At 39.8% G+C, this 288358-nt stretch overlaps 2 protein-coding genes across 5 annotated transcripts in view; both read right to left on the bottom strand.

Moving 5' to 3' along the window:
- Positions 1-123777: 123777 nt before the first annotated feature.
- CPE (carboxypeptidase E) lies at positions 123778-256816 on the bottom strand. The gene is made up of 9 exons (XM_007524528.3): positions 256249-256816; positions 158352-158548; positions 156260-156427; positions 146215-146332; positions 144895-145077; positions 139639-139778; positions 132416-132515; positions 129760-129878; positions 123778-124582 (listed from the first exon to the last, which is right to left on the bottom strand). The coding sequence occupies exons 1-9, from the start codon at positions 256553-256555 to the stop codon at positions 124484-124486; spliced, it is 1431 nt and encodes a 476-aa protein (XP_007524590.1). The 5' UTR covers positions 256556-256816; the 3' UTR covers positions 123778-124483.
- A 21051-nt stretch (positions 256817-277867) lies between these two features.
- The window catches only part of MSMO1 (methylsterol monooxygenase 1), a 19857-nt gene continuing 9366 nt past the window's right edge, over positions 277868-288358 (bottom strand). For all 4 annotated transcript variants that reach the window (XM_016188800.2, XM_016188799.2, XM_060184119.1 and 1 more), the window contains exons 3-6: positions 286572-286720; positions 284528-284654; positions 280121-280275; positions 277868-279001 (exon numbers count right to left, since the gene is read on the bottom strand). In XM_016188800.2, coding sequence (XP_016044286.1) covers positions 278809-279001; positions 280121-280275; positions 284528-284654; positions 286572-286720 — 624 coding nt within the window. In that variant the 3' untranslated portion in view covers positions 277868-278808. The remainder of the gene's footprint in view (positions 279002-280120; positions 280276-284527; positions 284655-286571; positions 286721-288358) is intronic.

The following is a 288358-nucleotide window of genomic DNA, read 5'->3' as shown; positions in this document are numbered from 1 at the left end:
CAGGCTCTCTAAGCTTTCCTTTCTCTCACTTAGTCTGTTAAAATCCCACTGGATATTTGTAATTGCTTTCTTATATTAGTTGCTATCTGATGGGGGAAGATGTCTCTTTGCCAAAGTTCCTTCACTCTAATCATTTTTATCTCATTTTCTCTGGCATCCCTTCATATTAATCTACCCATTCTTTATTTCTCTCACACACGACTTTAGTATGCTGTTCACTGATGACTTTTTTTTCTATCTGATGTTCTTACCTCTTAACCTTAGAGACATGATACTACTGGGCCAATCCAACTTCTTAAAATAGTAGTCACCTGTTAACCTAAATTACTTCCACACAGTCAGTTTACAATCCAGCTTCTTCTGTCACCAACAAACTGACAGCTTGGATAAATCTAAGCACCAAATCCAATTACCTTTTGTCACTGTTCATCTTCCTTGACCTCTCAGTAACATGTTAATTTTTCCTTGTCATCTAGAAGACAGTATTTTTTTTTCATTCCCATGAAATGATTTGGAGTTTTCTTATCTGATGTGTCTTCTTTTCAGTTCCCATAAGTGTTGTTGTCTTCCCTGACTACACTTCTCTCTCAAAGACTGTGCTGATCTTATATTTCAACAATAAATTCAGTACTCCACCATATGAAAAATACTATCCTATTTTTCCAGTGTCCTTATAACATAACTCAGATAGATATAAAGATCGTCCTAAACCCTTAAGCCCAACATAGACAAAACTTGAATCACCTCTCTAAATTATCCTCAGAATAATAATAATTTTTATTATAAAATATTGGCTAGCTGGGGGCTGGGTGGTAGCGCAGCGGTTTAAGTACACACGGCACAAAGCACAAGGACCTGCATAAGGATCCTGGTTCAAGCCCCAGGCTCCCCACCTGTAGAGGCGTCGCGTCACAAGCGGTGAAGCAGGTCTGCAGGTGTCTTATCTTTTTCTCTTCCTCTCTGTCTTTTCCTCCACTCTCGATTTCTCTCTGCCCTATCCAACAACAACAGCTATAACAACAATAGCAACCACAACAAGGGCAACACCAAGGGCAACAAAATGGAAAAAATAGCCTCCAGAAGCAGTGGATTCGTAGTGCTGGCACCGAGGCCCAGCGATAACCCTGAAGAGAAAAAAAAAAAGAAGGAAAAGAAAGAAAATATTAGCTAGCTATAAACTTTCTGTGTGCGTTTCATTAAGACATTTAAGATGACTCTTCCTCTACACATGCAGTGATTAAACAATATGGGTCTCCACTAACTAAGCAGAAAAGCCTGGCAGGTGCCAGCTATATTCTACAGCCTACTTCTAGGGTCACTCCACCAGGTGAGTTGAGAATCTGTTTCTTTATGGCTTAAAACCATGACTACTAGGATATTTAGCTTTGTTTGGTGGTGATTACTAATAATTTTCTGATATGCTGGAAATAAGACAAGGAAGGATATGGTGGAAGTCAAAAAATACCAAGTGGTACAAAAGAAGTGACTGTGGAGGCTGGGCAATAGCACAGCGGGTTAAGCGCACATGGCACAAAGCTCAATGACTGGCTCAAGGATCCCAGTTTGAGCCCCCGGCTCCCCACCTGCAGGTAGGTTCCTTCACAAGCAGTGAAGCAGGTCTGCAGGTGTCTATCTTTCCATCCCCCTCTCTATCTTTCCCTTCTTTTTCAATTTCTCTCTATCCTATCCAACAACAATAATAGCTATCGCAACAATAACAATATCATCTACAACAAGGGTAACAAAAATGGGAAAAAATGATCTCCAGGAGCAGTGGATTTATAGTACAGGCACCGAGCCCCAGCGATAACCTTGAGGCAAAAAAGAAGTGACTAACATGAATCACATTGAAGTTGTACACAGCCCATGATGCTTAGAATCTGAATTCTGGCACCAGAGATTAGGCAAGTAAGTCATATACGATGTAATTTAAATTATGTCTGTTTATATTTCTGCTACACAAAAGAAACTATCATTAAGAAATACTTAAGTATGCCTTGCCAGGTAGGCAACCTATCTCTTCATAATGTTTTTAATCATCTAAATGAAGAATTTCAGAAATTTACACTCTATCTTGCACTTCAAAAAATTAATTAAAAAAAAAAAAACTAATGGCACCCAAAATTATTCTTAGAGTAGAAACATGAAGCCCAAAATTTTTGTGTATGGCCTGTCAAAAATCACAGCTACTAAGTAGAAGGGTCTGCTTCCTCTGGTCTTCTAGATCCCTGTCCACCTCAATTTTGTAACTGTGAGGTAAGTTGTCTGGATTCTGGGCCCTATCATACTGCACATTCCATGATAACCCTAACTTCTAATATGCCCAAGCACTAAAAAGGCAAAGACTGTGTCATTTTTCAGGTACATACCCACCATCTAAGACACTCACTTAGCTACAAATAAGTGCAGGTTCCAATCTACATGGTCAATGGATAGAAAAGGAGGAGTGAGAGAGCTACTCAGGCCCCAACACCCACCTAGAAAAATAATCGTTTACTCTGAGCACACAGGAGAAAGCACTTCTCTCATGCTATTACTTCCTAGAGGCTGGAACCGCAACAGCAAGATCCTATATTGACATTACTGGCATTAAACAACTTGTGACCTGAGATATAATATCCCCTTCCTCTACTTGAGTATAACCAGAGAAATCCAACATCATTACCACAGCGCCACCTGCTGGCTCAACAAGAGAGGCCATGATAAATGTAGAAGCTGAGAAATTCACCAGTGCCTGAAACCACAAATGACCAAGCAGACACAGATGAAAAACAAACAACAACAAAATGTCAGATATATAATTCGGGGGGGGGGGCGGGCTGTGAAGCACTGGCTTAAGCACACATATTAAGAAGCATAAGGGAGCAGCAGCAGATCTGTCTCTCTCCTCTCCTTTCCCAGATCAACTAGGAATACCAAAGGAGACCACCTGGGACCACAAGACAGGACTAGAACGACTACAGGAACCCACCAAATCACCAGTGAGTGCAAACACACATTGCTGGTGGCAGAGAGGAGCCTAGGGAGAGACTAAGTGGCTGGTAACAGTCCGGGGCGGTTTATCAGTTGAGACACCACCTCCAGTCTGTTCCACCAACAAGGGGACAGCTGAAGGGAGGAGAGGACTCCCCAGAGACTCACCAAGTGCAACTCTGAGTCTCCATTGCTACTGCCCTCAGAATCTGGAGCAGCGCCAGGGAAGACACCAGGGGACAGAGATCTAACCAGACAACTCAGGAGAAGACCTATACTTCGGAGGCATAGCTGTGGGGCTGTGAAAGTCTCTTTGCATAACCACTGGACTATCTCTGCCACACCCTGCCTTATCTCTTGGTCAGGAGTCAGTGATTAAGCTAAGAAGCCTACTTATAGTTTAGAAGCCCTCAGGCTCCCATAGCCTACAGAGAAAAAATAAAAAGAGAGGCTTTTAAATCACTGAGCTCCAACTCAGGGATTAAAATACTATTGAAACAACTGTTGACTTCCACCACTGTGAACCTTTTAATTACCTTACTTAGACACAGGTCAGTCCAGGAAATAGTGATCAGTAATTTGAAAAGTACTAAGAGAGGGAACTCATAACATAATATATAAAATGGGTAAACCAAGAAGAAATATTGGAGAAACTAACCAGGACAACAGTCCAGCTAAAAGCCCCTCAAAGGGTGAAGCACAAAATAACTAATTCAACATCCAAACATTAGCTAAGGAAATAATCACAGGAGTTAGCAAAGAGTTTGAAAGAATTGTAATCAGAAATACAGGAACAACAAATGAGACTCTGGAAGAAAACACTATCTCAAGGTTATTAGAGAGCTGAAAGATGAAATAGCTGAGCTAAGAAAACAACTAGCTGAACAAGCTAAAACAGTATCAGAACAGGGAAACAAAATAGATGAACTCCAGAAAACAGTAGAGGGCAGAGAGAATAGAATCAATGAGGCTGAAGACAGAATTAGCAAGATCGAGGACGAATTAGAGACAACTAAAAAAGAAGTAAGAGATCTCAAAAAGAGATTAAGAGATGCTGAAAACAACAACAGAGACCTATGGGATGACTTCAAAAGAAACAATATATGCATTATTGGCTTACCAGAGGAAGAAAGAGAAGGAGAGGAAGAAAGCATTTTCCAGGCCATAGTAGCTGAAAACTTCTCTAGTCTAGACAACATCAAAGACATAAAAATTCAAGAAGCCCAGAGGGTCCCAAACAGAATTAACCCAGACCTAAGGACAGCAAGACATATCATACTTAGAATGGAAAGGAATAAGGATAAAGAAAGGATCCTGAAGGCTGCAAGAGAAAAACAAAGAGTCACCTACAAAGGAAAACCCCTAAGATTAGCAGCAGACTTCTCCATACAAACACTATAGGCAAGATATCTATCGAGTGCTCAATGAGAAAGGCTTTCAACCAAGAATACTATAGCCTGCTAGACTGTCATTCAGACTAGATGGAGGCATCAAAACCTTCTCAGACAAGCAACAGTTGAAGGAATCAACTATCACCAAGCCTGCCCTGAAAGAAGTTCTGAAAGGTCTTCTATAAATAGTCAGACCATCATAAATAGGACATATATCAGAACACTCTAAAATTCTACAACAATGGCATTAAAATATCTTCAATCTTTGATATCAATAAATGTCAATGGCATGAATTCATCTATTAAAAGACACAGAGTAGGAAAATACAACCCAACAATATGCTGTCTACAGGAAACCCACCTAACTCAACAAGACAAACACAGACTTAAAGTGAAAGGATGGAAAACTATCATACAAGCCAATGGCTCACAAAAAAGGGCAGGAACAGCTATTCTTATATCTGACACGATAGACTTTAAAATAGATAAGATTAAAAAAGATAGGAATGGACACTACTTAATGCTCAGAGGATCAGTCAATCAAGAGGACTTAACAATTATTAACATCAATGAGAAGCCATCTAAATACATCAAACATCTACTGAAAGAGCTACAGAAATATATTAACAGCAACACAGTCATAGTAGGGGACTTCAACACCCGACTCTCTCAACCTGACAGATCATCCAGACAGAAAATCAATAAAGACATAAGGGAGCTAAATGAAAAGACAGATAAACTAGAACTATTGGACATTTTCAGAGTCATTCATCCCAAGAAAATGGAATACACATTTTACTCAAATCCACATGGTTCATTCTCAAGGACAGACCATATGTTAGGCCACAAAGACAGCATCAGCAAATTCAAGAGCATTGAAATCATCCCAAGCATCTTCTCAGACCACAGTGGAATTAAACTAACACTTAATAATCAACAAAAGATTAGTAATAGTCCCAAAATGTGGAAGCTCAACAGTACACTTCTTAACAACCTCTGGGTCAAAGAGGAAATCAAGGAAGAAATCAAAATGTTTCGAGACTTCAATGAAAATGAAGACACAAGCTATCAAAATATTTGGGACACAGCTAAGGCAGTACTGAGAGGGAAGTTCACAACTATACAAGCACACATTAGGAAACAAGAAAAAGCACAAATAAACAGTCTGATTGCGCTTCTTAAAGACCTAGAAGAACAACAAAGGAACCCTAAAGCAAACAGAAGGACAGAAATCACTAAAGTTAGGGCAGAAATAAATAACATTGAGAATAAGAAAACCATACAAAAGATCAATGAAAGTAAATGTTGGTTCTTTGAAAGAGTGAACAAAATCGACAAACCTTTAGCCAGACTCATAAAACAAAAAAGGGAGAAGACCCAAATAAATCGGATACTAAATGAAAGAGGAGATATCACAACAGACACTGCAGAAATTCAACATATCATGTGAGGCTTCTATGAACAACTATATGCCACCAAGATAAAGAACCTGGAAGAAATGGACGATTTCCTAGTTACCTACCAACTTCCAAAACTAAGTAAAGAGGAAGTGGATAACATGAACAGGCCCATCACAGCTAATGAAATTGAAACAGTTATCAAAAATCTCCCCAATCATAAAAGTCCTGGACCAGATGGTTTTACAAATGAATTCTACAAAACCTTCAAAGAAGAACTAATACCTCTACTTTTAAAAATCTTCCAGAATATTGAAGACACTGGAATACTCCCTGCCAGCTTCTATGAAGCCAACATCACTCTGATACCAAAAGCAGACAGAGACACAACCAAAAAAGAAAACTACAGACCAATATCTCTGATGAACATAGATGCTAAAATACTGAACAAAAATTCTAGCCAACTGGATACAGCAGTATATTAAAAAGATTGTTCATCATGACCAAGTGGGGTTTATCCCAGGCATGCGAGGTTGGTTTAATATATGTAAATCAGTCAATGTGATCCACCACATCAACAAAAGCAAGACCAAAAACCACATGGTCATATCAGTAGATGCAGAGAAAGCCTTTGACAAAATCCAACTTCCCTTTATAATCAAAACACTACAAAAAAAATGGGGATAGATGGAAAATTTCTGAAGATAGTGGAATCTATATACAGCAAACCTACAGCCAACATCATACTTAGCAAAATAAGTAAAGATATGAAAGATTACTAGATGGTTTCACTCATACAGGGAATCTAGAGATCTGATCTACAGGTACTTGCTAAAAAAATCCAAACAAAACAGAAGCAAGCAAACTGAAAGACTTATGAGAACTATGGTAGTTATCTTCGTGAGGTGGGAGGGTAGGGATACAAAACTTTGGTTGTGGGTGTGGTGTGGAACTATAGTTCCACATTGTAATCTTACAATCTTGTAATAAATTATTAATAACAAATTTTAAAAATAAAGTAAGTGTTGAGTGACAATGTAACAAAAGTGCTAAACAATTCTCCTAAGGTTCTTAATTTGGGGAAAATTTAGTTCAAAATAAGATGCATGGTATATCTTTTCATTCACCTCTAGCATTTTATATCTCCATCCCCTGACATGTTTAATGTTAATTTTAAAGTTCTTTTGAAATTCAAAGTTATATTTCAAAAATGTAGATTTTACAAATTAATTTTAATTAGCAAGTTAAAGAACTAGTCTTCATAGCCTACAAGATATAATAAAACTAGGTTTCAATTTAACTGGAGAGTATTTTTGTCTTACTTGAAAATAATCAAATTAAAAAAGAAAATACTACTCTATACATGATATAGGCAAAGTTACTTCCACTGCCTATTTACATGCATGTACCAAATGTACCTGTGTGGTATTTATACCTCTCTCATATTTCTTGTCAAGTATGAAATGATTAATATTTTGCTATTCTTACTTTCTTTTTCTGCCCAGAACAACAGAAGCTGGCTCCTTCTGGGTTTCCTCAGGGGTTCCTGCACTGTCAACATGTCAAGGCCAGCAAGGTTCCAGTATTGTTTATTCTTTATGGCCCATTGTTCCCACCAACTGGACTGTTGTTTAGATTGTCTCCTAAAGTACATGTAATTTTATGACTAATTCAATGGCTTTAAGCCACAGTTGCAGAAGATTTTTAAGAAACTATCATATCCTTTTAAAGAAATTATATTCTAGCCCTTTTTCCAGACATGACATTATCTCCCCAGACAATAACCTGGGTCCTCCTGCAAGTCAGATGTCAGGCTCAGGCAAAAACTAATAAAGTCATTGGCCCTTTGGAATAGACCTAAAATAGACCTACTAGCTATTTCCAGAACGGAGACCCCCAAACCTTCATCTGCAATATTCCAGCCTTTAAGTTCAAGATTAATCAACAATTAGTATAACTCTTTTTCAGCCACCAGGTTCCAGATGCTACCATAATGCCAACCAGACCTCCTTGGACAGATAACCCCACCAATGTGTCCTGGAGCTCTGCTTCCCCAGAACCCCGCCCACTAGGGAAAGAGAGAAACAGGCCAGTAGTATGGATCAACCTGTCAAAGCCCATGTTCAGCGGGGAAGCAATTACAGAAGCCAAACCTTCCACCTTCTGCACCCCATAATGACTCTGGGTTCACACTTCCACGAGGTTAAAGAATGGGAAAGTTATCAGGGGGGGAAATGGGATATGGTGTTCTGGTGGTGGGAATTGTGCCCCTCTTCTCCTATGGCCTTGTCAGTGTTTGCATTTTATAAATAAATTAATTAAAATTTAAAAAAGAAATTATAGAGCTGTTCATAACTTGTTGCCTAGGAATCCTACCAAATTGCAAGTCCTGTCAAAATTAAAGGCAAAATAACACTGCTTATCAACCATTTGAGGCTTGTATTTAAAAAGACATGTACATAAATTAGGATACTGACAGAGATGTGCTTTTTTTCCTTAAACAGAAGCAAGTCAAAAGCTTTCAGTAGGTAATCATATTGATACTTTTGTACAAACATCTCAAATAACAGGACCAAGAGATGGCACACCTGGTTGAGGGCACATGTTATAGTGCACCAGGACCTGGGTTTGAGCCCCCGTTCCCGACCTGCAGGGGGGAAGTTTTGTGAGTAGTGAAGCAATGTTGCGGGTGTCTCTCAGTTTCTCTCCCTATCACCCCCTTCCCTCCTGATTTCTGGCTGTCTCCAACCAATAAATAAATAAATAAAGATAGTAACAAAAATTTCAAATAGGAGAACAATTAGTCATAATTTCTTCAACCATGTGAGGGGAAAAAAAGATTTCATCATTTCATAGACTTAGACTTCTAAGGACTTAGATGTCTAGGAGCTATTTTTTTCTGCATGTTCAGAGAAGCGGGGCTTACTGTTCAGTCAGCTATCCAGGATCTGCTTAAGCATCCTCAAATCTCCCTTCAGATGAGGACAGATCAGACACTTTCTCAGCTAGATTATTTTCCTGCTACTCTGGTGAGTCCTTGCAAACAGTTCAGTGCTTACATGCCCCTGAGGTCACAGGTTAAGAGCCCAGACATTACCTATTCTCCAATGGCCAGCTCTGTTCCTCTGAGTAGCCTCGCCCCCAGGATGGGGCCCACTGCAGGTACCTACAGCTTCTTCCATACTAAGGTTCTGTCTGTCGTACTTTCTTGTCTCCTGGCCACATGTTTGAGTCCCCACCTAAAGCTAAATATGTTTCTTTCGAAATCCTAGATGTTTAGTTTGATGAGATTCATTATGTTCTAAGTGGTCACACCTCTGGAAGTCTGCACAAGCATTTTTACAAAAGAAACAACCTGTGCAAATACTTGAAGATCAGGTGTATCTTACAAATACTACCAGCATTCTACCGACACTTTACATCTGTTCATGATATCTGACTTCTCATTATGAATTACCCTCTTCCTAAGTTCTAAGTTGCACAAGTTTACTATGTACAAACGACTTACAGAAAAATGTGAAAGAAATCCACAAAATTGAGTAAAATGACACATGCATTATTTGTGAACCGAAATCTCTGAAGTACACTATTCTTCCTAAACTGTAGTGCCTGACTAATTGTCTCTCTTAATTATTTTATTTCTCTCACTGCTGAAATTGTCTTCAGTATTCATTTGAGTGAACACCTGCAGAATCCACTAAAAAAAAGGCAGGATCACAAAGCAAACTTAGATTAAGCTTCTGATTTATATTCTGTGATCTTTTACATCTTATACAATTCACATTCACTGGTCTCCCTGACAATATCCTCATTCAAAAACATTAAAGTGAAGCAGGAATGTTATCAACAATGCATGCTAAAAGCATGACATCTCTCCACCTCCATTTTGGCATAATAACTCTCGTTTACCATCTCCTGGCATCATTCCCAAGTTCTCTTAGTCATTCTCTATACCACTATAGAAAGAAGTTGGATGAGAACTTGGCAAAACCATGGTTTTCTGTAGCTAAATATACATACATGTGTACTACACACACATGTTCAGAAAAGAAGTAGGAAGAACTAATTGCAGTATGCCACAGTGGCACCACATCTGTTCTCTATAAGTGGCAGTTAAAGAGGAGAATTCGCTTGGAGTTGACCCAGAAACTAGAAGACTCTTATTTGCTAAACTTCTGGCATTTCTTTTGACTCAAATGTGTTGTTTCATCAATATTTTGCCCTTATGGCACTAAATATTTCTCTTCTGTTAAGTAGTAATAATGATTCATTATTTATTTAATGGGGGGGGTGGTTCAGGGCAGAGTAACATTGTGACATATACAGTGTTAGGAGTTGAACTTGGGATTTCGTGCTTGAAAGTCCCAAGCTCTACCACTGTGCCTAGTTAAGACTCCTGATTTTCCATTCTCCTACTAAGTATACACCCTAGTATCCAGATAGAGTTTTCACTAACTTCTATAGGTAGTTAGTTTAGAAGAATATAGGTGAATAATTCAAGTTCTTTAACTGTCTAGTTAAAGAACTTTAGTTTTAGTTTTAGTTTAGTTTAGTTTAGTTTTAGTTTAGAACTTTAATTTTAGTTCTGAGTATATATCCCTTTAGTCCAAGCATTTAGTGTTTCAAATTTGTAAGCTGATTGAACCCCTGAGATGGGCTTAAATTGTTAGTTCATATCTCTACTTATTTTTCTAAGCCTAAGTCAACTCCAGCTCTATCCATTTTTTCCCAGAAGACACAATGTCATCTTTTTTTTTGGTTATAGAGTAATATTCCATGGAATATATATGTCATATCTCTACTTATTTTTCTAAGCCTAAATCAACTCCAGCTCTATCCATTTTTTCCCAAAAGACACAATGTCATCTTTTTTGGTTGCAGAGTAATATTCCATGGAATATATATCTCATAACTCATTCAGCCAGTCATCTGGTGATGGGCATTTAGGCTATTTCCACTCTTTGGCTATTGTGAATAATGCAGCTATGAACATAGGGGTGCATATGTCCCTTCTTATTAGTGCTTGAGTGCCCTGGATAAATACCTAAGAGTGGTATTGCTGGATCATAAGGTACTTCCATTTTTATTTGTTTAAGGACTCTCCGTACAGTCTTCCAAAGGTGTTGCACCAGTATGCATTCCCACCAGCAGTGAAGCAAAGTTCCCTTTTCTCCACACCACTCCTATACCTGTCATTTCCTAGTTTGTTGGTTGTAAGCCATTCTCTAATATGTGAGATGGATTCTCAGTGTAGTGTTTTTTTTGTTTGTTTGTTTTGTTTTTTTGCCTCCTCAGTTATCTCTGGGGCTCAGTACATGCACTATGAATCCACTGCTCCTAAAGGCCATTTTTCCCATTTTGTTGCCCTTGGTGTTGCGCTTTTTGTAGTTGTTATTATGATTGTTGTCACAGCTGCTGTTGTTGGCTAGGACAGAGAGAAATCGAGAGAGATGGGGAAGACAGAGAGGAGGAGAGAAAGATAGACACCTGCAGACCTGCTTCACTACCTGCAAAGCGACCCCCTGCAAGTGTGGAGCTGGGGCTCCAACCAAAATCCTTACCCAGTCCTTGCACTTTGGACCATGTGCACTCAACCCACTGGGCGATACGGCCCAGCTCCCTGAGTGTAGTTTTAATTTGCATTTCTCTAAGGATAAGTGAAGTAGAGCATTTCCTCATGTGTCTGTGGGCCATGTGTATCTCTTCTTTAGAAAACTGTTCATTTAGTTCGTTGGGCTAATTTTTTATCAGGTTATATTTGCTTCTTTTGTAGATCTGTACCAATTCTATATAGGTGATTGATGTCAGTCACTTTTCTGATGTGTGTTGTGCAAATATCTCCTCCCATTTACTGGGTTGCCTGATGATCCTTGTGTAGTTTGGTTTTGATGTATAGAAGCTTTTTAGTTTCATGTAAACCCATTCTCCTTAAAATATATATTTCTGGGAGTCGGGCTGTAGCACAGCGGGTTAAGCGCAGGTGGCGCTAAGCACAAGGACCCGCATAAGAATTCCGGTTCGAACCCCGGCTCCCCACCTGCAGAGGAGTTGCTTCACATGCGGTGAAGCAGGTCTGCAGGTGTCTATCTTTCTCTCCTCCTCTCTGTCTTCCCCTCCTCTCTCTATTTCTCTCTGTCCTATCCAACAGCGACAACAACAATAATAACTACAACAATAAAACAACAAGGGCAACAAAAGGGAATAAATAAAATAAATATTAAAAAATATATATATATATATATATATTTCTGGGGGGGGTGGACGGTAGCACAGCGGGTTAAGCACACGTTGCAAAGCTCAAGGACCGGCACAAGGATCCCGGTTCAAACCACTGGCTCCCCACCTGCAGGGTGGTCACTTCACCGGCAATGAAGCAGGTCTGCAGGTGTCTACCTTTCCTCTTCTCTGTTTTCCCCTCCTATCTGGATTTCCCTCTGTCCTGTACAAGAACAATGACATCAATAACAAAAACAAGGACAACAAAAGGGGAAAAAATGGCTTCCAGAAGCAGTGGATTCGTAGTTCAGGCACTGAGCCCCAGTGATAACCTTGGAGGCAAAAAAAAAAAAAAAAATCTGTATTTCTAAGGGGGTGGGGCGGTAGTGCAGGATAAGCGCACAAGGCACAAAGCGCAAGGATCAGCATAAGGATCCTGCTTCCAGTCCAGGCACCTTACCTGCAGGGGAGTCGCTTCACAGGTGGTGAAGCAGGTCTGCAGGTGTCTATCTTTCTCTCACCCTCTCTGTCTTCCCCTCCTCTCTCCATTTTTCTCTGTCCTATCCGACAACGATGACATCGATAACTACAACAATAATAAAAAAGGGCAACAAAAAGGAAAAGAAAGAAAGAAAGAAAGAAAGAAAGAAAAAAAAGTAGGTATAAAACATGCTGTAAGTAAAAATGCCCAACTTCAGGAAAGACTAAAGCAGGTTTTGAAAACAGTTCTAAAGAATGAATATAAAAAATAAATTGTATCCACCTGCATATCAGATGTCAGGCTCAGGTAAAAAATAAAAATTAAAAACTAATATAGTCATGGACCCTTTGGAATATAACTAAAATATGACTACTATCTACAAAACGGAGACCATAAATCTGCATCTGCAATGTTCCAGCCTTTAGGTTCATAATTAGTCAGCAATTTATTTGGCTCTATATGTTAACTCTTTTTTTTAGCCACCAGGTTCCAGATGCTACCATTATGCCAACCGGACTTCCCTGGGCAGAGGACCCCACCAATGTTTCCTGGAGCCCCACTTCCCCAGAGCCCTGCCTCACTAGAGAAAGAGAGAGACAGTTAGTATGAATCAACCTGTCAATGCCCACATTCAGTAGGAAAGCAATTACAGAAGCCAGACCTTCCACCTTCTGCATCCTACAATAACCCTGGGTCCATACTCCCAGAGGTATAAAGAATAGGAAAGCTGTCAGGAGAGAGGATGGGATATGGAGTCCTGGTAATAGGAATTGTATGAAGTGGTACCCCTCTAATCCTATGGTTTTTGTCACGTGTTTCCTTTTTATAAATAAAAATTTTTTAAAAAGAAATAATAGTCAACCTGTATCTGTGATCTTGGGAGAACTACTATTGCAAATCTAGTTTCCAATGGAGGGAATGGGGAAATGGAACTCTGGTCGTGGAAACAGTGTGAAATTACAACTCTACTGTTTTATAATTTTGTAATTCAGTATTAAATCACTTTTAAAAAAATAAAGAGAATACAAGATATGTAAACAAGTAAAAGACAAACTAAGTTTTTCTTTAGTTTGTGTAACTACTTAAGTTAGGAAATAAGGTACAAATCATGTCCATGTAAGTTCTGCTTTGAACACCAAGTTCTGATGCTTATATATGTCAACTTTTTTTTTTTTACCTGGCATTTATCTTCTACACCAAAAGATAAAATGTCAAGACATATGAGCCTGGTAATGGCACACTCAGTAAAGCACACACATTACCATGCACAGGGCCCCAGGTTCATGCCCCCAGTCCCCACCTGCATGAGAGGAGTTTCACAAACAATGGATCAGTACTTCTGGTATCTCTTGTTCATTCATCTCTTTCTCTATGTCTCTGTCTCCCATCTTTATCCCACTCTATTTCTGTCTCTGTCAGAAAAGAAGGAGGAGGAAGAGATGAAGAAAGAGAAAGAAAAAGGAAGAAAGAGAAAAAGAAAGATAGAAAGGAAGAAAAAAAGGAAGGAAGGAAGAAAAGTGAGTCGTCGGGAAGGATGAAGTCATTGTGCAAGCACAGAACCCTGGTGGTAAAAAAAAATAATAATAATCCTGGTGGTAAAAAAAATAATAATCCTGGTGGTAAAAAAAAATAATAATCCTGGTGGTAAAAAAAAAAAAAACAATAATCCTGGTGGTAAAAAAAAAAAACAAAACTTAGAATTCTGGAAATTTTGCTAAGAAATACCTACCATTTTAAAATATATTTCCTTTTCTAAAACTCTAAAGACATACAAACTTTGACTCCTTTTTTTAGCATATCAAAAACCAATAAAACCTGGTTCTAAATACCTTTATGTACCAGCTGACTTAAAAATAGATAAATAAAAGTAAAAATTTTAATTTAAATCTATGAGAAGTAGTTTCTTCAAAAGAACACCATAAATACTTATTCAACCATTTCTGGTTTTCTAATTTTAAATGATGCATCATTCAAGAGTCACAAACAATTGTTTCTTATAAAATTACCTCCCATACAAAGTTTAGTATTGGTTCTTCTAAGTCATTTCCTATGATTTCTAAATCATTTGGATAACAGTTATGCATCTGTTCATAACTGGATGACCTAAATTACTTTAACATATGATTCATCAAACCCTCATCCTATTTTTATATATAGCTCTATTTTCCCCAAATTTCAATGTCAACACAAAGCAAGGTTTTGCATAAACAGTCCCAAACTTAAAACTTCGTTTCCCTCATCCAAAGAGATTTTTGCATCTTTTTTCCTCTAAATTCCTCTAGTTTAAGTTCTAAGCTACATGATTAAGTTAAGTAAAATATACACATCTTCAAGATAAAGAAATCTCAAGGCTGAGTACTTTCAACCTCCTAACTAATGCAGGAATGTCTTTCCCTGGCAAGTAATCTAGACTCAATTCTAGGACAGAGAAGCCCACTAAATCACAAAGAAACTAATTTTTTATTTTGTCAAATGAAGTTTTTTTTTTTACTTGCAATCTGCAATGCCCAATGAAACAACCTTCCTGTAAGTGTCTGATTAACTTACTTCCTAAATACATTTAAATCTCTGGTTTAATATCATCTTCTCAGTAAGGCTTTTCACCACCCTGTTTTCTCTGACTCAACTTTATTTTTGTCCAGAAGACAAAAATACCTGACATTACACTACAGGCATATTTGTTTCTTAATTAATTAGCAGGTTCAGCACAGAAAATACACTCCAAGAAAGCAGGAAATACATTATTTTCACCCTTTCCCAGTCTCTAGAACAAGGCCTAGTACATAGCAGGTACTAGAAATAATTGCTATTCAGGGGCCGGGTGGTGCACCTGGTTGAGTGCACACGTTACAATACACAAGAACCCGAATTTGAAAATTGTTTACAAATGTCCTGCAGGTGAGTTTGTGCTCAACCAGGTGCACCACCATCCGGCCCCTGATTAGCAATTACATGTCTGTATTTCCTGCTTTCTTGTTTTACTAATATAGTTCTTTGACAGTGTGCTACAAAACTGATCAAGTTGTAGGAACTGCTAAAATACAGATTGTTTCTCAATTAAAAAAAAAAACCTTCACTTGCAAGACTAACCTCTAATCTGTAGTTTATCTGTAAATTGAAGACACAAGTCAGATCATCACCAAAGTTTCTGATAGTTCCGCAATTATTCTTTGAACCAACTTCATATACCTAGAAAGTATCACCTGTGAGGAACATAAGTCTCCTAATAAGATTAGAGATGAAAACCAGTTAGACAGAAAAAAATTTTGAAGAATAAGAGAGATAGTACAGCATGTCTATGTCCCATATTCAATCCCTGACACCACATATGCCAGAGACAAGCAATGGTCAGTTGTTTGTATTAAAGATAAACTTTTTTATAAGTTTCACAGTAGCCTTTTTCATAACTGAGATAGGAGATTTGGAATTAGAGTCAGTCACATCTCAAAGACTGTTCTCTACTAATGTGCTGTAGAACAGGAATAAGAGAGAGGAAGCAAATTGTATGAGTGGGGGGGGGGGGGCAGAGCCAAGATGGCAACTTGGGAGCAGCAGCTGCTGTGAGCTCCAAAAAGCAGCAGCTTGAGACCTGGGATTCTCTGGATAGGGTTGGATACTGGGCCGTCAGTAGGAGGGTGAATGAGGGGTGGTTGGGGTGACACCAAAGAAGGGTACTATAACCCACTATTGGGCTGGCAAACAAAAGCCAGAGGGACAAAGAAAGGAAATCTTTTGATTATATCCGAGCTCACCTCGCCCCAGGGGCTGGACAGCCACTTCTCGCAGGCTTCCCACTAAGCTATTTTCTTTACCAAGATTGCTGGCTCACCAGAAGTGTCATTCCAACTCTTTTCCTTTTTGTTTAACTTTTCTTTTTTTTTTTTTTAAGTGGCTGGAGCTCTATCTGAGTAACAAAATACCTGACCAATCACAGCCTCATCCCTGCCTGGGAAACACTACCTAGAGTTTTCCCTCCTCCTTCTTCAGGTTGACCAAAATTAACTGTTGTTGTTTTTTTCCATTCTTAGGTAACTGGGTATCCTATCCATTGTGAGAGGAACTTGTTACTCTCTACCTCTTCTCTCTACTCTCCTTTTTCCCTCCTCCTAACTAATTAACAAAAAAAAAAAAAAAAACTCTTCCCTTTCACTGCTCTTACTTTTTATTTTCTTCCTCCTTCTTCTGCTTTCTAAATTCACTGTTACTCACTTTTGAATTCTTTTGGAGGAGAAATCAGACTCAGAGAGGAGTGTGTGTGTGTGTGTGTGTGTGTGTGTGTGTATGTGTGTGTGTTTGTGTATGTGTGTGTGTGTGTGTGAGTGTGTGTGTGTGTGTGTGTATGTGTGTGTGTTTGTGTATGTGTGTGTGTTTGTGTGTGTGTGTGTGTGCGTGTGTGTCTTCTCTACTTCCCTTTCTCCTCTTGCTATCCCTAGAATTTATAGTAGACAGTAGATTTGCATAATTGTCTATTCTTGCTTTCCCTATTTTCCTTGCTCTTTCTTTTTCTTTTGGATTTAGTTGCTATTTTTTCTTGGACTAGAGGTATTGTTTGGCTAACTGGTATAGGTTGAACTGCATTAATCCTTGCTTCAGTTACTACTGTTGTAATTTCTGAAGTTAGTGACTGCATTTGTCATAAAGGTCTTTAGTATAGCATGGCTTGTAGTCAAAACACAACAAATGAAGAACGACAGAACAGAAAAATAAAAACCACATCAATAAAAAAATGGTTAAATCAAGAGCAAATAAAACTGCTACCACAATGAATCAGGACAGGACCCCAGAAGAAACTCCAAATAAGTCAGAAGTAACCATAGATAAGAAAATCATGCAAAAAATAATAAAATTATAATCACAGAAATAAATACAACTATGGAGGAAAGGGCAATGAGAATTAAGGAAACAACAAATTAGACCCTCAAAGAAAATACATGCTACCTCAAGGTAATTAGAGAAATGAAAACTGAAATAGCTGAGCTAAAAGGTCAATTAGCAAAACAAGCTTATACTATAACTGAACTGAAGAAAGATGCTGAGGGAAGGGAAATTCCTCAAGATAGTGGAATCTATATATAGCAAACCTACAGCCAACAACATACTCAATGGACAGAAGCTGAAAGCATTTCCCCTCAGATCAGGGACTAGACAGGGCTGTCCACTGTCACCATTACTCTTCAACATAGTATTGGAAGTTCTTGCCATAGCAATCAGGCAAGAGAAAGGAATCAAAGGAATACAGATTGGAAGGGAAGAAGTCAAGCTCTCATCTAATTGTTGACAAGGGGGCCCAAAGTATTAAATGGAGAAAGGAAGCTCTCAATAAATGGTTCTGGGAAAACTGTGTTGAAACACGAAGAAGAATGAAACTGAACCACTTTATCTCACCAGAAATAAAAATCAACTCCAAATGGATCAAGGACCTGGATGCTAGACCAGAAAATATCAAATACTTAGAGGAAAACATTGGTGGAACACCTTCCCACCTAAACCTCAAGGACATCTTTGATGAAACAAACCCAATTTCAAGGAAGACTAAAGCAGATACAAATCAATGGGACTACATCAAATTGAAAAGCTTCTGCACATCCAAAGAAACTATCACACAAACAAGGAGATCCCTCACAGAATGGGAGAAAATCTTCCTATGCCATACATCAGACAAGAGACTAATCACCAAAATATACAAAGAGCTCAGCAAACTTAACAACAAAATAGCAAATGACCCCATCCAAAAATAGGCAGAGGATATGAACAGAACATTCATTACAGAAGAGATCCAAAAAGCTAACAAACACATGAAAAATTGTTCCAGGTCTGTGATTGTCAGAGAAATGCAAATAAAGACAACATTGAGATACCACCTCAATCCTGTGAGAATGGCATACATCAAGGACTGCAGCAACAAATGCTGGAGAGGCTGTTAGGACAAAGGAACCCTTCTGCACTGCTGGTGGGAATGTAAATTGGTCCAGCCTCTGTGGAGAACAGTCTGGAGAACTCTCACAAGGCTAGACATAGACCTTCCATACAACCCAATAATTCCTCTCCTAGGGATATATCCCAAGGACTCCATAACACCCAACCAAAAAGATAGGTGTGTACACCTATGTTCATAGCAGCACAATTCATAATAGCTAAAACCTGGACACAACCCAGGTTTCCAACAACAGATGAGTGGTTGAGAAAGCTGTGGTATATGTACACAATGGAATACTATGCAACTATTAAGAACAATGAAAACACCTTCTCTGACCCATCTTGGATAGAGCTAGAAGAACTTATGTTAAGTGAGCTAAGTCAGAAAGATAAAGATGAGTATGGGATGATCCCACTCAGAAACAGAAGCTGAGAAAGAAGAAGAAAGGGAAACTAAAAGGATTTGACTGAATTTGGAGTAGGATACCAAAGTAAGGGGTGAGGGTGGATGTTTAGCTTCACAGGGTGGGGAGGTGAGGGGGGTTGGTATGGGACACAGTCTTTTGGTGGTGGGAATGGTGTTTATGTACACTCCTATTAATTTGTAGTTACATAAATCACTATTTCATTAATATGAGAGGGGGAAAACTGACTGAATGTCTCAAACTTTTTAAAACACAGACTGAGTCTTTTTAATACATAGGCTGAGTCATTGATATATTGACTCTCTCAAAAGCCTAGACCAGGGAGAATAGAAGCAACCAGCAGCACAGCTATATACAAATAATGTCAAAGGACATCAATTATGGTGATGTTGTGTATGATACAACAAATTCTAACAAAGTGGTATTTCAAAGTTAACCCAATTGCCAAATAATGTAATTCTAGCAATTACTATCTATTGTCTTCTTAAACCCTAAGACAGCAGGAACCTCCCACTTTCTCTATAGAGCCTATTTCCCCCAGTCCTGGTACCTCTAGGATGGGGCTCACTTTCTTGCATGTCTCTCTCAATACAAACTAAATGATATTGCACCTCCTGATCCCAACCTAATCAGTGCAGAGTGCCATGTCAGCATGCTTCACCTCAGACTGTGTCCAGAGACCTCACGTGTGGAATGTCAACCCTTCAGTCTCATTACTTGGGTGAGACTTTTACTTTCATATTATTCTCTAATTCCATGCCAGGTGGTTTACTTCCTAACAAAGTCCCAAAACCTAGATATAGACAAGGCCCAATGAGATAGAGAATATGTTCAGATGTATCCATAAACTAGGGCAAAATATATATCTGAAAGCAACAGCACACAATAGTCTACAGTGAGTCAGTATAAATTTCCTAATGAAATAGTGTCTACTTAGACTTAGATACCCTCCTCACCTACTTCCTATTACAGTTCTCTAACTCACTCCAAAGCTAACCTTAGCAAAGCAAGGACAGCAAAAGTTGAATAAGGGCAAGAGACTGGCATACTTTTTTTTAATTTAAGAAATGATTAATTAACAAAACCATAGGGTAGGAGGGGTACAACTCCACACAATTCCCACCACCCAATCTCCATATACCACCCCCTCCCCTGATGATGACTGTTTAGTCACTATCTGGCCATTCCATCAGCTGGGGCCCTAGTTGGGAATCCTGAGTTTCCAAAACAAACATGATGGGCCTAGACCTCAAATAAATCCCTCTCTCCATTGTTACTGGTCATCTCTATCAGAAACAACAAAATGGACCCCTTCGTGGGTCCCCCATAGGACCTTGCCCTCAACTTGGATCAACAACGGTAGAGAATGTTACATCCTCCAAAGGGAGGCTAGACAACATACTCTGTGCTACACCTGAGGAAGATAGATCGATATTGGGGAAGCTTGGAATGTTCCTACTCATAACCACATAATGTGAGCTCAGATCTATAGGGATGAAGAAGTCACATAGGCTCCTAAGCTGAATATGGGCCCCAGACCACATCAAGTGGATGGTGTTTACAGTCAATAATATTTATACCCTTTTCCCATATTAGGGAGCTACTCTCTTCCCTGATCCAGCTTTCTGGTTCTTTTTCCAGCCATGTCATCATCTCCCTAGACAATAACTTAGATCCACCTGCATATCAGATTTCAGGCTCAGAGGAAAAAAAAAGAAAAAGAAAAATGAGTATAGCCATAGGCCCTTTAGAATATAACTAAATATGCCTACTAGCTATCTACAAAATGGAGGACCCCCCCAACTCTTCATCTACACTATTCCAGTCTTTATGTTCATGATTGTTCAGTAATTTTTTTTGGCTTTGTATGTTTTTCAGCCACCAGGTTCCAGATGCTAGCATGATGCTGACCAGACTTCCCTGGAAAGACAGTCCCACCAATGTGTCCTGGAGCTCCACTTCCCCAGAGCCCCACTCCACTAGGAAAAGAGAGAAATAGGCTGGGAGTACAGATTGATCTGCCAAGGCCCATGTTCAGCTATTCATCAGAGAAGCAATTACAGAAGCCAGACCTTCCATCTTCTGCACTCCATAGTCACCCTGGGTCCATGCTCCCAGAGGGTTAAAGAATAGGAAAGCTATCAGAGCAGGGGATGGGATAGAGTTCTGGTGGTGGGAATTGTGTAGGGTTGTACCCTTTTTATCCTATGGTTTTGTTAATGTTTCCTTTTCAGAAATTAAAAAAAATTGTGTGAGTGACCAAAGGCTAAGACTGGGCAACATAAAATTCATAACATGTAATAAAACCCATGCATAAGGATGATGTTTCCGACCATGGGTACATCTTGGAAGAGAAATAAGTACAGTTAGATATAGAGAAAGAGAGCTCTAGTGGCACAATCGGTTAGGGTGCAGTACTTATACAGAAAAATGAATTGGACAAACAAAAAATTTGTGAATATAAATACATTTTAAACAAGATCTACTTTAAAAATTCGATTATGCCCCACAACTATTTACACTGATGTGTATGTATAGTGCATTTCATTATTGTAGGTGTCCAAGACCATAGCACCACTCTAGCTTTTGCTGGGGATCAAACTGAAGGTCTCACAAATGCAAGTCCTCTATACTCTGAATTAAACCGCTTCTAAAGCCACAGTAAATTGGTCCTTTTTCAATAATCCTGGATTTCCAAGTACCATAAATATTTGTTTACACTAAAATTATATAATCTCACCCTTCTTTGGAGTAACTTTTCTATTCTCCACCTTAATACTTCTATATTTAGAACATTTTTTATTCCCTATTTCAGGATCAGTACAATAACTGTGAGTAATGCATCTTTTTTTTTTTTTTTCCTCCTCCAGGGTTATTGCTGGGCTCGGTGCCTGCACCATGAATCCACTGCTCCTGGAGGCCATTTTCTTTTTTTTTCCCCCTTTTGTTGCCCTTGTAGCTTCGTTGTGGTTATTATTATTGCCCTTGTTGACGCAATTCGTTGTTGGATAGGACAGAGAGAAATGGAGAGAGGAGGGGAAGACAGAGAAGGGGAGAGAAAGATAGACACCTGCAGACCTGCTTCACCGCCTGTGAAGCGACTCCCCTGCAGGTGGGGAGCCGGGGGCTCGAACCGGGATCCTTACGCCGGTCCCTGCGCTTTGCGCCACATGCGCTTAACCCACTGCGCCACCGCCCGACCCCCGAGTAATGCATCTTATACTATATTTGGTTTCATACCCCAATCTGTTTCCACTTTTTCTGTCTTTCATACTATAGGAAGTACTATTAGTTCTCAATATTTGATGATAAAGGAAGATGATATGAATATGGACATATCTAATGAATCTTCCTCTCTGCCATTTTCTCCAACAAAAATAGACATAATTGCTTAGAGGGAACACCTCAGCACTGAGCTATGAAACTTTAAAGGCAAACAAAAAATGACACTAATCATGTACAAAAGTCCATTCAGTAATATATCATGCCCTCCACTCTATACCTTCTAAATCAACCCTAGTAAATTAGCACATGTCTGAAGAAAGCAACTGTTCTGAGCTAGTTTAGATTCCTTATTATTGTAAAGCTTCTAGGAAGTGACCTAGACTGAAAGAAAGGAAATTAACAGACAAGCTGCTGTTATTTCCTGATTTGCTGGAACTAAGACCACATATTTTGTGGTCTCTCTCTTGTGCAGTCTTCTAAGTATAATAACTATGTCCTCCTACTCCACGGAAAGATTGTAAGACTTTGGTCCATTTAAAACATATCTAATTTTTTGCTCACTTTTCAAAAAAGTAAAATACTGAAATTTTCTTAACATATTGCGTAACAGGGGTTTTTCCCTAAGATAAATTTGGACTCAAATCTCAAATTGAGGCAGTTGTTGAAAACATTTTTTGTAGTGTCACATAAATGCCTGATGGTCTCTTATTCATATTAACCATTGCTTATTTGAACTTGATGGACAGCTCACTTTAGGAAGGAGAAGAAAAAAAAAAAAGAGGGCAGATTCTGAATAACCCCAAAGATCAAAATGAAATGCATTGTCAGCTTTATTCCTTGCACCTCATAATAACTAGTGTGTTTACTTCCTATATTATACATGATAAAAGTGTGTATAAACTTTAAAAAGACAGTACTACCTTGAATCATATTTTACTTGAATAATATACTACTGACAGGATGGTATTAGTCATGTGGGGAGCTTAAAAAATTGCTTAAAAATGCAATTCCCAGAAGAAAGAGGCTATCTATAGCATTTTGTTATATATGGCTATAGTGTTTTGTTGCAACCTTAGAATGCTATAAATAAATAAGAAATTTCAAGGGGGTAAATGTTTGTATATGTCTTTTGTATGTTTACTAGTTTGCTTAAATCCTGGGAACATAAGTTCTTTGAGGGCTGCTATAAAATACCAGTTTTCCTTCTGAAAAAAAGAAAAAGTGTTTCCTTAGTGAAAATAAGTAAATCCACCAGCAGAGAGTCAGAATTAAACTGAAGGGTGGCAGAGGCATGTGGCATGCACAAGCTTTCAAAACAATGCTGTCAGCATAGAGGTTAAGTGTGGTTAGTAATAGAAAAGTAGGGGGGCAGGCAGTAGGCAGACCTGGTTGATTGCACACATTATAGTGCTCAAAGACCAGGGTTCAAACCTCTGGTCCCCATCTGCAGAAGGAAGCTTCATGAGCAGTGAAACAGTGTGTGTGCATGTGCATGTAGGTTTGTGTGTCTCCATTCCCACTTTCGATTACTCTCTATCTCAATTCAAAATAAAGAAATGAATATTTGGATATCCACACAGATATTATGGGCCTAGACATCTGTAGATCCCTCTCTCCACCATCACTGGTCACTTCCATCAAGAACATCCGCACAAGCCTTCTCATGGGTCAGTCCAGGAATTTGTCCTCCCTATAAAGAAGCAATGGTAGGGACTGCCTGACTCTCCAAAGGGAGGCTGGGTCATCCTACCCTGCCACTTATGGAAGAGTGGTCTGGAAATGAGTGCCATCTAGGATGCTCCCAGTTATAACCATGAACTGCGAGCTCAGATCAACAGAGACTCGGATTACACAGGCTCCCATACTAAACATGGGCCTTCGGGCCAGGTGGTGGTGCTTCTAGTTATACACACACATTATACTGTGCAAAGACCCAGATTTGAACCCCTGGTCCCCACCTTCAGGGGGAAAGCTGGTGAAGTGGTGAAGCAGAGCTGTCTGTCTCTTTCCCTCTCTGTTTCCTCCTCCTCTTTCCTTTTCTCTGTGTCTCTATCTAATTAATAAATAAATAAATGATATAATATATATCCTAGGTCAGACTGATGAAGTAAACACTTAAATTACTTCATTGATTTTCTTCAAGACTGGGAGCCACTGTCTGTCCTAATCCAATTTTCTAGCCCTTTTCTCTACTCTGACACCATCTTCTCAGACAATATATATTTTTTAATTTAAGAAAGGAGACATTAACAAAACCATAGGATAAGAGGGATACAGCTCTACACAATTCCCACCACCCAATCTCTATATCCCATCCCCTCCCCTGATAGCTTTCCCATTCTCTATCCCTCTGGGAGCATGGACCCAGGGTCCTTGTGGGTTGCAGAAGGTGGAAGGTCTGGCTTCTGTAATTGCTTCCCCGCTGAACATGGGTGTTGACTGGTTGATCCATACTCCCAGTCTGCCTCTCTCTTTCCTAGTAGGGTAGGTCTCTGGGGAAGTGGAGCTCCAGGACACATTGATGGGGTCCTCGGTCCAGGGAAGTCTGGTCGGCATCATGCTGGGAAACTAAAAGAAGGATCTGATTTAACAGAGAGTAGGGCACCAAAGTAAAAACCCTGTGGTGAGGGGGAGGTTGGACATTCATTCGGCTTCCCGGGGCGCCTGGGGGGAGGGGATGGGGGGGGAATGGGACACAGTCTTTTGGTGGTGGGAATGGTGCTTATGTACACTCCTATTAAAGTGTAGTCATATAAACCACTATTTAATTAATATGAGAGGGGAAAATTGATCATATGTCTCAAAATTTTTAAAACACAGACTGAGTCTTTTTTTTTCCTCCCAGATTCTTCTCTTTTTTCTTTCTTTTTTTTTTAATTTATTTTTTATTTAAGAAAGGATTAATTAACAAAACCATAGGGTAGGAGGGGTACAATTCCACACAATTCCCACCACCCAATCTCCATTTCCCACCCCCTCCCCTGATAGCTTTCCCATTCTCTATCCCTCTGGGAGCATGGACCCAGGGTCATTGTGGGTTGCAGAAGGTAGAGTCTTTTTAATACTTAGGCTCAGTCTTTGATATGTTGACTCTCTCAAAAGCCTAGACCAGGGAGAACAGAAGCAACCGGCAGCACAGCTATATAGAAGATGCTGGGTATTATACAGCAAACCCTAACAAAGGGACTTTTCAAAGTTAACCCAATTACCAAATAATGTGATGGTAACATTAACTATCCATTGTCTTCTTGAACCCTAAGACAGCAGAAACCTCACATTTCCACTATAGAGCCTATATTTCCCCCAGTCCTAGAACCTTAGGGTGGGGCCCACTTTCCTGCATGCTTCTCTCAATTCAAATCAAATAATACTGCATACGCGGATCGCAACCTAATCAACGCAATGAGTGTCACCCCAGCATGCTTCACTTCAGACTGTGACCAGAGACAACCCTTCAGCTTCATCACTCAGGTGAGACCTTTCCTTTCAGAGTATTCTCTAATTCCATTCCAGGTGGTCCACTCCCCAATAAAATCCCCAAACCTAGATATAGTCCAGGTCCCCAGAGATAAAGCATATGTTCTCACGTGCCCATAAACCAGGGGAAAATATATACCTGAAAGCAGAAGTACACAACAGTCTTCAGGGAGTACCCCCCAACACTTCATCTGCACTATTCCAGCCTTTAGGTCCATAATTGTTTGACAATCTGTTTGGCTGTGTTAACTCTCTTTTCAGCCACCAGGTTCCGGATGCTAGTGTGATGCTGCTCAGACAATATATTTATCCAAATCCGTATTAGGTATCAAACTCAAACAAAAACTACGATAGCCATAAACCTCTAGAAACATACCTCAAATGGACTTCCTCACTTCTTTCTACCCTACTCTAAGATCCCTATTCTCATCTGTTCTATTCTTACTTTTTGAAAATTTCCTGTTCATTAGTCATTTTATCCTGCTCTATCTCTTACTGCCTACCAAGTTGGAGATGCTACTGTAATACCATCCTGAATTTGCTGGGTAGACAACCTCACCGTTGTGTCTTGGGATTTCACCTCTCCAGAGCCCTGCCCCACTAGCGAAAGACAGAAACAGGCTGGGAGTATGGATCAACCTGCCAATGCCCATGTCCAGCAAAGAAGCAATTACAGAAGCCAGATTTCCGACCTTCTGTAACCCAAAAGGAAAAAAAAAATTTTTTTTTTTAGTCTATACTCCAAGCAGTGGAGAAATTATAGGGGGAAATGACCAGAGAGTTTTGAACTCCAAGTCCATCAGGACCTGGAGAGAGAAGAAGGACATTCAAAAGTAATAATAGGTGTAGGTGTGACTTGGAAAGGAAAAGAAGATGGGACCATGGAAAAAATGGGCAAATATATACAAATATAGACATATAGTTGTAGAAATAATAGTTAACCCATATCTACAATCTTGGGAAAACTGCTATATCTTCCAATGGAGGCAATGGGGGTACAGAACTCTGGTGGCAGTAACAGTACAGAATTATACCCTTGTTATTTTATAATTTTGTTAATCAATATTAAATCACTAGTAAAACAAATAGATAAATATATCAATAGCACCAGAAAGAGTTATTTGGAGACTCATAATTGAGAAGTGGATTAAAAATTTAAAAGATCAAAGTGTGTTGCACAAGATTTAAGAGGGAAAAGCAATTTGGCTCAGATGTTATTGTAGTACAGGGCACAAAGCACGAAAGGACTGCAAGAAAGGGAAAGTTCCAAAGGGAAAAAAATCAATCAGAAATAAGTCCAGGACAAAGGGATTACGAACTAATGAAGAGGTATAGCAAAGTCTTGTTAAAGGAACTGAGATTGAGTAGAGAGACCATTAACCTCAAAGGAGTGTAAAAGCACCCTCCAGTCCAGAGAAGGCAGCAAAAGTATATAAAGATACTCTGGCCACAAAAGTAACTTTGAAGTACTGGCATAGCCAGTAGGGTTTATTGCATTAATACTAGTAACCAGAGACTACTATAAACTCCCTAATGAGCAGGGATCAATGATTTAAACCTAACTAACATCTTCATAAACAAAATTCTAAGTTTATCTTATATTTAAATATAATAAAACTCTTCTACTGATTGTTGTGAAATTATTCCTTTTAATTTAATAAGAGTATCATTTAAAATATCTAATTAATTTACTTTCTAAAACAAAAACCCTAGAGTGGGCCTTGTTAATGGCATTGATGCCAGTATATAACCACTTTCTGTTGATTAATTCTAATTACACTCTTACCTAGTTAGAGAAATAAAGGGAAAAACGGTTAAATAGCCAGCATCCCAAAAACGGATGAACACCTGGAAAAAAATTTTTTAACTTGACAACCTCCCTGCTGTAGAAGGTTATGAATCTTCCAGCATTCAGAAAAATGGAACTGATCTGCTCTTTCCTGCTTCACCCTCCTCCACATTTCCCTTATCTTGTCTGCTAAAGTCAATTTGGAATTTTTTAGAGGTAGTTGATGACCTATGTAATTTTTTCTGGCTGAGAAATACATGGAAATACTGAGAAAAATATGGCAAGAGTTCGTATTGTGTTTTCCACAGCCAATGAAAGTGTTCTTAGGCAAATACCACCTGCAAGGTGTTTTTTTTAAGGTGGGTATAACAGAAGAATATTTTATTTAGTTGAGATTATTCTGAAAACTGTTTTGGTCTCACCCTTGAAATAATGCTAACTTGTATTTTTATTTTATTTATTTTTATTTTCTTTTTTAAATTTTTATTTATAAAAACACTAACAAAACTATAAGATAAGAGGGGTACAACTCCACACAATTCCCACCACCAGAACTCCATATCCCATCGCCTCCCTAGCAGTTATTTATTTATCCCACCAGCTCAGATTTAAATGAAAGCCTACTATCTGCCAAATACTGAGCAGTTTCCCCCTGGCCATCTGGAATCTGGGATAAATTTTATATGCAGTTCCTCCAGGCTCCTAAACTATGGACTACTATAATCTAATTCCATATGACATTCAGAGGAAGGTTTCGTTTCTCAATAGGAAATACAGGAAAGCATCATGGAAAAACTACATTTGAAATGACTGCAAATGCCTCATAAGGCTGAGGTGGGAAGGAAACTATTACCTGCATATACACTCAGAATGGATGTAATAATCAGAAGTGTGGCATTTGCAAACCAAGTTTTTAGGCAGAAGCCACTGAAGTTTAAAGCAAAAAAAAAAAAAAAGATGTTGTCAAAATGAATGAGGTATAATAAAGAAGGCCAAATCCTCCCCAATATGATGTGAATCATATATAGCACAGCAAAGAAACTGCAGTGAAGTGGAAACACCTAAGCATAGGAGTGTTACTACTATAGAGTTTTATTACCATTTTATGAATAGACTAGTAGCTACATCTACAGATAAGAAATTCAATTTGTAGAAAGTTCTAGCAGTCTGGCTATAAATTTTAGTGGGGATAAGAAGTGAAAATTGTGTTTAGAGTCTACGGATGACACAATCATTATTGTTATTGTTGTTGTGGTGGTTATTGTTATTATTATTATTATTTTCCTCCAGGGTTATCACTGGGGTGTGGTGCCTGCACTACAAATCCACTGCTCTCAGAGGCTATTTTTCCCTTTTTGTTGCCATTGTTGTTTTTATTATTGTTGTTGTCATTGTTGCTGGATAGGTCAGACAGAAATGGAGAGAGGAGGGGAAGACAGAGGATGAGAGGAAAGATAAATACCTGCGGACCTGCTTCACCACTTGTCAAGTGACTCCCCTGCAGGTGGGGAGCCGGGGGTTCAAACCAGGATCCTTAAGCCGGTCCTTGTGTCTCCTTGTGCTTTGCACCATGTGCACTTAACCAGCTGTGCTAATGCTCAGCCCTCACAGTCATTATTTTTATATGCATAGCACCTAGCAGATCATACAGACATAAACTGTTTTGATAATAAGTGAGTCAGGAATGCTCAGAAACAAACAAACAAAAACCCAAGAGACTAATTATTGCCAGGTACCATTACATGGTTCTTAAAGACTAAGGCAGGTATGTGGCCAATAGATTCTATAAGAAGGAGGTAATTAGTGACAATGGATAGTGTCTATCAGTGGGTGGCAGAAAGACAGAGCCATAAATTTTAAGTCTTATTTGAAGAAACTTGAGAGGAAAGGAAAAAAAAATTGGTAAAAAGTAAATAATTATTAAAGGACTTTGTCTTTTAACAATACCTTAAAAAACTTTAAATGAAGGGAGTATCTACCGTTCAAAAATAATGAAAACTCCAGCAATAAATAATTGTTAAAACAAAATGGATAAAATCCAGTAATAGAGATTTGTTAAACATGATTATGAACTGAAAACAATGCTAAATAATGGAGATGAAGATGAAAATAAAGATTCTTCCCCCACAGAATTCATAATCACAGGAATAATCATATACAACTGACATAATTATATTGCAATAATGACTTTAATTAAAGCATATACCAACAGTTGTAAGAGCAGAGAAAGAAAGAGTATGGGGGGGGGTGTATAAGAAAATCCCATTAATCCATTTTCTCTTTTTACTGTAAACTGAACTCTTATAATAGTTTTATCAATTGCCCCCTACCACCTTACTTCAGCTCTACGTGGCTTAATAAAATTGACAGAGCTCTTCATATACAGGATAGACACACAACCCTGAGTCCATCAAAGTATCACATTCCTGTGTGATCAGGCTGCGGGGTGGACATGTGACCTTCTAGACCAATCAAAATCCTCCCCAGAATGTTTATCAGCTATAGAGCCATGCTTTCTTTTTAAAATTACATACAACACAACCAAATAACCCTTGTCTAAAAGAGTTCTCTTTGCCTGAAAATGAAATCAGTCAAGAATAAGTAGTCAACAAAAAATAATTCTAAAAGGTAAAATTGCAATAACATCCTTAAGACTTCATAAAGGATAATGAAAGTAACTATACAAGTACATTATAATCAACAGTTCCGGGGGCGGGGGATATTCAACTCATTATAAGGACTGAATGTTTGTGCCCCTTTCAATTTCCTATATTGAAGTCCTAACCCCCAAGCTTATGCTATTTGGAGATGGTGTTCAGAGAAGTAATTGGGGATACATAAGCTCATGAAGGCAACATCGTAGTCTGAAAAGTAACAAGAGAGACAGAGTATGTATCCCTTTCCCCAATAACCACTAAAGACTGAATGAAAACACAGCAAGAAAGTAACCATCTGCAACCCAACGTAAAACCAAGAAGAGATCTTTCACCAAACATTACTTTTGCTGGTAATTAGAACTTGGACTTTTGGCCTTTAGTTTATTGTTGTTGTTGTTTTGTTTTGTTTTTGTTTTTGCCTCCAGGGTTATTGCTGAGGTTCAGTGTCTGCACAATGAATCCACTGCTCCTGGAGGCCATTTTTTCCCATTTGTGTTGCCCTTGTTGCCTTTTGTTGTTGTTATTGTTGTCATTGCTGTCATTGTTGTTGGATAGGACAGAGAAAAATCGAGAGAAATGGGGAAGGCAGAGAAAGATAGATACCTGCAGACCTGCTTCACTGCTTGTGTGAAGCGACACCCCCTGTAGGTGGGGAGCTGGGGCTCCAATCAAGATCCTTAATGCCAGTCTTTGCACTTCACGCCATGTGCGCTTAACCTGGTGCACTACCGCCCAGACCCCTGGCCTTTAGATTTGAAAAACAAATTATTGTTGGTTAAGGCACCCACTTTATGGCAGTTTACTAAGAAAGTATCAAACACTCGATCACTAGAACCTACAAGTATTTGATTAGCAACATCCAGTGGTGATATTTTATATATCTCTATTACTACCATCTTGCCATGGATTATCTCTGTACTAAAAGAAATAGAGCCATTAGCCATCTTTTATCTTCCTCCAGGGTTATCATTCGGGCTCAGTGCTGGCACTACAAATCCACTGCTTCCAACAGCCTTTTTTTTTCTTTTCTTTTCTTTCACATTTTTATTTGATAATATAGAGAGAAGTTGAGAGGGGACAGGGAAATAGAAAGGGAGAGAGACAGAGAGACACCTGAAGACTTGCTTAACCTCTCCTGAAGCATCCTTGCTACAGTTGGGGAGCAAGGGCTTGAACCCAGGTCCTTGCGCTGGTTTTTGCTCATAGTACTATGTGCACTTAACTGGGTACACCACCACCCAGCTCCCCATTGGTATGTTTTAGTTATTAAAACTAGAAAACTAATTCCAGAAACCCAAAGACCAATTCAGAAAAAATTATCCTTAATATTCTACTTCTCAGAACAATGCGACGAGTTATCTGGCAAGGTGTTTGTATTACCATGGTAACATTTATGCTCTACCAAATAAGCCATTGGTTGGTCTCAATTTGTTTATTTTTTTATATATTTATTTATTCCCTTTTGTTGCCCTTGTTGTTGTAGTAGTTATTATTGTTGTTGTTATTGATATCATCGTTGTTAGAACAGAGAGAAATGGAGAGAGAAGGGGAAGACAAAGAGGGGGAGAGAAAGATAGACACCTGCAGACCTGCTTCACCGCCTGTGAAGCGACTCCACTGCAGGTGGGGAGCCAGGGGCTTGAACCAGGATCCTTATGCCAGTCCTTGCACTTTGTGCCATGTGCGCTTAACCCACTACACTATCACGCAACTTCCCCAATTTGTTTATTTTTATCTGAGTAACTGAGGCATAATTCACATATAACATTATGTTAGTTTTAGGAATATAGTGACCACTTTTGGTGAATAAAATTTGGTAGTAGAGCCACCAAAACAGTTCACATGAATAGTGTGCTGCTTTGCCATGCACATCATCCAAGCCTGGTCCCCTACTGCAGTGAAGGAAGCTTTGATGCTGTGATCTTTTTCACTTTTTGACTCTCTGCCAATCCATTTCTACCTTAAAAAAATATTTTTTTAGTATAAAAAGTTTGTTGTCTCTTAAAGATTAAATCACACATCTTCAGCCTCAAATATCTTCTCTCTCCATCCTACTACAGTTTCTTCTTTTCTCTGTATTTCCCTCTCCTCCCCTCTCTCTATCTGTCTTTTCTCCCTGCTCATCTACTCTCCCATTTTGGTTTGGCTCTAGGGTAAAGCTAACATTAAAATATTCATTTATACCTCCAACAGCCCTAGTGAAAGAACTTGGAAATGCATCTCTGAAACCTGCCAACGATCATGTGAGTTTCTAAGCAGATACTCTCAATATCACACACAGAAATAACTGTGACTGTCAACCACCTTATTTTCAGTCTGAGAGACTGTGAGCCAAACTCACCTAGGCCACCCCCAGTTTCCTGAGCCACACAAACTGTGAGACAAAGAAATAAGTATTGTTTACTATTTTAAGCCTCTAAATTTTGAGATCATCTGTTATTGCTTAATAGATATAACTCATACACTTATCTGGTTGTACCTTTTTTATACATTTGAAGTTTACTGCCCATTAATTATGCCTCAAGAATACTGAATAGAAAACAAAAATAATTTAAGAAAGAAGAGGGGAAAAGGAAGTGCATAGAAAACCCTTTTGATTGCCCACTCAACACCTGCTTGCCTCTCATTTATAAATAAAATAACGGTTTATTTGGGTTTCACACTCACTGGAATGGTAATATTATCCCCAGATGACAGATAAACCTTTGATAGTATAGACTAGTTGTGATCATTCTGCTGTTTTGCTAATAACTAGCTTAAGAATAGGCATATAGCCCAGTTTGGGGCAATTAGACACACTAAGTAGAAGCGAATAGAGAGATCATCATCCTGAGACAGTTTTTCTTTAGATGAAGCATAAATAATAATAATAATACACCAATTTTATTCAATAAGGATACCATGACTAGAATAAGGCTATTTTTTTACCTTGAGTTGCACTAGCATAAAAACCCAGCTGGGGCCAGTGAAACAGCTCACGTGGATAATGCACTGCCCTGCCATGCATGCGGCCTCGGTGTGAGCCTGGATCCCACTTCATTCAAAGAAGCTTCAGTACTCGGTACTGTGATACCTCTCCCTCTCCCTCTCCCTCTCTCTCTCCCTCTCCCTCTCCCTCTCTTTCTCCCTCTCCCTCTCTCTCTGTCTCCCTCTCTGCCTCCTTGTCTCTGTCTCTACAACAGGAAAAAACTCCATTGGGGATGACAGAGTGAAAAACTAGAAAAAAAAACAACATATACTTCACAAAACTGTTGAATCAATTAATTAACCAGATCTGGAGATGCCTCTTAACATTTTGTTATTCAGTTTTTTTTTTAATTTTCAAGTAAAGTTATTCTAGTTAATATACAATAAATACTAATTGCATAGCATAATAAGTGTGGCATGGGAATGATTCCATCACAGGGCACCATAACAAAAGACTATAAACTGTGATTTTTAAAAGTAGAAATTTTTTTTCTTATAGGCCTGGTGGGCAAATAATAAGGCCCTGTCATTACTCTTCTTTAACTACTCTAAAAGTGTTCTATCCAGTTAGGAATAAAGAAACCCCAATGAAATCCAAAAACTTTATTCTGATCTCCATAGGAAGCATTTAAGTCATTAACCACCATTCTTTATTTCCTGCTAATTCTCTTTAGTTCTAAGCTCTGCAATGTTTGACCTGCCTCTCATTGCCCTCAATGTAATAATCACCCCAACTTGTTTCTTTTGACAGTTTGAAATCTATACTCAATAACTATAACCAGTCCTGTGCATATATTCACAAATTCTCTCTTCCACCATTACTACTTCATATTCACTTGGTAAACTCACAATCTTGATTAAAGCCAATTCAAATATCTATTGCCAGCACCCACATAGATAAATATGTTCAAAGAAAAATGTCAAACAAACCGATGATTCCTCCAGCACCAAGAAGACCATTTGTCCTGCCTAGAAACCATCCTGTTTCTCTGGTTCCACTCTTTACTCCTCAACAACTATCTTCCAATTCTCCACTTTTTCAGTCTCTAAACTAAGAACCCGAATTTCTATTTATCTAAGCAACTAGAAGAGATCAAAGAAAATCATTATGTTCCCACCATAACTACCAACATGTCCGCAGCTTTGGTCATATGTCTGACTTTCTCCTATAATTGTGGATAAACTGTCCTTAATACTAGCAGAGCCCAAACATTCCATTTCTAAATTAGATCTCTTTACCTCTTATCTGCATGAAAACATTGCCTGAAGTTTACTCACTTCTTTCCTGTGCCATTAATTTTTCCTTCTATAGTGGATCTCTTCATTTTCAATAAAAATGAACCTTGATTTCATATATTCCTCCAGTTATAGCTCCATTCTCCTCTTCTTTCCATGACAGAATACCTTAAAAGAGTCCACTGTCTTAAATATTCCTTTTTTTTCATTTTTTTGAGTCTATTCATTATTATTATCATTACTTTGGAGAGAGGTAAATATAAATTGAGAGGGGGCAAATAGAAAGAGAAAAGGAGAGATACCTGCAGCACTGCTTCACCACTTGTGAAGCTTCTCCCCTGCAACAGTGGGGCGGGGCTTGAGCCAGGATCCTTGAACATGGTTGCATGAGCTCTCTACCAGGTATGCCACTGCCCAGGGTCCTTCAATTAACAAGTATAATATCTATTATACTTGTTAACTACAGAGTAGGAGGAAAAAATCATCTCCCTCCTATTTCTAATTTCTTTTCTTACTACACTTCACTTCTGATAATTCTGGACACAAAACATATGGGACTTCCACTCACAATTAGCACCAAACAATTCTCAGGACACCAGTTGTGTTCTACAATTTCACTCAATTCAAACATTGTCTACCTGAAAAAAGCATCAGATCTTACAGGTTAAGGGCTCAATCCCACAAGAACAACGCCTCCCCCACTCCAGATGTCAATCAAAGTCTCAGGCTACCACTTGTATTTGTGATAGTCAGCTTTAAATCCTGGTCCCAGAAGTCAGGCGGCAGTGCAGCAGGTTAAGTGCACGTGGCGCAAAGCGCAAAAACCGGCCCAAGGATCCCGGTTAGAGCCCCCAGCTCTCCACCTGCAGGGAAGTTGCTTCACAGGCGATGAAGCAGATCTACAGGTGTCTCTTTCTCTTCCTCTCCTCTCTCCATTTCTCTCTGTCCTATCCAACAACGATGACATCAATAACAACAATAATTACTACAACAACAATAAAAACAAAAAGGACAACAAAAAGGAAATAAATAAATAAATATTTTTAAAAAGAAAAAAAAATACTGGTCCCCAGGAAACTTTCCTAGGTTAAGTCTTAGAACAACTCACCCAACTGGAACTCAGGAAAATATTTACCTCTGCTTACCAGTATATTATTTAATAATGGATGCAGACAAACAACCAGATGAAGCAATACACTGGATGATGCCCGGAAGGACCCTGAGTGCAGGAGCTTCTGTCCAATATGGATTTGGGGTGCACCACCTTCCTGGAATGTAGATGTTTTCACTGACCTAAAAACTTCACTTAGTCTGTACTTTTTTAAATGAGGCTTCATTAAGTAGGTATCATTGATCACTGCCAACACTTTTTTAGCCAACCCCCACTTCTAAGAAGATGGAGAATGGGGCTAAAGGCTACAGAATTCTACCAATATTTATGGTTTGGTCTCACTGGAGACAGCTCCATTCAGAGGATATTCAGAACCCAGCAATAATCACTTCATTAGAGCAAAAGCTACTTCTATCACACAGGAAAGTGCAAGGATTTAGAGGCTCTGTGTTAGGAACTGAGGTCAAAGATCAAATATTAGAACAAAGGATTCCCCCAGTGCTCTTATCTCTTAGGAAATTACAAAGAGTTTAGGAGCTCAGTGCCAGGAACAAGAAGCAGACACAAATAAATATATTTTCTATAATTTTACAACTGCCATTTCTATAAAACTGCTCATACATAGTCCACAGATTACCTCAAAGTTGTTATACCAATGCTCAAATTCTCTACTGTCTTTTTAAATAGTTTTTTTTAACTTATTTTAATGAGAGTGATATAAACACTGCTCAGTTCTGGCTTCTGGAGGTGCTCCTTTTCGCCATTCACTTCTTTGATTATTTCATATAGCATGATGACTTTCTATATCCTATTTGTGCTGTTATTTTCCAAATTTATAACACTAGTATAAGTATCTCCCCCTGAACTCAAAATCCACATGTCCTAACACTCCATAACTTCAATAGCTGTCCAACAGACATTTTCAAACTTAACATGTCTAAAGCTGAGATTTTGAACCTCCTTTTCAAAAATTCTCCCCCTAATGTCTTTCACATTTCAATGCTTAGCAACGCCACCCTTTCAGGGACGAAATAGTTATCTTTTTTCTCTACTTTATTGAAGAGCTAATAGTTCACAGTATAGTTCCTGACATATAGGTAGACAGGTATAACCATCCATCCCCCATCTGACCGAGAAATCCCTCTTGTGTGGATATATCCAAAGGAAACAAAGAGGCCTATGCATATCTATGTTCATAGCTCAATTGTGGAAGCAGCCCGGTTACCCAAACTCAGATAAGTGGCTAAGAAAATGTGGTACATATGCACAGTGGAATAATATGTAGATCTTTCTTTCTCTTATACCACAATGTCAACACAGTGTGCTAACACAATGTGCTGCTAACATCTGAGTACAAATTACTAATTTCCTGTTTCTCTGCAAATTACTATCATCTCTTATACACATTGTTGCAACTGTCACCTAGCAGGTTTCCTTATCCTTATCTTTCCTCATTTAGTCTGCTCTTAATGTAGCTGCTAAAACAACTTTGTCAAGGCATATGGGATTACATGAAAACCCTCTCATATCACCCCATCTCAGTGAGAGGGGGAAAAAAAGAAACTTCTTAGAATAGAATGTAAAGTCTTGGATAATCTTTCCTCTACCACCACTCTAATCGTGTATACCCTACTCTATCCAAAGTCTGTCTTGCCCACTCAGTTCCAAAACCTGGGTTTCCATTTTGCTCCTAAACCATGCTCCCAAGACAGGACCTTTGCCACCCATCTTCCTATGTTCTGGTTCCTAATTATGCACGCGGTTCAATCTCTATTTTCTTCAAGAATTTTCTCTAATACCACTCTTTAAAATTATCACATCTCCTCTCCAACCAATACCTACTCATTCATGCTATGACCTCTTTTCCATAGTATGTCATCCACTATATTATCAGTTGGAAACGCCTATTTACATTTTCAGTACAACAAATATCTGTTCACTTTAACATCCCACTTTCTATTGTGCTTATTACATTCATAATTGGTATCCTATTAATTTAGGCAGATTCATTTTTCACAGTCAACTGAAGCCAAATAACGGATGCAAGCATGTACTCTGTGAAAATGAACTGTGATTCACACCAACATGCATTTCTCCAGATTTTTGTTTGGGAAATAGCTGAAGTTATCTAAAGATGTTTCCCCTCCAAAATTATGGCCACCTCACCTCCATTCCTACCTCCTCCCCCAGACTGATGACACTAATTTTTGCTTCTCAGCAGGGCGGCAGCAATAGGCAACCTTGCCGACACTTCATCTGAAATGTACTATGAACCCCCCTGGTGAAGACTAGAGCCAGTTATGTCTCTTCTAATCAAATCCATCCCTTCCCCGTTTTGTACTTGGCACTTGTTCCCAGTGGTTGGATAGCATTTGGCTACTCCTGAGTACAATTATCTAAGTATCTTCCATTTTATGGAAAGAGAAAGCTTTTGAAATAATTCAAATTCCCATTGGTCTGGAATAGATAGAGAAGTCATTTTGCAGGTACTCTATTCTCAGCATATGCATATGGGAATTAGATCTGGGAGAAAAATTACAGCCTACAATCCTTTGCTCACCTGCCCTGAAGAGACTGAAAGCCTGTTAGTGCATTCTTTACTTTGACTTCAGCATTGGGCCTTTCTTGGACTTGTTTTAATTGTAGGTATTTCTGAAGGCAGTAAAGTCCTGTTAGTACTGTTTTCCTGCTAACTTGTTCATCAGATGTGTTCGTGGAACAGAAGAACAAAGGTAAAAAGGTAGAATTAGAACATTTTTATTAGTGGTTTAATATTTATTTACATAATTATAAGATAACAGGGGTATAATTCCATACCATTCCCATGACCAGAGTTCTGTGTCCCCATTTCCCTCCACTGAAAACTGTAGCAGTTCTCCCAAGGTCGCAGACATGAGTTGACTATTGTTTTTATATCTATCTATATTTTTATATATTTGCCCACTTTCTTTTCTATAGTCCTGCCTTCTCTTTCTTTTTAAGTCACACCTACACCTATTGATACTTCTAAATGTCCTTTCTTTTTTCTTCTTCTATACCTGGGTATTGACGGAATTGAAATTCAGAGCCTTCTAGTCATATTCCCCTAACATTTCTCCCCCTCTCTGGGATCTTGGGGAAAAATTCTTTTTTTCTTTCTTTACTAGGGGGATTAATAGTTTACAGTCAACAGTAAAATACAGTAACTGGTACATGTGTAACATTTCTCAGTTTTGCATATAACACTCTAACCCCCCACCTAGGTCTTTTGTGGCCATCATGCTCCAGGACCTGAAGACCCCCATCCCCACCCCCAGAGTCCAGAGTCTTTTACTTTGGCTCAATACACCAAATCCAGTCCAAGTTTGTGTTTTCTCTTCTGATCTTATTTTTCAGCTTCTATATATTAGGGGAATCATCCCACATTCATCCTCCTCTTTCTGGCTTATCTCACTTAATATGATTCCTTCAGGAACCAAAATTATTTTGGGTGTGCAGAAGGTGGAAGTTCTGGATTATGTAATTGTTTCTTTGCTGGACATGGGTGTTGGTAGGTTGATCTATATCCCCAAGCTGTTTCTGTCTTTCCCTAGTGGGGTAAGACTCTGGAAAGGTGAGGTTCCAGGACACATTGGTGAGCTCATCTGCCCAGAGAAGTCAAGATGGAATCATAGTAGCATCTGGAACTTAGTGGCTGAAAGGCAGTAAGCTATAAAGCAGGACAAAACAATATAATTAAACAATAAGAACAAAAAGATAATGATAGATCAATGAAAATAGGGATCTTAGGGTAGGGAGAAGCTGGGAACTCTAATTTAGGTGTGTTCCTAGCGGCCTATACAAAAGCTGGAAAAGGCAAGAGAGTGGCACACTGAAACTTCTGGTCAATACCAGGCCATGCCATCATCTGGGGCTCTAGTCATGGAACCCGTGGATTCCCACATTGATATGATGGATCTAGTCCTCTAATAGATCCCTCTCTTCACAACTGCTGGTCACTTCCATAAGGAACATCATCACAAGCCCTCCTGTGGGCCTCTCCAGGACCTTTTTCTTACTAGAGAACAGCAATGGTAGGAGCTGCCCTACTCTCTGAAGCAAGGCTGGGTCAAACAACTCTGCCAACCACACAAGACTGGTCCTGAATTGACGACAGCCTAAACTGTTCCCAGCTGTGACCATGGACTATGAGCTGAGACTGACAGGGACTCAGACGTTACAGAGGCTCCTGTGCTAAATGTGAATATATATGGGTCCTGGGTCAGACTGATGTGGTAAACAGTTAACTGTATTTATATACTACTTTCATATTTAAGAGCTATTCCTGGCCCTAGTCCAGCTTTCTAGTCAGCCTACATCCTCTGCAACAATATTTTTAGTCCACCTGCATGTTAGCCATCAAACTCAAAAACTAGAGCATCTTTAGAGAGACAAAGGTTTGTTAGTGAAAAGAGATAGAGGACTGGACCCAGGAAAGGGAGACAAGAAATGGAAAAAACAAAACAAAATAAGCCTGATATTCCTCCAAAGCCCATGCCACTGTGTCGGCTTTCTGGCGGGGTGATCTCCAGCAGGAAGGCAACCAACCAGCTCTCTCTCGCTCGCTCAAGGGGCGAAACGAAGTAAAGACACTGGGGAGAAATAATGTGCTCTCAAATCTCAAATCTCCTTAATGGCAGGTGGTCATGAGTTTAAATAGAAAACCAAACAAAGAACATGTTTCAAACATGTCAGAAATTACAGGTTTCTTAAAGGTCAGCTTGCCCCTATGGTAGGGGGCTGGTATGACAGGAATTGATGAGATACAAGACAGTTATTCTCCATGATGCAAGCAACTTAATTATCCAAAGGTATTTGAGAGAAGCATAGAGGTTAAGCCAGTAGGGTGAGACAGAAAGAAGATGAATATCAAAAGGCCATATAGTTTGGAATTTCTCTTGTCTGGGGTCTGAGGTGTATGATAAGGTGTGTTCTCCTCTGTGATCAGAAGATGAGGTGAACTTTGAGTAAATGAATCTTAAAGTAGGTGGCCATGTGGCCTGCAGTTAATGGAAAGGGGTATTGAGGTTTCTGTGGGCTTGAGAGTCAAGAAGGGAAGAACTTAATCTGAGAGACAGTTTCTCTCCTTTGCTCACCTCGGTTGAGAGAGACTAACAAGAGGCTATCTTCTCAGACCTCCATCCAAGGATGGGGGGAGTTCTCCCTAATCTCAATCAAGCTTACACATATCCCCACACCACTGGTTATTGGCATAAATGGTTATTGACTAAAAGAAGGAAGTGTGGAAGGAAAGAATAGAGAGGGGAAAGGAGAGTCAACTAAATTCAATCTAGTAAATTATAGGTGTTTCATTAATATTGTTTTGGGAAAATACTCTCCCTTTCTTTCTCTCCAGTCTTCGCACCTCTTCTCTGTGTATGTAAATAAGGAGGGGTGTCATTCATATAACCTTATGTGAGCCAAAAACTAGAGTGTCTGGATGTTAACTATCATCTTGATGCTGTGCTTTCCACCACAATGTAACTGGACACCATACTGAACTCCAAACACAGTAATGGTGATAACCACTCTTTATGTTCATGTAGTGCTCTGAAAAACTCCTGCACTAAGACACATCTTATATTCCACATTTTCTGGAAGTTCCCTGAAGACTATCTGAGACTTGCATTCAGATTATGTCAATGCAGTCTGCTCTGCATCACCTACAAAGAGTAATGTTGGGAACTTCTGGGAAGTGTGGTCTGGAGTAAAGTCAGACAGTCCAGAATCTCCCCTAAAACAACAAATATATACAACAAACTTTTTAATTATATTTAATTAATTATTTATTTATTTATTGAATAGAAATAGCCAGAAATCAAGAGGGGAGGGGATACAGAGAGCAAGACAGACAGGAAGATACCTGCAGCTCTACTTCACCACTTGAGAAGCTTCCCGCCTGCAAGTGGGAACCAGGGGTTTGAACCCTGGACCTTGTACACTGTAATGTGTGCACTTAACCAGGTATGCCACCGCCTGGCCCCTTACATCTATCTATCTTAACAAACCTCAGCAACTACAGATGAGACATCAGCAGAAGTACTGCAGCCTCAGGTGGGTATCCGCCTGCGTGGCTGGGGCAAGAAGGAGTGCAGGAATGAAAAGAAACACACAGAAATTAAGAGCTCCCGGAGTCGGGTGGTAGCACAGTGGTTAAGCGCACGTGGCACAAAGCGCAAGGACCAGCATTAAGATCCCGGTTGGAACCCCTGGCTCCCCACCTGCTGGGGAGTCGCTTCACAAGTAGTGTAGCAGGTCTGCAGGTGTCTTTCTCTCCCCCACTTTGTCTTCCCCTCCTCTCTCCATTTCTCTCTGTCCTATCCAACAATGGAGATAACAATAACAACAATAACTACAATAATAAAACTTCCACAAGGGCAACAAAAGGGAATAAATAAATAAATGTTTTTTAAATTTTTTTAAATTTTATAAATCACTAGTTAGTTAATATGAGAGGGGGAAAATTAATTGTATGTCTCAAAGTTTTTAAAACGCAGACTGAGTCTTTTTAATATATAGGCTGTGTATTTGATATGCAGACTCTCTCAAAAGCCTAGACCAAGTAGATCAGAAGCAACCAATAGCATAGCTATATACAAGATACTGGGTACTGTACAGCAAACCATAACAAAAGGACTTTTCAAAGTTAACCCAATTACCAAATAATGTGATGATAACATTAACTATCCATTGTCTGTTTGAACCCTAAGACAGCAGGAGCCTCACATCTCCACTATAGAGCCTCTACTTCCCCCAGTCCTGGAACCTTCGGATAGGGCCCACTTTCCTGTATGCCTCTCCCAATCCATATCAAATAATATTGCATCTGCCGATTACAACCTAATCAACACAACGATTGCCACCTCAACATGCTTCACTTCAGACTGTGTCCAGAGACTTCACGTGTGGAATGACAACCCTTCAGCTTCATTACTCGGGTGAGACCTTTCCTTTCATAGTATTCTCTAATTCCATCCCAGGTGGTTCACTTTCTAACAAAGTCCCAAAACCTAGATATTCACCAGTTTCTGTGAGAGAGAGCATATGTTCACACGTATCCATAAACTACTGCAAAATATATACCTGAAAGCAGAAGTACACTAGAGTTTGCAGTAAGTACCTCCCTAACAATTCCTCTCCACTATTCCAAGATTTGGGTCCATGATTGCTCAACAATTTGTTTGGCTTTGTATGTTAACTCTCTTTTCAGTCACCAGGTTCCAGATGCCATCAGGATGCCGGCCAGGCTTTCCTGGATTGAAGACCCCACCAATGTGTCCTGGAGCTCAGCTTCCCCAGAGACCCACCCTACTAGGGAAAGAGAGAGGCAGACTGGGAGTATGGACCGACCAGTCAACGTCCATGTTCAGCAGGGAAGCAATTACAGAAGCCAGACCTTCTACCTTCTGCAACCCACAATGACCATTGTCCATGCTCCCAGAGGGATAGAGAATGGGAAAGCTATCAGGGGAGGGGGTGGGATATGGAGATTGGGTAGTGGGAATTGTGTGGAATTGTACCCCTCCTGTGCCCTATGGATTTGTTAATTTATCCTTTATTAAATAAAAAATAAATTTTAAAAAAATTTTTTAAAAAAGAAAGAAATTAAGAGCTCCCCAGATCATGGTGCCATTTTCCCTCTACATGCATCCAAGGAGTGTTGGCTGTGAGGGAGGGGAACTTATGAGCTTTAAATCCATGACCTCAGGGGTGTTAGCCTACAGAACAAAGAAACAGGACATTTCTGATGAAAAGCAATCTGTTCAGTCACCAAACTAAGGTAGGTGTACATAAAGGAAATCTGCAGCAGTTGGCTGCTGAATGGTAAATTGAGCCCTGCTTTTCTGAACATAGCAGCAGCTGAGTGGCAACCCCCCCTAGGCTTGGTTTCAGACTGAATGAAAGAGTGATGTCATGTGACACTTAACAGTCAAATAATAAGTAGCCTTCAAACAAGAATTCATCTCTTTCCCAAAGTCCTTGTGTAAGATGATGACATCTCCTTTACCTGTTTCTCAAAACATGCTCAGGAAACTCAAGACACAATGTTGTTAATCATATGTTCTCCCCTCCTCCATTTTCACCATATCCATGCCTGGAAGGTATTATATTTGCCTCTTACTGTAATGAATCTCCTGACCTGTAGAGGCTTTTCCTCTACAGAATTAGAGACTGAGATATCCACATGGTCATTCTTCAAGTGTTAGATATTGATACAGTTGCTTAACATTTCATTCAATGACTATAAATGGACCTACCTATGGCCTAGTAACTTCTCTACTTGGGATTTACCGAAAGGAAGCAGAAACACCTATCAGAAGAGATCTATGTAAACCTATGTTCATAGCAGCATAATCAATAATAGTGAAAACCTGGAAGCAACTCAGATGTCAAGCATCAGATGAGTGGCTTAGAAGGCAGTGGTATGTATACATAATGGAACACTACTAACCTGCTAAAATGATGGAGTCATCTACTTTGCTTCATCTTGGACATAACTTCAAGACATCATGTTAAGTGACAAGCCAAAAACAGAAGGAAAAATACTGAATGATCTCACTTAAAGGTGGAATATAAGAAATGAATACAGAGAGAAAAAAACACAAGGAGAAACTTAGACTGAGTGTGGTATATTGCACCAAAGCAAAGGACTCTGAAGAAGAGGAATAAAAAGAAGCTTGGAGTCCTGTTGCATGATAATATTGCAAGATAATGTAAGTTACAGATGAGCGTCTTCAACAGAGAACTTCCATGGGGAGATGAGAAACTCTACCCATGTGTCAACAATTACACTAGAAACCAATAACACTTCAAGTTTTTTTAATTTAAAAGTAACTAAATAAATGCATTGCATTCAATGATATATTTCATTGCATATATATTTCATTCAACTACTATAAATGAACCTACATATGTCCCAGTAATTTTTCTACATGAAGTGCCAACAAACTATACCTTTATACTATCTAGGTTTGTATAATTACTACTCTCTATGATGCTCACACAACAAAGATAATAATGTTACATTTCCCAAAATGGGTCCCATCATTATGCAGTACAATACTGTATTCTTAAAAGGAGAAATAAATAAGATCAGAGAATCTTCTCAAGGAAATGATCTAAGAGTCAGGGAGGTGACTTAGCAGTATAGTACAAGTTTTGAATTGATGCAGCTGTGGGTTTGATCTCTAGGATCAAATGAGAACAGAGACAAAAAGCAAATAGAACTTCATGGATTGTAGAACAGAGTTTTGTTCTATCTCTTTATCCTTCCCTCCCCCACCTCCTCCCTCCTTTTTACACACACACATACATAAAACTATAAAGTAAAAATTGGGCTAGGGATGTGGTTCAGCAGCAGAGTACATGATGATACCATGAGTTTAACCTTTCGCAATGCATTTTTAAAAAGTGATTCATTTGGAAAGAAAATTATCTTACTACATAGTGCTATTTTATAGATGAAAATTTTGACAATTTTATAATCATTCTATTTAAGTGTCTACCATAAAAATTTTAATTGTGCCTAAAAATCATAATGCCAAAGAAAAAAGTAAAAACCATATACTTAGAGAAAAAAGCTAATAATTCACTAGATAATAACACTAAAAATTCACAAGATAATAATTTCATATATAAATAGAGCTTCAGAAATCAGGCAAAAAGTACTAATATAACTTAATATACATATTTTCCTGACAAATAAAAAAACGTTTTAGGGAACAAAATGTATAGGGTATGTTCATGAAAAGAAGACAATGAGACTTCATGCAAAGATGACTTCACTCCTGTGAGCATGTCATACAACAGAAAAGGCAGCAGCAACAAATACTGGAGAGGTTGTGGGGACAAAGGAACCTTCCTGCACTGCTGGTGGAAATGTCAACTGATCCAACCCCAGTGGAGAGCAGTCTAGAGAACCCTCAGGAGGCTAGAAGTGGACCTACTCTATGACCCCACAATTCCTCTCCTGGGGACATATCCTAAGGAACCCAACACAACCACCCACAAAGATTTGTGTATACCTATGTTCATAGCAGCACAATTTGTAATAGCCAAAACCTGAAAGCAACCCAGGTGTCCAACAACAGATGAGTGGCTGAGAAAGCTGTGAGATATATATTTTTTTTTCAAATACTACACAGCTATCCTGAATGATCAGTTCACCTTCTTCACCTCATCTTGAATACAGCTTAAAGGAAACACATTAAGTGAGATAAGCCAGAAAGATAATGAGTATAGGATGATCCCATTAATAAACAAAAGATGAGAAGAACAGAAAGGAGAAACAGAAAGTAGAACTTTGACTAGGTTTTGTGTAATGCATCGAAGTAAAGAACTCGGGCAGGGCTTTCAGGTCCTGGTGGATAAGGACCTAGGCTGGGGGGGGGGTTTGCAGAAAACTGAGAAATTTTACACATGTGCCAACATATGTATTTATTATAAACAATGAATTTCCCAATAAAAATAGTGATAAATTATTTCAATTAAATAAAAACTGAAAAACTGTCACTTGCAACAAGAGGGATACAAATTGATGTTGTTATACTAAGCAAAGTAAGTCATAATATGAAAAATTCATTGGTTTCTCTCATATATGAAGCAAAAATAAGAAAACAAATGAACAAATCATATCTAAAATGACTCCAACTCTGAGAAAAACATGGTGGTTATCAAAGAGAGAAAGATGGTGGGGAAGTCAAATTAAAGAGGAGCAATCTGACAATGAAGGTGGAAGTAACCTGTGGTGATCTCCTTTGTGAGGTTTGTGTGCACAGAGAGGTTTGAAGCAATATTCCTAACATTTATAGACTACTGTAAACTAATGAAAAATGAATACAATTTTATATAAAATTTAAAAAAATACAGGCAAAAAGAGAAAAACAGATAAAAGCACAGAGACAAGATGGCCATTTGAAAATAAAGTAGATAAATTATATTTTTATATTATAAAACCATTATAATCAAAACATCCTGGTACTGGAACAAAAATAAATACACAGAACTGAAATCCCAGAACTAAGCCCCCCACACCTATGGACATCTAATTTTTGATAAAGGGGTCCAAATTATTAAATGGAGGAAGGAGGGTCTCTTCAGTAAATGGTGCTGGGAGAACTGGGTTGAAACATGAAAACAAAGCTGAACCACTTTATCTCACCAGAAACAAAAGTTAACTCCAAATAGGTCAAGGATCTGGATGTTAGACCAGAAACTGTCAAATACTTAGAGGAAAACCCTAGGGATATATTTTAAGGAGTCAAACACATCCATCCAAAAAGATACGTGGCAGGGGGCGGGTGGTAGCGCAGTGGGTTAAGCACACATGGCACAAAGCGCAAGGACTGGTGTAAGGATCCTGGTTTGAGTCCCCAGCTCCCCATTTCCTCTATCTTTCTCTCCCCCTCTCTGTCTTCCCCTCCTCTCTGAGTTTCTCTCTGTCCTATCCAACAATGACAATAATAATAGTAACCACAGCACAGATGAACAGCAAGGGCAACAAAGGGGAAAAAATGACTGCTCCAGGAGCAGTGGATTTGTAGTGCGGCACTGAGCCCCAGCAATAAGCCTGGGGGCAAAAAAAAAAAAAGATATGTGTATACCTATGTTCATAGCAACAGAATTCATAATAGCTAAACCTGGAAACAACCCAGGTGTTCAACAACAGACGAATGGCGATGAAAAGTTATAGTACATATAAACAATGAAATACTACTCTGTTATTAAGAATAATGAACCCACTTTCTCTTGATTCATCCTGGATGGAGCTAGAAGGAATTATGTACGTTAATTAAGGTAAATCAGAAAGAAAAAGATGAGTATGAGATGATCCCACTATAAACAAAAGTTGAGAAAGAAGAAAAGAAAGGGAATCACAAAACAGAAATGGGCTGCTTGGGGTATTTCACCATAGTAAAAAACTCTGGGAAAGGGAGAGGGTAGATTTTCACCTTCACTGTAGGGAGATGGGGGCAGAGACACAGATCTTTGGTTGCAGTAATGGTGTTAATATACACTCCTATTAACTGTCTCGAACTTTTTGATGCATAGACCCCAGTTCTGAGTATATAATTCCTTTAAACTAAGCACTTAAAGTTTCAAATTGGTAAGCTGATTGAATTTTAACAGTAAGCTTAAATTGTTAATACATTTCTAATAATAACTTTTTAAAAAATATTAAATCACCTATAATCTTAGACAAGGGAGATAGGAAGCAACTGGTCTTGTCAGTATATAAGATAAAGTTATACCCCAGTACCTAGATATGGACCAGGGCCCAAGAGACAGCACATGTGCACACTTATCCATAAATTAGGGGAAAATATATACCTTGTTTTTTTTTTCCCTCCAGGGTTACTACTGGAGCTTGGTGCCTGCACTACGAATCCACTGCTCCTGGAGTTTGTTTTTTTCCCTTTTTGTTGCCCTTGTTATTTATCATTGTTGTTATTGTTGTTGTTGTAGTTGTTGCTATCATTGTTGGAAAGGACAGAAATAAATCAAGAGAGATGAGGACGACAAGAAGGGGAGAGAAAGATAGCCACCTGCAGACCTGCTTCACCACTTATGAAGCCACCCCCCTGCAGGTGGGGGCTGGGGGTTCTAACTGGGATCCTTGTGCCAGTCCTTGTGCTTCGCACCATGTGCGCTTAACCCACTGTGCCCCGGAAAATATATTCCTTAAAGCAAAAGTACACAATAGTTTTCAGTGACTAAATAAGTGAAGCAAGCAAGTAGAAAACCCTTTAAAAAGACAGCATAAAATACTTAATCAAATAGTTGCTACTTAGACCTAGATACCCTCTTCACTTACTTCCTATTTCACTTCCCTCGATGACTCCAAAACTAACCTTGTCAGACAAAGTAAGGACTACAAAAGTTGGATACGGGTAAGAGACCCGTATATTTTAGTGCATATTTTAATGATGGCCCTTTTAGTTATTACCAGGCCACCTCATCTCCAGGGGCCCTAGTCAGGGAGTCCTGGGGTTCCAACACAGACATGATCTAACAGATCCTTCTGCACTGTCATTGGTCATCTCCATCAGGAGCAACATTGAGGACCCTCTCTTATGGGCCCCTATAGGACTTTGCCCTCAATGTGGAACAACAATGGTAGGGACTGCCCCATTTTCTGAAGGGACGTTGGGTCAAAATACTTTGCCACTTGAGGAAGATGGGTCCAGCAATGGATGCAGCCTAGAATGTTTCTAGCTATGACCACAGAATGTGAACTCAGACCTACAGAGATGCAGAGGTTACACTGGCTCCTACACTAAATATAGGCCCCATATCAAATCAGTGGGGTTTACAGTTAATGGTATTTATATACTTTTCCCATATTTCGGAGCTGCTCTCTTCCCTGATTCAGCTTTCTAGTCCTATTTCCAACTCTGACACTAACTCCCCATGACAACACCTTTGATCCACCTCTGCATGCTAGCTGTCAGGCTCACGCAAAAACTAGTAAAGTCATGGCCCTTTGGAATATATCTAAAATAGACTTACCAGCTTTTTCCAAAATGGAGACCCCAAAACTCATCTGCCATATTCTTACCTTTAGGTTCCTGATTATTAAACAATTAGTTCTGTTTTATATCTTAATGCTTTTGCAAGCACCAAGTTGCAGGTGCTACCATGACACAAACCTGACTTCCCTGGGAATATGACCTCACCAATGTGTCCTGGAACCCCACCTCTAGGAAAAGACAGAAACAGGCTAAGGATATGGATTGACCCGCTGATGCCCATGTTCAGTGGAGAAGCAATTACAGAAGCCAGACCTCCCACCATCTACACCCCACAATGATTCTGGATCCATATTCCCAGAGGGATAAAGAATAGGGAAGCTATCAAAATAAATAAATAAATAAATAAATAAAATTATAAAAGGTCTATGGTCATAATAATAAAGAATAGGGAAGCTATCAAGGGAGGGGACTGGATACAGAGTTCCTTGGGTGGGAACTGTGTGGTATTGTTCCCTTCTTATCCTATAGTCTTGTCAATATTTCCATTTTATAAATAAAATTTAAAAAAACAGCTAATGCTTTAGTAATACCAAAAAATAAATAGAGGGGGCCAGAGGGCCACACCCTTTTGAGCACACATATTACCATGTGCATGGACTCAGGTCCAAGCCCCCCCTGCGCCCCACCTGCAGAGAGGGACTCCTCACAACTCCTAAAGCAGGTCTATCTTTCTCTCTCCTTCTCTATCTCTCTGCGCTCTCTTAATTTCTCCCTAACTCTATCAAATAAAACAGAAATGAAGGGAGTCAGGCAGTAGTGCAGCAGGTTAAGCGCAGGTGGCGCAAAGCTCAAGGACTGGCTTAAGGATCCCAATTCGAGCCCCCAGCTCCCCACCTGCAAGGGAGTTGCTTCAGAGGCGGTGAAGCAGGTCTGCAGGTGTCTTTCTCTCTCTCCTCTGTCTTCCCCTCCTCTCTTCATTTCTCTCTGTCCTATCCAACAACAACAGCAATAACTACAACAATAAAACAACAAGGGCAACAAAAGGGAATAAATAAATATTTAAAAAATTAAAACAAAAAGAAACAGAAATAAAATTAAAAGGAAAAAATGTTTCCAAGAGTGGTGGATTCTTAGTGCAACCACCGATCCCCAGTAATAACCTTGGTGGGAAAGTAAATAAATAAATAAATAAATGTTCCCTGTCTGAGAGCTGTCCCATACTCTCATTTTATCTATCTAGGACTTGAAAAGTAGCTATCAGTTATCATCCCCAACTTACCCATTCCCAAGACTGAGTTTCTCTGTAGGGCTCTTGGATCACTGCCTAAAGACATAAGGGGTAGTCTGCCTGCTTTGTACTTCCCCACTATGTAAAAGACGTAGTATGCCCTGAATTCTAGAAACTTATTCAGGTTCCCTGAGATCAAAGGAATTAACATAAACAACTTTATGGAAGTCACACAAGCCTGAACACTCTAATATAGAACACTATAAAATATTTCAACCACATTAACTTTCTTTGCTCAGTCCTCAGCACTTTACTCTCACTGAAATTGTCTAAGAATTCATAAGCTGTAAGAAGAAAAGATCCTATATAAATACCCTCATTGTTGTTTTTTTTCTATTTCCTCCTTCCAAGTACATTGGAAAGGACAGGATTTCACACAGGAAACACTTAATGATAATATTTGGAGGAAACCTGCTGACTTTGTAAGACACAGTTGGACAAAATTCAGGTCAGAAATACCCAGGGAAGTAAAAGGCTCCTAGAATTTCAGGGATGAGGTTTCTGCAAGCAAGGAAGCCCTCAGTAAAAGACAAGGGATAATTATGCTTACAAAGGATAAAAGCCCTTGAGTGTGGTATACAGGTGTGCCAAAAAGTAACTAAGTTTGACTTTTCAATGAATGAAACTAGAAAGTACCCTCAGATTTAATGGTAAAAGGATGGATTGAAAGGCACAAAGAGATAAAATCCTGGAGGAATTTGGCAAAATAATATGCATACTCTGCAGAGAAGAACATTCTCCCAAATGCCAACTGATGGAATTCTTGAAGGCAGTGCTTTACTAAAGGACTTTTGAGAGTGTTCTTTTTGCAATCATTAACACTATTGATAATTATAAAGTGCTAATCCCATGGAATAAAATCATCATCATTGCTTTTGTTTCCTAAGAGATAACTATAGAGAATGTTCTTTTTTTTTTTGCCTCCAGGGTTATTGCTGGGGCTTTGTGCAAAAAAATATGAATTCACTGCTCCTAGTGGCCAATTCTGGAGGATAATTACAAAGAGATAAATAACTCAAAGGTAAAGAGGTTTGTTAGATGAGATATCTATGAAGATCAAAATCTTTGTCCACACCTATACAGCTGCCTCTTTAGCTCTCAAAAAAGGAGAAAAGAGAGAGGAATAGCCTCTGTGTTTGTAGTGTCCCTATCTGGACTCCAAATATCTGGAATCCAGAATTTTAAATTGATGCAAAGCCCAAGCTTACAGCTGACAGGTGTATGTCCAGACAGACAAAAGGAAGGCCTGTTCTGTGTGAGATTTTACATGCTTCACTCCTAAAACTCTTTCCTTAATGTATATTTCAGATGTTAGATCACTGCTTCCACCGACTCCTCGCCAGAAGAGGTAATTGTAAGTACTGTTCACATGTTCAGGATATGATCTCAGAAGCTTCAGAAAGTCAAAGATAATCTCCAAAGTGCATCTCGAACCATTAAAGAGTTTCATCTTCATTAGTTTTGCTCATGAGCATATGGGTTTTGCTAAGTGGCCTGCTCTTGAGCCTATTTTATTTAGTCCCAGTGTGCATTAGAGGATATGAAGCTAAATGATTAAATAATATATCTTTATTCTTTTGAATATATGTCAAGAACCTTAGATACATGATATAGAGGATCCAGAACATAAGTTATGGCTAGACAAGAATTTCCTTGGCTTCCCTCTGTATGTAGGATAGTAAAGTCTTTTCTTTATATATCTATTGAATTATAAGGTGCAGATATAGACATACAGATACAAGATGTATAGGGAAACATAGTACTACCACCTAGTACTTAAGAAGGACTAGAGTAGAGTCAACGATGTAAATAAACAATAATGCAATGGTGTGATTTAGGAAGCAACACAATCAGTGTTTTCTTATTTTTTAACAATTTTTTAATTTTATTTATAAAAAGGAAACACTGAAAAACCATAGGATAAGAGGGGTACAACTCCACACATTTCCCACCATCAGAACTCCATATCCCATCCCCTCTGCTGATAGCTTTCCTACTCTTTAACCCTCTGGGAGTATGGACCCAAGGTCATTGTGGGATGCAGAAGGTGGAAGGTCTGGCTTCTGTAATTGTTTCCCCATTGGACATGGGCGGGGGACTGACAGGTCGATCCATACTTCCAGCCTGCCTCTCTCTTTCCCTAATGGGGCTGGGTTCTGGGGAACTAGAGCTCCAGGACACACTGGTGGGGAGTTTTCTGTCCAGGGAAGTCTGGTTGGCATCATGCTAGCATGTGGAACCTGGTGGCTGAAAAGAGAGTTAATATACAAAGCCAAATAAATTCTTGACCAATCATTAATGGTGCAGATGAAGAGTTGGGGGGAGATCTCCATTTTGTAGATAGCAAGTAGGAATATTTTAGTTATATTCCAAAAGGCCTGTGGCTATACTAGTTTTTTTGTTTGTTTTTTTTCAGACTGTGTCCAGAGATATCAGTCTTCACATGTCAACCCTTCACCCTCATTACTCAGGTGAGACCTTTCCTTTCATAGGATTCTCTAATTCCATTCCAGGTGATTCATTTCCCTACAAAGTCCCAAAACCTAGATATAAGCCAGGTCCCATGAGATAGAGCATATGTTCACATGTATCCATAAATTAGGGCAAAATATATATATGAAAGCAAAACTACACAATAGTCTGCAGTGAGTCATTATAAAGTACATAATGAAATAGTGTCCACTTAGACTTAGATACCCTCCTCACCTACTTCCTATTACAGTCCTCTCACTCACTCCAAAGCTCACCTTATCAAAGCAAGGACTGCAAAAGCTGAATAAGGGCAAGAGACTGACATACTTTAATGATGACTCTTTAGTCACTATCAGGCGACCCCATCAGCTGGGGCCCTATTTGGGAAGTCCTGAGATTCCCAAACAGACATGATGGACCTAGACCGCAAATAAATCCCTCTCTCCATAATCACTGGTCCTCTCCATCAGAAACAACACAATAGACCCCTTTGTGGGCCCTCATAGGGCCTTGCCCTCAACATGGATCAACAACAGTAGAGAATATTCCATCCTCTGAAGGGAGGCTGGACAACATACTCTGTGTTCCACCTGAGGAAGATGGGTCCTGATATTGGGACCGCTGGGAACATTGCTACTCATGACCACAGAATGTGAGCGCATACCTACAGAGATGCAGAGGTCACATAGCCTCCTAAGCTGAATATGAGCCCCAGACCAAATCAAATTGATGGGGTTTACCATCAACAATATTTATACACCTTTCCCATATTTGGGAACTAATCTCTTCCCTGATCCAGCTCTCTGGTCCTTTTTCTGGCCATGATATCATCTCCCCAGACAATAACTTGGATCAACCTGCATATCAAAATTTCAGGCTCTAGGGATCTCAGTTTGAGTCCCCGGCTCCCCACCTGCAGGGGAGGTGAAGCAGGTCTGCAACTGTCTTTCTCTCCCCCCTCTCTGTCTTCCCCTACTCTCTCAATTACTCTCTGTCTTATCCAACAGCAAGGACAGCAGTAACAACAATAACAATAATAAAAAGGGCAGTAAAAGGGAAAAAATAGCCTCCAGGAGCAGTAGACCCATAGTGTGGGAACCCCAAGCCCCAGTGATAACCCTGGAAGCAAAAAAAACAAAAGGAAGAAAGAAACATATTTGTAGCTCTGGGACTTAGGGGGCAGAATCAAGCCATCATAACTAATAATTATAGCATTTTATTAGTGATTTATTATTGATATACAAAATTATGAGATAACATGAGTATAAGTCCACACCATTCCCACCACCAAAATTTTGTGTCACCATTCCCTCCATTGGAAACTACAGCAGTTCTCCCAAGGTTACAGATATAAGTTGATTATTATTTCTATAGCTATCTATCTCTTGTTCTATATATTTGGCAATTTTTTCTGTGATCCTGTCTCTATTCCTTTTTCAATTTAATTTATTTGTAAAATAAAAAATAGAAAATATCAACAGAACCATCTTCTTCTAGCGTTTGCCAACAGAACCATAGAATAAGAGGGGTGAAATTCCACACATTTTCCACCACCAGAGTTCCATATCCTATCCCCTCCATTGGGAGCTTTCCTGTTTTTTAACTTTTTCGGAGCATGGACCCAGGGTCATTATAGGGTGCAGAAGGTGGGAGGTCTGGTTTCTGTAATTGCTTCTCCAATGGACATGGGCATTGACAGTTTGATCCATTCTCCCAGCCTGTCCCTAACTTTCCCTACTGGAGCAGGGCTCTGGAGAAGTGGGGTTCCAGGGTACATTGGTAAGGTTGTCTGAATGAGTCAGGTTGACATCATGGCAGCACCTGCAACTTGGTGTTTGGAACATGTATTCCTTTCCTTCCTCCTTTCTTGTGGGACTCAGTTCCTTTAGTTCTTGAATATTTGAGAAAACCTTTATTTCTCCCTCATACTTGAAGGATAATTTTGCAGGATACAATATCCGTGGCTGGAATTCCTTCTCCTTTAGAACTCTGAATATGTCATTCCACTCTCTCCTTGTCTCTAGAGTGTGTGAAGAGAAATCTGATGAAAGTCTCATAGCTCTGCCTTTGTATGTAACTTCTTTCCTTTCCCTAGCAGCCAGCAAAATTTTTTCCTTGTTGTTTACTTTTGAGTTTTACAATAATGTGTCGTTGACTTTTGAGTTTTAAAATAATGTGTGTCTTTTTGTATTTATAAATCTGGATGATCGTTCTGCCTCTTGAATGAGAATGTTCTGATTGTTTCCTAAGTGAGGAAAGTTCTCAGCTAAAATTGCTCTGAAAATGGACTCTGGGCCTTTGGCCTTGTCCTCCTCTTCATATATACCTATCATTCTTACATTTGATCTTTTTATGAAGTCTGCAATCTCACTGAGAGTTGCTTCAGACATTTGGTATGAATTGAGAGAAGCATACAGGAAAGTGAGCCCCACCCTGGAGGTTCCAGGACTTGGGGAAATATAGGCTCTATAGAGGAAGCGGGAGGTTCCTGCTATCTTAGGGTTAAGAAGACAATAGATAGTTATTGCTAGAATCACATTATTTGGCAATTGGGTTAACTCTGAAATATCCCTTTGTTAGGATTTGCTGTATCATACACAACATCACTATAATTTATGTCCTTTGACATTATTTGTATATAACTGTGCCACCAGTTGCTTCTGTTCTCCCTGGTTTAGGCTTTTGAGAGAGTCAACATATCAAAGACTCAGCCTATGTTTTAAAAAGACTCAGTCTGTGCTTTAAAAAGTTTGAGACATTCAATCAGTTTTCTCCCTCTCATATTAATTACATAGTGATTTATATGACTACAAATTAATAGGAGTGTACATAAACATCATTCCTACCACCAAAAGACTGTGTCCTATCCCACCCCACATCCCCACCCCATGAAGCAAAATATCCACCCTCACCCTCACCCCAGGGTTTTTACTTTGGTGCCCTACTAATTTTCTATGCAATCAGAGAGTATCCTATTTATGAATTAAAAATTCAAGTTAGAAATTAAAAAATATTTTATGAGAGATCTTATTAAAGGTCTTATAAAAGATCTTCTGAGGGAGTTGGGCGGTAGCGCAACAGGTTAAGCGTACGTGGCACAAAGCACAAGGATGAGCATGAGGATCCCAGATTGACCCCTCCCTCCCCCGGCTCACCACCTGCAGGGGCGTCCCTTCACAAGCAGCGAAGCAGGTCTGCAGGTGTCTATCTTTCTCTTCACCTCTCTGTCTTCCCCTCCTCTCTCCATTTCTCTCTGTCCTATCCAACAGCAACAACATAAATAACAACAATATCTACAACAATAAAACATGGGCAACACAAGGAAATAAATATTTTTAAAAAGAAAAATATATATCTTCTGAGACACAGGATGCTATAAATTACCAGTGCTTCCAGGACCTTTTTTACTTATACTGGACCTGCTGTGGATTTCTTCTCTGCTACCTTGAAATTTCCAAGTGAGACTTGCAGAAGAAACTGCAGACAGGATTCTCAAGGTGCAGCACCCTGAAGAGCATATACAATACATCAGTGGGAGAGAAACTATTTCCTCACAGAGCATAATTTTGAGTTGTGTTTTCAATAAGTCAAAGATTTCAACATGTGTGCTCATACATATGATTCAATGTGAAAGTGTCTAGATCTTATACTGAATTCCTTTAATTTAAGCAGCAGGTTCTTCAAAACAGATTATTTGCAAAAGAATCTAGTCTACTAGATGATATTTTTATCGGCATCTTCAATAAACAATGATAATAAAGATGAGACTCAGAGCCTTCAAACCTAACTTAAAGGTTCATGATTCATAATATCGATAATAAACAAATCACAGAATGGGGTCAGAAGATTTGTAAGTAAATCGTTGCCTACACTTTATGATAATTATGACAGTCTCCTGCCTTGGCCTCATGTCACCATACTCATCTAGTTGTTATTCTCTTCTACCACACTGCCAGAAGTCAAATACTAGGTCTTTCACTCACTCCTGTTTATATTTCTTTGCCTATTTATAGCTCATATTTGTAAAGATTCAAGAGGTCAATGACTGTAATAACAACAACAACCTTGGAGCCATGCCTGGCACATGGTTAAATACCCAGTACATCATAGCCATGTTCATCATAGTTGCTGTCATCATCATCATTATGATCAAAATTCTGCTTTGTCACTATTTTCAGATGATATGACAATATATATAGAAAATCAAAAAAAAATATCCTGTAGAAAACCACTGGAAATTACTAAGCAATATAGTACAGTGGTAGGCTACAAAACATTGGTGGCACTCTTCTATGCAAACACTTAACCAGAGAAGAAATCATGATATCAGTCCCAAAAACAATCATTTATCTGGGAAGAAATTAAAAAATAAGTAAGATCTGTACACTGAAATCTGAATCACCATTCAAGGAAATAGGAAAAGAATGTAAATATATACCATGCTCATGAATTGGAAGAAATAATGTTATCAAAATGACTATACTACCCACAATTATATACAGATACAATGCAATCCTTATGAGTAGTCTACAAAAATTTTTTCAAGGAAATAAAACAAAAGCTATAAATGTTTACTTGGAACAAGAAAATGCCTAGACTGAGAGTACAGATTGACCTGCCAATTCCCATGTTCAGCGAGGAAGCAACTACAAAAGCCAGACCTCCCACCTTTTGCACCCCATAGTGATCCTGGGTCCATACTCCCAGAGGGATAAGGAATAGGAAAGCTTTTAAGGGAGGGGATGGGATATGGAGTTCTGGTGGTGGGAACTGTGTGGAATTGTATCACACATATCCTATGGTCTTGTCAATATTTCTGTTTTATAAATTTTAAAAAAATACCACAAAAAAGAAAGAAAGAAAATGCCTAGAATTGCCAAAGCTACCCTAAAAAAAAAATGGCTAAAAAAAAACTGAAGATATCATGCTTCCTAACCTCAGATTATACTACATGGCTATTATAATAAAAAGCACATAAATCAGTAGAATAGGATTGATAGCCTAGAAATAAGCCCCCACACCTATGCACTAATAGTTTTTGACAAAGGTGCCCAAAATAACAAATGAGAAAAGAGCTATTACAGTAAATGGTGTTGGAAAAAAAGTGAGTCAAATAAAGCAAAAAATGAAACAGTAACACCACATATCACCATACACCAAATTCAACTCCAAATAGAGCAGATATACAAGCATTAGACAAAAAAATTGTCAAATACAAAAAAGACATCAGCAGAACACTTCAAGATCTTTGCTTCAGAAATGTCTTAAAGACTCAAGTCTATCAGCAAAGAAAACAAAACCAAAAATAAGCCAATGAGACAGAATCTATCTGAAAAACTATGCACAGCAAAGGGAACCAGCACCAAAACAGAAAGATGTCCTACTGAATGAGAGATCCTTATAAGCCATAAATCAGATAAGGACTAATAACAAAAATCCATAAAGGACCAAAATGTATAAAGTAAACCAAGCTCCCAATTAACTTGGTTATAATAATAGTAACCTATTGCTTTCTTCAACTCTAAGAGAGCAAGGAACCTTCTCCCATTCTCTTTAAAAATCTGTATTTCTCCCACTCCCGGAACCTTTGGGACTTTGCTTGTATTTCTTGACACATTTCCTCTTGACCCTCTACCCTGTGATACTGCCTCTGCTAACCTCAACTAAGTCAATTCAGCCAGTGCCACCATGTTCCATTTCACTGCAGACTGTATCCAGAGAAGTCAAGCCTGAGATGTCAACCTTCCAACTCCAATATCTGGTGATAACTTTCCTAACACATGAGACTCCCTAGTTCCATTTCAAATGACGCACTCCCTAACGAAGTTGCAGATCCAAAATATAGACCAAGACCTAGGGAACAGGGTACATGTACACATGTATCCACAATTTAGGGGAAACTATAATAAATATCTTGAAGTAAAAGTGCTAAATAGTCTGCTATGATTAGACTTAGACTTAATAAACTCAACAAGCAAGTAGAAAGACCTAAAGAAGACACCATAAAATGTTTAAGTAAATATTTACTACTTAGGCCTAGACACCTCCCTCCTTTACTTACTACTTCACTTTTTCAATCTCTTTACTCAATTAACTTCACTACTCAGTTAACTTCACAAAAGACAGTAAGAGATATCTCCTTATCTCTCCTGACAGTAACAGCATTTGTATCACCCCTTTGATAATCCGCATGGAATTGTACCCCTGCTATCTCACATCTTGTTAATCATTATTAAATCACTAATAAAAAAATTTTAAAGGGAAAATTGTGAGATGGATAGATAGATAGATATAATATGTATATAATGAAATCTTTCCTCCATCTTGGATGGATCACAGAATCATCTTAAGTAAGAAAAGTCAAAGGGAGAAGGATAAATAATATTTGACCTCAATTTTAGCTGGAACTTGGGGTGGGGGCAGATAGCATAATGGTTATGCAAAAAGACTCTCATGCCTGAAGCACTAAAGTCCCAGGTTCAATCTCCCACACCACCATAGCCAGGGCTGAGTAGTGCTCTGGTGTAAAAACGTGTGTGTGTGTGTGTGTGTGTGTGTGTGTGTGTGTGTGTGTGTGTGTGTGTGTGTGTGTATGTGTGTGTGTGTGTCTGTTTAGAGTATGTGTATTTATTTATTTATTTATTTAAGAAAGGAGACATTAACAAAATCATAGGATGGGGGAGTACAACTCCACACAATTCCCACCACCCAATCTCCATATCTCATCCCTCCCCAATAGCTTTCCCATTCTCTATCCCTCTGGGAGTATGGACCCAGGGTCCTTGTGGGTTGCAGAAGGTGGAAGGTCTGGCTTCTGTAATTGCTTCCCCGCTAAACATGGGCATTGACTGGTCAATCCATACTCCCAGTCTGCCTCACTCTTTCCCTAGTAGGGTGAGTCTCTGGGGAAGTGGAGCTCCAGGACACATTGGTGGGGTCTTCAGTCCAGGGAAGCCTGGCCGGCATCCTGATGGCATCTGGAACCTGGGGGCTGAAAAGAGAGTTAACATACAAAGCCAAACAAATTGTTGAAGAATCATGGACCCAAAGGTTGGAATAGTGCAAATTAACTGTTGGGGGGTAATCACTGCAAACTCTAGTGTACTACTGCTCTCAGGTATATATATGCCCTAGTTTATGGATACCTGTGAACATATGCTCTATCTCCCGGAACCTAGTCTATATCTAGGTTTTGGGACTTTGTTAGGAAGTGAACCACCTGGGATGGAATTAGAGAATACTATGAAAGGAAAGGCCTCACCCGAGTGATAAAGCTGAAGGGTTGTCGTTCCACACCTGAAGTCTCTGGACACAGTCTGAAGTGAAGCATGCTGGGGTGGCACTTGTTGTGTTGATTAGGTTACGATCAGTGAATGCAATATTATTTGATAAGAATTGGGAGAAGCATACAGGAAAGTGGGCCCTAACCTGGGGTCCCAGGAGTGGGGGAAGTTTAGGCTCTATAGTGGAAATGTGAGGTTCCTGCTGTCTTAGGGTTCAAGAAGACAATGGATAGTTACTGTTATCATCACATTATTTGGTAATTGGGTTAACTTTGAAAAGTCCCTTTGTTAGACATACAATCAATTTTCCCCCTCTCATATTAATTAAATAGTGATTTATATGACTACAATTTATAGGGAGTCAGGCAGTAGCGCAGTGGGTTATGCACACATGGCGCAAAGCTCAAGGACCAGCATAAGGATCCCCCCGCTCCCCACCTGTAGGAGAGTCGCTTCACAGGTGGTGAAGCAGGTCTGCAGGTGTCTTTCTCTCCCCTTCTTCTGTCTTCCCCTCCTCTCTCCATTTCTTTCTGTCCTATCCAATGACAACAATAATAACAACAACAATAATAACTACAACAATAAAAAAAACAAGGGCCACAAAAAGGAATTAATTAGTTAATTAAAAAATTAATTATAATTATAATTATAGCTAGAACTTAAGAAAACAAGGGAAGAAGTTAATTGGGTATGGTATATTGCACCAAAGTTAATGACCCTGAGGGGAGGACAGAATGGGAGGAGTGTTGGAGGGCATTAGGGACCCAGAGAACAATGACAGCTATTGTTTTTGTTATTTATGATCAGTAGCTGTCTGCCACTACTGATTTTTATTTCATTAATTTGTACATTAACTGTTGATATTTCTTTCTATGTTATAAAATTATAACTGTTAAAAACACTCATAAATGTTATCCTGACGTGGAATATGGATTTATGAAATCTATCACCTTGACACTAATCATAGACCATGCTTCTGTCACTGGTTCCAGGCTCAATTTTTAACAGCTTGATAAAACACAACTGTGAGTCTACTACTGGATTAGTACATTCACAGGGAAACAAAGTGATTTTACCTACACTAAAAAAAAAAAAAAAAAAAAGTTTTGAAGCATTTCACTTTTAGAACAGAACAGGTGAGCATTTTTCCAAAATTCAATTAAACATATTTTTAATCAGGAATTTGTTATAATTAAGTAAGCCATCCTATCTAGAAAGAACAGTAGTTTAGTCAGATAGCTTATAAAACTCAGCTGCTGAGTTCACATCTTGCTGCATGGACATTACAGTCCAACATTTCTGGGTCCTTAGACATGACTCAGAGGCTGCAAATGTCTTGCAAGCAAATTCATAAACATCTTACCAAGAACCACTGAGAGTTTAAAAAAAAAAAACCCAATGGTTCAAAACAAACTATAGGAACTGAAGGAAATCTGCTAAAGGCCATTTTACCTGATGACAGACAGCATGATTGCATTTTGCTGATTGTGAGCCAGGAAAAAGGAGACTGGTCATAGTCTACCAGACACGTGGCCCCTTGAGGTCTGTGCCTAGATTAGTAACCAACCCATTAAGTTACTTCAACACATTCAAACTATCTAGATTTTGAGAGTACTAAACATAACCAACTCAGGGGATGGAAATATAAATAATATCTAAATGTTGATGACAAGTAATTTTTTTCATACTAAACATGTCTCCAACTTGTGAGGATTACCAGTTATTTTTCCATTCTCTCAGAATTTCTAGTCAGTATCTCTTCCACAAAGACTAACAAGCCATTAATTCAGAATCTCCATTGTAATACCTATGAGATAGTAAAGGAAAAAATGGAAATATTCTGAGTTTTTATCAGAATAACACAAGCTATAAGTTTTAAATATATAAATAAAACATATGATAGTAATTTGCCTAGAGTAAATTTTATAGCACCTAGAGATGACAGGACCTTTGTTGTTGATATATCAGAGTTTCTCAGGTATATTAAAATATCACAGAAAGAGCACGAGGATCCCAGTTCGAGCCCCCGGCTCCCCACCTGCAGGGGAGTTGATTCACAGGTGGTGAAGCAGGTCTACATGTGTCTGTATTTCTCTCCCCCTCTCTGTCTTCCCCTCCTCTCTCCATTTCTTTCTGTCCTATCCAACAACAACATAACAACAACAATAACTACAAAAATAAAATAACAAGGGCAACAAAAGGGAATAAATAAATATTTAAAAAGTAAAAAAATATATATTACAGAAAGAGATGGCTGCTGACTAAATAAGTGTGGAGGGAACGCATAGCGGAGGTTAAAAGGCAATTAAAATAGAGCAGATTAAGTATCAGCAAGAGTCAAGTAATGGTTGCTATGAGAATTATGGTTGGGGAATGGAAAAAGCTAGTAAAAGCTATTTAAAGGAAATAGTGTCTAGCTCAAGACCAGAAGATTAATAAAGTTACCAGTGTAAAAATTTCCAGGAAAGAGGACAGTCCCCACGATGCTTGGGGATCTGATAAACTATGTTACAACAGAAGAGCTTCAAGTTTCTAAACTAATATTCAAAAAAGCTCTCAAAAGAGGAAAGGATGTAGTTGTAGCTAACCCCTTAGGGTGCACACCTAACAATGCAGAAATGCCCAGGTTTGAGCCTCTAGCTACCTCATGGGAGCACCATGAAAAGGAAAGTTTCATGAGCACTGAAGCAATACTGTGGTATCTCTCCTTCTCTGTATCTGTCTTTTTAAAAAAAAAAAATACATATATTATCTTTATTTATTTGTTGGATAGAGTGAGCCAGAAATCTAAAATAGCTAAAAACATGGAAGCAACCCAGGTGCCCAACAACAGATGAGTAGCTGAGAAAGCTGTGGTGTATATATACACAATGAAATACTACACAGCTATTAAGAACAGTGAACCCACCTTCTCTGACCCATCTTGGTCAGAGCTAGAAGGAATTAAGTGAACTAAGTCAGAAAGATAAAGATGAGTATGGGATGATCCCACTCATCAACGGAAGTTGAGAAAGAAGAACAGAATGGGAAACTCAAAGCAGGATCTGACTGAGTTTGGAGTACGGCACAAAAGTTAAAATCTATGGATGGAGGGTGAGGGTGAATATTCAGCTTCACTGGGGCAAGGGGAGTGGGAGATGGGATGGAACACAGTCTTTTGGTGGTGGGAATAGTGTTTATGTACACTCCTATTAACTTGTAGTCATATAAATCACTATTTAATTAATGAATTAATATGAGAAGGGAAAAATTGATTGAATGTCTTGAACTTATTAATGCGCAGACCACAGGTTGAGTCTTTGAAATGCTGACTCTCCTAAAAGCTTAGACCAGGGAGAACAGAAGCAACTAGTGGCTTTACTCTATAAGACACAGCTATATATAAATAATATCAAATGACATAAATTATGGTGGTGTTCTGCATGATACAGCAAATCCTAACAACGGGATTTTCAAAGTTAACACAATTACCAAATAATTTTTTTTGCAGCAATAACAATTTACTGCCTTCTTAAACCCTAAGACAGCAGGAACCTCCCCTTCCTCTATAAAGCCTTTATTTCCCCCAGTCCTGGAACCTCTAGGGTGGGGCTCACTTTAATTCATATTCATTCATTCCTCTCTCAATTCACAACAAATGATATTGCACCTCCTGATCCCAACCTAATCAATGCAATGAGTACCAACTCAGCAAGCTTCACTTCAGACTGTGTCCAGAGACGTCAGTCTTGGAATGTCAACCCTTCAGCATCATTACTCAGGTGAGACCTTTCATTTCATAGGATTCTCTAATTTCATTCTAGGTGGTTCACTTCGTAACAAAGTTCCAAAACCTAGATATAGACCAGGCCCCATGGGATTTGTTCACATGTATCCATAAATTATGGCAAAATAAATACCTTAAAGCAAAAGTGCACAATAGTCTGCAATGAATCAATATATGCAGCAAGCAAGTAGAAAGACCTAAAAAGACACCATAAAGTTCCTAATGAAATATTGTATACTTAGACTTAGATGCCCTCCTCACCTCCTACCTATTACACTTCCCTCAGTTATTCCAATGCTAAGCATATCAAAGTAAGGACTACAAAAGCTAAATAAGGGCAAGAGATTGGCCTACTTTAAGGATAACTTCTTAGTCACTATCAGGACACCCCATCAGCTGGGGCCCTATTTGGGAAGTCCTGAGATTCCCAAACAGACATGATGGGCCTAGACTACAAACAAATCCCTCTCTCCATAATCACTGGTCATCTCCATCAGGAATAACACAATAGACCCCTTTGTGGGCCCTCATAGGGCCTTGCCCTCAACATGGATCAACAACAGTAGAGAATGTTCCATCCTCCGAAGGGAGGCTGGACAACATACTCTGTGTTCCACCTGAGGAAGATGGGTCCTGATATTGCGACCACTGGGAACATTCCTACTCATGACCACAGAATGTGTGCTCAGATCTACAGGGATGCAGAGGTCACATAGGCTCCTAAGCTGAATATGGGCCCCAGACCACATCAAATCGATGGAGTTTACAGTCAACAATATTTATACACCTTTCCCATATTTGGGAGCTAGCTACTTTCTTCTCTGATACATCTTCCTGGTCCTTTTTCCAGCCATAACATCATCTCCTCAGACAATAAATTGGATCCACCTGCATATCAGATATCAGGCTCAGGAAAAAAAAAAAAAGCATAGTCATGAGCCCTTTGGGATATAACTAAAATAGGACTATTACCTGTCTACAAAATGGAGACCCCCCAAATCTTCATCTGCCTTTAGGTTCATAATTAGTCAACAATTTGTTTGGCTTTATATGTTAACTCTTCTTTCAGCCACCAGGTTCCAGATGCTACCATGATGTCAACTAGACTTCCCTGGGCTGATGACCCCACCAATGTGTCCTGGAGCCCCGCTTCCTCAGAACCCTGCCTCACTAGGGAAAGAGAGAGACAGACTGGGAGTATGGATCAATCTGTCAATGCTCATGTTCAGCAGGGAAGCAATTACAGAAGCCAGACCTTCCACCTTGTGCATCCCATAATGACCCTGGGTCCATACTCCCAGAGGGATAAAGAATAGGACAGCTATCAGGGGAGGGGATGGGATATGGAGTTCTGGTGGTAGGAATTGTGTGCAGTTTGTACCCCTCTTATCCTACGGGTTTTTTTTCAGTGTTTCCTTTTTATAAATAAAATTTTTTAAATAATGTTGTCATTGAAAAAAATTATTATCTTTATTTTGTTGGGCAGAGACAGCCAGAAATCGAGAGGACGGGGCAGATAAGAGTGGAAGAGAGACAGAGATATACCTGAAGACCTGCTTAACCACTCACAAAGCTTTTCCCCTCTGGTGGGGACAAGGGGCTTGAACCTGGGTCCTTGCAAATAATAATGATCAGGTGTGCCACCACCCACCCCAACCCCTTTGTATCTGTCTTTCATTCTCTGTCTTTTCCCTTTGGAAATAAATAAATAAAACAGTGTAATTGTGCAGACTCAGAGCCCCAGCAAAGCACCGGCAGAAAAAAAAGTTATCTAAATATAACATGTTCATCATTATATGGACACATGTTTTATCTTATATGGAATAAGTAAAGAAACCAAGCAAAAAAGTAAAGCAAAGTCAAATTAAGGCAAGCCTTTGGTCTCCCTGGGCAGATGACGTCACCAATGTGTCCCAGAACCTAACCTAACCTAAATTTCCCTCCCCACCCTACCCCTCCCCTCCGCTCCTCCTCTCCTCTCCTGTCTCTGTCTCTCTGTCTCTCTCTACTAATAATTAAATACTGATCTACAAAATTAAAGGATAATAGGGGTACAACTCCTCACCATTCCCACCACCATAGTCCTGAGTTCCCAATCCCTTCATTATGAACTATAGCAGTTCTACCAAACTGCAGGTATGGGTTAACTATTATTTCTACGACTAGCTGTCTATATTTGTATATAATTGCCCTTTTTATTATCTTTATTTATTAGATAGAGACAGCCAGAAATCAAGAGGGAAGGGGAGACAGAGAAGGAGAGAGACAGAGACACCTACAACACTGCTTCAGCCTATATGAAGGAAAAAACGGAAGCCAAACAATGTTATCACAATAGTAATCCCCTAAATACTTCTTAAACTGAATGAAAACATCAAAGTCAGGCGTTCTTTCTTTATAGAAACATACAAAAATGTTAAGATATAACCATTAACACATTCTCGAGTTTCTAAAGAGAAATAAAAAGTAAAAGAAGTAAAATAATTCCACTTTCTTTTATGAAAGGTAGTTCAACTAATAGGGCTTACAGAGTTTAAACCCTGGCACCACATGGGAGCATCATGACACCAGGAGAAGCTCCACAAGTAGTGGAGTGCAGCACTGGCTTTCCTCTGTCTGTATCCTCTTTCTCTAAAATGAAAAAAAAAAAAAAAGTAGGGTGGTCCAGGAGGTGACACAGTGAATAAAGCATTGGACTCTCAGGCACGAGATCCTGAGATCAATCCCCAGCAGTGCATGTACCAGAGTGATGTCTGGTTCTTTCTCTCTCTCCTATCTTTCTCATAAATAAATGAAATATTTTTTTTAATTAGGGGTCAGGGGGACCAGGTGATGGCACACCCAGTTACGCACACATAGTACTAAGCACAAGAACCCACCACGCAAGGATCGAGTTCAAACCCCAGCTCCCCACCTGCAAGAGGAACACTTCACAAGCAGTGAATCAGGTCTGCAGGTGTTTCTTTCTCTCTCCCTCTCTATCTCATCCTCCTCTCTCAATTTCTCTCTGTCCTAGCCAATAAAGTGAAAAAATGGCCATCAGAAACAATGGATTTATAGTGCCAGCACTGAGCCCGTGATAAAACTGGAAGCAAAAAAAAAAAAAAAAAAACAGAAGTCAGTCCAGGAGCAATGGAATTATGTGTGTGTGAGCCCTTGACTTCACAAAAAAAGAGAGAGAGAGAGAGAGAAAGGAAGAAAAGCAGCACATAGTAGGTATTCAAGTCAGACCCCTCCATTGTTTATAGCTATCATTTTTTTTTTATTTAAATTTTTAATTTAAGAAAGGATTAGTGAACAAAAGCATAAGGTAGGAGGGGTACAACTCCACACAATTCCCACCACCCAATCCCCATAACCCACCCTCTCCCATGATAGCCTTCCCATTCTCTAGCCCTCTGGGAGCATGGACCCAGGGTCATTGAGGGTTGCAGAAGGTAGAGGGTCTGGCTTCTGTAATTGCTTCCCCGCTGAACATGGGCGTTGACTTGTCGGTCCATACTCCCAGTCTGCCTCTCTCTTTCCCTAGTAAGGTGTGTCTCTGGGGAAGCTGAGCTCCAGGACACATTGGTGGGGTCTTCAATCCAGGGAAGCCTAGCCAGCATCCTGGTGGCATCTGGAACCTGGTGATTGAAAAGAGAGTTAACATACAAAGCCAAACAATTTGTTGAGCAAACATGTATCCCAAGATTGGAATAGTGGAGAGGAAGTGTTGGGGAGGTACTCACTGCAAACTCTAGTGTAATCCTGCTTTCAGGTATATATTTTGCAGTAGTTTATGGATACGTGTGCGCATACGCTCTCTCTCACAGAAACTGGTGTATGTCTAGGTTATGGGACTTTGTTAGAAAGTGAACTACCTGAGATGAAATTAGAGTGTACTATAAAAGGAAAGGTCTCACCCGAGTAATGAAGCTGAAGGGTTGTTATTCCACACGTGAAGTCTCTGGATACACTCTGAGGTGAAGCATGTTGAGATGGCAATCGTTGCTTTGGTTAGGTTGGGATCGACGGATGCAATATTATTTGGTATGGATTGGGAGAAGCATACGGGAAAGTGAGCCCTATCCATGGGTGCCAGGACTGGGGGAAGTAGGGGCTCTATAGTGAAGATGTGAGGTTCCTGTTGTCTTAGGCTTCAAAAAGACAATCAATAGTTAATATTATCATCACATTATTTGTTAATTGGGTTAACTTTGAAAAGTCCCTTTGTTATGGTTTGCTGTACAGTACCCAGTATCTTGTATATAGCTGTGCTATTGGAAGCTTCTAATCTACTTGGTCTAGGCTTTTGAGAGAGTCCGCATATCAAATACGTTACCTATCTATTAAAAAGATTCAGTTTGTCTTTTGAGAACCTTTGAGACATACAATTGATTTCCCCCTCTCATATTAATTAACTACTGATTTATATGTCTACATTTTGCTAGGAGTGTACATAAACACCATTCCCATCACCAAAGGACCGTGACCCATCCCTCCCGCCCATTCCCACCCCCCACTGGCCCAGGAAGCTACATGTCTACCCCTCACCACTGGGTTTTTACTTTGGTGCCCTACTTACAATTTGATCAGGTCCTGCTTTTAGTTTCCCTTTCAGATCTTCTAAGTCAGCTTCTGTTGATGAGTGGGATCATCCCATACTCATCTTTATCTTTCTGACTTAGTCCACTTAACATAATTCCTTCTAGCTCTGTCCAAGATGGGTCAGAGAAGGTGAGTTCATTGTTCTTGATAGCTGCATAGTATTCCATTGTGTATATATACCACAGCTTTCTCAGCCATTCATCTGTTGTTGGGCACCTGGGTTGCTTCCAGGTTTTAGCTATTATGAATTGTGCTGCTATGAACATAGGAGTACACACCTCTTTTTGGTTGGGTGTTATGGAGTCCTTGGGGTATAACCCCAGGAGAGGAATTATTGGGTCATATGGAAGGTCCATGTCTAGCTTTCTGAGAGTTTTCCAGACTGCTCTCCAGAGAGGCTGTACCAATTTACATTCCCACCAGCAATGTAAAAGGGTTCCTCTGTCCCCACATCCTCTCCAGCATTTGTTGCTGCTGTCCTTTTTGATGTATGCCATTCTTACAGGAGTGAGGTGGTATCTTAGTGTTGTCTTAATTTGCATTTCTCTGACAATCAGTGACCTAGAGCAGTTTTTCATATGTTTGTTAGCCTTTTGGATCTCCTCTGTGGTGAATGTTTTGTTCATTTCCTCTGCCCATTTTTGGATGGGGTCATTTGCTTTTTTGCGGCTAAGTTTGCTGAGCTCTTTATATATTTTGGTGATTAGTTTCTTGTCTGATGTCTGGCATGTGAAGATCTTCTCCCATTCTGTGAGGGGTCTCTCTGTTTGTTTAATAGTTTCTTTGGATGTGCAGAAGCTTTTCAATTTGATGTAGTCCCATTGGTTTGTTTCTGCTTTGGTCTTCCTTGCAATTGGGTTTGATTCATCAAAGATATCCTTGAGGTGTAGATGGGAAAGTGTTTTACCAATGTTTTCCTCTAAGTATTTGATTGTTTCTGGTCTGACATCTAGGTCTTTGATCCATTTGGAATTGATTTTTGTTTCTGGTGAGATAAAGTGGTTCAATTTCATTCTTCTGCATGTTTCAACCCAGTTTTCCCAGCACCATTTATTGAAGAGAGCCTCCTTCTTCCATTTAATCCTTTGGGCCCCCTTATCAAAGATTAGATGCCCATAGGTGTTGGGATTTACTTCTGGGCTTTCAATTCTGTTCCACTGGTCTGTGTGCCTATTTTTGTTCCAGTACCATGCTGTTTTGATGATGATGGCTTTATAATATAGTTTAAGGTCTGGGAGTGTGATGCCTCCATTTCTGTTTCTTTTCCTTAGGATGGTTTTGGCAATTCTAGGTGTTTTCAGGTTCCAGATAAATGATTGTAGTGTTTGTTCTATTTTCTTAAAGAAGCTTGGTGGAACTTTGATGGGTATTGCATTGAATTTGTATATGCCTCTGGGGAGAATGTTCATTTTGATGATATTTATTCTTCCAATCCATGAGCATGGGATATCTTTCCATTTCTTGGTATCAGTTTCTATCTCCTTGAGTAGCGACTCATAGTTTTCAGCATACAAGTCTTTCACTTCTTTGGTCAACTTTATTCCTAGGTATTTGATTGATTTTGCTGAAACAGTAAATGGGAGTGATTTCTGGATGTCTTCTTCTTCAGATTTAGTGTTTGCATAAAGAAATGCCACTGATTTTTGTACATTGATTTTGTAGCCTGATACCTTGCTATATTGCCTGACAACTTCCAGTAATTTTCTACTGGATTCTTTAGGTCTTTCTATGTATACTATCATATCATCTGCAAATAGTGAGAGCTTGACTTCTTCCCTTCCAATCTGTATCCCTTTGATTTCTTTCTCTTGCCTGATTGCTATGGCAAGAACTTCCAATACTATGTTGAAGAGTAACGGTGACAGTGGGCAGCCCTGTCTAGTCCCTGATCTGAGGGGGAATGCTTTCAGCTTCTCTCCATTGAGTATGATGTTGGCTGTAGGTTTGCTATATATAGACTCCACTATCTTGAGGAATTTCCCATCTATTCCCATTTTTTGTAGAGTTTTGAGCATGAATGGGTGTTGGATTTTATCAAAGGCTTTCTCTGCATCTATTGAGATAATCATGTGGTTTTTGGCTTTGCTTTTATTGATGTGATGAATGACATTGATTGATTTACGGATGTTGAACCAGCCTTGCATTCCTGGGATGAATCCCACTTGGTCATGATGAACAATCTTTTTGATGTGTTGCTGTATCCGGTTGGCCAAGATCTTGTTTAATATTTTGGCATCTATGTTCATGAGAGATATTGGTCTGTAGTTTTCCTTTTTTGTTGTGTCCCTATCAGCTTTTGGTATCAGGGTGATGTTGGCTTCATAGAAGGTGGAAGGGAGTATTCCTGTTTCTTCAATCTTATGGAATAGCTTAAGAAGTATGGGTATTAACTGTTTCCTGAAAGTTTTGTAGAATTCGTTTGTGAAGCCATCTGGTCCAGGACTTTTGTTGTTGGGGAGATTCTTAATAACGGTTTCAATTTCTTTGTCTGTGATTGGTGCATTTAGATTTTGTAGTTCTTCTTGGTTCAGTTTTGGAAGTGCATAGGTTTCTAGGAATTGTTCCATTTCTTCCAGATTCTCTAGCTTGGTGGCATATAGTTCTTTATAGAAGTTTCGCAGAATTCTCTGGATTTCTGTGGTGTCAGTTGTGATATCTCCTGTATCGTTTACTATTCTATTAATTTGAGTCTTCTCTCTTTTTTGTTTGGTGAGTCTGGCTAGGGGTTTGTCAATTTTGTTTAATCTTTCAAAGAACCAACATTTGGCTTCATTGATCTTTTGTATGGTTCTTTTATTTTCGATGTTGTTTATTTCTGCTCTAATTTTAGTGATTTCTGTCCTTCTGGTTGCTTTAGGGTTCCTTTGTTCCTCTTCCTCTAAGTCCTTGAGGTGTGTAGTAAGTTCGTTCATTTGGGCTTCTTCTTGGTGTTTAATATGTGATTGTATAGCTATAAGTTTCCCTCTCAGTACTGCTTTAGCTGTGTCCCAAATATTTTGATAGGTTGTGTCTTCATTTTCATTAGTTTCCAGGAACATTTGAATTTCCTGTTTGAGTGAGTGTCTGACCCAGTGGTTCTTAAGGAGCATGTTGTTTAGTTTCCAAATTCTATGTCTTTTAATAATTTTCCGTTTGTTGTTAAAAGTTAGTTTTACTCCACTGTGGTCTGAGAAGATACTTGGGATGATTTCAATGCTCTTGAATTTATTGATGCTGTCTTTGTGGCCTAACATGTGGTCTATCCTTGAGTATGTGTTGTGTGGATTTGAAAAGAAGGTGTATTCCAGTTTTTTGGGGTGGAGGAGTCTGAAAATGTCCAAGAGGTCTAGTCTGTCAATCTCTTCATTCAATTCTCTTGTATCTTTATTGGTTCTCTGCTTTGTTGATCTGTCTAAGTGTGAGAGTGGGGTATTGAAGTCTCCCACTATTATTGTATTACTATTGATGTATTTTTGAAATTCTTTCAATAGGTGTTTAATGTATTTAGATGGTCCCTCGTTGGGTGCATAGATGTTAATAATTGTTAAGTCTTCTTGGCTGATTGATCCTCTAATCATTATGTAATGTCCTTGCCTATCTTTTATTACTTTATTTAATTTAAAATCTATCGTGTCTGAGATGAGAATGGCTGTTCCTGCCCTTTTTTGTGGACCGTTAGCCTGTATGATAGTTTTCCATCCTTTCACTTTAAGTCTGTGTTTATCTTGTTGTGACAGATGGGATTCTTGCAAGCAGCATATGGTTGGGTTATGTTTTCTGATCCATCCCCCCACCCTGTGCCTTTTGATGGGTGAGTTTAAGCCATTGACATTTATTGATATTATGGATTTAATGTATTGTAGTGCCATTGTTCTAAAAAACAATTTGTTTACTCTGATATATTACAAGTATTATAGTGATGTTCTTGTTTATAAGAGGTCTTTTAGTACCTCTTTCAGGGCCGGCTTGGTGATAGTTGCCTCCTTTAACTGTTGTTTGTCTAAGAAGGTTTTGATCCCTCCATCTAGCTTGAATGAAAGTCTAGCAGGATATATAATCCTTGGTTGAAACCCTTTTTCATTCAGGGCTCGATAGATATCTTGCCACTCCCTTCTGGCTTTTAGAGTTTGAGTTGAAAAATCTGCAGAAAGTCTTATGGGTTTTCCCCTGTATGTGACTTTTTGTTTTTTGTTTCTTTTTTTGTTTTCTCTTGCAGCCTTTAGGATCCTTTCTTTATCCTTACTTCTTCTCATTGTGACTATGATGTGTCTTGGTGTTTTCAGGTCTGGGTTGATTCTGTTTGGTACTCTCTGGGCCTCTTGCACCTTGATATCCTTTCTGTTATTCAGGTCTGGGAAATTTTCTTGTATTATTTCCTCTAGGATGTTTGCTTCCCCTTCCTCTCTTTCTTCCTCTGGCAGGCCAATTATACGAATGTTACTTCTTTTGAGATCATCCCATATGTCTCTGTTGTTGTTTTCAGTGTCTCTCAATCTCTTTTTAAGCTCTTTCACCTCTTTCTTAGTTTTCTCTAACTCATCCTCTGTCTGACTAATTCTGTTTTCTGCTTCTGTTAGTCTGCTTTCCCTTGCCTCAGCTTCTTTCTTCATTACAGCTATTTCAGCTTTCAGTTCTCTAATTGTCTCAAGATAATCGGTATTTTCCTTGGGGGTCTCAACTGTTGTTTCCCTAATACTGCCATTTCTTTCCTCCAATGTTGTTTTCATTTCTGTGATTAATAAGTTTATTATTGCTTGCATACTTTTCTTATCTATGGTTACTTCTGACTGATTTGTGGTTTCTTCTGGGCTCTTGTCTTCATTCATTGGGGTAGCAGTTTTATTTGTTTTTAATCTACCCATTTTTTTTTTAATTTATGTGTTTCTCTCTCTTTTTTTTTTTTAATGCTCTGTTGTTCCTCAGTTGTTGTGTTTTGAGCACAAGTAACACTGTACTAAATACCTTTATGACAATTGCACTCACCAACCTCCGGAATAACCGTAGCAATTGAAGTAAGTATTGAAGGAGTTTAATCGTTACCAGTTAGCCAAACAATTTCTCCAGTCCGTGAAAAAATAGTAACCAAATCCCAGTGAAGAAAGAGAAAAGGAAGAGAGGATAGCAAGAATAGACAGTTATGCAAATCTACTATCCAGTGTATATTCTAAGGGTAACAAGAGTGTAAAGGGAACTAGAGCAGAGATACACACATAGAGAGTCCACTCTGGGTCAGATTTCTTCCCCAAAGTAATTCACAAATTCAGAAAGGCAAAGAAGAAAGAAGTGTATGACAAGATTAAAAAAAAAAAAAAAAGAGAGATAGAGAGAGATAAGAGAGAGAAAAGGGAGAAGATAAGAAGTAGAGTTGTAATTAAAGAGCAGTGCGAGGAACTTCCCAAATGTGTATCAGTGAATTAAAAAAAAAAAAAAAAAAAAAAGGAAAGAGGAAAAAAAAAAAAAAAAAAACCTGTTTGGTGGTATGGGGTATCCTGCTAGTAGCTGGTCCCAGGCACTGCTTATGGGGGGGGGGGGGGGGCGGCGTGAAGGATGTATGCTTGAAAATTAAAAGGAAGAAAAAAGAATTTTTTCCCCTACTCTAATTCTTAACCCAAATTAAGTTATAGAAACATCCTTGGTATGACCGTTATGGCCCCTTATTGGCTGGCTTGCTAAAAGCAGAAAATCCTATTGTTTACACGAGATGTGTCCGGAGCTCAAAGGCTGGCCGCTTCTGCTTCTCCGGGCGCCATCTTCCGGGAAACCCCGCCCTCCAGACTTTTTTAAAGGATTTCTCAAAAATGAAAACTAGCTCCAAGTCCTTTGATCCAATGAGAGCTATACTCAAGAAGTCTTTGGATCCACCCTCAGGGTCGCGGTGGACCCTAGCGACTCCCAAGAGGCAGCCCCCGAGCTAAAGTGCTCTCTCCGGGTCCTCTGCCCGCCGCGCTCTGCAACTGGCGGCGGAGGAGCCGCCTTCCCGGGCGGGCGGAGGACAATGCCCGGCGCACTCGCCTTGCCTGGCGCCGCCTGGGAATTCTGGAGCCCCGCTAGTCCGTGTCCCCTTTGCTCTAATTGTTAACCCAAATTAAACTGTAATCACTTCTTTGGTGCTCCCCCCTTGTTGACTGGCCTGCTAAAGGCAGAAAATCCTACCTTTGCCGACGATGCTATCAGAGCACTCGCTGTTAGCGACTTCTCAGGCCGTCGCCATCTTACCTCCTATAGCTATCATTTTAATGTAAAGCATCTATTTACTAAATAATCTGTTTTGCCAAATTCTGTAAACTTCACTTGTCAAGTCTATTTTTTTAAAAAACATGTATGATAATTTAAAATTATGACTTGAGTTTTAGCTTATCTTTGGAGAAATGTGTTTCCTGAGAAAACAAACCTCCCTTTTCTTTTCACCCAACCATATTTTCTTGTAGAGACAACTTGGGCTGGGGGTGGTATACTGCACCAAAGCAAGGGTCCCTGGGGAGGGAATGGAATAGGGGGGTTGGAGGAGTAGGGGTTGGGGTTCTTGATGGGGGGGGGCGAGGATATTTGGCAGACATCCATTATGTGGAACTGGGAAATTGTACACATGCATAGAAATGTGCTGTAATTTATTAGCTCCAAAACACAGAAGGGGGAAAAAAGCACCCAATAACATCCCTTCAAGTAATTCAAAGCACATAACTTTCTCTTTGAGGCTGCCAATATCTGTCAATGAATAGAGACAGAAAAAAAAATGCTATAAAGCGCAATGACATGATAGCTCTAACAGAAATGCATATAAAATACCTCCCAGTATTTCCCTACCTATTCCAGGAACCTTCTAAGTCTTCCCCTGAAAATAAGGAACGTGCCATGTATTCTATCACATTTCTTCACTGGCCTTCTGGAACCCACTCTTGCAGCTGCAGAGAATAACGTGGACCAATGTGTTCTCAAGGTCCTTTGCTGTCACTTCATATATTAGTCAAAGAGTCCCAAAAGAAAGTATATCCTAGAAATTTAAACTCGTTGTCTCTACTACATCCTCATCACATGCTGCGAATAAGGCAAGTCTTAAGTCCTTGGAACTAACCTCCACACAAGTAATAAAACTGAGTAAGTCAAAGCAGAACTTTTACTTCCTAAAATAATTAAGCACAGAACAGGAAGCATAAAAATTAGATGGAAAAAAATATTTCCCCCAATGAGACCCAGAGTTGGCATGTGTATTTATTTTGAAAGATTCAAACCCATACAAATGCAAGAGAATAGTACTATGAATATTGGTATATGCCTTACTGATATATAAAAACTATTATCTCCTTACACCTACTTCGTCTCTATACAGACAATCTATAAATGCTTGCTTTTGTTCAGTCATATAAAATCAAGTGGTGAAGATGCTTCACTTGAAAAACTTTAGCACCTATCATTATTATTTAAAGGATTCTCTGTTCAAAAGACTTTTGACAAGATGGAGGTTGTTCAAGGTGGTACAGCAGTAGACTCAAGCGCCTTTAGAAAATGTCAAGCAGAATGAAATGAAGAATTTTTACTGTAAGAATTCTCGTTAAAATATTAAACATCCTAAGATCCACAAATAAATTTTCAAGTATGTAAATCTCACATAGCACTTACTTTTATATACTTTGGGTATCTGACTTGAACTGCTGAACTTCTTCACTAGATTTTTAAAAACGTCTGCAGTTGGGAGTTGGGCAGTGGCACAGTGGGTTAAGTGCACGTGGCATAAAGCACAAGGACTGGCTTAAGGATCCTGGTTCAAGCCCCCAGCTCCCCACCTGTGAAGGGGAGTCGCTTCACAAGCAGTGACGCAGGTCTGCAGGTGTCTGCCTTTCTCTCCCCCTCTCTGTCTTGCCCTCTTCTCTCCATTTCTCTCTGTCCTACCCAACAACAACGACATCAATAACCACAACAATGTTAAACAAGAAGGGCAACAAAAGGGAAAATAAATAATTTTTTTTAAAGTATTTAACTTATGAAAAAAAACTTCTGCAATTAAATTCTACCCATGCACCAATCTCTTAGTCTCTTAGCTTTCACTAACTCTGCACTTCAAGCAAATCTCACTACTTCTAATACACCCTTAATTTTCTTTGTAAGCTCACTGCCTGCAGGAAGTTTCCTTTTCTCTCTACCCACTGAAACTAGTTCAGGTGATACTGTTTCTAGAAAGACTAACAGATGCTCCTAGGAAGATTCAATTTTTCTTTTTTTTTTAATACTTATTTTATTTATTTATTCCCTTTTGTTGCCCTTGTAGTTTTATTGTTGTTGTCGTTGTTGGATAGGACAGAGAGAAATGGAGAGAGGAGGGGAAGACAGAGAGGAGGAGAGAAAGATAGACACCTGCAGACCTGCTTCACCGCCTGTGAAGCGACTCCCCTGCAGGTGGGGAGCCAGGGTTCGAACCGGGATCCTTATGCCGGTCCTTGTGCTTTGCGCCACCTGCGCTTAACCCGCTGCGCTACAGCCCGACTCCCCGAAGATTCAATTTTTCTATCCTCCTCTGCCTCCTCACCATAAAAAAAAATCCATAAAAGGTGGGGGTAAATCGCATAATGGTTATGCTCTTATGTCTGAGGCTCCAAAGTCTCAGGTTTAATCCGTCATACCACCATAAACAAGAGCTGAGCAGTGCTCTATTAAAAACAAAAACCATTTAATAATCTGGAATCATTCTGCTTTTTATCTTAATGTTTTTCATTCACTAAGTTGCAGCTGCTATCATGACACTAACCTGACTTCCCTGGGCAGAGGACATCACCATGTGTCCTGGAACCCCACCTTGCCAGAGCCCTACCCCACAAAGGAAAGATTGAGACAGGGTAAGGGTATGGATTAACCTGTCAATGCCCATGTCCAGTGGAGAAGCAATTACAGAAGCCAGACTTCCCACCTTCTGCATCCCATAAAGATCTTTGGTCCATACTCCCAGAATGATAAAGACTAGGGACCCTTCTAGTGGAGGGGAGGGTATATATAATTTTATGGCAATTGTATGGAATTGTACCCCCTTATCCTGCCACCACGTGAGAGAGGATATGATGTCTAGGGAAGCTCTAGGGTTGTGTTATCTCTATCTGAATAGAGGGAAAAAAAACAGCCTGGAGCAATGAAATCACAATGACAGGGTCTCAGCTCTGCAAAAAAAAAAAAATATATATATATATATGTTTATATTTATATGTCATATATATGATATTTATATGTTTATATATCGTGTATATATATATATCAAATAAAGAGGTGGCAGAATAACTTCAAAAATACCTGCTTATGTTCTCTTTAAAGATTTCTTCATTTTGAACAAATTAAGTTACAAAAACCTTTACTGGTTTTCCTTTTGAATGTTACAAATGAAGGAATTCTATAAACAAATGGAACACTGTTAATTTACCTTAATAATTGACAAAAGGCAAGACCCAGGAATCAGAACTTAGTAAGGAGAAAGTAGGTGTCATTTGGGCAGAAGCTCAGCCCCTAGTTGGCATGAATTCTAGTGGGAAATGGTAATTAGATATGTTCAGATTCTGACCATCTGGAACTATAGGAAGCTTCTAAATTTGATCTGTGTTGGAGGAACTGTGGTCAAAAAGGGATATGCACGAGATTTGGATCTGCTCCAAAATATAACCTTTTTAGATCCAAAACATGTAATTCTAGAAGAAAAATGTGAGACGAGTAATTTTCTCCTTTAGCCTGGAGCTGTTTCTTGGAACTCTGGAGAACACACAGTTAACCAATAAGTATCTATCCAGAATTTCTAACTTCACAGACAACATATAATTTGATATTTTGCATTTAAGAGAAATGGTTAAATGGCAGATGAACAAAAGTCACTTGTCAGTGGCATCACCAATGCCTACTTTAAGCCAGTTTCTAGCAATAAATAAGCAAATTTGTGAGATGTGTCCTTTGGTTTGTCTTGGAAGGAAGCTGATCACATATATGGAAAATGATAACATAAAATTTCAGTGTAAATATACTGCCTGGTTCCCAAGTATATCTCTCTGGAACATAGAGACATTTAAAGGGGGTCCTATTATCATTATTCAAGCTCATCATAGTATGCAGAAGACTGTGCAAATGGAGCAAAGAAGACGACTCTTGTTCAGCTTCTCCAGCTATCATGGATTAATCAATGGTTTCTGCCAAATTACATGTTATCAGTCAGTCAACTTCACAAATATTAATAGATATATTTGGCTATATTTTGGCTATGTTTAGAAATATGAGTTCCCCCTCCTGTACCGCTGGTTGGAATGTAAATTGGTGTCCAACCTCTGTGGGGAGCAGTCTGAAGAACTCTCAGAAGGCTAAAAATGGACCTACCCTATGACCCTGCAATTCCTTTCCTGAGGTTATATCCTAAGGAACCCAACACACCCATCCACAAAGATTTGCTCTGCCTATGTTCATAGCAGCACAATTTGTAATAGCCAAAACCTGGAAGCAACCCAGGTGTCCAACAACAGATGAGTGGCTGAGTAAGTTGTGGTCTATATACACAATGAAATACTACTCAGCTACTAAAAAATGGTGATTTCACTGTTTTCAGCCCATCTTGGATGAAGCTTGAAGAAATCATGTTAAGTGAGATAAGTCAGAAACAGAAGGATGAATATGGAATGATCTCACTCATAGGCAGAAGTTGAAAAACAAGATCAGAAGGGAAAACACTAAGCAGAACTTGGACTGCAGTTAGTGTACTGTGCCAAAGTAAAAGCTCTGGGGTGAGGGGGAATAGGGTTCAGGTCCTGGAATATGATGGCAAAGGAGGACCTAGTAGGGGTTGTATTATGTGGAAAACTGGGAAATGTTGTGCATGTACAAACTATTGTACTTTACTGTCAACTGTAAACCATTAATCCAACAATAAAGGATTTTAAAAAAAGAAATATGAGTTCCCTAGCTTCCAAAATATTTATGAAGGCAAATCTGAAAACATGTTCCTGTTTTCTGCAAAGAAAAGGAAAGAATTAATAAAAGAAAAGAGAAAAGCCAGGGGATATGTATTTGTCTGTATTAACATGTAAAATAATATTGGGTTGTCAGAAATGTCATGACATATTTTTTCTATGCAAAAATGCATAAAAAAGGAAACAATATTAGAAACTAAAATAAAAATAACAAACAACTTGCTTAAACTTACACTGCTTCATAATGATTTGTCTCAATAGGGGGACATAATATATGTTGTTATTATAAATGGCAACTGCCCTTAACTGCCACTGCTTCAACACATAGATATCAAAAGGCATTTCCAATATAAACACCACACCTCACTTTTTACATGAGATTTTAAGTAACTATCAAGAAATGTTCTAGGCTTCTACCTACATCAATATTGCATTTTTTAATTTTTTTATTATCTTTATTTATTTATTGGATAGAGACAGTCAGAAATCGAGACGGAAGGGAGAGCTGGAGAGGGTGAAAGATAGATAGACACCTGCAGCACTGCTTCAACACTTGTGAAGCTTTCCCCCTGCAGGTGGAGACTGGGGGCTCGAACCTGGGTCCTTGAGCACCACCTGGCTTCCTCAATATTGCATTTTAAAAGTCATAGAATTATTTTTTTTGAAAAAAGTCATAGAATTATTAAAGGAAAGTTAACTTCTCACCCCAAGATTCTTCTCCAGTATCTAAAAAAGTATCTCTGATTTAAACGTTCCTCCACAGTTGAGTTGTATGCACATATATAGGTGATTCTATACTGTTGTAAATCAATAAAATGTTCAATCAATAAAAACAATTTTCTTAATGTTCCCTTATTTTTTTCACCATATCAGTGAATTTGTAGTGCATTGAGGGAAGAGAGTTCTTCCTTCCACTAGCTAATGAGGTAATTTATTCATCTTTCAGATCCCTGCTGAAATATCATCTCTTCAGAAAAGGCTTGCATTCCCCTCACACACCCCTGCATAAGTCACTCACTCATCCAGTACTGTAGTATTCAATACTACCTGAATAGTGTCAATTTCCAAATTCATACCTCCAACCAAGACCAAGTTAAGCAAAACATTTATCTTTGGATGACTAGAGTAGTTTCAAGTTTAACATGTCTTAAAATGAACTCCTGATCTTTAACCCCCAAAGTCTATTTCAACCTCAGGCTTCCGTCTCAATTAAAGATTCCTCTGCCCTTTAGTTGGACAGATCAAATGTCTGGCAGTCGTCCATGACTTTTCTCTTTATCTCATCAATCCCATCCAATCATCAGGAAATCCTGTTGGCTCTACCTTCAGACTCCAGCTGCATTTCTACCATTTCTCAATACCTACACTACTACCATGCAGGTCATGATCTTATCTTCTTGTGGACTGTGCAGTTCCATCAACTCACCAGATTGTCCCTGCTCCAGAGCCACTGTACTTACTATTCTCTACCTACAGCTCCTTCCCTCAATTCTCTCTCAAGCCTTCAGGGATATGTTGTCTTCTCAATGAGGAGCTCAGAGACCGTATTACTCAAAACCGTAGATTTCTGGGAGTCGGGCAGTAGTGTAGTGGGTTAAGCGTATGTGGCGCAAAACTCTAGGATGGGGGTGAGGATCTGGTTCAAGACTCCCACTCCCCACCTGCAGGGGAGTCGCTTCACAGGCGGTGAATAAGGTCTGCAGGTGTCTATCTTTCTCTCTCCCTCTCTGTCTTCCCCGCCTCTCTCCATTTCTCTCTGTCCTATCCAACAATGGTGATATCAATAACAACAATAATAACTACAACAATAAAACAACAAGGGCAACAAAAGGGAATAACTAAATAATATTTAAAAAACACAGATTTCTGCTGAAATGCTGCTTTTCTCCCTTCCTGCTTCATATCTCCCCACTACACTTAAAGTGTAATAAACTATGAAATGGACAACTTTTTGTTGTCTGTGTCCCTCAAGTTTTTTTCTTCATATTCACAGAAATATTTTTCGGTTTATTTCACTAATAAATCCCAAGCTGCCTAGAATAGCACCAGACTCAGATTAGGCAGTCAATAATCTTTTTTTTTTAATAAATCAAGTCAAGTGACCCATTAAACAATTATTTAGCATTGTTTTTATAATTTTAATTTCTTGCTTTCAATTGAGAAGTTACATGTCTTCCTTCTGTTAGATTGTAAGTTATATAATAACAGAAGTTCGATCTTATTGTCAACAACTAGTAGAATGCCTATTACTTAGTAGGTGCTTGCTAAAATTTGTTTAATTAATGAAACACATTAATAAACTGGTAACATTTGGTTCTAATACATGCTTCATGTTCCTGACAGTATTACAAACAGATCATCTGCTTCCAAAAGTGCCCTGAAGAGACACTAAAGGGTTTTGTATCCAGGGCTATCACTAAGGCTGAACGCCTGCACTATGAATCCACTGCTCCTCTGGCCATATTTTTTTAAACAAGATTTTTTTTTAATTTTAATTATCTTTATTTACTTATTTGATAGAGACTGTCAGAAATTAAGAGGGAAGGGAGAGATAGAGAGAGACAGAGAAACGCCTGCAGCCCTGCTTCATCACTCATGAAGCTTTCCCCCTGCAGATGGGGACGAGGGACTCAAACCTGGGTCCTGTGCACTGTAACATGTGCGCTCAACCAGGTGCACCACCACTACCCCCTGGGCCTTTTTTTTTTTTTTTGTGGATAGGACAGAGAGAAATTGAGAGGGGAGGGGAAAATAGAGAGGGAGAGAGAAAGACAGACACCTGTAGATCTGCTTCACCACTTATAAGGCGAACCGGCGGGGAGCCTGGGCTCAAACTGGGATCCTTGAGTGGGCCCTTGTGCATTATACTTATGTGCGTCTAACCCGGTGTGCCATGGCCCAGCCCCAACACTACAGGGTTTCTATGAACACTGGAAAGAGACTGAAAACCTAAGTGACAAACAAATTATCTAAGCTAACTTTATTATAGATGGTTTACTTAAGCACAGTTGAGCAGGGCTATAGTTCTATAGGGAGTTACTTGCATTTGGGATGTGTTTTTCTCTTTGCTCTCACTAAAACAGTATCATTTTCTTCAAAGTCTTACATACATCTGGGAACTATCAAGATTTCTTTAGGGAATAACAAAGAAGAACACTGTAAGATTATTCCAATAGAAAAACCAAATTCTAAACCTGAATAGTCTAAAGACTGGCTAAAAGTAGAAAATTAAGACTGTTTTTCACTCGAGTAACCCAGCTTATCATTGTTATTCTTAAAAGAATTAGCTTTATTTTTTACTCCTAGTATCCAATTACTCCTTTTTTAGAAAAGCTACTTTAAATTCCTACAGCACAAAATACATAAACTTATTCTGAAGTTGGGAAAAATGGGCTTACCTGATTTTTTGACTGATATTATACTGCCATCTAGTGATCACAAATGTATTATTTACACAACTCAAAGACAAATGTCCACAGCTTATAGTCTGCTCGTGATATATCCCTATACGAAAAAACAGTTTTATGCTTACTATATTTAATATGCCAAACAAGTAACTTTTATTTGCTTTATAAAATCATTTTATGTGCAAGGACCTGTGTTCAAATCCCCACTCCCCAGCTGCTGGAGGGAAATTTTACAAATAGTGAAATTACGCTGCAAGTCTCTCTCTCTCCTTCTACTCCTCCCTCTCTTCCTAAATATATAATCCATCCTCCTTCCCTCTAAATATTTCTCTGTTCTATCAAATAAATAAAATAAAATCATTTTGGGGGTCGAGCTATAGCACAACAGGTTGAGCACACACGGCATGAAGCACAACGACCGGCTTAGGGATCCCGTTTCGAGCTCCAGCTCCCCACCTGCAGAGGGGTCGCTTCACAAGCAATGAAGCGGGTCTGCAGGTGTCTATCTTTCTCTCCCCCTCTGTCTTTCCCTCCTCTCAATTTCTCTCTGTCCTACCCAACACCAATATCAATGGCAATAATAACAATAACAACGACAACAAGGGCAACAAAATGGGAAAAAAATGTTCTCCAGGAGCAATGGATTCATAGTGCAAGCACCAAGCCTCAACAATAACCCTGGAGGCAAATAATATTAATAATAATAATAAAATAATTTTAATTAGACACATGAAAGAAATACCCTATTGGGGGAATGCAGTGCACTAACATCTCTTCTACTTCTAATTTTGTAACAATCTGGAGACATTTCAAGTCTGGTAGCCTTTGAACATTTTCTTTTTACAAAGAAAATGAGAGAACATTATAGTAAATTGAACAACCTCTTTCTATCTATGTTTAGAAAAACATAGATTCTCATATTTCCAGGTAACAAGTTATGAAATGCATAGTTATACAGAATCATTCATCTTCTGGTACTGTGTAGTTTCTTAAGTCTCCAGAAATGATTGAGCTTTTATGGATAATGTTTAAAAGTTTTTAAGATTACAGAAACTGAATCATATCCCTACAAGATCACAGAGAACTAATTTTCTGCTAAACACTGCTTATTTATTACATTTCCTATCCCTTTTTAAAAGATTTTTATTATTATTTATTTTTCCTTTTGTTGCCCTTGTTTTTTATTGTTGTTGTGGTTATTATTGTTGTTGATGATGTCATCATTGTTGGATAGGACAGAGAGAAATGGAGAGAGGAGGGAAAGACAGAGGGGGAGAGAAAGATAGACACCTGCAGACCTGCTTCACCGCCGTGAAGCAACTCCCCTGCAGGTATGGAGTCAGGGGCTCGAACCAGGATCCTTGCGCTGATCCTTGCACTTTGTGCCATGTGTGCTTAACCCACTGCACTACCACCCAACTCCCTACATTTCCTTTTCACAACACTTATCTTAATAAAAATTACTAGCCTGATTTTCTTCATCTTCTCAACTTCCATATCCATTTCTACATAGAACACAGAAAAAAGAAAAACTAGATGATATAAAAATCATAATTCATTCACTGAATTCTTTTCCACATAAATAAAATGTACTGATGCACATTTGTAAGATTATCTTGTCTGGATAATCTCCACGTTATGGATATAATGGAAAATTTTAAAAAGCTTCTATCTTTAAACCTCAGGCGAGGACTGGCAAGACTTATTTGAGAGGGTACCTGCTTACTTATATATGAAACTCAGATTCAAGTCCAGGCTCCAACACACTGCACGGAAGTCTTGAAGCTGTGGTGTATTAACTTCTGTTTCTCTATCTCTACCTGAAAAACTAACCCAATGAAATGAAAACCTGGAGAGAACAAAACAAATAAACTCTAGGGTAAAAGTCTCCAAAAATATATATAGAGAGAGCATGTTTACAAGATAAAACAGAAAACAGTGATGTGATATAGGCTATAAAACAGTTTTTTTTTAATTTCCTCTAGTCAGCAAGATGCCTCACCTGAGTAATATACCTGCTTTGTCATGCATACAACCCAGGTTCAAGTTTGGCTGCCACAGCACTAGAAAACAAACAAAAAAAAAAAACTATGGTATATTACCCTCTACGTCTTCTCTTCTTAATACTTTGGATTTTTAAATTTATTATTACTTTTAATGTTTTATTATTTTTAATTTGCTTTATTTTTTTTGTTAGTGATTTAGTAATGGTTTACAAGATCATAAGATTATAAGATTTCAGGGGTGCAATTTCATACTGCACTCACCACCTCAGTTCTATGTTCATCCCCTAAACCCCACTCATAGCTCTCCTCTCTGCCTCCAAAAATAACCACCATAGTTTTTGAAAACTTTTAAAGACAGTTTGACTACTTTTTTCTCCACAAATTAATGTTTCAACTAGTTATACTACACATATGACCAACAATGCTATCTGATTTCAGAGCACTGCAGGTCGTTTGTTAACAAATATAAATTATCAATAAGAAACTTGAAACACAGAAAACTAGAGGATAAAACTCCTGGACTTTATCTCTTCACCCCATCCATATGCACATTTCTTTAAAATGCAGAGTCAGTCAATAAGGGTATACCACTGAGGATTATCAAGGGTAGATTAGGAAATTCTGCAGAGAGTTTAAGACTCAGTCTCTTGTACTGTTTAGTCATTGAATGTTTTGGATGAGGTCACTTAATTTTGGGGTATTATGGTTTTTCAAACTATGATAAGAGAATTAGTAACTGAAAAAGTTAGAGCTTCATACCTGCACTAGGTAATACACAGAAGTTTCTTTGATAAAATTTCACAAATATCTATAAAAACTAAAAATAAAAATGCAAAACACTAAAGCAGATTAAAGTGACCAAAATAAGGATGGCATTTTAAAAAATTTAACTAGTAGGTAAGGACTTTCTATTCCAGAATGTTATAACTAATCTCTCATTTGACTAAAAATGCTTTGTTCATCTAATCCAAATTTTAAAAAAATGACATTAAAAAATACAGAGTCAGAGTAGGCACCAAAGTAAAAACCCTGTGGTGAGGGGGAGGGTGAACATTCAACTTCCTGGGGCAGTGAGGGGGGAGGGGGTTGGGGGGGATGGGACATAGTCTTTTGGTGGTGGGGATGGTTTTTATGTACACTCCTATTAAAGTTTAGTTACATAAACCACTATTTAACTAATATGAGAGGAGAAAAATTTATTGTATGTCTCAAATTTTATAAAACACAGACTGAGTCTTCTTAATACAAAGGCTGAGTCTTTGATATGTTGACTCTCTCAGAAGTCTAGACCAGGTAGAACAGAAGCAACCGGTGGCAAAGCTATATACAAGATGCCAGGTATTATACGGCAAACCCTAACAAAGGGACTTTTCAAAGTTAACCCAATTACCAAATAATGAGATGATAACAATAACTATCCATTGTCTTCTTGAACCCTAAAACAGTAGGAACCTCACATCTCCACTATAGAGCCTATATTTCCCCAGTCCTGGAACCTTAGGGTGGGGCCCACTTTCCTGCATGCTTCTCTCAATTCATATCAAATAATATTGCATCCACTGATCGCAACCTAGTCAACGCAACGAGTGCCACCCCAGCATGCTTCACTTCAGACTGTGACCAGAGACTTCAGGTGTGGAACGACAACCCTTCAGCTTCATCACTTGGGTGAGACCTTTCCTTTCATAGTATTCTCTAATTCCATTCCAGGTGGTCCACTTACCAATAAAGTACTCAGATCTAGATATAGACCAGGTCCCCTGAGATAGAGCATATGTCCATAAACCAGGAAAAAATATATACCTGAAAGCAGAAGTACACAAGAGTCTGAAGTGAGTACCCCCCAACACTTCATCTGCACTATTCCAACCTTTAGGTCCATGATTGTTCAACAATTTGCTTGACTTTGTCAGCCACCAGGTTCCGGATGCCAGCATGATGCCAACCAGACTTCCCTGGACTGAAGACCCCACCAATATGTCCTGGAGCTCCACTTCCCCAGAGACCCACCCTACTAGGGAAAGAGAGAGGCAGACTGGGAGTATGGATCGACCAGTCAACGCCCATGTTCAGCGGGGAAGCAATTACAGAAGCCAGACCTTCCACCTTCTGCAACCCACAATGACCCTGGGTCCATGCTCCCAGAGGGATAGAGAATGGGAAAGCTATCAGGGAAGGAGATGGGATATGGAGATCGGGTGGTGGGAATTGTGTGGAGTTGTACTGCTCCTATCCTACGGTTTTGTTAATGTCTCCTTTCTTAAATAAATAAAAAAAAATACAGAGTCATGGGATGGAAGGTAACACCAGTCTCTTTTTTAACTGCTAATTTAATAATAATTTACAAGATTATAAAATTAAGGATAGGGCTGGGGAAGTATCACAACGATTATGCAAAAAGGTTTTCATACCTGAAGCACCAATTCCTAGCCCCACCATACGCAAAAGCTGAGCAGTGTTCTGGTAATAAATATTTTAATAATTAAAGAGATCATTTTGACTTCTCTCAGCAGACAACCTCATCAATGTTTCCTGGAACCTCGACTCTCCAGAGCTCTATCCTACTAGGGAAAGATAGGCTGTGGTATGTATCAAGCTACCTGGGTACACCCATGTCCAGTGAAGAAGCAACTACAGAAGCCAGAACTCCTACCTTCTGCACCCCCAAAATAACTTTGATCCATCCCAAAAATCAATTTTGATCCCAGTGGAGGAGAAGTGATAGGAGGAAGAGGCTAAGAAGGCTCTGAACTCCAGCTCCATCAGCACCCGAAGAGAAAGGAGAAAAAGGGAGGGACATTTGGATGTAGTAAGAGAGTTATGTGTGGATTGGAGAGGAAGAAAGGACTGAACCTGGAAGAAAAAGGAGGCAGTTATGTACAAATGCAGACAGTTAACCCATGTCTGCAACCTTGCATTACTGTGGCTTGCAATGGAGGGACTTGGGATTCAGAACTGGTGGTGGGAATGGTACAGAAGTATATCCCTGTCGATTCTGTAATATCAATATTAATCAATTATATCCCATAATTTTGTAAATCAATAATACTTTTTTAATTAAAGGGATATAGTTTCATACCATACCTGCCATCAAAGTTCCATGCCACCACCCCACCACCACTAAGATGATGTCTGTTGTTCTCAGAGCAATGAAGCCTGAGGAAGGAAAGAAGGAGGGTGGGAGGGAAAGAAGGAGGAAGGGAAGGAAGGAAGAAAGGGAGAGAGGGAGGGAGGGAAGGAAAGCTGGCTCCATGTTTTATTTCCTGCTGTCACTAAAAGAATAAAGAGACTCAAATTCTTGAAATCTATGTTTGCACCTCATAATATCTTCTCTTCATTCATGGTGTGTCCTTCAACCATGGATTACTCTATGGAATTAACTCTAGGAATATTTTTCACTCTATATACAATTGTAAATAATCATAAAGGAATAGACTCAGAGGTATAAAATATATTCTAAAAGTAATGCAAAATTAATGGACTAGAATGAAAGACCTTGCACGAAAAAGGAAGAAAGGGCAGAGGCTCAACAATAAAGCACACACAGAATACATGAGTCTCTAAGTTCAGTCCCCAGCATCACAAGGACAGCTTCACAGATTTGGAAAACTGAAGCTTTGCTCTCTCTACTGCACTCTCTTTCTCACAAACACATGCACTTTAAGAGAGAGAGAGAGAGAAAAGAAGAAGGAGGAGGAGGAGGAATTAAAAAAAAATTGACTGACTGGTGGGGGAGATAGCATAATAGTTAGGCAAACAGACTCTCATACCTGAGGCTCCCAGGCCCCAGATCCCAGGTCCCAGGTCCCAGGTTCAATCCCCCATACCACCGTAATCCAGAGTTGAGTATCTGATAAAAAAAAAAAAAAGGAAAAAAAAAGAATGAAAGAAAGAAAAGATTGATTGAGACACACAGCACTTAGTAGATCAAGCTAGCTAGCTTGCTCCTTTAAGCAGGTAATTTTCAACTCCAAGGCTAAATAAAACATGTTACTGCTTCTTCTTTTCAGCATAACATTTATTTTGAAATTTCAATATATATTAAAGAAAAATGTAATATTTTTGTATTTTTCAAAAATGGCCACATGTACCTATATAACCACATATAAAAGAACATATACACAGATATGTCTGCACTCCTAAAAATATGGTCTTTGAGAACCCTCCTGCACTGCTGGTGGGAATGTAAATTGGTCCAACCTCTGTGGAGAGCAGTCTGGAGAACTCTCAGAAGGTTAGAAATGGACCTACTGTATGATCCTGCAATTCCTCTCCTAAGGATATACACACCCATTCAAAAAGATCTGTGTACACATATGTTCTTAGCAGCACAATTTTTAATAAGCAAAACCTGGAAGCAACTCAGGTGTCCAACAACAGATGAGTGGCTGAGCAAGCTGTGGTCTATAAACACAATGGAATACTACTCAGTTATAAAAAATGGTGACTTTACCATTTTCAGCTGATCTTGGATGGACCTTGAAAAATTCATGTTAAGTGAAATAAGTCAGAAACAGAGGATGAATATGGGATGATCTCAGGCAGAAGTTGAAAAACAAGATCAGAAGAGAAAACACAAGTAGAACCTGAACTGGAATTGGTGTATTGCACCAAAGTAAAAGACTCTGGGGTGGGTGGGTGGGGAGAATACAGGTCCAAGAAGGATGACAGAGGACCTAGTGGGGGTTGTACTGTTATATGGAAAGCTGGGAAATGTTATGCATGTACAAACTATTGTATTTACTATCGAATGTATAACATTAATTCCCCAATAAAGAAATTAATATATATATGGCCTTTGATAATAAAAGATATTACCATCTATATACACATACTCACTGAAGCAAAGGCAGCATGCAGGCAGACTCATGAGTGCCCAGCACGCACACTGTAGCACTGTAGCACTCACAAATGTGGACAAATATTAAAAAAAAAAAAAAAAGAGCCACAGTCTTAGATTAAAAAAAAAAAAAAAGTCAATGGCAACTCCTATGTTCATATAGCAGCTCTCACACAAATTTGTTAAAGAAATCATCCCCATTCTCCATTAGGAACAACATTATAAACCTTCTTGTGGCCTTTACAGGACTTTGCCCTCAATGCAGAGCCAACAATGGTAGAAACTGCCTCACTCTCCAAAGGGAGGCTGGGTCAACATACTCTGCTACTCAAGAAGACAGGTCCTGAAATGAGTGCAGCCTAGAATGTTCCTATGACCACAGAATGTGAGCTCAGACTGACAGTGATGCAGAGGTTACCCAGGCTCCTATGTTAAATATGAAGAGATATGGGACCCAGGTCAGATCTATAGGTCTACAGTTAATGGTATTTATATACTTTTCCCATAGTTGGCAGCTACTCTCTGCCCTGATACAGCTTTCTAGTCCTGTCCTCAACTCTGACCATCTTCCCAAACAATACTTTTAGCCCACCTGCATGCCAGCTAAAGTCATGGACCCCTTGGAATATACCTAAAATAGACTTCCTAGCTTCTTCCAACATGAAGACCACAAATCTCATCTGCTCTATTCTAAGCTTCAGGTTCCAGATTACTAAACAATTTGTTTTGCTTTGTATCTTAACACTTTTCAGCCACCAATTTGCAGATGTTACCATGATGCCAACCTTACTTCCCTGGGCAGATGACCTCACCTATGCATTCTGGAACCCCACCACCCCAGAGTCCTTCCTCACTCAGGAAAGGTAGAAACAGGCTGGAGTATGGATCAACCTGTCAATGCCCATATTCAGTGAAGAAGCAATTACAGAAGTCAGACCTTCCACCTTCTGCACCCGATAAAGAACTCTGGTCCATGTTCCCAGAAGGATAAAGACTAGGGAAGCTTCCAATGGAGGGGATGGGATATGGAACTCTGGTGGTAGGAGTTGTATGGACTTTTACCCCTCTTATCCCACAATCTTGTCAATCATGATTAAATCACTAATAAAAGGAAAAGAAAATAAATTGTCCCCGAGTATTGTCTTAGTTGGGAGGTATGCCCCATGATCTCCTAGAAGTCATGAGCAGTGTCTTGCCTAGCATATATGACCATCAAATAGATGTTTCTTGGATGAAAGAGGTGAAAATCAACTAGAATAAATTGGTTTTCACATCAAGAGAACCTCTCAAGAAAGAAAACTGTCAACACATAAATAGATGGGGAGTCAGGTGATAGTGCGGCAGGTTAAACGCAGGTGGTACAAAGCGCAAGGACCAGCGTAAGGATCCCGGTTTGAGCCCCCCAGCTCCCCACCTGCAGGGGAGTTGCTTCACAAGTGAAGTAGGTCTGCAGGTGTCTATCTTTCTCTCCCCTTCTCTGTCTTCCCCTCCTCTCTCTCTCTTTCCTATCCAACAATGATGACATCAATAACAACAACAACAATAGTAATAAAACAGAAATAGATGCTGTTCTAGTGAGATGAGATTGTGAAATGCAAAACCTGATTCCTCTATTTGGAAAAGAGGCTGATGAAATATTTGGTGGAGGTACTGGGTGGTGCCACACCTAGTTGAGCACACGTTACAAGGTGCAAGGACCCAGGTTCAAGCCACCAGTTCCCAACCGCAAGGGAAAAGCTTTGCAGTGGTGAAGCAGGTCTGCAGTTATCTTTCTGTCTCCCTCCCTCCCTATCTCCTCTTTCTCTCTTGGTATCTGGCTTTTTATATAAAAAATAAAGATAATAAAAAATAATATAAATAGATATTTGGTGGAAAAGCCTTAAATATGAACACACAATACATCAGAAATTGTGCATGCACATCTTAGATAGTACTTGAAGGTATGTTGAGTGAGATAAGCCAGAAAGAATAGAATGAATACCAAGTGATCTCACTCATGGGTGGAACTTAAGAAGCAAAGACAGTAAGGAAAAAACTAAGCTGAAACTTAAACCAAAGGACTCTAGGAAGGAGGGAAAAGGATGAGATGGGGCACTGGGTCATGGTGAGAAAGAACCTACTTTGGGAAAGAGTGTCTTGCAGACATCTATCATGGAAAGATGGGGGGTTGTACCAGTGTGTCAACAACTGTGCTGTAAACCATTAACCACCCCCCAGTAAGATGGGGGTCGGGGGCTGCAGGTAGAGACTTGAAGACAGTTTACCCAACAGAGCATGCACATTATCAAGCCTGAGGCTTCAGCTTTGAGCCTGAGCACCATGACAATAGGGCTAAAAATGCTATCATTTTATTACCTTGGAAATACGGTCTTCCTTGATTACCGTGATTAACATTTTAAAGGATTGAGTGCAAAAATTGAACAATACATGTAAACAAAGAAGGATTCCAGGAAAAGCTACATAAACTCTAAACAAAGAAAATGTACCAAATGGAAATGCAATAAGTAAAAAAAAAAAAAATCCAAAAATGAAAAATTCCCTCACTGAGCTAAACACAACAAAGGGGGAAAGAAAAAAAAAAAAAAAAAAACTTGAACAAAGGTCATAGAAAATTACCCACACTGTGGCTATGGAGGAAATTCAGTAGCAGAACACAGGCCTGACATGTATGGCACCCCGTGTTCAAATCCCTGCAGTGGGTAAGCAGAAGTAGTACTCTGCCCTTACTTCTTAAATCAATAAATACATGATCTTGAAGAAAAAAAGCTCACCACTCTGAAACAAAATAAGGAGTAAGCTAACACCTAGCATGAAGAGGTAAGAAGCTGTACATAAGTAAAACAGTCTTGCAAGCCATTATGTCCCCCAATAATTATTTAATTTAAAAAAGAAAAAAAAAAGCATTTAAAGTCTGAGGAACGATATTAAGTTGTCCTAAAAAAACTATAAGTATTTATATTTTCAGAAGAGAAAGTGAAAATTCACAGCAGAACTATTAATATTTGAAAAGATAATGGTCAACTCTAATGGATCCCTCTCTCCATCATCACTACCATCAGGAATGGCATCATAAGCCCTCTTGTGGGCCCTCCTAGGACCTTGCCCTCACCATAAAGCAGCAATGGTAGGGACTGCCCTGTGACTCAAGGAAGACTGGCCCTGAAATGAGTGCAGCCTGCAATGTTGCCAGCTGTCACCATGAACTGTGAGTCCAGACCAACAGGGACTCAAAGGTTACACAGGCTTCTGTGCTAAACAGTTGATTTTATTCATAGATTTTTCTCAAGAATGGGAGCTACTCTCTGCCCTAACCCAACTTTTTAGACCTTTTCTCTACTTGACACCATTCTTCTCAGACAGTAACTTTTATTCAACTCCATGTTAGCTATCAAACTCAAGCAAAAACTATGATAGTCATGGACTCCTAGGAACATGCCTAAAATGGACTTCCTAGCTTTCTTCCACCATAAGATGCCTATTCTCATCTGCTCTGTTCCTACTTTTTCATTTTTACCTGCTTTATATCTTGCCACATTTCAGTCACCAAGTTGCAGGTGCTATCATGATTCCATCCTGACTTTTCTGGGCAGATGACCTCACCAATGTGTCCTGGAACCTCACCTCTCCAGAGCTCTATCCAATTAGGGAAAGAGAGAAACAGGCTGGGGGTATGGATAGACCTACCAATACCCATGCCCAGTGGAGAAGCAATTACAGAAGCCAAAACTTCCACATTCTGCACCCCAAAAATAACTTTGATTCATACTTCTAGTGGGAAGGGCACCATAGGGGGAAGATGACCAGAGAGCTCTGAACTCCAACTCCATCAGGACCTGAAGAGAGTAATAGGTATATGCAAGACTTGGTATATAGTAATAAGTATATGCATGACTTGGTATATAGTAATAGGTATATGCATGACTTGGAAAGAAAGAGAATGTGGGACCTTAAAAGGGGGGGGGGGGCAAATATATACAAATGACAGATAGTTACACAAGAGCATGCAGGGAATACCCCCCAACACTTCATCTACACTATTCCAGTCTTTAGGTCCATGATTGTTTAACAATTTGTTTGGCTTTGTATATTAACTCTCTTTTCAGCAACCAGGTTCCGGATGCTGACCAGACTTCCCTGGACAGAGGACCCCACCAATGTGTACTGGAGCTCCACTTCCTCAGAGACCCACCCTACTAGGGAAAGACAGAGGCAGACTGGGAGGATGGATCGACTAGTCAACGCCCATGTTCAGCGGGGAAGCAATTACAGAAGTCAGACCTTCCACCCTCTGCAACCCACAATGACCCTGGATCCATGCTCCCAGAGAGATAGAGAATGGGAAGGCTATCAGGGGAGGGGATGGAATATGGAGATCGGGTTATGGGAATTATGTGGAACTGTACCCCTCTTATTCTATGGTTTTGTTAATGTCTCCTTTCTTAAATAAAAAAAAAGAAAGAAAGAAATAATTTTTTAAAAAATAATTTTAAACAGCCTGCATAAAAAGAAAAAAGATGACAGAGAGCTGTAGAAATAATGGTTAACCCATATCTGCAACCTTAGGGGAACTGCTGTAGCTTGCAAAGGAGGGAATGGGATTCAGAACTCTGGTGGTGGAAACGATGAGGAGTTGTACCCCTGTTATCTTGTAAATTTGTAAATCAATATTAAATCACCAATAAAATAAATAAATACTAAAAATGATAATAGTCAATAGTTTCCTAAAATTAATGAAAGACAACACATCACAGAAGTTCACAGAACTCCACAAAAGATAAAATAAAGATAGCCTCAATTAAGACAGTTAATAAACAGTACTTTCTCTTTCTCTCTTAAAACATCCTTATATTTTGGAAAGAGAAGACAGCACCAGTGATTAGTGCAATAGACTTTTACACCTGAAGTGCCAGAATTTCCAGAGTCAATACCCAGCACCACCATAAACCATAAAAACAATAAGTAATAATAATTTTGCAAATATATTGCAAAACTTTTCAGGGATTTGTGGCTATTGTACAACCAAAGATAATTTTTCATTAAAGTTAGAGACTGCCTTGAACTTGAAGAAATGCCCTAACTGGTAGAACACTGGACTTCCATGCACAGTATTCCCAGTTCAATCCCCAGCACTACACATACCAGAATGAAGCTCTGGCTTGCCTCTCTCTTCCTCTCTCTCCCACTCTTCCTTTCCTTCTCCCTCCCCTACTCCCTCTCCCTCTCCCACTCTTACTTCCACTCCCACTCTGTCTTTCTCTCCTCTCTTTCTCTGCCTCATGTGATAAATGAAAACCAAATCTTAAGAAGAAAAGCCTGCCTCAGAGTCATGCTGAACAGTTAAAAAAAAAAAACAGTAATTTAGGAATCCCTAAATTACATGTCAGGAATGTGATAATATTGCTCATTCACACATATCTCTTTCACCCACCATAAAGTGTACATTCATCCTATAAGTATTTATCAAAAGACTACATTTTGTGGCAGGCATGACATCTATGAGAAAGGCAGTTGGAAGCTAAGAGGTGAGGACAGACTACAGTGCAAATGGCTAAGGAAAAAGGAGAACTTGTTTCTAACCACAGTATCACAAACGGGAAGCAGTCCAGCATGTTCTAGAAGGTGACAGGATTGTGAGGCCTCAATGCAGCAAGCCAAGGGAATAGCAGAAGATGAGGCCTGCAGGTATAGAGTATCACTCTATCTTGTGAAACAAAAGCAAGATAGTAAGCAGAACAGGACCTAAATTCAGAGGTTCCTAGCTCCCTAACCTCTTCTTGCTTCTCTGGGAAAACTAACCTGTAGAGTCTTACATTTGCCAGAACTTTTCCATATTCCTTCTGTTTGAAAACTTCTAAACCATACAGTTAATTTTCAGAGCCCTTTCCTCTGTTTAAAACCACTACTTTACTGCTGAATTCTGAGTATTAGCGAAACAAAGAGCTAAAAAGACTTCAAACTTCTGGCCCTATTAAAGGGTAATGGGGACATCCCAGTTTCACTTTGAATGATACTTCCTTTTTTATTGTGTGTTCTATTTATTTTATCAGAGCACTGCTCATCTTTGGCTTGCAGTGCTGAGAATTAAAACTGGGCTTTTAGAGCCTCAGGAATAAAAGTCTTGCATTGCCTCTATGCTATTTCCATACCCTGAATGATGCTTCCTGTTCCCTACCTAGAACACAGCTGAAAAGCAGAACTAAACTGAATCAAATGTTTACTACAAATGCTGTACTTACAGATCATCTTTATCTTCCTTTTTTCCTGTTTTTGTCAATAATGTGAGAATAAAAACTATAGAGCAAAGACATGGGGGTAGTAATGATTGAAGGCAGGTGCATATCTACAGACATATATGCACTACCATACATTCATAGGAAGGAGGGAGGAAGGCAAACTATCATATAAAACATACATTAAAGAGCTTCCCCTAACATATGACCTTCTTAGGTACAGAAGGGGGAAGAAATATTATAAGTATTAAACACATTAAAGAATGTTCCCAAGCACTTGACACCAATTAATGTGATGTTTTATAGCTCTCTTTGTTACAATCTCTAAAATTAATGCTCTGGAATTATATAATCTTTTTCCCCTCCTGCACTTCAGAGACTGGTTATAACCCTTCAAGCAAACCTAAATTTCTTGAATTACCTATTGTGCTTTCAATGTGCTGTTTCTCCCATAGACAAATGTATGAAATATGACAAATGAATTTCTGATGCTTGTCTAAAAATTTGACTCTTTGAGTTTTGACTTGACTGAATGGTTTATTTTGGGTGGGGAGTAGATAGTGTAATGCTTATGCAAAGAGACTCATGCCTGAAGCTCCAAAGTCCCAGGTTCAATGCCCCTGTACCACCAGGAGCCAGAGCTAAGCAGTGTTCTGGTAAAAAAAAAAAAAAAAAAATAGAACTACTCTACAACTGAATGGTTTATTTTGTATTCTATTAGGGTGTGTAATGCATGCACAGTAATTCAGGAGAACAGCTCACTTGGCTAGTGCACGGCTTTATCATGCATGTGACCCAGGTTTGAGCGCAGTCCCTACCACAATGAAGGAAGCTTCAGTGCTGTGGCTTCAAATCTCCCTTCCCATCTGAAAAGGTCAAACCAGAGGGGTGAAGGCCCTGTGACAAAAGAGTAGACAGTGAGATATAAAGTTGTTAACTAGGTAGCTGGATGGATAAAAAGAACCATCATGAAAATTTCTCAGGTTCAATCCCTCATGTTACCATACGCCAGAGCTGCGCAGTGCTCTGGAAAAATCAAAGTACATTGTAGAAAAAGTGAAAATTATATTTATTTCAGTAAATTAACACAAAGTATCTGACTTATGGAAACTGTTACTAGTTAATAATCATACTGCAGAAGTGTAGCCTAGATTATAATAAACTTTATTTATTTATTGGACAGACACAGCCAGAAATTGAAAGGGAAGAGGGTTATAGAGAGGGAGAGAGACAGAGACACCTGCAACACTGCTTGACCACTCATGAAGCTTTCCCCCTGCAGGTGGGCACTGGGGACTCAAACCTGGGTCCTTACACACTGTAACACGTGCACTTAACCAGGTGCGACACTGCCCAGCCACAATAAACTTTTTTTTTAATTGCTGCCAAGGATAACACTGGGTCTCAGTGCCTGCATGAAGAATCCACCCCTACTCCTGGCACCCTCCCCCTTTATGTTGATAGGACAGAGAGAAACTGAGTGAGGATGAATAGACAGAGAGAAGAGAAAGACAGCCATCTCTGAGAAAGCTATGATATATACAGTGGAATACTATTATGTTAACACACACATGCAACACACACACACAAAGGAATACTTTTCAGCTACTAAAAATAATGAATTCACTTTCTTCACCTCATCTTGGATGGAGCTTGAAGAAATCATATGAAGTGAGATAAGCCAGAAAGAGAAGGGTGAATATGGGATGATCTTATTCATAGACAGAAGTTAAAAAATAAGAGCACAGGGGAAGCACAAAGAACTTGGATTGAGTTTGGTGTACTGCACCAAAGTAAAGGAATCTGGAGAGGTGGAGGGAGGGGCAGGTTTCAGGTCCTGGTGTACCACGGTGGAGGAGGAACTAAGCTGGGGTGTTTACAGAAAACTGAGAAATTTTACACATGTACCAACAACTTACTTTCAAGTATAAACTATTAATTCCCTCCCAATGAGAGATATATAGAGAGAGACAGAGAGAGAGAGAGAGAGACCTGCAACACTGGTTCACCACTTATAAAACTTCCCCTTGCAGGTGGGAACCCAAGACCTGGAACTCTGCACATTGTAATGTACACACTCTACTAGGTTCACCGCAACTTGGCCCATAAATATTTTGCCATAAGCTAAGGTATAAATATTTTAATCGTGAATTATCTGACAAAAATTTTAAATCTCTAAAGATATTGTCCTACCTCATAGTCTGTGCTTATCAAATTACACAACTAGCTCATAATTCTACCAAAAAGTAGAGGAGTGTATTATCAACCTCTGTTAGTCAGTGGAAAAGCAAATAATACAGGTTGCCAATTATAGGCTACAGTTGATATTCTGGTTGGTTTCACCCATGGCCATTTGAGAGTCATGCCAAATATCCTTTACATGAACACCTGGATGAGTAATTTCCATCTGAGAAAAGTGGGATCTGTTGCTACAATACTTTTTTTAATTTTTAATTCTCAGGCAAGTCAAGACAATGTTTCTTCGGTTAAAACATCTAGAAATGGGGGTTGGGAGGTAGTGCAGCGGGTTAAGCGCACGTGGTACAAGGCGCAAGGGCTGGCCTAAAAATGCGGGTTCCAGTCCTGGCTCCCCACCTGCAGGGGAGTAGCTTCGCAGGCGGTGAAGCAGGTCTGCAGGTGTCTGTCTTTCTCTCCCCCTCTCTATCTTCCCCTCCTCTCTCCATTTCTCTCTGTCCTATCCGACAACTAACGACATCAACAATAACAATAATAACCACAACAAGGCTACAACAACAAGGGCAAAAAAGGGGGACAAAATGGCCTCCAGGATGCATGGTGCAGGCACTGAGCCCCAGCAATAACCCTGGAGGCAAAAAAAAAAAAAAAAACATTTAGAAAATAAATCATATAATAAAGTTGATAATGATCTGCTAAAAACATCCAAACTCAATAAAAGAACAGTGAGAGATTCTAATACCACTTCAATAAGTGAAGGAAAATTATATCCTCACTAATCTTTTCCACTGATTGTTTTAAATTTGCCAACAGCAGTGTAAGATTGTTTGATTTCTTAAGAAGATTATGAAACAGCAGCTACATATAAAAGCAAATTGGTGATTTATTAAATTGTCCTGAAGGCTTTAGATCTCTTTCTTTGAAGCCTCACTGCTATGCAAAGATGTGCAATTGGCATTATAGGATCTACAGATATATCCAAAACTACCTCTGAAAATCTTAATTCAGCAAAAAAGTTTAAACTATAGAGATTTATTTTATTTCAATGCTGACATAATCAGAGAAGAGTTGTTTCCAGAATGTGCTCCCTATTTTAAGAAGTAGCATAATGCCTGACTTGTGCATTGGTTTATAAACAGCTAGCATCTAGGTAGCAATAAATGTAAAAGATCTTCATGTGAAGCACAAGACATATGTTATAAAAGTGCATAATTCTCTAGAAGGTTATACTAACCATCACTTTTTTTTCTTGTCATTGCAAATTTTAAATCAAGACTGTACTAAGTATCAGGTTTTTCTACTAGTAGTAATCACTATATTAAAACAATACATAGTTTTGTAGAAAGGTGTTCAGAATTTATAAATACTCAACAATGCTCTTGGTCTTAAATTTGGCTAACTTTGAGTTTCTCACTTGCTGGCTCTGTAAACTTGAACAGTTAGCTTTATAAGGAACATTAAATTAATGTGTAGTTTTAAAAAAAGAAAAAAACTATTGAAATTAACCTTTAAATTTAGAACTTATAGTGTACTTGCTTGATTTTTAAATATGCCTACAAAACTTATTCTCAGATCAAATCTATGGGGTTTACAATTAACAATATTTATACACCTTTCCCATATTTGGGAGCTACTCTCTTCCTGATCCATCTTTCTGATCCTTTTTTCAGCCATGACAACATCTCCCCAGACAATAACTAGGATCCACCTGCATACCAGATTTCAGGATCAGGGGGAAAAAAAAAAACTAGTATAGCCACAGGCCCTTTGGAATATAACTAAAATATGTCTACTAACTATCTACAGAACGGAGACACCACCCCACCCCACCCCCGTTCTTCATCTGCACTACTCCAGCCTTTAGGTTCATGATTAGTCAACAACTTGTTTGGCTTTATATGTTAACTCCCTTTTCAGTCACCAGGTTCCAGATGCTAGCATGATGCCAACCAGACTTCCCCACCAATATGTCCTGGAGCTCTGATTTCCCAGAACCTTGCCCAACTAGGGAAAGAGAGAGGCAGGCTGGGAGTATTGATCGACCTGTTAATGCCCATGTTCAGCCGGGAAGCAATTACAGAGATCAGACCTTTCACCTTCTGCATCTCATAATGACCTTGGGTCCATACTCCCAGAGGGTTAAAGAATAGGAAAGCTATCAAGGGAGGGGATGGGAAATAGAGTTCTGGTAGTAGGAATTGTGTGAAGTTGTACCCCTCTTATCCTAGGGTTTTGTCAATGTTTCCTTTTTATAAATAAATTTTTAAAAACTTATTCTCCCATACTTTAGTATTTAAAAATCAAAATAATTCATCTTATAGTCAGCAAGATAGCTCACTCAGAGAGTATCCGTTTTTCCTTGTCTACATTTTATTTCGCTTGCCCTCTGTTTCCATCTGAAAAGTTATCCCACAGAGGTAAAGCCCTGGTAATGACAAAAGAAAAACAAAGAGAGTCCATCCATCTCACAGGAAGGGAAAAAAAGATTACTTATGCATCTCTTACATGTCTTCCATCAAATAGCAACCATTAAACTAACAAACTTTTTAATAAGGATACTCTTTAAGTCACATACATGAATGCTTGGTATACTGTAATCTGTTAATCAAATTGTCTCACACCAATCTAAGACACTCAGCAATAAAAGGTTTGAAGAACCCCTTTAGCACAAATTCACACACACACACACACACACACACACACACACACCAAGGACAAAATTTTAATTTACTGGGTTCAGAACCTGGAGTGGTTTCTGGGTCATACAATAACTAGTTGGCTGAAATATGACTTGAAAGAGAGATGGGCAGGGAGTAGATAACATAATAGCTATGCAAAGAGACTCTCATGCCTGAGGCTCCAAAGTCCTAGATTTAATCCCCTCACCACTGTAAACCTAAACTGAGCAGTGCTCTTTTAAAAAAGATGGGAGTGGGATTTGAAAGTGAGATAGATTTCTGCAGTCAGAGCATAGTTTGAGGTACACTAGGTACCTATTAGGTGAAAGAGTGGGTTCATTTCAGAAATGGATATTGAAGGCTGAAATTCGACTTAAGCTATAGGTAGTAGAATTAATTGATGAACAAACTAGTATGCCACTCAAGTTTGGCAATTATAAAATAAATTAAATTAAATATACATACTTTAGCAGATTGTTGTGATGATAAAGTAGGAACTATTGCTGGTACATAGTGAACACTCTAGTACATTTTCCCCCATCATGTCTCTTATCCCCATGACTGCATCTTTGATAGTTTTGAGATTCCTTTTATCTGATAACACAATCAAAACTCATCCAAATGTTTGCTTTCAATAGGGTCAGACTATTGAACCAAATTGTAATTTTCAAGTTAATCAAAACAGTTAAACGAGTGTTTAAGCACACACATTACAGTGATCAAGGACCCAGGTTCAAGCCCCTGGTCCCCACCTTCAGGGGGAAAGCTCCATGAGTGTGAAGTAGGGCTGCAGGTGTCTTTCTGTCTCTATCTCTTTCCCTTTCTATCTCCCCCTCCCTTCTCAATTTCTATCTGTCTCTATCTAATAAATAAGTAATAATAAAAACCAAAGTCTAAGTACATAGTCCTTGAAGATTGCCAAGTCTACTCATGACTTCTAACATTGACTATAAGGAGTTAGAGAGTTCAACTGCAAAACTAGAGAAGGAAGTTTACATAATGTCACCTTCATTTGCTGATATCAACTTTAATTTGGGAGAAGGGCTCCCCAAACCATCCACAAGTATGATCATTCAAGTCATTGAAAGTTGTTATATTAATGACATCATTTATTACGGGACAAGAATTTAAATTAAAGCCAGCAAAGTAACTGACAAATAAGATGCAAACTAGAATGATTCCAAATGTGAAATTTCATTTTTTTTTTTCAGGACATGGTAGCCCCTATGCATCTATGACAGAGAATACTGTCAACCACAGAAACTCATTCAAGTCTGCATGAATGATTTTTTTAATAGAGGGTGAGACACAAATAGAGGTAGAAAGTGAGAGAGGAGAGAAAGACACCTGTAACAGTACTTCACTGTTCATGACGCTTCCACCTTTCAGGTGGAGTCTGAGGACTCCCAGCACATGGTAAGATGTGCACTCACCTGCAGTGTTTCCAGCTTTGACCATGAGTTGCAAGCTCACACCAAGAGGGACTCAGAAGTTACACAGGCTCTGGTGCTAAATATAAGTACATACACACACACACACACACACACACACACACACACACACATACACACACACACACACACACACACACACATACACACACACACAGGCATGCACACACACCCTGGGTCAGATGGATGAAGATAGTTAATTCTATCCACAGAGTTTTTTTTCAAGAATGGGAACTACCCTTTGCCATAACACAACTTTTTAGCCCTTTTCTCTACTCTAACACTGCTTTCTCAGGCAATAAATATATATATATATTCCAGAGTTATTGCTGGGGCTCAGTGCCTGCACCACGAATCCACTACTCCTTGAGGCTTTTTTTTTTCTTTCCCCTTTTTGCTGCCCTTGTTTTATCGTTGTTGTGGTTATTATTATTGTTGTTACTGATATCATTGTTGTTGGATAGGACAGAGAAAAATGGAGAGAGGAGGGGAAAACAGAGAGAGGAGAGATAGACACCTACAGACCTGCTTCACCACCTGTGAAGTGATGCACCCTGCAGGTAGAAAGCCGGCTGCTCGAACCGGGATCCTTATGACCATCTTGCACTTTGCACCATGTGTGCTTAACCCACTGCACTACCATCAAACCCCCACTGAGGCAATATTTTTATCCAGCTTCATCCTAGCTATTAAAGTCAAGCAAAAACTACCATAGTCAAGAAACATGCCTAGAATAACCTTCCTAGCTTTCTTCCACCCTAATATCTCTAATCTCATCTGCTCTGTTCCTACTTTTTAGTTCCTGTTCATTAATCATTTTGTCACAGTTTATGTCCTACCACCTTCCAGACAGTTGTAGATGCTACCATGATTACATTCTGACTTCTCTGTGCAGACTTCCTGGAACCACACCTCTCCAGAACTCTACCCCACTAGGGAAAGATAGAAACAGGATGCATCAGCCTGCCAATACCCATATCCAATGGAGAAGCAACTACAGAAGCCAGAAATCCTACCTTCTGTACCCCAAAACAATCTTGATCCATACTCCCAGTGGGGAAGAAACGATAGGAGGAAGAGGATAAAAGGGTTCTGAACTCCAGCTCCATCAGCACCCTGAGAGAAAGGAGGAAAAGGGGAGGGACATTTGGATGTAGTAATAGAGTCATGAATGGCTTGGAAGGGAACAGAGGATGGAACCTGGAGAAAAAAGGGGGCAATTATGTACAAATGTAGACAGATAATTGTAGAAATGATAGTTAACCCATGTCTGCAACCTTAGGAGAACCTTGGTGGACTGCAATGGCAGGATCAAGGACTCAGAACTCTGGTGGTGGGAATGGTGTGAAATTAAACCCTGTTGACATGCAATTTTGTAAGTCAATATTTAAACACTAATTTAAAAAAAAAAAAGTAATATGTGCACTTACCAGCCACAACCTAGTCCCAGAATTGATTAATTCATTGGCTAACTGTCTTCATGACTAAACTGAGAATTCAGATTGAACTGGTACTTTGTTACTCAAAGTCTGCACTAGCATGATTTTCTCTCTTCCAATATTCCTCTATAACAGCCCTACCTTAGTTTCCTTCTCCTTTAAAGTTATGAAAACAAGGAAAGTGTCTATTCTGTGCTGCTTTTGTCATCACTAAGATTGACTTCTTTTTTCTTGCCTCCAAGCTAATCACTGGGGCTCAGTGACTGCACTATGAATCCACTGCTCCTGGAGGCCATTTTTTTTTCATTTTGTTGTCATTGTTATTGTTATTGCTGTTGTTGTTATTGTATAAGACAGAAATAAATCAAAAAGGAAGGGGAGACAGTGAAGAGGAGAGAAAGATAGACATCTGCAGACCTGCTTCACTACTTATGAAGCAGAACCCCTGCAAGTGAAGAGCCTAGGGCTCAAACCAGGATCCTTACACCAGTCTTTGGGCTTCGCGCCATGTGCACTTAACCTGCTGTGCTACCACACACACCCCAAGATCAACATTTTTTTTTCCTTTTTTATCCACTATTGCCTTTGAAAGACCCTAGTGAATGGAGTCAACTATCAGCTGGATCTGGTAACCAATAAGTAAGAAGCTCTATCCATTCACAGCAAGGGGATAAGGAACCCTCAGAACCCCAGTTCTGGCATTACATTACCTTCAAGGAAAGCTGTTTAATGACACCTAACGTGGCTCATGCTGCTATGGGCCAACCCAGCAAATGCAATTCATTCCCACTATGATGAGTAATTTATAAATTCTGAATTATTTGGTTCCAAATAACAAAGAGACCAATTTTCCTCACCTGTGCTCTACTCAGAGGACAGAAAAGATTCATAACCAAAAAAGCAGGAACTGATGCAAACATATTTTTTTTTTTCTAAAAGAGATGAGTGTTTCCCCCACAACAGCCAATTGCCACTCAAATAAAGTCAGTTCAAAAGAATAAACAGGAGCAGACTGCATCTTTTCATCTGGCATGGCCCAGAGCCAGCTTGTCAGAAACCTCATCTGATTATGCAAAAGGCAGAAAAAAAAGTAAGAATTTGGAAGACAGCTTTGGTCTGTAATTTAAAGAGACAGGCATAGACCTTATTTCTAAACAAACTCTTGATATGTTTAGTATTGTAATCAGTCAGGATCTGGCAGGAAAACAAAGACACACTCTTCTGGCTCAGGAAGAGCATATAACAAAGAGTTTACTCTTGAGGGAAACCAATGGGGTTGCTTGGTTTTTTTTTTGGGGGGGTGGGGGTTTAAGCTTGCTGAACTCTTTATGTATTTTGGTTATTAGTCCTTTGTCTGAGTTGTTTTGTGTAAAGATTTTCTCCCACATTGTGGCATGCCTTTCTGTTTGGGTGGTGATACCCTTTATTCTATAGAGCTTTTATCAGATAATTGAATGTTTCACTTCTCATTTATGTGTCTAAGAAATAGTTCTATTATTTTGTGTAAATTAAGCTGCTTACAAACTTCTCAATTTTGCATCAACTTATTATAGCTCGTTTTTAAAAAGCCGAAGACTGCTAGTCACAAATCAAAACTATTCAGGAAAAAAAACACTTCTCAGTCTCTCTAAAGTTTTCTACATGTTACCTCTAGTGATTCTCATTTAAAAAAAAAAAAAAAAAGGCAAGGGAAATTTTTAGTTTTGCTTTGGGATTATGAAGCTCAGACTCTGGTAAATTAAATAAATTGTGAAGCATCATACAGTTTCTAAGTGGCTATGCCTGGATTTGAATCCAGAGATGTCCTACTCCAAAGCCCACATTCTTTCCTTTACTCATCATGCTGCCAACCAGAAATCTGCATGCTGGGCTCTCACTGGTGGTATAGATGAAAGCAATTAGAGATCATTTAAGGACACCCAAAAAGATCATAATAATGAATGGGTCTCACTGAGCCAGGTGGTCCTGGGGAGAATTAACACTATAGCAAAAACCTGTTGAAGAGCATTTATTTTTCTCACCAAATTCTACTAGTTTTAGAAAAACTTCTGAAACATTCCAGTGTTGCCCTGCTACCAAATCTACAACTAGTTTACTCTTTATTTGACAAGGTATTTGTTTCTTTCACACACCAATAAAATGTAGTTACTCCTAGTCTGATAATTCAGAAAGTATAAATGCCTACTGAAGCAAATGGACTCTGGTTTTCTAGAAGGTGATTCCAAAGAAACCCATGCCAAAACAAACCCAAACAGAATAGGGAAATGCCAACTAAGTGAATGTTCATGTTCGTTCCTTCATCCTCTCCAATGGTTGCAACGAGTTCATTCTGTCTCAGCTTTAATTCTCCTAGGTCATGGGTACACAGCCAAGGCATATTTTTCTGACAGATTCTGTGATACTTTCTTTCACACATACTGTAATTCAGTGTTAAAAAGAGTGCCAAAATAAATCCAAGTTCAACTTAATGGGTAGCAATTTTGAGAACTTACAATGAACCAAACACTGTGCTAAGCATTTTTGTGGATCATCAAAAGTGAAAGTATGGAGGAAAAAGAAAAAAAGAATGAAATAAATCCTGTCATCCAACATACTTGAAGGGCCAAAACTACCTACTAGAGTGGAGGCTTGTTGATAAAATTCATGTTGATATCCTCCTAGTATTTTGTTATTGGCTAAATAAATAAATAACAGCATCCCCTGACCTTGTTCTTGTCTCCTAAAATGAAGGTCTTTACCAGAAAGAAAAATAGTCTTGCAACACAAAGACCAAGTCTGACATTCAAAATTGCCAGAAGTCCACATAAATTGCAACAGTTTACACTTAAAATGCTCTGTGTCATGAACTTTACAAAGGGTATTAATGCATAAAAAAATATTTGTGCAAAAATCAACTTAAAGCAAAATGTCTTTTTCCTCACATGGATACTGCCACATACTTTGGTCTGAAAGCACCTACTACAAAAATAATATCCCTTCAAGAATAAGCGATAATGCACAATTTTCTCCTAACAGGATCTTAAGTCATTCACTACTGCTGGACATGCATAAATAATGGAAATATACATTATCACAATCTTAAACATATCAATATCACAGTAACACCTCCATGTAATCACATTTTTTTCATCAATGCTTTTTTGTTTGTTTTGTTTTGTTGTTTGGGAGGGTTTTTGTTTTCATTTTATTGGTTAATAATAGTCAATAGTACACATATTGACACATTGTTGGGTGCAGCTTTCCATCTCCCCATAAGTGTCTGCAGAACACTCTCACATTCAACTGAGTCTCTTTTCTATCATCATATATCAAGATCCCCAAGGTCTTTTTAACCTCCTCCCAAGCCCTTCTTCCCCAGAGTCTTTCACTTTGGTGCCGTACGCCCCACTCCGTTCAACTTTCACTTTGTGTTTTTCCTTTCTTCTGTCCCTGTTATTTTAAGTTCCACCTATGAGTGAGATCATCTGGTGGTTGTCCTTCTCTTTTTGGTTTATCTCACTTAATACAATGCTTTCCAGCACCATCCAAGATGAGGCAAAGGAGACAACTCAACTGTTTTTAAGAGTAGTATTCCTTGGTCAACACCATTTTTCCATTTTTAAAACATATCTTTCTAGCGCAGCGGGTTAAGCTCACGTGGCACAAAGAGCAAGGACTGGAATAAGGATCCCAGTTTGAGCCCCCGGCTCCCCACCTGCATTGGAGTAGCTTCACAGGCGGTGAAGCAGGTCTGCAGGTGTCTGTCTTTCTCTCTCCCTCTCTGTCTTCCCCTCCTCTCTCCATTTCTCTCTGTCCTATCCAACAACGACAATATCAATAACAACAACAATAAAACAACAAGGGCAACAAAAGGAAATAAATAAAATATTTTAAAAAACATATCTTTCTTCTTTTTCTTTTTTACTACTATGGGGACAAAAAAGGTCAGTGCCTGAATGAGTCTGCTGTTTCCAGTGGCCTTTTTCTTTTTTTGGTAGAGTGAGAAGGAGAGAAAGAATAGAGTGAAGGAAAGACACCTACAGTATTGTTGCACCACTGGTGAAGCTTCCCCCTTCTGGTAGGGACCAGGGGCTTGAACCCCTTGCACATAGTACCATGTATGTATGCTATACTGGTAGAACTACCAACCTACCCCTCATAAACTCCTTTTTTTAATGTATACATTTAACTTTAGGACATATAGTTAGTGGAAATAATGTTAATTGATATTAACAACCTCAAAAAACTCAAGGTCTAAAAATTAAAAAATTTATATCTGTAGCTGAGGATATTCACAGTAGCTAGCAGATCAGACTTGTAAGCAAGGTTTCAAAATTTAATCCCAGGCATTGCATTGGCTTGGGTGATGCTGTGATTCTCTCTGTCTCAGTCCTTATCTCATTAATAAATGAATGGAAAAAAAAAACCCTAAAACTTTTTGTGTGAAGGCAGGGGGCTTGGTGGTGGCACACCCAGTACAGGACACACATTACAGGGTTTATGTCCCTAATCCTCACTTGCAGGTGGAAAGCTTCCCAAGCAGTGAAGCAGTGCTGCAGGTAACCCTCTCTCTACTTCTCTATCTCACTCTCTATGAAAAAGTAAAAAATTAAAAAATGGCCACCAGAACAGTGGAATTCTCACACAGGTATCTGAGCCCCAATGAGTCAAAATAACAAAAGATGGGGACTGGGGGCTCAAACTCAGGTCCTTGGACATTGTAACATGTGCACTCAACCAGGTACACCACCATCCAGCCCCTCCAAAGTGATAAAAGAAAGGTGGAGGAAAAATATGGAAAACAGAATTATTATTATTATTTGTCATCACTATGGCTTTACTACTGCAGGCAGACCTTTCCAGATACAAGGAGGCAAAGCATATACCACAGCACTAAAGCTTCCCTTTGTCTGGGGGGGGGGGGGGGGCTTAGGCAAAAAGGCCTTTTGCATAACCATTATGCTATCTCCTCAGTCCCCAAGTGAGATAATTTATCAGCAATAATATTTTTATTTGTAAATAATTCACTGGAAATAAATTCGTTTTCATTATTCTTTTTGGCAAACTCGCGATATCAACAAATTACAAGTATCAACAAAAATTTGTTTCTCATATTTTGTAATTTCATGCCAACTGAGGATATAACAAAACCAGATTTATTTCCTTAATACTTTGAACAAAGTGAATTAACTATTTGAATAGTTACACTGTTTAATGTCCCTAAGATGTTTAGATCTTCACCCCTTACAATAAGTTTGTCTTTTTTTTTTTTTTGCTTACTTGCTACCAGTTGTAGATATAGACAGATCAACCACTTTAAAAGCCATATCACTTACATTCTTTAATGAACATGTACTAAAGATTTTCACATATTAATGTTAACCTTACCTAGTCTATTAGCTTATGTAAATATACTTTGAGACTTAACACATTTAATGTTTACACTTAACCACTTTTTGAATTTAGATATTCAGTTGTAATTACTTTGGAGTAATTACACATTTTTATGAAAAACAAAAATAACACAGGAGCTTTTGTCTATGTCTGTCTAAATAGCACAACTTAAGTAAAAAAGAAAACCAAAAATAAGTCCATTAGCAAATCCATTATGTTCACGAAACATTCTAGAACTTCAGAACATCTGAAGAACTATGAGCAAAATTTATGATAGTTTCTTCCCCCCCAGAACATGATATTTAGACTGAGTGGGGGTGTATTGCAGTAAAGCAAAGGGTTAGGAGGAGATGGAGGGATGTTATCAAGTGTCCGGATTGGGATAGTGAAGAGAAACTTAGGTTGGTGGTGGGAGTGGTGAGAGGAAGGTGAGGAGGATCACCGAACAGGAGCCAGGTGATGGCACACTCAACAGGTTACCCTGCATAAGGACCTGGGGTCAAGCTTCTGATCCCGACATGGAGGAGAGAAGCTTCACGAACGGTAGAGCCTTGCTGCGAGTGTCTCTCCTTTCCCTGTCTCCCTCACTCTCTATTTCTTTCTGTCTCGGGAAGGAAGGAGGGAGGGAAGGAAGGAAGGAAGGAAGGAAGGAAGGAAGGAAGGAAGGAAGGAAGGAAGGAAGGAAGGAAGAAGGGTGGGGGATAAATGGCTACTAGGAGCAGTGGATTTACTGTGCAGGCAATGATTGCCACTTGGTGATAAAAATAAATAAATAAATAAAAATAAAGCAAAACAAAACTAAGTGGCCCTTTCTAGCCTTTTTTCTTTTCACACAACCTCTTCAGGGAGGTAGGCAGCTAATGGTCAGAAAGTATCAAACTGAGGTGGGGGAGGGGATTATGCAAAGAGACTCATGCCTGAGGCTCCAAGGTCACAGGTTGAATCATCTGCACCACCATCAGCCAGAGCTGAGCAGTGTTCTGGTAAAAAAAAAAAAAAAAAAAGGAAAAGCCAAACCATTTGTTTGGCTTTATATTCTGTAGCAAAACCTGGGGGAGGGGGGAGTTGGGGAGATGGGGGGAGCAGTTCATTTTGTTCTAAGGACTTGATACCTGGCTACAGCAGTTTTTTTTTTTTTTTTTTTTTTTACAAAATCTGCTTGTTTGGCTTTATATATTAACTCTTTTTTCAGCCACCAGGTTCCAGCTTCTAGCATGATGCCAACCGGACTTCCCTGGGCAGACGACCCCACCAATGTGTCCTGAAGCTCCAGTTCCCCAAAGCACCGCCCCACTAGGGAAAGGGAGAGACAGGCTGGGAGTATGGATCAACCTGTCAACGCCCATGTTCAGCAGGGAAGCAATTATAGAAGCCAGACCTTGCACCTTGTGCACCCCATAATGACCCTGGATCCATACTCCCAGAGGGTTAAAGAATAGGGAAGCTGGGATCGGGGTAGTGGGTTAAGCCCACGTGGTGCTAAGCACAAGAACAGACATAAGGATCCGGGTTGGAGGCCTGGCTCCCCACCTGCAGGGAAGTCTCTTCACAAGCAGTGAATCAGGTCTGCAGGTACCTATCTTTCTCTCCCCCTCTCTGTCTTCCTGCCTCTCTCCATTTCTCTCTGTCCTATCCAACAATGACAACATCAATTACAACAACAATAATAACTACAATAAAAAACAACAAGGGCAACAAAAAGGGGGGACATAAATAAATGAAAGAATAGAAAATCTATCAGGGGAGGGGATGGGATACGGAGTTCTGGTGGTCGGAATTGTGTGGAGTTGTACCTCTCTTATTCTATGGTTTTTGTTAGTGTTTCCTTTTTATAAATAAAATTAAAAAAGAAAAGAAGAAAGAATCAAACTTACTCCTCTCAGGTAGCGCCACACAGAGAAATGTCCTGACAATTCGGTCTCCCACGCCCACGCACTGAAGGCAGCAGACTGGAATGGGAGGATAAAATACTGAGGCAAGGAAAAAGGTGGGAGGGGGTAAATTTTAGTAAAATGAAAAGTAAAGAATAAATAAATAAATAACGTGAGCTGTGGTCAGGGAGGTGGTTCAACGGTTGGAGCCGTAGCCACGCTAGCGGGAGACTCTGCACCCGTCTATCCACTCTGGCTCCATCCCAGGCTCGACCCTACAGGTACAGAGTATTGCATGCCCGAGCAATACTCTGGGGTGTCCCCCTCTCCACCACGCCACATACACACACCAAATTCATCTTTTTAAAACATTAAAAAATAAAATAAACCTACTAAGGAGGTGGGGGTGCAGCGTCAGCTCCAGCTACTATGGAGCCTTCAGGCCTCTCCGCGTTCCTGCTCCTGTAGGTGCAACACAAGCGCCCCCTTGTTTACAACGTGCCTACCTGCACCCCTGTCCTCAGCGCTGGCAACCCCCAAACTCTGCACCATGCGGGGCGCCTTAGCTTCTGGGTCAGGAAGAAAGACAGGAAGTGGTAGCTTTCGCTGGAGTGGGGGGAGGGTGCCTTAGTGCGGGTGCAGTGGGTATTGCCAGGAAAACTTTGCTCCACCTGCAGCACTTACTGCACAAGTGGGCCCCGTTTAGTACAAGCTGCTTCACCTCCTCCTAGAGAGGGACACTGACTCACCAACATGATCTCAGCAGCCTTTTCCTGGTGCTTCCTCCCTCTCCCATGTCTTCTCTGGACCCTAGAGATTTGAGAGAGTCTGTTTTTAAGATTCATCTTGGTCAAATCTGCCGTGGCAGTGAGGTTGCTATTGTCTGGGAAATTCTTGGAACTTCTCCAGTTCCTGCTGGTGCTTCTTCTCCACTTCAGTAGACTGCATCTAGGAGAACTGTTTTCTTCTCTTCCAGTGTCATTCTTCAGGACTTGACTCTTCCACCGCTAGAGGCAGGCCTGCAGCTCTTTCTACTGAGTATGGTGTTGTGATGCCATATGTCATTGGTGCCTCTATGAATCTTCCATGATGTGTAATGAAAATGAGAATCTAAGTATGGTGGTGGTTAATATCCCAGCCACAATTCATATTAATAGCTCAAACCACCCAAAAGATGTCACATTCCCTAACCATGGACTCTCCAACACTATTTTGATAAACAAGGTAGAAGATGATTTCAGGTTGTCTTCTAAGGTGTGTGTGGGCGGGAGGGGGGGGGGGAGTTTAAAGAAAACTTAGTTCAACTCTAGGAATCGGATATTCTTAATCTGAGATTCTTAAAAATGATAAAGGAGAAGATCTATTTAAATACAGAAAATAAATACAGAAATAGCACTTTCATCTGCCCACCTGTCCTTCTTCATCTCTGGTTCCAGGACAGGATCCCCTCTGTGTTCTTGTATCTACCAAAGCCTCCTCCAATCGCAGGTGGATTAAATTTTTACTGACTGAAGTTCTATAGCCCCTAGGCATAGATAGCTATAGAAATTAACTAAAGAGGTCCCAGCAGTGGCACACCGGGTTAAGCGCACATAGTACTAAGCACAAGAATCTGGGTTCGAGCCCCTAGCTCCCCACCTTCAGGGGGGGAGGTTTCATGAGTGGTGAAGCAGGTCTGCCAGTGTCTATCTTTCTCCCTTCCTCTCTATCTCTCCCTCCTCTCTCAATTTCTTTCTGTCCTATCTGACAACAACCCAGTGTGCCACTGCTGGGACCTCTTTAGTTAATTTCTATAGCTATCTATGCCTAGGGGCTATAGAACTTCAGTCAGTAAAAATTTAATCCACCAGCGATTGGGGGAGGCTTTGGTAGATACAAGAAAATAAAAAATTGGGTGAAGAGGTGAGGGTAATGGCACACCTGGTTGAGTGCACATGTTATGTGCAAGGACCTGAGTTCAAGTCCCTGATCCCTACCTGCAAGAGATGAAGTTTCACAAGTGGTGGTGCATTGCTACAGATCTTGACTTGCCTCTCCCTCTCCCTCTCCCTTTCCCTTTCCCTCTCCCTCTCCCTCTCCTTTTCCCTCTCCCTCTCCCTCTCCCTCTCCTCTCCCTCTCCCTCTCTACCTCTACCTTCCATTTCAATTTTTCTTTTTTAAAAATTCAAGTGGTCTGAGAGGTGATACAGTGCTAAAGCTTTGGACTCTCAAGCATGAGGTCCTGGGTTCGATCCCCAGCAACACATGTGCCAGAGTGATGTCTGGTCCTTTCTCTCTCCTCCTGTCTTTCTCATTAATAAATAAATACATAAATGAATAAATAAAATCTTTTAAAAAATTCAATACTTTGTTCCCTATTTTACTATTTTTTAATTTTTATTTATAAAAAGGAATACTAGGGAGTCGGGTGTAGCACAGTGGGTTAAGCGCATATGGTGCAAAGCACAAGGACCGGCATAAGGATCCGGGTTTAAGCCCCCGGCTCCCCACCTGCAGGGGAGTCGCTTCACAAGCAGTGAAGCAGGTCTGCAGGTGTCTATCTTTCTCTCCCCGTCTGCCCCTCCTCTCTCCATTTCTCTCTGTCCTATCCAACAACAATGACAACAATGATAACTACAACAATAAAACAACAAGGGCAACAAAAGGGGAAACAAATAAATATAAAAAATATTTACAAAAAAAAGGAAATACTGACAAAAACCATAGGGTAAGAGGAATACAACTCCACACAATCCCCACATCAGAACTCCATATCTTATCCCCTCCCCTTATAGCTTTCCTGTTCTTTAACCCTCTGGCAGTATGGACCGAGGGTCATTATGGGGTGCAGAAGGTGGAAGTTCTGGTTTCTGTAATTGCTTTCCTGTTGAACATGGGCATCGACAGGTCAATTCATGCTCCCAGCCTGTCTCTCTCTTTCCCAAGTGGGGCAGGGCTCTGGGGAAGCTGGGCTTTAGGACACATTGGTGGGTTCGTCTCCCCAGGGAAGTCCAGTTGGCATCATGGTAGCATCTGGAACCTGGTGACTGAAAGAAGAGTTAACATATAAAGCCAAACAAATTGTTGACTAATCATGAACCTAAAGTTTGGAATAGTTCAGGAGTTGGGGGGGGTCTCTGTTTTGTAGATAGTAGTCCTATTTTAGTTATATTCCAAAGAGCACATGTATTGGTATGCTTCTAATTCTGCTTCTAAAACCCCTTCTGTTTCATTGGTTTAATCCCCCCTGCTTAACACTGTATTCTATTTACATAAACCACTGTTAACTAAGCACCACCCTGCCTGCAGGGCATTGGTTTAATCCCGCTGGTTCATGATGCCTTTTTGCTCCGCCCCCTCTCGTAGTACACCCTGATTTGCACCAGTCTCTTTTCGCTCCAACCTCTCTACATCACATCCTGTTTCCACCCTACTTGGCAAGTATATATATAAGGACAGGATTGTGATTATAGATAGTTTTAGATGGCTTAGATTGTGCTGCATTTCACATGAATAAAGAGATACTGCTTCCCAGCTCAGCCATGAGTCCCTGGTCGTCTGTCTCCCACCCGTGAAGCTAGCCCAGCACCCGTGACTATACTTTTTTTTTTTCTTGAACCTGACATCTGATATGCAGGTGGGTCCAAGTTATTGTCTGGGGAGATGATGTCATGGCTGGAAAAAGGACCAGAAAGCTGGATCAGGGAGGAGAGTAGCTCCCAAACATTTCAAATTTTCTATCTCTATCCTAAATAAATTTAATTTTTTTAATTTAATTTTTTAATGTTAAAAAACAAAGAAAGGTTTAATCCTCAGCACCACCACAAATTAGAGCTGAAGAGTGCTCTGATGTCTCTCTGTCTCTATTCTCTCATTAAGATAAAAATATCTTTTTTAGGGAGTCGGGCGGTAGCGCAGCAGGTTAAGCACACATGGAGCAAAGTGAAAGGGCCGGCGTAAGGATCCCAGTTCAAGCCCCAGGCTCCTCACCTGCAGGATGTCACTTCACAAGCAGTGAAGCAGGTCTGCAGGTGTCCATCTTTCTCTCCTCTCTGTCTTCCCCTTCTCTGTTTCTCTGTCCTATCCAACAACAACAACAGCTATGACAACAATAACAACTAAAAACACAAAAACAAAAGCAACGAAACTGGAAAAATAGCCTCCAGGAGCAAAGGATTCATAGTACAGGCACCAACCCCCAGCAATAACCCTGGAGGCAAAAAAAAAAAATTAAATATATCTTTTTTAAAAAGTTTTGTCAATACAACTGACGTTTAGAAGCTACAACTTTTTAGGACCAAATTTTACTAGCTTATTCAAAGTTATTTCTAAGCCATGATACTTTTTTTTTGTTTGTTTGTTTTAACCGGAGCACTGCTCAGCTCTGGCTTATGGTGGTGTGAGGGATTGAACCTGGGACTTGAGAAACCATGATACATTTGAACCAAAATATACATAACACCACAACCTAGACTATAGTCTACTAACCATTTTGACCCTTCCTTAAATTCTATATGAAATCTCCTATAGACATGAGATCACCAGAAAGAAAGAAAAAAAAAATCGAATGTCTTAATAACAACTATTCTTCGTTAAATATGAGGAGACAAAGGTTCAGAAATGTAAAATCCCACCTACATACCCTACTGCTTAATCTACCAGTTGCAGCTATTGCTCGGGTCTTTTGAACCAAGTCGACGGTTCTTTCTGTTATCCCACACTATCTGATCTTTTGAGTTTACCTTTTCAATGTCTTATAAATTTGGTCACTATTTCTCATACCTATCAGTAGTGAAGGAAGCAACTTAATACATTACTAAATCTGTTTCACTCAGAAGAGCTGATCTCAAATAAATTTAGGCAGACTCCGGGCATAGGATCTGGATTTTTGAACTCAGGACTAGGATTGGGAAAGTTTTAAAGGTTGTGGAGGGGAAGAGTCTCTTGATGCCCACTCTAGAGGGAAGGTCTGGAGGAAAAAAGGGGAAAGAAGAGGGAGCCAGGCACTATCACACTAGATTAGTACAAAGTGCAAGGACTGGTGTAACGATCCCGGTTTAGAGTCCCTGGCTCCCCACCTGCAGGTGTGTCACTTCACAAGTGGTGATGCAGGTCTGCAGGTGTCTATATTTCTCTCCCCCTCTCTATCTTCCCCTCCCCTCTCCTCTTTGTCGTATCCAAAAAAAAAATTAATTAATTAAAAAAATTTTTTAAAAAGTAGCCACAGGAGCAGTGGATTTGTAGTGTAGGCACCGAGACCCAGCAATAACTCTGAAGGCAAAGAAAAGAAAGAAAGAAAGAAAGAAAGAAAGAAAGAAAGAAAGAAAGAAAGAAAGAAAGGAAGGAAGGAAAAAGAAAGAAATTGGAAAAAGAGAGCCTATAGTACTTGACCTCAGTCATTTTTTATACTAAATCCAGCTGTGATTTGAAGAAGCAAAAGGAGAAAGAAGAAATAGAGAAAAGACGAAGACAGGCAAAGAGATGTTATAGAAATTTGTGACAGAAAAAATGTAACTGAGAGACAGATAATCAAAAATAATAATAATACAAAAAAAGACAGCATCACTTTATATTGCAAAAATTCAAAAAGAAAAGACTGAAATTGATTCTTTTTTTCCCCTCCAGGGTTATTGTTGGAGCTTGGTGCTGCACTACAAATCCACTGCTCCTGGAGGCTTTTTTTTTCCTTTTGGTTGCTCTTGTTTTCTTGTTGCCCCTTTTGTTGTGGTTATTATTACTGTTGTTGATGATGTCATTGTTGTTGGATAGGACAGAGAAATGGAGAGAGAAGGGAAAGTCAGAGAGGGGGAGTGAAAGACTTGCTTTACTGCTTGTGAAGTGACGCACCATGCATGGGGGGAGCCGGGGGCTCGAACTGGGATCTTTAAGCAGGCCCTTGCACTTCACAACATGTGCACTTAACCCACTGTGTTACCTCCTGTCCCCCTGAAATTGATTCTTAAATGAAGGGGAAATGACTCTCCACTGCCCCATTATTTGGCTTAAGTACAATACCAAATAATGTCTATATTGGACCATGGTAATCACTCACCAAACTAGATTGCATACAACTTATATGAACAGTGCCTCCCAAATACACCAGTTAAAAAGTTAGACCTTAGAGTCTTCAGCTGTGATTGCCAGAGACCGTAATCTCATTTTTGCTTGGGAGAGTAAAAGAAAGAAGAGATAACACTACCCTTTTTTTGCAGGCAAGAGCCTGTAAGACAATTTACTTCACAAAACAATTTAACCAAAAATCCAGCATCTTATCCTTCTCTTCACATCTGCTTGTCAGCTCAATGTATTTGCTGGTGCCTTGACAAAGAGTACGTGTGGTGGTCTGGACCTTGAGGTGCATACATAAAGCTAGCACTTTCTTTCTTCAATTACACACATACTTGGCTTTAAAATACCTCTGTGTGTTTAATGCACAAGGAAATGTATTTTAGATCTAAAGAATGCTGCACCACCTACCACTTTAATCTCCCCTAAACAGACCCCAAGCCCCACAGCATTGTTCCTGTTGCCAGATAAACGATGGCAACAAATTTATGAAGCCCTGGTTAGACTCAGTGCTATCTTCTCAACATCTTGCTTTTTCAAATTTACGGTTTAAAATAAACACAGAGGAGAGGCTGCAGTGACATTTCTAGAGTAAAGGGTAACTGTAGGCAAATGACAGACCATCTGCTTTCAAAATGCCTCATTACAAGGGCAGAGAATGGAAGTGGGTCTAGTAGTATCAGGGTTGACTTTTCAGACATTTCTAGAATAAATATTAGTGTGACTGTGGGTAAGAAGAAACAATAGTTTTAGCCAAAGGGTTCACTGGAAAAATGTTTAAGTCATCTAATCAAGACAAGAAGAATGCACTATTATGATATTCAAACTCATGAAACTTGACTAACTCAACCACTGATTCAGCTATTTTTAAAAGCTTTTGTGTCATTTTCCAGCTTGCATATTTTATGCATGTGTTGTTTTATGGTGATCAATCAGTAATTTCTTAGTAAATCATTAAGTATTCTAATCATTTAGTCATTTTAAGTCCATAAATTTCACCAAGATCAATTTTAAGATACAGTAACAATTCATTTCTGAAAAAAATATATTGAAAGGAAATATGAAAAAGTAACTACAAAGAAAATATGAAGAAAAGACTATATGTCTTCTGGTTTCTTTTTATTTATTTATTTATTTACTCATTTTGTATTTTATTATTTTTTTAATTTTGCCTCCAGGGTTATTGCTGGGGCTTGGTGCCTGCACCATGAATCTCCTGGAGGCTATTTTTTTTCCCTTTTGTTGCCCTTGTTGTTTCATCATTGTTGTGGTTATTATTACTGTTGTTATTAGTGTAGTTGTTGTTGGATAGGACGGAGAGAAATGGAGAGAGGAGGGGAAGACAGAGAGGTGTGGGAAATGGGCCCACTGTCCGGGATCTTACACAACTGCTCCCTCCCCCCACACCTCCCACCCCCGCCCTGAAGTGCCTGTAATTTACTCCTAAAGGAAATTGCATTGTTGAGCTCATGACCAAGCCTTGTAGGATAACTTTGTAGGTCAAGATGTAACTATGCATTGTGTTGCTTTGTATTTAGGTTAATGATTACCTCAACCTTCTTTCTGGACTATGGGTGTATCTGCTTGCCTGCATCTCCCTAATAAACAAGTTGTCCCTCTGAGGATTCTCCTGGAGCTGGACGAGTCTATCATGGCTTCTTCCTCTCTGCGCACATCACCCTCAAAACCAGGGCCACCCTGTGACCACTAGGGGCCGCTCTGATCCCCTGCCGCTACTGGCCAGGGGGGTGAAAGACCTGGAGCAACGCGCAGAGATGGGGAGAGAAAGACAGACACATGCAGACCTGCTTCACTGCTAGTGAAGCGATCCCTCTGCAGGTGGGGAGCCGGGGGGCTTGAACTGGGATTCTTGAACCAGTCCTTGGGCTTCGCGCCTTGGGCCCAACCTGCTGCACTACCACCCAGCCCCCCCTCCAGTTTCTATAATACATTTTTAATTATTACGTGACAAAGAATACATTTCTAATTTCACCCAGCTCATGAGCACCCAATTTTTCAAAGCTAAATGCTTTGGGGCCTCTTCTTTTAACTGCAGGTCTTAAATGTTGGGGCTCCCTACATGGAGTTCACGCCTTTGAATTCTCAGAGAAATTCTAGGTTTTGTGTTCTCTCCTGATTATGTGGTGTTGTATGAGGGTGGATTTTATAATGAAACTGTGTCTTAGCTTCCTCTTATCTACTTTGATGTGGTTTCTTTGTTATTTGGTGCATTTGCGTACTTGCTCCACTAATTTTTGGATTTTTTTATCCAGAGAAAATTGTCCAGTGTGTGTATAGTTAGTGTATTCATGAGAGGAAGTGAATTCAAAACCCAAATTACTGCCAGAGCCACAAATAACTACTTAAAATAATGTTAACGTTAGTCAAATACTATAATGGGTGATGGGGAAATAATTACTACAGAATACCCTTTTGCATGAGTCTGTACTTCTTTATCAGCAGACCTCAGTTAAGTGCAAATGCCTAGACAAATCTGATCAAACATGGGTTTTCAAACACCTCTAAGAACCATCCAGATAGCTCACTAGGATAGTGTACTGTTTTGCCAAGCTCAGATTTGAACCTGTCCCCTACCACACTGGGAGAAGCTTCAGTGCTGTGGTAACTTTTCCTCTTCTCTCTGTCTTTCTACCTCTGTCTCTCCCTGAAAAAGTGAGCTTGAAGTGATAAAAAAAAAAAAAAAAAACAGAATTTTATCTACATCTATACATAGCTCTTCTGTAAGTTTCCATCTCATTTCCAAGCCCATGTCTCACCTGTGCTTCTTACATCTTAGTTTCCTCCATGGTCCCACTTTCTCAGTACCAAATCTGATGATTCACCTTACAAAACAGGAGTAATAATTAAAACAAAATACTAGCACACTGTTGAGTAGTAATACTAGGAATTACATTTTGGAGTTTTTGCTTCATGACAAACAATTTTCTAAGTGATTTTCATATATTAATTCATTCAATATGTGTGTCACAAGCTTGCTTTTGTCAGCCTTCATTTGGGGGTTAGAAACTTAAGAGGAATTTTTTTTTCCAGGAGCAGAGTCCCCTTGAAGCAAACAGTCTGTGACCCTCTATTTGTCTCTCTATTGAAATACAGCCTACATCAATTTTAGCCTGACTTCGGACCCTCTGATACTTTATTTACACTGCTCTATTCCTAGTGTAGTTTTTACTTACTATAACTTCAAACAGGCAGAAATTCATGTCCCCACTGGGGACGTGTGATGGGGAATAAGAAGTAGTCATCATGCCAGATCCTCCTCTTCTCACTTGCTCTAAGTTACAGACTATGTCCTGGTAAATCTTGACATGTCTGGGCCAAACATAACACCACAACACATGATCAGAATAACTGAATTCACGTAATTCCACTTAGCAAGATACTATAAAATTGGAACTAATTTGCATTAATTGAAAAACATTTTAAACTTATGTATAAAGGGTCTTATTTCTAAATAGAAAAAGAAGCATTGCCCCAGGAACTGGTAAGAAAAAAAAAAGGAAATTAGTATATATGAAATAGTAAAAAAGCAAATATTTTTTTAAAGGCTTGGTGACAGCACGATGAATCCAGTGATCCCAAAGGCCATTTTTTCTTTTTCCTTTCTTCTTTTTCTTCTTTTTTTTTTGCCTCCAGGGTGATTGCTGGGGCTCGGTGCCTGCACAACAAATCCACTGCTCCTGGAAGCCATTTTCCCCATTTTGTTGCCCTTGTTGTTACACTAATTGTTGTCGTTATTATTGTTGTTGTCATTGCTGTTGTTGGATAGGACAGAGAGAAATCAAGAGAGGAAGGGAGACAGAGAGGGAGAGAGAAAGATAGACACCTGCAGACCTACCTGCTCCACCACTTGTGAAGCCAGGGGCTTGAACGGGGATCCTTATACCAGTGCTTGCGCTTAGCACCATGTGTGCTTAACCCGCAGTGCTACCACCTGACCCCCCCTTTTTTTTTAACAGGACAGAAAAAATTGAGAGGTGCTAGGTAAATAAGGAGGGTGAGAGAAAGATAGACACCTTCAGACCAGTTTCACTGCTCATCAAGCTTCCCCCCTTCTTCCAGGTCACATTAAGTAAGTGAAATAAGGTGGAAACTAGGTAGGTTTGGGGTGAGACAGACTTGAATTTTAACTTAGTTTTCCACTTACCAGCTATGTGAGGTGAAGAATAGGTACCTACAAAAAAAAACCTACAAAAACAACTTCTAACCTCTAGCAACATGAACATTTTCAATAAGTTTCATCAAGGTGATTGGTTTTGTTTTTGTTTTCTTTTCAGAAAGAGACATGGAAAGAGACAGAGAGAGAATAAAAAAGAGACCACAACACTGAAGCTTCCTTCATTGTGCTGAGGACCTGGGTTGAACCTGACTCACGCACATAGCAAAGCAGCATACTGTACAAGTGTGATATTTTGCCAGTCCCATCAAGATAACTTTTTTCTGAGCTGTTACCATATTCAGTATCAGCTCTGGTTGCATTGATGACCTTTTTCTACCTAGCTAAGTCAAATTTTTCCTTTTTCTTTTTTTTTATAAAAAGGAACCATAGTATAAGAGGGGTACAACTACATACAATTCCCACCACCAGATCTCCATATCCCATCCCCTCCCCTGATAGCTTTCCTATCTTAAAAAAAAAAAATTTTTTTTAATTTATTTTCCCTTTTGTTGCTCTTGATTTTGTTGGTTTTTTTTTTGTTTGTTATTGATGTTGTTGTTGTTAGATAGGACAGAGAGAAACAGAAAGAGGAGGGGAAAACAGAGAGAGGGAGAGAAAGACAGACACCTGCAGACTTGCTTCACCGCCTGTGAAGGGACTCCCCTGCAGGTGGGGAGCCAGGGGCTCGAACCGAGATCCATAAGCTGGTCCTTGTGCTTTGCATCATGTGCAATTAACCCACCACGCTACCGCCCGACTCCCAGCTTTCCTATTCTTTAACCCTCTGGGAGTATGAACCCAAGGTCATTGTGGGATGCAGAAGGTGGAAGGTCTGGCTTCTGTAATTGCTTCCCTGCTGAACGTGGGCGTTGACAGGTAGATCCATACTCCCAGCCTGCCTCTCTCTTTCCTTAGTAGGGTGGGGCTCTGGGGAATCAGAGCTCCAGGACACATTGGTGGTGTAAATTTTTCCATTTTTAAAAGTGCTGATTTCTGAGGAAATTTTACAGTAATTTATAATCACATAAAATTAAAGTTTAGTACTATACTATTAATAAAAAATGCACATCATGATTAAGTTGATTCATGGATGATTCATGGTAGATGGTAGATGAAATAAAATATATTTGAAAGTCCTATATAAGATGTTTACCTAAAAACAGCAAAAATAGGACATATTGCATTTACAAGGTAAGATTAACATCCAAAAATATTCTATCTTGACATTTCAGAGGCAGAAACTCCAAATGCCATTCATTCCAAACCACAGAAGACAATACACACGAAAAATTTGAAAAGAGAGTCACATGTTGGAGCAAATGATGGTTTTTTAGCCTCCCACAACAGCAAATCATGGAACAATTTCAGAGATTGTGTAAATAAAATGTGAATATCAAAGTTCAAAGCTCCTTTTCTACAAGTAATGTTTATTTTTGTTTATGTGAAGAACTGAAAATCAAAATGTCAGCTAAGATGAACTATTTCTTCCACAGTAATGTGTCTGATTTTCATTACAAATGAGGAAAACCCAAAAAGCAGAGTTCAAAACATGCGCATTATTTCATTAAAACAACCAAATCCCCTCCCTTTCTGATTTTTGTTACCTAAAAGAATTTGACCCTGTTGTTCATAATCCAGATCTATTTGACCACCCAGCTCTCATATCCTTCATGTTAATGTTTTTACCTTTAGTACTGATCAAACATCTTAATTCAGATGTTAATTATTTTTATTTTCTCAATTTTTAAAATTTATTTATAAAATCAGATGTTAATTTATGCTAAGTTTATATGAGGTGTCAGTAATATCACATAAACTCCAAAAAGGCCAGGGTCTCCTGAGCTATATATTCAGAATGAAGGATGTGCCAGTCTTACTTTACTTTTGAAATAAAATAAATAAAAGATTAAAAACAAAAAAGGAGCAACATATGAGATCTCAAGATAGCTCACCTGGGAGTGCTCCCAGTTCCCAGATTTGAGATCTCAGTGCCCTACATTTTTCATGTATGACACTAGGAGGAAGATTCAGTGTTATGGTGTCTTTCCTTCTCCACCTCTTTTTCTGTCTCCCTTTCTCTAATGGCCCCGGAACAGGGGAAAAAAAGAAGTAGAAAACAAGAAAGAGAGAGAGAGAGAGGCAAAAGAAGAAGAAGAAGAAGAAGGAGAAGGAGGAGGAGGAGGAGGAGAAAGAAGTTTTTTAAAAAAAAAAAAGGTGTTCTAGAACCACTGTGCAAAGAAAAGCTACCCCATTACTCTGTCTTCTTACCAGTACCTGTACCTGAGTAAAAAGTGTACTTCCATTGTGCTTAAACACAGTGTGTGTCTATTTTCACAACATTTATCACTACTTGAACAAAACCTGCACCCAAGCATTGGCCAATCATACCATCACCATCACATGCAAGTACACACATGCAAACATACAAGAATCACATTTACTTTGCATTCCTCACATCTAACATTTTTAACCTACACACACTCTGTATTACATTTCCTCATATTTTAAGTCAGGGATTATATGGGTTGAGAAGCCAACCATCATCTAATCTACGTTGCTCTGTAATTTTTTCTTACTACTCTATGCTTTCCTGTCATTCTATTCATCATAATGCATAATTACATATTCATTTACATATATTTATTTAAAGCTTGTGTCTGCAGCTTATTCCTTTAGTCCACACATATCTTGCACTGTACTTGACATTCAGCAGTCACTTGATATATTCTATAATACTTTTTTTTCTTTTTTTTAATTTATTTTTATTTTACCAGAGCACTGCTCAGCTCTGGCTTATAGTGGTTCAGGGACTGAATCTGGGACTTTGGAGCCTCAGACATAAGAGTCTCTTTGCATAACCATTATGCTATCTACCCCTGCCCTGTAATACTTTTAAGTATAAATGCAGAATGAACAAATGAGAGACCACTGTAAGTCATTATATGTTTTATAATGAGACAACAACTAATGACCGCCCCCCAAAAAAAATCACAAAAATTAAAATACAGACCACAGGGATTTTTTTAGCTTTATTAATTCAGAATGCAAGTCTTCGTCAATCTACATCCAAGAGAAAATTCCTATACTCTGAAGTTATATCGTGTTAAATGATATAACTGTGTTGTTCCAATGTACACAAGCAAGAAAGTAATTTCCATTCTTTTAAAAAAAAATCTCTTGCAAAACACTTGTTTTCTTCTCATCAAAAATGCATTAAGATCATGCTTATATAGCTAGTCAGCCAGCACAAGACAAATGACAGTTTATACTGAACTATTTTTAAGTCTTGCAATATGTTTAATGTTCACAACTCCAAAATATAGCTATTTGCCTTTTCAATAGCATTCATTGTGTGACACTCTTACCAACTATGCTGAAAGGAATTCACTAATTTTTAAAGTCTAGAATTACTCAGAATGTTCTGTATTGTGAAGAACACATGGAATGTTGCATTTAAGTCTAATATGGAAAGATCACATCTTTTCTATAGTTTTTCTGTAATAAATGTTGGAAAATTAGTATTATATGAGAGAAGAAACAGATCAAGTTTTTATAGTTTTACCTAGGAGTCTAGTTATTTAAGATGTATATTTATATCTAAGTGATTAGAAAATAAGTCATTGTTAAATATTAACTGCACAAAATCTAAAAGAAAATGGCCACATTTTACCATACTGCATTGTATAGAGAGAGAGAAAAAAAAGCAGCTAGTTGGATGCCTATTAAAAATTTAAAGTTTCTGACATCATTTTCCACCACTCCATCAATTCTTCCTTCTCCTCTTCTTTCCTTTCAGAAAATGACTCCAATTCAAAATCAACCTAGAGGAGAAATTAAGTATATATTGTCATCAATATATTGTAATTAAATATATCTGAAATTTTAAATGGAGCATTTTTAGAGTTTATAGAAAAAGCTCAACCCAGCCATCTGATTAAATAATCCTAAAATATAAAACCCCTAAGATAAACAAAAAGTGACTTTCAGGAAGACAGATGCTTTCAGGGAAAATTCATTTATAATATACTTTGATCTAACAATTCTGTAGGATCATTTAAAACTGGATTGCTTAAAAGTACATTACTCAAAACAGTGACATTTCCCCTATAAAATTTTGTTAATTTATAACTAAATTTTGCCTTTGACTCTACAGTGGACTTTTCCTGTAATTCTTGAATTTCCACCTAATAGCTAAAGGAATACAAACATAATACAGAGACCTGGTGTCCCAAGACACGTGATGTGTTTTCTAGAATTTTGATTCTATTAAAGAACCTATAGAAACACAAACTTCTCCAAACTACCAGAGAGGCCACCAGTCCAGGAATTCAATTCTCCTTATGCACTGCAAGTCCTGCCTGATCAGACCTGTGAAGAATCCATACACTTCTGTATAAAGAATTATTAAAAAGATGTGGAGGGCCAGAGCCAAGATGGTGACTTGCAAGCAGCAGCTGGCGTGAGCTCCAACAAGCAGAAGCTTGTGACCAGGGAATCTCTGGATAGGGTAGGATACTGCGTCATCAGCAGGAAGGTGAATAAGGGGTCCTAAGGGTGAGACCACTATTGGATTAGAAAACAAAGGCCAGGGGGTAAAAAAAAAAAAAAAAAAAAAAAAAAAAGGAAATCTTTTGATTATTTCTGAAGCTCACCCCTCCCCCCCACCCCAAAACCAGCCCCCAGGGGCTGGAGAGCCACTCCTAGCAGGCTCCCCGCTGAGCTATTTTCTTTACCAACACTCCTGGCTCACCAGGAGTATCATTCCAAACCTTTTCCCTTTTTGTTTTCCTTCTCTTTTTTTTTTTAAGTGGCTGGAACTCCATTTGAGTGACAAAATACCTGACCAATCGGAGTCACCTCTGTCTGGGAAAGACTACCTGAAGGTTTTTTTTTTTCTTGGATACTTCTTACAATTTACTGTCTTTGCTCAGGCCGCCTGATCTGGAGCAGTCCAAGCTGCAGACTGACTGCTACAGTTTTTTACTCTATTCTATTTTATTATTACTATTATTATATACGTGTGTTCCTTGTGCCCCCTCCTTCTTTAGGTTGACCAAAATTAACTGTTGTTCTCTCCATTGCTAGGTGACTGGGTGTCCTATCCCAGTGTGAGAGGAACTTGTTTCTCTCTATGTCATCCCTCTACTCTCCTTTCTCCCTCCTCCTAGCTAATTTAACAAAAAAAAAAAAAAAAAACCCTCTTTCCTTTCACTGCTCTTTTTTTCTTTTTCTTTTTTCTTGTTCTTGTCTTCTTTTCTTCCTCTTTCTTTTGATTTCTGAATTCACTAATACTCGTTTGTGAATTGTTTTGGGGATGAAATCTGACTCAGAGCGAACTCTGTGTGTGTGTGTGTCTTTTCTCTAGATCCCTTTCTCCTCTTGCTAGCTCTAGGATTTACAGTGGGCAGTAGGTTTGCATAACTGTCTATTCTTGCTTTCCCTTTTTTCCTTTCTCTTTTTCCTTTGGATTTGATTGCTATTTTTTTTTTTCTTGGACTGGAGGTGTTGTTTGCCTAACTGGTATTGGTTGAACTGCAGCAATCCTTGCTTAAGTTACTATTGTTGTAATTTCTGAGGTTTCATGATTACATTTGTCATAAAGGTATTTAATATAGCGTGGCTTGTACTCAAAACACAACAATTGAAGAACAACAGACAGAAAAATAAAAAACACATCAATAAAAAAATGGTTAAATCAAGAGCAAATAAAATTGCTACCACAATGAATCAAGACAGGATCCCAGAAGAAACTCCAAATCACTCAGAAGTAACCATAGATAAGAAAAGTATGCAAGCAATAATAAACCTAATAATCACAGAAATGAAGACAACTATGGAGAAAAGGGCTATCAGAATTAAGGAAACAACAGATGAGATCCTCAAGGAAAACACAAACTACCTTGAGGTAATTAGAGAACTGAAAGCAGAAATAGATGAACTAAAAGGTCAATTAGCACAACAAGCTAATACTGTAACTGAACTGAAGAAAGAAGCTAAGGGAAGGGAAAGCAGGCTAACAGAAGCAGAAAACAGAATTAGCCAGACAGACGATGAGCTAGAGAAAACAAAGAAAGAGGTAAAAGAGCTAAAAAAGAGATTGAGAAACAATGAAAACAACAACAGAGACATATGAGATGGTCTCAAAAGAAGTAACATTCGTATAATTGGCCTGCCAGAGGAAGAAAGAGAGGAAGGGGAAGTAAACATACTAGAGAAAATTATAGAAGAAAACTCCCCAGACCTGAATAACAGAAAGGACATTAAGATTCAAGAGGCTCAGAGAGTCCCAAACAGAGTCAATCCAGACCTGAAGATACCAAGACACATCATAGTTACAATGAAAAGTAGTAAGGATAAAGAAAGGATCCTAAAGGCTGCAAGAGAAAAACAAAAAGTCACATACAGGGGAAAACCCATAAGATTATCAGCAGGCTTCTCTACTCAAACTCTAAAAGCCAGAAGAGAATGGCAAGATATCTATCAAGCCCTGAATGAAAAAAGAGTTTCAACCAAGGATAATATATCCTGCTAGACTTTCATTCAGACTAGATGGAGGGATGAAAACCTTCTCAGACAGACAACAGTTAAAGGAGGTAACCATCACCAAGCCTGTCCTGAAAGAGGTTCTAAAAGATCTCTTATAAACAAGAACATTAAAAAGATGCATTCCCCAACCCATATCCTCCCTTAGATGTCTAAGCCCTGGTTGTAAATGGAACTATGAGTATCTTGACTTCAGCATTTTAGCCTGTGGCCCCTCACCACACACTAAAAAGGCCTAGGGACAAAGACAATTCAACCTTTACAACCTTCTTCTGGACCTCCATTTTTCCAGGTTTCATTTGCCAAGATTTATTTCCTGATTGTAATAAATAGTCTAATATATACAATCCAGATAGGAATTTATCATTTGATATCATGAATTTAGCATTCATATAGGAAAAATATAATGATTTATTTTAAATAAGCCTATTTTGGAAATCCTGTATACCATCCCCAGTAATGTAATGCAAAGATAGTACTAAAGCCCTGCTCTAAGAGAGTTTCAGTCTCATTACCATTATCTTCCCAGCAGGGGAATAAAGGGCCTTAATTTAATTTGTTTGGCATTTAATATGAGCATTGTGCTAATCATCTTGTGTATGTAGCAGAGTTATAAATTTAAGTCACAGTAAAGCATTTATGTTATAGTATGGCATAGATGTCAATTGCATTTAAATGTAACCTACATGTTCAATCCCATTTAAATTTTATCTGATTCAACTTTTTTAAAAGTATAATGTGCCTCTGTGCTCAGTCTCTCAAATACTCTCTGTACTGGGAGTCAGGCTGTAGTGCAGCGGGTTAAGTGCAGGTGGCGCAAAGCTTAAGGACCAGAGGAAGGATCCCGGTTCAAGCCCCCGGTTCCCTACCTGCAGGGGAGTCGCTTCACCAGCGGTGAAGCAGGTCTGCAGGTGTCTATCTTTCTTTCCCCCTCTCTCCATTTCTCTCTGTCCTATCCAACAACAATGACATCAATAATGACTACAACAATAAAACAGCAAGGGCAATAAAAGGGAATAAATATTTTTTTAAAAAAATACTCTCTGTACTTATACATTTTACACAGTTAATATTATCTTTAGAAAAATTTTTTTCCATAATGATATGAATTGAATGTTTGTGTCACCCAAATTCATATGTTGAAAAAAGATGACAGTGTTAAGAGGTGGGGCTTTCAGGAGGAGCCTAAATAATAGGGTTGGAATTTTTACAAATGGGATTTGTGCCTAATAAAATAGGAGCCAGAGATTCCCAAGTCCTTTCCTCCATGTGAAGACTCAGAAGGTTCCAGGTACCAGTTATGAGTCTGGAAGAGGACCATGCCACCCGGATCTTAGAATCCTCCTCAGCCTACAGAAACGTGATAAATGATTTTCTGTTGTTTGTAATCCTTGTTGTTTAATCTAAGGTGTTTTGTTATCACAACCTAAATGTACCTGAACACATAAAATTAGCTCAACCTTTATCCATTAAATGTCAACAGTATCACATTGTGGAAAAAATATATATCCATTTAAGATATAGCTTTTGACAGTGTTTCAGAGGGCCTTGTGTTTAAAAATGTTTGGTTAGGCTGGGAGTATAGAGGGACCTGCCAATGCCCATGTTCAGTTGGGAAGCAATTACAGAAGCCAGACCTTCCACCTTCTGCGCCCCATAGTGACCCTGGGTCCATACTCCCAGAGGGACATAGAATAGGAAAGCTATCAGGGGAGGGGATGGGATACGATGGTGGGAATTGTGTGGCGTTGTACCCCTCTTATCCTACGGTTTTTGTCAGTGTTTCCTTTTTATAAATAAAATTTTTTTTAAATGTTTGTTTAATGTCTAAAATTATCTTGCAGGCATAATTACTTTTTGAAGTATTTACTAAGGCAGTAGTGCTAGGAATAAAAAGATAAATGTCACATTATCAGGAATGCAGGGTGCTTTGTGAAGATCCTCACAATTTTGTACATAAGCCATAGCATCAGAAATGTAGGGTGCTTTTTGAGGCTCCTCACAATTTCCCGATATAACATAATCTCATTTAGATTCAAATCTATGTTGACAAAAAGAATTTAATTTGGAGCCTGGGAAGACAGCAAAATGGTTATGCAGAAGTCTTTGATGCCTGAAAGGTCCCAGGTTCAATCCCCACCAAGACCATAAGCCAGAGCTGAGCAATGCTCTGAAAGAGAGAGAGAGAGAGAGAAAGAGAGAATTTAAATTTTTATTCGATTTGTTCATGGTAGCTTCAAAGAAATAGTGACCAAGCTTCACTTTGCATGCTCCTAGGTCATCCAAAGAGCCCTTATATGTTATTTACTTTTTGTTAGCCTCAATTTTCTCACTTGCTTACTGGGGTCAAAATATAAGGTGATAATGATAATTAAGCATAAGTCATTTGAATATGCCCGACACACACGCTAAGTGCATAACAGATCTTTACAATTGCAGTTATTATGAAACTTACCGAGACAGCAGGACTATACGGAACAGCCACTTTCTTTGTTATTGCCAAGTAGCCTGGGGCTGAGGCTGTAACTTTATAATTTCCAGGTACAAGCAATCTCCAATAATCACCATCCTTAGCTATGGGGAAATAAAATATCAGATCACAAGGCACAAATAGAAAATTCATAACTATATTATCTCAGGAATTACCATGATGTCTTAGTTCAACTTTAATTCCTTATTTGCAAAATAGATGTTATGAATTTAATAAAATTTCAATGAAAAGAATTGGAAACCCTCTAAAGGGAGTTATTCTTTTTAGCAATTGTACAGGTTGATGCTATGCTGCGTATAATGCCAGGAGTAACACAGGTAAGAAGACATAAAAATGTCTCACACAGTAGCTCAAAGCCTCTGGAACCATATTTTGATTCTTGCAGAGTCTGATGTCTTGAGAGTCAATGTTTTAAAAATGTGACCCAAAGATGGTCTCACCAAAATTCTTGAAGTGCTTATTAGCATTTAAAACTTCTAAAGCTTCAGAATACAGGGGTCTGAAGAGCCTTCTAGGAACTGCATTTTTGAAGACTTGTTTTGAAAAGGGCAGGGGGGGGGGGGAACTGGCCAGATGACAGCGCAGTGGGTTAAGTGTGAATAGGTATAAAGATCCAGGCTTGAGCCCTGGCTCCCCATCTGCAGGGGAGTCGCTTCACAAGTGGTGAAGCAGGTCTGCAGCTAACAATCTTTCTCTCCCCCTCCTTGTCTTCTCCTCCTCTCTCCATTTCTCTCTGTCCTCTCCAACAACAACAATAACAACAATGATAGAAAACAAGGACAACAAAAGGGAAAAAATAGCCTCCAGGAGCAGTGGATTCACAGTGCAGGCACCGAGTTCCAGTGATAACCTTGGAGGCAAAAAATAAAAAAAGAAAAGAAAAGAAAGAAAGGGAGACCAGATCATTACTCTTGCATATGTAGTGCTGGGGATCAAGTCCAGAATTTCATGCATGTAAGTCCTGTCAACTAGCACTGATCTTTTTGTGTTGTATAGCAAAATTTCTGGAAATTTGGCTATACTCCCTTTCTCTACTAGCTCTCCTACTCTTTCTTGGCTCCTTCCCATCACTCCACAATGGTGCATTTGCAGTCACCTTTCTTTGATACTTGTTAGCTCTCCCTCCTGGAAACACATCTAGAGTTCTAGGTCAACCTCTATGCCTTAGACTCCACTGCTAGATCCTCTGTATCATCCTACCCAAGAAAAACTGAAAACTCCCAAAGCTCACTCCTTAGAGCTCATGCCTTTATACATAGATTTATTCCCTACATTGAAGTTCCTTAAAATGTCTATACCATAAAATGCAGAGAAAATACTATTTATATAACACCTAGGATTAACAGAGGGAATCAATGACCAGATGCCATTGCTAGGAGTAACGCCCTGGGGCCAGTGAGGGCCATAGCTTGACCTGATTCAAGTATACTGGTTGGAAGTTTTACTGGTGCTTAACGGGTTCTTGATACATATTTTTGAATAAAGCAGGACACGTGTTAAGGATTTTTAAAATACAGATTATAGAGTGGGGAGATAGCATAATGGTTATGCAAAGAGACTCTCATGCCCAAGGCTCCAAGGTTTCAGGTTCAATCTCCCACACCATCATAAACCAGAGCTGAGTAGTGCTATGATTAAAATTTTAAAAAATCTTAATTAATTTAAAAAATGTTATAATGTAAAATTTAAAATAAATTTAACGACATAGGTTTTTGGAAAATAAGTCAAAAATTAATTAATAGATCAAGAAATATGTAGAGCTTATAACAGTTAAAAAGGCATTCTTGTTGCTGCTGGAAAAATCCTAACAACAGCAGTCAAACTAAAATATGTTGTGTGTATGCTTGTTAATATAATCAGGTTTGCCAGGAAATATAACATTTCCCAGAGCTGGAGCAGAACAAATTTTCATGCCTCATGTACCAGAGAAGCCAGATTCAATCCCCAGCACAATCATAACCCAGAGCTGAGCAGTGCTGACTTTAAAAAGAAACAGAGACAGAGAGAGAAGAAGGAGAGACAGAGAATCATTTTCCTCAAATGAGGAAAATGGAGATGCGGTTTTATATTAGATAAAAGCTAACATCAACCTCAATCCTGTACCATCCTATTTAACCTTAAATAGCTGGATTTATTATAGCTAACTTTTCAAATGCAGAAAAGTTAGATAAACACAGCAGATGCTATTATTCCCTTCCTTACTCCTTTGTAGGTCCTCATGACTTCTACCTATTAACAGCTCATTAGCATTTCTGGAGTGAAACCACAAAGACTGACACTTTTAACTCCTACTAGTTTACTTTTTTCCTTTGCCGCAAAAAACTTCAAAGACTCACCAGTGGATGGCACCACCCAGCAGCAGTTGGTTGCTATAGCTGTAGAAAGGGCGCCACCTGCTGCACCCCAACTTCTAAACAGCAGCAACCCTGAATCCCTACTTGACCATCTCCCACAAATCAAAGTTAAAGATCAAAGCTGGGGGAGAAAATGAGGGAATGAGATGTGAGACATTTCACTGTTTTGCTAAGAACAGCAGACATAGACCAATGCTAAAGAATAATCACACTCTTGTGCATGAGGCTCATGTCCATGCCTCCAGATCATGGCAAAGAACACCCACCAGATGTAACATCATGCTCGATTCCTTCCACGGAGATGCTTGCATTGGCAATTGGGTTACCTTGAAGGTCTCGGACAAACCCTTTCACTCCTCGGTGTATCTGTGATGAACAAGAACAACAGAGAAAACTGTATTAGAAATGTTCTAAAACCATGTATCTTGTCAAATATCTAATTATTTTCTAGAAAATACTATAGATCCTCACCGTTTTGGAAGAGGGCTCAGAAAAGGGGCTGGGGTTCTAGTTTGGGGATGATGGTATTTTGCAGACACCCAGGATGGGGAGCTGAAAAAAAATGAAGCGTTTGTGTAGACTGTTGTGCTTCAAAGCATTAAATAAGGGGAGGAATCAAATGTGTTCAAATGACTACTGACTTGTTTAAGCACTCTTTCTTCTGCTTTTTCTCAAGTAGACAAAATGAGAAAATAACTCACTAAAAGTTATCTTGTTCTGAGTCAAAGGAAAACTTTGAAGTACCCTTCAGTCTACAAAAACAAAAGCGAGGACTAACAGAAGGGAGTCAGGGTGGGAAGGAGAAATGAAGGATAGAAGGAAAAAAGGTAGGAAGGGAAAAGAAAGTTATATTTGTAAAGTAGTACTGGATCTTAGCATTTTTCATTAATTTCTCTTCTAAATTTGGTCACCTATGAATACCTTGCATAGTGTATCATTGTCAATTTACCAGAATATTCCACTGCAACACCTTAAATGTGTTCATTCTGACACACTCAGTAGAGCAAAGGTGTTATAATATACAAGGAACTGAGTTCAAGCCCTCAGTCCCCACCCATAGAGAAAAAGCTTCCCAAGTATTGAAGCACTGCTGCTGGTATCTTTTTTTCCCTCTCCCTCTTTTCCCTTTCCCTCTTGATTTCTCTCTATCTCTATCCAGTAAATAAATTATATATATTAAAGTTTATTCTGCTGTGGTGGTAGGTGTGCTGTGAAATCATGCCCTTGTAATTTTCTAATTTTACAAACCACTATTAAATAGCTAAGAAAGTTTTTTAAAAATAAAATAAAACTTGTTCATTTTTGACATAAAGAGATATGCTGTGACTGTTTTGTAATAAATTCATTCACAGGATTATGTTGGTTGAAAATACATGGCATCAACTCCGGTAAGCTTCATGACTGAAAGGCAGATTTAAAAAACAATCATTGAGAATCAACTGAGGTAAGGTGCAGTCATTAACTAAATATTTCAATGTATACTTCAAAACCATCTTTCTTCATTTTTAAGCAATTCTTCAACTAAGTCAATATATTTTGAAATGAGAGAATCATCCAAGTTCTTGAAGAAAGTACTATTTATGGGATATCATATGACATTCATTAAGCTTGATTACTTAACAGAATCTGCTCCAACTTCTCAAAGACTCAGATTCTTCTCCATTCAATATGTTCTAAGAAAAAAAAAAACAACAACACACAAAATGGGGCCGCACAGTGGCGGACTGGGTTAAGTCCACATAATACAAAGTGCAAAGAACTGCACAAGGAAGTAAGTATACACAGAGAAGCAGTAAAGCAAAACCCAGAGGGGGAAAAAATACACACTTTAAATTCTTAACACAAAGGCTATACAAAGAAACATAGAAATCTTATAAAACTGAATTATTTTCTTATTTTCTTTTCTATTTTTTTTTTTACTTGACAGGACAGAGAGAAATTAACTTAGAGGAAAGGGAAGATAGAGAGAGAAAGACCTGCTTCGCCATACCCTGGATCGACCTGTCAACAACCATGTTCAGCAGGGAAGCAATTACAGAAGCCAGACCTTCCACCTTCTGCAACCCACAACGACCCTGGTCCATACACCCAGGGAGTTAAAGAATAGGAAAGCTATCAGGGGAGGGGAGGGGATATGGAGCTCTGGTGGTGGGAACTGTACCCCTCTTATCCTATGGTCTTTTCAGTGTTTCCATTTTATAAATAAAATATTAATTATCTTAAAAATAAACAAAAAACAAACATATTTATACTCTCAGAGGAGGTTAAATGTGAGGAGAGGACGACTAGAAGGCTCTAAACCCCAGTTCCATCAGAACTCTGAGAAAGAAGAGGGGAAAGAAAGGGGACACTCAAAAATGGTAATAGGTGTAGGTATGATTTAGAAAGGAAGAGAAGGCAGGACCACATAAAAAATGGGCAAAAAATATAGATAGATAGATATAGATAGATATGAACAGATAGTTCTAAAAATAAGAGTCAATCTGTATCTGTGACCTTGGGAGAACTCCTGCAGTTTCCAATGGAGGGAATGGGGACACAGAACTCTGGTGGTGGGAGCAGTGTGGACTCATACCCTGTTATCTTATAATTTTTACAAATAAACATTAAATAATTAATAAAAAGGCCCACAGATAATAATGATGATGAGAACACAGTGGCCAGAGTGGTGCACAGTAGTAGAGTACATGGGGCCCCCGGCTGAATCATGACACCATAAATGCCAGAGTGATGTTGCTTCTCTTTCTCTATTTCTCTCTCTCTAATAAATAAGTCTTTGTAGCAAAATTCTAAGTGTCAATAATAGCCTCCCTTCTTGCCAGGATTATCTATATCAGTAGCTAATGTATTTGCAGAAAGCTTGCTGAAATGGAAATTCTGAGTTCCTCCCCTATAGAGAATGTAATTTAGTGGTGGTGAAGGAAATTCATTGTTTTAAGAGGGAAAAGTGAGGTGGAGGGGGAGAAAAAGGAAAATAGTGATGATGGAGAAGGGCAAGAAGGGGAAGGAGAAATAACTTCCCTCACAAGGTTGTTGTGATAAATCAATCCCTACATGTAAGGTATTTAGGATAATGACTAGAAAATAGCAAATGCCTAAGAAATGGCAGCTATCATTATGACGTTGATCCAGTTGAGCTGAGAGACATATTAAGTATGTGAGACACAGAATATAAAAATTAGTCACACTGGGGTACTGACCCTACACCTACATGAGCAGAAAACAAAAGCCCCTGAAATTGTGCATTCTCGGTTCCTTACTTACCTCTCTCTAGCCCTGGTCCTGTCTGGGATAAGTGACAGGCTTACACTGATTAGGGTGGAGGAAGGTGCTAGGATTGCCCTTGCTTTGAGCAGCAGGAATGAACATAGATTTCACCTCCTTCTGAGTACCCATTGGGGAAACTGACGATCCTTCCTAGCCAACTGAATCCACATGGATCCCAGTCACTTTCAAAGCCAGCAACAAGCAGCTCCTGACAGCTTTCAAGCTGTTGGTCCTGCTCTTCCAGTCCTCCAACTTAATGTTGAGGGGTTGTCCTTTGCCAAACGCGTTCTTATTGGTCAACTGGCAATACAGCATCAGGCAGATGTTATCTGCCTACAAGAAACACATATAGCAGTCGATGAAGCTGCTCGATTCACCTTCAGTGGATTCGATTTAATATGCTATAATCTCCATCCTAAACACAGCCGAGCCATCTACACCAAATAGTGTCTTGCGGACGTTTACCATACGGCCTCTTCAACCTTCTACGAATCCATTACTATTGGAACTATTCAGCTCGTCAACGTATATAAGCCTCCCAGTGCCTCATGGGATAATGAGGTCCTGCCTAGCCCGAATCAACCAGCCGTTTACGTTGGAGACTTTAATAGTCATCACCAAGACTGGGGATATTCCTCCACTCGTGCTGACGGCTCTATCTTAGCCAACTGGGCTTCAGCGAATGACCTCTCCCTATTATACGATCCCAAACAGCCAGGCTCTTTTCACAGTGCTAGATGGAATAAAGACTCGTCACCCGACCTGTGCTGGATTAGCACAGTCAACAGCCAAGCCTTTCCCGCTACGAGACAAGTTCTCAAGATCTTCCCGCACAGTCATCACCGCCCAGCTATCATCCACATTGGTCTCCAGCTCCCACTGATTCTGTGCTTGGAGAAACTAAGATGGAACTTTCGGAAAGCAAACTGGCGTCTGTTCAGTGATCTCACCAACAAATCTATTCCTGCAATTCCAATTAACTCTATCCCCTCTGAAGATTCCTACAGGCACTTCCACCAAGCCATCTTCAAAGCAGCTTCCCAAGCCATTCCTCATGGGAGATGTGCTAACTATACGCCTTGTCTTGATGCTGAATGCGAGCAACTACTAAAGCAGTATGATGAGTCGGGCGACCCAGATGTGGCTGACCATCTCATTGCCTCCCTGGATGCAGCACACCAAGCCCGCTGGCAACAACTCACGGAAAGTCTGAACTTCACCCACTCAAGCAGGAAGGCCTGGAAGCTTCTTCACAGACTGGGTGCCGGTAGCCAACCCCATCCCGTCTCCCATCCTCCCGTATCTCCAAACTCAGTGGCCAGTCACCTAACTCAAGTAGGACGTGCTAAGATCGACCCAGTCTGGAAAAGAGAAATTTCCCACGAGTGGTCATCCCACTTCTGGTTATCTTGTCCATCTCCAAAACTCTCTCCCTTTACACTGTCTGAACTGGAAGACGCTTTGAAGAGGGTTAAACCGGCAACAGCTGCTGGCTATGATAACATCACCCCAGAACTCATTCTTAACCTGGGTCCCGCGGCAAAGAAGTGGCTCGCTTCATTCCTGTCCCACATCTTGGAATCTGAGTCTATGCCCAAAGTTTGGCGTCCTGCGAAGATAATAGCGGTTTTGAAACCAAAGAAAGACCCAACACTGGCCGCCAGCTTATAGACCAATTTCTCTCCTCTCCGTGTGTTACAAACTCCTTGAGAGGCTGCTTCTGTCACGTATTTCTCATCTTACAGAGAAATTCCTATCACCTGCCCAAGCTGGTTTCCGCCCAGGAAGATCTACCTGCGAACAAGCCCTGGCCCTCTCAACTTACATTGAAAATGGATTCCAGAAGAATTTAAAGACGGGTGCTGTCTTTGTTGATCTCACAGCAGCCTATGACACAGTCTGGCACCGTGGTCTCCTAGTCAAGATCTTAAGATGCTTGCCTCCATGGGTGGCCAACACTATATCATTTCTTCTCCAAAACAGAAGATTCCAGGTGCATCTGGGTGACAAGTCTAGCAGATGGAGACTTGTCTCAAGTGGCCTCCCCCAGGGCTCTGTTCTGGCTCCTACGCTATTTAATATTTACATCAATGACTTCCCAGAAACTTCTTCAAGGAAGTTCATCTACGCCGATGACATCTGCTGTGCAACTCAGGCATCCAAGTTCGACATCCTCGAGGAAACACTCACGAAAGACATGTCTCTGATATCTGATTACTGTAAAAAATGGCAACTAATCCCTAGCACTGCAAAAATGGTATCATCTGTTTTCCATCTACACCATGCCTCGGCCTCGCGTGAGCTTAATGTGCAGCTTGGCGATACGAGAATCCGGCATGAAGCCCAGCCAGTCTATCTTGGCGTTACTCTCGATCGCACTCTGTCATTTCACGAACATCTCATTAAAACTGCAGCAAAGGTGGGCGCGAGGAATAACATCATTGCGAGACTGGCCAGCTCCTCATGGGGCGCGAGCGCTTCCACACTACGATCATCATCTCTGGCATTATGCTATTCCACTGCAGAATACTGTGCCCCAGTATGGTTCCATAGCCCCCATGTCCACTTGGTCGATTCCAAATTATATTCCTCCATGAGGATAATTTCTGGAACCATCCGTTCCACCCCGGTTCCATGGCTGCCAGTTCTTAGCAACATCGCCCCGGCAGATATTCGTCGGAATGCGGCATCATCTAAGTTCATTTCCCACGTCTACGCTCGACCGGACCTGCCAATATACACGGATATCTTCGCCCACCCTGTCCAACGCTTGACGTCTCGTCACCCAATCTGGTCCCCTACGCCTACACTGAACTTCTCTGTTCCAGTCTCTTGGAAACAGAGTTGGCAGTCAGCTGAGGTCAAGAACAAACACCTCATCACAGACCCCTGCAAGCGTCAACCCGGCTTTGACCTAGCACGTTATGATTGGGCCCTCCTCAATCGCATTCGAACAGGCCATGGCCGGTGCGCCGCTATGTTCCATCGCTGGGGAGCCAGAGACGACCCAAACTGCCCCTGCGGCTACAGACAGACTATGTCCCACATAGTCAACGACTGCCACCTCTCCAGATTCAAAGGAGGTCTCGAAACTTTACATCGGGCTCAACCTGACGCTGTTGACTGGCTACGGAAGAAGGGCAAATGCTAGAAGAAGAAACCTCCTTCTCTAAGCCCTCCAGTTTTGTCAGTTCTTGGTGAACATTCATGAATCAAAATGAAATCTTTTTCTTTTATTTTTTCATCCTTTCTTATTTATTGGATAGAGACAGAAATCAAGAGGGGAGGTAGGGAGAGTGTGGGAGAGAGAAACTTGCAGCACTGCTTCACCACTCATGAAGCTTCCCCCCTTACAGGTAAGGAAGGACCAGAGGCTTGAACCTGGATCCTTGCACACTAATGTATCCACTTAACCAGGTACACCACCACCCAGCCCCAAATGAAGGTTTTTTCCACCACCACCCTTTTTTATGCTGTACCTATGAATGAAACTAGAGCCTAACACATGTGCAATACCTTAAGCCCAATCTTCTTCTTTTTTATTTATGTATTTACTTATTTATGTTTCCAGAGCCCTGCTCATCTCTGACTTATGATGGTGCCAAAGATTAAACCTGGTCATTTTTTTTCTTGCCACCAGAGTTATCACTGGGGTGAAGTGCTAACACAACTCCATCATTCCCAGCAGTAATTTTTTTTTCCTAGAACGTGAGAGACAGAAGTAAAGAGGGACAGAGAAAAAGAGAGACTCTCGCAGCATTGCTCTAGTGCTCATGAAGTTTCACCCCTGCAGGAGGAAACAGGGGTTTGAACTTTGTTAGCTACACATGGTAATGTGTGCACTTAGCCAGCTGAGCCAGCACCTGACCCCATCTTTATTTTATTAATTGAGAAAGACAAAAAGGAGAGAGGGGGAAAGAGCCAAAGAGAAGAGATAGTACAACACCACTCATAGAGCTCCATCAGTGTCATCCATGGTGGCCCATGTGTTACTGGAACTCAAAAATAGTACCTTAGGCCTGATAAGATGTACACTCTACCAAGTAAATGGCCAGTTCTTGGCTCCTAAAAGCCGATGTGAACCACTGACACATGTTCCAAATGTTATATCCTCATTTTACATTGAATGGATTCCCCAGGACTGAGATCCTCTTAGGAGACTATTACACAGCAGGGGTAAATGCTCTTAAATCTCTTGTTTTACAATGGAGATTGGACTTACCTGCTCAATGTAGTTAATAAGAGAGTTTTTGTTATCCTCCCAGTAGCTCTTCAGAGTCTCTTCAGGTGGAAACTTTTCACAGCTAAGCTCCACAGTGATCTCAAAACAGTTGCTGCTGAGGTAATTGAAATCTTGCATTCCTGTCAATACACCAAATGGAAAATCAAACCAGGCAAGTAGTGACTACAACTCTTGCCACACTCCTTTCTGCTGAATGGACAGCTAAGGAAAAGATATGTCAGTTGGGGAGCCTGTGGAAAACCACAAGAAAACTCATCCGCCATAAGGAACAGAACAACATGTTTGGGCAACAGTATTACTTAAATAGCATGAACTCTCAGTTTCTTAAGCAACCATCTAGTTTAATGATTTGAGATACAGGAACTGGTATCAGCCGCATTCTACACTGCTGGAATCAACTTCAAAGTCAACAGGGCAGCAATGTCATCAAATGGCAAAATAGGAGTTATACAGAAGGCCTCCAAGTCTGGGAGTCCAGTGAAGTTCCAGTACAGTATTAAAGAAAAAAAAATCACTTTGGATTGGATACATTGAAGAAGGTAAGAAGAACTGTTTCAGGGCTGGGGAGATAGCATAATGGTTATGCAAAAAAGTCTTTCATGCTTGAGGCACCCAGGTTCAATCCCCAGCACTTTCATGAGCCAAAGCTGAGCAGTGCTCTAGTAAAAAAAAATTCAAATATCCTGTCTTAACATCCCCACATGAAAATAAACAGCACATCAGTAGTTTCAGATGGAATCAGACTCAGAATACTCTAATTCTGTAATGTAGTGGTGTGTTAAGCATGTAACTCTATTATAAGGCTTCAACAAAAAAATTAAAAGTAACTATAGCTACAACAATTTGTTAATGGATACATAGTAGAAAAAAATGTATTGATAAATGGTGACATCCAAGCATAAAATGCAGTAGGGGAAGAGGGTAAGATAAAAAAGCGGACTACAAAAACTGGAAAAGAGCAAGACACTGACTCACGGTGGTCTTCTTCTTCTTCTAGCATTTGCCCTTCTTCCGTAGCCAGTCAACAGCGTCAGGCTGAAAGCTATCAGGAGCTGCTTGTTGCTGGCTTTGAAAGTGACTGGGATCCATGTGGATTCAGTCGGCTAGGAAGGATCATCAGTTTCCCCAATGAATGGGTACTCACGGTGGTCTTTTTGGTCACTATCAGGCCACCCTATCACCTGGGGCCCAAGTCAGGGAATCCTAGGATTCTACCATAGATACAGCGGGCCTAGACCTCTAATATACTCCTTTCTCCACCATCACAGGTCACTTCCATTAGGAATGTCATCATCAGCCCTTTCAAGGGCCTCTCCATGACCATGCCCTGACTATAAAGTAGCAATGGTAGGGACTGCCCCATTTGCTGAAGGAAGGCTGGCTCTTGCTACTCTACTACTCAAGGAAAACTGGTCCTAAAATGAATACAGTCTAGAATGTTCCCAGCTGTGACTATGCACTGTGAGCTCAGACTGACAGGGTCTCAGAAGTTATACAGGAGCCTATGCTAAATATGAATATACATGGGCCCTGGGTTAGATTGATGTGGTAAACAGTTACTTGCTTTTTTTTTTTTTGCCTCCAGGATTATTGCTGGGGCTTGGTGCCTGCACTACGAATATGAATCCACTGCTCCTGGAGGATATTTTTTCTCATTTTGTTGCCTTTGTTGTCATTATTATTATTGTCATTGATGTTGTTGGATAGGGCAAAGAGAAATTGAGAGGAGGGGAGACAGAGAGGGGGAGAGAAAGATAGACACCTGCAGACCTGATTCACTGATTGTGAAGTGACCTCCCCCTGCAGGTGGGGGGGCCAGGTGCTCAAACCTGGATCTGGTCTGTGCGCTTTGTGCCATGTGCGCTTAACCTGCTGCACTATCGCCAGACACCACCACCACCACCCCATTACTTGCATTTTTATATTTTCTTCAAGTTTGGGAGCTACCCTCTGCCCTAATCCAGCTTTCTAGTTCTATTCTCAACTCTGACTACATCTTCCCAGATGTATTTTTAGCCCACCTCTATAACAGCTATCAAGCTCAGCAAATATACTAAGGTCACAGGCCCTAGGTCATACCTACAAGAGACTTCTTAGCCTCTTACCACTCTAATATCCCTTATCTCACTTTTTCTTTTTTTTTTTAATAGTTTTTTAAAAATTTTATTTATTTTATTATTAGATAGAGACAGAGAGACATTGAGAGTGAAGCTTTCCCCCTGTAGGTGGGGACCAGGGGTTTGAACCTGGGTCCTTGTGCACTGTAATGTGAGCACTTAACCAGGTGCACCACCACCTGGCCCCTTATCTCATTTTTTCTATTCCTATGTTCTGGTTCCTATTTATTAAGCATTTTGTTCCACCTCAAAACGTACTGCCTTTCAAACAACAAGTTGCAGATACTACTATGATTCCATCCTGCTCTCCCTGGGCAGATGACCTCACCAATATGTGCTGTAACCTCGCCTTTCCAGAACCCTACCTGACTATGGAAAGAGTAACAGGCTGGGGGTATGGATCAACCTACCAACACCTAGGTCCAGCAGAGAAGCAATTATAGAAACCAGAACTCCTGCCTTTTGCACCCTAAAAAGAATTCTGGTTCATAATTCCAGAGGGGGAGAAATATTAGGGGAAGGTGACCAGAGGGCTTCGAACTCTAATTTCATCAAGACCCAGAGAGAGAAGAGAAAAAAAAAAAAGAAAGAAAGAAAAGAAAGACACTCAGTAGTAGTAATAGATGTAGGTGTGGCTTAAAAAAGAAAAGACAGGGCCATAGAAAAAAATGGGCAAAATTATATATAGACAGACAAATAGTTAAAAATAATACTCAACCCATATCTGTGAATTTGGGGGAACTACTGCAGTTTCCAGTGGAGGGAATGGGGACATAGAATTCTGGCAACTGGAATGGTATGGAATTATACCCCTGTTCTTGTTTAAATCACTAATAAAAATAAAAAAGAGTAGAGCTTAGGGGACTGGGCAGTAGTGCACCTGGTGGAGTAAATGCAAGTATCAGGGCTTTAGCCACTGCTCCCCATCTGCTTGGAGGAGATTTCACAAGCACGAAGCAAATCTGCAGGTGTCTCTCTTCCTCTCTATCTCTCCCTCTCTTCTCAAATTCTCTCTATCCTATTTAATTAAAGGGGGAAAAAAGGCAGGGGGGGGATGGCTGCCAGGAGCAGTGGATTCACTGTGCAGGCACTGAGTCCCAGCAGTAACCCTGGTGACAATAAAATATATATATATATATTTTAAGTAGAGTCTTTTTTTTTTTGCAATCAAAGCTGGGTTGCTATCAAATAAAATCAAGTATCATGTCTATAAACCTTATAGTATTCACAAAACAAAGCCTGAACTCAAAAAAATAGAAGCAAGTCAGAACACATAGAAGAGCATCTGTTCACAAAGGAACAGAAGGGAAAAAATGGGCAACTATAGAGCAGACAGAAACAATACATTTTGATTTATCTGTAAGTGTGTTTTGTAGACTCTAGGCCTTGTGTATGCTGGGTTTCAGCACTTCTAAGGCAATTTTTTCATTTAGATGAAGAAACGCAGAGAGATAGCAGAGAGATAAAGAGACCACAGCACTCTCACTTGGTGCTGGCGCTCCAACCTAGGTCGCATGTAAGATGAAGTCCATGCTCCACCCACTGAACTATCTCTGAGCTACAGAAACAATTATAAAGATGGCATTAGTGGATGGGTGGTGGAAGAGGTGTGTAGATACTTATGGGAAGATAAGAGATTGTACCCAGGTGTCAACAACTGTTCTGTAAACCATCATTCCCACCCCCAATAAAATGATGTGGAAAAAGAAAGAAAAAAATCAACACTAAGATGTCATTAGTAAGTCCTTTTTTTTTAATTTTCATTATCTTTATTTATTGGGTAGAGACAGTCAGAAATTGAGATAATGGGGGAAGATAGAAACGGAGAGAGACAGACATCTGCAGCTCTACTTTAGCACGTGCGAAGCTATCCCCCTTCAGGTGGGCACCGGGGGCTCAAGCCCAGACCCTTGCACATTGTAACGTGTTCAAACAGCTTGTCCTTAACTACAACTAACTGTAAATAAATTAAATTTTTTTCAGTGAAAAGATATAAAGTTGCTAAGTGGGTAGAAAATATAAGACGAGGGACCGGGTGGTGGCGCACCTGGTTAAGCATTATGTTTTACAATGCGCAAGGACCCAGGTTCAAGCCCCTGGTCCCTACCTGTAAGGGGAAAGCTTTATGAGTGGTGAAGCAGGGCTGCAGGTGTCTCTCTGTCTATCTCCCTCTCTATCACCCCCTTCCCTCTTGATTTCTGGCTGTCTCTATCCAATAAATAAATATAATAAAAGATATATGACAATTATCTTGGGAGTCCCATTATTATACATATGTATGCATGTGTATAAAAGTCAATACTCAGTATCTATTTAACATAAGACATAATACTCCAAACTGCCACCAAAGAGGATATTCTGCATTCCAAACAATTTTAATTTGAACCTTATTTAAATTAGTAGTGGATGATATTGGTGCCTGAAGGCAGAATGACCTGTCCATCATCTATGTTCAAGTTCCTTCCTTGTAGCTCAGCTGAAGACTAGGCTTCAAATAAACCTCATTCTTATACAGCTCCGATCTTACCCTCATTTCCTGCTGTTCTTGTTTCCATAATGGGAAACAAACAAAAACTCCTTCAACAAAGTAGTTCTTATAGAAAAACTATCCTAAGATGCTGTTTTTCCCCACTCTCCACCACCATTTAGAGAACTAAAAAAAGTCATACCATTGATTAATAACATCATCATCATTTTACTGATAAAGATGGTTGGGTGTTTTTTTTTTGTTTGTTTGTTGATTTTCCCTTTTGTTGCCCTTGTTTTATTGTTGTCATCGTTGTTGCATAGGACAGAGAGAAATGGAGCGAGGAGGGGAAGACAGAGACGGGGAGAGAAAGATAGACACCTGCAGACCTGCTTCACCGCCTGTGAAGCAACTTCCCTGCAGGTGGGGAGCCGGGGGCTTGAACCAGGATCATTACGCCAGTCCTTGCGCTTCGCGGGTGTTTCTTTTTAAGCCAAAAAATCTTGAAGAAAATTGACAGATTTTAATGGATGAACTGTAGATTCAATTTATTTCTTATTGACAGTGGAATACTGGAGAATCCTAAATCTAAATGGCAAATTCTAACTAAGGCACCATTGCATATAATCAAAGAGCAAAATGAAGCCTCACCACCAGGCACACTGTACCAAGCTGCACCATTGGTTGTTCCATCTACAAAGCTACTGTCGTCATCATTCTTGCGACACGGTGAGCGGCTGGGGTCTGCCATGGGTGGGTTGAAAGAAGAGTAAGCCCGAGCCAAGCTTTGGAAAATGGCATCATCTGGGCAGGAGCTATATTCATGTGTACTGCCTAGAAAACAAACCCAATGGTTAAAGACTAAGGAGTACTGCACATTTCTGAAGAGGGTTCTGTGTTGATCAAGGGAAAAGGAGTGAAGGTCTAAGTATTCAACAGATTTACTTGGTTTTTAGGCTAGAAAGTCCCTACTCCTAATAGTACAAATGAGAAATTGGTTGGAATTAGCATTCTAATTATGAATTTAAAACATCACAAGAAAAGGAAATAAGCCTATAGCAAGTTCAAGTGGGAAAATAGTAAGGAGATTTCCACTGTTGAGATTTTTTGTGTCTTTTTTCATTTTAAAAATGTATTTGCACTAACCTCATAGCCACTCTCACACATATTTTTCAGTATCTGAGTTTACAGTGAAAGAAAAATCTCTTGTGTGTACTAGGGAAATAAATAGCATTTATTCCAATGTACTATGTATTTTTATTCATGTTTTATAAAATAAGCCAGACCTTTAACTTTTTCAACTATTGATAAACCAAAAATGTAAATAAATAAATAAATAACGATTCAGCAATGACTTCAAAATTCAGAGTTACCAAAATCTAACTATTGTCCTGTGTTTACAAAGAGCTAATTCACCAAAAGTCCCTGAGATGACCCAAAGCAGAATATCTCATAGAACAAAATAAGTTAAGAGAGCTATAGCTTACTGTGCCTGTGGTTTAACTACAAATAGAGAAAACAAAGGACCTCCTTCCTAAAGCCACTAGAAACACTTTCAAATGCAAAAGTGTAAGAGCCCAGAAAACATATGTACATTGGCATGGGCCTTCATCAATCACACTGCCTGCATCTTTAAGCCACCTTGTAGACATACCTACAAAACTTCTGTAATCTTTCCATTTTGTCAGGATATAGGAGTGGCCCAAATTCATGACTTCTCCCTTTTCTCAGTATCCTGTCAAGATTACATTTCTCTGAACCTGTGTTTGTTTTAACTGCATTGCCTTTCTGTCAAGTACATATGCCAATGCCACATGAAGTAGGCATGAATAGTTCCTGCTAAATATGGACTTCCACTGGCAAAATTACTTTGTGAACAGCTCCTTCATAGACTATAACAAAAATAACTATCAACCCTTGTAGAGTCATTACAAGCCTTGAACCAGTGGGAGAAGAAGGAAGAAAACCTACCACTTCGAGTCTCATCATAAGGGTAATTAGCCACGAGATCTCCTCCATGCAGATTGGCAGAGAGCACAAAAGGAATGTCCATAATCCAGTGAATGACAGCCTTGGTTTCAGGAGCAAGCTGGATATAAAATTAGAGATTCTAAGAGTTATATGGAAAAGGTAAACAATTTGATGGGGAAAAAAATCTGATGGAAAAGATAAAGAATTTTATCAATGAAAGCTGAATATAGTTCAAATATTTTGTGACCTTATCCACATTAAACATAGGTCTCTCTAAGAACAGCATCCCCTATCTATCCTTGTCAGACATTGCAATACTAGTTTTGTTTTTGCTCTGTATTTGCAACCAGAGTTATTTCTGGAGCTCTCCACCTGTATGACTGTTCTGCTCCCAGGGGACAGTCTCTCACCATCTCTTTTTAAGATAGAGGGAGAGACACAGTAAAGGAGAGAGAAAAAGATAAGGAAAGACACAATTCATGAATTATGGCCCATGCCGGTGCCCCCATTGCTGAGGGTTTGAACTTGAGTCCTCGCACATGTCAAAGTGTGTGCTCTGCTGGGTGAGACATTTCTTAACCCTTTCAATAATGTTTGTAGTTCTACTGTTGTGCATAACCAGCCTGTCTTAAATCAGCATGCAGACTGCTTACAATTTTTGGACTATGCCCACCTGATATCTGCTAAGACCCATTGCTAAGACAAAGGAAAAGAAAGAAAAGTTGAGGGGCCAGGCAATATTGCACCTGGTTAAGTGCTCACCCAGTGCACAAGGACCTGGGTTCAAGCCCCTGGCCCCCACTTGTAGTGCGAAAGCTTCGAAACTGGTAAAGCAATGGTGCAGTTGTCTCTCTGTCTCTCTCCCTCTATATCACCTCTACCTGCTCAATTTCTCTGCCTCTATCCAATAATAAATATACAAATAATTTTTTTTTTAAAGAAAGAAAAGTTGAACTACAGAACAGGGCTCTTTCTCTACGGTGATTCATCTCTATCAACATGGTATTAATAAATTTTTATTTCCAGTGTTTGCTTAGTATTTTTCTAATTATCTATTTTTAAACATTGCCCATATGAAAAAAATTGAGTTTCTTTCAGAGATCACTGTAAAATGTCGATTTACTTTGGGATAGTCATCTTAAATTTTAAAACAAAGACAAAAGTTTAAGGAATTCAATGATATGTAGCCCATCATTTTGGGGGAAGCAAAACAGAAGAAATAAAATTATACCAAGGACTTAATATAGAATGCCAAACCATAGTACTTGCATTTGCTAAATTTTTAATAGCAAGTAGGATAATTCTCAATCTTCCAAGTACATCTTTGACTAGAAAAAAAAATCTTTATCAGTACTGTAGATTTTTTGCTCCATTCATTCATTTCTAATCAGTCTCGCCAATTTTGTCATTTTGATATGTGGCAAACAGAAAATTTTTAAATTTACACACTGTTTGGTTAACAAGCCAGAAGAGTTTTTTATTAAAACATTTAGTGAATGTTTATATGTCATACATATTTTAACTGATTTTTCTATTGAAATATATATATCTTTTATTATTAAGTTGAAAAAGTGTTTTATTTAGTAAAACCATTAACTTGCTATTTTTTAAAGAATTTATTTATTTATTCCTGAGAAAGACAGGAGGGAGAAAGAACCAGACATCACTCTGGTACATGTGCTGCCGGGGAATGAACTCAGGACCTCATGCTTGAGAGCCCAATGCTTTATCCACTGCGCCACCTCCCAGACCACAACTTCCTATCTTTGTTATAATTATTATCAAGTGTGTCACTTGTCTTTTGAATTTAACAACAAATAACAGATAAGCATTAAAATATTTATGCTGTCAAATTTAATCATGTTTTAAAAATATTATTTATTATTGGATAGAGACAGAAAGAAATTGAGAGGGAAGGGAGAAAGACAGAGAAGAGAGACAGAGAGACACCTGCAGCCCTGCTTCACTACTCATGAAGCTTTCCCCCAGCAGGTGGGGGACCAGGGGCTTGAACCTAGGTTCTTGTGCACTGCAATGTGTACACTTAACCAGGTATGCCACCACTTGCTCCCCCCATACTTTGTCTTTCAAAATCATATCACATCAGGGTTTTATTTTAATCAATGCTAATACTTGTGGTATAACTTTATCTCAATTATATATAGAATATCAATTATTTCCATAAAGAACTAAAGCATTCTCTTATTATATAATACATTCTTACATATACTTATATATATTTTCTTTTTTTACACATATTTCTATTATATTTTAATGAGAAAGAGAGATCACAGAATAGCTCAATATTGGCTTACTGGGGATTGAACCTGGGATCTCAAAGCCTCAGGTATAAAAGTCTTTTGTATAATCATTATACTATCACCCTGGCCTTAAATTTTTTTAGAATTCATACTAATTTAAATTAATCCAATCTAAATTTAATTTCAGTCAAAAATAATATCATTTTATTTAAAATTATCATGACATTTGCCTTTTTTTTTAAATAACTATTTGGTTTTTTAGGCTAACTTGCTCAAAGTAGTAGTGAGTTAAGTACAGTTTTAAATGTAAGTTCCTCTGTATTGTGCACTCTCTGAGCTTACATGCCACATATTTACCCAATCAATATCCATGGGAATCTGCTTTTTTTTTTTTTTTTTTGTCAATAGTATTTTTGCTGGAGCTCTGTACCTACACGATGACTTCACCAATACCGGCAGACTTTTTTTTTTTTTCTTTTCATAGAGGGTGAATCTGAGAGAAGGGAGACAAATTCAGAGAGCACAAAACTAACTTTGATATTTTCATATACGTCATATGAAATATATATATACTTTTTTGCCTCCAGGGCTATTGTTGATATTTGGTGCCAATATAACTCCACTATTTCCAGTAGTCATTTTTTTCCTTTCCCTTTACCTCTTTTTCTTATTTATTTATTTATTGAATAGAGGGTGAGAGTGGGAAAGAGAACCAGAGAGGAGAGGCACCTGCAACACTATACCACTGCTTGTTAAGCATTCCCCTGCAGATAGGGATTGGGGACTTACTTGGTCCTGGGTCCTATTGCATGGTTGTGTGCACTCTACCAGGTAACCTAGAGCATAGTTATATGTGTACTCTACCAGGTAAATCACTACCTATCCCTAAACCTTGAAGTTTTGAAATATTTATTTTATTTATTTTCATGAGGGAAAGAGAGACACCAGAGCACTACTCAGCTTTGTGATAAAGTGGTTCCTGGGATTGAACTTGAAACTTCTGTAGTCAAAAGGCATGAAAATTCTGATGTACTACTATTGGGTTATCACCCTGGCCCCTCCTCTACCTTTGAAATTGATAACCCACTGTAAGAGACACGGATACTAGGCTGAAAAAAGTGGGGGAGGGAGAGAAAGAAGAATGTGCAGAAACAATGAAATGACTGCTATATGTTTCATACTCTCAAAGGTCTAACCACTGTGTTCAGTTCTTTTTTCTTTTTCTTTTTTTAAAGATAGTGAAAGAAACCATAGCATCAAAGCTTCCTTCAATATGGTAGGGACCAGGCTTGACCATGGTTCATGCACATGGCAAAGCAGCACACTATCTACGTGAGCTATTCTGTCAACTCTCAGTTTTAATGAAAGAGATGGAAAATGGAGAAAGTGGAACCAGATGTGATCAGTATCATCCCACAGCAGTTCTACAATTTCATGTACAATACTGGCACACATATAAACAAATGTTAATGCTACTTAAGAAAAAAAAACTTCAATTTACAATATGTATTTACTTATTACTAGAGCTAGGAGAATACGATGCCAGAGCACTGCTCAGCTTTTGACAAATTTTGGTTGCAGATATTGAATCTGTAGCCTCTGGGGTTTCAGGCATACAAGTTAAAGCTCCAAAAGGCTGAGCTATCTTCCTGCCCCCCATAACTTTAATTTTTATGTTTTTATTTCATTAACTCTTTGCCCAGATAAAGTATTGACTTTCAGAATTTTAATAACTTATTTTCTAAAAGTCCCATATACATATATCTTTTAAGTATTTTTTAAATAATATAAAAACACTGAATATGGGCCCCAGTTCACATCAAATCAATGCAGTTTACAGTCAACAATATTTATACACCTTTCCCATATTTGGGAGCTACTCTCTTCCCTGATGCAGCTTTCTGGTCTTTTTTCTAGCCATGGTATCATCTCCCCAGATAATAACTTGGATCTACCTGCACATCTGATTTCAGGCTCAGGGGGAAAAACAAACAAACAAAAAAAAGCTAGTATAGCCACAGACCCTTTGAAATATAACTAAAATATGCCTACTAGCTATCTACAGAATGGAGACCCCCCCCCCCAACTCTTCATCTGCACTACTCCAGCCTTTAGGTTCATGATTAGTCAACAATTTGTTTGGCTCTATATGTTAACTCTTTTCAGCCACCAGGTTTCAGATGCTAGCATGAGGCTGACCAGACTTCCCTGGACAGACAACCCCACCAATGTGTCCTGGAGCTAGCTCCAATTCCCCAAAACACCGTTCCACTAGGGAAAGAGAGAGGTAGGCTGGGAGTATGGATCGACTTGTCAACGCCCATGTTCAATGGGGAAGCAATTACAGAAGCCAGACCTTCCACCTTCTGCATCCCACAATGACCTTGTGTCCATACTCCCAGAGGGTTAAAAAATAGGAAATCTATCAAGGGAGAGGATGGGATATGGAGTTCTGGAGATGGGAATTGTGTGGAGTTGCACCCCTCTTATCCTATGGTTTTTGTCAGTGTTTCATTTTTATAAGTAAATTTGTAAAAAAGAAAATTACTTAATACAGAAATTATGCAATTATTTAAACCTAATTATTATTAGGTTTAATTGGGGAAGAGGAAGATCGTATAGGTTGAAAAATAATGGCACTGTCAATATAAGAGTGTCAATATGTGTTTATTTCATGATTCTTCTATGGTAAATGACAGGGATTATTTTTCTCATTTCTTAGGTTTAATACAGATAGATTTGGGAGACTGGAGGTGACACACTGGCTTAAGCACACATAGCAGGAAGCACAAGGACACTCGCAAGGATCCTGGTTCGAGTTCCAGGCTACCCACTTGCAGGGGGATTGCTTCACAAGTTGTGAAGCAGGTCTGCAGGTGTCTGTCTATTTCCCCCTCCCCTCTCAATTTCTCTGTCATATATATATATATATATATATATATATATATATATATATATATATATATATGCATACACATTTAGCACAAGCAGTGGAGCAAGTTTCTGGCTTAACAAGGGCCCTGGACTTCAGTACAACTTTTTAGACTACCTCTGGTTACCTCAAGCCTACCCTTTTGCCTTTCTAGCTTTCTCTTATCCCAGAAAGTTGAGTTTGGGAGATAGAAAACTACAAATGTATCTGTGAATCAGAAAAACATATGGGAGTCGGGTGGTAGTGCAGCAGGTTAAGCGCACGTGGTGCAAAGCAGAAGGATCCCAGTTTGAGCCACCGGCTCCCCACCTGCAGGGGAGTCGCTTCACAAGCGGTGAAGCAGGTCTGCAGGTGTCTATCTTTCTCTCCCCTTCTCTGTCTTCCCCTCCTCTCTCCATTTCTCTCTGTACTATCCAATAACAACAACACCAATAATCACAAGGGCAGCAAAAGGGAAAATAAGTAAATAGTAAAAAAAAAAAAAAAAAGAAAGAAAGAAAGAGAAAAATGTTTAAGTTGCTTATCAGGTTCTGTAGCCCTTTTCTCAGACCAGTCCCCACTTCTAGATTCAGCCCAGGTTTCTGGAAGGAACCCTAATTATAGGCAGGAGAGTTATAAAAAATTTAGATTCATAAACTGAGACTACCTGTTGTTGGACCCTCTGCCCAGTGTATTCTAAGCACATGAGGAATGTTTGTCTGGAACTCCAGCTGTTGACTGTCAATGGCTACATTTATTTTTAGCTTTTAAAATTATTCATAATAGGCCCCAACCTATGTGTCAAACTAAAATATGAATTCTAATTCCTATAGCCAAGGGACTAAAATCTAGAATAAAAGGTAAAAGCTGCTATATAAGTAATAATTTAATCTAACAGACATAATATGGAATGGAGTGGAGTGGAGTGGAGTGGAGTGGAGTGGAGTGGAGTGGAGTGGAGTGGAGTGGAATGGAATTAAGATTCTATATAATCATACTGGGAGAGCACAAACAGAACATAAAGCTTGAACAGGATCTGACTAGAAGATGAAGGCTTCACAGAGCAAACAGCATAGAAGCAACAAGAAGGGCATTCTGGATGGTTGGAACAACATGCAGGAATATATAAAAGTTAGAATCAGAAAACAGTATGTGTAGGGAGAAAAAGGAGTTGGTAAGACTATAGACTAGGGGTTGTCAGAGTCACATTAAGGAGTAGGTTAACTGGCAAATGTCAGAGCCAAAACAAACAAACAAACTTGAATAACCCTGGAACTATAATAAAATGGAGAAATCATTCTTTCCAAGTTCTCACTTAGGAAAGGTACTAGAAGTAGTTGATAAGCCAGAGTGAAATTTTTCTCGAACAATGGAGGACGAAATGAGAGCTGTCAACAGCATCTTCTCTCCACCCTTCCTTTCCTCCAAGTGATTAAAAACAATGTTCAAACAATATCAGTTTGAAAGCGCATCAAACATTTTTTAGTGGAACATGGAAATGTGTCCATCTAATCCTGGTGTACAATATACTTATATTGAGAAAGTAAACTGTTGGGAACATGTGTGAGCCTGATAGAGCTTAGGGAGAACCACCCCCATCTTTGGATGGAGGTCTGAGAAGATAACCTCTTGGTAAGTCTCTCTCAACCGAGGTGAGCATAAGCGGGGAAACTCAGACTTGGTTCTTTCCTTCTTGACTCTCAGGCCCACAGAAACCCCAGTACTTCCCTCCATTAAACGCAGGCCACATGGCCGCAGATTCACTTATTCAAAGTCACCTTCTGATCACAGAAGAACACACCTTATCACACACTTCATCACACACCTCAGACCCCAGACAAGAGAAATTCCAAACTATATGGCCTCTTGATATTCAACTTCTTTCTGTCTCACCCTATGGGTTTAACCCCTATGCTTCTCTCAGATACCTTCTTTGGATAATTAAATTGCTTGTGTCATGGAGAATAACTGTCTTGTATCTCATCAATTCCTGTCATACCAGCCCCCTACCTTAGGGGCACGCTGACTGTTAAGAAACCTGTAATTTCTGACTTATTTCAACAATAATTACCTCCATTGCTTTTCTATTTAACTCACGTCCACTTTGCTAATAAACGGACTCTAGGATTCTGGGATTCTAGGACTCAGATTCTAGGCACGCTAAGAGTCCCCTGGTGTCTTTTACTTTGTGTCACCCCTGTCGTGAGCAAGAAAGAACCAGCCCGTTACCTTTCCCCTGGAGACCACCCCGCCGGAGAGAGAGAGAGATACCCCGAAAGTAAACTGCAACAACAATGGAAGGTCAATATCTGGATCTCAAGTACTTTCTATGATTGACTTCTTCAACCTTTATAGAAAATATTATCATCTCCAGATCTCAGATGAAGTAGTACGAGCTTTCTTACATGGAGCAGCTTTCATTAGGGCAGGACACACTGAGGCCTGAACAAAAGCAGCAGGATGCATCTACAGAGGAGGGCTGGTGACAATGATGGGAAAGTCAAGGCTTTAATGGTAGGTTAATGAGAAAATAGTGTTTGGTTAGGGAAAATAATTGGTCTTGCTCATGGAAAGCTTGACACCCTGTGTACCACCAGATAAAGAGACCCAATGAGTAAGTAACGTAGAGAAACTGAGATCCAAGGGGGGGATAGATAGCATAAGAGTTATGCAAAAGTACTCTCATGCCTGAGGCCCTGAGGCCCAGATTCAATCCTCTGCACCACCATAAACCAGAGCTGCTCAGTGCTCTGTTAAAAAAAAAAAAAAAAAAAAGGGGGGGGGTCGGGTGGTGGTGCAGTGGGTTAAGGTGGCGCAAAGCGCAGGGACCGGCGTAAGGATCCCGGTTCGAGCCCCGGCTCCCCACCTGCAGTGGAGTCGCTTCACGGGCGGTGAAGCAGGTATGCAGATGTCTATCTTTCTCTCCCCCTCTCTCTCTGTCTTCCCCTCCTCTCTCCATTTCTCTCTGTCCTATCCAACAACAAAGCAACGTCAACAATGGCAATAATAACCGCAACGAGGCTGCAACAACTAGGGCAACAAAAAGGGGGAAAAAATGGCCTCCAGGAGCGGTGGATTCATGGTGCAGGCACCCAGCCCAGCAATAATCCTGGAGGGAAAAAAAAAAAAAGTGAACCACAGAATGTCTAGAGTTAGCGCTACAGAACTAGGAGACTGTATAATAAGTGCCATTAAGACACAGAAAAGAAGGGGTTGGAGAGTAGTGCAGCGGGTTATGTACACATGGCGCAAAGTGCAAGGACCGGCACCAAGGATCCCGGTTCGAGCCCCTGGCTCCCCACCTGCAGGGGAGTCGTTTCACATGTGGTGAAGTAGGTCTGCAGGTGTCTTTCTCTCTCCCTCTCTGTCTTCCCCTCCTCTCTTAATTCCTCTCTGTCCTATCCAACAACAATGACAGCAATAAGAACAACAATGATAAACAACAAGGGCAACAAAAGAGGAAAAAACAGCCTCCAGGAACAGTGGATTTGTGGATTAGTAACGAACGCAGGCACCCAGCCCCAGCAATAACATTGGAGGTAAAAAAAAAAAAAAAAAAAAAAAAAAAGACACAGGGAAGACTGGAAAGATACAAGTCAAGTTTGGGATTCTGAAGATAACCATTTACACTTGAACAGAAGAAATGGGAAAATTTCAGCAGTGACTTGAAAGGCGTAGAAAATGGGTTAAAGAATAGGAAAGCTATATGGGAATTGTACACCTCTTATCCTATGGTCTTGTCAGTGTTTCCATTTTATAAATTAATTAACTAATTAATTAAAAAGTAAAGTAAAAAAAGAAAATGTAATTTTTTAAAAATGCACCCAAGTAGCTTTGCCAAGTGCACAACCCAGGTTTGAGCCTGGCCGCCACAGCATTGAAGGAAGCTTTGGTGTTGTGGTCTCTTTCACATCTCTGTCCTTCTGTCTCTACCTAAAATAATAATAATAATAGTAATGAGGGAGTTGGGTGGTAGCACAGTGGGTTAAGCACAGGTGGCACAAAGCGCAAGGACAGGCGTAAGGATCCCAGTTCGAGCCCAGCTCCCCACCTGAGGGAGTCGCTTCACAGATGGTGAAGCAGATCTGCAGGTGTCTATTCTGGGGAGTTGGGTGGTAGCGCAGCGGGTTAAGCGCAAGTGGCTCATAGCACAAGGACCAGAGTAAGGATCCAGGTTTGAGCCCCCGGCTCCCCACCTGCAGGGGAGTCACTTCACAAGTGGTGAAGCAGGTCTGCAGGTCTCTATCTTTCTCTCCCCCTCTCTGTCTTCCCCTCCTCTCTCCATTTCTCTCTGTCCTATCCAACAACGATGACAACAATAAAAAAGGGCAACAAAAGGGAACAAATAAAAATAATAATAGTAATGAAATTGTACCCATTTGTCAATGACTGTCATGCAAACTGTTATTTTCACAGTAAAATGTTTTGAAATTAAAAATAAATAAATAAAAGGTAGGAAAAAGGATGAAAATGGAGGTATACAAAATGCAGTCTTAACTTTCATAGTCATAGTTAACTTTCCCAAACAAATTTTGGCATGTCTCTTGTGGCCATCATGATGAAAATGCTATTAGTACCTATTTTCACAGGCTCAAGGAACAATTTTTCTTTATTGTTTTTCCTTATTTTTAATTCATATTTGATGGGACAGAGAGAAACTAAGAGGGAAAGGAGAGACAGAGAGACACCTGCAGCATTGCTTCAGTGCTTATAAAGCTTACCCCCTATAGGTAGGGACTGGGACCTTGAACCTGGGTCCTTGAGCAAGGTAATGTGTGTGTGCTCAACCGTATGCTAACACCCAGCCCCCTACCTTTTTGTTATTTTATTATTACTTCTTTACTGGGGGATTATTGGTTTACAGTTGACTTACCTTTTTGTTCTCATCCACGATTTTCTTCAGATTTTTCAACAGATGATTATTTGGACCACCTTCTTTCTCATTAACATAGACTATCCTATCCAGGTCTGGAAAATTTCGGTTCAGATCTATTCCTTGGGCATTGCTTCGACCCACAAACCAGTCCTTGAGCTCACCAGGCTAATAAAGAAAACAAACATCAAAGATAAAAAAAAATAAGTTATTTGTTTTTGTTTCTATTTAAGCTCTTCATTAGCATTTTTTTAGGAGAGAGAAATTGAGTCGGGGAGGGGAGATAGGGAGATGGGAAGCAAGGGCTCAAACCGAGGTGCCATCGCTAAGTGGCCTAGCCTAGGCTAATTTCCTCTCTCTCTCTCTCTCTCTCTCTTTAAGAGAGAGATTGAGAGGCAGGTACAGAGAAAGGAGAGAAACAAAAGCACTGTTCCACTGTTAGCAATTTTTGAAATGACTTTTATTTCAACAATATCCTATCTTAATGGCATGTTCACTACTTTACTGATATAAACACAAGGAAATCAGGTTTTAAGTATTTTCATGGACATTTTGAAAGTATTTTCAATGTTGATAATGATATTTAAAAGCTACCTGTCAAATTGAAAAAAAAATGTTACTGTATATTAGGTAGTTTAGATGATGTACTTCATAACATATCACTCTGTAATGAAGTTTAAATAAAATAGTCATTGCCTATGTCAAGCATAGTACTCCATTTTTTAAATATTAATAGGACAAATTACTAAGAAAATATTATAAGCCTAAATGATTTTAATGTGAATTATTTCTATGTTGGTTATATACCTTCCTCTCAGAATTTTTAAGAAAAAAATATACTCTCCAGAACAAAAGTTCTAGAACTTCATTAACTGAGAGACTTCTGTTCAACCCTTAATTTCATTACTGGAAACCTAGAAACTTAACAAATTTCTAAGATATTCAGTTATATTTATTGATGTCTATTTGGGGGCTTCAATACTAAATCATATTATATCTCTATGATATCTGGATAGTCCCTATACTCTTGAGGTCATTCATGTTAGTTCAGAAACCTTACTCTGAGGAATAAAAATCTGTAAGTCAGAAAATAGTATGATAATCCTTTTTCCATTCTGTCTTGCAGTTCTATCACCTCAAATATTGATTTAATTTTCTACCTTGCTCTTATTTTTCTCTCAAACTAGAAATTATATCAATGTTATACTTATTTACAGCAATCCACGCTAGATTTCATACAATGTCAAACTGCCATGTAACTTGATATTCTCTTTCTTTTTTAAAAAAATATTTTATTTATTTATTTATTTATGAGGAAGATAGAAGGAGAGAGAAAAAAACAGACATCACTCTGGCACATGTGCTGCCGGGGATTGAACTCGGGACCTCATGCTTAAGAATCCAAAGCTTTACCACTGAACCACAGATATTCTCTTTCTAAAGTTCAAATAAATTTATTACTTGTAGATAAAGAAACTAAAATAAAATTTAATATATTACCATAAAAATTATTTTAAAATATATAAAACTGCAAATATAATGTCCTCTATAGAATCTGAACAGCAAGGGTTATATACCACATATCTTCTCTTAAAATTACACTACTTTCAAAATTGTCTAATGGTTAAATTTATTAAATTCATCATTTTAGTTTAAAGATAAGAAAGCTTTTTTGTTGTTCTCAGCATGGAGGAAACAGCAGTGAGATGTTCCTCCAACTCATCAGTAGAGGGCGCTATGACATTGTCTTATTCAGACAACAATATTGACATCCTTCAAATACATAGCAGTAGATGTTTTTCATACTGGTAGACATTTAAGAAGAAAATTTACCTAGTCACAAACATAGACATAGATGAATAAATATGATTTATTAAACAGAAAGAACACATTAATTAAACATTGAGCTAATGATCCACCTCTCATTCACATTCCTAACTTTCTGACCTTTTTTCTTGTCAGCAAACTGAGTCTCATTATACCCTCCCCAAAACACTTTGCAGGCTTCCTGTAAATGCATGCTTACAAACGAGCACATATGTGCAAATCAAAAGGAGAACGGGTGCCCTGTTTTGAGCCAGCTCCTACTCACCTGAGATGCCGCCTTCTCAAACCCATCAGGATTCAGGGAAGGCATAATGTGGATCCGAGTATTATGGATCAGCTTGACAATTGTCTCATTCCCCTTTTGGTATTCGTTGCACAGATATTGGGCCAAGAAGATGAGCAGTTCCCGTCCAACAGCCTCATTACCATGCATATTCCCAATATATTTAAATTCGGGCTCACCTGAAAAAACATTAAGAGAAAGGATGGTGACATTTTCTATCACATCAGGTAAAAGGCAAATGGCATTTCAGTATATTGTATATCCAGTTTATTACATGGTTATCCATTTCAGTATATTGTATATCCATTTCAGTATATATTGTATATCCAGTATATATTGTATATCCAGTATATATTGTATATTGTATATATTGGATACAATATACTGGATATACTGGATACAATATATCCAGTATATATTGTATATACTGTATATTGTATATCCAGTATATATTGTATATCCAGTATATATTGTATATCCCACATATATTGTATATCCATTTCAGTATATTGTATATCCATTTCAGTATATATTCAGGATATATTGTATATCCATTTCAGTATATTGTATATCCATTTCAGTATATTGTATATCCAGTTTATTACATCTCAAGGCTTCTTCCTCCAGAATTGAGGCCTAGCAAATTTACTTGACATATCAAAACACTTCACCTATTCATCTATCCTCCTATTTCTCTCTCTCCCAACTACTCACTTGCTAGGGACTGACTTGTGAGCTCTCAAAACTCAGATGTTACAACCCCAACTTCAAGAGCTAGGCAGTGGCACACCTGGTCAAGCTTACAAATTACATTGCACAAGGACCCAGGTTCAAGCTTCTGGTCCCCACTCACAAAGGGCAAGCTTCACAAATGGTGAAGCTGGGCTGTAGGTGTCTGTCTCTTCCCCTCTCTATTTCTCTCTCCTTCCTCAATTTCTCTCTCTGTCTCTATCCAATAGTAAATAAATAAATAAATAAATAAATAGACATCTAAAAAAAAAAACTCTATCTCCCAAAATGGACTATAGTGGGGGAGACAGGAATTTGGGGGAGGTAATTAAAGTAAAATGAGGTCATAAAGGTGGGTACTAATCCAACAGACTGGCGTCTCTATAAAGGGGAGGGAGAAGTATAAATGTAGCACAGTAGAAACACACAGGACTTTGAATGTGATAGGTCCCAGGTTCAATCCCCAGCACCATCAATAACCAGGTATGAACAATGGTCTGTTCAAATAAAAGTATAATAGCAAAAACAATAGGAAAGGACACAAGCTTTTTCTTTCTCACCTTCTTTCTTGTTATGCCCAACCTAGGTGAACAAAAGACCATGTGAGGACACAAATAGAAAAGGGTCACTAGCAAGCTAGAAAGATCTCATCAGAAACCAAACCTAAAATAACCAGTACAAAGGGAGGTAATTGTAAGTGTTTCCTTGGTGAGATGAGAAGTTCTACCCATATGACAACAACTGTACTGTAAACCGTTATCCTCCCAATGAAGAAGAAGAAGAAGAAGAAGAAGAAGAAGAAGAAGAAGAAGAAGAAGAAGAAGAAGAAGAAGAAGAAGAAGGAGAAAAGAAACCAAATTTGTTGTGGGGAGGGTGCAGTTCCTGGAACATGATGGCAGAGGAGGACCTACTGAGGGCTGTACTGTTATGGGGAAAACTAGGAAATGTTATGCATGTACAAACTATTATGTTATACTGTCAACTGGAAGCCATTAATCCTCCAATAAAGAAATTAAAAAAAAGAAATCAAACTTGTTGGCACTTGGATCTTCCCAGAACTATGCAAAATTAATTTCCATTGTTTGTTTATAGCAACTCCAGAAAACAAATGTCCCAATACACCATCATACACCAAAACCATAGTAATGACACATTGTATGTTTCCTATTGGTTAAAAAACTGGATATTATACATTTTCTCATTTAATCCTCACCAAACATCTAAAAGTGGGAATTATCACCTACCTTTTTTTTTTTACTTTTGTATGGGGCGGCTAATGATTTACAGTTAATATAGTTATTAGTACATGTGTAAAATTTCAGTTTTATGCAAAACACTCTCCTGCTCAACCTAGGTCTTCATCCACCATCATATACCAGGATCTGAAAGCCCCAACTCCCAAAGTCCTTTACTTGGCTATAATACACCAAATCCAGTCCAAGTTCTGCACTAAAACAACTGAACACTTTCTGTTCTTATTTCTCAACTTCTGTCTATGAGTGAGATAACCCATATTCATCCTTCTCTTCCATCCAAGATGGACTCATTGGATGGAGTCATTGTTTTTTGTTGTTACTGCTGTGAGTTTGGTGAGCTCTCTATATATTTTAGTTACTACTTTTTTATCTGCATGTAAAGATATTCTCCCATTCCATAAGGACTCTCTTTGTTTGGGTGGTGGTTTCTTTTGCTGTGCAGAAGCTTTTCAGTTTGATGTAGTCCCATTGGTTTATTTTTGTTTTAGTCTTTATTGCAACTGGATTTTATATCACTGAAGAAGCCTATAAAATTTAGATGGAAAAGGGTTATTCGTGGGGGAGGGAGGGCCTGGACAGTGGCACAACTAGTTAAGCACACATTGTACTAAGTATAAGGACCTTCACAAGAATTCCAGGTTCAAGCCCCTGCTCCTCACCCACAGGAGGGAAGCTTCAAAGTGGTGTTACAGGTCTGTAGGTATCTTTCATTCTCCCTCTCTATCTCCCATCCCCTCTCATTTTTTTCTCTGCCCTAGCCAATAAAATGGAAAAAAAAAAAAAAGCCACCAGAAGCAGTGGATTCATACTGCTGGCTCTGAGCCCCAGCAATAACCCTAGAGACAAAAAAGAAAAAGAAGAAAAAAAAATGAGGGGGTTCTGCCAATATTTTCTTCTAAGTTTCTGACAGTTCCTGGCATCCAAGCCCTTGATCCATGTGAAATTTATCTTTGTGTGTGGTGAGATGTAGTGGTTCAGTTTCATTGGCTTGACCTTCCCGTGGTGCATCCCGTGAGTACCCATTCCTTGGGGAAACTGACGATCCTTCCTAGCCGACTGAAACCACATGGATCCCAGTCACTTTCAAAGCCAGCAACAAGCAGCTCCTGACAGCTTTCAACCTGACGCTGTTGACTGGCTACAGAAGAAGGGCAAACGCTAGAAGAAGTTTCATTCTTCTGTACATTTCAATATCTACCTCTATTTTACGATGAACAAACTGAAGTTCAGACTGATGATGAGATCAGATCACAGTAACACAGCTCATGAAGTCAGGATTCAAGCTGATTTCCTCACTGAGTTGAAAGTCCATACATTCTTCTTCTTCTTCTTCTTCTTCTATTAACCACAATGACTGGTTGAAAGTATTAACTTCTAGATCCAGACTATGTGGGTCCAAGTTCTAGTACCAATTTTAATTGTCTGCTCTTGAGCAAGTGACTTCATTTCTCTGGGGCTCTATCTTCTCACCTATAAATGAAATCTGGGAGTTGGGCAGTAGCGCAGCGGGTTAAGCGCACATAGCGCAAAGCGCAAGGACAGGGTAAGGATCCCGGTTGGAGCCCCCGGCTCCCCACCTGCAGGAGAGTCGCTTCAGAGGCGGTGAAGCAGGTCTGCAGGTGTCTATCTTTCTCTCCCCCTCTCTGTCTTCCCCTCCTCTCTCCATTTCTCTCTGTCCTATCCAACAACAACGACATCAGTAATGACTGCAACTATAAATGAAATCATAGATTCAACCTCATGGGCAGGTGTAGGTAGCATAATGGTTATGCAGAGAGACTCTCATCCCTGAGACCTGAAGTTTCAGGTTCAATCCCCTGAACCAACATAAGCCAGAGCTGAGCAATGCTCTGGCAAAAAAAAAAGAAAAAATAAATAAATAGATTCTACCTCATAAAATTATCACAAGAACTAGTGATATAGATGCTTAGAATGGAGTCTGCTGAATAACAAGTGCTATATGTTTGCTATGATTATTTGTTTTCGTTATTATTTGTGACATTATTTTGTCATTGTGGGGTGCTTTATCATAGACCTAATTTGTCCCTGTTCCTCCACCACCACCTTTCTTTCTTTCTTTCTATTTTCTTTTTTATTTTTGTCTTTTGTCATTAGGGCTTTATCACTCCAAGTTGACTTTTTCAGATAAAGACAGATACAGACAGAGGAAGAAAGGGAAAGACACCACAGTACGGAAGCTTCCTCTGGTGCAACAGGAGTCAGGCTCGAACCCGGGTAGCAGAGGTGACAAAGCAGGCACACTGTCTAAGTGAGCTATCCTGTGTGCCCTAATTGTCTTTTTTTTTTCCTCCAGGGTTATTGCTGGGCTCGGTGCCTGCACCATAAATCCACCGCTCCTGGAGGCCATTTGTCCCCCTTTTTGTTGCCCTAGTTGTTGCAGCCTCGTTGCGGTTATTATTATTGCCATTGTTGACGTTGCTTTGTTGTTGGATAGGACAGAGAGAAATGGAGAGAGGAGGGGAAGACAGAGAGGGGGAGAGAAAGATAGACACCTGCAGACCTGCTTCACCACCCGTGAAGCGACTCCCCTGCAGGTGGGGAGCTGGGGGCTCGAACCGGGATCCTTACGCCGGTCCCTGCGCTTTGCGCCAGGTGCGCTTAACCCACTGCGCCACCGCCCGACCCCCCCAATTGTCTATTTTTAAAAACTCGCTAAGAATGTGGAAAGCAAATGTTTTTATCATTTTTGCACAAATTTGCTCCAGAAAGCATATGTTTTACTCTGAATTCAAATGAACCACTGCTTCTCTCCATTGTGTTTCAGGAGCAGTAATAGAATTGCAACACAGCAGCAGCAAAGTGCTTTTAATTAATCTTGTTGTTCTGCTTCACTCATTCCATAGGCCCAATTTCTGCGATAGAAAGGACTCTCCCACTTACAGAATCAATAGGATTGCTTTTCATTAGTAAAAGGGGAAAAGCCAGAATTATTTTTCTCTTAAAAATACATTATCACCCTTCAGCTTCATCACTCAGGTGAGACCTTACCTTTCATAGTATTCTCTAATTCCATTCCAGGTGTTCCACTCCCCAATAAAGTCCCCAAATCTAGATATAGTCCAGGTCCCCTGAGATAGAGCATAGGTTCACCCGTGCCCATAAACTAGGGGAAAAATATATACATGAAAGCAGAAGTACACAAGAGCATGCAGGGAATACCCCCAACACTTCATCTGCACTATTAGTCTTTAGGTCCATGATTGTTCAACAATTTGTTTGGCTTTGTATGTTAACTCTCTTTTCAGCCACCAGGTTCCGGATGCTGACCAGACTTCCCTGGACAAAGGACCCCATCAATGTGTACTGGAGCGCCACTTCCTCAGAGACCCACCCTACTAGGGAAAGACAGAGGCAGACTGGGAGGATGGATCGACCAGTCAACGCCCATGTTCAGCGGGGAAGCAATTACAGAAGCCAGACCTTCCACCCTCTGCAACCCACAATGACCCTGGATCCATGCTCCCAGAGAGATAGAGAATGGGAAGGCTATCAGGGGAGGGGGTGGGATGTGGAGATCGGTTATGGGAATTGTGCGGAATTGTACTCCTCTTATTCTATGGTTTTGTTAATGTCTCCTTTCTTAAATAAAAAAAAATACATTATCTAAATACTCTTTGCATGAGATTCCTGTCTGATTTAAGTGATCATCAATCACAGAAAACTATAATATGTCCTTGTGTGACCTCCTGGCCTGAGCTTAAACTAATCTTAATCTAAGGATCAACGTTATTTATATTCCCTTCAATTCTTATTTGTAGTGACAGTCTCTGTGAGAATGACAGCCAAGGGACTTGAATGGAAGATAAATGAGAAATTTTTTCTTGCTTCTGATTGTTAACATTAAAATTACTTTCTTTTTGTCAAGCTTGTGTGTGTTTTAAATCTTTTCCTAGTTGACATATTTATTCTGTTGAGACCCAGGAGAAACTGCAGTACTCCAATACAAATAAAGGGGAAAGGGGCCAGGTGGTGGCACACCTGGTTGAGCGCACATGCTACAATGTGCAAGGACCCAGGTTTAAGCCCCCAGTCCCCACCTGAAGGGGGAAAGTTATGTGAGTGGTGAAGCAGGGCTTCAGGTGTCTCTTTGTCTCTCTCCATTTCTATCTCCCCCTTCCCTCTCGATTTCTGGACGTTTCTATCCAATAAATAAATAAAGATAATAAAAAGGTGGAAGAAAGATCAAATAGAGCATTATTAGAAGCTTGCTTCACAAGATTATTTGAGAACTTGGCACTATTGAAGGCATCCTGGTCCTGCTTCCTTACTTCAGTACAGCTTGGAAGCTCCTGTCACTAAAAGAACACACAGGAGTTGATGTTCACTTTGAAGTTTTTTTTACTACTTATCTGGATTTAAAAAAAAAAAAAACACATGTAGACCGGGGGTGGGGGGTGAGCAGTGGTGAGTGCACACATTACCAAGCACAAGCACATTATCAAGCTCCAGATCCCCCCACCTGTGGGGATGGAGGAGCTTCAAAAGTAGTGAAATAGGTCTACAAGTGTCTCTCTTTCTTCTCCTCTCTCCACCACCCCCCACCAATGTCTCTCTTTCTCACCTCTCTGCTCTCAATTTCTCTCTGTCCTATCAAATAAAAGAAAGGGGGAGAGAAAAAAGAAGAATATGTCCACTCAGTGCAGAGGATTTGGTTTGTAGGCACAGAATCCCAGTAATAACCTTGATGGCAGGGAGTCGGGTGGTAGTGCAGCAGGTTAAGTGCAGGTGGCGCAAAGTTTGAGCCCCCGGCTCCCCACCTGCAGGGGAGTCACTTCACAAGCAGTGAAGCAGGTCTGCAGGTGTCTATCTTTCTCTTCCCCTCTCTGTCTCCCCTCCTCTCCCAATTTCTCTCTGTCCTATCCAACAATGACATCAATAACAACAATAATAACTACAACAATAAAAAAACAAGGGCAACAAAAGGGAATAAATAAATATTAAATATTTTAAAATAATAATAATAACCTTGATGGCAATAAAAATAAATTAATTAAATTTAAAACTAATTTTTTTTATCTTTTCAGGGGGCTGGGCAGTGGTGCACCTGGTTAAGCTCACATGTCACCATGTGCAAGGACCCTGTTTTGAGCCCTTGCTCCCCACCTTCTGGGGGAGGGCATTTCAAAAGCAGTGAAGTAAGTACTGCAGGTGTCTCTCTGCCCCTCTATCATCCCTCCCCTATGAATTTTTCTCTGTTCTATTAAAGAAAAAAAGAAAAAAAAGACATGGGGAAAAGTAGTGGATTCACAGTGCTGGCACTGAGTCCCAGTGATAACCCTAGAGGCAAAAAAAAAAACCTTCAGAGGTGACTTAGCAGTAGAGAGTATGCCTTGCATGAATGAAGTCCTGAGTTTATACCCTGGCACCACATAAAATGGCAGTGTAGTACTCCTCTCTCTCTCTCTCTCTCTCATTAAATTCTATCCCCAAATCCCTACTGCCCCCTCCTCTAAATTCTGCTTTGCTGCCACAAAATGCTGCCACATTTTATTTTCAGTACTTCAGCAAGCGAGGTCATGCACTTCTCACTCTTTCACAGTTCACACTGCTTCATTTATTTATGCTTGCAACCTCTGATTTCCAGATTCAGTAATTTTCCAATATGGTTTCATTTCTTCAGTTCTATAGAAAGGTGTTCTCAGAAGCAAACCTCCCCCACTACATTTATTTTATTTATGAGGAGAAAGCAATTATATTGACAGTAGCTTTAGTGCAAAGATAGAATTGCAAAGGGCATTTTATAGGAAATACTAATATATGGAAATGAAATTCAAAGTGTATGTGATTTAGCAAAAGAAAATGCAAGTGTATTTTTTGCCTTGCTCTGTCTTCATGAATAAATTAGGTCCTCAAAAAGCAAAAGGGCTATCTTCTTTTAAGCCTACTGATATGTCTTATGAGATAGAGAATTTGCAATTGAGGGATATAGATAGATATATACATAATTTATTGATCCCAGTGTCAGACACTATGGGGAACCAAAAAGTGAATAAAACTGCATTCCTAAACTCCACAAATGTAGAATCAGGAAGAAAACACAAGTGTTTATATATCATCAGTGTTCAGGAATGAAAGTGACAGATGGGGAGTCGGGCGGTAGTGCAGTGGGTTAAGTGCAGGTGGTGCAAAGCACAAGGACCGGCATAAGGATCCCAGTTTGAGCCCCCGGTTCCCCACCTGCAGGGGAGTCGCTTCACAAGCAGTGAAGCAAGTCTGCAGGTGTCTATCTTTCTCTCCCCCTCTCTGTCTTCCCCTCCTCTCTCCATTTCTCTCTGTCCTATCCAACCACAACAACAATAAAACAACAAGGGCAACAAAAGTAAATAAGCATTTAAAAAATTAAAAAGAAAGTGACAAATGAGTGTTGGGTATATAACCAAGCACCTTCCAGGTCTAAACTGGAATATTCCTATGGCCATTCTAGTCTCACTCTATTCCTTTTCCTTCCTCAAACTAGAACAATCATATCTAAATCACTAAATAACAATCATTCTAAATCACTATCTTCATCTAGGTTTCTCTAAAGAGCTAGAAGCAATAGCTGTCTGAGAGATCAGTTGGCAGAAGAATGTGGGGGCTTCGTGGTCCAGGAGGTGGCGTAGTTGATAAAGCATTGGACTCTCAAGCATGAAGACCTGAATTCAGTCCCTGGAAGCACGTGTACCAGAGCGATGTCTGGTTCTTTATCTCTCTCTCTCCTATCTGTCTCATGAATAAATAAGTAAATTCTTAAAAAAGAAAAAATGTGGGACTTGCAGTCATGAGGTACCGAGTTCAATCCTGGGACACTACATGTGCAGATACTCTGGTTCTCTATCATTAAGAAACCTAGAAAAAAGAAGGAAAAACCACAGCAGATGACACACTGTTTGCTTATGCCATAAAGTCCAAACTTTTCTACCTTATCTTTCACTTCAGTTGCTTCCCCATCTGTCTCCTGAGGTACCATCCTTACCCCCTTCTCCAACTTTTTGGCACTCTACCCTGGGGCCCAGGACTGTTGTCTATGATGCAGCCTCTCTGTCTTACACAGACAGCCTCTCTGTCTTACCCTCCACTCCTGATTCTAGAAAAAAATCTAGTTTCCCTTACCTTTAGTCTGACTCCAGTTTCTTTGTTATGTTTAATACTTGGGCTTGCAGATACACATCAATCAGTGTGATTGTTTGTTTAACTCTGCAACCAATCCCCCCTCCACACACACACACACACACACACACACACACACACACAAACACACACTCTCATTGTCTGATCAACAGGGGCCAGGATGGATACCTATTCTACTCTCTTGTGTCATCACGTGTGCTCAGCCTAGTCTGAGTCATAGTAAGCACATAATCAAAATCAATTAAATAGACTCTTGATTGAATAACTGAATATCTTGGCTTTTAAACCCCCTCCTCCTGGCAGCTTGACTGACAGCAGAACAGACCATTGCAAGGCAAGTGCAGCAGGCTGCCCAAACACCTTTCTGAAGTTGTCACAGAAATGAATGAAGAACTAAGGGCCACGGGAGACAGCAGCAAGTCCACCTGGGGAATATTTGAGACATTAGAGCTTGTTGAAGAAGCCCTAGAGGAATGAAAACTCTTCTTTAGCAACAAAGGCTGAAGTGTTGTGAATAACTGATTTCCCATGAATAAGATTTATCACCATGGTCACAGGAGAACCACAAAACCTCTCTAGGCAAGTCACTCCCCAAGGCTATTTTTACTGCAAATCTTAACACAGTGTTCCAACCAGAACTTGCCTTGAGAATCCTTAATCCAGAAATAAGAATAAAATTCAAGAGCTGGGTCTTGGAATAACCTTCTGTTTCAGCTCACTTGTAATATATTTAAAAGAGTGAATTTCATTCTAGCCTAGCTTCTTTTCTGCAGCTACGGAGATGACGTTTACAGCAGGTGGCTAAGTGGATGACATACGCAGTTCTGTGTACAGTGTCTACAGAGCAAATCCAAGTTTAATAGGTACGTCATTCCTTGTGGATTTAGTCAGTGACATACACATACGCAGGCCGTAGCTCATCTTTCTCCTAGCAACGGGGAGAAAAGGCGGCAAGAAATCTCTTCAGTACACTTGGGGATACTTGCTTTTACATTCATCTAATGTCTCTTACTCACCATCTGCTTCAATTTCCTTTTTACGCAGCATTTATCCTGAGCTCCTGATTCTGTAATTAGGGAAGCGTCATATTTGCAAAATTGCATGGCAACTGACGCAGACACTTTCTCACAACTTCTTATCACACAATTTTCTAGTTACTTCACATGGCACACAATTATCAGTTGAGATCGGGCCCATTCAGGGTGGTAAGGCCACAGGCAGGCACACAGTTATCAGTCAGAACATAATCAAACAACAATCACCTCACACACCCAATCTTTCCAGGCTGGACTGAGTTTCTGCCTTTCTCACCTTTATCACAGTTCATCTACTTGACTGGTTTTGCATGCTTTTCAGAACAAGAAAAGGAAAAAGCAATGTCATGTGATTTGAAGTATCTAAGTATAGTAAAGAAGAAGTAAGTATAAATATTTAAATTTCCATTGTTTCAAAAGTAAAACGCAAACACTTTATACCCCCAAGCCCCACACGCCCTGGGTTTAGCATGCATGTGAAATATGAAGTTGTAGATAGATTAGCAGCCAGGTATTAATATGTAGAGGTCTCAAACTGACCAAATAGCTCCTAAAACAGAAAATCTATAGACCCAGAGAAAAAAGAACAAAGAGGAAGGAAAACAAGTAAATAAAAAGGACAGATGAGGGGTGGGCTGGGGAAGAGAGAGTTGGGTACCCAGTGATGGTGAAGGAAAACTCAAGTTGATGGTGACAGTAGTGTGAACACATCTGTCGCAGGAAGGTAAGAAACGGTCCTCATAAAACAACAAGGACAACAAAAGGGAATAAATAAACATTTTTAAAAAAAAAAAAAGAAACTGTCCTCATGTATCAATAACTGTGCTATAAACTATTAGCCTAAAATGATTAAAACAAATAACATAAAATGATAAAAAAAATGATTAAAAATAAATAACAGTAAGGCCCATAAAATGATTAAAATAAGTAACAGTAAGACTGGCCACTAGTTAAAGTAATTGATCAAATTACTTCTAAGAACCCTTACAAATCTTAAAGGCAATTACTTCATGACCTCTGTAAGGGAAGAAAGCAGGAGAGGGAAAATATCTAATGCAACAAAAATGAGAAAAGAAACATGAAAGCAGGTTGAAAACTGTGACATTCTACATAAGATGTGCCATATCGGAGGCAGGCAGTTGTGGGCCCAGTAGAGTACACATGCACAAGGACTCAGGTTCAAGCCCCCAGTCTCCACTTTTACAAGTGGTAAAGCAGAGCTACAGGTATCTCCCTCTTATTCTCTCCCTTTACGTATCCCCTTTTTCTTTTTTTAAATTTTTTATATTTATTTATTGTCCCTTTTGTTGCCCTTGTTTTTTTATTGTTGTAGTTATTATTGTTGTTATCGATGTCGTTTTTGTTAGATATGATAGAGAGAAATGGAGAGAGGAGGGGAAGACAGAGAGGGAGAGAGAAAGATAGACACCTGCAGACCTGCTTCACTGCTTGTGAAGCGGCTCTCCTGCAGGTAGGGAGCCGGGGGGCTTCAACAGGGATCCTTCAGCCAGTCCTTCCGCTTCACAGCAGGTGTGATTAACCCTGCTGTGCTACCACCCAACTCCCAGTATTCCCCTTTTCATTGCTATCTCTCTATTTAAAAAAAAAAAAATGACCACTGAGATTTGTAGTATAAGCACTAAGCCTTGGCCTCGCGTGAGCTTAATGTGCAGCTTGGCGGTACGAGAATCCGGCATGAAGCCCAGCCAGTCTATCTTGGCGTTACTCTCGATCGCACCCTGTCATTTCACAAACATCTCATAAAAACTGCAGCAAAGGTGGGCGCGAGGAATAACATCATTGCAAGACTGGCCAGCTCCTCATGGGGCGCGAGCGCTTCCATACTACGATCATCATCTCTGGCATTATGCTATTCCACTGCAGAATACTGTGCCCCAGTATGGTTCCGTAGCCCCCATGTCCACTTGGTCAATTCCAAATTATATTCCTCCATGAGGATAATTTCTGGAACCATCCGTTCCACCCCGGTTCCATGGCTGCCAGTTCTTAGCAACATCGCCCCGCCAGATATTTGTCGGGATGCGGCATCATCTAAGTTCATTTCCCACGTCTACGCTCGACCGGACCTGCCAATATACGCGGATATCTTCACCCACCCTGTCCAACGCTTGACGTCTCATCACCCAATCTGGTCCCCTACGCCTACACTGAACTTCTCTGTTCCAGACTCTTGGAAACAGAGTTGGCAGTCAGCTGAGGTCAAGAACAAACACCTCATCACAGACCCCTGCAAGCGTCAACCCGGCTTTGACCTAGCACATTATGATTGGGCCCTCCTCAATCACTATGGAACAGGCCATGGCCGGTGTGCCGCTATGTTCCATCGCTGGGGAGCCACCCAAACTGCCCCTGCGGCTACAGATAGACCATGACCCACATAGTCAACGACTGCCACCTCTCCAGATTCAAAGGAGGTCTCGAAACTTTACATCAGGCTCAACCTGACGCTGTTGACTGGCTACGGAAGAAGGGCAAATGCTAGAAGAAGCACTAAGCCATAGAAATCATCCTGGTAACAAAGAAGGAAGGAAGGAAGGAAGGGAGGGAGGGAGGGAGGGAGAGAGGGAGGGAGGAAGGACAGGAGGTAGGGAAGGAGAAAGGGTGAGAACTGGGTCCCATTGTCCACTCAACTCTCTTCCCTCCAGCCCCCCTATACTTGGCTTTGCCTCAACAGACCATGTTACAACTGTGGAAACACCACTGTCATACATCAGAGAGGACACAAACAAGTGCTAGCGGGATGTGGATAAAAAGGAACATTTATACACTGCTCATGGCGATGTAAAGTGGTCTAGCCCCTGAGGTTAAAGAAAAAAACTAGATTATAATAGCAGTACTCCCCCATCTTTTATTCTGTAAATAGAGAAGAAACTTGTGCTGAGATGAATATGTTCTTCAAATATCAAATTAGTGCCAGAACAGAAATACACTAGTTCATCTGAAAGTAACATATATATATATATATATATATATATATATATATATATATATGATGGATTCCACAATTCTTGGAGATAGTGACCATTTCAAAATGCATGATTCCTGATACATGGAATACACTACACTGAATAATTATTGTCACTAGAGGAGTAACAAAACCCCTCTTCTCAGAAATGCTGTAGTAAGATGTGCACATAACAATGCAATTGAGAAATACACAAATAGCTATGCAAGCTACACAATCAATGAACTGATTCGATTTACAAGCAGCTATGTAAGCAAGTTGAAAACATCTTTGGAACAGATGGGACTTTTAATCAATGACCACCCTCCCCTAGTGGTAAACCAAGGGTTAAGGCATTAGTGCCACTAATTGTTTCCACATGTTTGACATCCTAACCTATTATAGACTGTAAATCAGTCTTGCAGAAACTGAACCCTGCAAGCTTAACAGAACTTGTCAATAAGAACATCATTAACTGGCTCATGCTTTTTTACATTTTAACACTTCAAAATATTGAGGATTTTCCTTAAAAATGCAACTCCCTGAGAATCCAATAAACAATGGAAAAGTGTGGATATGGTTATAAAAATAGATTCCCCTTCTGCAGAAGAGATGAGGAGAAACATAAAGAAGTGAGAAAAAGTAGCAAATAAATCAACATAATTGAAAAATAAAGATTGTTCTATCCATATGATACTATACTATACTGTGAAATTATATTTTCTTTCCCTGCTTCTTCCTTCAGTCAGATTTTTTTTTATTTTATTTATTTATTCCCTTTTGTTGCCCTTGTTGTTTTATTGTTGTAGTTATTATTGTTGTTGTCGTTGTTGGATAGGACAGAGAGAAATGGAGAGAGGAGGGGAAGACAGAGAGGAGGAGAGAAAGATAGACACCTGCAGACCTGCTTCACCGCCTGTGAAGCGACTCCCCTGCAGCCACGTGGGAAGCCGGGGTTCGAACCGGGATCCTTATGCCGGTCCTTGTGCTTTGCGCCACCTGCGCTTAACCCCCTGCGCTGCAGCCCGGCTCCCTTCAGTCAGATTTTTTTATGTTAAACTTTTAAAATTTATTTATTTATTCCTTTTTTGTTGCCCTTGTTGTTTTATTGTAGTTATTATTGTTGTTGTTATTGATGTTGTTGTATAGGACAGAGAGAAATGGAGAGAGGAGGAGAAGGCAGAGAGGGGGAGAGAAACAGAGACACCTGCAGACCTGCTTCACCGCTGGTGAAGCGACTCCCCTGCAGGTGGGTAGCTGGGGGCTCAAACAGGGATCCTTACACGTTTCCTTGCGCTTTGCGCCACCTGCGTTTAACCTGCTGTGCTACCGCCAGACTCCCCAGAGTCATATTTTTAAAATAACTAAATTAGTATGACACCTTGAAAGTAAAATCGTCTTTCATCTGATTTTAGTAGGCAGACAAAACAGAATGTATCACAGAAGAGATGCATTATAGAATTATTTCTGAAAATAGTAATTATGCAATATCTACGACCTAAAATTTTTAAGTTCATGTATGTATCTAGAATGCTTTTAGGAAGATCCTAACTGAAATGTAATGAACAAAGGAACAGAAAATAGCTCCAGCTCCAGGAGTCTATTATTAGAGTTTGAATGTTACAAATAACTTCAGTTTTTAAAGTTAAAATATTAATTTTAACACAATATGCTAGAAACTTTTAAAAATACCCCAATACAGTGATGTGATGGTATTAATTTCTAATTACTTTAGTTATCCCTCTTCAAAGACTTTGCTGTTAGCTGTGTTCTTATTAAGTAAAATAAAATGTAAAAAAAAATTATCTCAGGGGGGTCAGACAGTAGCGCAGCGGGTTAAATGCACGTGGCGCAAAGCGCAAGGACCTACCTAAGGATCCCGGTTCCAGCCCTGGCTCCCCACCTACAGAGGAGTCGCTTCACAGGCGGTGAAGCAGGTCCGCAGGTGTCTTTCTCTCTCCCTCTCTGTCTTTCCCTCCTCTCTATTTCTCTCTGTCCTGTCCAACAATGAACAACATAAACAACAGTAATAATAACCACAACAAGGCTACAACAACAAGGGCAACAAAATGGGAAAAATGGCCTCCAGGAGCAGTGGATTCATGGTGCAGGCACTGAGCCCCAGCAATAACTCTGGAGGCAAAAAAAAAAAAATGATCTCAGAGGCCATAAACAAAACAATTCAAAGAAATGATATGAGAAGGGGAAAGAGGAGAAAATACAAGTGAACCTAGTTTGTGATAAATGATTGATTCAGATCTTTCATATAGATAGCTTTCATTAACATACCTGGTTGTGACTATATTTTTAGGATACTGGGTTGTTGGAAAGGTCATGATGCATTTTTGCATAGAAAATATTTTTTAAAATTTCTGACAACTCAATATAGTCCCCATGAGGAGTTTTGTCTCATAGCTAGAAAAATCTAGGTATGGGGCTGGGTGGTGGTGCACCTGGTTGAGTGCATATGTTACAATGCACAAGGACATGGGTCCCACCTGAGGGGAAAGCTTTGTGAGTGATGAAGCAAGTCTGCAGGTGTCTCTCTGTCTCTCTCCCTCTCTATCTTGCATACTCCTCTCAATCTGGCTGTTCTAGCCAATAAATAAATGAAGATAATAAAATTTTTTAAGTTTTATTTTATTTTATTTTATTATTAATGAGAAAGGAGGAGAGAGAGAACCAGACATCACTCTGGCACATGTACTGCAGGGGATAGAACTCAGGACCTCATGCTTGAGAGTCCAAAGCCTTATCATTGCGCCACCTCCCGGACCACAATAAAAAACATTTTTTTTTTTAAGTCTAGGTACAACATCAAGTTTCTGAAGGCTGTAGGTTTCTAATATTTTCAACACTTAGTGGAGTGGGAATATTTTATTCATTCTGCAAAACCTTAGGACAAAACCAGAATTGTAACTAAAAAGAACAGAGAACCTTTAGTACAGTTGAAAAACAAACAACTTCGATTTGAAATTTTAAGACACACAAGGACTGCTGTGAAGTCTTTAATTCCTCTAGCAGGCAAAAAAGCATCTCAGAGAGCCACAGAAGTTGGGTCTGTGTTACTTTAAACGTCCCACAATTTCACAGGAGTCTAGTATCTTTTCTTTGAGGGGCATTTAAGCTCCTAAATTAGTCCAATACATCTCATCGTGCTCAACAAATACTAGCTGACAATTTTGACAGTTCTCTGAAACAAACAACAACAACAACAAAAAATGATAGAACATGACAGTGAGCCACAATACGATTACAAAAAAGAATGGAAAAAACATAAATGCATTTCCACCAACCTTCTCTTCATTCCCATGAATGAACAGCTCATCCTATTTCAAAACTGAACAGATGAGAGGATGAGTAAAAGTGATGTCATCAGAACTATGTGGATGGGAAACATCAAACAATTCTAGCAAAGAGAAAAAAAGCTTCGGGTCTGTCAATAAGCAGAAATAACGGTAGCAGCATCAAGCACCTAAACAAACTCAGCAATGGAAAACATAATTGAACAACCTCTCCCCCAGAAATGACTTGGAACCTTTCAAAATTCTTCCAAGAAGATTAACTTCATCATTATTATCTATTTGTATATTTATTTTTGCCACTAGGGTATAGCTGGGGCTTGGTGCCAACACTACCAATCCACTGCTCCCAGAGGCTGGCTGGCTTGCTTTCTTTTTCAATACTTCTTTCTTTCTTTCTTTCTTTCTTCCTTCCTTCCTTCCTTTTTCTTTCTTCCTTCCTTCCTTCCTTCCTTCCTTTCTTTCTTCCTTCTCTCTCTCTTTTTATTAGATAGGACAGAAATTGAGAGGGGAGGAGAAAGATAGGGCAAGAGAAAGAGAGACACCTGCAGACCTGCTTCACTGCTCATAAACAGTCCCTCCTACAGGTGGGGAACAGGGGCTCAAACCCTTATCCTTGTGCATAGTGTTGTGTGCACTTAGCCAGGTGTGCCATTGTCCAGCCCCCAGAAGGTTAACTTGAAAGTGAGAGAGATTTGTCTGAATATCTTCAGGATGCTCTTTTTTTTTTTTCTACATCATAACCAAAACCTCCCAGTGCCAGCTTCATAAGTGGTAAACAATGTAGCAGTTTAAAGGAAAGTTAAGAGCCATGTGGTCCTGGGTCTTTTTGTAAGTCTCAGCACTACAGAAAGTCAATATCTAGCTGAAATGATTCCCCCAGGAGAGGACTAAGCCAACTTTCAGTCTCCTTCCAGGAAGTTATTCTACACCAGAATATACATGAAACATTATCTTCCTTTGTTCAAAGTTGGGTGGGGTTTTGTTTGTTTGTTTTATTTGTTTGAGTTTTTATTGTTGTTGTTTCTTAAAGAAAACTGTACTTTTAGTCTTCTAGGTCAGAATAATTTCTGCCCTGGCTGCCCACCTGCAGGGGGGCCACTTCACAAGTGGTGAAGCAGGTTTGCAGGTGTCTATCTTTCTCCCTATTTCTCTATGTCCTATCCAATTTAAAAAAAAAAAAAAGCCACCAGAGGCAGTGGATTCATAGTGTAGGCACTGGCCTCAGTGATAACCCTGAAGGCAAAAGAAAAAAAGGAATAATTTGTGGGCTTCTGACATATACAGATTTCTAAACTCTATTCCCAAAGATCATACATCAAAAGATCGAGGGAGAAGCCTGATCATCTGTATTCTTTAAAGAATCTAGAAGTGACTTTGATGGCCTTCCAGAATTAAAATGAACAGTTGGGAAAGTAGTCACTTGCAATTCAATGATGCCAGCTGACAGCTGGGAATTTCAAAAGCTGAAAGCCAATGGGATACATACTGAGCTGGTAGACTCTCAGCAATCTGTGGAACCTGGACATTTGGATTTAGTGAAACTATGAATTCTCTTCCTTGATGTTTGAAAAAAAAAAAAAAAGACGTAAAGATTTTTACAAATTGGATCCAGAAGGTGGCACACATAGTTGAGTGTATATGTTACTATGTACTAGGAACCTGGTTCTAGTCCCTACTACCACCTGCATGGGGATGCTTTATGAGTGGTGAAGCAGGCTTGCAGGTGTCTATCTTTCTCTCACACTCTCTATCTCCCCCTCCCCTCTCAATTTTTCTCTGTCCTATCAAATGAAAAAAAAAAAAGAGAGAGAGAGGAAAAATGGCTACCAGGAGCAATAGATACATAGTGCCAGCACTGAGCCACCAGAATAACCCTGGTGGCAAATGAGAAGGAGGGAGGGAGGGAGGAAGAGAGAGAGAGAGAGAGAGAGGACAAAAAGCAAAGGGATTTTACAAATTTAGACATCTTAAAACAGCTAACTTCAGTTTGTAACACTATGTTGCATATTTGAAAGTTTCTAAGAAAAGAGATCTTAAAATTTTTCTCATAAGGAAAAAAAAATAGTAACTGTATAATAAAGTATGTCCACCAGACTTATTGTGGTAATAACTTGACAATTTATACAAGTACCAATTTATGTTGTACACCTGAAAGTCATATAATGTTATATGCCAACATGCCCCAACTAAGAGTATTTAAAAGAGAAAAGAACAATGAAACCTAAGTGAGTTTGGAAAATGAATTTGTCCTTGAGAGGCAATAGTATCAACCTAACACCCCATATGACACAGGACCTCAGACTTAAATGTGTAACTCTGGTAAAATAAGTAAAGAAGTGTCCAGAAAAAAAGTAGGTCAACTGGTAAAAGACTTGCATCCATAAGGCTCCCAGTCTGATGCCTAAAGCTGTTGTGTATGAAGTAATACTCTGGACTCCCTCTCTCTCATGTGAAATAAATTTGTCTTTAAAAATACATAATAGAGGGGAGTCGGGCTGTAGCGCAGCGGGTTAAACGCAGGTGGCGCAAAGCACAAGGACTGGCATAAGGATCCCGGTTCGAACCCCGGCTCCCCACCTGCAGGGGAGTCGCTTCACAGGCGGTAAAGCAGGTCTGCAGGTGTCTATCTTTCTCTCCCCCTCTCTGTCTTCCCCTCCTCTCTCCGTTTCTCTCTGTCCTATCCAACAACGACGACAACAACAATAATAACTACAACAATAAAACAACAAGGGCAACAAAAGGGAATAAATAAATAAAATAAAAAATATTAGAGAGTCAGGCTGTAGCGCAGCGGGTTAAGCGCAGGTGGTGCAAAGCACAAGAACCGGCATAAGGATCCCGGTTCGAGCCCCGGCTCCCCACCTGCAGGGGAGTCACTTCACAGGCGGTGAAGCAGGTCTGCAGATGTCTGTCTTTCTCTCCCCCTCTCTGTCTTCCCCTCCTCTCTCCATTTATCTCTGTCCTATCCAACAACAACAACAACAATAATAACTACAACAATAAAAAAACAACAAGGGCAACAAAGGGAATAAATAAATAAAATAAATATTTTAAAAATTTTTTTTAATATTAAAAAAAAAATTTTTTTTAAATACATAATAGAGTCAGGCTGGTTGAGTTTGCATGTTACAATGTGCAAGGACCCAGATTCAAACCCATTCCCAACTACAAGGGCAAATTTTCACAAGTGGTGAAGTAGTGCTGCAGATGTCTCTCTTTCTCTCTTCCTATCCCCCCCAAACTCCACTTCCCTCTCAATTTCTCTCTCTACCCAATAAATATATAAAATAATTTAAATTTAAATTAATAAATACTAAGAGAAGAGATTTAATTGCTTTTTTCTTATTCTTGCCTCACTTCAGTCAGCTTTAATTAACACTGACCACACAAAAGGCATTATGTGTGGCATCAAGTCTATCTAAGAGTCACTCTAGATAATCAAAAAGTCTCTAACAATGTACAGTGAATCCAATGTTAGATGCAGGAAGATTGAAATAATGCTCCAGAACTATTCAGGTTACAGGAAAGTATATTGCATTTCTCAATTTTTAATTCAATATTTAAATCTTAAATATACATTAATTATGAATTGTTTTGCATCTTTAATGTGCTTTATGAAGAAATTATGAGTAGCCATGGATCCTTATAGCATATGTACTATCATTTGCTTTGTGTTCCTGCATAAAAGTATTTAGGATTTTTATTGATGGCAGCTCTTCTACTTTAATCTCCAACTGTATCTCACTCATCTTTTGCTATTCCTTATACTTATTTCTTCAAGAATAGGGTAAGACCTTTAGATAATGTTTTTCCAGTTATGTAAAGGGGGAAATAAAATAAGGGGAGGAATCTTATACAAGGTCAAGAAGATAACTAAACAGATACACACTACCACTCATAGATAATAGAGATTTCTGATCTTACAATAATATTTATTGTTTAAATAAACATTTCACTTGCCCCTCTCTTTTAGGAATACTGTATAGTTAATTAAAAATTAATTAAAATTTATCTGTAGACATTTAAGAGTTAAATATATATGTATTAAAATGTGTTGCTAAATAAGATATAAAACACCTGGCTTCAGTGAAGAAATAAAGACAGTTACTATTAATCTGAGGGTTTGTGACTAGAGAGCTTATCCCTAATCCTCTCAACTCTCTCCAACCTCCCCCTTTAAGAGTCCTTAGTTCTACTGTACTAGATGGCTGATAGTCTTAAGTTTCACAGTTTCCTTTTTCTTTTTTTAATTTATTTATTCCCTTTTGTTGCCCTTGTTGTTTTATTGTTGTTGTTGTTGTTGGATAGGACAGAGAGAAATGGAGAGAGGAGGGGAGGACAAAGAGGGGGAGAGAAAGACAGCCACCTGCAGACCTACTTCACCACCTGCGAAGCGACTCCCCTGCAGGTGGGGAGCCGGGGGCTCGAACCAGGATCGTTAAGCTGGTCCTTGCGCTTTGCACCACCTGTGCTTAACCCCACTGCACCGCCTGACTCCCTTCCTTCTCATTGTTTCTTAAGTTTCTCCTATGCTTCATTCCCCTTTTACAGCAGGAAAGATTATCATAGTTAGAACTATTTTAAAAAGTCATTGTGCATCCGTCTGCACATACAAACTGTGGCAGGCAGGAGCAACAGAATTGGAGCAGATTTGGTCAAAAGGTCTCTAGGTCTTCAACCATAACCTGCACTAGTTAGTCAGGGGTGTAAGTCAAATTCAAATTTTGAGTGAACTTGGAGGTAGCTGAATTTAGAAGTATGAGGTTTAGAGTCTGAGTATCCCAAGTACCAGAATGATGCTCTGGAATCTCAGTCTGTCTCTACCCACCCCCTTCCCTATCTCTATCTTTAATTAAAAAATAAAAAGAAGAAGAAGAAGAGGGGGCCGGGTGGTGGTGCACCTGGTTACAATGTGCACGTTACAATGTGCAAGGACCCAGGTTCTAGTCCTCGGTTCCCACCTGCAGGGGAAAAGGCTTTGTGAGTGGTGAAGCAGGGCTGCAGGTGTCTCTCCGTCTCTCTTCCTTTCTATCTCCCCCTTCCGTTTCCATTTCTGACAGTCTCTATCCAATAAATAAATAAATATAATTAAAAAATCTTTTTAAAAGAAGAAATCCCAAATATGAAAGGATAAATATATGGAATTGGGACCAGGCAATAGTTCACCCAGTAATGAATATATTTTACCATACATAGGGGCCTGGGTTCAAGACCCCAGACACCATATGGAAGCACCATGAAAAGAAGAACTTTCACAAACAGTAGAGTAGTGCTTGTGATCTAATTAAAGGTAACTTAACCAAAGTCTCACAGAAAACACCAATCCTGAAAGTGATAATTATTGATAATTATTGGATAACCATAATGCTAGGCCTGGGAGGTAGATACAGATTGACATTAGACTCTCACTATATCGTTTCTTCTCCAAAACAGAAGATTCCAGGTGCATCTGGGTGACAAGTCTAGCAGATGGAGACTTGTCTCAAGTGGCCTCCCCCAAGGCTCTGTTCTGGCTCCTATGCTATTTAATAATTACATCAATGACCTCCCAGAAACTTCTTCAAGGAAGTTCATCTACGCTGATGACATCTGCTGTGCAACTCAGGCATCAAAGTTCGAAACACTCACAAAAGACATGTCTCTGATATCTGATTACTGTAAAAAATGGCGACTAATCCCTAGCACTGCAAAAACGGTATCATCTGTTTTCCATCTACACCATGCCTCGGCCTCACGTGAGCTTTATGTGCAGCTTGGCGATAGGAGAATCCGGCATGAAGCCCAGCCAGTCTATCTTGGCGTTACTCTCGATCGCACTCACAAACATCTCATTAAAACTGCAGCAAAGGTGGGCGCGAGGAATAACATCATTGCGAGACTGGCCAGCTCCTCATGGGGCGCGAGCGCTTCCACACTACGATCATCATCTCTGGCATTATGCTATTCCACTGCAGAATACTGTGCCCCAGTATGGTTCCATAGCCCCCATGTCCACTTGGTCGATTCCAAATTATATTCCTCCATGAGGATAATTTCTGGAACCATCCGTTCCACCCCGGTTCCATGGCTGCCAGTTCTTAGCAACATTGCCCCGCCAGATATTCGTCGGGATGCGGCATCATCTAAGTTCATTTCCCACGTCTACACTCGACCGGACCTGCCAATATACGCGGATACCTTCGCCCACCCTGTCCAACGCTTGACGTCTCATCACCCAATCTGGTCCCCTACGCCTACACTGAACTTCTCTGTTCCAGTCTCTTGGAAACAGAGTTGGCAGTCAGCTGAGGTCAAGAACAAACACCTCATCACAGACCCCTGCAAGCGTCAACCCGGCTTTGACCTAGCACGTTATGATTGGGCCCTCCTTAATCGCTATGGAACAGGCCATGGCCGGTGCGCCGCTATGTTCCATCGCTGGGGAGCCAGAGATGACCCGAACTGCCCCTGCGGCTACAGACAGACTATGACCCACATAGTCAATGACTGCCACCTCTCCAGATTCAAAGGAGGTCTCGAAACTTTACATCAGGCTCAACCTGACGCTGTTGACTGGCTACGGAAGAAGGGCAAACGCTAGAAGAAGAATTAGACTCTCAAGAATGAAGTACTGAGTTTAATCGCTGACATTCCCATGTACTAGTGTGATGCTCTGGTTCTCTCATAAATAAAAACACCTGTACAAGAACAAATTAAAAAGAAGGAAAGCAACTCCTTTTTTCAAGTCAAATAGATGCCTCCATCTCTTCCTAGATAGAAATTTCTAGCAACAACTGTAAATGTACATTTTCATTAGTAACAGTATCCTGTTATTGTAGGTCTCTGAATTTTTTATAGTACTTCTTGTAACAGTGGGATATAAGATCTAAGTTTGAAACTGAAGTAAATCTTTAAAGTGATATGAGTCACATAAATAAATAATAAATAAGAGGAAAAATTTTTTTAAATCCTCAACAAACTTCTGCTGAGACATATTGTTCCTTCCATGTGGATAAATAGGCAAAAGAGAACACAGATGGCTCTTCCATGAATAATTTATTTCTAACAATTTAACTAGGAAATGAATTCCTCTTGGCTTGTAAATCAGGATGATAAACACCAAAACAATGTCTCCTATCCTTTCTGTAGTTAAGTCTGTGTTTTCCAGGGCTGTGTGGTGGAGCACTAGGTAGAGTGAACATTTTACCATGTGCAAGGACCTGGGATCAAGCTCTCTGTTCCTATGGCAGGGAGGGGTGCTGCATGAATGGGGAAGCAACACTGCAGGTGTCTCTCCTCCTCTATCCCTATCTCCCCCTTCTCTCTCAATTTTTTTTTATGCCTCTATCCAAAAAAATGAAAAGGGGAAAAATGTCTGCAGGAGCAGTAGATTCATCATACAGACACCCAGCCCCAACAATAACCTTGGTGCCAATAAATAAATATTAAAAATAATGTTTGTAGTATCCCTAGCTTTCTCTATAACAATACTTCAGTTAAGATATCAACAAGTCTATTTTTACAGATACTAGAATATGTTTTCCTGGGGGTATATCCTAAGGAACCCAACACAAGCATCCAAAAAGATGTGTGTATACCTATGTTCATAGCAGCACAATTTGTAATAGTCAAAACCCAGAAGCAACCCAGGTGTCCAACAACAGATGAGTGGCTGAGCAAGTTGTGGTCTATATACACAATGGAATACTACTCAGGTATTAAAAATGGCTACTTCACCATTTTCAGCCAATCTTGGATGGAGCTTGAAGAAGTCACGTTAAGTGAAATAAATCAGAAACAGAAGGATGAATATGGGATGATCTCACTCTCAGGCAGAAGATGAAAAACAAGATCATAAGAGAAAACACTAAACTTTCTTACTACGGGGACTTCATATTCATCAAGAGCTTATTGCTAAAAGGTAGACAAATTACCCACATGAGTATCTATTTAAATAAAAATTGAGATTGAAAAAGGCATGAATAGAACAGAAAAAACATAAGTAAATCTGGAAGCTTAGGGATAATGTTCCTGAGAAAGTGGCATTTATGTTGAGAACAGAAGGCTGAGTGGGAGTTAGAAAAGGAAAGTTTTGCAGGAAGAGGGAAATAGCTTGTGTTAAAGGCCCAAATCAGCAAGCAACTTTGGAACTTCTAAGGATTTAAATGAAATCAGGCCAATAGGACAGACAGGAAATGGTCAAGAAGGCAGGGGCTCAGGATAAGCTGAATAATTAAAAAGCAAAAGGTTGCCAATTTATTTGAATGATCATGAGTTCTCACAAAGCAATAAAACAGCTTTATGCATGACTTTGACTCCATTCCTTTTGCATTTAAGGATTACTAGCTATACTTTATAGCCTTGACAACCTAGTCCTGCCTCTGGGGTTGGGAAGATAGTATAATGCAGAAAGACTTTCATGCCGGAGGCACCAAAGGTCTCAAGGTCACTATAAACCTGAGCTGAGTAGTGCTCTGGGGAAAAGAAAAAGAAAAAATCCTGCCGCTGCTTGTTAAAAAAAAAAAAAGAAGAAAAGAAAAGAAAGAAAGAAAGAAAGAAAGAAAGAAAGAAAGAAAGAAAGAAAGAAAGAAAGAAAGGAAAGGTAGAAAAAGAGAGGAGGGGAGGGGAGGGGAGGGGAGGGGAGGGGAGGGGAGGGGAGGGGAGGGGAGGGGAGGGGAGGGGAGGGGAGGGGAGGGGAGAGGAGAGGAGAGGAGAGGAGAGGAGAGGAGAGGAGAGGAGAGGAGAGGAGAGGAGAGGAGAGGAGAGGAGAGGAGAGGAGAGGAGAGGAGAGAAGAGAAGAGAAGAGAAGAGAAGAGAAGAGAAGAGAAGAGAAGAGAAGAGAAGAGAAGAGAAGAGAAGAGAAGAGAAGAGAAGAGAAGAGAAGAGAAGAGATCGGGAGTTGGGCTGTAAGTGCAGCGGGTTAAGTGCAGCGGGTTAAGTGCACATGGCAGAAAGCACAAGGACCGGTTAGGATCCCGGTTCAAGCCCCTGGCTCCCCACCTGCAGGGGAGTCTCTTCACAGGCGGTGAAGCAGGTCTGCAGGTGTCTCTCTGTCTCTCCTCCTCTCTATCTCCTCCTTCTCTCTTAATTTCTTCTGTCTCTATCCGATAACAAAATAAAAATAAATAAATAAATTTTTTAAAAAAGCTCTAGCTTCTTTTTCCTTCTATGACATAGTTAAGTAGTTGAGACAGACTGACAGAAAAGTTTGTTTTGTTTGTTTTTGGTTTTGTTTTGCCACCAGGGTTATCAGTGGAACTTGGTGCTCACATAAAAATACACCACTCCAGGTGGCCAGTTTTTTTTTTTTCCTTTCTTATTTCTGATAGAATGAGAGTAAATGAGAAAGGAGAAGGAGATACAGAGAGATATCTGCAGCAATGCTAGTGAGGCTTTTCCCCTACAGTTGGTGACTTGGGGCTTGAACCCTGATCCTTATACATGGTAGCATGAGCACTCAGTCAGGTGCACCACCACTTGACCTCAGCCCAAAGTATTTTCTGTTCCATTACAGAAAATATGCAGGGTTAGAAAGATAACTTAGCAGTAAGATAGCTGCCTTGTATGTAAAAGGCCCTGGGCTCAATCCCTCTGTCTTACATAAGTACAACAAAGGGAACATGTCGGTCCCTCTGCCCAAAGACAGCATATCAGAATTCTGTTGGAGCAGTGCTTTGTGGTGGGGACCAGGGGCTTAAACTTGGGTCCTTGTACACTGCAGCATATGCACTCAACTAGGATCACTACCATACAGTCCCTGAAAATATTTTTAATGTGGTACCAAAGAATGAAATGGGAGGTCTTTCCCATGTGTAATACTGCCAAGAAGTCTCCTGGGCTGATTTTTTTTTCTATGTACTGAGAAAGTGAGAGAGAGAGAGAGGAAGAAAGAGAAAGAAAGAGAGAGAGAGAGAGAGAAGGCAAGAGACACCAGAGAAGCACTCCACCATCCATTGAGCTCCTTTTGGTGGTATCCTTGGTGCTCTCATGTGATGTCAGAGGAGAGACAAAGGGCCTCATTCATGGGAAGGCATGTGCTCTACCTACTGAGTTATCTTCTAGCTCTGACATAAAATCTTCTATTAAAGATTCAGCAGTTATTCTCAGCTCCCTATACTTTATCTTCATGCTTAGACACACATCTTGGAATATTCCTCAATTAGAATATTGCTGTGTTCACAAAAAAAAAAATACTATAGGAAGGAACTGAAGTACAAATAAATCTTCCTTACCCCAAACAGGTTGATATATATTAAGTACTTAAGGAAGTACCTTTGTCTTCTCTGACCTTTTTTCCCCTCTGGTAACAATGAGAGTCTTACATTGTTTGTCTGACTTTGATTGTTTCGTCTCTTCTTATTTTGGAGGGGTGGTGAACTGAAATAATGGAACTGTGTTCTTTTTTTTATATTTATTTATTTTTCCCTTTTGTTGCCCTTGTTGTTTTTCATTGTTCTTATAGTTATTATTATTGTTGTTGTTATTGATGTTGTTGTTAGAGAGAAATGGAGAGAGGAGGGGAAGAGAAAGATAGACACCTGCAGACCTGCTTCACCACCTGTGAAGTGACTCCCATGCAGGTGGGGAGCCAGGGGCTCGAACCGGGATACTTGTGCTTCGCACCACGTTTGCTTAACCCACTGTGTTATCCTATGACTCCCAACCGTATTCTCTTTTAAGTTTTCTATCTACTAGAGTCATCTCTCTTGGCTTTGAACCCAGTATTCTTTTTTTATTATTTAAAATGTTTTTTTTTAAGATTTTACTTATTTATTAATGAGAAAGATAGGAGGAGAGAGAGAAAGAACCAAGCATCACTCTGGTACATGTGTTTCTGGGGATTGAACTCAGGACCTCATGCTTGAGAGTCCAATGCTTTATCCATTGTGCCACCTCCCAGACCACGAACCCCGTATTCTTATTAGTCTCGGCATAAGATAAGACTGCAATTAGGTCTACAAAATCTTCAACGTCCTTCCCTTCAGATTCTTCCTCATACATTTGACCATTCATATTAGTTGCTGGAAATTTTATCACTCTTTTACTATTTTAAATCCTGATGGTGAAATCAGAATCTAACCAGCTTTCACAGAACTCTGCCACAAATGCGAATTTCTACAGTCCTTAATTCCATTGGTCTCTATTGTATACTGTTATGAGGAAAAAGCAGAAACTTTCCATTTGATGTTTCATACTTGTGAGGAAACTATGTATAATGGTAAAAACAGTGTGGCTTTTTTCAGGAAAAAAAAAGTCCTCTAGTAAAACTATCTGTCTATAATGCTTCATGAGGAGCTATGAAACTATATGTAGATGATATATGTGGAAAGTACCTGGCCCACTGATCATTTTTTCTTCCCTCTCTTAACTTATAAAGACAGTCAGTTCTGCTAGTCCTTTCCTGCTTCTTAAAAGGCTAACTTTCAGTACTAACATGTCCAAACTAGAGCCAGACTGACATAGAGCAGATGCAAAAACAAATGTTGAAACTAACCCCAGTGCTGAAGCACAAGTGTGGGCAGTGGAAAACAAAGGTCTTACCTTAGGACTGGGAAGTCATACCAAAACAGGAATTGGTAGATATGGGAATAGCACAGCTCCTAAAGTTTAGCAGAAATACAATTCATAAGAAGCTCTAAGACAAGAAAGCAGGAGGCTGGAAGAGGTGGACATACAATGGAAACTCTTAGGAATGTCTCTGAGCTCCCTTCCATAGTGGGTAATCTCTACACAGAGTTGGAAACTGTTTATGGAATAAGCACAAAGTCGCCATCCAGGTGAAGCAAGGTTTGGGGTGGGAGGGTGGGGTTCAGGACACAGGGCCGCTATGAGCAACCATCATGGTCAATTTCTTCTGGTAAGTTTTTTCTGCCCCATCAGTAATAAGGAAATGATAGCTCAGATCTTGTCCACAATTCCATTCGACTTTTGGTTTCCAATGCCAGTGTCCTTCCCTGTTGGTGTCTTCAGATTCAATCCAAAGTGAAATCATTTTTCAATTGTTCGTTTTACTTTTCCTAAAATACAGCTTTCTTCCCCCTAAATTTTACTCCTACTAAGCCTGAAATATGTGTATATTTCATGTAGCCATTTTCCTTTTTTTTTTGATAAGGCATACATTCAATATTAAAAACTGCTTTCATATAGATTTCTATTTTTCAAACTCCAACATGGGGTTAAAACCATATGTTTCATTATTACAGTTTCAACCATCAATTACCCTGTGAATTTTGGAAAGTCATTATTGTCTTCCTTTTGGTATTTGTGCTAGAAATGTTGAAGTTTAAATCTTAATTGACAATACTTTTAGTCTGTTATCTACAAAATGTCACTGAAATGAAATCTTGAAGAACATTTCTATAAACATAATTCTGAAATCCCATATAAGTACAGGAAATTAGGCCCCCCAAAAGTTATTTATTATTTTTTTTTTACCAGAACACTGTTCAGCTCTGGTTTATGGTGGTGTGGGGGATTGAACCTGGGACTTTAGAGTCTCAGGCATGAAAGTCTCTTTGCATAACCATTATGCTATACCCCCACCCCCCAAAAGTTATTTTTGTTACATGCTGTTTTGCATTACTTTTACAGTTTTGTGTGTGTGTGTGTGTGTGTGTGTGTGTACATTCTAAAGTGACATTTTCCTCAGAGAACAAGAAGGTCTTGTAGTAAGTATGACTAAGGTTAGTCTTCCAAAAATTAAGTAAACACATGCAATCAATTTAGTTAAATATGGTCGTTTGTAAGCAGTGATTTTTTTTTAAATGAAAACTGCCTCTAGGCTATGTGATTTCTGTAGCTATTAAAAACTGGTACGAGAAAAAGGGTAGAGTTATTCCATTTTAAAATGCACAATTGTATTAATAACAATTTCTTATTATTATTATTTCTGTTTTTCTTTTACATCTTTACTTATCTTTCAAGTAATCAAAAATTTTCCAACTGCTTTTCTAACAAGATCTAAGTGTTGCTGATATAGCTGTAGAGAGTGGGGTATCACACTCATAAGTGGCAGGAAAAGCAACAGAGAACATAGAATCCTGTGATAAGTTAATCACGGCAACTAGACACCTATAGCTCTGCTCCAACACTCATAAAGTTGCTCCTCTGCAGCTAGGGGCTGGAAGCTTGTACCCAGGTCTAAGGTAACATGTTACCTTCTATATGGTAACAGGTGCACTCTACCAGGTGTGCCACCACCCTTCCCTAATCTTAAAGTCTTGTAAACCTGAGGCCCTAATCAGGGAGTCCTGGGATTCTCACACAGACATGATGGACCTAGACTTCTAACAGATCGCTCTCACCACTATCACTGGTCATCTCCATCGGAAACAACATAATGGGCCCCTTTGGGGGTCCCCATAGGACCTTGCGCTTAATGTGGATTAACAGTGGTAGAGAATGTTCCCTTCTCCAAAGGGAGTTTGGATAACATACTTTACTTACTACCCAAGGAAGATGGGTCCTGAAATTAGTGCAGCGTGGAATGTTCCTAGCCATGACCATAGAATACGAGCTCAGACCTATAGGGATAGGGAGGTTACATAGGCTCCTGTGCTGACTATGGGCCCCAGATCAAATTAATGGGGTCTACAGTTAACAATATTTACATACGTTTCCCATATTTAGGAGCTACTCTCTTCCCTGATCCAGATTTCTAGTCCTTTTTCCAACTATGACACCATCTCCCCAGACAATAATTTGGGTCCACCTGCATATTAGATATCAGGCTCAGGCAAAAACTAGTAAAGTCATGGGCCCCTTGGAATATACCTAAAATAGACCCACTAGCTGTTTCCAAAATGGAGATCCCTAATAATGATGCTGGGTCCATGCTCCCAGAGAGATAAAGAATAGGAAAGCTTTCAAGGGAGGGGATTGGATAAGGGGTTCTGGTGGTACGAATTGTGTGGAATTGTACCCCTCTTGTCCTATAGCTTTGTCAATTTTCTAACTTATAAATAAAAATTTTAAAAAGTCTTGTAAACCATTATTAAATTGCAGGATTAAAAAATAATAATGAAAGACATTCCCCCTAGAGAATTTTTCAGATTATGAAAAGCAATGCATATTTTGATTTAGCTAAAGACTAAATGATAGTGAGGCAGGTTAGCTACATGGGTAGGGAAACTGAAAGAGAAGGATCACATTATTGTTAAGAATGCAGAATATCACTAGGAAACAATGGAGGGACAAAGTGGTTTACCCTAGAGAAGATCCAGTCACTACTTACTGATTGTTGTACTTGGTTTGGGTTCTTTGGAAAGCTCATTTTTTCCCAATAATTTAAATTCAGGAAAGGCTACATCCAAAATACTTGAGGCACTGAAGTGCTGTGCTCTGGGGTGTGCAGAACTCATAAGCAGAATATTTACATTCACTATCCCAATGAATTGCAAACAACTTTGACAAGCTAAGAGAAGAGAAAAACTGCCCCATATGCATGGCTTACATCGCTTATGGATCAGATGATTAGGTCTGGATGTTTACAATTATCTGTGCAGACATATTTAAGGCCTTGGTGGTAGGATGAGGAGGGAAAGAATCATTTCCAAAGCGTCCCTGCTCCAGGCTGACTTTTTCAGATAGAAACAGAGAGTTAGAGTAAGAGAAAGAGGACAGACACAGAAAGAGAGGACAAGATCATAGCACAGAGGTTTCCTCCTGGAAGGGGGAGTCAGACTAAAATCTGGGTTTCATACATGGCAAAGCAGCAACCTATTCAAGTGAGCAATTTTTTAGTCCTGTGCAGAGACATTTTAACATCAGCTGTGGTTCATCATTGTGGCCCCAGAATCTATATATTGCTTAGCACACAGAAAATATTCATGCCATCATCAAAATAAATAAATAAACAAATATATAAGAACTGTAAACAAGCAAGCAAGCAAGCAATCACCTTTCCTCCCTCAGGCCCACTTATTCACACAGGCAACAGTCTCAACCCATTGTCTTGTGTGTTCAGCCCATGATGCCCAAGATGGTAGCGAATCCTGGGTCAGCATAAAGAGATAAGATGGCAGGCACCAGAAAGAGAAGGATGAATATGGGATGATCCTACTCATAGACAGAAGTTGAAAAATAAGAATAGAAGGAAAAACACAAAACAGAACATGGACTGGATTTGATGTAACAAAGTAAAGGACTCTGGGGTGTGGTGGGGTGTGTGAGGGGGGTGTTCAGGTCCTGAAACATGATGGTGGAGGAGGACCTAGATAGGGAGTTAAGAGTGTTATGTGGAAAACTGAGAAATTTTACACATGTACCAACTACTGTATTTTTACTGCAATATTCTTTCTTACTGAATCAAATATATATATTTCTAGGGTCTGAACCTGGGGCCTCATGGGTGCAAGTTCTGTCTTGTTCATGCTGAGCTATTTCCCTGGCTGTGTGGCTCACTTATTCTAATATTTAAACATGAAACAAAACAAACAAATAAAAACTATGGTAGTGCTCTGGTATCTCTATTTTCTATCTCATTAACTAGATAAGTGAGCCTTTAAAATAAATGGATGGATTCATTTTTAAATTGCAAAAATATGGAAAAAGGCCTTTGAAAAGTAAAAGTCAACTAAAAAAGAAACCATGACATGTATATTTCAAACCTCTTTATTTAAAGTAGCAATAATGATGGTGAAAGAGACTAGCAGTCAATAACTGTGCCAAAAGACGTTTCACACTACACAAATAAGTTAGTGTTTTTCTTTTTAAGATTTAAAACTTCACAAGTTTTCTTTTACTTGATAACTTCTCAGATCTTTTGTTATGTTAATATGTGTTTTTAATTCTCAGAAGTGGTATCTGATGCAATTTCCCAAACTTCTTTGCACCCTCCTTTTTTTTTGTATTCTAAGAACAACTTCCAAACAACCTCTAATAATGCTATTAATGAAAAAAGTTGAAATTATTTAGAAATAATTAATCATTAATAATTAATAATAGTGTTAATATTAATAATTATTATTAATTTTGAAGATAATAATAAATTGGGATAAATATGTTAAAAAGGAATGCAGTGCACAATTGCACGTTAATTAAAATGGAAGAACATGATTCAGAAAGCATTCACTGTCCAATTATGTCATCTGGTCTATGTAGCTTCTGTTTTAAATGAGGGTGTAATATTAATTAGGATTATAAAATGAATGAAAATGTGAACATAACATGAAGACTAAATCAAATTTAAGTGAGAATGCTAAAACTCAAATTGTATCTCAGGTATTTAAGGAAAAAAAAAGTACACTATGGGGGTAGGGGTGGAGGTGGGGGACAAAAGCCTCAAGAGTCCATATTGGGAAGTCAAGAAGCATGAGGCAGGGGAGGGGAAGGTCATAGGCAAATGTGAAGAATTCACTGAGAAATTTACATATCTGGGAAGGAGTTCCATTTCTGACACTAAGACACAAAACTAGGAACTCTTAACTGCCAAGTGCAGGAGATGGAATAGAGACAGAGGTCCTTTGCTCAGCAACCATACAAGGGGGATCAGAATTAAGATTCTATCCCTTTGCTCACTGGAGGATCAGAAGAAAGGAGCAGGCATGTGGGTTCTGAAAAAATACCTTTCAATACATCTGTTGTTTTTTGCCCTGAGGAAACCTCTAAGTCTACAGCATACAGGGCAAGTAGGAAAAAAAAAAAAAAAAAACAGAATGGATTTGTAAAATATTTTCTCCATTACTGCAGCATATCAGATAAGTTTCTGCCTTAAGATCCTGTCTACAGCAATCTTGGAAAGTTGTTGGGGAAATAACCGATAATCAGACAGTGGATCCACCTGCATATCAGATGTCAGGCTCAGAAAAAAAAAAAAAAACTAGTATAGTCACCGGCCCTTTGGAAGATAACTAAAATAGACCTACTAACTATCTACAAAATGGAGGACCCCCTCAACTCTTCATCTGAACTATGCCAGCCTTTAGGTTCATGAACCTTTAGGTTCACAATTTGTTTGGCTTTATAGCTTAACTCTTTTTTCAGCCACGAGGTTCCAGATGCGGACATGATGCCAACCGGCATCATGACCTCACCAATGTGTCCTGGAGCCCCACTTCCCCAGAACCCCACCCCACTAGGGAAAGAGACGGGCTGGGAGTATGGATCGACCTGCCAACGCCCGTGTTCAGAGAAGAAGCAAATGCTTCTCCAGACCTTCCATCTTCTGCATCTCATAATGACCCTGGGTCTATGCTCTCAGAGGGTTAAAGAACAGGGAAGTTATCAGGGGAGGGGATGGGATATGGAGTTCTGGTGGTGGGAATTGTGTGGAGTTGTGCCCCTCTTATCCTATGGTTTTTGTCAGTGTTTCCTTTTTATAAATAAAAATTTTTTTTAAAAGAATTATGATCTCCTTGGGTATCACACAGACCTAAACAGAGATATGTTCTATCACATTAATAAATACACAGAATACAATCAGGTGATTTTTTTTCCGGAAGTAAGTTATAACAAATCCAATATTGACGGAAAGCAATTCAAATTGGCAAATACAGCTCTCAAATCACTTTGATGAACATAGCTGTGAGCAGCTAAATGAAATAACAGAGAATGGCAATGTCTTAAAAGCATAAAGCTTCCCCAATCAGAATTTATTCTGATTATTACTTTAAAAAAGAAAAGAAAACTATTTCAGGGTGTGAAAGATAACTTACTAGGTAGGATGTCTGCCTTACTATGCCTGTGGCCCAGATTTAAGGCCTGTGACCACATGGGAAGGATAACTTTTAGGAACTGGCAGAGCAAGAGATACCAGGTCATCATGAAAGATTGCTACAAACAAAAGAAAATAAATGTCCAGATAAATTAGCTGACAACCAAAATGCAGATATGTGCACAGAAGTGTGTGGGAGATGTCTGCCTCCAAGAAACTGAGTTGGAACACTGTGAGCCTGGACAAACGCAGAGTCAGAATAATTAACTATGAAATGTTGCCCAAACAATGATTGATTACCTTAAGTACTCAGTTTCTTTGCTGTGATGAGAGCTCACAGCTACTCATCCTTTGAAGGCCTACATATGTCTATGTACTTTGCTGTCCAATCTTAAAATAAGTGTTTGGCTTGCTTGAGTTGATGGTGTCTAAGCACTTCTTCCTCTACCCTCCCTTTAAAATTTGGAAACAAGAAAGAACACTACCTGTTCCCAGTTACATTGTGATTTATCTCTCTGCTTCTCTATCTGAATTAAAAAGCAGCCCAGAGTGCTGAAATCACAGATGGACAATTGATGCCCTGGCTCTGCAAAAAAAATAAATAAATAAATAAAAATTCAAATGCTTGACTTACCTGACCAGCAAGTTCAGTCATAAAGTCATTTACACACTCAGCTATGCATATGGGTCATGTGAGACATACAAGAGTCATTTGGGAATCGATACCCATCCACAGCATTATGTAACAAAGTCATGCATTTCAAAATTGGAAATCTTGAAATTGCATTTATTAATAATAAAAAGACATTATAAAACTGTGATTGAAAATATTGTTCAGTAAGTAAGGTGATATAAAATGACTAGCAATTTGTAATAATAATAATAATAATAATAATGTTTGTTTAAGATAGAGACAGAGGCAGAGAGAGAGACTGAGACTACAGCACCAAAGCTTCTTTTGTGGCACTGCAGCACACTATCCAAGTGATCTCTTTCACTGGCGTTTATTTATTTATGCATTTATTTATTGCCACTGGATTATCATTGGGGCCTGCATGACTACCATTCCTGGAGGCCATCTTTTCACCTTTTTCTTTCTTTCTAATAGAATACATAGGAGAGCGAGAGATTGTGAAGATACACCTGCAGCACTGCATCCCCCTACAGATATGGACCTGTGGCTTGAACCTGAGTCCTCTCTTATGAATGCTTGGTATGTGTCCCCTGCTAGGAGAGCTTACACCAGGTCCACCCCAAAATAAAGTTTGTCTCCTTCCCTACCATCACAATAAAAGTCTGGATGGTGTGGTTGGTTATTATTGTTATGGCTTTGTTTTTAACAGAGCACTGCTCAGCTCTGCCTCTGCCCTGAAAATCACTTTGCATAGCCATTATGCTGTCTCCCCAGCCCTAGCTGGTTGATTTTTGAAATTTTAGGTACAACTGGTCCAACTCAAGGTTGGAATCAGAATCCTCGTTAGAACACTGTTAATATACATCTGCCTGGGCAAATGCACCCCTGGTCAAGTGTGAAGGTTGAGCAATCTAATGGACAATGAGATTAGAAAAACCCTTCCTCTATTAAGAAGCATGGTATAACAGAGTGGAGTGATATAAAGAACTAAGTTCAATACCTAAAATAGATATCCTAGCTTCTTTCCACCTGAATGTCCCTATTCTTATCTGCTCTATTCCTACTTTTTTGGTTCCTGTTTACTAAACATTTTGTCCTGCTTTATACTTTACTGCCTTTCAGTCACAAAGCTGCAGCTGCTACTACAATTCCATCCTGACCTTTCTTGGAAAATGACCTCACCAACATGGCCCAGAACCTCACCTCAACAGAGCCCTAGCCCACTACGGAAAGATAGAGAAAGGTTAGGTTGTAGAATGACAGCCAATATCCATGTCCAGCAGAGAAGCAAATTCAGAAGCCAGAAATCCTTCCTTCTGCACCTCCAAAAAGATTTTTGGTCCATATTCCTAGAAGGGGGAACTGTTAGGTGAAGATAGTCAGAATGCTGTGAACCCTAATACCATTGGAACCAGAAACACTTGTCACCAGAAATCTTTGTTTTCACTGGAAAGGAAGAGAATCTGGGAAACACCCAAGGAAGTCAGGTGCTTTTTTTCTTATTTGAGATGGAGGAGGAAAAAGGAAGGACACTCAGAAATAGTAATAGGTGTAGGTGTGACTTAGAAAGGAATTGAAGGCAGGGCCATAAAATGAATAAAAACAGGTAATACATGTATATTTTTTCAACACATATCTGTGACCTTAGGAGAACATGGCAAGGAAGAGATTGGAAGGAGATTGGGCCTTTATATCTTAATGTTTTTTCAGCCACCAGGTTGCAGATGCTACCATGACACCAACCTGACTTCCCTGGGCATATGACCTCACCAATGTGTCCTGGAACTCTACCTCCCCAGAGCCTTACCCAACTAGGGAAAGACAGAAACAGGTTGGGGGTGTAGATCAACTGATCAATGTCCATGTCCAGCAGAGAAGCAATTACAGAAGCCAGACCTCCCATCTTCTACACCCCATGAAGATCTTTGGTCCATACTCCTAGAGGGATAAAGAATAGGGAAAATTCCAATGGAGGGGATGGGATACAGAACTCTGGTGCTAGGAATTTACCCTTCTCATTGCACAGTTTGGTTGATCATTATAAAATCTCTAATAAAATAAATAAATAAATAAATGTTTGAATGTTCTAGAAAAGGACTGTAAAACCCAGTCTTAATTGAGTCATTTAAATTGAACACTAAACTCATCCTCATTTATAAATGTTTGATGCTGTTTATCTTAAGATATTTACAAAGTTTTCTCTCTAAAACATTCCAATACAATTCCAAATTGTCTATTTTCTCTGCTTCAATTTGCTTAAATTTCAACTTAAATTTTTTACCTTAAATCTCAACATTGTTGATTATTTTTCTACATGTACTTCTGTAGATAGAATGCTTATACATCCACTCCAAAGAAGAGGGTGGTGTGGAGAAGGAGCAAGAAAGAACATTTTGTATATTCTTTCATCTAAGAAAATTACTATTGCTACCTTGGCAACCTGTGACTATGCTTAGAAGAGTTCTCTTATGTCAAAATGTGAAAGGAACAGATTTAAAACCGATCCAACTTCTTTTATGCAAAGCAAGACACTTTATATAATTTTGGTCACAAGCTCTAAGTAAACAGACTTCTATTCTAGTGGAATAATGCTTCTCACATTTTTATCATCCTGACACAAATACAGTCTTACTTAATATTCTACTTCTGTGCTATTGCCCTTTCTTGAAGTACTAGCAGGGACTTTAAATTTTCTCCCCAACCTCAAAGAACAGATGAATAATTTTATAGTCTTTGTGATTTCTGGCACAATCATCCCTCACTGAATGCTTCCTGTCACCATCTGCCATTTCTAAGGCCAAATAGGACTTTCCTCTGCTTGTTTATTTTTCTCCATAGTTTGCTGTCTGGCATTTTTCTCACCACCTCCTGGCCTTCTGTATTTTTGGATAGCAGCTCTAATCAGATCAACTCTGGGCTCTTCCCACTCCTGTGTTTGCTGATTTTTCCAATGAGTTTTGCATGTCAGTCAGTGAACTAAGAGCTCATTCACATAAAATGTGTTTGTGCATCACTGCTGATTAATATTTATTCATATTAATTCAACAACTTTGAAAAAATCCTGCACCTATTTTTCTGGATACTATCATTAATGGATGACACCTATCATAGGTGACACATAGAATTCAGCCCTCAGAATTTAATTCCAAGCCCTCAGAATTTAATTCCAAGAGTGAGTGTAACAGTGGCACATAAATTTGACCCTTGAAATTTTATTTAATTTACAGTCAGCCTAAATCCCTATACATAGAACCAAATGAAAAAGTCAGACTTTGTTAATACTGTACAGAAAGTGATTTATGGTTCTGGCATTATTTATTAAATGCCCACCATGCCATGTTCCAGATGATATTCCTGGAAATGGGATCTGATGTTGTTTTTTTTAAAAGATATTCAACTTATAATAAAAGAGACTGAAGGGGGCCAGGTGGTGACGCACCTGGTTAAGTGCACATGTTATAGTGCACAAGGACCCGTATTCAAGCCCCTGGTCCCCACCTGAAAGCTTCACAAGAGGTGAAGCAGTGCTGCAGGTGTCTCTCTTTCTCTCTCCTCTCTATCACTCCTTAGCCTCTCGATTTCTGGCTGTCTCTATCCAATAAATAAATTTTAAAAAATTAAAGAAAAAGAGAGAAATTTAAAAGAAGGGAGATAGAGATAAAGAGATATACCTGCAGCCTTGCTTCATCTCCCTCTTCCTTTCAACTTCTGGCTGTCTCTATCAAATAAATAAAGATTAAAAAATTTTTTTAAATATTTTTAAAAAGGGACTGAAATTAAAGTTTCAGGCTCTTTCAGATAATAAAATGATGAGGTTTCATATTTCTTCTGATTTAATCTAATTGATTTAGTGCTTTTCCATAAAGCTTTCTCTGAACTAAAATTATTGTTCTAAGTAAACAAATTGTCATTATCAAAAGAGACAAAACCAGTGATGAAAAACAATTAGTACCAACAAATATTTGTTGAATGAGTGAGTATGCAAGCAATCCCCAGTTCTACTGTTAGTTTTGCAATTAACAGAATAGTAACTAACACTAAAGTTAATTAATTCCTCTGAGTTTGTTTCTTCATCTGTAAAATGGAAATGCAAATCCTACTTCTTTAGATTATTGTATAAAAGGAACTTAGTCCCTAGATGTTGCTCAATAATGAATAGTTCAATCTCTAAATCAAATATCCTCCAATAATATCAAAGGAATCAATCATACTTAGTCTTAATGTTTTATATAGCTACAGCTAACTTTTAGAAAATTGAAAAAAAAGAATTGGACAGTTTCCAATATTTAATAGCCATCAAAACCATATCTGGCACTGCCTACTAATTATCTTATTTATATATAGTATGAGAAAAGTATCCTTTCTCTCTATCTCTTCAATTTGATGGCTGACTTGCATCTTTTGTAAGCAAACTCACCAGCTTTCTAAATAAAACCCAACCCCCGGTTTGCAAGGTTATAGTGAAGGAAGCATCTAAGATGGTCAAAGGAAAGGAGCTGAGTTCTGACACTTGAGGGGGCCAGGTAATGACTCAACCAGTAAAGCACAAAATTTACCATGCACAAGGGCCCAGTTTTGACCCACTTGTCTTTACATCATAGCAACATGCAAAGGGAGAAGCTTCACTAGTAGTAAAATGGTGCTATGTTGCCTTTCCCTTACCTCTCAACTTCTATAGGAGGGGGGTGGCGTGGGTGGGGATGAAGGTTGGGTGGGAGCGACACACCAGGAAAAGTGGAAACATGCAAAGCCCTGGTGGCAACAATATGTAAATAGAGTGACAGTTGAGACGCTGGGAGGCTGTACAGCAAGCAGAGCACTGAATTTGTATGTGTGAGGTCCCTAGTTGATCTCTGGCACCATGCATGCCACAGTGATAATCTCATTCTCTCTCTCTCTCTCTCTCTCTCTCTCTCTCCCTCTCTCATCAATAAGCAAATAAACCCTTTAAAAAGTAAAACTACAGGGGCCAGATGGTAGCACACCTGGATGAATGTACATGTTACAATGCATGAGGACCCAGGTTCAAGCCTCAGCTTTGTAAGTGGTGAAGCAGGGCTGCAGCTATCTCTCTGTCTCTCTATCACCCCCTTCCCTCTCCATTTCTGGCTGTCACTATCCAATAAATAAATAAATAAATAAAGATAACAAAAAAGAAAAGAAAAGAAAAGAAAAAAGGACAAATTTCTCTTTAAAAATAACAAAGTTACAGTTGAATTGGAAGAAGGGCGGAAGATGGGCACATTCCTCAGCTAGTCTAGCACCCAAGTTACCAAGAAAGCACTGATAAGCCTAGAACTGCAGAACCTAAGGTTAATTCACATACCTTACTTCCCATTTGGAGTTCACTTCCAGTAGATCTTAAAGAAACAAACAAAAAGCTAAACAAACAACCCAGAAGACTTGTATCCCTTGAGAGCTGTACATCATAGCAAAATTACACTTAGTTCAATGCACCCATGGTTCTCACACAGTAGATACAGAAAAAGATAGCAGAAAATGTCACTAATGAAATGTATTTGTTGATATATTCATTTTGATGTATACGTTTCTACACTATTGAAATTATACAGTCAAGTTATGAGGTAACTAAAGGAGCAAGAGAGAATTATGGGATATATATTTTTACAAAAAAAATGGGTAATTGTGGTGAAAATATTTAAATAATAGCTATTATAATCTGTCCCCAAAACCTATTTCTAGGAAAAGCAACACAGAAGATACAAAATATTGTGCTCACATAGTATGAAGTGCAAGGAACCCATGCAAGGATTCCCCCTGCAAGTTCAAGCAGTGAGGCAGGTCTGCAGGTGTCTATCTTTCTGTCTCCCTCTCTAACTTCTTTTCCCCCCTCTCAGTTGCTCCCTGTCCTATCAAAAAAAATCCAGAAAAAAAAAAAAAAGGCCACTAGGAAGGAACAGTGGATTAGTAATGTAAGCACCAAGCCCCAACGATAACCCTGGAGGCAAAAAAAAAAAAAAAAAAGAATGAAATACTATGTTGACAGTTGACAGCCTGAATAATGCTGCTTTCGTTCTCCTGTATTTTACCCAACTAAAAATAATTTACTAAAATTGTCCTCTAGGACAGGGAGATAGCATAATGGTTATGCAAAAGGATTTCTTGCCTGAGGCTCTTAAGTCCCAGTTCCAATCCCACACTACAAAAGAAAGAAAAAAAGGAGGGGGGGGAGCCAGGAGAAAGAAGAAATAATAGCTCACTTGAATAGTGAACTGCTCCACCATTTGTGCAACACAGATTCAAGCCCAGCCCCCACATCACCAAAGAATGCTTTGGTTCTCTCACCTGTACCCACGAGGGATAGATAGATTGATTGATAGAAACATGCTGGAGGTATGGATCAACCTGCCAATGCCCATGTCCAGCAGGGAAGCAATTACAGAAGCCAGACCTTCCACCTGCTGTTCTCCATAAAGAATTCTGGTCCAGGGTGTCCAGCGGCAGCACAGCGAGTTAAGCGCACATGGAACGAAGCACAAAGACTGGCTTAAGGATCCCGGTTCCAGCCCCTGGCTCCCCACCTGCAGGGAAGTCGCTTCACAAGCGGTGAAGCAGGTCTGCAGGTGTCTATCTTTCTCTCTCCTCCGTCTTCTCCCCTCTTTCGATTTCTCTCTGTCCTATCCAATAACGACGATATCAATAACAACAATAATCACAACAACAATAGAAGTAGGGCAACAAAAGGAAAATAGTAGCCTCCAGGACAGTGGATTTGTGGTACAGGCACTGAGCTCCAGCAATAACCCTGGAGGCAAAAAAAAAAAAAAAAAAAAAGAATTTTGGTCCATACTCTCAGAGGGATAAATAGGGAAGCTTCCAATGGAGGGGATGGAACATGGAACTCTGCTGGTGGGAACTGTATGGAATTCTATGCCTGTTATCTTATTAATCATTATTAACACACTAATAAGTTTTTAATGTAATAAAAAAACTTTAGTTCTATGATCGCTTTCATTCTCTTCATCTTGGTCTCTTCCGAGAAAAGAAATTAATTTAAAAAAATAAGACTCGAGAGTCTTATTACACAGTCTCGAGAGAAATAATAATGGATCCTACAAAGTAACACAGAAAGAAACACACCTAGTCTGCCGCTCCCCCTTCAGGAAGCAGCTGAGGTCTCTGCCATAGAAACCTGTAAAAACCACCAAGACACATCATAGTCACAATGAGAAGAAGTAAGGATAAGGAAAGGATCCTAAAGGCTGCAAGAGAGAAACAAAAAGTCACATACAAGAAAAACCCATAAGATTATCTGCAGACTTCTCCACTCAAACTCTAAAAGCCAGAAGGGAATGGCAAGATATCTATCAAGCCCTGAATGAAAAAGGGTTTCAACCAAGGATAATATATCCTGCTAGACTTTCATTCAAGCTAGATGGAGGGATCAAAACCTTCTTAGACAAACAACAGTTAAAGGAGGCAACCATCACCAAACCAGACCTGAAAGAGATTCTAAAAGACCTCTTATAAACAAGAACATCACTATAATACTTGCAATATATCAGAGCAAGTAAAGATGTGTTGAACAATGGCACTATAATACATTAAATCCATAATATCAATAAACATCAATGGCTTAAACTCACCCATCAAAAGGCACAGGGTGGGGGGATGGATCAGAAAACATAACCCAACCATATGCTGCTTGCAAGAATCCCATATGACACAAGATAAACACAGACTTAAAGTGAAAGGATGGGAAACTATCATACAGGCTAACAGACCACAAAAAAGGGCAGGAACAGCCATTCTCATCTCAGACATGATAGATTTTAAATTAAATAAAGTAATAAAAGATAGGCAAGGACATTACATAATGATTAGAGGATCAATCAGCAAAGAAGACTTAACGATTATTAACATCTATGCACCCAATGAGGGACCATCTAAATACATTAAGCATCTACTGAAAGAATTTCAAAAATACATCAATAGTAATACAATAATAGTGGGAGACTTCAATACCCCACTCTCACACTTAGACAGATCAACAAAGCAGAGAAACAATAAAGATACAAGAGAATTGAATGAAGAGATTGACAGACTAGACCTCTTGGACATTTTCAGAGTCCTTCACCCCCAAAAAACTGGAATACACCTTCTTTTCAAATCCACATAACACATACTCAAGGACAGACCACATGTTAGGCCACAAAGACAGCATCAATAAATTCAAGAGCACTGAAATCATCCCAAGTATCTTCTCAGACCACAGTGGAGTAAAACTAACATTTAACAACAAAGAGAAAATTATTAAAAGTCACAGAAATTGGAAACTAAACAACATACTCCTTAAGAACCACTGGGTCAGAGACTCACTCAAGCAGGAAATTCAAATGTTCCTGGAAACAAATGAAAATGAAGACACAACTTATCAAAATATTTGGGACACAGCTAAAGCAGTACTGAGAGGGAAACTTATACCCATACAATCACATATTAAACACCAAGAAGAAGCTCAAATGAACAACCTTACTGCACACCTCAAGGACTTAGAGGAAAAGGAACAAAGGAACCCTAAAGCAACCAGAAGGACAGAAATCACTAAAGTTAGAGCACAAATAAACAACATCGAAAATAAAAGAACCATACAAAAGATCAATGAAGCCAAATGTTGGTTCTTTGAAAGATTAAACAAAATTGACAAACCCCTAGCCAGACTCACCAAACAAAAAAGAGAGAAGACTCAAATTAATAGAATTGTAAACGATGGAGGAGATATCACAACTGACACCACAGAAATCCTGTGAAACTTCTACAAAGAACTATACGCCACCAAGCTAGAAAATCTGGAAAGAAATGAACAATTCCTAGAAGCATATGCCCTTCCAAAACTGAACCAAGAAGAACTACAAAATCTAAATGCACCAATCACAGACAAAGAAATTGAAACCGTTATTAAGAACCTCCCCAACAACAAAAGTCCTGGACCAGATGGCTTCACAAACAAATTCTACAAAACTTTCAGGAAACAGTTAGTACCCATACTTCTTAAGCTTTTCCATAAGATTGAAGAAACAGGAATACTCCCTTCCACCTTTTATGAAACCAACATCACCTTGATACCAAAAGCTGAAAGGGACAGAACAAAAAAGGAAAACTACACACCAATATCGCTGATGAACATAGATGCCAAAATATTAAACAAGATCTTGTCCAACCGTATACAGCAACATATCAAAAAGATTGTTCATCATGACCCAGTGGGATTCATCCCAGGAATGCAAGGCTGGTTCAACATCCGTAAGTCAATCAATGTCATTCACCACATCAATAAAAGCAAAGCCAAAAACCACATGATTATCTCAATAGATGCAGAGAAAGCCTTTGACAAAATCCAACACCCATTCATGCTCAAAACTCTACAAAAAATGGGAATAGATGGGAAATTCCTCAAGATAGTGGAGTCTATATATAGCAAACCTACAGCCAACATCATACTCAATGGACAGAAGCTGAAAGCATTCCCCCTCATATCGGGGACTAGACAGGGCTGTCCACTGTCACCATTACTCTTCAACATAGTATTGGAAGTTCTTGCCATAGCAATCAGGCAAGAGAAAGAAATCAAAGGAATACAGATTGGAAGGGAAGAAGTCAAGCTCTCACTATTTGCAGAGGATATGATAGTATACATAGAAAAACCTAAAGAATCCAGCAGAAAATTACTGGAAGTTAATAGGCAATACAGCAAGGTATCAGGCTACAAAATCAATGTACAAAAATCAGTGGCATTTCTTTATGCAAACACTAAATCTGAAGAAGAAGACATCCAGAAATCACTCCCATTTACTGTTTTAGCAAAATCAATCAAATACATAGGAATAAAGTTGACCAAAGAAGTGAAAGACTTTTATGCTGAAAACTACGAGTTGCTACTCAAGGAAATAGAAACTGATACCAAGAAATGGAAAGATATCCCATGCTCATGGATTGGAAGAATAAATATCATCAAAATGAATATTCTCCCCAGAGCCATATACAAATTTAATGCAATACCCATCAAAGTTCCACCAAGCTTCTTTAAGAGAATAGAACAAACATTAAAATCATTTATCTGGAACCTGAAAACACCGAGAATTGCCAAAACCATCTTGAGGAAAAGAAACATAAATGGAAGCATCACACTCCCAGACCTTAAACTATATTATAAAGCCATCATCATCAAAACAGCATGGTACTAGAACAAAAATAGGCACACAGACCAGTGGAACAGAATTGAAAGCCCAGAAATAAATCCCCACACCTATGGACATCTAATCTTTGATAAGGGGGCCCAAAGGATTAAATGGAAAAAGGAGGCTCTCTTCAATAAATGGTGCTGGGAAAACTGGGTTGTAACATGCAGAAGAATGAAATTGAACAACTTTATCTCACCAGAAACAAAAATCAACTCCAAATGGATCAAAGACCTAGATGTCAGACCAGAAACAATCAAATACTTAGAGGAAAACATTGGTAAAACACTTTCCCACATACACCTCAAGGACATCTTTGATGAATCAAACCCAATTGCAAGGAAGCCTAAAGCAGAAACAAACAAATGGGACTACATCAAATTGAAAAGCTTCTGCAAATCCAAAGAAACTATTAAACAAACAAAGAGACCCCTCACAGAATGGGAGAAGATCTTCACATGCCATACATCAGACAAGAAACTAATCACCAAAATATATAAAGAGCTCAGCAAACTTAGCACCAAAAAAGCAAATGACCCCATCCAAAAATGGGCAGAGGATATGAACAAAACATTCACTACAGAGGAGATCCAAAAGGCTAACAAACATATGAAAAACTGCTCTAGGTCACTGATTGTCAGAGAAATGCAAATTAAGACAACACTAAGATACCACCTCACTCCTGTAAGGATGGTATACATCAAAAAGGACAGCAGCAACAAATGCTGGAGAGGCTGTGGGACAGAGGAACCCTTTTACATTGCTGGTGGGAATGTAAATTGGTACAGCCTCTGTGGAGAGCAGTCTGGAAAACTCTCAGAAGGCTAGACATGGACCTTCCATAGGATCCAGTAATTCCTCTCCTGGGGTTATACCCCAAGGACTCCATAACACCCAACCAAAAAGAGGTGTATACTCCTATGTTCATAGCAGCACAATTCATAATAGCTAAAACCTGGAAGCAACCCAGGTGCCCTACAACTGATGAGTGACTGAGAAAGCTGTGGTATATATACACAATGCAATACTATGCAGCTATCAAGAACAAAGAACCCACCTTCTCTGACCCATCTGGGACAGAGCTAGAAGGAATTATGTTAAGTGAACTAAGTCAGAAAGATAAAGATGAGTATGGGATGATCCCACTCATCAACAGAAGTTGAGTAAGAAGATCTGAAAGGGAAACTAAAAGCAGGACCTGACCAAATTGTAAGTAGGGCACCAAAGTAAAAACCCTGTGGTGAGGGGTAGACATGCAGCTTCCTGGGCCAGTGGGGGGTGGGAGTGGGTGGGAGGGATGGGTCACAGTCTTTTGGTGGTGGGAATGGTGTTTATGTACACTCCTATTAAAGTGTAGTCATATAAATCACTAGTTAATTAAGATGAGGGGGAAAATCAATTGTATGTCTCAAAGTTTTTCAAAACACAAACTGAATCTTTTTAATATATAGGCTGTGTATTTGATATGCGGACTCTCTCAAAAGCCTAGACCAAGTAGATCAGAAGCATCCAACAGCACAGCTATATACAAGATACTGGGTACTGTACAGCAAACCATAACAAAAGGACTTTTCAAAGTTAAACCAATTACCAAATAATGTGATGATAACATTAACTATCGTTTGTCTTTTTGAACCCTAAGACAGCAGGAACCTCACATCTCCACTATAGAGCCCCTACCTCCCCCAGTCCTGGAACCCTTGGATAGGGCCCACTTTCCCGTATGCCTCTCCCAATCCATATCAAATAATATTGCATCCGCCGATCACAACCTAACCAACGCAACGATTGCCACCTCAACATGCTTCACTTCAGACTGTGTCCAGAGACTTCACGTGTGGAATGACAACCCTTCAGCTTCATTACTCAGGTGAGACCTTTCCTTTCATAGTATACTCCAATTTCATCTCAGGTGGTTCACTTTCTAACAAAGTCCCAAAACCTAGATATACACCAGTTTCTGTGAGAGAGAGCATATGTTCACACGTATCCATAAACTACTGCAAAATATATACCTGAAAGCAGAAGTACACTAGAGTTTGCAGTGAGTACCTCCCTAACACTTCCTCTCCACTATTCTAAGCTTTGGGTCCATGATTGCTCAACAATTTGTTTGGCCTCATATGTTAACCCTCTTTTCAATCACCAGGTTCCAGATGCCATCAGGATGCTGGCCAGGCTTCCCTGGATTGAAGACCCCACCAATGTGTCCTGGAGCTCAGCTTCCCAGAGACACACCCTACTAGGGAAAGAGAGAGGCAGACTGGGAGTATGGACCGACCAGTCAACGCCCATGTTCAGCGGGGAAGCAATTACAGAAGCCAGACCTTCTACCTTCTGCAACTCACAATGACCCTGGGTCCATGCTCCCAGAGGGATAGAGAATGGGAAAGCTATCAGGGGAGGGGGTTGGATATGGAGATTGGGTGGTGGGAATTATGTGGAGTTGTACACCTCCTACCCTATGGTTTAGTTAATTAATCCTTTCTTAAATAAAAAAAAATTTAAAAAAAAAGAAACCTGTAAAAACCATTAGTTGATCTCTTTTGCTACCAAATGGATGGAAATAGAGGGAGCTCAGGTAAGTGAATGAAGTCAGAAAGAAAAGGGCAGATACTACAGAATCACATTCAGAGGTGAGACGTGAGAAACAAAGCAAGAGAATATAGGTAGTGAGATATAATGAACTATGGTCTATTTCTGCAACACTGATGACTTAAAAGGGGTAGAGGTGAGGGGGAGGGAAAGAAGCGAAAATGTCTGGGATCCAGTGCCCTGTGGTGAAGGGAGATGGCAATCTGATGGAGAGCTTGAGGTATGTGGCAATCCGTCTTGGTGAAATACATAACGGAATTCTTGTAACAATGGTCCTATAAATCATTTCTCGACAAAGTGGGGGCGGGGGCTTTCTGCAAAGGTATTCTCACCAATCAGTTCAATGATCAAGAGATAGTTTCCAATTTGGCACTATCAATATTCTCTCTAATTTTGCCTGTATATAATTTTTGAACAATCAGGCTAATAATAAAGTAATTGATCCTAGATGAGTGCCTCATATAAGCATATAAATTTGGCATCAATTTATAATAATGAGATATTACGGAAATAGTCATCTCCTAGTGTGAATTATGTGTGTGTGTGTGTGTGTGTGTGTATTTAAATGGCATCCTACCTCCCAATCTGGCAAATTGTAAAATCACTACAGTTCTCTTCAAAATGCAAATAATACTTAAACAGATAACCAGCTGTCCCTGCAGTGATGTGAGGTGGTCCTTTTCAAATTCTATCTTATTTCTGCTACGTTCCTTATTGACTTTACTTCTTATGTCAAGGTTATTTTTGTTCAATATTTCTTTGAACAAATTATGCAAGCCAGTTGGTTTTCATCCAACAACCTTAGTGATGGAGCCAGATAGCCTAAAAGGAAACACTATTCAGGCTGTGTGCACACACCCCACACACACAATTCATGCAAGAAAATGTTCTTAAACTTTCTGATTACATCACTGTTTTTTTTTTACATAAAAACTATTATTAGAGTGTAACAAATTTTGTTTTACAAACAAGAACATCTGGCTTTAAATCACACACAGACTACTTAAATTTACTCTTCTTTTAAAGCAAGTCATCTCATTCATTGTAAGATTCTTTAGAAATATACAGCTTTGCTTTTGTTTGCCATTAAAAGATGCTTTCTTGAAAATTAAAGAGAATTTTATTCAAAGGTACAGAAAATTTTCCATATATGTCCATCCAATCAATTTGATAGAGAATAGCCCCCTTCAAGTAATACTTCCTCAAGCTTTCTAGGAAAGCTAATAAATCAATAAAAGCTTTAAATGTTGATTCCATGGCTTTAATTTTTTTTAATTTTCATGGATTTTATTTTCTTATTATATTTCAAGAAATATACATATGGGGAGGAGTTTACAACACTAAAGCATCCTCCCCAGTATAACAATGTAAGAAATATCTGAAACTGAAAAATTCTTCTTGTTTATATTAAAAATATTTATACAAAAAACTAAGAATGTATTATCATTACTAATGTTATTATTAATTTAATGTAGAGCATAATGTGTGAGTGTAATTTAGAAACTGCCACAATAAGACATCAGCAAAAGATGAATTTAACGCCTGTAAACTATCCATACCACCAAGCCATATTTTAAAAATTCACAATTGCAATGATATTTACCCATCTGTTCTTTTAAACACACACATATATATGTATATGTGTGTGTATATATATATATATATATATATATATATACACACACATATACATAAATACATCCTTCTGTTTTGTTTCCATTCCCCTTCCCTCCACCCACCCCCCATACTCTTTCAAACAAAACCTCTTCTGTTGTACACATTTTGAACATTCACTTTCAGGCTGGCTTGGGCCCAAATGCCCTCTAAAATCATCTAAACCTGCTCTACACACAAACAGATACTGTTTCACTGGAAAACTGGTTCAGCACCTATAAAGCACATATTAGCTCAGTCAATAGTGACTGCTAGGCAGCCACTAATGTACCCAAACAGGAATGGCTACAAAAATGATGGGTCCCATGTGGACAGAAAGTCTCTCATAAAGAGATGGATTTACTCATTTTTTTAATTTTTTATTTATAAAAAGGAAACACTGACAAAAACCATAAGGTAAGAGCGATACAACTCCGCACAATTTCCCACCACCAGAACTCTGTATCCCATGCCCTCCCCGATAGCTTTACTATTTTTTAACCGTCTGGGAGAATGGACCCAGGGTTATTATGTGGTACAGAAGGTGGAAGGTCTGGCTTCTGTAATTGTTTCCCTGCTTGAACATGGGCATTGGCAGGTCGATCCATACTCCCAGCCTGTCTCTCTCTTTCCCTAGTGGAGTGGGGCTCTGGGGAAGCCGGGCTCCAGGACACATTGGTGGCATCATCTGTTCAGGGAAGTCCAGTTGGCACTATGTTAGTATCTGGAACCTGGTGGCTGAAAGAAGAGTTAACATATAGAGCCAAACAAATTGTTGACTAATCATGAACCTAAAGGCAGATGAAGATTTGAGGGTCTCCATTTTGTAGATAGCCATAGGCCTATTTAGTTCTATGGTACAATTTAGAGATACTCAGCCCCATTCTCTTTACCACACAGCTCTCTTCCATACTCCATCCAGTAGAGAAAGGTTTTCACCTTCCGTCAGCGGAGCAGGTGTACTGTTACATCATGCAGAACCAGAGTCCACACGAAAATTTGCCATGTTCTCTAATAAGAACATGCTCTTTGCTTTCAAAAAAATAACTGCATTACTCATCTGATAAAAAAAAACAGAATGTGTTTGCTAGATGCTTTACACTCTCACAGGTGTCTTAATACCTATAAAAACCTGCTTCAAGCACACTGAAAGGTTTCCATTGTGTACTACAAAGAAATACAAAATACTCCCTTTCCAGTGACACCTCTTAGTTTGAATAACTGTTTTTCCACAGGGGAGTTCTCTCCAGAGAGAAGAGAAGCTATCAGAAACAGTGAGCTATGGTTTCTGGTTTTTTCTTTGCTTGTCTGTTTGTTTGTTTTGCTCCAAGAGTTATCTATGGGGCTCAGTGCCTGCACCTCGAATCCACTGCTCCCGGAGGCCATTTTTTTCTCTTTTTTGCCTTTGTTATCTATCATTGTTGTTATTGAGCTATAGTTTTTATCTTACGTTCATAATGTAGTCAAGATCCCCCAAGGTAATACTGCAACAATCATTTCCTTATTTTCTCTAAAAAATCCTTGAAGCCAGGCTAGGTCCTTGTTCTGTAGCTTCTTTACCTTTTAGTTCCTGTAACATCCATGGAAAGGAAAGCCTGGCACACATACTTGAAGGCTCACATACTAACCAACATAACAGGCACAAAGGCACCATAAAGGGAAAGAAAGTTTCATTTTAAGCAAGATTTTCTTATTAATTAATTAATTTAATTATTTATTGGATAGAAACAGAAATTGGTAGGGGAGGGGGAGAGAGAGAGGAAGAGAAACAGCTGCAACTCTAATCTACCACTCATGAAGCTTTCCCCCTACAAGTAGAGACCAGAGCTTTAACCTGGATCCTTCAGCATTATGACATTCACACTCAACCAGATAGGCCACCACCTGACCCCTTGAGCAAGGTTTTCTCATTCCCTAAATGAACTACAGATTTTCAGCTACTACCTTAAAAATCTTCTAATAAACATATCCATTTTCTATGTTGAGAAAGAAACAACTACAAACAGGGACTGCTCCATCCCTTTGTTATTTTTTTCCTTTTAAAAATAAATTTATTATGTGCTTTTTTTGTGCTAAGTATGGTGCGCTCAGGAAACCAGAACTGGTCATGTCAGCATGTAAGATACAGTTGATTATAAATAGCATTAAGTGACATAAATCATGGTAAGGTCTTATATGGTACAGTAAATCCTAACCATGGGATTTTCAAAGTAAACCAACTTTCCAACTAACTTGATTATAACAATAGCTATTGTCTTCTTAAACTCTAAGACAGCAAGAACTTTCTTTTGTTTTTAAATTTCTTTATTGGGGGATTAACGTTTTACAGTCGACAGTAAATACAATAGTTTATATATGCATAACATTTCTCAGTTTTCCACATAATAATACAACCCCCACTAGGTTCTCTGTCATCCTTTTCTAGGAACTTCTCATTCTCTATAAAACCCATGTTTCTCCTAGACCTGGAACCTCTAGGTCGTAGCTCATTTTACTTCATGTTTCTCTCGATCCATACCATTTGATAACTGCACCTGCTGATTTCACCAAATCAATGCAACCAGTATCACATAGACATATTTCACATCGAATGGTGTTCAGAGACACCAGGTGTGGAATGTCAACCCTTCAGCTCCATTACTCTGGTCAGACCTTTCCTAACTCATAGGACTCCTTAATTCCATTTCGGGTGGTGCACTTCCTAAGAAAGCCACAGAACCTGCATATAGATCAGGGCCCATGAGAACATGTATCCACGAGTTGAGGGAAAACATATACCTTAAAGTAAAAGTGCACAATAGTTTGCAGTGACTCAGTAAGTGCAGCAAGCAAGTAAAAAGAACTTAAAAAGAGACCACAAAGTACATAATCAAATAGTTTCTACTTAGACCTAGATATCCTCCTCACATACTTCCTATTTCACTTCCCTCTATCACTCTAAGGCTAACCTTGTCAGACAAAGTAAGCACTATAAAAGCTGAATAAGGGCAAGAGACTGGCACACTTTAATGATGGCCCTTTTTGTCACTACCAGGCCACCCCATCTTCTGGGGTCCTAGTCAGGGAATCCTTGGATTCCCACATAGATAAGATGGTACTGACCTCTAACAGATCCCTCTCTCCACCATCGTTGGTCATCTCCATCAGGAACAACAGCATAAGCCCCCTTGTGAGCCTCTAAAGGACACTGCCCTCAATGTAGAATAACAGTAGTAGAAATTGCCCCACTTTTCAAAGGGAGGGTGGATCAACATACTCTGTCACTTGAGGAAAACTGGTCCTGAAATGAGTTCCTAGCCATGACCATGGGACGCAAACCCAGACTGACAGGGATGCAGGATTACACAGGCTCCTGTGCTGAATATGGGCCCCAGATCAGATCTATGGGGTTTACAGTTAAGGATACTTATATGCTTTTCCCATATTTGAAAGCTACTCTTTTCCCTGATGCAGTTTTCTAGCTCTATTCCCAACTCTAACACCATCTCCCCAGACAACCCCTTTAGCCCTCCCACCCCACCCCACCCCCCGCATGTTAGCTGTCAGGCTCAGGCAAAAATTAATAAAGCCATGGGCCCCTTGAAATATAACTAAAATAGACTTCCTAGCTTTTTCCACAATGGAAACTCCAAATCTCATCTGCTATATTCTTATCTTTAGGTTCCTGATTATGAAGCAATTTGTTCTGCTTTGTATCTTAATGCTTTTCAGCCACCAAGTTGCAGATGCTACCATGATGCCAACCTGACTTCCCTGGGCAGACGACCTCATCAATGAGTATTGGAGCCTCACCTTCCCAGAGCCCTGCCCCACTAGGGATATTTAGAAATGGCCTGGGAACATGGATTGACCTACCAACTCCCATGTCCAGTGGAGAAGCAATTACAGAAGCCAGACCTTCTACCTCCTGAACCCCAGAATGATCCTGGGTCCATGCTCCCAAAGGGATAAAGACTAGGAAAGCTTCCAGTGGAGGGGATGGGATGCAGAACTCTGGTGGTGGGAATTGTGTGGACTTGTACTCCCCTTATCCAATGGTCTTGTCAATCACTATTAAATCAATAAATAAAAATAAACAGGTTATCAAGTTTATCACTAGGGAAGTGACTCAGAGGGAGAGAACATAACATGAATGTGCTGAGTGCTGAGTTCAATCCCTGTAATGCTTATGCCAGAGTGATGCTTGCTTTCTCTTCCTGTAAATAAATAAATAAATATTAAAATAAATAAATGTAAAAAACCTCTGCTTCTTGGCTGGGGATATGAATCGACAGGCCACTGTCCATGTCCAACAGAAAAGCAATTATAGAAGCCAGAACTCCATCTTTCTGCACCCATAGAAGGGGGGATGGTAAATATTAGGGGAAAGTAACCAAAGGGCTCTGCACTCCAGTTCCACCAGGACCTAAAATGTTTGTAACCAGGAATCTTTGTGTTTATACCATTACTGAGAAGAAAGAGAATCTGGAAAACATCAGAGGAAGTCAGGCAGTTTTTCTTATCTAAGAGGTTAGAGGAAAAAGGAAGGACAATCAGAAGTAGTATGACTTAGAAAGAACATGAAAGCAGGGCCATCGAAATGAATAAAAATGGGGGAAAAAAAACAGATAAACTATAGATTAAGCTAGATAGTCAACTCATATCTGTGACCTTGGGAGAACTATGTCACTTTCTGCTGGAGGGGGATGTAGACCCAGAACTCTGGTGGTGGGAATGTTATAGAATTATATCCCTATTATTTGATAATTTTGTAAATCACTATTAAATTATTAATATAAATCAATTTAAAATAATAAAATTATAAAAATTATAAAATAACTTCTGTCTCTTAAATCAACTGTTACTGAGATTCTTTCAGCCTCTTTTGGGATAACAAGGTTTTAAGTGTGTATAAAAATAAGTTTCCATTAGTAGCTGGGCCTCTAGCAGCTAAAAGCTCCTGATGGCTCTCATTTACTCACCCAGTGAGAGTGTGAGGTCTATTTTGGGCACAGCTGTAAATCGGACCATTAATAATCAGGCTGCAGCAAAGAGGGCCTGGTTCAGGTTTTAGTGGTTTTCTTTTTTTCTTTTTTTTTTTTAATTTTTCTACCCGTTATAAAGGTATAGCTGTTCGAAGTGACAATAAAGGTCAAGGGGAATATAATCCTGGGATTTTATAAATCTATTTTAACTAAGTGGTCAATGAAATGGTACAGAATTCAGCAATTTGTAGACTACTGGATGAGCATAAAATCTGTATAAATTATGGCCTAACACAATTCAATATACTGGTTAATCCACTTACTCTAGGATGAGATCACTACAGTGTTCCATAACTTCTGAAAAAAGGTTGATAAACTAATATTTAATTTTTTGAAATGTAATTATTGATTCAACAATGGTTCTCAATACTATTAAGATTACAGGGGTTCTATTCCACAAATACCACTAAAGTCACCCTCCTGCTGCCACAGTGATAGTTTGGCAGTTCAAGAACTCTAACATTAACAAATGCAATAAAATAAACATATAGGGGTACGGGCAGTAGCCCAACAGGTTAAGTGCACATGCCAAGAAGCACAAGGAGACTGGCATAAAGATCCGAGTCCCAGCCTCCTGCTCCCCTACTGCAGAGGGGTCACTTCACGGGTGGTGAAGCAGGTCTGCCGGGTATCTTTCTCTTTCTTCTCCGTCTTACACTCCTCCTCTTTTGATTTCTCTCTGTCCTATCCAACAACAACAGCAATCACAGCATTATCAATAACAACCACAAGGGCAACAAAAATGGGAAAAATGGCCTCCAGGAGCAGTGGATTCATAGTGCAGGCACTGAGTCCTAGTGATAACCCTGGGGGCAAAATAGTAATAATAATAATAATTAATTAAGTAGGCACATATTAGGATGAAACTTGACAGCAATATAACTTAAATCAGGAGCAGAAAATGAAGATCTGTTATAGTCTCCTTGATTGTAGTGCATCAAAAACTGTACACAGGGGGTCAGCCAGTAGCACAGTGGGTTAAACAGGGGGTCAGCCAGTAGCACAGAGGGTTAAGCGCACCTGGCACAAAGCACAAAGACCGGCTTAAGGATCCTGGTTCAAGCCCCCGGCTCCCACCTGCGGGGGCGGGGGTGGGAGTCGGTCGCTTAACCGGTGGTAAAGCAGGTCCGCAGGTGTCTTTCTTTCCCCCTCTCTGTCTTCCCCTCCTCTCTCCATTTCTCTCTGTCCTATCCAGCAACGAAGACATTAGTAACAACAATAATAATAACCACAACAACGATAAAAACAGCAAGGGCAACAAAAAGGAAAATAAATAAATAAATAAAATGTTTGGAAAACTGTAAACAAAGGGAAAAGATTAAAAGCTTGAATTATAGGAGGCTTTGGATTATTTTATTTTCTGTTATTAACAAGCTAGAAAACACAATCCCTATAACATATGTTGTCGCTTAAATTTTGGCCAACAATTAAATCATTGTCACATTAATAGTAATAGCATAATTTTTAGAGTTGGAATCTGACCCTATTCCAAGTCTCCAGTTTTACAAAAATAGATGTCTCTAATATTTTCCACACCATTCCATACTGCTTCTCCATCAATATACAAACAATATCTTTTAGTTAATGCAACCCTAATATACTGCCATCTAAAATGTGTCTTTTGTGGACTCAAGAATGTAATTTCATCTTAATTTTCATATTGTATTATTTTCTTTTTTTTCTCCTATTTTATTTGATAGGACAGAGAGAAATTGACAGGGGGTGGGGGAAGAGAGCAAATAGAGGGAGAGAGAGAAAGGTAGACACCAGCAGACTTGCTTCACCACTTGTGAAGCATCCCCACTACAGGTGGGGAGCTGGAGCTCAAACTCTGGTTCTTGCTCGAGTTCTTGAGCATAGTAGTATGTGCACTTAACTGAGTCTGCCACCATGAAACCCTCATATTGTATTATTTCATTCTTGGTTAATGGAGCTTTTTTTTTTAATGGCAGATGGTAGTGATTCTCTTGTGATACATTACTGATCCTATCAAAAAGACATATTCTTTCTTTCTTTTTGAGATTTCTTTTTTCTTTCTTTTTTAACCTTTTATTTTTTTATTACTGGATAAAGACAGAGAGAAATTGAGAAGGGAGGGGGATATAGAGGGAAAGAGGCAGAGAGACATCTGTACCTGCTTCACCACTTGTGAGGCTTTCCCCCTGCAGGTGGGGACCAGGGTCTTGAACCTGTGTCCTTGCATACTGTGCACTCAACCAGGTGTACCACCCCGGCCCTTTTTATAGGATTTTTTTTTCTTTTCTTTTCTTTCCTTTTCTTTTCTTTTCTTTTCTTTTTCTTCCTCTCTCTCTCTCTCTCTTTTTTTTTCCCTCTGCAGCGCATTGCTTAGCTCTGGCTTATGGTGGTGCAAAGGATTCAGCATTGAACCTGGGACCTGGAAGCCTCAGGCTTGAGAGTCTTTTTGCATAGCCATTATGCTATCTCCTTCACCCCACATGTCCTTTTTCTTAAACTAACAACTTTATATTCTGCTTCTGCAAATCCTGTGTCTAAAGTTTCAGTCTGGCACACTAGGGCATCATAACATAGCTAAAGTTTATCTCTTGAGATGTTGCTACCTCTTTATAAGTGCATTAGAATCTAGACAGCAAGTGTTCTGGTTTTAGTCATTTTTTTTTCTTCCTATTTCATTTGATAGGACAGGGAGAAATGAGAGGGAGGAGGAGATGAGAGGGAGAGAGACAGAAAGACCCCTGCAGACCTGCTTCCCCACTCATGCAGCTTCTCCCCTACAGAGGGTTTCAAACCTGTGGTAATTTGTGTACTCAACTGTGTGTGCCACTGCCCAGTCCCCATCTATTTTTTTAGTGTTTTTTTGTTTGTTTGTTTGTTGCTACCAGGGTTATCACTGGAGCTCAATGCCTGTATGATGACTTCACAAATCCTGGCAGCCATTTCCTTTCCTTCTTTCTCTCTCCCTTCCTTCCTTTCTTTCTTTCCTGATGGAGAAAAAAATAGAGGATGGAAAGAGAGAGAGAGACAGATGGAGAGAGAAAGACCTGCAGCACTGCTTCACTACTGGTAAAGTTCTCAACCCTCCTGCAAGTAATGACCAGAGGCTTGAAATCAAGTCCTTGGACATGGTAAACATCTTCACTCTACTTGCTGCACTACCGTCTGATTCCCTCTTATTAGTCTTTGAACATTGCCTTCCTCCTCCTCCTTCTGTTTTTATTTGTTTATTATTATTATTATTATTATTATTATTTTACCAAAAGCAACTGCTTAGTTTTGGCTTCAGGTAGTGCTATGGATTGAACTTTGGAGCTTTGGTGACTCAGGCAGAAAAGTCATTTGCATAACCATTATGCTATCTCCCCAGCTCAAAATCCATTCTTGGAGAGCTCTTTCTGAGTTGCAATTTAGCACATCAAGATGAGCATGGTTGTGTAAAGGTGCCTGTTTGGTAAAAACTAAAATTTTACAGCAGAAATAAGTTCTTTACTTTTGAATAAAGGCCTTTACTTCCTAGTGTCAAAGCACAGAATCATAAAATTAATTGATTACAATAGACAGTTAAAATGGAACATCTTTATCACAGATTAGTTCAAACTTACTGCTCAGCAGCAGCTGAGCACAGGACATATAAGCTTGAGGCCCCCAGATTCAGTCCTCAGTACTGCCATGTGCCAGAGCTGAATCGTGTCCAGGTTTCTCTCCCTCCATAGAAAGAAATAAACTGGATGGGGAGGAGGGGGTAGTAATGCCTGCAAGATCTATTTTGTAACACTTCACTGTAAGTCACCAAGAATTCTGTCTAACAGAACTGTACCTTTAAAAACAGCTACACCAGATGGTCTCCTTAAAAAACAAACAAACAAAAAAAAAAAACAGCAGGAGGCAACATATTAATACTACTCGACCTGCAGTCAACCAATAAAATTAGTCTTCAGTTGCTAAGCCATTCTGTCACCATAGCAACACCTACTTCAGAGGGAAAAAAAAAGATTTCCAGGTCAAATAAACCACCATCCACATTAAAAACCTCAGAGTTTTTCAAGTTAAAATGATTAGATATTTCAGCTAAAAGAATCCTGTTTTTCACTGGTCTCAAGTCAGGTTTACAGATAAAAAGTCACTCGCCCTTTCATATTTTTTTATTTATTTGTTTATTATTGTGACCAGGGTTATCACTGCGCTCATTGCCTGCACTACAAATTCACTGCTCCTGTCAGTCATTTTTTACTACTTTTTCCTTTCTGATTTTATTCAATAGGACAGAGAGAATTTGAGGGGGGGAGGAGATAGAGAGGAAGAGATATAGACACCTGTAGATCTGCTTCACTACTCATGAAACGTCCCTGCTGCAGGTGGGGAATAGGGGCTTGAACCCAAGTCCTTGTGCTAGTCCTTCCACATAGTACTATGTGCTCTTAACCAGGTGTGCCACCACCAGTGGCATCTTTAAATATTTATTGACCTTAATTTGTAATTTCTGACTTCCTACGTAAACATACTCCAATTAAAGGTGCGTATGCATGTGGACATGTGTGCATGCAGTGTAGGTTACTTGTCATAAATACAAAAGCAAATGTTAACATCTTAGAAATTTTTCACTAGCACATGTTCTTTCTCCCCTCGTCCTTCAAATAATGAGTGGCGAGATAATGGTTTACAGTGCAACTGCTTACAAATGGGTACAATTTCTTATCTCCCTGTGATGTGTCTAGTACTTGTCCCTCACAAACTTTTAATATTAGTGGAGCTGACTAATAAGGTTTACCAGAAAAATAATGTAGAAAAGATTAGAACTATATTCTATTGTCACTAACCTCTTAGTTATCAAAACAACAATTTTTTTCTTTTTTTTAATTTTTTTTATATTTATTTATTTTCCCTTTTGTTGCCCTTGTTGTTTAACATTGTTGTGGTTATTGATGTCATCATTGTTGTTGACTAGGACAGAGAAAAATGGAGAGAGGAGGGGAAGACAGAGAGGGGGAGTGAAAGATAGACACCTGCAGACCTGCTTCACCGCCTGTGAAGCGACTCCCCTGCAGGTGGGGAGCCGGAGGCTTGAACCGGGATCCTTACGCCAGTCCTTGCGTTTTGCATCACGTGCGCTTTACCCGCTGCGCTACCGCCCGACTCCCAATTTTTTTCTTTTTTACTACAACACCATGTTTTCACTGAAATGATCACTTGCAAAAGGAAAATGATCTTGTTTGATTTGAGAAAAAAATGCAGCAAATCTGAGATAATATTTAAATATATATTGTAGAGTCAAGAAGGAGTTAGAAGTGTGCTTGTTTTGGAAGTGGGGACAGTGTCTTCTGTTTTCTACATCTTGGAAGGAATTTGAAGGAAACATTAAGTGATATGATCCACAAGGTGCAGGATGAACACAGGATGACTCCACTTCCAGGTGAATTTTTGTATTAGTGATTTAATAATGATCAATGAGATTGTAGGATAAGAGGGTACAATTCCACATAATTCCCACCACCAGAGCTTCACATCCCATCCCCTCCACTAGAAGCTTCCCCTTTTTTTATCCCTCTGGGGGTGTGGACCAAAATTCTTTATGGGGTGCAGAAGGTGGAAGTTTCTGGCTTCTCTGCTTTTCCCCTGAACATGGACATTGGTAGGTCAATCCATACCCCAGCCCCTCTCTATCTTTCCTTACAGATGAATTCTAAGAAATAATTGCATAGGTGTGGAATTATACTCCTAAATTCTTACAATTTTGTTACAAGAAGGGGAGAACACAGGGTAAAGAACACAGGGTACAACTCATGCTAGCTGTGGCATATTGTAGCAGAGCTAAGGACTCTAAAAGGGGGAGATAAGGGAGTCGGGCTGTAGCGCAGTGGGTTAAGCGCAGGTAGCGCAAAGCACAAGGACCGGCATAAGGATCCCGGTTCGAACCCCGGCTCCCCACCTGCAGGGGAGTCACTTCACAGGCGGTGAAGCAGGTCTGCAGGTGTCTGTCTTTCTCTCCCCTCTCTGTCTTTCTCTCCCCTCTCTGTCTTCCCCTCCTCTCTCCATTTCTCTCTGTCCTATCCAACAACGACAACAACAATAATAACTACAACAATAAAACAACAAGGGCAACAAAAGGGAATAAATAAATAAAATAAATATTTTTTTAAAAGGGGGGGGAGATAAAAGGGGTTGAAAGGACACCTAGGACACTATGGGAGAGGAAGGCTTCAGTTTGTGGTACGTGGGGTGCATAAACAACTTTCATGGAGAGATAAGAAATAGTACTCACAGGACAACTGTCTTGTAAATTATTCCACCCAATAATGTGATTTGGAGATTAAAAGAGAGAGAGACCGGGAGGGAGGGGGAGCACCAAGTGAAACATGGACGAAACATGCACCAGAGCAAAAAATTTTGGAGAGGGCGAGGGAAGGAGGAAAGGAAGAAAACTCTGGGAGGCCTATTACAGAATGAAATTTTATGTATGTCAATGATTGCACTGTAAAGCATATATAGTCTCAATAAGAGAGAGAGAGAGGGAGAGAGAGAGAGGGAGAGAGAGAGAGAGAGAGGGAGAGAGCATAGCAACGGCTCTTACTCAAATCTTACAGTAAGAAGGACATTTCTCTAAGGAGGAAAGCTCTGAGAAGGGCAAGTAGAAAAAACTAGTCCTTCCCCACTCCACTACCCCCACTTGCAGGGGAGACACTTGAGTGTTGTTTTCGCCGGGCTGGCTTCACGGGCACGGGTGGGTAACAGACGACCAGGGACTCATGGTTGAGCTGTAGGCAGTATCTCTTTATTCATGCAGGACACAGCGCAATCTAAGCCGAGCTAAGCTAAACTCAAAACTACAAACAATCTTGTCCTTATAAATATACTAGCCCAGTAGGGTGGGAACAGGATGTGACGCAGAGAGGGTGGAGAGAAAAGTGACTGGTGAAAATCAGAGTGTGACAAGGAGAGGGGGCGGAGCAAAAACATACCATGAACCAGTGGGGATTGAACCAATGCCCTGGAGGAAGGGTGGTGCTTCTTAATAGCGGTTATGTAAATAGAATGAAGTGGTTATGTAAATAGAATACAGTGTTAAGCAGGGGGTATTAAACCAATGAAACAGAAGGGGTCTCATGCATACCAACACTTGAGGAGCAGTGAAGCAGGTCTTCAGGTATCTCTGTTTCTCTCTCCCTCTCTATCTCCTCTCCCCTCTCAATTTCTTTCTTTCTGTCCTATCAGATAAGATAGAAAGGAAAGAAAAAAAAAAAAGGAGAAATGCTCAAATGGCCACTGGAAATGGTGGATGCATAGTGCTGGCACCAAGCCCCAGCTATAGCTATAATCCTCATGGCAAAGAAAGAAAAGAAAAGAAAAAAAAAAAGCGGGACCAGGTGGTGGCACACCTGGTTAAGTGCTTACTTTACAGTGTGCAAGGACCCGGGTTCAAGCTCCTGGCCCCCACCTGCAGAGGGAAAGCTTGATGAGTGTTGAAGCAGGGCTGCAGGTGTCTCTCTGTCTCTCTCCCTCCATCTCCCCCTCGCTTCTCAATTTCTCTCTGTCTCTATCCAATAATAAATAAATAAAAGGATTTTTTAAAAGACAGAAAGAAAAGTTAGTCTCAGGAAGTCGGGCGGTGGTGCAGCAGGTTAAGCGCACGTGGCGCAAATCGCCAGGACCTGCTTAAGGATCCCAATTCGAGCCCCCGGCTCCCCACCTGCAGGGGAGTCGCTTCACAAGCGGTGAAGCAAGTCTGCAGGTGTCTGTCTTTCTCTCCTCCTCTCTGTCTTCCCCTCCTCTCACCATTTCTCTCTGTCCTATCCAACAACAACGACATTAATAACCACAACAATGTTAAACAACAAGGGCAACAAAAAGGAAAATTAATTAATTAATTTTTTTTAATTAAAAAAAAAAAAAGAAAAGCTAGTCTCAGAAGAATGGAAAGGGACAAAGCAGATAGGAGTCAAACATATTGACTTTGTGTATTTCTTTAACAATACAGCCTATATATATTCTGATCTTGGTTTTGCCATTTACAAGCCTGTAGTGTCAAATCTCTCAGTCTCTGGTCCTCAATTTCTCATTTTTTACCTGGGGATATTAACTGTACCAACCCCAGGGGAGCTGAGGATTCAGTGAATTAAACCGCAGACAGTGCTATTCAGTCATTAATAATATTGTAAGTGTGAGCACAAAGGAGGGTATTCATATTCTTTTCATAATATTTCTACCTTGTGATCCTTAACCTCAAACGTGTACTTTCACCTTTTTGGTCTGTTGTTTTTTGTTTGTTTGTATGTTGTCTTCTTCTTTCTCATAATTATCTGAGACAGAGACAGACAGAAACATCACAAGATCAGAATGTCCTCCAATACCATAGCATCTCCCATATGCTGTCAGAGCTCACAATGGGCTATGTGCATGGCCAGGCATGATCCCTACTTGGTAAATTATCTCTCTAGCCACATTTTTTCCCTGTCCAAATCATGATTATGAATTACCTACTGTTGAATGTAAAACATTAATTCCCTAATAAAGAAATTTAAAAAAAGATAATTTAAAAAAAAAGAATTACCAACACAATTTATTGCCTAATAATCTTGGTAGAATTTAAGGGTGCACTTTATTCCAGATATTGGACCCATACATATTTATTCTGTTAAAGTTATGGTTCCTATAGATACCTGCTTTTTTTTTTCTTCCAGGGTTATCACTGGGGCTCCGTGCCAGCATTACGAATCCACTGCTCCTGTAGGCTATTTTCCCCCCATTTTGTTGCCATTGTTGTTATGTTGTTATATTGTTATAGTTGCTGTTGTTGGATAGGACAGAAAGAAATTGAGAGAGGAGGGGAAGACAGAGAAGAGGAGAGAAAGATAGACACCTGCAGACCTGCTTCACTGCTTGTGGAGCAACCCCACCCGGCAAATGGGGAGCTGGGAGTTCCAACCAGGATCCTTATGCTGGTCCTTGTGCCATGTGCGCTTAACCCACTGCGCTAGCACCCAACCCCTATACCTGCTCTTTTTTATTTATTTATTTTTATTTGTGAGACTATTGGTTTATAGGAGTGCATATTAACACCATTCCCACCACCAAAGGTCTGTGTCCCTTTGCTTTGATACCTGCTCTTTTTCCTTAAAAAGAAAAAATATATATATGAACATATATATATTGCAGTATTAGTAATTATTATATCAATAAAATGTTTTACAAAATACTCACTAACAGGGAAGTAAAAGTCTCTAAGAAATTGTGTGCCAGTTGTCAGTTTGGAAAGATTCTTGACAAATAGGTAATCCTTTTTAATACAAATAACCTTTTTAAAATTTTTACCAGAACACTGCTCAGCTCTGGCTTAGGGTAGGTAGAGGCTGAATACTGAATCTGGTACTTCAGAGCTTTAGGCATGACAGACATTTTGCACAACCAACAAATAACTTTTTTTTTTAAGTGGTGTATTTTTTTAATATTTATTTATTTATTCCCTTTTGTTGTCCTTGTTGTTTTATTATATAGTTATTATTGTTGTCATCGTTGTTGGGTAGGACAGAAAGAAATGGAGAGAGGAGGGGAAGACAGAGGGTGAGAGAAATATAGACACCTGCAGACCTACTTCATTGCATGTGAAGTAACTCCCCTGCAAGTGGGGAGCCGGGGGCTCGAACCGGGATCCTTACACCAGTCCTTGCACTTTGCGCCACCTGGGCTTAACCCGCTGCACCACCGCCCGACTCCCACAAATAACTTCTTAGATTGAAATTTAATATGGAATGGACACATGAAAAAGGAAACCTCAGCAGGGGAAAGAGTTCAACTGGTGGAGCATCAGACTTCCATACCTGAAGTTCTGCTGTGTGACCTACAGCACCGCAAGTTATTTCAGTGGTGTTCTGGCTTCTGTCTGTCTGTCTCTCTCTTTCTCCCTTCCTCTCTCTCTTTCCTCCCTGTCTCATGTGAGACTTTTTTTTCTCATATGATTAGATTAAAAATAATAAATAAAAAAGGGAGGGAAGCCTTGTCCAATTTCAGTCACTTAAATTCCCATAAATCCCAACAACACAGCACACGGTTCATTCTGCCTGGTGCACACTAACCTCAAGTTGGCCTTATAAAGTCAAAATACCCTTTCAAGGGCTTTCTCCTAGAGTGTATGTTCATTCAAAACCAGGATTCAAATTGTATTATAAATCATTGCTGAGGTAGGCGGTACTTGGTTTACATTCCCAAACAACTGTCTACATGTATTCTAGGAATCACTGTGGCAAATGTGATCGTTGTTAGTGAGTTCTAATCATGGTATTGTAACTTACAAGTAGCTATCCTTCCTTGAGCAGCCTCTAGCCTTGGTAGTACTTTACTTGAAGCAAGATTAAGTATTGCATCCAACCTCCCAAAATAACCTACTTCAAAATCCATGTAATAGAGTCTAACATTCACACTGACACTTCTGTTACCCCCAAAGTTTCTCATCAGCCATTAAGGCTTTCACTTTGCTCTCCAAACAGCCTCTTAATGTGTTTCTCTCCTTTTTATTTATTTAAACCCATTCCTTAGTCCTGAAGAAACTGTGCCCAAGTGTTCATCAGAATGGTATTTCCACAAGTTTGCTTCTTCCTTCAGATTGCCAAGAAAAAGAATATACTCTGGATAGAACTGCCAACGCCCATGTTCAGCAGGGAAGCAATTACAGAAGCCAGACCTTCCACCTTCTGCATCCCACAGTGACCTGGGGGGTCCATTACTCCCAGAGGGATAAAGAACAGGAAAGCTATCAGGGGAGGGGAGGAGATGGGATACAGAGTTCTGGTGGTGGGAATTGTGTGAAGTTGTACCCCTCTTATCCTATGGTTTAGTCAATGTTTCCTTTTTATAAATAAAAAATTAAACAAAAGAATATACTCACAGCATGCTAAAGTGATTTATTTCAATCATTTCCTGATTTATTCCCACTCAACACACCCATACCCATTAGTATCATAAAGGTCAGGAAACTGCTCTAAGGAAATAAAAACATACTAACTAGTTAAATTCCTATAAATGCCTTCATAGACATCAATCTATTTAGTATTTACTCATGAATTTCACTGGCTGTATAAGAAATATATATATATATATTAAAGTTCTTCAAATCTGCATACATTGCAAAGCGAAATCTCTAAAAAGAATGTCCAGTTGAAAATAGAAAATGGGTGGGCCAGGTAGTGGCATATCCGGTTGAGCACATATGTTACAATGCTCAAAGGACTCAGGTTGAAGCCCCCAGTCCCCACCTGTAGGGGGAAAGCTTTGCGAGCAGTTGAAGCAGGGTCGGTCGGTCTCTCTCTCTCTCTCTCTCTCTCTCTCTCACTCTCACTCTCTATCACCACCTTCCCTCTCAATATCTGGCTGTCTCATGGGGCCAGGTGGTGCACCTGGTTAAGGTGGTGCACCTTGTGCACAGATTACAGTGCACAAGGACCCAGGTTCAAGCCCTTGGTCCCCACCTGTAGGGGAAAAGCTTCATAATTGGTGAAGCATGGTTGCAGGTGTCTCTCTGTCTCTTTCCCTCTCTATCTCCTCCTCTCAGTTTCTCTCTGTCTCTATCCAATAAAAAATAAGAAATACATTTTTTTCAATATCTGACTGTCTCTATCCAACAAACAAAGATAATGAAAATAGAAAAATGGGTTGGATCTAGGTCTCCAAAACTATACCATTTTGGGAAGGTTGCTCTTTCATTCTGATGCTCAATATGATCGTCTATTAAAAAAAAAGAAAGCAAAAAAAAAAAAGAAAGAAAGAAAGCATTACTTCCAGCTAGGAAAAAAATCTATAATTCTAATGTTCCACAATTCTATATAACATTAATAAAGATTGAACTTTATATTAGGAGTGATTCAAAATAAATTCACTCTCATCAGAAACCTATAATTAGAAAACTTAGTTAAGTACTACATATTTTCATAAAGTATATTTCTTTCCCCAAAGCACTGATGAACTACATAATCATTATTCATGAGTCAAACAAATGCAGCTGGCTGAGGGTTCTGAAATGGAAGCCAATATGTGGAGAAAAGCTTTTCAATAACTCAAATTACATCATTTCATTGTTCTTACTTTTGTTGTTAGCATAGTTTTTGAAATGCATCGTCAAAACAGAGCACTAATTTAGCTAGATTTCACTGCTGGAAATTGTTCTAACAAAATCAAAATTAATTAACATCTGTTTACCCCATGACTTATATCTACCTAGCTGCCAGGGAGATGACTCAGAAACAGTGCGCAGGACTTACAGGTATGAGGCCCCAGCACTTCATATGCCAGAGTGCTACTCTAGGCTTTCTCACCCCTTTTCTCTCATGGGATAAAGTAAATCTTTGTTGTTGTTGTTTTGTAAAAAGAATAGCTACTTAAGTGCATGTCTTACATGCTTGAAGCCTTGGGTTCTTCAATCCCTAACACTGTAGATAACAGGAGATGGTCTCTCTTCCCTCATTCACTCATTTTTTTTTTCCAAGTAACTACCTAGTGGGGGTGGGGGGAAAGCATTACCAATCAATTGTTGCTAATCACAATGTAATGTATATGCTCACTGGGGCTGGTGGTGGCACATCTGGCTGAACACACATTACAGTATAATGTATATACTTATATAATACATGTACACTTAATATAATCACATGATATGCAAGCACAACTTTATTGCATTACATCCTTAATTCACAAAAAAAGAGAGAAGCTGTTAACAAAATCTCCATCCCAAATCATTTTATTCTTCTGATGAGGGCAATTCACCCCCAAAGGACAACACCCTGAGGGGCCAGGCAGTGGCACATCAGGTTAAGCTCACACATTACAAAGGACAACACCCGAAAACTCTATTAAGACAAAGTAGAAATTTCACATGTTAAGGGAATTTAATTCCCTGTCACAACATATTGAATACTTCAGCCACCACGACTGGGGACAATGAAGAAAACCTGGCATAGAATGGAATCTCTCTACTTTAAAGAGATGATTGATTCTTTAAGACTTCCTCATATTTCTAAGTCCTTCTGAAACCTTCCCCTAATATGCTCTCAACTCTCTCTCCCGCTCTCCCTCCCTCTCTCTCTCTGCCTCTCTCTTCCACCATAACATTAATTACTTAGTAAGTACTCTTTTTATTATTTTTGTAAGTATCTATACTTTGTCAGTTGTACTCATATAGCAGGCGCTGATTTATTCTTGAATAAATCCATTCAAGCTACAAATGTAACTATACTGCTCTCCATTACACTCAAACGTTGATTTCTGGCTGGAAATCTCATTTAAAGGTACTACCTGGCATTTCAAACTCTTAGTGAATGAATGCCTTTAAGTTTCTTAGTAACTATCTGACTGGGGTGAATTGTACTTGCAAATTGTTAACAGAGTTTTTTTTTTTTTTTAGGGAAAAAAAAAAGCCTTCCTATTACTTTGGATGGGCACTGAGCAGATCATGGAAAATGTGGTATAGTCTACACAGGAAAGCCTTCTTGACCTCTTGGAAATGTTGGCAGAGATATGAATGTTTTGCTTATATTACTGTCTTTACAGGGTCCATAAATACATTCCATGAATTTGAGAATAAAATACTAACAGACTCACCATTCTGTGCATTCATTTAAGAAACACATTCTTATTCATCCACTCTCCCTTTACACAGAGGTCATAAAATTAGAGTGACCAATTGGTTCAGCTCTGTGGTAAAAGAATAACATTTGAAACATCTTCAGGAAAAATACTTTGTGTTTCTGAACGTCAAATATCATTTTTAAAGATAGTCTGTATAAAGCAAAACAGAGTCCAAGGAAATGGGAAAAAAATGTTTGCTAAAACAATATATACAGTGTCCTCAACTCCCTTTTATATAACAATCTGAAAACACTACAAAGTGCATGCCCAGAAGTCTACAAACAGTGGGAAAGGGGTCACAAAATATTAAACAATTATTGTCACAGTCCATGGATTTAACAGCTAGTACAAGGCCTAGAATTGTCTTCAACATACAGCCCAACAATCTAGACACATAAATAAAATGAACATGGTGGGGGAGATGAACATGGTGGGGGAGATAGCATAACGGTTAAGTAAACAAACTCTAATGCCTGAGGCTTCAAGGTATCAAATTCAATCCCCCACACCACCATAAGACAGAGCTGAGCAGTGCTCTGGGGAATATATATATTATGTAGGTTTACTTAAGTTTTTCCAGTTCAAGCCCCCACTAGCACTGGGGAAGAAATTAGGAGCTACAACGGTGAAAAACTGGAAGCATTTCCCCTCAGATCAGGTGCTAGACAGGACTGCCCACTATCACCATTATTATTTAACACAGTGTTGGAAGTTCTTACCATAGCAATCAGACAGGAGCAAGGAACTAAAGGCATACAGATTGGAGGAGAAGAAGTGAAACTTTCCCTATTTGCAGATGACATGATAGTATGCATAGAAAAACCTAAGGCTGAAAAGAGAGTTAACATACAAAGCCAAACAAATTGTTGAACAATCATGGACCTAAAGACTGGAATAGTGCAGATGAAGTGTTGGGGGGTATTCCCTGCATGCTCTTGTGTACTTCTGCTTTCAGGTATATATGTTTCCCCTAGTTTATGGGCACGGGTGAACCTATGCTCTATCTCAGGGGGCCTGGGCTATATCTAGGTTTGGGGACTTTATTGGAGAGTGGAACACCTGGGATGGAATTAGAGAATACTGTGAAAGGAAAGGTCTCACCCAAGTGATGAAGCTGAAGGGTTGTCATTCCACACCTGAAGTCTCTGGACACAGTCTGAAGTGAAGCATGCTGGGGTGGCACTCTTTGTGTTGATTAGGTTGTGATCCGTGGATGCAATATTATTTGATTTGAATTGAGAGCAGCATGCAGAAAAGTGGGCCCCACCCTAAGGTTCCAGGACTGGGGGAAATATAGGCTCTATAGTGGAAATGTGAGGTTCCTGTTGTCTTAGGGTTCAAGAAGACAATGGATAGTTATTGTTATCGTCACATTATTTGGTGATAGGGTTAACTTTGGAAAGTCCCTTTGATAGGGTTTGGGGTATAATACCCAGCATCTTGTATACAGCTGTGCTACCGGTTGCTTCTGTTCTCCGTGGTCTAGGCTTTTGGGAGAGACAACATATCAAAGACAGCCTATTTATTAAAAAGACTCAGTCTGCGTTTTAAGAAGTTCTAGACATACCAGTTTTTTGCCTCTCATATTAATTAAATAGTGGTTTATATGTTTACACTTTAATAGGATTGTACATAAACAACACTCCCACCACCAAAAGACTGTGTCCCATACCACCACCCACCCCCGCACCCCCCGCTGTGCCAGGAAGCCCAATGGCCACCCTCCCCTTCACCACAGGGTTTTTACATTGGTGCCCTGCTCTCGATTTAATCAGATCCTGCTTTTAGTTTCCCTTTCTGTTCTTCTTTCTCAACATATGTTAACTCTCTTTTCAGCCACCAGGTTCCGGATGCCAGCAAGATGCTGACCAGACTTCCCTGGACAGACGACCCCATCAATGTGTACTGGAGCTCCACTTCCTCAGAGCCCCACTCTACTAGGGAAAGACAGAGGCAGACTGGGAGTATGGATCGACCAGTCAACGCCCATGTTCAGCGGGGAAGCAATTACAGAAGCCAGACCTTCCACCCTCTGCAACCCACAACGACCCTGGATCCATACTCCCAGAGAGATAGAGAATGGGAAGGCTATCAGGGGAGGGGATGGGATATGGAGATCGGGTTATGGGAATTGTGCGGAGTTGTACCCCTCTTATTCTATGGTTTTGTTAATGTCTCCTTTCTTAAATAAAAAAAAAAGAAAGAAAGAAAAACCTAAGGAATCCAGCAAGAACCTTTTGGAAATCATCAGGCAATACAGTAAGGTGTCAGGCCACAAAACTAACATTCAAAAGTCAGTGGCATTCCTCTATGCAAACACTAAGTTAGAAGAAGATGAAATCCAGAAATAAATTCCTTTTACTATAGCAACAAAAACAATAAATTATCTAGGAGTAAACCTAACCAAAGAAGTGAAAGATTTGTATACTGAAAATTATGAATCAAGGAAATAGAAAAAGACACAAAGAAGTGGAAAGATATTCCATGTTCACAGGTTGAAAGAATTAACATCATCAAAATGAATATACTACCCAGAGCCATCTACAAATTTAATGCTATTCCCAGAACAATCCCAAACACATTTTTCAGGAGAATAGAACAAATGTTACAAATGTTTATCTGGAGCCAGAAAAGACCTAGAATTGCCAAAACAATCTTGAGAAAAAAGAACAGAACTGGAGGTATCACACTCCCAAATCTCAAATTGTATTATAGGGCCATTGTCATCAAAACTGCTTGGTACTGGAACATGAATAGACACACTGACCAGTGGAATAGAATTGAGAGCCCAAAAGTAAGCCCCCACACGGGTGGACATTTAATCTTTGACAAAGGGGCTCAGACTATTAAATGGGGAAAGCAGAGTCTTGTCAACAAATGGTGTTGGAAAAAATGGGTTGAAACATGCAGAAGAATGAAACTGAACACATTTCACCAAATACAAAAGTAAATTCCAAGTGGATCAAGGACTTGAATGTTAGACTAGGAACTATCAGATACTTAGAGGAAAATATTGGCAGAACTCTTTTCCACATAAATTTTAAAGACATCTTCAATGAAACAAATCCAGTTACTAAGAAGACTAAGACAAGTATAAACCTATGGGACTACATCAAATTAAAAAGCTTTTTCACAGCGAAAGAAACCACTACCCAAACCAAGAGACCCCTCACAGAATGAGAGAGGATCTTTACATGCCGTACATCAGACAAGAGGCTAGAAACCAAAATATATAAAGAGCTTGCCAAACTGAACAACAAACAAATAAATAACCCCATCCAAAAATGGGGAGAAAACATGGACAGAATATTCACCATAGAAGAGATCAAAAAGGCCGAGAAACACATGAAAAAATGCTCCAAGTTGTGATCTGGGAGGTGGCGCAGTGAATAAAGCATTGAGCTCTTAAGCATGAGGCCCCGAATTCAATTCCCAGCAACACATGTACCAGAGTGACATCTGGTTCTTTCTCTCCTCCTATCTTTCTCATTAACAAATAAATAAAATAAAATAAATACTCTAGAAAGATTTTAAAAAATGCTCCAAGTCTTTGATTGTCAGAGAAATGTAAATAAAGACAACAATGAGATACCACTTCACTCCTGTGAGAATGTCACACATCAGAAAAGGTAACAGCAGCAAATGCTGGAGAGGTTGTGAGGTCAAATGAACCCTCCTGGAACAGTCTGGAGAACTCTCAGAAGGCTAGAAATGGACCTACCCTATGACCCTGCAATTCCTGGGGATATATTCTAAGGAACCCAACACACCCATCCAAAAAGATCTGTGTATACATATGTTCTTAGCAGCACAATTTGTAATAGTCAAAACCTGAAGCAACCCAGGTATCCAACAACAGATGTGTGGCTGAGCAACTTGTGGTATATAAACACAATGGAATACTACTCAGCTGTTAAAAATGGTGACTTCACCGTTTTCAGCCAATCTTGGATGGAGCTTGAAAAATTCATGTTAAGTGAAATAAATCAGAAACAGAAGGATGAATATGGGATGATCTCACTCTCAGGCAGAAGTTGAAAAACAAGATCAGAAGAGAAAACACAGGTAGAACCTGAACTGGAATTGGCATATTGCACCAAAGTAAAAGACTCTGGAGTAAGGGGAGGGGAGAGAATACAGGTCCAAAAAAGGATGACATAGGACCTAGTGGGGGTTGTATTGTTATATGGGAAACTGGGAAATGTTAATGCGTGTACAAACTATTGTATTTACTGTCAAATGTAAAACATTAATTCCCCAATAAAGAAATTAAAAAAAAAAAAGGCCTTCAGGAGCAGTGGATTCATAGTGCAGGCACACAGCCCCAGCTTATAATAACCCAGCTATAACCCTGGAGGCAAAAAAAAAAAAAAGGGTGGAGCCCTAGAACAGCAGTTTCCTGCTTTCACACTTTGTCATGCCTGAAAATCCAGTAGTCTCAAATTCCATCCCTGGCATCACTGTAAGCAGCACTCTGGTAAGTAAACAGTAAATAAGCAAATAAAATTAAGATGATGCTAAAGTCCAAATGGGAAAATGAAAACAAAATTAAGGTAAATATAGTATAAGAAGTGGAATTGCACCCAAGTAAAAGACTCTGGGGTGGGTGGGTGGGGAGAATACAGGTCCATGAAGGATGATATATGACATAGTGGGGGTTGTATTGTTAAATGGGAATCTGGGGAATGTTATGCATGTACAAACTATTGTATTTACTGTTGAATGTAAAACATTAATTCCCCAATAAAGAAATAAAAAAAAGTGGAAGCATGTGAGAAAAAAAGGGAACTGGAAAAAAAAAAAAAGAGTGGAATTAGGAGCTAAAATAGATTTGGGGATGTTCAGGGAAAGGATATGTAACCAACAGAACATAAAACTCTATTGATGCCAGACACCAACAGAACCAGCCAAAGATGGAGCAGATATTTGGGGGAGATTCTTCCAAGCAACCCTCAGTACAGAGGTTGTTCTAACTGAAGGAAGGGGTAGGGGAAGGGTCCCTACATACATGATTTTTTTTTTTTGCCTCCAGGGTTATTGCTGAGGCTTGGTGCCTGCACCACAAGTCCACTGCTCTTGGAGGATATTTTTCTCTTTTGTTGCCCTTGTTTTATTGTTGTTGTGGTTATTGTTGTTGTTGTTGGATAGGACAGAGAGAAATGGGGAGAGGAGGGGAAGACAGAGAAGGGGAGAGAAAGAGAGACACCTGCAGACCTGCTTCACCACCTGTGAAGCGACTTCCCTGCAGGTGGGGAGCCGGGGGCTCCAACCGGGATCCTTGAGCAGGTCCTTGCGCTTTGCACCATGTGCACTTAACCCACAGCGCTACCCCCCGACCCCCGACCCCCCCCCCCACCTGCAGGGGAGTCGCTTCACAAGCAGTGAAGCAGGTCTGCAGGTGTCTGTCTCTCCCTGCTCTGTCTTCCCTTTCTCTCTCTATTTCTCTGTCTAATCCAACAACGACAGCATCAGCAACAACAATAGTAACTACAACAACAATAAAAAACAAGGGCAACAAAAGGAAAAATAAATAATAATAATAAAATTTAAAATAAAAAAGAAGGCATTTTATGAGGTATTTTGCATATGCTCAGCACCTCCAAAATATATTCCTTAGCTCATACTTTGCAAGCAAAAATCCTTTCAGAGGAGAAAGATTCCTTGCACTAACGACTGAGCTCTGAGATCCTGCATGCAGAAACCACTGCTAAATGTAAGCTTTTTGATGCACTGGAATAAGATTTTTTGTGAAAAGAAAACATTTAAATGTTAACTTGGCTTTTAAAAACAAGTAGTCAGTTTGTTAGGAGAGGACTGGCAATTTAAGACATTTCCCTTTAGGATTGGTAAAATAGCTCACTTGGATGGTGTAATGATTTGTCATGTGCACAACCCCAGTCCAGGTCCAATCTTGACTACACAAACTTCGATGCTGTGGCTTCTTTTCTTCTATCTCTTTGTCTCTCTGAAAAAGAGCCAGCCTGCAGGTGGTACCACACTAAGTTGAGCTCACATATTACTATGCCCAAGGAACCAGGTTTAAACCCTGCCTTCAGTGAAGAAGAGCAGCTGCTGGTCGGTCGGTCTCTCTCTCTCTCTTTCTCTCCCTTCTTCCCTCCCTCTCTTTTTCTGTATTATCTTTTTTTTATTTATTCGATAGAGATAGCCAGAAATTGAGAGGGAAGGGGTAATAGAGAGAGAGAGAGAGACCAACACCTGCAACACTACTTCACCCATTTACAAAGCCTTCCCCCTACAGGTGGGGACTGAGGGCTCAAACCCAAGTCCTGGTGCATTGTAACGTGTGCTTAACCAGGTGAGCCAACACCTGGTCCCTCATTCTCCCTCTCTATCTCCCCTCCCCACTCAATTTCTCTCTGTAATATCAAATTAAAAAAAAATAAATAAACAATCATATCATTCTTTTATTTAAACAAATCAGTGGCCCAATCATATCACTCTTTTATTTAAACAAATCAGTGGCCAACTCAAAAATCACACTGATATTTAATATTAAAATTTGCTTTTTACTGTGTTGTTCTGAATGTCTCCCTTATTTGGAGAATCAAAGTACACTCATGAGAGATGAAAAGGCAACCTTTATCCTCTTTCTAAGTTTAGTTAAATTGGGTATCTAAAATTGGTAATATGGAATTTACTATTGTTGAATATGACTACTTCCTCTGTATCTCAAATATACCTTTCTAATTAAAAAAAATCATCTCCTGCTTTTTTTTTTCTTTATTGAGGAATTAATAGTTTAGGGTCTGGGTGGTGGTGTGCCTGGTTGAGCTCATATGTTAAATGCACAAGGACCTGAGGTATAAAGCTTGCTAGTGGTGAAGCAGTGTTACAGGGGTCTCTCTCTCTCTCTTTCCTCTCTCTCACACAATCACCCCCTTTCCTCTAGATTTCTGGCTGTCTCTATGCAATAAATAAATTTTAAAAAAATTTTAATTTAAAGGAGAAAATTTATGGGGTTTATAGTTAATGATATTTATATACTTTTTCCATATTTGGGAGCTACTCTCTGCCCTAATACAGCTTTCTAGTCCTATTTCCAGTTCTGACACCATCTCCCCAGGCAATACCTTTAGCCCATCTGCATGTTAGCTGTCAGGCTCAGGCAAAAATTAATAGTCATGGGACCCTTGGAATATACCTAAAATAGACCTGCTACCTATTTACAAAATGTAGACCCCCCAAACTCATCTGTGATAGTCTTACTTTTAGGTTCCTGGTTAGAAAACAATTTGTTCTGCTTTATATCTTAATGCTTCTTCAGCCACCAGGTTCCAGATGCTACCATGATGCCAACCTGACTATGCTGGGCAGACGGCCTTACCAATGTATCCTGGAATCTCACCTCTCCAGAGCCCTGCCCCACCAAGGAAAGATAGAAACAGGCTGGGGATAAGGATCAACCTGCTAATGTCCATGTCCAGTGGAGAAGCAATTACAGAAGCCAGACCTTCCACCTTCTGCATCCAATAATGATCCTGGGTCCATACTCCCAGAGAGATAAGGAATAGGAAAGCTTCCAGTGGATGGGGATGGGATATGGAATTCTGGTGGTGGGAAAAGTGTGGAATTGTACCACTCTTATCCTACGGTCTTGTCTATCATTATTAAATCAATAAAAAAAAAATAGGAGCTAATGGTTTACAGTCTAGTTGGTGACACACAGATACAATTTCTCATCTCCCTGTGATAGGTGCTTGTGAAACACTCTCACCCCAACTTAGGTCCTTTTCTGCCATCATGCACCATGACCCCAAAGTCCCTCCCTCCCTAGAGTCTTGTCTTGGTGCAATACATCAAACACAATCCAAGTTTTACTTTGTGGTTTCCCTTTCTGTCCTTGTTTCTTAAATTCTACCTTTGAGTGAGATCATCCAGTAGTTTGCAGTTTTCTTTCTTTCTTTTTTTTATTTTTTTTTTTATTTGCCTCCAGGGTTATCGCTGGGGCTTGGTGCCTGCACTACAAATCCATTGCTCCTGGCGGATATTTTTTCCATTTTTGTCGTTGTTGCTGTTTTTGTTGTTGAATAGATCAGAGAGAAATGTAGAGAGGAGGGGAAGACAGAGAGGAGGAAAGATAGACACCTGCAGACCTGCTTCACCCTTTGTGAAGCAGACTTCCCCCCCCCCCCCCCGCTGGTGGGGAACCAGGATCCTTGCACCAGTCATTGCACTTTGCATCATGTGGGCTTAACCCGATGTGCCACCACCTAGCCCCCTAGTATTCTGCATTTTTAAAGGAAGATAAATTCTCAGCGTAAGGGACTAGTAGCAATTCCAACTATTAATGAAAAGAGACAGAAAGGGTAAAAATAAACATATTTCAAATATGAGATCACTTAACCCCTCTGCTAGTTTTCAATTAAACTTCTATGGCATTTTTTCAAGTGTATAATTTAAATGGTATTTCATAAGTAAAGGAATCATTAAAATCAGAGATGACTTCTTCATCCAAAACAGCAACAACACAGTATTGAACATGAAGGGCTCATGTAGATTTCTATAAGAGCAAAAATTTTTTTTATATGTTTTTACTGGTAGCATTGATTATCTCCCCTCCAAAATGGTTTATAAGACAGTTGTTGGGGGTGGGTGGTGGCACACCCAATAGGGCGCTCAATCACATTAACAAGTGAGGATCTGAATTTAAGCCCCATCCCCACCTGTAGGAGGGCGGCTTCATGAGTGGTAAAGTAGTGCTGCAGGTGTTTCTCTGTCTCTCTCTCATTCTCTTTCCCCCTTCCTCTCCAACTAAATCTCACCTTGTGTTTTCCCTTTTTTGATACTTTTTTAATTTTAAAAATCTTTTTAATCTTTATTTATTTACTGGATAGAGACAGGTGCCCCCCTTCTTTGATTCTTTTATATATATATACATTTTAAATATTTATTTATTCTCTTTTGTTGCCTTTGTTTTATTGTTGTTATTGATGTTGTCGTTGATAGGACAGAGAGATATGGAGAGAAGAGGGGAAGACAGAGAGGGGGAGAGCAAGATAGACACCTCAGATCTGCTTCACCACTTGTGAAGTGACTCCCACTCCCCTGCAGATGGGAAGCCAGGGGCTCAAACTGGGATCCTTATACTGGTCCTTGTGCATTGCACCACCTGCGCTTAACCCGCTGAGCTACCACCCGACAACCCCTTCTTTGATTCTTAAGTCCCACTTTATCTTTTAACACCTGAAGCACAGCTGAATTTTCTAAAATGTCTCAAGAAAACAGAAGTTGAGTCCATTATGTCTAACTGGATGCATTTCTATAAAATTTAAGTTCATACAAAAGAAAAATAACCATATGGAGTCCTTTATATCACCCTACTTCTGCATACTAACAGGCATGTGGTCAACAATGACCTTCAGTGCAGCTTGTTTTGTGGCGTACAGTTTTGTCTGTTTGAAAAATTTCATTTGTTCCACAATCACTGAGTGGTCACTAAGTGGCAAAATAAAAGTTAATGTCTACTGATAAAATACTTAGACCAACAATGAAAAACATGATAATAAAGACATAATAGTTTGACTTAGTGAATTAAAGACTTTAATATTTTATTTAATCATCATATTATTGAAAATTTCATTAGGTGATGAAACTGAGGCTTAAAGAGAAGTTAAAGGACTTCCCTGAAAGCATGAGCTACTGTCCTGAAGGTAGCACAGCAGTACAACACAGGACTTACAAGTATGAGTTTCTGAGTTCAAACCCCAGCATTACATATAATGGAGTGATAGTCTAGTGTCCTCTCTCTCTCACTCTCTCTCTCTCTCTCTCTCTCTCTCTCTCTCTCTCATAAATAAATTTCAAGAGGGAGTGGAGCACTGGCTCACCCGGTGAAGCGCACATAGTACTATGCAAAAGGTCCTGGGTTCCAGACCCTGCTCCCCACCTACAGTAGGGACGCTGAGACGGGGTGAAGCATGTCTTCAGATGTCTATCATTTTCTCCCTCTCTATCTCCACCTCCCTTCTCGGTTTCTCCCTGTCCTATCAAATAAAATAGAAGGAGGGGGGTAAGGGAAAAAAGCAGAAGCAGTCAATTTATAGTGCCAGCACCAGGCCCCAGCGATAACTCTGCAGGCAAAATAAAAATAAATAAAAGATAAATTTCAAGAAATAAAGACAAAGTGGGGGGGGGAGCTAGTGAGAAAGCATAAACGATATGCAAAAAGACTTTGATGTCAAGGCACCAAACCTCCCAGTTCAATTCTCAACTGTACTCCAATAGTAAAGGAGAGAAAAAGGGAGGGGGAGGGGGAGCACTCCTTCAAAAGCACTGAGTTAGGACCTGGTTGGTGGCACAGCAGGTTAAGTGCACATAATAGGAAGCACAAGGACCCGTGTAAAGATCCTGGTTTAGGCCCCAGCTCCCCACCTGTGGGGGTGGGGGATGAAGCAGGTCTGCAGGCCTCTCCCTGTCTCTCTCCCTATCTCTCTCTCCCCTCTCAATTTCTCACTGTCTTACTCAATAAAAAAAAATTAAAAAATGAAAAATGGCCACCAGGAGCAGTGGATTCATAGTGCTGGCACTGAGTCCCAGTGATAACCCTGGGGGTAAAAAAAAAAAAAAAAAAAAAAGAGAGAGAGAGAAAGACTAGATTTGAACTCAAGTCCTTTGATATTAAAGCTTATACTGTAGTAACAGGATTAAAAAAAAAAATTGGTATATATACTCCATGGACTACTACTCCGAAATTTAAAAAGATAATATTGTGTCCTTGGGAGCAAAACAGATGGAACTGGAGGTGATTATGTTTAGTGAAGTAAGAAAAGAAGTGAAAGACAATTACCAGGTAATGTTGCTTATATGTGAAATCTAGAGTATTGAAACACATGAAATTGCAAAACAAAACAAAACAAAAAACAGAAGTAATAAGTTGTCAAACTGTTTCTAAGACTGTGAAAACTATGGTGGTTATCACTAGGAGGGTGGGCACATGAACTTTGGTGGTAGGTGCAGTGTAGAACTTTACCCTAAAATCAGGCAGGGGTACATAGCATAATGGTTATGCAAACAGACACTTGTGCCTGAGGCTCCAAAGTCCCATGTTCAATCCCCTGCACCACCATAAGCCAGAACTGAGCAGTGCTCTGGTAAAATAAATAATAATAATAATAAAGAACTTTACCCTATAATCATAATATTGTAAACCACTAATGAAAAAAGCTGTAAAGCATATACTGTAAACCTTTACATCATAGTTCCTCAAAGAACGACAGAAAGAAAAAGAAAGGTCCCCAGTGGTGATAAGAAAAGTGGGAATTGTGTGGAGTTGTACCCCTCCTACCCTATGGTTTTGTTAATTAATCCTTTCTTAAATAAAAAAAAAAAAAAAAGAAAATCAAGGAAAGAGGCTCCAGTGTTCTTTAACTTACACTGAGTCTGAAAAGAATAAGTCAGTCAAGACTTAAGCAGTTTCACTATAAGATCTTTGGGGTGGGGGGTCGGGTGGTAGCGCAGTGGGTTAAGCACACGTGGCGCAAAGTACAAGCATAAGGACCAGCATAAGGATCCTAGTTCAAGCCCTTAGCTCCCCACCGGCAGGGGAGTTGCTTCACAAGCAGTGAAGCAGGTCTGCAGGTGTCTATCTTTCTCTCTCCCTCTCTGTCTTCCCCTCCTCTCTCCATTTCTCTCTGTCCTATCCAACAATGAATGACATTAACAATAACAATAATAACTACAATGAGGTTACAACAACAAGGGTAACAAAAGGGAAAAAAAAATAGCCTCCAGGAGCCATGGATTCATGGTGCAGGCACTGAGCCCCAGCAATAACCCTAGAGGCAAAAAAAATCTTTAGAAAAGTATGTTGCTTTGCCAAAGTAAATGTTAGATTTGTCCTAGATTTATTTAGCTATCTCAAGAAACAACCTCAAAGGCACACTCATAAAATGATGAACACTTTTCACTGTTGCAAGTCAGAGAAGCAAAGTAAGTTGCCACACTGAAGAAAAGCAAGTGAATTAAAAAGTGAAAGAAGGTGAATATCAGTCAACAACAACAACAACAAAAACGGAGGTGAAAAATCCTTCAGGACCACTAACTGGGACACTGTCATGACAGATCAGCATGGATTCTCCCCCACAGGATGACATGGCCAGGGAGACCTACTCCAAATGAATGCAAAGCCCATGAGCACACTTTCCAAACTGACGAAAAGTGAAAAAATCACTTTTCGTCAGTTTGGAAAGTTAACAAATCAGTCCATGTTCTTTAAAAAAAAATTCACCTATCTGTCCAATGACAGATGAATGGCTAAGAAAATTGTAGTATAAATACAGAATGGGATACCACTCAACTGTTAAAAATGATGAAGTCATCTCCTTCACTCCATCTTGGATGGGCCTTGAAGGCATCTTGTTGTGAGATAAGCCAAAAAGATAAGGAAAAGTATTGGATATCACTGATAGGTGCAACTGAAGAAACAAGGACAGACAGGGAAAATATAAAAAGAAATCTGAACTGGGTGGGGGTGTGTATTGCACCAAAACAAAAGGAAAGGGGGTGGGGTGGGGTGGAAGAGCTTTGGGGTTGTTGTGCATGATGATGGATAAGGACCTAAGTTGGGGGAGAGAGTGTTTTACAAGGATCTTTCATGGGGAGATAGTAAATGGTACCCATGTGTACTGTAAACCATTAACCTCCCAATAATACTGGAAAAAAAAAATATATATATATATACCTGTCTATTTACTTATGAGAGGGGAAAGGAGAGAAAAAGAGACCAGAGGGAGTCTGGCAGTAGCACAACAGATTAAGCTCACATGACGCAAAGCGCAAGGACCATCTAAGAATCCCAGGTCAAGCCCCCAGCTTCCCACCTGCAGAGGAGTCGTTTCACAGGCGGTGAAGCAGGTCTGCAGGTGTCTCTCTTTCTCTCCTCCTCTGTCTTCCCCTCCTCTCTCCATTTCTCTTTGTCCTAGCCAACAATGACAACATCAATAACAACAACAATAATAACTACAACAGCAATAAAAAACAAGGGCAACAAAATGGAAAATAATTTTAAAAAATTAAAAAAGAGACCAGAGCACTACTCTGCATTGTCATATGAGGCTCCAGGGACTGAATCTCTCAATCTGGGATGGCAGACATACAAGTACTTTGCTCTGCTGCTGAACTGTCTTCTCAGCCCCAGATCATACACTTAATAAACAGATGCAAGAAATTCCATTCTGTTCTTCCCCACATAATATACTACTTCAGCCTCACAGAAATCCTGCAAGCTACAAGATTTCAAAGTGCTCATATTGTAAACGTAAGGCAAGAGGGAAACAGAAGTTAAAAGCACGAAGCTCCTAACAATAAAATAACAAAAACACATTTGTCACTTTAATCTTACACTCAAGATGACCTGTGCTATGACTCTCTACTTCAGAATAAAGATGTACAGCTCAATCAACATATCTTTAAAAGTGTGCTCTAGAAGGAGCCGGGCAGTAGCACAGCGGGTTAAGCACACGTGGCGCAAAGCGCAAGGACCAGCATAAGGATCCGGATTCCAGCCTCTGGCTCCCCACCTACAGGGGAGTAGCTTCACAGGCAGTGAAACAGGTCTGCAGGTGTCTATCTTTCTCTCCCCCTCTCTGTCATCCTCTCCTCTCTCCATTTCTCTCTGTCCTATCCAACAACAACAATAACTCCAACAACAAGGGCAACAAAAGGGAATAAATAATTTTTTTTTAAAAAAAAGTGTGCTCTAGAGGTGCCAGATGGTGGCACACCTGCTTGAATGGACATGTCACCATGCACAAGGACCAGAGTTCAAGCCCCACCCACTCCCCACCTGTATGGGGGGAGACTCACAAGAGGTGCTGCAAGGCTGCAGGTGTATCTCTCTATCTCTAGCTCCTCTCCTCTAAATCCCTCTCTTTACTATCAAAGAAAAGAAAAAAGAAAGGAAGGGAGGAAGGAAAAAAGAAGTGTGTTCTACATAACCCAATACTGAGCTGTTTCAGGGGTAAAGGGATAGAAAATATAAGTTCTCCACTCCTAAAGAATTCCCTGTATCAGTCTCTCTGGTAGAAAATGATCTCACTCTCAGGCAGAAGTTGAAAAACAAGATCAGAAACGAAAACACAAGTAGAACCTGAAATGGAATTGGCATATTGCCTCCAAGTAAAAGACTCTGGGGTGGGTGGGTGGGGAGAATACAAGTCCATGAAGGATGATAAATGACATAGTGGGGGTTGTATTGTTAAATGGGAAACTGGGGAATGTTATGCATGTACAAACTATTGTCTTTACTGTTGAATGTAAAACATTAATTCCCCAATAAAGAAATAAATTTAAAAAAAAAAAAAGAAAATTCCCAGATAAATTTTTTGAGAAGATGGTAATAATGGTTTCTCAAATTGGCATAACAGTAATTTCAAGGTAAACTCCTTGAGAACAGGATGGGGGAGGGAGGAGGCTCCACAGTGAAAGAAGATTGAAAAATACCATACAGGGGGCCAAGCGGTAGCAGGTTATGCGCATATGGTGCAAAGCTCAAGGACCTGCTCAAGGATCCCAGTTCGAGGCCCTGGCTCCCCGCCTGCAGGGTCGCTTCACAAGTGGTGAAGTAGGTCTGCAGGTGTCTATCTTTCTCCCCCACCTCTGTCTTCCCGTCCTCTCTCAGTTTCTCTCTGTCCTGTACAACAATGATAGCATTAACAATAACAACAATGGGAGTCGGGCTGTAGCGCAGCGGGTAAAGCGCAGGTGGCGCAAAGCACAAGGACCGACATAAGGATCCCGGTTCGAACCCCGGCTCCCCACCTGCAGGGGAGTCGCTTCACAGACGGTGAAGCAGGTCTGCGGGTGTCTATCTTTCTCTCCCCTCTCTGTCTTCCCCTCCTCTCTCCATTTCTCTCTGTCTTATCCAACAATGACAACAACAATAATAACTACAACAATAAAACAACAAGGGCAACAAAAGGGAATAAATAAATAAAATAATAAAATACTTTTAAAAAAAAGTCTTTAACAATAACAATGGTAAACAACAAGAGCAACAATATGGAAAAAAAATGGCCTCCAGGAGCAGTGGATTCGTAGTGTAGGCACCGAGCCCCAGCATTAACCCTGGAAGAAAAAAGAAAAGGAAGGAAGGAAGGAAGGCAAGAAGGAAGGAAAATACCATACAGTGTATGTATAACTTGGAGATCTGGAAACATTGGTATGGGGGGACTGAAGCAAATCTTACAATGCGCCAACTTGTTTCTCTTTGTTTATCTAATGCTCATCAGACTAAGTTGAACATAATTATTGCATATACATAATTATTGTATGTGCTTTGGGGAAAAACTGGGTTGTGTGTTATGCTTTATAGGATTTATTTTTGTTATTTGTCAAAAAGAATCCTTCCCAAAGGAAATGATATAAAGGTAGTGAACTCACCCCTGTGCTGTGCCAGTAAGGAGATGCTAAAGACAATTTCTCGTGTCAGTTCCAACAGAAAGCTGCTTGTTTTGTCTGAGCACAGGATGGAATGTTAGAGGCCAAGCCAATTCCTCTCTCCCTTCAGCCAATCACAAGTCAATCAAGCACATTATTTCTGGCAAGAACTGCATTGGCTCACCCACGTCTAAAAATAGCTCTTGACCACATGTGATACATTTAGATCCTTCTCAGAATCTAACATATATCTTTTTTAAAACTTGATTTATTTTATTTTATATAATTGAAAGGGAGGGAGAGCGAGAGAAGGAGAAAGAGATAGAGAGAGACACCTGTAGCACTGCTTCACCATTCCTGAAGCATTCCACCTGCAGATGGGAACTGGAGGCTTGCACCTGGTGCCTTGTGCATGGTAATACATACACTTAACCAGGTGCACCACCACCTGGCTTCTAACATATATCTTTCTGTTGGGATATTGTACAGATGTGGTTGAGTTAGGCAGGACCCACAAACCACCATATTTCCCCCACAAAAACATCCTGCATCTTCCCACTGGAGCCCAGCATTCCTTAAAAAACATTTAAGCCTGCTCCACTCTAAATTTCCTGATACTATGGCTGCTAGATAAAAAGAAAAGGGGAGGTGTTGGGATATTGTACAGATGTGGTTGAGTTAGGCAGGACCCACAAACCACCATATTTCCATGCGAGTATTATTATTTACATATCAATCTTCTGCCTTGTTTTAAAAATGACTCCTCTGCCACCACATTACCCCCTCAGGGTATCGCCCATTCCCGGAAGCTAAAAAACTATAGCAACCATTGCTATGGAAGCTTTCTACCTTCCCAGAATGCCTTGTTTTCTCCACCCACTTTCCTAGCCAATTCTATCCCGACTTTCCACTTCCGTTTTTACCCTATAAAGACGATGCTCTTCCCTCTCTCTTTCCTCTTTCTCTTCCGTGTCCCGACCTGGAGAAAATCTGGAGAAGGGCTGGTGTGCATAGCAGGAGGTGGACATTTTGCTAGCTCCATGTGGTCTAAACCCACTGTGCTCACACCCAACTCTTGGGCGTCTACATCAATAAAGAATTGTATTATCACGTGGCCACAAGTTCCTCGTCTCTCTCTCCGACGAAGCTAGCCCGGCATCTTTCTTTTTTTGCCATTTGGGGGGGAGGTAATTATTTTTTGCCTCCAGGGTTATTGCTGGGGCTCAATGCTGGCACTACAAATCCACTGCTCCTGGTGGCCACTTTTCCCCCCATTTTATTAGATAGAACAGAGAGAAATTGAGAGGGGTGTGGAAACTGCTAGGGGGAGAGAAAGATAAACATAGACCTGTTTCTCCACTTATGAAGTGTTCTCCTGCAGGTGTGTAGCAGGGGCTTGAACCCCGATCCTTCTGCAGGTCTTTGCACTTAGTACTATGTGCATTTAACTGGGTGTGTCACCACCCAGACCCTCTAACATCTATCTTTGTATGGTGCTTTGTTACTGTAATGATTTCCCACTAGTGAATACTGGTCTGGCACTATGAAAAAAAAAAAGTCATACAAGATGATCTAAAATTCCCAACTTTTTTTGGTTGTATAGAAATTGTGCCAGCATTAACTGTTCCATCACAATACTTGGCAAATGCATACTGGTGTTCATACACTTTAAATTTTAATAGATTTTGGAGGGAAGAGGTCCAAAATAATTACTCCAGCTTTTGAGAGAGAGAAATTTATGTTTGTAAGAATTTTTCTAAGATAACATTTTAACTATAAATCAGATGTACTCCCCAGGAGTTATCCTGAACTAAACGTAAAAGAATTTATGTTTTCAGCAAATGAATCTTAGTTCAAGTTTAGCCCTGGGAGGGGAGTTCTGGGAATATGAATTCCATTGCTAAAGTGTAAATAAAAGTTCCTCTTAGAAGTATTGCAATGATAGAGATGCTTGCCTTGGGACCATACTTCATATTTGAGCACATCTATGCTTTATGTGCAGAAATATTTTAAAACATAAGCATACAGAAAGGGAAAATGAGGAGCATGACCATCCTGACAAGTATCATATCTAATAGGGCTAAGCATCTAGACTCTGCTAAGGACCCAGCCTGAGCCCAGACACTAAGCCTTATCCCAGCCCTCCTCCTAGTTTTACGTGTGGGAAACATCCTAATGATGTGTGTGCAGGAGAAATAGGTGTTGTGACCACTTAGAGGATGGCTGGTGTACAAGAGATTTTGCAGATCTCCAAGGTCATACAAAGTGATAACTGGGGCCCAGCAAGCAACCAGGCAAGAATCACTGTGATGTCAATGGTGTCATCACAGAACATGTGTGGCTAGTCCCTGCTGGTTAATTCAAAATGGAATTTTCTTTCCCCCTTAATGAAATCAAGTACTGAATATTTGAGTGGATGAGTCATTTGGGGGAGATAAGTTTGGTCTGGTCCCCATAAAGTACAATGATCACTTCTATTCAAGAAAAGGTCAGGCTGCATGTGACCAAGAAACCCTCTCACTTGCCAGCTCTACCACAAGGCAAGGCTTTACGAGGATGAGGGGCTTCATGTTGGTAGAACCTTTCTATGATGATAACCAAATCATTACACATGAGTACATTTTTTTCTCCCTTCCTTCATTCCTTCCTTCCTTCTTTCCTTCCTTTCTTCTTTTCTTCCTCCCATGGTTCCCTTCTTTGTTTTGTCTTGCCACTAGGGTTTTCTCCACTGGAGCTTCATGACTGCATGACTCTACCACTCTTAGAGAACTTTTTCGCCTGTCTTCCTGCCTTTCATTCATTCATTCATTCATTCATTCATTCATTCTTTCTTTTTTTCTTAATTTTTATTTATAAAAAGGAAACAATGACAAAAACCATAGGATAAGAGGGGAATAACTCCACACAATTCCCACCACCAGGTCTCCATATCCCATCCCCTCCCCTGATAGCTTTCCTATTCTTTAATCCCCTGGGAGTATGGACCCAAGGTCATTGTGGGATGCAGAAGGTAGAAGGTCTGGCTTCTGTAACTGCTTCCCCACTGAACATGGGCATTGACAGGTTGATCAATACTCCCAGCCTGCCTCTCTCTTTCCCTAGTGGGGCAGGTCTCTGGGGAAGCAGGGTTCCAGGACACATTCTTTCTTTTTATTCTCCTCCTCCTCTTCCACCTTCTTTTTCTTTGTTCTTTTTCAGATAGAGTGACAGGCAAAGAAGCAGGAAATAGAAAAAAGGAAGACAGACACTACAGCAATGGTTCATCACTTTTTTTTTTTTTTGCCTCCAGGGTTATTGCTGGGGCTCAGTGCCTGCACTATGAATCCACTGTTCCTGGAAGCTATTTTTCCCATTTTGCTGCCCTTGTTGTTGCCGGTATTGTTGTTGTTGGATAGGACAGAGAGAAATCAAGAGAGGAGGGTAAGACAGAGAAGGAAAGAGAAAGATAAGACACCTGCAGACGTGCTTCACTGCTTGTCAAGAGACCACCCTGCAGGTGGGGAGCCGGGGATTCTGGTGCGGGTCCTTGCGCTTTGTGCCATGTGCACTTAACCCACTGTGCAACTGCCCATCCATGGTTCATCACTCTTGATGCCTTCCTCTTGCATGGCAAGCCCATGAGATAACTAGGGGCTTGAACCTGGGTCCTTACATGTGGTAAAGTGTGTGTTTTGCAGTGCAAGCCATCTCCTGTCCCCCAGCTGCATTTTTATTTAAATATATATCTTATTTGTTATATATTAGAGAGTCACATGAGAGACAAGCCAGACCACCAATCTAGCAGTGAAAATTCTACGACTGCACCACTCATGCCAGAGCACCATTCTGGTACATGCAGCACTGGGGATTAAATCAGGGAACCTCAGGCACTCAAGTCCAATGCTCTGCCAGTGACACTATATCCCTAGCTGCTAGCTACATTTTCCTTTAAGTTCAGAGAAAGAATTTAAATTAAGACTATGAGCAAACTTTACACCTTTCTCTTTCTGGAAATTGAAATCAATAAAAACAGCTTCACCAAAGCTTTAGTCATCAAATACATTTGTTAAACTAATCATTATGTCCTAATACTCTATTCGGAAATAGTATTTCAAAGCCCCAACAAGGTACTTACAAGGCAAAAATAGTTGAGGCATTCCCCTCTTTCAGAGGGCTCCATTAAAACATACATCTATACAAGCTACATTGAAATAGGTCATTTTCAATAACTGGTACATTTCTTGACTTCTTGATATCTACTCTCTACTAGCTAAATCCCTTGACCTAATGTCCTCAGTCTCCTATCTGCAGTCCACTGGAAGAATTCCTGTAGTATTGTGCACATTCAAGCTGTCCTTCCAACTTGCCATTCTCCCAAAAAGTAAGGAAGAACCCTTGAGTATCACTCCACAGCCCAGAGGATTTGGCCTACCTTATGTTTTAGTGCTCAAAACATATTGAATATATATATATTTCTACCTCAGGATAACTATAAATAGTCCTTTCTCACTTCTTAAACTGTTTTAATCTAAAAAAAGGAATGTAAAGACCATATAAGAATGATGTAGGGAGTATGGACCGACCAGTCAACGCCCATGTTCAGCAGGGAAGGAATTACAGAAGCCAGACCTCCCACCTTCTGCAACCCACAATGACCCTGGGTCCATGCTCCCAGAGGGATAGAGTGGGAAAGCTATCAGGGGAGGGGGTGGGATATGGAGATTGGGTGGTGGGAATTGTGTGGAGTTGTACCCCTCCTACTCTATGGTTTTGTTAATTAATCCTTTCTTAAATAAAAAAAATTTTAAAAAAAGAATGGTGTATACTTGGGAGTCAGGCTGTAGCGCAGCGGGTTAAGCGCACGTGGCGCAAAGCACAAGGACCGACATAAGGATCCCGGTTCGAACCCCGGCTCCCCACCTGCAGGGGAGTCGCTTCACAGGCGGTGAAGCAGGTCTGCAGGTGTCTGTCTTTCTCTCCTCCTCTCTGTCTTCCCCTCCTCTCTCCATTTCTCTCTGTCCTATTCAACAATGACAGCAACAATAATAACTACAACAATAAAACAACAAGGGCAACAAAAGGGAATAAATAAATAAAATAAATATAAAAAAAAGAATGATGTATACTTACCTTTATCCAAAATGTCCTAAAAACTTAATTCATTTAAATACTACCTGATTTACACATTTGTCAAAACTCTGCACTTACTTGTGCTATAAACTTAAGGGCTTAAAATAGAGTTGCTTGTGCCAAGCCCTGTGTCAACCAAATTCAGATGTATTCAAAATGGAATGGGAAACAAGTAAATCAGAAGTCACCTGATCAGCACTGCTATACAGACTGCATGGTAGATGCCTGCCATCACCCAGAGGAAAATGAGCTGGCAGTAACCAATCCACATTTTGTCTAACTTCCTTGTTCCTGCTCCCTTTTGCCTATAAAAGTCATATTTTGTACACCTTTTCAGAATGGGTACTGTGGCTTAACACTCAACCCTTGAAGATTACCAACTTACATATCCCCTCGTTAAAGGTAATATAAGGGGAAATTACCATTATGGTTCTTTAGTTTGAGTTGTTAATAGTTTATTTCTACCTTTAGAAATGCAATATATTGGGAGTTGGGCGGTATCACAGCGGGTTAAGCGCACATGGCGCAAAGCACAAGGACCGCCATAAGGATCCCGGTTCAAGCCCCCGGCTTCCCACCTGCAGGGGAGTTGCTTCACAAGCAGGGAAGCGGGTCTGCAGGTGTCTGTCTTTCTCTCCTCCTCTCTGTCTTCCCCTCCTCTCTTCATTTCTCTTTGTCCTATCCAACGATGACAACAGTAATAACTACAACAATAAAAACAACTAGGGCAACAAAAGGGAATAAATAAATAAATATTAAAAAAAAGAAATGCAATATATTAGTAGGGCACCAAAGTAAAAACCCTGGGGTGAGGGTGAGGGTGAGGGTGGATATTCAGCTTCTGGGGGGGGGGAAGATGGGACATAGCCTTTTGGTGGTGGGCATGGTGTTTACGTACACTCCTATTAGTTTGTAGTCATATAAACCACTAATTAATATGAGAGAGGGAAAATTGGTTGTATGTATAAAATTTTTTAAAGCACAGACTGAGTCTTTTTAATAAATAGGTTGAGTCTTTGATATGTTGACTCTCTTAAAAGCCTAGACCAGGGAGAACAGAAGTAACCAGTGGCACAGCTATATACAAATAATGTCAAAGGACATAAATTATGGTGATATTGGGAATGATACAGCAAATCCTAACAAAGGGATTTTTCAAAGTTAACCTAATTACCAAATAATGTGATTGTAACAATCACTATCTGTTGTCTTCATGAACCCTAAGACAGCAGGAACCTCACATTTCCTCTATAGAGCCTATATTTCCCCCAGTCCTGGAACCTCTAGGGTGGGGCTCACTTTCCTGAATGCTTCTCTCAATTCATACCAAATAATATTGCATCCATCGATCCCAACCTAAACAATGCAACGAGTATCACCTCAGCATGCTTCACTTCAGACTGTGTCCAGAGACGTCAGGTGTAGAATGTCACCCCTTCAACTTCATTAATCAGGTGAGACCTCTCCTTTCATAGTTTCTATAATTCCATTCCAGGTGGTTCACTTCTTAACAAAATTCCAAAACCTAGATATAGACCAGGTCCCATAAGATAGAGCATATGTTCACATGCCATAACTAGGGCAAAATATATACCTGAAAGCAAAAGTACACAATAGTCTGCAGTGAGTCAGTATAAAGTTCCTAATGAAATAGTATCTAATTAGAATTAAACACCCTCCTCACCTACTTCCTATTACAATTCTCTCACTCACTCCAAAGCTAACCTTAGCAAAGCAAGGAATGCAAAAGCTGAATAAGGGCAAGAGACTGGCATACTTTTTTTTAAAAAATATTTATTTTATTTATTTATTCCCTTTTGTTGCCCTTGTTGTTTTATTGTTGTAGTTATTATTGTTGTTGTTGTTGTTGTTGGATAGGACAGAGAGAAATGGAGAGAGGAGGGGAAGAGAAAGACAGACACCTACAGACCTGCTTCACCACCTGTGAAGCGACTCCCCTGCAGGTGGGGAGCCGGGGTTCAAACCGGGATCCTTATGTCGGTCCTTGTGCTTTGCGCCACCTGCGCTTAACCCGCTGCGCTACAGCCCGACTCCCGAGACTGGCATACTTTAACGATGACTCTTTAGTCACTATCAGGCCACCCCAACAGCAGGGGTCCTATTCGGGGAGTCCTGAGATTCCCAAACAGACATGACAGACCTAGACCTCAAATAAATCCCTTTCTCCATTGTTACTGGTCATCTCTATCAGGAATAACAAAATAGACCCCTTTGTGGGCCCCCTATAGGACCTTGCCCTCAACTTGTATCAACAACGGTAGAGAATGTTCCATCCTCCAAAGGGAGGCTAGACAACATACTCTATGCTACACCTGAGGAAGATGGGTCCTGATATTGGGGCAGCTTGGAACATTCCTACTTATGACCACAGAATGTGAGCTCAGATCTACAGGGATGCAGAGGTCACATAGGCTCCTAAGCTGATTATGGGCCCCAGATCACATCAAATTGATGGGGTTTACAGTCAACAATATTTATACATCTTTCCCATATTTAGGAGCTACTCTCTTCCCTGATCCAGATTTCTGTCCCTTTTCCAGCCATGACATCATCTCCCTAGACAATAACTTGGGTCCACCTGCATATCATATTTCAGGCTCAGGGGGAAAAAAAAAACTAGTATAGCCATAGGCCCTTTGGAATATAACTAAAATATGCCTACTAGCTATCTACAAAATGGAGGGACCCCCCCCCAACACTTCATCTACACTATTCCAGCCTTTAGGTCCATGATTGTTCAACAATTTGTTTGACTTTGTATGTTAACTCTCTTTTCAGCCATCAGGTTCCAGATGCTGGCATGATGCCGACCAGACTTCCCTGGACAGACAACCCCACTAATGTGACCTGGAACTCCACTCCCCCAGAGGAGCACCCTACTAGGGAAAGAGAGAGGCAGGCTGGGAGTGTGGATCGAGCAGTCAACGCCCAGGTTCAGTGGGGAAGCAATTACAGAAGCCAGACCTTCTACCTTCTGCATCCCACAATGACCTTGGGTCCATACTCCCAGGGGGTCAAAGAATAGGAAAGCTATCAGAGGAGGGGATGGGATACAGAGATCTAGTGGTGAGAATTTTGTGGAGTTGTAGTCCTCTTATCCTATAGTTTTGTTAATGTCTCCTTTTTAAAATAAAAAAGAAGAAAAAAAAAAGAAATGCAATGTATGATGGTAAAAAAAAAGGGGGGGCAGCTCAGCAGGTAGAGAGCAGGACTTGCAGGCATGAGGACACAGAGTTTAAGTCACAGGATTGCCTCTACCAAAGCAGTGCTCTGGCTTCTCTCTCTTTCTCTCTCTCTTTCTTCCTTTCTCTAAGTAAATAAATGAATAAATGCAATGGATAGACATTTTGTGTTCTGTTATTAAGTGGATTTAAAGCCTCTTTCAATTAGCAAGGAACTATAAAGCACATAGTATTAAATATTTCTAAGTTCACCCTCCTAAAATGAACCAGATCTGTGTACTGTGTGTTTATAAGGAACAAAACATTTTATTTTCAATCACTGGTCCTTTCAGCTAATGATGGATTCATTGTTCCTGCATCGCCTATTGAGAGCCTGCCATGAGCTAGAAATGGGCCAGGAACTGGGGACACTGCCCCTACTTCACACAGCTTGGACGCTAAAGAAGAGATTTCTAGTTAAAAGGCTTTTATGCACTGAAAGAAACTTTCACAAAGATGAAAGGAGACATAGCAATTGGGAGATGTGTGCACACTATACAGTTCAATAGAAAAAAAGCAACCTAATAAAAAAGTGAGGGAGGCTGGGAAGTGGAATGCCTTGTTAATGCACACACTAACCATGCACAAGGACCCAGATACAAGGATTCAGGTTCAAGGCCCTGGTTCCCACGTGCAGCAGGGAAATCCTCATGAACGGTGGAGCAATGTTGCAGCTGTCTCTCTTCCTCTCTCCCTTTTCCTCTCAATTACTCTTTATCCTACAAAATAATTTTTTTAATTTTTTTTTATATTTATTTTATTTATTTATTCCCTTTTGTTGCCCTTGTTGTTTTATTGTTGTAGTTATTATTGTTGTTGTTGTTGTTGTTGTTGGATAGGACAGAGAGAAATGGAGAGAGGAGGGGAAGACAGAGAGGAAGAGAGAAAGATAGACACCTGCAAACCTGCTTCACCGCCTGTGAAGCGGCTCCCCTGCAGGTGGGGAGCTGGGGTTCGAACCGGGATCCTTATGCCGGTCCTTGTGCTTTGCGCCATGTGCGCTTAACCCGCTGTGCTACAGTCCGACTCCCACAAAATAAATTTTTAAAAAATTTTTTTAATGTGAGAAAAATAATTTCTTTTTTTTTGTTTGTTTTTACCAGAACACTGTTCAGTTCTGGCTTATGGTGGTGCAGGGAATTGAACCTGGGATGTTGGAGCCTCAGGCATGAGAGTCTGTTTGCACAACCATTATGCTATCTACCCTCTGCCAGAGAAAAATAATTTCAATAGCTAAAAAGAGACATACTGATGGCTCACAGGTATATGGAAAAAAAATGTTCCATGTCATTTATTCTTAGATAAATGCAAATTAAAACCACAATGAAATCTCACCTCACACCAGTGAGGATGATCTACACCAAAAGGATTTTAAACAAGAAATAAGAATTGGCAGAGATGTGAGAAAAAGGAGTTTGGGTACTCTGTTGTCAGAAATGCAAACTGGTGTAACCCCTGTGGAAAACAGAATGAAAAACCTTTAATGTAATTAAAATGGGGTGCCAGAAGATGAATTATCCCACAGAGGACATAATACCATGTGTAAAGACCCAGGTTCCAGCCTCTAGCTACCGCAGGAGAGTAGACTAGGATTAGCTTTGTGAGCAATGTTATAGTGTAGATACTCTTCTCCTCCTCCTCCTCCTCCTCCTCCTCCTCCTCCTCTTCTCCTTCTCCCTTTCCCTCTCTCTCTTTCTCTCCTCTACCTCCCTTTCTAAGTCCTCTATCCCTCCTATCTCTTACACTCTTTTAAAAAAAAAATAGGGGTCTGGCGGTAGCGCAGCGGATTAAGCGCAGGTGGCACAAAGCATAATGAACGGCATTAAGGATCCGGGTTGGAGCCCCCGGCTCCCGACTTGTAGGGGAATCGCTTCACAGGCTGTGAAGCTGGTCTGCATGTGTTTATCTTTCTCTCCCCCTCTCTATCTTCCCCTCCTCTCTCCATTTCTCTCTGTCCTATCCAACAACGAACGACATCATCAATAACAATAATAACCACAATGAGGCTACAACAACAAGGGCAACAAAAGGGAAAAAAATAGCCTCTACGAGCAGTGGATTCATGGTACAGGCACTGAGCCCCAGCAATAACCGTGGAGGCAAAACAAAACAAAACAAAACCTGGAATAGTGAAGTCCTGCAGTACTCCAGCAATTAAAAAAAAAATAGATACAATGGAAATATTTTATGATCCAGCAATACCAATACCACTCCTAAGCATAAATCCAGAAAACACTAAATTGAAAGGCTACACGTACCTCTGGATTCATAACTGCATTAGTCACAAAGCCACAATAGTCAGAATATGTAATTAACCTAAATGTTCATCAACAGATGACTGGATAAAGAAATGGAATATATTTTCAATGAAATATTATTCAGCTGTTAAAAAGATGCATAGTGTTGTTCAGGACAAAATGGATGAAACTAAAGGTGAGTATGGTAAGTAAGTAAAGAAGTGAAAGGGCACCGGGTTAAGCACACATAGTGAGAAACCCAAAGAAACCCAGTTCGAGCTCCTGGCTGTCCACCTATGGGGGGGGAGGGGGGTGTCCACTTTGCTAGCAGTAAAGCAGGTCTGCAGATGTCTATCTTTCCCTCCTCCTCTGTCATTCCCTCCTCTCTGTCGTTCCCTCCTCTCTTGATTTCTCTCTCTGTACTATCCAACAACAGCAGCAGCAGCAACAACAACAATGGAAAAAAGATGGCTGCCAGGAGCAGTAGATTTGTAGTGCAGGCACCATGCCCCAGTGATAACCCTGGAGGCAAAAAAAAAAAAGAAAGAAAGACAACTACCAGATGATTTCACGCAAGGTGGAATATAATTAGAGCAAATAAAATTACAAATCTATAGTCTCGAAATCTTATAAATTTATAAGGCAATGTTAAATTAATAAAATAAAGGGAGTCGGGCGGTAGCGCAGCAGGTTAAGCGCAGGTGGCAGTTTAAGGATCCTGGTTTCAGCCCCCGGCTCCTCACCTGCAGGGGAGTCGCTTCACAGGTGGTGAAGCAGGTCTACAGGTATCTGTCTTTCTCTCCCCCCTCTGTCTTCCCCTCCTCTCTCCATTTCCTGTCCTATCCAACAGTGATGACAACAATAACTACAACAATAAAACAACAAGGGCAATAAAAGGGAAAATAAATAAATTTTTAAAAATGTTAATAAAAAATTAATAAAATAAAAACAAATTTAAAAAATAAAAGTTTGGGGAGCTCTCCGTGGCAGACCCATAATTCTTCAGCCCTCAGAGATTTCTCAGGCAAATCTCTTTCCTCTCTACTTCCTAAAAGATAAATGAATAAAAGTAGAAATAAAATTTTAAAAATAAGTATTGTGGTCACAGCAGGAATTTGGGATAATTAGCATACAAATGTCCTCAGCATGACTATGGAGCATACTCACAAGAGAATATGGGTGCAAGGGACTATATAAGCAAGGACCTGGAGCAGTTCGCTCTCTTGATTGGAATACCCCCATCATGGCACTCTCCTGTAGGCTTAGCTCTGGATGGATCCTGATCGCCTCACGTTGTTGTCTTGGGTAGTTTAGTTAAGGACTTCTGACTTCCACCAATTCTCTTAGCTAGACTTTTCCCCTCACTTATGTTCACAGTGACTTGTCTAACCCTAAACGGAGCCACGTGGTGATTTGCAATAAATAAGAAGTATTTCTCTTTTTTTTTTTGAAATATTTATTTATTCCCTTTTGTTGCCCTTGTTGTTTTATTGTTGTAGTTATTATTGTTGTTGTTGCTGTCATTGTTGGATAGGACAGAGAGAACTGGTGAGAGGAGGGGAAGGCAGAGACGAGGAGAGAAAGCCCTTTGCAGACATGTTTCATCACTTGTGAAGAGACCCCCCTGCAAGTGGGAAGCCTGGGGCTTCTACCGGGATCCTTACACTGGTCCTTGTGCTTTGTGCCACGTGCGCTTAACCTGCTGCGCTAGGCGCGACTCCCTAATAAGAAGTATTTTTAAGGGAGTCCGGTGGTAGCGCAGCGGGTTAAGCGCAGGTGGCACAAAGCACAAGGACTTGTGTAAGGATACCAGTTCGAGTCCCCGGCTCCCTGCCTGCAGGGGTGTTGCTTCACAAGTGGTGAAGCAGGTCTGCAGGTGTCTATCTTTCTCTCCCCCCTCTGTCTTCCCCTCCTCTCTCCATTTCTCTCTGTCCTATCCAACAACAACAACAATAATAATTACTACAATAAAACAACAAGAGGAAAAAAAGCAAATAAATATTTTTTAAAAAATAAGTATTTCTAAGTCTTAATGATACACTCCAGGTATTGAAACCAAATAACTAATGTTTCCATGCCTAAAATTCTGAACAACAACCTATAGCAGTAGACTAAGAAACTTCTGGTTAATTAGGCAGTAGAACCGCAAATACTTAGATTGACTTCATGCCTAGAATGACAGGATTGGTCATTTGAAATCATTGAAAATGAACCTTCACACTTAATTTTTTTTATTTATTTTCAAATAATGCATGAAACTCAGTTTGAAATTCTACATGTTGAATCCTGCTAGAGTGCATTATATAAAAATGCTATCAAGGGGGAGTCGGGTGATAGCGCAGCGGGCTAAGCGCAGGTGGCACAAAGCGCAAGGACTGGTGAAAGGATCCCGGTTCAAGCCCCAGACTCCCCACCTGCAGGGGAGTCGCTTCACAGGTGGTGAAGCAGGTCTGCAGGTGTCTGTCTTTCTCTCTCCCTCTCTTCCTTCCCTTCCTCTCTTCATTTCTCTCTGTCCTATGCAACAACAATAAAAAAACAACAAGGGCAACAAAAGAGAAAATACATTTTAAAAAATGCTATCAAGGATTTGTACTTGAAAGATTCTGAAAACAGACTTATGCAAACCTTTTTGCTTATATTAATAAATGTTTCCTGATAGAAACAAGCTGGGGGGTGTGGATTGACCTGCCAATATCCATGTCCAGCAAGGAAGCAATTACAGAAGCCAGACCTTCCATCTTCTGCACCTCACAAAGAATTTTGAGCCAGGGAACTGTATGGAATCATACCCCTGTTATCTTACAACCTTGTTAATCATCATTAAAACACACACAAAAAAAGGAGGAGGAGGAGGAAGAAAGAAAGAGTAATGTTTCCTGTTTGAAGGTCTATATTGATCAACATATATACTCTGTACATTTGAAGATCAAAGTGTCTACATTATTTACCTACTTTAAACCCTTCTCAGTTTGAATCTTAAATACCATGGAATTGTTCTGTGTTGTTAATATTTGTAGGCTCAAGCCAGCCCGGCCGGCAAGAGCCCTCCGAAATATTAACAACAGTTCTGAATCTACTATGGTCCTATTCTGGTTTTAATCTTCTTGTTTTCTTTGTTATGAGAAATTTAAGCATCCTTTGTTAATAGTTTAGAAGATATTCCTTTGACATAACCTTTGCAATCAGAAGACCAGGCCTTAGGTACTATAGCAGTTCTAAAAGAGCAGAAACAGAAGAATGTTTTCAAACTGCTCTTTTTAAATTTATACTTACTGTATCACACATTTAGCATAAAAGTGCCTTAGCATACACAGGAGGAAGCTGCATAACATGGTTATTTGGGAACACCGACTTTTGGTATACAAAAACCTGGGTATAGACTAGTCATCTCAAGCAGAGGATGGAATGTTCCTGTTTCCTTAGAGAAGCTGTTTTAGAACTGCCTGTCAGAAGCCACTTTCCCACCCTCAGAGAAGGACCCAAGCGTCTGCACACAACACCACCCAGTGTTGTCAATATGCTTAACATTTTCGGGACATAAACCCCTATTGTGCACAAAAGTAAAGATGGGTATTCTGAGCCTGTGGGACCCTGTGGCGCTCTGGGAATCTGGGAATAAATGACAAACGACTCATCTTGGTCTCCTGTGACTCCCTGCACCTCATCTTTCCACCTCTGCCTGCAAAGGAAAACCAACCTCCCTGCAAAGGAAAACCAACCTCCCTCCAAAGGACTTTGAGTTATTCCCTCCGCGCTTTGCTAAGGCAACGTCAGGGTATTTTCGGTGTATATATAACAGGGGTTATGTGCGTGAAGATTTGCAAGCTCTGAGCTCCTTTCTTCTCTAAGGCCTCCCCCCACCTCAGGGTGACCTGTGACAGTAGGGGGGTGGGGTGGGGAGGACTTGGGGCAATAGATTAGGGGATCTAGCAATCCTTGGCACTACAGGGCAGACTGGTACCCATCTCCATCTCTCCCTCCACTTCCCACCTTCCAACCCGGACGCTTTTTTTCCCCCAAGAAATCCCCCACCGCCACCATCCCAACCTTCTAGGGCCCTCCGGGAGACCTCCTCCAACCCCCACCCCACCCACCCACACAAACACCGAGACAAGCACACGCCCCCATGGAACAGCAGGGCGCTGTGCCCTTACCAGGCTCATGGACCCCGGGGTTGTCGGACAGCTCGATGACCAGCAGCTCCAGATTCTCGGAGCTGCGCCCCACCGAGTAGATTCTGCTGATGGCGGTGCATTGCAGCCACACGGACACCAGCGCCTCGCGCAGCTCGGGGTAGCGGTGGTACTCGAACGAGATGCTGTCGTCCTGCTGCAGCCGCCGGCGCCGCCTCATGCCCGCCGCGGCCGCGCCCGGCTCCTGGGCTTCTGCACCCAGCAGCCACCCGCAGGCGGCCAATGCGCCGCACAGCGCTAGCAGCGCCCGGCCTCCGCGCCCGGCCATCGCGCCGATGCTTCTGCGCCCGCGGCCTCTTTTGTCTGTCCGGCTCCTGGGGCTGAGCTGCCGCGCTCCCGGGGGCCGCGAGGTCCGCAGCCGCCTCCAGGCGCTTCACCTTCCGCGGCCGAACGAGTGTCCCGGGCGCGCGCTCGAGGGGGGCGGCTCGGAGCAGAGCAGCGGCAGGGGCGCGGGCTGCACGACTGGCCGCCCAGGCGGGGGGAGCTGCAGGAGAAACCACTGCGGGGAGGGGCCCGAGCGGCCAGCCCAGCCTGCGGGGATCCGCCCGGGCTGCTTTGCGTTATTTATTGGCTCAGAACCACGTCAAAAGCCAGATGGCGCGGTGGTGTTGGGGAAGGAAAAGGGAGAGAGGGCGGGGGCGGACGTCAGGGAGCAAGGACGCAGGTGAAATGACAGCTTAGGGTCTGCACTTGGGGAGCTAGTGGTTGTCACTGAGAGAAGGCTTGTGAATCAACACAGTGCTGGATTGTGAGAGGAGCCTTTAAAAAATAATGTCAATTCCAAGCCGAACAGGGTTTCCATGTTGATGCATCAAGATGTACAGAGAGGCTGGATAGAAAACTGGAAAGCATGCCCATTTGATATAGAGGTTTAAGGGGGTGAAAAGAAAATGTTAATACGTTCTACCAATTTAGAGATACTGTCGTTAACTGTTTTTCGAGATAAAACAACCACGGATAAGACAATGACACCTGGCAATATGTATATCGATTTTTTTTTTTTTCTGTACAGCTAGGAGGAAAGTCAAGGTTCAGCTCTGGGGATGCACCAGACAAAAGGATCTAGTTTAGCATTAACATTACATTTCTCAGGAGTGACTTATCTGGGTGGTCCTGGCTCAGAGTCTCTTTTGAGGTTGTGACCAACACGTTGGCCACAACTATAGTCAGTTGAAAGCTTGATTGGGGACAGAGAATTTTCCAAGGGTAAAATAAAAAGGCTAAATCCTATTATTAAAAAAAAAACCTCTAACCATGCAATATAACATCCTTTCCTTTCTTAATGTTAATTTAAATATAAAGTTATTTACAGCTGTAAATATCCAGCATTTAGGTGGGATTTATATTCCTGGAGAAGCTCTAGAGCAGATGTTATTCTGAAGAGGTTGCCATTTGGATTCAAGAGTCACACTAAATACATCCAAATAACTAATCCATGGGGTATTCCAACCAAACAGAAAAACTGGACACCATGAGCAATTTTTTAAATATTAGCCCCCCTTTTTTTTCTAAACATGTCTTTTCTCCACCTAATGACACATGGAACTGAATTAAAAACGTTCTCCTGGGGGGCCGGGTGGTGGCGCACCTGGTGGAGCCCATGTATTACAATGCTCAAGGACCCGGGTTTGAGCAGGGAGAAAGCTTTACGAGTGGTGAAGCAGGGCTGCAGCTGTCTCTCTGTCTCTCTCCCTCTCTTTTAGCCCCCTCCTTCTTGATTTCTGGCTGTCTCTATCCAATAAGTAAAGATAATAATAAATAAATAAAATTTTAAAAGTTCTCCTGGAAAAGAATCCAAATATGTTAATGCATTTAAAATAAGCTGCTGGAGAAATTAGTTCCAACCTCCCTTGACTGTTTACATTTCCCACATCACCATAGGTCTTTTTCAAACTTAGGGGGGAAAATGAATGAAGACAAGCAACTACATTCAATTTGGATTCAGTCATGTGTCTTGTCAAAGTCAGCAGAGCTAAGAACTCTCAATTTTCCACTATGGCCAATCTGTGTCTGATTATATGGTCCAGAAGTTTGAAAGCAGAGTTATAATTACATTTCTAAAATCATACCCAAAAGAGTGGGTTTAGAGACCCAGGAAAAAAAAGAGAGAGAACAGAGTAGCTAAAACCAGTATCTTTAGAAGTGGGAGGTTAGGATTTCATGTTAGCAATTTAAGGTAACCACACTAATTTGTGGTTAGGTGGGGCCCATAGGCTAGTAACTGTACACATAAACAATGTATTATTAAGCAGAGTCTGGGGTTGCCCTTTAGCTATCTCTTTAAATAAAGGCTGTTTTTCTATTTTTCTCCCAAATCTTGTTTTCATGGCCTTTTTTGTTTGTTTTTTTGTTTGCTTGCTTGCTTTTTTACTTTCTATTAAATCAGCTAAATCCTACCAGTTATAGATTAAGGTGAAGGGAATCACTTTGCCTCTTACATGTATGTTTCACTTATAAAATGAAAGTTTTGGAGAAGATTATTCACTCCTTTGAATGCAGCATAATTAGCTAAAGAGTCTAAAATGAACAGATTCCCACCAACTTAGCTCTGATATGGACTCCAAGTATTAACAAGATTCCAGGGTTTAACAAGAACATCAGGTGTTACTAATTTTGAAATCCAGTTGTCAGACATACTTTGTGAAATACTGCCCTATGTTTTCTAAGATCTTATTGTTGTTTTCTTTATCTAAAATGCTGTGGTTCTGGAAGTTTTCATTTTGAAAGAAATTCCTGCTCATCTGATGGATGACAGAACTCCTTACTTATGAGCTGGCAACACACACACACACACACACACACACACACCAAGGATTCATTGCAAAGAAAATGAAACTTTGTCTTTGAATTTTTAAATTGCTAGGCTATTTTAGATGTAGTTCAGCTATACCAACTTCACTAAGGCAAAAGTTGTTTTCTTTTAGCTTTATTGACAATTATGGAAAAGGTTACCTACCCCTGCTGATTACTAGCGAGAACATCTTACGTGCCAATACTGATGTGATTGACCCTGTGCAACCATAGTCATAGCTAGTATGAAACCCGTATTTTAAATTGTGCACATGCATGGAAGATCTTTTTTTTCCTGTAGAGTCTAAACATCCACATAATCATGCTTTCCAAACCTCTACCTCCTGTTTCATCTCCACTTTCAGTTCCAGAAATTCTCTCATCCTGTACCCCAAACTTTTATTCCCTCCTCCCAACACTTTGTCTAAAATTCATCTACTCTAGAAGCCTAGAGATGGCTCAAGCCATAGAGCACACACTTTACCACACCTGAAGGCAGCATTGGGAAAAGAGATGAAATAGCACATTTTTATACGGTGTGATGATGTGCACTGATTCTTTATGCTCTTCACTTACAAGATGCGGAGCTTAAGCCTCTTCTACCTAAGTTTAGGCACCACTTAGTGACCACTCTTCTTTCTTCCCATCCTGTTTCTTCCTTTGCTTCTTTCTTTTTTTCTTATTAGTGATTTACAAGATTATAAGATAATAGGGATATAGTTACCAGTTGCTGGGTATTTAGGTTGCTTTCATATGTTGGCTATTGTGGATAGTGCAGCTGTGAATATGGAGGTGCATATAGTGACCCACTACTACTTCTTCCTTCTTTTTTATAAAATGGAAATATTGACAAGACCATAGAATAAGAGGGGTACAGTTCCGCAGCTCCCACCACCAGAACTCCACATCCCATGCCATCCCTTGAAAGCTTTCTTTCCTATTCTCTATCCCTCTGGGAGCATGGACTCAGGATCCTTATGGGGTGCAGAAAGAGAAAGGTCTGGCTTCTGTAAATTCTTCTCTGCTGAACATGGACATTGGTAGGTCGATCCATACTGCCAGCCTCTCTCTCTCTTTCCGTAGTGGGGCAGGGCTCTGGGGAGATGGGGTCCCAGGACACATTGGTGAGGTCCTCTACCCAGGGAAGTCAGGTTTGCAATTTGATAGCATCTGGAATCTGATCTGGAGCCCATATTTGTTGCAGAAGCCTGTGTAACCTCTGCATCCCTGTAGGTCTGAGCTCACATTCTGTGGTTGTAGCTAGGAACATTCTAGGCTGCATTAATTACAGGACCCATCTTCCTTAAGTGGTAGAGTATGTTGCCCAAGCTCCCAATTGAGAATGGGGCTGTCCCTGCCATTGTTGATTCACATTGAGTGCAAGGCCCTATAAGGGCTCACAAAGGAGTCCATTATGTTGTTCCTTATGGAGATGACCAGTGACAGTGGCTAGAAGGATCTGTCTGAGATCTAGGCCTATCATGTTTGTGTGGGAATCCTAGGAGTCCCTGACTAGGGCCCCAGGTGATGGGGTGGCCTGGTAGTGACTGAAGAGTCACCATTAAAGTATGCCAGTCTCTTGCCCTTATCCAGCTTTTTCTGACATGGTTATCTTTGAAGTGATTGACGGAAGTGAAATAAGTAGTAGGTGAGGAGGGTATCTAGGTCTAAGTAGAAACTATTTCATTAGGTACTGTATGGTGTCTTGTTTAGGTCTTTTTATTAGTGACCCACTTCTAATGAACATAGCATGGCAGAGGGATGCATATATAAAAACTAGGTTACTGAGGGGGGCTTGGGTGGTAGCACAGAGGGTTAAGTGCACATGACACAAACAAGGACTGGAATAAGGATCCGGGTTCAAGCCCCCAGTTCCCCACCTGCAGGAGGGGATCACTTCACAGGTCTGCAGGTGTTTATCTTCCACTCTCTCTGTCTTCCCCTCCTTTCTCGATTTCTCTCTGTGCTATCCAACAACAATGACATCAATAACAACAATAATAACCACAACAACGATAAAATAACAGGGCAACAAATGGAAGAAAAATGGCCTCCAAGGAGCAGTGGATTCATGGTGCAGGCACCGAGCCCCAGCAATAACCCTGGAGGCAAAAAAAAAAAAAAAAAAAAAGCCTAGGTTACTGAAAGATTAGATTCCATTATTATTATTATTATTATTATTATTATTATTGTTATTATTACCAGAGCATTACTCAGCTCAGGTGTATGGTGGTGTGGGGGACTAAACCTAAAACTTTGGTGTCTCAGGCATGAGTTTTTTTGCATAACCAGTATGCTATCTCCCCTGCCCTAGATTTCATTTTTAACCTCTTTCCCACTAACCCACCCTCCCTCTCTCTTTATCTCTTCTTCATTGCCCTGTGGAAGCCAGCAGCCATGTGTAGAGGCTTCCACACCAAAGAACTGAAGGTAGTCAATGTCAAGTATCCTGAGAGGAACCTACATCCTCAGTACAACAGACAGAACTTTACTGAGATAGGTCAGTCACTATGCCAGCTTGGAAGAAAATCCTCCACCCCCCCAGTGGAAAGTTCAAGATGAGAGCCTGTCATAACCACCCAAGCCAAGCAAAACTCAGATTCCTGCCCTAGGAAAATATTTAAGAGAATGCTTGTCTGGGGTTTTGTTTGTTTTGTCGTTCTTTGAAGAGAGAGAGAAAGCAATGTACTATTCCATCATTCATGGAATTATATTTTATTTATATGCTTTTATATATAAAAGCATATATAATATGCTTTTTTATATATGCTTATTATATATTTAATTATGTATGCTTTTTGTCTTTGCTGCTCTCATTCAGTGACAGGAACCAAAACCAGAATGTCACTCATACTAGCAGGTATGTGAGTTATTACCCTAGCCCCAATGGCTGGTTTTATTTTTGTTTTGTTTTTTAATGGAAGAGATTGGGGTAATTTGTTACGCAGTAATAATTTATAAGGTAGCACACAGATATAGATACAAATAACCTCAATACAATAGAGGCTAGGGTGTGGGTGTTAATGCAGGGGGTTAGAAGCACATGACAGTGAAGCTCAAGGACTGGAGTAAGAATCCAGGTTCGAACCCCCACGTTCCTATCTACAGGAGGGTCACTTTAAGGACAGTGAAGCAGGTCTGCAGGTGTCTGTCCTTCTCTCCCCCTCTCTATCTTCCTTTCCTCTCTCTGTTTCTCTTTGTCCTATCCAACAACAACAACAGCAATGGCAACAACAACAAGAAGGGCAACAAAATGGGAAAAATGGCCTCCAGGAGCAGTGGATTCGTGGTGCAGGCACCGAGCCCCAGCAATAACCCTGGAGACAAAAAAAAAAAGAAAGAAAGAAAGAGAAGAAAATACAGGATAATTAAATGTGGCAATTTAATTAAGTAGTGATGAACTTGGGGCATTTATCTTTGCTCTTTAATTATTTTTTTTTATTAATTTAATGATGATCGACAAGACCATAGGGTAAGAGGGGTGCAATTCCATAAAATTCTCACCACCAGAGTTCTGTATCCTATCCCCTCCATTAGAAGCTTTCCTGTTCTTTATTCCTGTGGGAGTATGGACCCAGGATCATTATAGGGTGCAGAAGGTGGAAGGTCTGACTTCTGTAATTGCTTCTCTGCTGGACATGGGCATTGACAGGTCGATCCATATCCCCAGCCTGTTTCTGTCTTTTCCTAGTGGGGAAAAATAGAGATTTTATTTACTTATTAATGAGAAAGATAGGAGGAGAGAGAAAGAACCAGACATCATTCTAGTACATGTGCTCCTGGGGATTGAACTCAGAACCTCATGCTTGAGAGTCCAATGGTTTACACATTGTGCCACCTTCTGAACCACTGTTCTTTATGTATTTAATTAAAGTTTATATAATTTTTGGTAAGTAATGGCTGAGTTTAACAAATGATTCATAAAATTCTTTAGATTTTAACATCTGGCTCTTGTAAATAGGTCTGAGCTGGCTCTGTCCATCTCAGGTCTCCATTTCTCACTTAACACCCCTTCCTCCCTTTCTAGCTGACTTTTCTCTGTAGTTCCTTATAAAGATTATATGCTGTCACTTAGTTCAATTTTCTCAAGCTTTCAATGTCAGAGTTATATGGTGATAGAATGTGGCTACATTCCAAGTCAATTGAATTCTTTGTTTGTTTTTGTTTACCAGAGTACTGCTCAGCTCTGGTTTATGGCAGTGCTGGGGATGGAACCTAGGACCTTTGGTACATCAGGCCTGGTAGTGTTTTTGCACAATAGTTATGCTATCTCCCCAGTTGTGAATTCACTTTTCTACGGATGAAATGAGACTTAGGAATTTTCACTTAAGCTCTTTCCACTAACATCACCCCCTTCTGTTATAGTGATGCCAATGCACAGTAAGATTATAGGGCAGGTGGGGAGATGACTCTGAGGACAGAACATAATTGAATGCATGAGGCCCCAGGTGCAATCCCCAGCAAGGCATGGATTGGAGTTATATTCTAGTCTCACTTTCTTATTGTCTCTCACACACTAAACTTTTATTATTATTTGAGGAATTTCGGGGTGTCTCTCTCCTTCTCTGGCAGGGTGTCTTCCAGGGGAAAGGTAACGGGCTGGTTCTTTCTCGCTCACGACAGGGGTGACACGAAGTAAAAGACACCAGGGGACTCTTAGCATGAATCTAGAATCTGAGTCCTTAGAGTCCCAGAATCCTAGAGTCCGTTTATTAGCAAAATTGACATGAGTTAAATAGAAAAGCAATGGAGGTAATTATTGTTGAAATAGGACAGAAATTACAGGTTTCTTAACAGTCAGCATGCCCCCAAGGTAGGGGGCTGGTATGACAGGAATTGATGAGATACACAACAGTTATTTTCCGTGACACAAGCAACTTAATTATCCAAAGGTATTTGAGAGAAGCATAGGGGTTAAACCCGTAGGGTGAGACAGAAAGAAGATGAATATCAAAAGGCCATATAGTTTGGAATTTCTCTTGTCTGGGGTCTGAGGTGTGTGATGAAGTGTGTGATAAGGTGTGTTCTTCTGTGATCAGAAGGTGACTTTGAATAAGTGAATCTGCAGCCATGTGGCCTGTGGTTAATGGAGGGAAGTACTGGGGTATCTGTGGGCCTGAGAGTCAAGAAGGAAAGAACCAAGTCTGAGTTTCCCCCCTTATGCTCACCTTGGTTGAGAGAGACTTACCAAGAGGTTATCTTCTCAGACCTCCATCCAAAGACAGGGGTGGTTCTCCCTAAGCTCTATCAGGCTTACACATGTTCCCAACAGAGGAACAGTAGTTTAAGAGATTAGATCTGAAGTTTAACGCAACTGTGTTTTTTGATTTTGGCTTTTTGTTTTGCCTCTAGGATTATCTTTGGGGCTCGGTGCCTGCACTACGAATCCACTGCTCCTGGAGGCTATTTTTTTCCCTTTTTGTAGCCCTTGTTGTTTATCGTTATTATTATTGTTGTTGCTGCTGTCATTGTTGTTGGATAGGACAGAGAGATATTGAGAGAGGACAGAGAGGAGGGAGAAAAAGATATACACCTGCAGACCTGCTCCACCACTTGTGAAGTGACCCCCCTGCAGGTGAGAAGCCAGGGGCTCAAACCTGGATTCTTGCTCTCATCCTTGTGCTTCGAGCCATGTGCACTTAGCCCACTGTGCTACCTCCTGCCCCCCCCAACAATGTTCTAATCCCAGGTCTACTTGTTTCAAAAATTACTTAATGCTGTCTCTGCTGCCTTCTAACTATGGCACTTAGATTCTCCCCATATTTTTAATGCTCTGCTTATTCAGCAAGCTCTTAAACTCCCAATCTCCTATGGAATATCTTTCTGGATATAAACAACAATTTCCTCTTCACTCAACAGCCACATTTACCAAGTTGACTGTATGTAATATAAATTAATGACCATTTTTATCATTTTATCACTGTGATTTTTCAGTGTGGTTCCTATTTGTTTGCATCATTAATGCCCAAATTATACAGTCAACTCAACTGTGCTCCAAAGAAAAAGTTCAGAAAAGGAAAATTGATTTTCTATTATGGTCTCAGTTATTTTGTAAAGACTGTTATTCCACCTGGGTTTTGCCAGAACTTGCTTTGCACCTGTGCAATCCCACTGTTCTGAATAGACTTCTTTCTTTCAATCTTAGAGAGAAACAGGGAGACAGAGAAAAGAAAGGCAGCATAGCACCATTCTACCACTTCTGAAGCTTCCTGTGTTACTTTGTACACTGCTCTGTGGTGTTAGGTACTCAAATCCAGATCCTTATACATGGTAAGGTATGCATTCAACCGGCTGAAGCTCCATAATTTTTTTTTCTCCCCTTAATGAGAGGTCAAAGTACTGCTCTGCTCTAGCATTTGGAAGTGCCAGTGGGTCCTCTGGCAGGCAAAATTTGTGTTATATCCCACTGAACTATCTTCCTAACCCATTGTTCTTACATTTAATAACCAGGCTACTGCAGTGAAAATAAAATTTCCAATTTCTATCACCTGAGCCCCTCAAAGAATGACTGTTTTTTTTTCTTCAGCTATTATAAGCTGACCAACACAAACAATGCCCAACAAAACATGAAGTAGAGGGGCCAGGCAGTGGCATATCTGGTTAAGCAAACACATTACAGTGTACAAGGACCCAGGTTCAAGCCCCTGGTCCCCACCTGCAGGAGGAAAGCTTCATGAGTAGTGAAGCAGGGCTGCAGGTGTCTCTCTCTTTCTCCCTCTCTTCCCCCCACCCCTTTTCAATTTCTCTGTGTGTCCATCCAATAATAAATAAAATTATATATATATATATATAATTTAAAAAATGAATTTATTTTTTAAAAGACGTGAAGTAGAAAACCAGTTGCTTTACAAGACTATTGTTCAGCATTATGGCATTGTTATGGGCAGGTTAGGGTCATAAGGAGACTCTGGGGGAAGGGACTGCATTATTCAAATGAATATCTCAGAAGAACCAATCCCTAATGACTGAAAATATATTGCAGGGACCAATAGCAGAGGAGCTGGAAGGACCAATAGCAGAAGGGGTCAGCCTGGTCCCATTTAGATCCACCAACAAGCTGTAAAAAGATTTGGCCCTGGGAAGCTGGGGTCATTGTCTCTAGTGACCTGCTTCTCTCCTGATTTCCTCCCTGCAAGTATGTGTGTCTTGCTTGACACATGGGGTTCCTCTGATTTTTTTTGTGGAGACTACTATGAAGAAGTCAGTGCTGGGAAGCCCATAGGGACTTCCCTAAGAGAGGGGGAACACTCTACAGGATCTAGGAGCCAGCTTCCCTTGCAACAGCTTATGTAACTATAATGAAGCACAGAAAACTTCCATTATAAACAATAAGCATGTCACACCTATGTTACTTTTCTTTCATTATTTTTTAAAAAGATTTTCTTTATTTATTAATGAGAAAGATAAGAGAAGAGAGAAAGAACCAGACATTACTCTGGCACATGTGCTACGGGGGATCAAACTCAGGACCTCATGCTTGAGAGTCCAAAGCCACTGCACCATCTTCTGGGCAATTTTATTTAATATTGATTTACAAAATTATAAGATAATAGGGGTATAATCTCATACCTTTCCCAAGACCAGAGTTCTGTTTTCCCATTCCTTCTATTGGAAACTGTGTTAGTTCTTCCAAGATCACAGATATGGGTTGACTATTATTTCTATCTATATTTATATATATTTGCCTCTCCCCCCATGGTCCTGCCTTCTCTTCCTAAGTCTCTTCCTTAACCACTACTACTTCTGAGTGCCCTTCCTTTTTTGTTATTTATTTATTTATTTATTTATTTACTTATTTATTTTCTCTTCTTTCTCCTGGACCTGACTGAATTAGAGTTCAGAGCCCTCAGGCCATCTTCCCCTAACATTTCTTCCTCTCTGGGAATATGGACCAAAGTTCTTTATGGGGAGCAGAAGGTGGAAGATCTAGCTTTTGTAATTGCTTCTCCACTGGACATAGACATTGGCAGGTCCATCCATATCTCCAGCCTGTTTCTATCTTTCCCTGGTGGGGCAGGGCTCTGGGGAGCCGAGAGACTTCTGGATGCTTTGGTGAGGTCATCCATCCAGGGAGTTTAGGGTGAAATCGTAGTAGCATCTGCAACATGGTGGCTGTGGCTTAGTGAGTTTCTGGAGAGAATCTGGTTGTATTTTGTTGAATTTTCTGGTGATTTTTCTTTTTTGTTTTTAATTTTATCAGGAGCACAATCTAAAACAGCTTCTACTTCAGAGCCACGCCTCTATGCTACTTTTCAATCCGTACCTCTAATCCTCTGCACCTCTTGTAATTTTTAATCTCAGGAGTCCCAAAAAGGAATAAGTTCACTTCTTTGTTTTAGCAACACACAAGACATCAGGGTGAAAAATTGCTTGTTTAGTGAAAGGCACACATTTTCCTGAAAGCTAAAAAATTATAAATATATGCAAGTATTTGTTATGTTCACATATATGTCTTAGAAGTATCTTTTGTCTTGACTACCACTTTGGAAACTTTTCTACTTCTAGACTGCAGCATTAACAAATTCAAAATTGATATTAATGATCCTATTGTACAAAGAGAAAAACATAATGGTTATACCAAAAAAAAAAAAAAAAAACACCTATGTGGTCCGGGAGGTGGTACAGTGATAAAGCTTTGGACTTTTAAGCATGAGGTCCTGAGTTCGATCCCTGGCAGCACATGTGCCGGAGTGATGTCTGGTTCTTTCTCTCTCCTCCTATCTTTCTCATTAATAAATAAGTAAAATCTTAAAAAAAAATTATACCTGAGGTACCAGAGGTCCCAGATTCAATCCCTAGCACCACTGTAAGCCAGAACTGAGGAGTGCTCTGGTAAAAGAAAAGAGAAAAGAAAAAAAAGAAAAAGGAAAAGGAAAAACAAACAACCAAATATTTTCCTCACTGACAGAACTTAACTTCAAAGCAGTTTTGTGAAAAACAACAATCCCAATCAAAAATAAGAAAAAGTAGCTATTTTAGATTAGTGGAGGGTAGCTGAGTGGTCAGCAACATCATTATTTGGAAAAAGAACAGAGCATAGAGCACCCTCATCAAGAGAAGGATCTAACCTAATCAACAAATTTGTCTTTAACAAATAACACTTCCCCTGTGTACTTCATTGTGAATTCAACAATTTTGGAGGTTAAAACTTAGAGACTTCCTACTCCCCAAACACAACACCTTTGACTATTTTGTTCAAAAATAATTAACATGTGGAGCCTTGCTCCAAACTCAAGAAGAAAAGCTGGAGAGGTGGTGAGTACTAGTTGGCCCAAGAGATTAAACAACCAACTGGAGGCTCCTTTCCCACCTCTCCTATCCTAGGAATGACATTCTGCCCAGTGGTCCATACTCAGACCCACATCAAAGACATGGTGTTGACAGAATAATGTATTACTAAGACTTGCGAAGACTGACATCCTGCTTAAAACAAATTTTGTAAGTTATTTTTGTTAAAATGACTATGGCCAGGGTCAAAAGATAGGTCACCCAAGAGAGCACATGCTTTGACCTGTGTGAGTCCCTGGTTTAAGACCTAGTACCATATGGGAATGCTGTGAATAGCACTTAGGAAACCTTATGGGTGGTGAAACAGTGCTGTGTCTCTCTTCTGTATTTCTCCAAAGAGAAATAAAGAGAGAAAGGAAGGAAGGAAGGAAGGAAGGAAGGAAGGAAGGAAGGAAGGAAGGAAGGAAGGAAGGAAGGGAATTGGGCTAGGGAGACTACTCAAACACACATGCATAAAGTTTGAGGTTTATTCCCTTTCACAGCATTAAATAAATAAATAAATCAGTATCATCTACCAGTCCAGAGTGGTTGACCTCTTTATTGTTGTCACTTGAGCTTCATTGCTCCAGGTCAACTTTTTCTTTCTTTCTTTTTTTTTTTAAAATTTCTTTATTGGGGAATTAATGTTTTACATTTAACAGTAAATACAATAGTTTGTACATGCATAACATTCCCCAGTTTCCCATATAACAATACAACTCCCACCAGGTCCTCTGTCATCCTTCTTGGTCCAGGTCAACTTTTTCAAATAGAAAAATAAAGATAGTGAGAAGACACCACGTCACCTCTCAGTGTGGTGGGAACCATGCTCAAACATGGGCCATATCATGATAGACCAAGTACACTATCCAAGGGATAAACTATCTTACTGGCCCAAGAATGATTGGTCTCTCTCTTTTTTTTTTTTTTTGGTCTTTTCTTGACTTCACTGTGCAAATGACAGTTTCGGTTCTACCCAGGGAATTCCCAAGACTACAAACCAACAAAAAGGAGGCTCAGATTCCTCTCTACTTAATTGAATGATTTACTCCAGAAGCTGCAACCTGAGATATGCATTAATATCTTTGGAAAGGGTGGAATCCAATACATACCTTCCTTGATTTATGGTGGGGTTACATCCTGATAGACCCATCATAAAAAATCAAACTATGGGGGTCGGGCAGTAGCGCAGCGGGTTAAGCGCAGCGGGTTAAGCGCACCTGGCGCGAAGCACAAGAACCGGCATAAGGATCCTGGTTCGAGCACCCAGCTCCCCAACTGCAGGGGAGTCACTTCACAAACGGTGAAGCAGGTCTGCAGGTGTCTTTTTTTCCCCATCTCTGTCTTCCCCTCCTCTCTCCATTTCTCTCTATCCTATCTAACAACAACAGCAATTATTAAGAAAATAATTAAAATTTTTAAAAAAATTTAAAAAAATAAAACTATGTAAGTCAAAAAACTGATTAGCCTAACACCACAGGAAAGCACCATACTGAAGGGGCATAACTTTCACATCACTGTTAAGTTGAAATATCACAAATGGAAGCATAGTAAATCTGGTGCCCAGGAGAGACTAGGAGAAATTGAGTGGTAGCTGCCTGAAGGGTCCCATGGTGACTTAGACTTAGCCGAAATCTAGAAGTTAGATATACCTTTCCATGAGTAACTTAATGGTTTGTCTCTTTCAGAGGGAAACCTATGCTCAGTAAAATAGTGTTTAGCCAAGAACCTAGGTAGGATTAGGAGAATAGATGAAAACAGAAAGGTAGCAATAGGGAAAGAGGGTGAGGGAGGGAGAGAGACAGACAGAAACAAAGACTGAGAGAAAGATAAGGCAGGAGTAGATAGTATAATGGTAACACAAAGAGACTCTCATGCCTGACAGGCCAAAGTCCCATGTTCAATCGCTCACACCACCATAAGCCAGAACTGAGCAGTGCTCTGGTAAAATAAATAAATAAATAAATAAATAAATAAATAAATAAATAAGAAAAGGAGAAGGAATATAGGAAAGAAGAAACAGAAAAAGAGTAGGAGCAAAAGGCAATTGAAAACCTGAAATGAGTACAGCCTAGAATGTTCCTCGCTGTGACCATGGACTGCGAACTCAGATTGACAGGGATGCAGCAGTTACACAGGCTTCTGTGCTCAATATGAATAGACATGGGTCCTACGTCTGATCGATGGGGTTTACTGTTAATGGTATTTATATACTTCCCTCATATTTGGCAGCTACTCTCTGCCCTAATCCAGCTTTCTAGGCCTATTATCAACTCTAACACCATATTCCCAGACAATGCTTTTAGCCCACCTGCTTGTTAGGTAGATATCTGGCTCCAGGCAAAAATTAGTAAAGTCATGGGCCCCTTAGAATATACCTAAAATAGACTTCCTAGCTTCTTCCCACACGAAGACCCTTAGTTCCATCTGCTCTATTCTTACCTTTAGGTTCCTGATTATTAAAAAAAAATGTTCTGCTTTATATCTTATGATTTTCAGCCACCAAGTTGCAGATGCTACCATGACACCATCCTGATTTCCCGGGGCAGACGACCTCATCAATGTGTCCTGGAATCCCACCTCACCAGAGCCCCACCCTACTAGGGAAAGACAGAAACAGATTGGGGGTAGGGATTGATATGCCAATGTCCATGTTCATTGGAGAAGCAATTATAGCAGCCAGACCTTCCACCTTCTGCACCCCATAAAGATTTTTGGTTCATACTCTGAGAGAAATAAAGAATAGTGGAGTTCCCAATGGAGGGGGTGGGATACAGAACTCTGGTGGTGAGAATTGTTTATATATACATATTGTTTTTATTTATAAAAAGGAAACACTGACAAAAGTCACAGGATCAGAGGGGTACAACTCCACACAATTCCCGCCAGCAGAACTCCATATCCCATCCCCTCCCTTGATAGCTTTCCTATTCTTTATCCCTCTGGGAGTATGGACCCAAGGTCATTGTGGGGTGTAGAAAGTGGAAGGTCTGGCTTCTATAATTGCTTTTCCGCTGAACATGGGCGTTGACAGGTTAATCCATACTCCCAGCCTGTCTCTCTCTTTCCCTAGTGGGGCGGAGTTCTGGAGCTCCAGGACATATTGGTGGGGTCATCTGTCCAGGGGAGTCAGGTTAGCATCATGGTAGCATCTGGAACCTGGTGGCTGAAAAAAAAGAGGTCCTTGTGCTTTGTGCCACATGCGCTTAGCCCACTGCGCTACCGCCTAGCCCTCATTTACTCCCCTTCTTTCTTCCTTCTCTCCTCCCTTCCATCTGTATGATGCATTACCTGCATGATGAATCCACTATATTTGGCAGTCATAGTTTCCTCTCCATAGAGACAGAAAAATGGGAGAAAGGGGGAGAGAAGGGGCCTGACAGGTAGAAATAGAGGTACCTGCAGCAGCACTTGACGTTCATGAAGCTTTCCCCCATGCATGGGGAGGCTGGAGGCTTGAAGCTGGGTCCTACTGTATATATATACTTTAAAGTGTATACCACCACCCAGTCCCTCATTTTATGTAATTTTCCTAACTTGATTCTTGCCATGACCTCATTTTCCCCCCATATTTAACAAATCTTGTGAATGCACGAAGTCTCTCCCTTTCTCCCATTTCTCTTTCTCTATTGAGGGGAAAATATGACTGTGTGAATCTTTAAAATCCTCATTCAAGTCATGATGCCAGATTTCTACATGTACTCTTAAACAAAGAATTTTTTTAAATGCAATAAACAAGCATTTAAAAATTTGTCAAGGAAATAATCAATCCTTAAGAGGCAAATTTCCAGTAGCCTAAAAAAAAAAAAAAAGATTTATGGGGGGAGGGCAGGCAGTGGTGCACCTTATTGAGCACACATGTTATAGTGCACAAGGACCCGGGTTCAAGCCCCTGGTCCCCACCTGCAGAGGGAAAGCTTTGCATGTGGTGAACAGGGCTGCAGGTAATTCTCTGTCTCTCTCCTTCTCTGTCTCCCCTTACCTCTCAATTTCTGTCTGTCTCTATCCAATAAGTAAATAAAGATAATAGAGTGCTGAAGCAAGGCTGTAGATCTCTCTCTCCCTATCTCCCTTTTTTCTCAATTTCTCTCTGTCCTATCAGATACAAATAAAACAGTTAAAAGCTATTTCAAGAAAGACTAATGAGATAGCAATAACAGAATATTACTCTAACATATGGCGTACTGGGGATAGAACACAGGACATCATGCTTGTTATTACAACACTTAATCCGCTCTGTCACCATGAGGTGTGGATCTAACAGCCTCAATACTGTATATAAAATCTTTGAGCTAAGCTTGCACTAGTTAATGTTATTTTTAGTCTTGTACCTTCCTCTCATTACTTTTACAAATAAGACAACTAAAGTTTAGAGAGAGGTTAACTAATAAAAGCTTATGTACATTGTAAAGTTAGGGAGGTGAGAAACAGCACTATTTCCAGAGATTTCTGGAGGGCTTTCAATTCATCATTCATCATAACAAACTTTAATTTAGGAACTACTATAAAATCAGGCATTTGGTAGGATGTTGAGGAGAAATACATGTTAGGAAATAACAAGTTAGGAAAACTGACTAACTTGTCATTCTTGTGAGAGAGGAGCTCAGAGCTCACTCTCCAGTCTATACACAAGATTGTCTTTGTCTACTCAGAAGCATGATCTCTGACTAGAACACTACATGGGAGAGATTATTTCAACTGGGATTTCTCAGAATCAAAGACTAGGAAAAGCACATACAAATAGGCAGAGATTTGTTGAATGTTTAAAATATTCTAAAAATATATTGTCCGGTAAATTGATCGGTTAAACAATTAATTGATTCACAGATTCACAACACACCAAACCCAAGCTGCCTGGGAACACTTCTTGTGGCAGGAAGTGTTACCAAACACGCTGAGTCACTAAGTTATGTGGATGGGAAGATAAATTTGGTTGTGCAACCTTGTTGTTCAAATGAAGGACTCTTCCAAGTTCAATGTTTCACTTGTTCTGTCTGGTTCCATGACTCAGCACATTAACATTTGACTCCTTGACTTTGCTTGTATTTTATGTTTACAGGATGTAGGTGAGATTAGTATGAGAGAAGAAAGTAGAAATGTGGTAGTGGGGAAGAGAGGGCAAACAGGAAAGAGATAAACAGAAACTGAAAAGTAAGAAAGGAAAGAAGGAAGACTAGAAAGAAGAGGGTAAGAAAGCAAAAAGGCAAGGAGTTAGGCGGTAGCACAGTGGGTTAAATGCCCATGAGGCGAAACGCAAGAACAGGAACAAGGATCCCGGTTTGAGCCCCGGCTCCCCACCTGCAAGGGGGTCCCTTCACAGGTGGTGAAGCAGGTCTGCAGGTGTCTGTCTTTCTTTCCTCCTTTCTGTCTCCCCTCCTCTCTTGATTTCTCTCTGTCCTATCCAGCAATAACAACAACAATAATAACGACAACAACAAGGGTAACAAGGACAACAAAAATAGGAAAAATGGCCTCCAGGAGCAGTGGATTCGTAGTTCAGGCACCCAGCCCCAGCAATAACCCTGGAGGCAAAAAAAAAAAAAAAAAAAGCAAAAGGCAGTTGAAAATTCAGTGATATCCAAGACTAAACTAGACAAAGTCCAGCTCTTGCCCCTTCTTTAATCTAGTTTTACCTTATCCTAGAACTAGATTTGTCTTTCCTCACCCTGCTTAGGTTATCTCTGGACAATCTCTCCTGTTCCATTAACCTATTAAAACTATCGTTGTCTATGACGAACCCATGTCTGGCTGAGCATGCAACAGGAGCTGGGGCAAGAGCATACATGGAGAAGGGGCTCGGGCTCCTGAAATTGATGAGATTACTTGGAGAGGAAATAAGAGAGCAATGCTAGTTACCAAAACTCTGATGTAAAAACCAGACACAAATCCACTCCACCCCCACCCCCCGCAGCCATCCTCTCACATTGGCTAGCCTTTATGCATGTCTGGGAGTACAACAAGTACCCTTGTCTGAAATACTTCAGAAACAAATTCCAAGTCACATTCTGACCTAGCTCTTTTATCTCCAACTTCTTTCTTCGTTGAACTCATCATCCATCTTTCAGGGACGTCCCAAACCCTCTCACAATCAGATCTTAGCACATGTTGTTCTTTGCTTTGATTACTTTCCCCTTTATGTCCATCCATTACATTTATGGATAACTTGGTCACTCAGAGCTTGAATTCATTACTTCTCCCACCTAGAGGTTTCCATCAAGGAAGAATGAACCCAAAGTTCCTTGTGCCTCTCTTTCTTCTCATGACTTTAAAATAACTTACTTCATCCCATAAATTCTGTGAGGGGAGAAATCATGTCTCTCATGCCCCCTAGTGTATTCTAGTACCTAGCAGAGTTTTATGCATAATTGAAACTAACTAAATTATTTACTAACTGAATGAATGAATTCTTGAAGGAACAAGCTAATCTCCTTTCTCACTTGACATCTGATACTCCACCACTTAAGCTGAGCCTCAGCAACTCAAAAGTATCTTGCTAAACAATCTATAATCAGTAAACAGCACCCACACAGCATATAAGCACCCACTTAGAGAAATACTGGAAATACTGAAAACAGCCAATTGTGGATATACGCAGGCCCAAGAAAACTGGAGCTTTGTGAAAAATCACCACCACTGCCTATTTCTTGTCCTTTTATCATTTTGTTGGAGGGCTAATAATCTACAGTACAGTTGCTGACATAAAGGTACAATTTCTCATCTCTTTGTGATAGGTGTCTGCTAAACACTATACTCCCCTGCCTAGGTCCCTTTCCACCATCATGCACAAGACCCCAAAGGCTCCCTTCAGCCTCCTTTCTGACCTTCTTCCCCAGAGTCCTTTGCTTTGGTGCAATACAACAAAACCAGTCCAAGTTTTACTTTTTATTTTCCCTATATGCCCTTTTCTCTTAAATTCTGCTTTAAGTGAGATGATTCGGTATTCACACTGTTCTTGACCTATCTCACTTAACATCATTCCTTCAAGCTCCACTCAAGATGAGCTTCAGCATTTTAATGACTGAGTACTAACCCATTGTATATAGATATAACTTTCTTAGCCACTCATCTATTGTTGGACATCTGGGCTGTTGCCTATTTCTACCAGTCACTAGAAATATATGTTGTAACCTAATGGAGGCTGGAATGAAGAAACCCTACTGGATTTGAAGTCCTGAGTAGATTTGCCATTACAACTAAAGCTTAATTTAAAGTAGAATAAAGAAAATAGGAAGGAAGGGAAAAAATGAAGGAAATAGGAGCCAGGCAGTGGCACACCTGGTTAAGTGCACACACTATCATATGCAAGGACCCAGGTTCAAGCCCCTGGTCCCCACCTACAGGAGGAAAGCTTCATGAGTGGTGAAGCAGGGCTGTAGAAGTCTCTCTCCCTCTCTATTTCCACCTCCTCTTGCAATTTCTGTCTTTATCCACTAATAAATGAACAAAATTTTTAAAAATGGAAAAAAAATAAAGGAAATAATTTTGCTTTATTGACCTTGGGGTTTCACCATTGCAGTTAACTTTTTCAGATATAAAGACAAAGACAGATGTTTCAGCTTCAGAAAGAGAAAAGGGAGTGTGGTGGATACCAGTTAAGCACACACATTACCATACTGGGTTCAAGACCCCATTCCCCACCTGCACGGGCAAAGTTTCATGAGGTGAAGAGGGTCTGCAAATGTCTACCCTTCTCTCCCTCTCTATATTCCTCCCCCCTTCTCAATTTCTTTGTCCTATCAAGTATAGAAGAAAGGATTTTTAAAAGGGGGGGGGCAACAATACCGGGAAGCATACACTGAGGATGATAGAGCTGAGTGTTCAGATCCTGAAGTGAGGCAGTGGTGACAGTTCTCTCATCTGAAGCAGGAACAAGAATTCAGCAAGAAAAGTGCAGTGGCAGGGAAAGGCTTGAACCCAGTTCTTTAAAAAAGCAGGAAATTAAGAAATTAAAAAATAAGTAAATAAAAAAAAAAAAGCAGGATTTTTTTTTTTATAAATGAAAAAATTTTAAAGATTTTACTCATGAGAAAGATAGGAGAGAAAGAACCAGATATCACTCTGGTACATGTGCTGCTGGGGACTGAACTCAGGACCTCATACTTGAGAGTCCAATGCCTTATCCATTGCACCATCTCCTGGACCACAAAAAAACAGGAAATTTAACAGCAATAATGGCCAATAGAACACACACTTCCACTAATCCTAGTCACAGGTTCCACCTGTTGTCACACTGTTTTCTGAATACTTTCTGCCTCTCCTAAACTGAGAATGGATAAAGAAACCATTTCTATTCAGTGATATGGAAACATGGAGTACTCCTGGACCACAAAATCCTACCATATAGCATACAAAGCCTAACAGGTTCTACTACACTGACATGTCATAAAAGCAGGGTTTATGGTACATACAGAGCCTGGAGGAAATAATTTGGAGGTCAGAATCTGGCAGGACCATTCTCATTGCTGGGGAATATCTGCTGTAGAGCTGATTTTGAGCTCTATTCTTCCATCTGGACAAGACTTTTTTTTTTTGCTTTTTTCCCTTGTTGTTTTATTGTTTTTGTAGTTATTATTATTGTTATTGATGTTATTGTTGGATAGGACAGGGAGAAATGGAAAGGGGAAGATAGCGAGGGGGAGAGAAAAATATAGACACCTGCAGACCTACTTCACTGCTTGTGGAGATTCCCCTGCAGAGATTCCCAGGACTTGAACCGGGATCCTTATGCAGGTCCTTGAACTTCACACCAAGTGCGCTTAACCTGTTGTGCTACCGCCCAACCCTCTGGACAAGACTCTTCTAAGTAGAGTTGAGTAGCTTCATTATCCTAAAAAGAATTAGTAGGTGGGATACCTGGCAGCCCACACACATTACTGTAAGGACTCAGGTTCAAGATCCCAGCCCACACACATTACTATAAGGCAGCCCACACACATTACTATAAGGACTCAGGTTCAAGATCCCAGTTCTCATGTGCAGGGGGACAGGGGTGGAGGGTGTTTTTATGAGTGGTGAAAAGGTGCACAAATGTCTCTTTCCCTCTCAATTTCATCCTCCCCTCTCAATGTTCCTGTCTCTATTAAGTTATTAATATATTCTATCTCTATCTTGTATAGATGGGATGAATCTTTTGCTAAGCATCACAGACCCACTCAACCTTTTTCCGAAGGACTTATATGTTTAAACAGAAATAAAAACAATATAAGCTAATTATGATATTATAGATCTAGTTCAAAGCATATTCTAAAATTACGTTAGCTTTAATCTTCCAAATTATTCTTATTAAACATCACAGACTCTTGTACAAGAGTCACGAATGTTTCTGAACAGAAATGAATTTTCTAGGGCCAGGCGGTATATACATTATAGTGTGAAGAAACCCAGGTTCAAGCCCTGGTCCCCACATGTAGGGGGAAAAGCTTCATGTATGGTGAAGCAGAACTATAGGTGTGTCTCTCCCTCCCCTCTCAATTTCTCTGTCTCTATCCAATACTAAATAAAACAAGTTGAAAAGAACCAACGATTCTTTTTACTATGAAACTTAATTTAATTTCTTTCTGTAACTTTTCATATATGAACAAAATAAAGCATAAGTTGACATTCAAAACTAGAAACTACATAACCAGACTCCCCCCTCCAAAAAAAAAAAAAAAAAATCACATTTATTTCAACAGTTCAAAGTGCAAAGACAGTCAAGTCAGTTCCACAAAATGTCAAGATACAGTTTTAGGAAGAATGAAAATATGACACACTTGAAAAATGAAATAGCAGAAATAAAATTCAATCTCTTTTAAAATTCAAGTAGACTAAAAATGTTGAGACTAAAATACTTACATCGACTATGAATACCTTAATTTATAAATGCCAGTAGTATACTGTAATCAAACAAGGGCTTCTCAAATAATCAATAATCCCAAACTGGCCAGCTCCACGTAAAAGTGTAATTTTTTTGGTGTTGACTATTCTTTCGGTAGTCTCATTTATACTGTAGAGATTGATGTGGTTCAACCCAGGATATTCTGATCTTTAGGCAAATAAAAAAAAAAAACACCACAAATTCTGTGTCTAATATAAGACCAACACCACTGTTAGAGTTTTTGACTATTATACATTTAAAAGATCCAAAGACTATCTCAACTCTAGGCCTATAAAAATCACAGGGTCGGGGAAGACAAATTCATACTTCTTCCAATACTCAAAAGCTTTTTGGTAAGGTTAGTAATGTGGCCTTTTAAAAGTCTTCATGAAAATTATACTTAAATATATATTTACTTATTTCTACACATATAGAACTTGTATGTAAAGTAGAAAAAGTTCCCATTAGGAAGATAATTAAAAGTTGTTAATATTCTTTTATCACTCAAGCAGCCGAGACACGTTTTTATTTCTGCTCTCCAGAAGCAGTGTTAGCTACTAGCTTCAATTCAGGTAAGGTGTGCTTTCCGGAAGGCTTAGATAAGCTACTTATTCAGTCTTCTTATTTTTCTTCAACTTTTCATAGTAGGCAACATACTGAGAGTCTGTTCCAAAAATGCGATCCCACCATGTAAATGTTGAAGCATAGTTTCCCACAAAGTTCATGTGGTGGAAATCATGGTGCCGTGAGCCAGCATAGAAAGGGATGAGGTGTAGTGGGTTTAAAGGAATTTCATAGCCACTGGAATGAAAATGGACAAATGATAAAGATTACTGATTCGTGAGGACATAAGTACCCCTCCTTTATTTTTTAACTACAAATTGAAAATGTGATGTACAGAATTCTACCAGTTCACATCATCCCAAACCTTCCCTCCCTTTAGGAGACTGAGAAAGATGGAGGGAGAACATTATCTGTTTATGACTTGAAACATTGATCTTGCTATTTCAGTGGTTTAAAATAGTTTATAGTAGTTGATCTTGCCCCCAGTCACCGCCAGCAGGGGGAAGGCTTTGCAAGTAGTGAAGCAGGGCTGCAGGTGTCTGTCTCTTTTCCTCTCTATCTCTCCCTTCCCTCTAGATTTCTGGCTGTCTCTATCCAATAAATAAATAAAGATTAAAAAGAAAAAAAAACTAGTTGATATTATGCTTTTCCTTTTATTAATAAGCCCCAAGTTGAAATGCAATGAGTATATAGTACCTTTAAAATAATGAAAAATTAGGGTATTAGCAATTTTAAAACATTAAGTTGAATAATCTATCTCAAAATGACTTCTAATTATAACAAAAATGAAGCCTACAAAATATGTATATATTATATCCATGTATCCATTGGTACTGGGCAGTATAGAGTAGAAATCACTTCTTCAGTGAGGTTTGAATATTCTTTTCAAGTAAAAGTTGAATTTAGATTCATTACAGAAGTATAAAAGACTTGCTGGTCTAGAATTACGGTATTTAAGTAGCCAAATGTTCATTAATAACACACAAACACACACACACATTTTCCCCTGATTTAAGCATGATTTAGGAAGACCCACATATGCATGAAACCTCAAATAATACAGATTACTGATAAATAGGACCCCTTTCATAGGCAGTTTTCTAAAATCTATACTTTATTTGACATTAATATAATTAATATACATTAATTATATACATTATATTAATATATACATTAATATAACCAAATTGGGGGAAAGAAATCAGTGACATATTTTTTTCTATTACTTGAACTTTTAGTCTTTGTTTTCTTAAAAAATTAAACTTACCTATTAGCCTATCAGAATAAAGATAGTCTATGATCAAAAAATGACAATATTTTATGACACCGTGTTCCTAGATAGAAACCATAGCTTACCTATGAACATCAACAGTTTCTATCAAACGAATGGTCACCCACGCCCAAAGAAGAATTACATGATTACATAAAAGTAGGATCCCAATGAAAAATCCAGTTCCAAGAATGAGGGTTTCCAGAGGATGTGCATATTCAGCTTCCATTCCAAATGGAGCCTAAAATAAATGGACAAAAAACCCTTAGTCATTATGATGATCAAGTTTATGTATCTGTTTGGCTGTGATGCCTAACTGCTTGGTCTAACACCAATCTAGAAGGTGCTGGCAAGTATTTTTTAGATGTGATTAACACTTAAGTCGAGTAAACTTGGAGCAAAACAGATTGCCCTTCATAATGCAAGTGGGCCTCATTCAATCAGCTGTAGGTCTTCAAACAAAGACTGAGTCACACTCAAGATTATAAAATCAACTCTCACCTGAATTTTCAACCTGTAGTTTACTCTACAGATCTTGAGCTTGCCAGCCTCCATAATCACATGACACAATTCCACACAACAAATCTTTTGTATTTCCTATTGATTTTCCTTGGAAAACTCTAGTATATGCTAATTTATTTATTTAAGTATTTTTTAACTTAAAATTTTCAAAATCATCTTTATTGAATAGACAGAAATCAAGAGGGAAGAGGGGAATAAATAGAGAGGAAGAGAGACATGGAGACACAGGCAGCACTATTTCACCAGTTGCAAAACATTCCCCTTGCAGGTAGGGACGGGGAGGGGGGTGGGACTCGAACCTGGGTCCTTGTGCATTGTAACATGGGTGCTTAACCAGGTGCACCACCGCCCAGTCCCCATTATTTTCAACAAATAGGACACACAGAAATTGAGAGGGGAGAGGAGATAGAGAGAAAGAAAGACTTCTGTAGATTTGCTTTACTACTCATGAAGCCATCCCCCTTCAGGTGGGGATTGGGGGCTTGAGCCCAAATAACAAGTGTTCAGCTAGATGTTCTGCCACCTAACCCCTTAGTACTATTGTTACTAATTTTTATCATTATTATTTTAATTAGAGCACTATTCAGCTCTGGCTTAAGGTAGTGCTGAGCATTGAACCTGAGACTTTTGCTGCCTCAGGCATGAAAACCTACTTATGCATATAGTTTTATAAAATTACATCCTTTCTATATGCATTGAGACCGTATTTAGCCAGATACATACGTGTGTGTATGCAATTTCCTTAAGAAATTATGGTATATGTGAGGCGGAGAAAATAGCATAATGGTTATACAAAAAGACTTTCATGCCTGAGGCATCAAAGATCATCAGCATCCTCATAAACCAGAGTTGAGCAATGTTTGGGTAAAAATAAAGAAATAAATCAATCCAGGCAAACTGTGGTGTATGGACAGGGTAGTGGTGCCCCTGGTAGAAAAAACAACACACACACACACACACACACACACACACACACACACACACACACACACCTACCTACCTACTACTACTACCATGCCCCTGGTAGAACACACACACACACACACACACACACCTACCTACTACTACTACCATGCCCCTGGTAGAACACACACACACACACACCTACCTACTACTACTACCATGCACAACAAACCGGTTCAAACCTCCAATCCCAACTTGCAGGGGGAAAGCTTCACAAGAAGTGGCATACCTAGTTAAGTGCACATATTACCAAGCAAAAGAACCTGGGTTTGAGTCCAGCTCCCTACGTGTGTGTGTGTGTGTGTGTGTGTGTGTGTGTGTGTGCTTCACAAGTGATGAAATAGGTCTGCAGGTGTCTTTCTCACTTCTCTCAATTTCTCTTAGTTCTATCTAATAAAAACTAGAAAGACTGACTTAAAAAAAGGAAGCAGTGGATTCTAGTGGTGCCAGCACTGAGTCCCAGGGATAATCCTAGTGGCAATAAAAAAAAATAAAGGGGGTGGTCCGGGAGGTGGTGCAGTGGATAAAGCACTGGATTCTCAACCATGAGGTCCCAAGTTCAAACCCCAGTAGCATATGTACCAGGGTAATGTCTGGTTCTTTCTCTCTCTGCCTATCTTTCTCATGAATAAATAAATTCTTTAAAAAAAAAAAAAAGAAAAAGAAAAGGGCCTCCCTTTTAAAAAATAAAAGGGGTGGTGCTCAAGAAGTGGTGCACTTGGGTAGAACACCCACATTACTACATGCAAAGACACAGGTTCAACTCCCAGTTCCCACCTTCAGGAGTATTAGAGCAGTACTACAGGTCTCTTTCTTTTTCTCTCCTGTTCCTCTCATTTCCCTCTTATTTTCTTTCTGTTCTATTAAAAGGGAGGGTGAGGGAAGAAACAAGAAGGGGAAAAAATGGTGCCCAGGAGCAGTAGATTTAATTTGCTGTGCAGGCACCAAGCTCCAGTAATAACCCTGGTGGTGACTAAAATAAATAAATAAATAAATAAATAAATTGTGGTATAGGTTCATAACAGAATACTACTCAGCTATAAGAAAAGATGAATCCTTTGCTATATCTTGGCCAACACTTGAAGGTATTATGTTGAGTGAGACAAGCCAAAGAGAGAATGAATGACCTCACTTACAGATGGGATTGAAAAAAGAGCACCACACCGGGTGTTGTGTATTGCACCAAAGCAAAGGGCTCTGGGGAAGGAGGGAAGGGACAGGATGAAGGAACACTGGCATCCTGTTATGTCACCTAGACACCTATCAAGGGAAGATGAAAGGTTGTACCTGTGTATTAAACACTATACTGTAAAACATTAACCCCCCAATAAAAAAGTTAAGAAATAGAAAGGTGAAATTTTGCCCTTTGCAATCATATAATTAGAACAGGAGAGCATGCAAAGTAAGTCAGGAAAAATCATAAATGTCAAGTGATGTCACTTACATGTAGGGTATAAACAGAGCAAGGGGTTGATGAAATGACTCAGCATATAGCAAAGAAGTAAGGCTACAGACAGACTCCCTGACACCATAGATGCCAGAGAACGCGTGGTGCTCACACAGCAGTGGAGAACAGGATTTGGCCAAGTGCAAGGTCCTGAATTCAATTCCAGAACCACAAGTAAGAGAGCTATGTTCTGGGTTAGTCTCTTTCACAACACTATATATATATTTGCCTCCAGGGTTATTGCTGGGACTCAGTGACTGCACTACAAATCCACTGCTCCTGGAGGCTATTTTTTCTTCCCTTTTTGTTGTCCTTGTTGTTTATCATTGTTATTATTATTGTTGTTATTGCTTTCATTGTTGGATTGGACAGAAAGATATCGAGAGAGGACGGGAAGACAGAGAGAGGGAGAGAAAGATAGACACCTGCAGACCTGCTTCACCGCTTGTGAAGCGACCCCCCTGCACGTGGGGAGCCGGGGGCTCGAACTGGGATCGTTATGCCAGTCTTGCGCTTAGCGCCACATGCGCTTAACCTGCCCTGGCCCCCATCAATAAATATTTTTTAAAAGTGGAAAAAAAAAAAAAAAACTGCAAAAGAACAAAATCCAGTTTTTGATGTTTTGATGGTGCATATGGTATACTAACACAACATGGAGAGGTGTGAAATTATACTCCTAAAATGTATAGCTTTGTATATCAACATTTCCTCAATAATATATATTATTAATATATAATATGTAACAAAAAGAAATTCTCAATGAAGATACTTTATTTTGTTACTACAAAACTTGAAAAGGTTTAGAGGTGTCCTTTTTAAATGTTTGATTTTTCAATCTTGACTCATTGAAAAAAAAAAAAAGATTTATTAATTTCATGAGACACAGGCCAGAGTAGCATGCAGTGCTAAGGACTATACTCTGGAATTCAGGACTGTTAAGTCCACAGCTACTTTATGGCTACACCACCTCCTAGGTGGTTGCTAGAGATATTCCTAATAAAATCTATACTGCTTTCAAGAAGGTTTCAGATAAAGGCATTAAATAACCTAACTCAAATCCTAATTTTGCTTTGTGCACCTGAATGTGTTCTGTCAAAACAGGAATACACTGATTTTATATACTATAGTCATGGTCAGTGAAGAACACATGGATATAACCAAACAGAGCTATATACCAAAGCTACTCTGATAAAAGTCACTCTTTTTTTCTGGGAGTGAGCCAAGTGGTAGAAATATGCTCAAATTAAGCTGAAATTGTTATAGACGTTTAAAAATGAAAGGTTTGTTGTTGTTCTATTGAAATGATCACAGCATTCTATAGCCACTAACACACTGCCAGGTTTCCAACTCTGTGAATATAGGCTTCAACTTACCATAATAATACAATCCCAAAGAAAAATTTGCAGAAATGGCTTAGTGTGTATTTGTGTGTGTGATGTCCTTAGTAATATGTCAAGAGGAAAAGACTTTGAGACCTTTCATAATTTTTTAAAAAGCTCTGGGGTAAAAATAATATTTTCCCCCCAATAGAAAAGATATTTTAAGGAAGATTTTAACATACCTGAAACTCATGATGAATTTTATGGATATATTTATAAATTCTTTTGTGGTGTAAGAGTCTGTGCAGGAAATAATGCCAGGTATCCTCAATCACTGCACAGAGGAAGCACTGCAACAGGATCACATACCTTTAAGATAAAAACACTAGAGTAAGCAAAAACTAACTTTTACTTCAGCAATCTACACTTTTACTTGCAATCACTGTTTGAGAATTTCCATAAAGCCAAAACCCGCATCCAAACTTGACATATGGAATACACTAATCAACACATTCTCAAAACTGTCAGATATAAAATAGCTATGATTTAGTAACTAAAGAAGGATCAAAGAGATCAAGCACTGTGCAATTTTAATTCAGTTTGTAAAGTTTCATAGGTATAGTGAGAGTTAAGAAACAAGACCCCCTTATGAATTGACCTGCTAATGTCTGTGTCCAGTGGAGAAGCAGCTACAGAAGCCAGAACTCCCACATTCTGTACCCTAGAAAGAATTCTGGTCCATATTCTCAGAGGGGTAAATGATAAGGGAAGATGACCAGAGGGCTCTGAGCCCCAATTCAACCAGGACCCAACTCCTTAAAGGGAAGTCTATCTGGAAAGTACCAGAGGAAGCTAGGCACTTTTTCTCTTATCTGAGAGAGAAGAGGGGGGGGAAAAGAAGGACTTTCAGAAGTACTAATAGGTGTAGGTGTAACCTGGAAAAGAAGTGAAGGCAGGGCCATAGAAAAAGATGGACAAAAAAAATGTGTGTGTATGTATATATAAAATTATAAAGTCAATTCATATCCATGACCTTGGGAGAACAAATGCTGCTGTTTCTAATGGAGGGAATGGGGACACAGAACTCTGGTGGTGGGAACAGTGTGGAATTATACCACTATTATCTTATAAATTTCCAAAAAAAGAATAATAATGAACGACTTGAGCTAAGATGAATAATAGCAAAATTATTACTTTTTTTTTCTACCAAAGAGCATGATAGGTGAATGGGTAAACAAAATTTCATATACAAATGTACACATACAGAAATTATTCTACATCTTAAATATTATTGAAGAGAAAAAGTACATACTTAACATATTGGTATATTTCTATTGAGATAATGTCAAGAATAGATGTCTGAATATCAATACTATTTAAACACAAATATTAGGGCTCAGGTACATGAGGGCATGGGGGTGGGGCAGGGCATCACTCTGGCATGTAATCCTGGGGACTGAGGCTGGGATCTCATGCTTATAAGTCTAATGCTCTAGCTACTGTGTCACTTCCCAGGCTACAGACATGTGTAATATTTTCTCTTGGTATAAGCACTTGTATCTGTACACAGTAATAAAATAGATGCTATGGAAATTCTGATGAAAGAAACTCATCTTCCAATAAAACATTCTATCAAAATATAGAAAGAGGGTCAGGTGGTGGCTTAACCTGTAAAGTGCACAAGTTACCATGTGTAAGGACCCAAGTCTCCACCTGCAAGGGGAAAGCTTTATGTGCAGTGGGCTGTGCTGCAGGCCTTGGTCTCTGTCTTTCTCACCCTATTTCTGCTTCTGTCATAATAAAAATAAAATTAAAAAAAATACATAGAGGTATAAAAATAAACATTTAAAGGTTCTACAGAAGTCTACTTTTCTACATTTTATTTACACCCAAATTTAAAAAAAAATCATTATTCAAATGAACAAATAGGCACTAATATTTTGAGTGGTCTAGGAGTTTCAGTGGAAAAAGCACTGGACTCTCAGCATCAGATCCCCACATCACATGTGCCAATCTGTTTTTCTCTTTCTCTCATTAATTAATGAATCTTTTTTTTTTTTCTTTTTTAGATGTAAAAAAAATTTTTTTAAACTAGAGCACTGTTCAGCTCTGGCTTATGGTGATGCAGGCGATTGAACCTGGGACTTTGAAGCCTTAGGCAAGAGAGTCTGTTTGCATAACCATTAGGCTATCTACCCTCCACCCCAGTGAATCTTTTTTTAAAAGAATATTCTGATTTGGTAATGGATCATAACTGGGTATACATATCAAATCTTATTTACATACCATCTTGGCATTCTCGTCCAATCATAAGGAATATTGAAAAATTCTGTAAAATAGTAAGTCCCACAAATCAATGGAAGTTGGATAAAAAAGTGGTTAAAGAGAATCACTTTAAAACATTTCCACTGCCCTTCAAATGTCGCTGGTTTGTCCTATGGAGAGGGAACAAAACAAAACAAAACACACAATAGTTTGTATTAACTTCTGTTGTCAGTAGTTTAGCCTAGCTTTTTCTCTACTATTTACATGAGACCTTGATTTTGTTCATTAACTTGCTTATGAAAATTCTATACTATATATTACTATGTTATAATAACTAAGGTCCAGGAATTAAAACATTCTTCCATTCTAATTTTTTAATATTTTCTTTATTTATTGGATAGAGACAGCCAGAAATTGATAGGAGGGGGTAGATAAGACACTTGTAACATTGCTTCGCCACTCACAAAGTTTTACCCTACAGGTGGGGACTGGGGGCTGGAACCCAGGTCCTTACACATTGCAACATGTGCACTCACCAGGTGAGCCACCATTCAGGCCCCCATTCTAAATACTTAATAACTACTATCACTACTAGCTCTAAATTGATGAAGAAATTGTATAGAACACCAGGCACAACTGTCTTAATGATCTCAAATAAGCCAACAAACCCCCCCCAAAAAAAGCAAAAAGCACTAGAGAATGTTTAACTCACCAATCTTTCCTGTCCAAAGAGCACTTACTTCTTTACCAGAATCTCAAAGGTGTTATGCTACCTATCATCATTGCAATCCCCCACAGCTGCACACATAGCCCACTGGAAGTCTTTATTACACATGTGAGTGGATACTTTACTAGAACTGAGAGTTCAGATTCAATGCCAGAATTAGAAACTTGATGTGGAAGAATTCTGAAGAAAGGAAAACTATTAAATTTGATTTCGGGAGCTGGGAGGTGATGCACTGGCAGAGCGCACATATTACTATGCAAAAGAGTTCACGCTCCAGAAGCCCATGAGCAGTGAAGCAGTGTGGCAGGTGTCTCTCCTCTCAATCATTCTATGTCTCCCCCTTCTTTTTAAATTTCTATCAGCAAAAGAGTAAAGTAAAATAAAATGGCTGCTATAAAGGCAAATTCATCATGTAGGAACTAGGGGTATCAGAAAAGACCATTTATAACTGTGTACTCCTATTCTGAGCACTTATCTGACCCCGATCTTTCAAACCTTCGGCCTATTACTTTGGGACAAAATAAACAGAAGACTCTGGCTTGAACCTGCAACAGAATTATTTCCTATAGAAATGGAGTTTTGGGGCTAGGGAGATAACATAATGGTTATGCAAAAAGACATTCATGCCTGAGACTCTGAGGTCCCAGGTTCAATCCCCAGCACCACCATAAGCCAGAGTTGAGCAGTGCTCTGGTATGTTCACAAAGCACAAGGACTGGCTCAAGGATCCTGGCTCCCCACCTGTAGGGGAGTCGTTTCTCTCCCTCTCTGTCTTCCCCTCCTCTCTCCATTTCTCTCTGTCCTATCTAACGATGATGACATCAATAACAACAACAATATTAACTACAATAATTTAAAAAAGAAATGTTGTTTTGGGGGTTGGACAGAGGTACTTGGTTAAAAGCACGAGTTCAGGCCCCTGCCCAGCACCTATCTTCCTTTCTTCTCTCAATTTCTCTCTGTCCTGTCAAATAAAATAGAAAGAAAAGAAAAAAAAAAAAGGAAAAACTGGCCACCAAAAGCAATGGATTTGTAGTACCAGGATCAAGCCTCAGCAATAACCCTGGTGGGCAAAAACAAA

This window comes from Erinaceus europaeus, chromosome 2, assembly GCF_950295315.1.
Source record: "Erinaceus europaeus chromosome 2, mEriEur2.1, whole genome shotgun sequence".
Taxonomy (NCBI): domain Eukaryota; kingdom Metazoa; phylum Chordata; class Mammalia; order Eulipotyphla; family Erinaceidae; genus Erinaceus; species Erinaceus europaeus.
Note: the sequence above shows the minus strand (reverse complement) of the source record. Positions and strands in the feature narration are given on the sequence as shown.

Excerpts from the sequence above, each read along its gene's own strand:
- CPE (XM_007524528.3), bottom strand. The coding sequence starts at position 256,555 with ATGGCCGGGCGCGGAGGCCGGGCGCTGCTAGCGCTGTGCGGCGCATTG. Across the intron at positions 146,333-156,259 it reads TCGTGGATGAGAACAAAAAG|CTTGCTCCTGAAACCAAGGC; the intron begins GTAAGTCAACTG and ends TTTTATATCCAG. Across the intron at positions 145,078-146,214 it reads TTATGATGAGACTCGAAGTG|GCAGTACACATGAATATAGC; the intron begins GTAGGTTTTCTT and ends TTTGTTTTCTAG.